Genomic DNA, 259,533 nt, shown 5'->3' with positions numbered 1-259,533 from the left:
CCGGGGACAGGGAGGGAGTGGGGGTGGGTGACCCCGGGGGACAGGGAGGGAGTGGGGAGTGTAGACCCCAGGGGACAGGGAGGGAGTGGTGGGGGGTGAGACCCCAGGGGACAGTGAGGGCGTGGTGGGGGGGAGACCCTGTGGGACAGGGAGGGAGTTGTGGGGGAGACCCCGGGAAACAGGGAGGGAGACCCCGTGGGACAGGGAGTGAGTCGGGGGGAGACCCCGGGGGACAGGGAGGGAGTAGGGGGAGACCTGGGGGACAGGGAGACAGACCCCGGGAGACAGGGACGGAAACCTCGTGGGACAGGGAGTGAGTCAGGGGGAGACCTCGGGGGGACAGGGAGGGAGTCGGTGGGGAGATCCTGGGGGACAGGGAGGGAGACCCCGGGGGACAGGGAGGGAGTGGGCGGGAGATACCCGGGGACGTGGGGGGGAGACCCCGGGGAAGTGTGGTGGGAGACTTAAACCTGGGCCTCCTGCTTCAGAGGCTGGGACAATACCACAGTGCCTTCCGTCCTTCCTTGTGTTGTATGCTTGAAATTGGAGATCCACAACATTCATTTCCAAGTATATTACTGTTTATCCCACTGTGTACCATCTGAGCCTGTCTTTCAGGTGCACCTCCCTGCATGTCCTCACCTTCCAAAGCAACACTCTGTCAATGACTGCAGCGCGGCTTCAGGAAGAGATTACAGATCATCTTTCCAGCTATCTGGGCTTCAACTGGAGGGTCACAGTCTGCACTGGCAGGCTGAAGACAACAGTAGGGGGCACTGTCAGAATAGCGGAGACTGGAGTGAATCATGACTATCTCCTCACGTTTGAAAATAGGCCTAAACAACTTTCAGGCCATGGACCTCAAGGAAATGTCATACACTGAATTTGATGAATGGGCAATGCAATAACACCCGCTGTCCTAAAGGTGAATTGCTTGCCCACTATATTATGCTTGGCAAGGGTACTCTGGTGTAAGGTGACTAATGTGTCAAATTTACTTTCATGGTGATAGTCATATTTCATGATTTCTTAATTTTTTAAAAAAAAAGTCAACTGCTAATATCCTGTCCTGCAGTTATTAATATTCCCGTATGGCAAGAACTAAACAATGAGATTACTGACAAGGTTTTTGCTGGGCCTTTGAATTATCTTTGAGTTTACAGGTTGAATATTGCACCAAGGTGTACGTGTTATATACTAGTAGAAGGGTAGCTTGGTCAGTTGGATCAGAGACAATGAGAACTGCAGATGCTGGAGAATCCAAGATAACAAAGTGTGAAGCTGGATGAACACCGCTTTTGTGCTCCTGAGATGCTACTTGACCTGCTGTGTTCATCCAGCTTCACACTTTGTTATCTTGGTCAGTTGGATGGTTGGTTTGCAATGCAGACCCATGCTAACAGTGTCGATTTGATTCCCGTACTAGCTGTGATTAAGATGAAAGGCTCTCCTTTGCAACCTCTTGCTTCAGCTGAGTTGTGGCAATGCTCAGGTTAAACCACCACCAGTTCTATCTCTAACGACAGCACCCTATCCTCTGGGATACCATGGTGACTTTACCTTGACAGTGCAGACTACCATACCACAGAATGGATCTGAATGCATTGGAGTGATTGATAAGACTGGTACAAGTGACAAGAAAATTCAGTTCTGAGCAAAGACTGGAAAGTTGGCACTGTTTACTTTGCAGGCGAGAATGCGAAGAGGAGATTGGATAGAAGTTTTGAAAATCATAAAGGGTCTGGACAGAGTTAACAGTGAGAAACTGCTCGGTCTGATAAATGGATGGCAACCAGAGGGCATAGTTGTGAAGTGTTTTGTAGAAGAAGCAAATGCAAGATGAGAGAAAAATAAACGTTTTCACACAGTGTGTATTTAGGGTCTGGAATGCACTGCCTAGAGTGTGATTGAGGGAAAATAGATTGAGGCAGTAAACAGGTATTGGAATATTTAAAAAAAAAACGATGCGTAATATTACTGCAAAAAGTCTTCTGTATCAGGACGATTCTGTGAACTTGTGCATTATTTCCCAGAAAACAAGATTATTAAGCAGGCGGCTAAACTTGTTCTCAGTTGTATATGTTTTTCTTTTCAAAAGATTATGGCACAAGCTTGGATTCTCCTCAGTGTTGATACGTCTATTATTAAATTTCTAAACACCGACTATTAGTGCTGTCATCCAACGATAGAACTGTGTGAGTGTTAAGCCGTGGTTACAATTTGACCTTCGTTTGCCCTATCTGCAGACATTGACTCCGCTCCTCTAAATATAGCCAGTGGTTGCATTCAATCCTTAATTACTGTTTCTTAGAGCTATTTAGTGTGACCTTAAAATAGATCTCTGAATACTAGGGGGGGGTCGAGCTCTTATGAATGGAAACCTTTGTGTTGGACACCTTGAGATTTACACATCTTTGGTTTGACTCTGAATGAAATTGAAATAATTTTAAAGTTGCCTCTAGTTCTTCAGAAGCGTGCATGCAATGTGTTGGTATTGACAGGTGTAGATGGAGTCCAGTTTCTGCGCCTGCAGATACCAGACAGAAATAAAACGGTGTTTATCGTGGCAGTCTAGTTGTGAGCAATCTGCCTAAATAAATGAGATACGGGGCGGTTTTCCCGTCGCTTTATATATTTTTTCTGATCATCCTATTCACACCTCTGCAGCAGGGGTAACCTGAACCTGGGCCTCCTCGTCCACAGGTAGGGACGCCACCAACGTACTACAAGAGCCCTCCCCTGTCGCCTTATAAAGCCCAGCGAGAAACACACCACAATTTCTGGATTTCCGAGTGAGTCAGAGCGCTGCTGTTCACAACTCTCTACAAAAGCTAATGTCTGTGTGCTTGTCATACAGCACCCGCTCCCCCCCCGCCCCCCACCTCGAGCAGGTCGAATACTCTGAACAACACTGCAACCAATTAAGAACTGTGGATGCTGTAAGTCAGGAAAACCAGAAGTTGCTGGAAAAACTCAGCAGGTCTAGCAGCATCTGTGAAGAGAAATCAGAGTTAACGTTTCAGTTCCAACGACCCTTCCTCAAAAACCTCAGACCCTTCCTCAGAAGGATCACCGGACCCGAAAATGTAACTTTTTTTCCCTTCACAGATGCTGTCAGATCTGCCGAGCTTTTCCAGCAACTTCTGCTTTTGTTCTTGAACATTGCACCCAAACCCGAACCAAGTCATTCTCGTATCCATCCACTTTCAAGAATCTGCCATGCAGTTATCATTTGTACCTTAATTCCAATCCCGGTCACTCGTCATGGTCATGGTGAGCCACGTGTGGTGGCTACTCATTCCCTAGTGCACAGGGGTGATGTTAATCTGCTAATGTTCGGGACAGTCTCCCTGCCCGCAGCTTCAGTCTGAGCTGTCCCAGGCTCCCCGGCTCCTCTCAGCATCCCTTTCTGCTCTCAGGCTCTCGCACTCTTCAGCACTGATACAGGGTTCTGTGCTCTCCGATCGCCAGGTTCCCCTCACAGTGACTCTGATCAGGCATTTTGTCTCAACCCAGGTCCTGATTCCCGCATTTAGCTGGGGAACATCTCGGGACATCTGCTGTGGTCTCTTATTCAGTAGTTGTGAGTGGCATAGTAACCTACTTCGCTGGTACTTGATTTGCATCTTTTCTGACATTTTTCTCCAGTGCCTTTTGAGGGGTTGTTTTCGTCCTGCGCTCTGTCTCACATGTCCTGGATGTGAGATGTACAGCAGCTAGCTCCGCCCTCTGTCCGACAAGCGTCTGTTTAACTTTCCACTCGACTTTCCGCAGTGAGCTGCTAATTTAGTGGCCCTGTTTCGGATTATATCTACAAAGTGGCGTCGGACGTTATTCCGGTCAGTTTTCACCTATCATTCCGTTACTATATTGTGGATGCACAAGCCCAGGCTTGTTTGAAAACCATTTTGACGAAGGTCGTTTGGACTCGAAACTCTTATTTTTCTCTCTGTAGATGCTGGGTTTCTCGAGCACTTTCTAATTTGTTTCAGATCTCCAGCATCCACACCTTATAAAATTTATTTTATGTTATTATATGGAAGCTTTCTTTTGTCTGTTTAAAAGTGTTTCACATCTCCAGCATCCACAGCTTTTTAAAATTTATTTTATGTCCTCGGAGTTTTCTTTTGCCTGTTCAAAAGTGTCCTTTAGGTATAACTATTTTTAAATAAGAAAACAAGACAAGTAGCCAAACATACAGATAAACGTGAAGTCGTTTCTTTTTGAAAGGAAAATCTCCCCGTCTTTTACTCTACTCGGCAGTTAGTCACCATTTCATTTGTAATATATTACCTCTAATATTAACATTTTTAATTTAAGAAAATAGTATGATTTTAGTTACAGCTGGGTCCAGCCACTGCACAATTTTTCAGCAATTCAAGTGTTGTACCTAAAAACTGCCTGTTCGAAGAGCTGGTGCAGACTTTAGCTAATCCAGGTAATTGTCGAGGGCAGCAGATTTGGAGTGGAATGGAGGCAAAACCAAACAGAGCTGAAATCACACCGAGCTTTAAAATGATAATAAAAACTTTCCACACTCAATGAAAATCAATTTAAAGTTCATTCTTGTTTCAATTCAGGCCCTCTGTAATGCTCTGAGACAATTCTTTCCTGACCTCCAGTGGCACTCTCCCTAGGTGCCTCCATATCCCAACCAAATAGTTTATTCAGTTCTCACCCCATCCCACATGTGCTCACTGATGCTCCCCGTTTTGGCACAATCCCATCATTGCTCATGGTCTTTGTGCTTGTTGGTTCAGCCACGTTACCTAAGTGACTTAGTGGTCCTTCAGCCCAATCAAACACCTTCACTCAGTGATCTTCAACAGGAGGTCATTCACAGTGAAGCAGCATCCTTTGAAATGGGAATCTGAGAATTAATAAAAGCTGGAACAGGAAAATGGCAAAGAGGAGGGCAATCCTGTTCAACTGGGATAAGGAACAGTGTATGAGCTTCCTCCAACCGCAACAAATCCAAGCAGCTCTTAAAGGTCAACAGAGATAGTATAAACTTCTGAGGCACAACATCAAAAACAGAAAGCTGAAAAGGAAAACAAAACAAGAGAGAAAAGGTTCCCTCCAAAATTTAAGGGAGGTAATGGCATTAGTGATAGGGTCATGAGACTAATTATCCAAATGCTTAGGCAAATATCACAGGGACAGAGGTTCAAATCTCACCATGGTTACAAAATTCAATAAAAATATGGCTTTTCTTTCCTGGAAATCTAGTCTGTTGGTGACCATAACCATCTGGTTCACGAATGTCCTTTGGGAAGATATTTGCCATCCTTACCTGGTCTGACTACGTATGACTCCAGACCCACAGCAATGTTGTCAACTCTTGACTGCTGTCTGGGCAACTAGGGATAAATGCCTAATGTCCCAAAGACAAAATTTTAAATAGCGTCTTTGTCCACTGCATCAAAATGTACTTGTAGCAATGAGGATCAAGCTGAGACTGAGTGTGAGATGACAGATTTGCCCACAGTCTCACAAGGTGAAATAAAATTTGAGAAAGACAATAAGATTAACACGAATTCTGAAAAGACCAAGATTTGAAAGGACATGGGCCTGTCTCCAGTTTGAACTATGTCCTGTTTCTTGCCCTAAAGGTGCTCATTGTTGCACCAATCTTAGTGCAACATGGGCCAGAACAAATATAGCAAATTAATTTTGCTAGAGTTATGTAATCAAAGAGAATTCTCAATGATCATTACTTATGAAAGAAACTTATCAATGGAGAAGAACTGCACCATAAGCTGCTACACTATTCCATGTCAAAGGACTTCATGGTTTACAGTGGTTACAAAGTGCTTACCAGTAATGCTTGGTGCATCATTTATTTTTCTTAAAAGTTCCAAAGATTGGAAAATCCATGCCTACAATTCCAGCAGTAAGCAAGAAAAGTAGTGGACATTCTGAGCATTTTCAGGAATGGGAAAAAAAATCTGGAACGGCAATTGATAATTGAGAAAACCATTGATGAAGAAAATATGCATCTCATAAAGCAAGAAGAAATATATTGACAGCAAATCTTATAGAGTTTAGTTTGGGGAATACAAAACATCTGCAAATTCCTATCAAGTCGGAACACATTGAAATTTGTAGAATACCTGGATATTCAAGATATCTAGAATAATATGATCCAGCTATGGCTGAGCATCATAAAACATACTGAAATAAACAAGGAAATCTTGGGCAAGTGATTTAGAATGAACTGATTCAACTCATACCAAGACCCATGAAACAAAAATGTAAAATCTCACTGTAATTTCATGCATTGTAAATTGTGCATCAGATGTCGGCCAAATTGAAGAAATGGCTTCATTTGTTTTGTGGATGTGGCTTTGGACACTTATCGTTGTGAGCTTGCATGCACAAAGGAACACTTTTTGGGATTTGTATAACTAAAGGAAACAATTGGTGTTGTAATCAAGGAGACTGTCCTTCATGCATTGGAAAATATGCCATTTATACTGAACACTTGCATGGGTGAATGAATAATGAAGCAACATGAAGGGGAAAGAAAATGGTGTATAAGAAAGAATTTTGGATGTGAGTCCACAACTCTTGTTTGTTCCGTGCAATGTATATTCTTGGAATTTCTTTGTTTACAACACTGCCTCGTATCACTTGGAGGAGGTTAAAATTGTGATCAGAGATAATGAAGGGTCTAGGCCCAAAACGTCAGCTTTTGTGCCCCTGAGATGCTGCTTGGCCTGCTGTGTTCATCCAGCTTCACATTTTGTTATCACTTGGAGGAAACAGCTTTTTGATGTAGTATTCAATGTCTGTGTGTATTTCTCAGTTTCAATGCATGATTCACAAGTTCTAATGTGGCCATGTGACTAGCCTTAGAGTGAAACTAGTTACAAACATCAAACTTATACCTTGAAATTACTTTGATTTTAGTTGAGATGATATCTACAATGGACTAATTGAAATGTCTGTTAATTTTCTAAGAGGATCATGCCTCATGAGTAGATGCACAAAGCTCTAGTTAAAAAGCCTTTTCTACTATTAAATCTATAGTTTGTCTTGTGTGGTATGACATTCTTAAAATCAATATGATTAGCAGTCAAATTCAGACAAAGGAATTTCACATGACATGAACATACTAATAGGAGCTGAAGTAGACTATTCAAACCCTATAGCCTGCTTCACCGTTGAATTAAATCATGCCTGATCTCTCTGTGTTCGGAATTTCATATTCCCATCTACTCTGATAACTCGAATTACCCTGCTTAGCAAGAATCTATCAATGTCTGCCTTCAAAATATTTAAAGATTCTGTTTCCTCTGCCTTCTGGAGCAGAGTTCCAAAGTTGCATAATCCTCTGCAAGGGAAATTTTTCCTCATCTTTGTCCTGAAAAGGTGACTCCTAATTTTGAAGGGACTGTTTTAAGTTCTAGGCTGACCCAGAAGAGGAGACATCCCAGCCATATCCACCTTGTCATGTCTATTCAGGATTTTAAGACACTTCACTTCAGTTAGTGAGTTTTGAGAAGATTTGTAGCTCAAGTTGAAGTTCTGGATGTGAGTTCGCTCGCTGAGCTGGAAGGTTAGTTTTCAGACGTTTCGTCACCATTCTAGCTAACATCATCAGTGAGCCTCCGACGAAGCGCTGGTGTTATGTCCTGCTTTCTATTTATCTGTTTACGTTATCTATTTATCTAAACAGATAAATAGAAAGTGGGACATAACACCAGCGCTTCATTGGAGGCTCACTGATGATGTTACCTAGAATGGTGACGAAACGTCTGAAAACTAACCTTCCAGCTCAGCGAGCAAACTCACATCCAGAACTTCACTTCAGTCACACCTCATTCTTTTAAACTCCAAGGGAAACAAGCCCGATCTGTCCAACTTATTCTCAGAAGACAACCCATTCATTCTGGGTACCTTATAAACCTTTTCTGAACCTCTGAGCATTGTCATCCTTCCTTAAATAAGGAGTCCAAAACAGCACACAGTATTTGAGATGTGGTCTCACCAAATTCACTGTGTAATTGAAGCATAACTTCCTTATTTTTATGTTTATTTCCCCTCACACTAATGGATATCATCCCATTAGCCTCCTTGTCTATATTCTACATCTGCTTACTAACTTTTTGTGACACAGGCACCAGAATACTTAAATCTTTCTGCACCGCGGGATTCTGCAGTTGTTCTCCACTTTAGGTAGTAGGCTACATTTTCATTCTGTATAACCACAGCTGGTGTTACTACTGGACAAATCTGTTCCGAGACTTCAATCTTGCTTGATGGATCATATTTTGTTTTCTTATGTAACTTGGTTTTTCATTGAAAAACACGCATGCAGGTTCAGCAAAACAGAACCTAATTGGGCAAAATAAATTAAGATAACATAGAATTCACCAAGCTATTTACATTAAACAGGAGGTGCAAGATTGTGAAACACATTAAAAAATACAATCCCATCTATCCCAACGCCATCACTTTACAATATTCACTTCCCTTTTCTTCAACATTTAAAGGTTTGACTTACCTATCTCTTTCAATTCCTAGTCCTGTGAGTTTTATAATCTTTTTCTTGATTGTTTCCACAACAGATCTTTAGATTTTTGCAGCTTGAAATAAACCCTTCATGGTTCCAGACAAACGCTTCTGGTCTGGAACTTTCAAACTAAAACCCTTATGCTAAGTAACCTATTTCCTAATTGTTCTGAACTAACTCCTTTCTCCAAGAGAAGCTGCCCTTCCTTCACTCAGGACTTCAGTGAACTGAAACCAAAGGCTTTGCAATCTGTATGGGTTTTCCCAAACAAAATAAAACACAATTTCTGATGCTTCCAAAACAAAAGCAAGCAAATATTTTTCAATAAAAGCAAACAGTTGGAAATCGGAACTACAAACGGAAGTTTGGAAAACTCAGCGAGTCTGGCAGCATCCGTCGAGAGAGAAACAGGGTTAAACTTCCCAGTCCAATATGAGTCTTCTTCAGAACAGGAAATGGCTGGAAAATGCTGTTTCTTTATTACAGTAGACATTGGCGGTAGCGTGGACTGAGTGGAACAGACTGTGAGGGTGCTCAGAGCAAAAAACAAAGTGGATACTAATGGGTGCTAAAGGACTGACAAAGATGTAGAAATGGGTGTCCCCACTCTGCTGACAGCAATGTTCACAAGATTTATTCGGGCATAAGGATGGTGGGGGTGGTTGCGAAAAATGGAGGTTAAAGGTCATTATGTGAAACTGTGGGACAAAGTATTGAGCGATAAAGGCTACATAATACCTAAGTGGAAAATAAGGTATTGCTCTTCCAGTTACTTTGAGTTTTATTTGAACACTGTTGCAGGTCCAGGCTGGATGCTGATCACAATGTGCTCTCCTTTACCTTGGTGAGACCAAATGCAAACTGGATGACTGCTTTGTAGAATACCTCTGCTCTGTCCTGAGGAAGGACCCTGTTCTTCCAATTGCTTACCATTTCAATAAACCACTTAGATCTCAAGTCAATATTTGCATCCTGAGCCCACTGCAGTTTTCTTTTTGCAAACTGCAAACACATAATGTAGCAATTTGTGGGTAGTATTTGTAACATAAATACAGCCATAAGTTTCACTTTTCTGAATTATTGGAAATTATGATTTTCTCTGCTGAGAAAACAGGAAAAAAACTCTGCTTAGACCAGAGTTGCATGGATTGTCTCAGAAGTGGATTTTTTGGGACCCAGTGTGTGAAGTACCCCATCTAGTGGTCTGCTCCAGAACTGCAGCTGTTTGAACTCGGCCCAAATCAATGTGACTGACTGTAGTTATGAATACTGATATAAACACTGAAATGAAAGGACTTTGGCACTTGAAATGTAATGGTAAGGAACGTAAGCAAGTCTTCAACAGAAAGCAATGACTTAAAATTAATTAATGTCAGAACATCAGAATATATTTGCAAATAATGTTCAACATACGTGGGAAGAAAGAAACCGAATTAACGTTTCAAGTCCGACCCCACCACCCAAGACATTTTTTCCATCCCCACCCTTGTCTGCTTTCCGGAGAGACCACTCTCTCCGTGACTCCCTTGTTCGCTCCACACTGCCCTCCAACCCCACCACACCTGGCACCTTCCCCTGCAACCACAGGAAATGCTACACTTGCCCCTACACCTCCTCCCTCACCCCCATCCCAGGCCCCAAGATGACTTTCCATATTAAGCAGAGGTTCACCTGCACATCTGCCAATGTGGTATACTGTATCCACTGTACCCGGTGCGGCTTCCTCTACATTGGGGAAACCAAGCGGAGGCTTGGGGACCGCTTTGCAGAACACCTCCGCTCGGTTCGCGATAAACAACTGCACCTCCCAGTCGCAAACCATTTCCACTCCCCCTCCCGTTCTTTAGATGACATGTCCATCATGGGCCTCCTGCAGTGCCACAATGATGCACCTGAAGGTTGCAGGAACAGCAACTCATATTCCGCTTGGGAACCCTGCAGCCCAATGGTATCAATGTGGACTTCACCAGCTTCAAAATCTCCCCTTCCCCCACCGCATCCCAAAACCAGCCCAGTTCGTCCCCTCCCCCCACTGCACCACACAACCAGACCAGCTTTTCCCCTCCACCCACTGCATTCCAAAACCAGTCCAACCTGTCTCTGCCTCCATAACCTGTTCTTCCTCTCACCCATCTCTTCCTCCCACCTCAAGCCGCACCTCCATCTCCTACCTACTACCTTCATCCCACCTCCTTGACCTGTCCGTCTTCCCTGGACTGACCTATCCCCTCCCTACCTCCCCACCTATACTCTCCTCCCCACCTATCTTCTTTTCTCTCCATCTTCGGTCCGCCTCCCCCTCTCTCCCTATTTATTCCAGAACCCTCACCCCATCCCCCTCTCTGATGAAGGGTCTAGGCCCGAAACGACAGCTTTTGTGCTCCTGAGATGCTGCTGGGCCTGCTGTATTCATCCAGCCTCACATTTCATTATCTTGGATTCTCCAGCATCTGCAGTTCCCATTATCACTAACATTTCAAGTTGATGTTATCTCATCAGAAGTTCCCTCTTTGCTGTACAGATGTCATTAATTGTTAGAGATTATACTTCTCATTATTTAGCGGTGATCAGTTGCATTTTGATAAGCTCTGCCAGAAAGAACAAAGTTGTTAAAAAGCTTCAACAAGGTAACAAGTTTAAACTTAATTTTTTTGTTTAAAAGGTATACATAGAAATTAGGAGCAGGAATATGCCCTCTCCAGCCTGTTCTGCCGTTTAGTTAGTCCATGGCTAATCTGACTGAGCTCCAACACATTCCTACCTGCTCCTAATAACCTTAAAGTAGAAACCAGAGGGTCTAAAACTTTATAAAAATTTACAAAAGGGAAACAGATCATTTAAAAATTGAAATAAATTATTTAAATAATTAATATAGTGCAGTAAGTTCTGGTAATGCTTTCCTCATGTCGTAAATCCAGAAATATTATGCTGAAAAGTATCAGAGACTACACCAATCTGATTTGATTAATTGTTTATTATAGATCAATGGTAAATTATAAATCATTAATCTTCCACTGCATTATGTACAATTGTGTGACTTGCTAAAATCAGACTCTCATCTGCAGGCCGTTTATTGATTTTCAGGCAGTGGGAAAGCAACATCTACAAATAGGAAATTAAAGTGAAAATGCTGGAAATGAAACTAAAAACAAAATTTTTGGGAACAGAATTTCTACTCATATCGCTGAAGAGAAAAGATAGGTTAACTTTTTTGAAGTAGGGCCAACATTGGGTTTGAAAATAACTGAGTCATTTAAAAGAACAAAGAAAATAAAATGAATGGATAACTGATAAGGGAAAATGGATTTAAAACAAAAGCGCTGTAGAATAAATATGCATTCAACCTATCAATTCTCTTTCACTTCTCTTTATTATATTTAATCTAAATAAAAGGATCATCTTTTTCTGATGGTCAATAGTCATAATAAGCTTGTCTTTCTGTTGCTTCGATGCTGATTAAACTGCTTTGTACCCAGCATAATTAATAAAGTCAACCTGGAGCACTTCTGTGCATGATTCAGTTGGCAAGGAGCAGTAAGTGCCCTGTTCCACACAAGGGCACTTCAAAGTGAAAAACAGTATGCTCAGACTGAGAATAATTTCAGTGATCAGTATTGCAGGATATTTTGTTGCAATAATTCAATTGGTAAAGCTGCCTTGTTTAAATAATCTTCTCTCCAGTAGGAAATGGTTGCCAAGTGAAGTTCCTACAAGACCCTGCTGTCGTCCCAGGAAAAATCTCCAGCGGTTTCTCAATCTAGAGTTCCATGACAATTTTACTGCTTGCATTCTCTTCATTCTGTGGCTTTTGTTAAAAATTTCTATAGTTCTTTTTCAGGCTTTCATTAATATTCATTAAACATACCATAGGTTGAAAGGTGTTTCTAATTAAAAATTGCACTGGAAATCTGAGCTCATACCTAAACATCCCCAATCCCACACTCAATGGTGAGAACATTTGGTAAAAATTTAAAGGGGGCCTGGTAATTTATAACTATCATTAAATGAGCCTGTTCTTTATAAATTCCTTCACATTTTACTCACAAAGAGCAAACTTTATTCCTGCCCACAATCATTTTGTCTCCAGACCACCTGTCTCCTGTGGCCTTAACCCTTTTGATTCTATGAAGCATGCTCCAAATCTTTAAATAGATGTTTTATAAAACAAAAAAAATCTCTCATTAAGCATTTCACTGATACATTGGCTCTTTTACTGATGGTCCTCATTCTGTGGAAATCTCAACAGAACAGGAAAGGCATTGACAAGATAGCATAATTTACAAGGTTGTTCTGGCTAGCATTAGGACTCATGTTGATTTAGTACCCTTGCTATATTGCAGCTTCTGCTTGCAGTGGGAGCTTTGTGACAAACCAGGGTTGCCTTGGCTAGAACAGCTGCATTATTTTCATGGCAGGTGGATTTCAGGAGTGTTCACTGCAATGAATAAACAAATGATGGGAAAGGTCCACACAGGTCAGCAATGCAAGAAATGCAATTCCCAGAAGCAATGTTACTGTCGCTGGCAGGACCAATGTATAGAAGGATTAGAAAAGATGTGTTGCCACTCTAATTTCAGATAACATATTAAACTAGTCTGATTTGCTCAGCTGCTACAGTCAAACACATTGTAAGAAGTGATTGGAACAGTGAAGTGAAGGGCAGTGCCACTGGTGGTTGTGGGGAAGGGGTGTGCAGCTAGTGAGGAGTAATGGCACCAGTGGCTATATGGGGACTAAGCGTTACTGAAATCGTCGGGAGGAGAAATCAGTCATGATGCAATTCTGTTCACTGCCTTTGCACTGGGTGTTTGTAAAATTGAGCTCAGCTGTGATCCTGACTCCAAGTTGAAACAGACTGATTACACTATAGAGGCTCACACCTAAATAACGGCTGAATGAGTGAGTTATGGCTGAGATCAGTCTAACTGTACATCTTTCTCAGCACCATTTTGACCCTATCGATCATTATACAAGAATGAAATAATAGGAACTACATGTTAATAATACCCATATAATCTCCTTGTTCCGATTTGAACAGGCTGTTTTCTTTCATTCTTGTCGTATCCCTTGAGAAAACAGATGCAGGCCACTCTCCAATGCTTTTTACGAAGCTGCCAAGAAAACTCAAGAATAAGATCCACCATGTGTCCACCAGGATAATCTTCTATCCCATCACTGCTGCCAAGGAAAGCAAACATCATTACTGGAGGCTAAACATCAGTTTCTTCTTGAGTCAAATCTAAATTACAGACAAGGCTCAGAATTGAATTAGTGAGTGTATAAAGTTCGAATGAAATAGAAAGTCAGTTGGAGTGTAAAAGAACTCTGCCAATTCACAATCACCAGTTATTGTTACTGCTGAGCTTTATGTTTATCGTCTTTTATCTCCTCCCTACTTGTCATCCACATTCCTCAGTACTTCACACAGGTGAAACTGCAATTTTCTTGTATTTCTTTTAAGATACTATATTTTCTGCTCACAATGTCATCTCCTGTATTCTGGGGTGACGTAACTATTTATGCTTTGTGGAATTCCTCTCTTTTACTTTGCACAGATACATCCCACTTGCAAAACCCCCCTCCAAGCCACTCACCATTTGTCTTTGATCACAGCATGTATCCAAGCAGTTCTTTTGAATTCGCTTAAATATGACTAAGAGAGGGCTAGCCAACAGCAACTTGATTAAATTAGAATCCCTACAGTCTGGAAACAGGCCCTTTGGCCCAACAAGTCCACACTGACCCTCAGAGCATCCCACCCAGACCCATCCCCCAATAATCCACCTAATCCTGAACACTATGGGCAATTCAGCCAATCCACTTAGCCCACACATCTTCCAATTGTGGGAGGAAACCAGAGCACCTGGAGGAAACCCACACAGACATGGGCAAACTGTGCAAACTCCACACAGACTGTCCCCCAAGGATGGAATTGAACCTAGGTTCTTGGCGCTGTGACGCAACAGTGCTAACCACTGTGCCACCATGCTGCGCCAAAGCAAATAGAAGAGAAAGAGAGTGATTAACTAGTCACGTAGAATAACCATAATGCAGAAAATCCAACAGCTTGATATTCCAACAGATGATCACTAGCTTTTCCCTCCCACAAAACACCAATTATCTTACACCACAAACAATTTCTCATGAAGATGACTTAGTAGGAGTTAATGCCAACAAAAATAAAGCCCAGTTCGTCACCCGTACATCAGTTATTTAGAAAGTTTTTTTTAATAGCTCAATAACTGGAACGTTAAAATACAAGTAGAAAATGCAGAGTTCAATCAATAGCAAAGTGCACTCCATCACTTTGTTACACCCAAGAAATGGACTTGTAAATGTTCTCGCATCCCCTTGTCCAGCCAAAGGGCCCAGCTGAAATATTAACCTTTCAGATGCTAACAGCCTTTTGTTTCTTCATACCGAAACCACCTCCCTTTCCCCATAAAAAGATCATAAAAGCAGTCATCCCCAATTCTACTTACAAATAAAATGGAAGGGGAAAGAAAGAGGGTAGGAATAGGCTTAAAACGTGGGCAGTTACGGCTCGTGAAAAAGTTAAGTGTAAACTGAGGTGAGAAACAAAGTCAGCCCGAGCAGGAAATGTGCCTCATCTGTTTTTCACTTGCTAAGGAGGGAGCCTGATGCTGAACAAACACCTCAGAGCAGCCACGTGGTGAGTCAGGGGGTTGGAGGAAGTTTCTATTCTACCTCTCACTCACACAACACTCAGTGGCGAGTTAAGTAATAATAATAATGAGTAAAAAATGGAAAAGAAAGGAAAATAAAAGACAATAAGTCTCATTCCCTTCTGCCCATTGGGGTCCTCTTGTTCAATGGCTGGTCTGGAGTCTTAGGTTCATTCCTGACACCATTCACCATCCCAGTCTGAGGCGAAATCCAATTCTCAGAACGGAACTCTCTCATCGTTTACACAGTGTAACAAACAGCCAGCACTGAAAAAGCGGATACTGAAGACAAAACTGCTTGCTTGGACAGAAAGCAAGTTTTTAATTATGCCATCTGCGGCATGTACGGAAATATTCACAGGACCCATTCAGGGTCACGTAGCTGTTGAATATCATTAATGTTTTTAGATCTTCAGCCAATCCTCTATACTGTAGTGACTTGAATATGTAGCATTGTCTCAGTAATGTTGTTGTGTCAAGATCCTGGAATTCCCTCTTTAATGGCACCATGGATCCACCTGTTACAGGAAGGATGTTGACAGTTGACAGTTGACAATTTGATGAGGCTATTAAAGGATTATCTGTCTTTGATGTGGTTATTGAGTAGCTGTTAGTTTTTTTTATGTATCGAAATGGTAACCTGAGGAAGATTTCATTGTGTTTGGAGATTTTCTTTTCAGTTTGATGTGTGCTGAGTGACGTGTTAAATTGTTAGGAAAAGCTTTTCTTTGAAGGTTTCATGGTGAGAACAGTATAATTGAGGCAGATTAATTTATGTTAATACAATGTGATAGTTTGCTTTCAAAAGAGCAGTTGCTACGCAAGAGTTCTTTGAAAGAACGGATGGGCCTCACTTTTGTTAGCAGTGTACTCTGCATGCACACTGTCTCAATGGAAAGGGTAGATATTATTGCAAAAGGGACATGGGCAAGATCTTATAAACACAAGTGCCTGACCTTTCATTACTAAGAGGTCAGGTCATGAAGCAAAAAAGATTCTTCTTGTATTCCTTTCTCAGAAAACGTTCCCTGGCATAACTGGAAATTTGCCCTCCTTAATATTAGATAGACAAAAGTTTAACCATTTTACATGCCCATTCCAAAGGCTTCCTGCTGGCTGCTACTTAGCTCCAAAGATCTACCCATACGACATACTGAAGGAAAAGCTAAGGGCAAGATCAGGGTGCAATGATGGATGCTTGGCTAATATGAAGGGGAATGGAATTTGAAGGGGAATGGAGGTTTGAGGGGAGATGGGATTGCCCGTAGTGTTCAGGGTTGTCTGGGTTATAGGGGGATGGGTCTGGTGGGATGCTCCAAGGGGCTGTATGGACTTGTTGGGCCGAAGGGCCTGTTTCCACACTATAGGGAATCTAATCTAATCTAAGAAGCATGTGGGATGATTCAGTCGGGTATTGTGGGGAAGGTTTTGAGTACTTGACATTCTTTATTACAACTGGCCTAACATTGCAGGAAATGGACGTGGGTGATCTAGGCGACTGGCCTCACTGTTCATCTGCCTTGGACTTAGCTCTGGAGATGGCAAGATTGACTTTGTCAAGTAAGAAAATTTAACTTCCTCAGGCCTTCATGTGACTGAGCAGGGCAATTCTTAACCCACAGATCTTGGGCCCCAGGAGACTGGATAACCACAAAATAATTGGATGTGGGGCACAGGACTTGCTTATTTGTCATTTTCCCCTCTGCTGCTGCTCTGCCTCATTGATAAGACATTTAGACTCGAGTGATTTTGTGAATGACAGGTTGCAAGCTCCACCCAGTTCTCATGAATGGGGTGTTGCAGCATTATAGATTTTACACAAAGATAATTATCAGACTTCTCGTGAATTTAACTGTGATCAGCAGACGGAGGAACCATGATGTATTTATCAACTTTAGACAACAGAATTGAAACCTCCAAAAGGTGTGCAAGATCACAACTTCTGTGATTATGGCAAAGGAGTCAGGAAGAGACTTCAAAGTGTTTGTTTGATTGACTCTTTGACTTTAGATTGAAGCAGTGACTCAATGGAGATGAATGGCAACCATTTTTGATGTTGAACAGCACAGAAGTCTGGCTAAGAATACAGTTTTGCGTCAAGACCTCAGGAGAACCAGGGAAGACTATTCCAGGTCTCAGCTGAACTACCTGTGAGCAGCATGAGAGCTGATTGTTCTCTCTCATACCAGGAATCATACAGACAGATGTCTGGATCTGTCCAACTGAAAAGGAGTCCATCTAGACCTCAACTGTTGTGCTGTACAGAAAAGAGACTTTCACTGATATAATGACACTGATTATTCACACAAGGTGGAAATAAAGCATCAAACCTTTCTGATGGATTTTGACTAATCAAGGCTTCTCTTCCTTCTGAGCAGCTACTTGCTCTTACAAAAGGAAAATAATTGAAACAATAGGCCACCTTTGCTTTGTTGCTTGCTGGAGTAGGATGTACCTGGAGAGGAGGTTACAAAGCAATCTTCCTCTGGAATTAGCAGCCAGTATTGACTGGCTGAATCACTCTTCATCCAGCAGTTATTTGTTAGCAGCTGTGTAGCTGCAAGGTCAGATGTGGGTCCATTTTTCCTGTTCTCCGAGTATCCAGGTCCTGATGCCATCATACAATGCATTATGAGATAATCCATACATTTGTGGAAATATCAGTCCTGTCACAGCAGACATCATTGGGGTCACCTATGTGTGGGCACCATCCACACCCTTTATGTTTAGGAACAGATACTCTTAGTACAAAAGCAAAATATAACAGATGCTTTAGGTCCAAAATAATAATAAAAAATGTTGGAAGTATTCAAAGTCAGGCAGGGATTATGCAAAGAATATTTTAAGTTGATGGCATTTCATCAGGATTCATGATGATATATGATCTGAAACGGAACTGTTTCTTTTTCCACAGATGCTGCCTGATACCTGAGTACTCCGAATATTTTCTGTGATATTATCCATTTTGATTTTCATTGCCAATACCGTGTTCACTCTGAAAGTTTATGAAATTTGTCTTGTATTTTCCTGTCCTTCCCTGTACTAAGTACACACCCAGTGTCTTCTGTATATTTCAGTTCTTGTGAACAAGTTGTTTACGACAATGGTGAACAACACTGGTCCCAGAACCAACCTGAAAGTCCACATTCCACCAATTGCCAATCTAAGTACCTATACACCCATCTCTGTGTTTTCTGTTTTGCTAATTTGCTATCCATTTTCTTACTCGTCTTCATGTGTCCAGATTTTAGACATATACTGCAGTTTTCAAAGTGTAACTTGTCAAAAGCTTTTTTGAAAATCCAGATACATTCCATCTACTTTACCCTTATCTGACTTTTCTGTGACTTTGTCAAATAATTCAATAAGGTTATTAACCATTAACACCCCCTTTGAATCCCAGATTCTAGTTTCTAAATTTTTTCTAGTACATCTTTGATTAAGGATTCTGTTATTCCCATCACCAGTATTAAACTAATAGGTCAAAAATTCCATGGACTAGTTGTTTCTCCCATTGAATACGTTTAGCTGTCTGCCAGCATTTTTACCTTTTTACAAGTAATGAAACCTCTTCCCTCCTTCCATTTTTGAGAACGTATAATCGATTATATTTCATGTCAATTGTCTTCTACGGTTCTTAATTATCTTTGTTCTTTTTGATACCTTCTTCTAATGTTACATTCATCATGTTAGTTTTTTTTCAGCTAAGTATCCTGATTAATAATTTGTTGCCACCTCATTACCATTACCCGAATGTTTATTGTCTGAGTTATTCATTGGTTATTTCGATTGTCATTGGTGACTGCCAAATGTTATGTTTTTGATGTTCTTTGACAGTTTAAGTTTGAATTTTCTCTTTGCTCACTAATTGTTCTGTCTTCTTTCCAAACCTTTTTACATTTGATAGTTTTTCCTTTCTGGTCTTGATACTTGATGTCTAGCATTACTGTTAGTTTCAATTTCACCTTTTGTCCTTTAGTCTTTTGTCATTACTGAATAGTTTGTTCTTGTATTTTAACGAGTTATATAAATCCAGGATTAGTCAGTGTTTTATGTATTTTCCACTGCTGTTTGTATTCATTTGCTGGTAACCACAAGTTATTTTCTCTAGCACCATTGTGATTCTCTGAAAATGATTACCATTATTTTAATAGGAAGGAAATAGTTACATTTTCATTGCTTTCCTTTGTAGTATTCTGCAGTTGACAGATTAGTCTGTATACAACATTAGCATAAACAATTGCATAAAAATGTGCTTTTGTCCCCCAAATTTTTCACTACTGCTCCTGGAGATAAAATGTAGCCACTCCCTTTCTAACACCCTCACAATCTCACTTCTTCTTTCACTCCAACAAACCTAGTCAATCTGGCTTGTTCAAAAGCTCTACTGTCCCTTCAATCCAATTTTCAAAATGGACTCAGGACCCACAGTGCCCTTCTAAATGTAATTAACTGAATCATTGTAACTTTGAATTTGGCGCACTCTCCTTAGTTGTTCTCATTGACAACGCTATACTATTTGCTACCTTGCTGTTCCTCTGCTGTAACGTCTGTCTCATCTCTTTGGTCATTACCACTGCATAGATGCACTCTTATGCATTCTAATTACCAGCAAACTTACTGAAATAAATTCCTTGCTGAAATTTAATGTGGCCCAAGAACTGTGATCCCTCTTTCTTTGTCTTTATGTTGAGACTTGATTAACTATCATCTAAGTGCACTTGTAAACGTATGACGTTCAATTTCACCACCTCCTTCACCACTCATGACTTATCAACTATCAGTCCAGCTTCTTTGATGGGGATTCACGGATGATCAACTGCTCAGGGAATGCAGCAAGTATCCTATGTGGTTTCCAATGCATATATCAAAGTTCAACAGTAATTATTCCCATTGAACATTACTCCGTTTCTGCAATTCCTGAGGGTATAAAAGAAAGCTGTCTAAATGGAAATAGCTTTTTGTTGTGAACATGAGCTCAAAGCATTTTAGAGAGCCCAAAATATTAGTATATGAAATTTTGTACGATGTTCACTTGAGTTATGGGAAAAATATTCAAAGAAAAATGAAAGACTTCATCCTTCCACATTTATCTAGAAAAAAAATCAGAACTAGATTAAAGTTTGGTAATTAGAAGTGTATGAGGTTAGAAATTTGAAGTAGTGAATTAAGATTATTTCAACATAGTAGTAGTTTAATCTAAATTGAGCAGATATATTAGGTACCTATGTGAATGCTGAAACCTAAAGTGAAACCTTGTGCATAAATGTGCCAGAGAACATCTCAATGCTCACCTTGTTTGGCTTCCTCTTCTAGTTTATTGAGTATTTTTTCCCCATTTGATGCCAGCATGTAATTACGTAGATTTTTAAATTTGAATTCAAGCTCACTCCGAACAGATATCAAAATTATGGTCCTAATTCTTGTATAAAAATTATGTATAATTTCTCATGTCAGGAGAAATAATGATGCCATACTAGGTAGGACATCAGGAATTGGTCCAAGTATTGGCATATACACATACAATACTAATTAATCAAATGAATGAAGAGTAACCTTTAGGGATCCTTTCACTCTCAGTTATTAATGGAAGTCTACAAATTGTAGATTTTAAAGAAGGGCACAAAGTTGGACAAAACGTAGATCTCACCAAGAAGGTTGGCACTCAAACCATGATATACTCATACCAAATCCACAACTACATATGTGATAGCATGAACTAGCACAAATTGAAGATGCTGATCTACTTTACTTGGAATCTTTTTATTACTGATTATTGGACTGAGTTGAAAGAATTCCTCTGACTGTAATGCAGACTATCAAAATAATGAACTGTACAGAGAAAATATATGCAGTAAAATGCATTTCAAAAGGTAATTGGTTAAACCCCTCCACTGATATTATAGATTTTGCTTTAAAATTTGTCCCTCTTTTGTGAAATGTTATTATGCACGGTTATAATCTAGGGATAGAGATGATGAACCATTAGACACAACTTGCACAGACATAACATGAATAGGGGTAGACCATTCGGCCTGTTAAACCTGCTTCACCATTCCATTAGATGTTTCAACTGCCTTCAGCCTCTGTCTGTCAACCTGTCTGTCTCTTCTACATTTGACCTACTTGTCAATCAAGAAACTAATTTAGGTGAAACCACTGGTGTAATATTGTACAGTGGATTACATAATCACAGTGGAATGTAACTCAGGGTCCTCAAAAATGATTTACTTCCAATGAGCTTACTAACAGAAATATTTTAAATTTTAAATAGACTTGTCTTTCCCTTTAAAGCTTTTTAAACAGGAAGAATTTATATTTAATTTGACATCAAATGAAAATATCAGATTATCATGTAATCAGGATTACATGTCTGGCCATATAGGTTCAGTTATCTAATTTAGGAATAAACCATTGCAGATTTGAGCATGAAAGTTCTGATCATATGTCTTCAATTAGTCTTTGTTGCCAAAAGACGAAAACCAAATTATGCTAAACATAATGGCGACAAACTAACTCATGGGTTCAGCTGATTCAGAGCTTGGATGCGAGTGTTAGAATTGCTCGATTGGAGACAGTTAAAGATTTGTTGCACAGACAGACTTTTCTTGTCCTAAAGTAAGATTTAAATATGTCCCAGATGTCATTGTATGATGAGTTTTAGCTGAACATCTGCTGGCAATGCCACGCAGTTCATAGGCCCAGGTTACATTGCTAACACTACTTCACTCTTTGGCCAGATCAAATTTGCACTGCTCACATGCTTGTACGTACATCCTAAACCTGGCTTACTGTTACGTGCACTCTAACTAAGACTCAAGGTGAAAATATTGACCACTGTTATCATTAACATTGAAAAGTTCTAAAATTATCTTTTAAAAGATATTATTGGGCAAATCTGGGAACACAAGCTTGGCATTGCATCTATCACAGTTTTCCTGCATCAATGCTCAGAAATGGTATCAACCACATTTGACTAAATCCCAAATTCCATGGGACTATTTGTACTGATGCAAAATCAAAACGATTTTTCACAAACACAAATTCTATGTCAATTATCATGACAACCATTTTGTCACATTGATTGTAAAAATAAACCTGAACAATTGATCAAGTTGGAGTAAAGATACAACAGGAAAATGTACTTCTTACAAACATATAAATTATTTTTTTATTTACAAAGCCTGTTACAAAACAAAACAAAATAAAACATCCCTCACTAGAGAATATCTCCAAGCTGGGTGTTGAACCATGGCAGTATTAATCAGAAACAAGGTTTGTTCCATTTATTTTCTCTGTACGCCATCAAATTAACTATTTACAGCTATTCTAGACACCATTCTGTTAACAATACCACAAAGATGAAGGTAGGCATGAAATGAATGCAATGACACTGCTGTGGGAGTGGGAGCTGGTAGAGGAGAGATGAAAAAGAAAAGTGCACAAAGCAAATTGAAAATACGTAGTGTTATTAAATCCATTTACAAAACAGAACAGTTACAGTATGGCACGCAGGATTATTTTTACATGCTTTCATTATCTCTGAATGGGGGAATAAATTGAATTCTGCAGTAGGAAAGCACAATGAGGCAGGTGCAAATTCTTGTCTGTGCAACAGCAATATTAACACACCCATGACTGACCAGCAATGCAAAACCCACAGAGTTTTGTCAAAATGCCATGGGTCAACAGTGTAACAAAAAATAAGGTGTAAATAGAAAAACTTTCTTTTCCCAAGATTTCACTGAGATTCAGCAATAATATAGTAATGCTGTATAAACTATTTTCTACAAAGTTTTTGATCAGCTTTATATACAATTGTTACATTAATACAAAAGAAGGCATACAGTATTTCTGCTGTCTCTTTATGGCTGACAGGCTTATGCATTGCGTCCATGATTTGTACTGGTATAATATGCAATACTAAAACCCACCATGTGGGCAAGCACTGACACGTTTTATAGTTACCAAACTGTCCCCTTCAGTCATGGACTACTTTTGCATCTCACTGCCCTGTAGCAGTTTCTGATGAGCACAGCCAGTTTCAGAAGGAAAATTTGTATTCACGACAGACTTCAGCTTTTGTTTCATAATATATATATAAAAATTATTCTAATTATTGGGAATTATTTCCCACCCCCTGTAGTTTTATAACAACCCACAATAAATTAGAAAAATTAAAATACTTATAAGCTCCTAAGCTAACCATGACAAACATTTGTGCAAAAATAACAACAGATATGTACACAATCTTCAGTCTAACAAAATGTACATAGCAAAAGTTCAATCCAAATTTATTTAAAAAATATATAAACGCACAACTTCTGACTTTCCTAAATTCTATGTCTGAACCTATCCTGGTCAGTTAGAGCATTAATAAAATGATAAATCATAAATTAATGAAAATTAATGTGAACAATTAGAAGAACTGGGAGGATGATGATTAGCTTACGAAAAATATTTCTCTGTGCCATAACTTCATTCTAACAGTCTCTGTACACCAGCTTCAGTTTATTTTACAGAATGTCCTTCTCTTTTAACTAATATCCATTATTAAAAACCTGAAAAATCCATCCCTATTACAAGAACATACTTGTCCTTTGTTAATCCATACCTGTCCTTTTCTAATTGGAAAGAATCCATCACAAATAAGTGCACTTTTAACACTGAATAATAAAACATCATTAACACTTTCTTTACCCTTGCTCTGGACTTCTCTCTCAACAGTCCCCCTGCAAATACACTCACGGCATTATAAAACTAGAAAACTCCACCTTGTTGTAACATCCTCTGATACAAAGCTGGCAGCAACCAAGTTTCCATTAGCCTCTTCATTGTTTAAGATGGTACTTTGTCATCGGCAAAAAAAAATTGTATGTAAAAGCATCGATCTTTGTTTTCTAGTGACCGGGTCCCTTCAGGGATCGAATTACAAATGCAATATTAAACTGAGTGCTGGTACAACAAACGATAGACATTTTCCTTAAATGTCTCACACTGCGCAAAACCTGCCATGTCACATATCATTTTAAATGATTGGATATATCCTTTATATAAAACCTATAGGGATACAAAGTGTAATCAGGTTGGATTCCATAAATCCTGCCAATTGCTGACAATTTTAAAAAACATCCAGGTAAAAAATAGATTTTGATAACATTTAGCTTTATGCTTTTGCCAAATCATTTAGATCATGATTAACATTGCTGATTAGAATTATCCCCATGGGAGGGAGTGAAGGAAAATAAAATCATGATTATCGTGGCTTTTGTAGAATTTGTTATATTGCGTTGTATTGGGCATCCCTAAACCACCAAAGAGAACAAGTGAAATAGGATTATCGCACCGACAATAAAGGAATGATTGGTAAGTCATCGCACACTCATTCACCATTGTTAAAAGAAAGGGGGAAAGGCCGCTAGAAGGTATGGCTGAGAGGGAGGGCTCTTCACATCTTCAGAGCAGAGGTTTTCATCTTATCGATGCAGTCCATCGAACAGTCGAAGGCAAGTACCAGTGTCATTTGTAACCACTGTCTTAGACAATTACCTCATAAAGCCAGCTTTCACTGATGAACTTTTGGCTGTAAAAAGAGACAATTAAAATTAATCTCTCGCATAAACAGAGAGAAACAAAAACAGTTTGTTAAATACAGCAATAAAATGTTTAAGTGGAGATATTGACAAAACAAAATTGGTCGTAATTTGGTAAATACACGCACACACAGAAAATTTAGGCTGAGGAAAGGGTGAACCAAGAATAAGATTAAATGATAACTAAAAAGGCAGGGAATTCACAGTAAGGACAATAAGCACCATTCATAACAGAGGCACAACTATCTGAATATGAGTACACCCAATTTATGACAATTCAGTAACCAGAAGATTTACACAGAACACTACATATGCAAAATCCTATGAAATCATAAATCTACAAAACATTTTCGTACAGCCTGGAAACAATTATAAATATCCAAACTGGCACAGGCTCTTGAGCTCATCATGGGAGTTACAGCTTTTGAAAACAAATCACTATTCCACCACCTGCTGCTTCTGTTATCCTAATGATACTACCCTACTGAGAATGACTCAGCCTCTGGATATGTCAATGATTCTCAACATTGTCAGTGCATCAGTGATTTGTTATGAAGCATGAGTGACCAATACCAACAATAATTACAACTGTATATTTCACACCTTTAAAGGTGTGCACAGGAAGAGAGGAGTGGCTACCAACATGATAATCCTTAATCTGCCCACCTTGAAACTTCAAAAACCCACTGTTCTGTAGCAAACTGGAATATCAATATGTACTAATAATGACTGAAATTCATTCTGTGCTTGGAGTCAATTAAGCTGGGTACAAATGGAATGGACTTGATACGTGCTCTAAGAATAGGAATATTCACTCCTAATTTTTCTCGAGTAGAAACCAGAGACAGTGGGCTGGTGCTTGGTTCCCAGCATACTGGTCCTGAAATCTGGGTTATGAACACAGAGATGTCAGCATTGAGGAAACAATTGCGGAGGAGGCATTCTCCCAGCACTGAAAGATAACCAGATTCACCATTCAACATTGGAACTGTTGATGCAGATCCAAGAGAAAGGTGGCACTTCAAAATGGGGAAGCCCTTAGTAAACAAATGATAGGAGAGGACAGAACTGAGAAGTTGTCATTGTAGAGGAGCACTGCTTCTACTGGATGGCCGGTCACCATAGCAGTTATCACCAATGTGGGGTGGGGTGAAGGGTAGTGCACAGGCCCACAATTTACTACCTCCATTCCTTTCAGGCCTCAGCAGGGGACTAAGATTTTAGTTGGCATTAGCACAGTGGCCTAAGTAGGATCTTTAATTAGACATCACAGGTTGCAGGCAGGTAGCTGTTACCAATCCCGTCCCACAACCAAGTTTGTTCTAAAATGGCACTAAAGCAGGACCAAGCTGGCAAACTAGCACAGTAGCTGGAAATGGGAAATCACCAGCTCACCCATACTTGGTCTTAGCTGTAGTAAAATTCAGCCGGTCAGACTAATGACTACATAAATGTTTTTTCAATAATCAAAGTATCCAGCTGCAATCCCAGGAATCCAAGCAATAAAAGATGTCCTTTCTCATAACTTCAGCTTTCTCCCGACTGTTGATCCAGCTGGGTACTAACCAGAAGATTTTTTTTAAACAGTTAGAGTTGAGAGTTACACTTATCTCCTTTTATAAAGTGCAAACTTAGAAGATGCATGTGTAATTATGTTTTCTGGGAATGTTTTTCAGCAGAGTGGCTTCCTGAAATATAGTTTACAGATGGTATAATACTCTTATCATTACAAATACTAATCTATCAATTATTCATCTATTGTCTATTGACAAGTCAAAGCCAATGTAGCAATTCAAGTTCTTTACGTAACAGTAATGTTTTTATAATTTCAGCAGATAACAACAATCTTCTAGAAAAATGAACTTCAGAAGTACTACAGCATTCTTTAAAGGGACTATCAATCTCTGACAAACTTTACACAACAAAATAAACATGGATAAATCAGTTATACACCTCGTAGGATCAGAATTTATAGTTCTATAGCTGTAATTATTTTAATCAATTTCCTTTGCTGGAAGCCAAGCAAAGTTTTAAAGGGATTAAGTTATTTCAAGGAAATCTCTACTATCAGTTTCTTGGTTTTTAAGGGAAGAGTTTATTTTACATTAGAATTTGAAGCTTTTTCTTTCAGTATTGCATTTAAAGTTTCTCTTCCTCATAGTGTGGTTTGAAGTGAACAGGAAATTAAGTTCAAGCATCAACGCTGTCACGGCCAATCTGTTAAAATGTCAATACATTCCATGTATGAATGCTGCTTATCGTAAAACTGTACAAGCAACGTGATACTAGTTAGAAGTTAAACGACTGTTTATTATTAGACAACAATTCTGAAGTAAACACAAAGCTCTGGGAGGTCACACAGATTTATGCAAAGGCTACACTTAAAAACTGAAAATCTATCTTGCCACCTTACGGTCACCAAAATATGCTGCACATCTGCAACCATTAGTATTGGTGTAAAACAGTGATACCTACTTGTCTGTTACCATGTACAGGGTTTGTTGTAGTTGAAGGACTGGACTGTGATAAAGATACGCTGCTACTTTTTCCAATCTGCTTGAAAGAAATGAGAAAGTTAAAAAATTTATGTAATAGAAAACTTGCCACTTACCAATTTGTCATCATGAAAATAAAGATTAACTTCTAGTGGCATTAGTGATGCAAGATTGTGAACATTGCCAACATGTTTCAAAACAGTAATGACTGTCAATGCTAGTTTAGTTAAATAACTACACAACAAAAAAAAGTTATTTGTACTTTGAGCAAATTTAGGGTAAAATCCAAATTCACTTATGTTTTTGAGAAGGATGGATTCAATAATAGGGTCCAAAAATGATTATTGTCAATACAATCTGTCAGATAGCAGCAGAAGGCATTGTCATTGAAACCAACAAATAAAACTACTTGGGATCTCCTACTGAGTGGTTAGAAATAGTTAATTAGTAATCTGAGGAAAAGATTTGATGTGAAAACGTAATCATGATACAACCAAATTCCACATTAAGTTCGAAATCAATAAATTTGGTCTTAAATGAGAATCTTGAATTTCAGCAAAATCAATTATAAAGCCAAGAGGAGGGAGCTGGCTAAGGTTGATTATGTAAATAGACTGCAAGGTTCAGCAATAAATCAACAGTAAGAAATAAAAAAAAGTTCAAATGTTCAACAAAAATAAATTGGAAAATAAAAACTCAGCAAAAATAATCTGTCCATGGCTTACAAATTGAGAATAGTGTTAAGATTAACTGAAGAAGCTTTAAATGCTGCAGACTACAGTACTAAGTCTGAAGTTCGCAAGTGTTTTATAAACGAGCAAAGGACCATGAATAAAGTTGATAGAAAGGAAAAAAAAACTATGAGAACAAATGAGCCAGGAATATAAAAACAAATGAGGACCTTTAGAAGTATAAAAAAAATGAGAAGAACTAAGTATTTATCAGTCCTTTAGACAGAGAAATAGGATAGATTATTATAGGCAATGAGGAAATGACAGAGACAATTGAACAAATATTGGGGTTTGCCTTCACAGCAGAAGATACAAATTACATACCAAAAATAGAGAGTAACATAGAGAGTAATCAAGGAGCTAATAAGGAAATAAAGATAAACTACATGACTAGAGTAAAAGAACGGAAGAAGCTTAAACTAAAATTTGTCAAAAATCACAGAAACTGACTCACGCTAGGAACTGAATGGAATTCCAGAAGATATGTAAAACAACTATTTAAGAAAGGATGGAGTAAAAAAAAGCAGAGCTGTAGGTCAGTTAGCTCTGTGCCAGTTGTAAAATGCTAAAATCTGTTGTTAAGGAAGTCTTAACCATGCACCGAGACAATTATAGCAAAATTGAACAAATGTCAACGTGGTTTTACAACAGGGAAATAATGTTTGAAAAGTTCATTACAGCTTTCTGAATGCATAACTAGTAGGAAAGATAATGAGGAGCTTGTAATACATTTGAATTTCCAAAAGGCATTCAGGAAAGTACCAGCTAAAAGATCAGTCTGCAATTTAAGAGCTCACAGATAAAGAGAGATATTGCTGTAGGAACTGAGGGATCTGGCAGCATCTGCAAAGATAGAAACAGAGTTAACGTTTCAAGTCCAACATGACTTCTTCAGAATTGGAGATTCTTCTGAAGACGAGTCATGTTGAACTCAAAATACTAACTCAGCTTTTCTCTTCATGCATGTTGCCACATCTGCTGAATTTCTAGTTTTATTTCAGATCTCCAATATGTCAGTATGTTGGTTTAATAAGGGCTCTGTGAATTGAGGTAACATATTGGTATGGATAGATGACTGGTTAACAGAGAAGAAGCAATGAGTAGGGACAGGAGAGTAGGAGCAATTAAAAGTTGGCAGATTATAATCAGTAAAATATCAAACGAATCAGAGCTGGGGTCTCTGCCACACTGAAATTGTAATACAACCAAATGGGATAACTCCAAGTTCCAGTTGTATCACAGTCATCAGTTAGTCCTGCCAGTAGAGTATCAAATAAAAACTGACAAGAACTGCAGATGCTGTAAATCAGGAACAAAAACAGGATGCTGCTGGAAAAGCTCAGCAGGTGTGGTGGCATCTGTGAAGAACAAAAATCAGAGTTAATGATTCGGATGACCCTTCCTCAGAACGCATGGAATGCAGTCAATTTGGAGGGAGGTAGGTTGGATTTGTTGAAGGTGGGGGGGGGGGGGGGGGGAGCAGAAAAATTGAGGCAACTAATATCATGTCGGCAGTTCTCAATGGACAGATTGAGTGCAGGTAAGAGGCCAGAGGGAGGGTTCCAGGTGGAGGTAGAGTGCTGGAACTGGGTGAAAAGGTCTGTGGGATGGAGAGACGACTCTTGACCAAAGAAATGAAAATGGAGGCAAAGACAGCAGAAGAGCTCGGTATCATGTCATGCCCAAAATTCATTGAGGCGGGGATGTAGAGGAATAAAGCTGAGGCCTTTGCTGACTACAGAATGTTCAGCAGTGGAGAGCAGAAGGTTAGGAGGAATGGTGAATACCCAACAGGAGGTGGGGTTGGGGGAGGGGATGGAGTTGGAGGGAAGGGGAGAAGAAGAATTTTCCAGAGGGGCATGAGTATCTCTGAGTTGTTGCATTTTGTGTGCCTTGATGCCTGAAAGGAAAATGTTTCTTGTTCTGAAGAAGGGTCATTGGACCTGAAATGTTAACTCCAACGTCTTCTTCACAGATGGTGCCAGACTTGCTGAGCTTTTCCTGTAACTTCTGTTTTTGTGAGCAGAATATCAAATCCTGCTTCCAAATGCCTATAATGAACCGAACATTTGCTCTGACCACTCTAGATTTGCCAAACTTGGAAATGGACAATACTGGACCAGCTGCCTTCTTAAATCACTTGTGATTTCTAGGTATCTAAAGAGGAAACGCTCCTCTTGGACAGATCTCAAGTTTAAAAGAAAAAAGGCAGAAGGAATCAAAGCATTGAACGAGAAGTTGTCAAAAGAAATAGTGATTCAGGCATTTACAATGCAATATTTTAATAGGAAATGCTCTGAATATTTCTGCCTTTTTCGTTCAAGCTGGTAGCTTGACGAAGGTCTGAAAATCTCGAAGGATTTCCACACAAGACTCTGATCCTGAAAGTGCCCGTTCACTTTCTCAGCCATCATCTGTAAGTTTTAGGCTTGTCACCTTGGGACTACCGTGATTATCACCATACTATATTCGACTTGAATCTTGTAGGAATTGTGATGTAATTTGATTAATCAAGACTTTACTGCATTTCTAATTAAAACTAATGACTTAAAAAGAGACATTGCAATGCATCTAAGTTTGCTGACAAATCAAATGTAGATGAGAGTGCAAATTGTGAGGGGAACATGAAAAGGCTACAGAGAGATATTGAGGCGGTTTGAATGAGTAATGAGGTGGTAGATGTGGGGAATTGAGAGGATACTCACACTTAGTAACAGAATTGCAGAATTTTTTTTAAAAAACAACTGCACAAATACTAGAGTTTTAGAATGTATTCACAGGAGGAGCATAAAGCTGAAGGTGGAAAAAATAGTATATTATTCTTGGACAAATCCTCACTAAACCCTCTGAATCAAAAAGTCCATGAGTTTAAGCCCTATTTTAGAAATGTGAGCATATAATCGAGGCAGTCAATTCAGGGAATGTTACACCATCTGAGGGGCCATTTCTAAATCAGATGCTGAACTGAGGCCCCCTCATCCCTCTCTGGTGGAAGAAGAGCCATTATCCAAAAGCTACCCTTATGTACTAACCAAATACCTATCACATAACCAACATTACTAATTAACAGATGATTTAAAATAAAATCATTCATGGGATGTATACATCGCTGGAAAGACCAATATTTATTGTCCAACATTAACTGCCCTTCAGGAAAACGTTGTGAGCAGCTTCCTTAACCCCTCAAAGTTCATTGTTATGATCCAGCTGATGTTATCACTGGACAATTCAGATCCAAGACTGAAATCTGGCCTGGCAGATTTTTAAAATTTAATAACACAGACTTTGACTCACAAGCATGCATACTGCAGATTTAGTTTTAATAATAAAACCTTAGCTTATTATACAAAGGAAATTAAGATAAAATAGAATAAACCAAAATATTTACACAAAACACAATCTGAAAGATTTTGCTGGCAAAAATACAAACCCATTTGTCCCTGCTCAATCACTTTACAGTATGCAAACATCAGAAATAATACCTCTCTCCATCACATTTGACTTAATTGTTCTTTCTATTCCCAGTCTTGAGAGTTTAATAGCTAATTATTCACACAATGAGATTAGATTTTCTCAGCTTGAAATAAACCCTTCAGGGCTCTAAATAAATATTATGGTCTGGAACTTCACCAAGGTCCTTATATTGAGGAAACCTAGTTCCTAAATTTTCTGAAATATCCTCTTTCTCCAGGAACTTCTGCAAAACTGAAATCAAAAGCTTTCCAAGCCATGGAGTTTTCCCCAAAACTAAATAAAATCAATTCTTGACTCTTCTAAGCCGAAAGTAAGCTCATGTTTTACAATGTTTACTCTGTCCAATTATAGCACACTGACAATGCAAGCAAATTCCCATTGTCATTCCAGGGATTCTCTGTCATCTAGGTTTTAAAAATACTGACAATTATTCATTAATTTTCTTCATACACTCAGACCAAACCCACCAGTTTAAAATCTGAACTCTTAAAATAAACGATACTAAAATTCATACACATTACAGACCTTTCAGCACACCACATACAGCCTCCAAAATTGTTCTAAATCCCGTTAGTTACTTCATTGTCCACCAATACATGGCAAGACCTGCAGAGACTGGTTTGTGGGACAGCTTCAGCAATTGTGCCTCAAGTCACTAGGTGTCAGTGAGGAGGACTTTGCAATGTTGGTATCCAATGCAGCAAGTTAATACTGTCCAGCTTTATTAAGTCACACATCTTGATGTCTGACAGACTTTACAATGCATATATTCTCCATCATGCATTTTCCCACATGACACTAACTGTACTTCTAACGATCTGTAAAGCAGTTCTGAAACACCCTACCGTGATGGAAATGTTATATTAAACTGAAGTTCTTCCTTTTCAAAAATTACAACTTTGCACTCGTTGCTTCATGAAGAGGCAGGACGGTGGCTCAGCGGTTAGCACTGATGCCTCACAACGCCAGGGACCCTGGTTCGAGGCCACCCTCGGGGGACTGTCTGTGTGGAGTTTGTGCATTCTCCCTGTGTCTGTGTGGGTTTCCTCCGGCTGCTCCGGTTTCCTTCCACAGTCCGAAGATGTGGATGCTAGGTGGATTGGCCATGCTAAATTGCCCGTAGTGTTCAGGGATGTGTAGATTAGATGGGTTATAGAGGGGCATGAGGCTGGGTGGGATGCTCTAAGCGTTGATGTGGACTGGTTGGGCCGAAGGGCCTGTTTCCACACTGCAGGGATTCTAATAAATAAAAAGGGAAGTAACAATGACAGTTCTAGAATTTTGACTTCAGATTTGAAACAGCTACTTGCAAAATAGCCTTTCTTCATCGTAACTGAGGTGCTTGGAATAGAGAAAAGAAACATTTCAACAATATCTTCACACATTTCCTATTGATTCTCCGACATTGAAAAGCAAACTGCACCATAAATCTTGTCAATTTCTACAATTCAATTAAGTGCAACAATGGTTCACATTAACAATTCTGATTGTAGTATCAGAGATAGTTAGAACTGCTGACGTTGGAGTCAGAGATTACACAGTGTGGAGCTGGAGGAACACAGCAGGACAGACAGCACCAGATGAGTACGAGACCTGATGTTTCGGGTCGGACCCTTCTTCAGCATCAGAGGAGTAGGACCCCGACCCGAAACAGCAACTTTCCTATTCCTATGATGCTGCCTGGCCTACTGTGTCATCTCTGACTGCAGAACGTTGGTTTCTATATAAATCCAAGTGAGACCTCAAATAAATTGAGATGGCAATTGCAAAGATGAGGGATATGAAGACAGCATTAACAATCCCCATCGAAAGGTCAGAGTTTAGAACATTGCTTTGAACAAGGGAATAGATAAACGATGTAAGTTAAATGAACTAAGTAAAGAATAGCTAAGTCTATTAAATGGTTGTTTGGTAACAGAGAATTTGAGTATTCCTGAAAAAGAAAGACAGTTTATCCAAGTGATTTGCCTTGCAGTCATCAAGACATTTCACAAGAATACCATTTTAAAGGGAAAATATTTTTATACTAAATGAGACATGAGTGCTGAAAGATTAGATTAGATTCCCTATGGTGTGGAAACAGGCCCTTCGGCCCAACAAGTCCACACCGCCCCTTGGAGCATCCCACCTAGACGCATCCCCTTATAACCCACACATCTCTGAACACTACAGACAATTTAGCATGGCCAATCCACCTAGCCCGCACATCTTTGGACTGTGGGAGGAAACTCACGCAGACATGGGGAGAATGTGCAAACTCCACACAGACAGTTGCCCGAGGCTGGAATCGAAGCAGGGTCCCTGGTGCTGTGAGGCTGCAGTGCTAACCACTGAGCCACTGTGCTGCCCCCGAGCTTGGCAAGTGAACACTGGACTGGTAGATGTGCTGCTGTGGAGAATGTTCCTGTTCATAATGATTGACAGCTGCCAGGCTTTACTTAATCTTTGATTATAAATGAGAAATAAGGTTTATGAATTGCACTGCCAATGTGATGTCAGGTATGTAGGCTGATGTCCCGAAGACTGGCAAATCATGTCAAACTTTGAACGGAAATGAAAATTGCTGAAGATCACAGCAGTCAGGCATCTCTGGAGAGAGTGTGTAAAATGTCCAAGCAATTTGCACTTGCAAGATGTGCAATGCAGTGACCAACCTTAGATGTGATTCTGTCATTGGGTAACTTTTGCTGAATAATCCTGGGTGTGCGAAGAATTAGGCTGACACACAACTTAGGATAGTCAGTCAGGCTCACAGTGTGGTGCACGTGCATATGCTAGAAGCTGCCTGTTAACACACAGAAACTTGTTGTTCACAAAAGAAAGAGTATTGTACATGTTTTGACTCAATAGACTAGGTTTCATTTCTCAGGGAAATCAACGGTAATCACCATTAATACTGGGGGATTCAGTGACATCAACAGATTTTCTCTCGCTTAAAACAGTCATTGTCTGGCATTTGTGGTGTGAGTACTAGTTGCCACTTATAAACTCAAGGATGTTGCCCAGATGCTTCGTATGGATAATGACTGCTTCCGTATCTGAGGAATTGTGAATGGTGCTGAACATTGTGCAACCATCAGTGGCCATCCCCACATCTAACTTCTAAGGGAATCATTGACGAAGCAGTTGGAGATCCACAGAATCCCTACAGTGTGGAAAAAGGCCCTTTGGCCCAACAAGTCCACACTGACTCTTGGAGCATCCCACCCAGACCCATCCCCTTATAACCCCACCTAATCTACACATCCCTGAACACTACAGTCAATTTAGCACGGACAATCTACCTAGCATCCACATCTTTGAATTGTGGGAGGAAACTGGAGCACCCGGAGGAAACCCATGCGGACATGGGAAGAACGTGCAAACTCCACAAAGACAGTCGCCCGAGGGTGGAGCCCTGGTGCTGTGAGGCTGCAGTGCTATCCACTGAGCCACTGTGCTGCCGTAAATTGGTGCAGGCTAAAAAATTGTACTTCTCTCCAAAACATCCCATTAATGGCTAAATAACTGAGACAGGCACCATATCATATCATGTACGTGATGTAAATTGAGAACCATTCACAATCAAAGAGTACATTCATCTTTGAATTACAAAATTTCACATCCCACTCCAGGACTTGATCACAAAAATCAAGGCTGTCACTCTACTGCGACACTACATGGAAGTGCTGTTTTTCAGATGCGGTGTTAAACTGATGTCCTGCCTATCTATTTGGGCAAAAGCAAAGTATAGAAATTACTGTGAAGAGGAATGGGTTCTCCATGGGAATCTCCTCTCTGCAAATGTACTATTGGTAACCTACATTACAAAGGCAAATATACTTCAAAGGAACTGCATTGGCTACAATGTGATTTGATGTTTGTGAAAGATGTGATAAAGCCATAAAATATAGGAGCAGAATTAGGCCATTTGGCCCATCGAGGCTGCTCTTCTGCCTTTTTGATCACAGCTGCCATGTTTCTGAACTCTATTCTCCTCTCAATCCTTGATCCCATTACTAATCAAGAATCTAACGCTGTTTTAAATTCACTCAGGGGCTTGGTCTCCACACCTTTGGCAGCAATGAGTTTCACAGATTCACTACCCTCTGGCTGAAGAAATTTGTCCACATCTCAGTTCTAAAGGGGCATGCCATCATTCTGAGGTTGTGCCCTTGGGTCCTAGTCTCTTCTACAAGTGAAAACGTTTTTGCCACATTCACTCTATCCAAGCATCTCAGTATTCTGTAAGATTCAATGAGATGAACCAAAGAAGCATAGAAATTTACATGCAGGTAACTATCTTATCACGTCTGTACTTGCTACAAAAAAAAGGCACCCAGTTTAATCCCACCTTAAACACTGGAGGAGCAGATCCAGGTTTTTGATCTGAGTTGAGAATTTCTACTTCCGCCACCAGACCATGTAGTAAATTCCAGACACCAATCGCTTGTTGGCTGAAAGGATTTTTCCTCATGTCTCCTTTAATCCTTCTATCAATCACCTGAAATTGATGTTGCTTGGTAACTGAGTGCTTCACAAGAGAAACAGGTTGTTCCTGTCTATTCTATCTAAGCCCCTCATAATTTTGTACACCGCAAGTAAGTCACCCTTAAGCCTCCTCATTGAAGAAAACAACCTGAACCTTAACAAATCTTTTCTTGTGGATGCAATTTTTAAGCCCTGGCAACATTCTTTTAAATCTCCTCTGTACTCTCACCTGTGCAATGCTGTCCTTCCTGTAATGTGGAGACCAAAGATTTCAGCTATGGTCTAACCAGTGCTTTGTACAATATTATATGTCTGTTTTGGCACTCTATACCTTATCCATTTGAATAAAAAAGTGTTCCATATGCGGTCTCTATCATGTTCAAGGAACTGTGGACATGGACTCCAAGGTTTCTTGTTTTCCCTAGCCCTCTCAACATCCTACAGTTTATTATGCATTCCCCAGCACTGTCTACCCTCCTTAAATGCATCACATCAGAATCCTCTGGATTAAATTCCATGTGCAACTTTTCTGTCCAATCAAACCATTGATATCGTTCCGGAGTCAACAGTTATCCTCTTCATTATCAAATTCATAGCTAATTTTCATTTCATCTGCAAATTTCTCAACAATGCCTCCCACATTTAAGTCCAAAACATGACTATTTACAACAATTAGCAGTGGACCGAATACTGAGTCCTATGGAAAGCCATTGAAAAGCACTTTCCATGAGCAACAACATTCAACTGTGACCCTTTGTTTCCTCTGATTGAGGCCATTTTAGATCCAAATCACTGTGTTTTCCTATATTCCATTGATCTCACTTTTCTGATCAGTTTGTGGTCCAGATTTGTGGTCCTTCTTAAATACTTTACAAAAATCCACATAGGCAATATCCAAAGTATTGGTCTCACTAATTCTCCTGGTTACTTCCTCAAAATTAGATTAGGAACACATGCCCTTCCTTAAACAAAACCATGCTGACTATCCATGATTAATCCCTGTCTTTCCTCATGTCTCCTTTAATCCTTCTATCAATCTAGTGACAGTTTGCCCCAACTCTCAGACTTGATTCTAATAATTTGCCCACCAAGATCAGACCGACCAGCCAACCCATGCAAACTTTGTGAATGACGGTACAATGTTGGCAGACCTCAAAATCTCTGGTGCCTTGCCTGCACCTAGTAAGATGTGGAAAATGATCCTCAGCGAATCCTCCCTGGCTTTCTTTAGCAGCCTGGGAAACAATTCATCCAGCTCCTGTGATTTATCCACCTTCAAGATGTCAAACCTCCAGTACTTTCCCCTCATAGCTAATATTACACTCTTCTTCTCTTTATGAACGGCTGATCATTAGTTTCATTTGTGAACACAGATGAAATACTAATTTGGTGGGACCATCATTTTCCTTTGTACAATAAATCTGTACTACACTGGTAGAAAGTCACTTTGGGGCAGCACGGTGGCTCAGAGGTTAGCACTGCAGCCTCACAGCGCCTGAGGGACTCAGGTTCGATTCTCGCATCGGGTAACCGTCTGTGCGGAGTTTGCACATTCTCCCCGTGTATGCGTGGGTTTTCTTCGGGTGCTCCGGTTTCCTCCCACAGTCCAAAGATGTGCAGACTAGGTGGATTGGCCATGCTAAATTGCCCATAGTGTTCAGGGGCGAGTGGGTTATAGGGGGATGGGTCTGGGTGGGATGCTCCAAGGGGTGGTGTGGACTTGTTGGGCCGAAGGGCCTGTTTCCAAACTTTGGGGAATCTAATCTAATCTTTTGAATACCTCCCACTGGTGTGTCACTGATTTCTTATCAAGTATGAAGTCCACGTTCATCAGGTCAACTCTCAGGTTTGGAACAATTGATTTCCCAATTCAGAACTTCCTTCGTCCGTTTTCATAATAATGCTGAATCTAACTGTATTATGGTTACTATCTTCAAAATGGTTACCCAGTTGCTTCATTTACCCGGCTTCATTTCCTGAGGCTAAATGGTGCCCAAACTCATTAGGGTCCTTATGTGCTGGTTCAAGAAAAGGTCTCTTGAATGGAAGAGTTTTATGCCCTTTGTGCCTTTCATACTATTCACATCACAGTTGATACTATAGTAGCTGAAGCCCCAATCGTTACTGCTTTCGCACTCAAATGTGGCTGTATATTTGCTCTTTTTTTCACTTCCACTATTTGGTCTATAGTACATTGCGAACAGTTTGGCTACTCCCTTTTCTTTCTGAATTCAACCCATTCAGCCTTATTTGATGATTTCTTTAGAATACCATCCTTTTTTACAGCTTCAGTTGATTCTGTAATCAATAATGCTACACCTTACCATTTTTCTCCTCTTACCTATCCTGCTGGAAAGCTCTAAATCCAGGAATATTGAACTGCAATGTGCTCCTCTTCAAGCCAGGTTTCTATTGTGCTGCAATACGTCTATTTGCATTCTTAGTACATCAACTTTATTATACTTCTTGTATTTACATATATATCTCTTATCACTGCCAAATTCCATGTTATACACTTTGTCACCATTGTTTCTTCTGTCTTTCGCAGTCACTTGCTAACTTACTGTCTCTCATTCCCTGCTCTGAATTTGGCTTATTTGACTACGTTCTCGGGTCCCTGTTCTCCTACCAATCTAATTTGAACCCCCTTGTAACAGCAATAGCAAAACTCCTTGCAAGATATTCTTCCAATCCTGTTCAGGTGTGGATCCTCTGCCTTGTCCAGCTTCTGCCTTTCCCAGAACGGGTCCAAATGCCTCAGAAATCTGATTGTCTCCCTCCAAGACTAGCTTTCCAGACACTCATTCAATCTCTCAATTCTCCCATATAAGTGCCCAACAGCACTTGAGATTGGGATTAATTCTGCATTTACAGCTTCAGAGGCCTTGCTTTTCAATTTCCTTCCCTGTTCCTTAAAATCTCTTCCTCATTCTTACTGCAGCTATTCATACCAACAGTAATTACTACCACTGGCTGTTACTTCTCTCCAAGAAGAATGACTTACAGATGCTCTGTGAAATCCTTGAACTTAGCACCACAGAGCCAACACAATGCCCTGGAGTCAAGTCTCTAGCTACAGAAACCCTATCTGCTCTGTTAACTAATAAATCCCCTATCATTACTGCTATTCCTTCCTTCTTCCTCCCTGCCTGTAAAACCAAGCTGCCTGTTGTGCCATAAACATGGCTGTGAGTAGTTTTCTGAAGAACCAATGCCCTCACCAGTATCCAAACCAGAAAACCAAACAGCAAGGTGAGGGGATTTCTGCCCTACCTGCCTGGTTCTCTTGGACTGCCGAATAGTCACACATTGTCACTGCGTCATGCTCCTAGCTTGTGGTATGACCAAACCTCTGAATGTGTTATCCGCATGACTCTCAGTATGGTGGATTCACCAGTGATGACAGCCACTACTCAAGCTCCAAAACACAGAACCTAAATTTCGGCAACCAGTGGCATTTCTTAAACATAGCTGCCTTGGTCACCAGTGGCATCCACCATTTTTCACTACTACAGGTTATGCATTCCAAGCAACAATCAGCCTTGCCTTGCCTTTATTTTACTTCACCCATGTTAACTTTTTTTTAATTTTGATTTACTTATATTACATTTAGGGGAGGTGATGGCCTAGTGGTATTTTTGCTGGACTGCTAACTCACAGACCCAGATAATGTGGAGACCTGGGTTATAATCCTGCCATGGCAGATGGTCGAATCTGAATTTAATGAATACCTGGAATTAAGAATCTAATGATGACCATGAATCCTTTGTTGACTGCCAGGTAAAACCCATCTGGTTCACTAATATCCTTTAGGAAAGGAAACTCCCATCCTTACTTGGTCTGGCCTACATGTTACTCCAGGCCCACAGCAACGTGGTTGATTCTTAATTGTCCTCTGGGCAATTTGGGATGGGCAATAAATGCTGCCTCGCCAAAACGCCCTAATCCCATGAACAAATTTAAAAAAACTAAATTACTTCTAACGGCTGTAACGTTGTAACTTAGTAAGTTAATCATAAATGTTAGAAATGTAAATAATCTGTGGCAGCTATTCTAAATGTTATACATGTTATTTGTATACATGGACCATAGTGTTTTCTGCTTATCTGCTCTAATGTTTTTTTTAAAGTGAGCTTGCAATAATAATGTCACAATCGTTCATTGCTCAGCTTGAAACACAGCAATGTGGAAAATGTTGTCAGGTCGAGTCAGAACTGGAATAGAAATTGTAAACATGATTCCATGAATGTGTAACAGCGTTTTAAAACTGGAAACCTAAAACAAGATTGTAAATTAATCCTCAACTTCAATCAAATTGATAATTGGCAAGTACAACTTCTGTGCTTTATGATATCAACTAACCATAATCAGTTCTTTGAGAAGGTGACCAAACAGGTAGAATAAATCTGTTGATGTGATGTATATGGATTTCAGCAAAGCGTTCGATAAGGTTCCCCACAATAGGCTATTGTACAAAATGCGGAGGAATGGAATTGTGGGAGATATAGCAGTTTGGATCGGAAATTGGATTGCTGAAAGAAGACAGAGGGTGGTAGTTGATGGGAAATGTTCATCCTGGAGACCAGTTACTAGTGGTGTACGGCAAGGGTCGGTGTTGGGTCCACTGCTGTTTGTCATTTTTATAAATGACCTGGATGAGGGCGTAGAAGGATGGGTTAGTAAATTTGTAGACGACACTAAGATCGGTGGAGTTGTGGATAGTGACGAAGGATGCTGTAGGTTGCAGAGAGACGTAGATAAGCTGCAGAGTTGGGCTGAGTGGTGGCAAATGGAGTTTAATGCAGACAAGTGTGAGGTGATGCACTTTGGTAGGAGTAGCCAGAAGGCAAAGTACAGGATTAATCATAAGATTCTTAGCAGTGTAGATGAGCAGAGAGATCTCGGTGTCCACGTACACAGATCCTTGAAAGGTGCCACCCAGGTTGACAGGGCTGTTAAGAAGGCATACAATGTTTTAGCTTTTATTAATAGAGGGATCAAGTTCCGGAACCAAGAGGTTATGGTGAAGCTGTACAAAACTCTGGTGCGGCCGCACTTGGAGTATTATGTACAGTTCTGGTCACCGCATTATAAGAAGGATGTGGAAGCTTTGGAAAGGGTACGGAGGAGATTTACTAGGATGTTGCCTGGTATGGAGGGAAGGTCTTACGAGGAAAGGCTGAGCGACTTGAGGCTGTTTTCATTCGAGAGAAGAAGGTTGAGAGGTGACATAATTGAAACATATAAAATAATCAGAGGGTTAGATAGGGTGGATAGGGAGAGCCTTTTTCCTAGGATGGTGACGGCGAGCACAAGGGGGCATAGCTTTAAATTGAGGGGTGAAAGATATAGGACAGATGTCAGAGGTAGTTTCTTTACTCAGAGAGTAGTAAGGGAATGGAACGCTTTGCCTGCAACGGTAGTAGATTCGCCAACTTTAGGTACATTTAAGTCATCATTGGACAAGCATATGGACGTACATGGAATAGTGTAGGTTAGATGGGCTTGAGATCGGTATGACAGTTCGGCACAACATCGAGGGCCGAAGGGCCTGTACTGTGCTGTAATGTTCTATGCTCTAGATTGGACCTGTAATCACACAATCATATACACAGGAATATATGAGGTTAACCAAAATACATCAATGCCAATGAACCTGCCAGCTGCAGCTATTCTTCAGTTACACAATGCAGTAAACACAATATTAATTTAAATTTCATAACCAGCAGATCAACACACTGTCATTCCTTGATCCTAGTTAATGATCACAACTAAGTTTTTAGACATTAGATTATATTTCAAAAAGCAGATTAATCTTTATCTACTGGTCTCTATTGGAGATTAAGTGAACTGAGATTCTGGGACAACAGAGCATTATCTCAGAGCTTGCTCATTTGAAGCAGAGATGAGGGTAGTGAACCTTTGGAATATGTACTGCAACCGATCGATCTCATGTCATACTTGTACATTTGATGAAGTAAATTAACGATAATACAAAGTTAATACTGTGAACAATGAGCTAATCTGAACAGTGAAACTGTGGGGCTGGAAGAACATGCTAAATATTTTGACTGAAAAGTAAACTGCTACTTCATATTTACAGCACTTAATAATAAAAACAAAACTATTTTGTTTACAAACACAAGGCTTAAATAAATTATGTACAAAATGCAAGGAATTTCAGTAACAATACAACAGAATAGTACATAAAGAATGAGGAATTGTCAGCAATGATAATTTGAACAATTTGTACATCATAATCTCCCAAATCTATTTCTTTTAAAGTTGAAGGCATTCATGTGATATTGGGGTAAACAGGTTTACCAGAAGTAATAGGAGAGAGATAATGGGAACTGCAGATGCTGGAGAATCTGAGATAGCAAAGTGTGGAGCTGGATGAACACAGCAGGCCAAGCAGCATCTTAGGAGCACAAAAGCTGACGTTTCTGGCCTAGACCCTTCATCAGAAAAGGGGGATGAGGAGAGGATTCTGAAATAAATAGGGAGAGAGGGGGAGGTGGACCGAAGATGGATAGAAGAAAAGATAAGTGGAGAGGAGAGAATAGGTGGGGAGGTAGGGAGGTGATGGGTCAGTCCGGGGAGGACGGGCAGGTCAAGGGGGCAGGATGAGGTTAGGTCGGAAATGGAGGTGCAGCTTGAGGTGGGAGAAGGGGATAGGTGAGAGGAAGAACAGGTTAGGGAGGCGGGGACGAGCTGGGCTGGTTTTCGGATGCAGTGGGGGGAGAGGAGATTTTGAAGCTGGTGAAATCCACATTGATGCCATTGGGCTGCAGGGTTCCTAAGCGGAATAGGAGTTGCTGTTTACCAGAAGAATGTGTTTTCAGGATTCCTTACTTGAATCGGTGCTCTGTATCCCAAAATAAAATTAAATGCCAAAAGCAATGTCACAATTACTTTAAAAAAAACTTTAACTTAATGCCACAAGGCTTCACATAGAGATAATGGGGTCTGGCTGAAGTTCTCCTTTGTCCCAAGTCAAATGATTATCTGTTTTCATTTGAACTTTTGAGTGGAAAATGGGGGACCCAGGGCATGGCATCTAACAGAGCAAGTGATGAATATTTTACCTATGCTGAGGCAACAAGCTCTTCGCTCATTCTTTCCAAAAGCTGGAACATCATTTGATGCCAAATCTCTCCATTCTTCAGAATCTCTCATAATCAATTTGTCTCCTAAAGCTACAGTCAGTCAGTTTGTTGGGGAGCATAAGAAGCCCAAGAACGGGACTTTCATTAAACACATACAAATTTTGGCTGCAGAAAAAAAAAGTCTTGCATTCATTTAGATGAACTTAAAATCTCAGAATGCCCCCAAGAGGTGTATGGCCAATTAGTTACATTCAAACCTGTAAACAAGTCTGTTATTGTAGAAAATGCACATATAGCAGCGTCACACACAGCAAATGTTAATGACCAGATTATCTGTTCTGTGTGGTTGGTTAATTGAGAAAGATTCACCAGGGAAAACTGTCCTGCCCTTAGGCAAGAAGAACTAATAGCATAAATAGGCTATTCGGCACATCATGACTGCACTGACACTCAATGAGACCAGTGCTAATCTGATAATCCTCAACTCCACTTTCCTGCTTTATCCCCATACCCGATCCCTTTCCTGATCAAATATTTGTCTACCTCAGACTTGAATACATCAACAACCCAGACTAAACAGCCCTCAGCTGCACAGATTCCACGGGTTCGCTACTCTCATCCCTGCCTTAAATGGGTGAGCTCTGAAATAATGCTCTCATATCCATCCCTGGATCTTCCACAAGGTGAAACAATCTCTCTGTATTTATTCTGAGGAATCCTGTACGCTTTAATAAGGTGTTCTCTCACTCTTCTGAACTCCAATGAGTGAACGCTCAAACTCTGCTCATGAGAAAATCCCTTCATATTTGTTAAGACTTCCCTACTTTTATACTCCAACCCCGCTGAAATAACAAATTCCCTTTTGCAACTCGGTCTACCGCCCACATTTTGTGCCTTGACAGAGATAACAAGGTGTAGAGCTGCATGAACACAGCAGGCCAAGCAGCATCATAGGAGCAGGAAAGCTGATGTTTTGGGCCTAGACCCTTCCTCTTTTGTTTTCATTATTATGCCCAAAATCAGATCAACTATGATCATAATGCAGCTGGTTTAAAAGGTCCAAACAGTTTGCTCCTGGTGCTATTTTTAAATTGTTATGAAGAACAACTGACCCTCAGTCTATTACTCTAGACGCTTCTGGGTGTGGTATGACAGCGATTCAACTGCGATGAATTCTGACAGTAAAGAGATAAACTGGAAGTCACCCATGGTGGAACACTTTTGACAGTATATAAAAAGTGGAAGTCAGGTGTAGGATAGAAGGTTGAGGATGCAAGGATTGGACAGGGCTGTAGAGATCTCCAAGGTAGCCAGGGAGGAACTGAAGAATGGACTTAGGAGAGCTAGAACGGGGTATGAGAAAACCTTGGTGGGTCAGATAAAGGAAAACCCCAAGGCTTTCTATACTTATGTGAGGAACAAGAGGATGGACAGAGTGAGAGTAGGGCCAATTAGGGATAGTGGAGGGAACTTGTGTGTAGAGTCAAAGGAGGTAGGGGAGGTTCTTAATGAATACTTTGCTTCAGTATTTACTAGTGACAGGGGCCTTGCTGTTTGTGAGGACAGAATAAACCACTCAGACATGTTCGAACAGATTGATATTAGGATGGAGAACGTGCTGGAAATTTTGAAAAACATGAAAACAGATAAGTCCCCTGGGTCAGACGGGATATACCCAAGGTTTCTATGGGAAGCGAGGAAGAGATTCCTGCCCCTTTGGCAATGATCTTTGCGTCCTCACTGTCCACTGGAGTAGTGCCAGAAGATTGGAGGGTTGCAAATGTCATTCCCTTGTTCAAGAAAAGGAAAGGGATCATCCTTAAAATTACAGACCAGTCAGTCTTACTTATGGTGGGCAACTTATGAGAGGATTCTGAGAGAGAGTATTTATGATTATTTGGAAAAGCACAGTTTGATTAGAAATAGTCAGCATGACTTTGAGAGGGGCAGGTCATGCTCATCCTCGATTCATCCTCAGGTCATCCTCAACTCTTTGAGGATATGACAAAAAACATCAATGAAGGTACAGCAATGGATGCGGTGTACATGAATTTTAGCAAACATGCTATAAGGTTCCATATGGTAGGCTCATTCACAAAGTAAAGAGGCATGGGATTCAGAGAAATTTAGCTGTCTGGATACAAAACTCGCTGTCCAATAGAAGACAGAGGGTGGCAGTAGATGGAAAGTATTCAGCCTGGAGTTCAGTGGCCAGTGGTGTGCCGCAGGGATCTGTTCAGGGATCTCTGCACTTTGTGATCTTTATAAATGGCTTGGATGAGGAAGTGGAAGGGTGGGTTAATAAGTCTGCCAATGGCATAAAGGTTGGTGGAGTTGTGGACAGCATGGAGTGCTGTTGTAGGTTGCAACAGGACATTGACAGGATGCAAAGCTGGGCAAAGAAGCGGCAGATGGAATTCAACCTGGAAAAGTGTGAAGTAATTCATTTTGGAAGGTTGAATGTGAATGCAAAATATAGGGTTAATGGCTGGATTCTGGGCAGTGTGGAGGAACAGATGGATCTTGGGGACAATGTCCGTAGATCCCTCAAAGTTGTGACCCAAGTTGATAGGGTTGTAAAGAAGGCGTATGGTGTGTTAGCTTTCATTGGCAGGGGAACTGAGTTTAAGAGCCATGAGGTTATGCTGTAGCTCATAAAACCTTGGTTAGACCATACTTGGAATATTGTGTTCAGTTCTGGTCACCTCATCATAGGAAGGATGTGGAAGCTTTAGAGAGGGTGCAGAGGAGATTTACCAGGATGCTGCCTGGACTGGAGGGAAGATGTTATGAGGAAAGGTTGAGGGAGCTAGGGATGTTTTCATTGGAGCAAGGAAGGATGAGAGGTGACTTGATAGAGGTTTACAAGATGATAAGAAGTATAGACAGAGTGGATAGTCAGAGACATTTTCCCAGGGCGGAAATGACTATTATCAGGGGGAAAAATTTTAAAGGTGATTGGAAGAAGGTACAGGGGAGATGTCAGGAGGGAAATTCTTTACACAGAGAGTGGTGGGCATGTGGAATGCACTGCCGTCAGTGGTAGTGGAGTCAGACACTTTAGAGGCTTTTAAACGACTCTTGGATAGGCACATGGAGGGTAGTAAAATGTAGGGTATGCAGGGTAGTTTGATCTTAGCAGGATAATAGGTCAGCATAACATCATGGGCCAAAGGGCCTGTACTGTGCTGTACTGTTCTATGTTGTAGAACATTCAAGGTGTAATTTCTGTCGCTGAGCTGATTCTCATGTGAACAAACACTTTGGTTTAAAATTACGGTAATCTTACCTACAGCGATGCGTCACAAAGAAATGGTAGCAGACATGTCACTATTAGTGCTTAGTGGGGTTGGTTATCTCAGTTGGCTGTATGGCTGGATTGCAATGTAGAATAATATGCACCTCACTGATTCAATTCCAGCACCAGCTGAGGTTATCATAAAGGTCCGACCTTCTTGGGCAGCATGGTGGCTCAGTGGTTTGCACTGCAGCCTCACAGCGCCAGGGACCCAGGTTTGATTCCAGCCTCAGGTAACTGTCTGTGTAGAGTTTGCACATTCTCCCCGTGTCTGCGTGGGTTTTGTCCGGGTGCTCTGGTTTCCTCCCACAGTCCAAAGATGTGCAGGCTGGGTGGATTGGCCATGCTAAATTGCCCGTAGTGTTCAGGGGTGTGTGGGTTATAGGGGGATGGGTCTGGGTGGAATGCTACAAGGGGGCGGCGTGGGCTTGTTGGGCCGAAGGGCCTGTTTCCACACTGTAAGGAATCTTAAAAAAAAAATTCTCCCCTCAGGTCAATCAGAGATAAGCCCTATAGTCCTCTGGGTCTATGGTGACTTTTACTAGTGCATATAATAAATTGACAAGCAAGAGCCAGAAGGAAAATCGACAAACTTGTTTTATTCTTTTATTCCAATGATGTACGTGTGTTTTCAATCTGCACAGGCTGCCCCCTCTGTGCAAAGGTCACTGGCACGCTTGCAAAGTTCTGCTGGTGTTTTTAAGCTGCTCACTTAAAAATACTGGAATAACTACTCTTATTTTCCCTCTCTTTCAATTAAAAAATCCAGCCTTTAATTCACCATCTCTCCAGTCAATGTGGCTATGGGTTTAGAACTGGCCAGACTGCAAGATCATGACCGAAGCCATGGTTAAAATACTGCCACTTAAAGGGGATTAAAGCCAATTTTGTACTGGCAGATGTTACAAATTTCCATCACATAAAAAGGCCCTAGTTAGCAGGAATTCAAGTAATACGGTCTTGAATAAGTAAGAAATGCCTTGGGTTTTGTTTTCTAACTGCAGGAAATGCCAAATTCCAATGTTTACTTGTTATTCACGTGCAAAGACTGTACACAAATGCAAAGTGATCGTGTACATACATAAAGAGTTTTGATAAATAAAGTATATTTTTGCATTCGAAATGGAAATTTACTTCTATTTACAATAATTAGCAAATGGCACACAGGAGACAAAAGGCAATTCAAAAAGACAGATTTGCCATCATGAGAAAACCTCCCTGTAATTGCTTTATCCATTTTAAAGGTTGTTATCTAGTTTATAACAGAAAGCAGGAAACTACAAATAAAAAGGTGTAGAGCTGGATTAACACAGCAGGCCAAGCAGCATCAGAGGAGCTGGAAGGCTGACGTTTTGTGCCTAGACCCTTCTTCAGAAATGAAGAAGTTTTCTGAAGAAGGGCCTAGGCCCAAAACGTCAGCCTTCCTGCTCCTCTGATGCTGCTTGGCCTGCTGTGTCCATCCAGCTCCACACCTTGTTATCTCAGATTCTCCAGCATCTGCAGTCCCTACTATTGCAGGAAACTACAGGTCAGTTAGCTTTTTATCTGTCACAGGAAAGCTCTTAGGAGCAATTATTAAAGATGTTAAGGCAGGGCACTTAGAAAAGTTCAAGGTAATCTGGCAGAGTTAACATGGCTTTATCAATGAGAAACATGTTTAATCAATTTGTTTGAGCTCTTGAGGAAATTACATGTACTGTAGGTAAAGCAGAATTGGTCAATGTGCTCTGCTAATTTCTAGGAAATATTTGATCATAGATCATAAAAGATCATAGAATCCCCACAGTATGGAAACAGGACCATTGGCCCAACAAGTCCAAACTGACCCTCTCAGCATCCCACCCAGACCCATGCCACATAACCCACACATCCCTGAACACTATGGACATTTAGCGTGGCCAATCCACCTTGCCTGCATATCTTTGGACTGTGGGAGAAAACTGGAGCAACCGGAGGAAACCCACGCAGACACACAGAAACTCCACACAGTCGTCAGAGGGTAGAATTGAAGCCGGGTTCCTGGTGAGGCAGCAGTGCTAACCACTGAGCCACCGGTTTGATAAGATACCCATCAAAGTTCTTGCAAAAAACAAAAACTGTGGTGTAGGGGTTAACATATTGGCCAGAACATAGGGATGAGGGGCAGGAGTAAGCTATTCAGCACTTCCAGTCTGCTCTACATTGTAAATCATCACTGATCACCCAGCTCAGTGTCATATTTCCGATCATTCACACATCCCTCAATGTCATTAGCAACTAGAAATCTATCAATCAATGCCTTGAACGTACCCAATGACTGAGCTTCCACAGCCGTTTGGAGTTACACAGATTTGCCACCTTCCAAGGGAAGAAGTTCTTATAGTACAGATGGTCTTTTATTCCGCGTCCATGTTACTTGATTCCAAACCCCACACTCAGGAATTATCCTTTCTGCAATTACTCTGTTATCTCTTTAAAACTTCTGTAAATTTCTATGACATTGGTGCCTTCAGTCTTCTGAACTCCAGTCCTCAAATGCTTCTCATAGTCCACTCCCACCATCTCAGGAATCAGTCTGGTAAACCTCTGCTGAATTCTCTTGTATGGCAAATACATCCATCTTTCGGCAAGGGGCCAGAACTACACAAGAAACTCCAAATGTAGTCTCACCAGTGTTCCATAAAACTGAAGCAAGACTTCACTGTTCCTGAATTCAAATCCTTTTGTGAGGAAGGCCAACATACTGTTTGCCTTCAAGTTGCTTCCTGTGTGTTAGCTTCAGTGCCTTTTGAACTAGGACACCCATGTCCCTTTTTACACCAACACTTTCCAATCTTTCACCATTTAATAAATATTCTTCACTTTTTTTTCTCCTTGCAAAGTGGATAACTTCACACTTGTCCACATTATATTCCATTTTCTATGCTCTTGCTAACTTGCTCAGCCTCTCTAAGTCATCCAGAAGCGTTTCTGTACCCTCCTCCTAGCTTTCATTCCATTAAGTCTTGCACATGTTGGCAATTGGTACAAGTTGCAAACAGTTGAGGTCCAAGTACTGATCAGTTGGTTGCCCGATTGTCATAGCCATCCAACTTCTGAGTGGCCCATTAATTCCTACTCTCTGCTTTCTGCCTGTTAACCATTCCTCAATCCATGCTGGTATGTTACCTTCAATCCCAGGTGTTAAATTTTTGTTTACTAACCTTCTGTCTTTAGCAAAAGTCTTCAGAATTACTCTGCTACTAACATACTCAAAAATTTTATTTTCTTTTCACAAGTGCATGTTGACTTTTTCCAACTGGACAATTCCTATTCGAAAATATCCAAAAGTCACATCTTTTATAAGACATTCTAATATTTTTCCTACTGCTGGCATCTGACCTACAAGTTTCTGGTTCCAAGTTTTTGCTTTCTTTCTTGGCTTATACAATGATGTTATGTGTTCAACCTTCCAATCTGCAGTCACTTTTGCACAACTAACAGGATTTTGAATCACTAATTCATTCACTTTCTCTGAAGCCTTTATATCAATGACCATTGATTCTGGATCCTTCTGGGAATGGGAATAAACTTTTCCTCTCTGCTCCAAATACTTCACAATGTTAAATGGCTCTATCAGATCTCCTTTTAACCTTCTTTTCTCTAATCTATTCTTACGTGAAGTTTCGCACCCCTGAATCCTGCTCATTAAAAACTTTTCTACAGCAGCCTCCCCATCTACAAAAAGATAGAAACAGGATTAGGCCATTCAGTCTGCCAGTGCTCAGTCATTTAATACAACTGAGAGTAATCAAATATTTCAACGCATTGCTCCACAGTATCTCCATAAACCCTGTATGCCACTGGTAATCAGAAATTTGTCAATCTCTAATTTAAAAATATGTAAACTACGCATCTGCAGCCCCAATGGGGTAGAGAATTCTAAAACATACACCACCTGAGTAAAACAAAAACTCTCATTTGCCACTAAATAGCATCCCCCTTATTTTTAATTTCTGTCTCCTGCTTCTGGACTCTCCAATCATGAAAATATCTTTTCTGCACTTACCCTACTTATCCCTTTATGCATTTTGTGAGTTTCAATGAGATCGATTCTCATTCTTTGGAAGTCGAGAGAATGCAGGCCCTGTTTACCCAATCTCTCATCATAGAACAGTTCCGGCATACTGGGATCAAGTCCGATGAGCCTTTGATGCACTGTCTCTATGGCAATAATATAGGAAAGATGTTGTTCAATTTGAGAGAGTTCAGAATAGGTTTACAAGGAGGTTGCTAGGATTGGAGGGTTTGAGTTATAGGAAGAGGCTGAGTAGGCTGGGGCATTTTTCCCTGTAGAGTCGGGCGCTGAGGGGTGATCTTACAGAAGTTTTTAAAATCATGAAGAGCATGGATAGGGTAAATAGCCAAGCTCTTTTTCTCAGGTTAGGGGAGTTCAAAACAAGAGGGTCCAAGTTTAAGGTGAGAGGGGAAAGATTTAAAAGGGATCTAAGGGGCAACATTTTCACGCAGACAGTGGTGCATGTATGGAACAAGATGCCAAAGTGGTGGAGGCGGGTACAATTACAATATTTAAAAGACATCTGGATGGATCCATGAGTAGGAAGGGTTTAGAGGGATATGGGCCAAATGCTGGCAAACGGGGCTAGATCACTTTAGGATTGCGGGTCAGTATGGACGAGTTGGACGGAAGTGCCTGTTTCCATACTATGGGAACTATTTCAATGACTTGATAAAGGAGACCAAAACGGCACACAGTACCCTAGGTGCCGTCTAACCAAGCTCCTTTACAAATGAAGCAAGACTTCACTACTCATGTACTCAAGTCTTCTTGCGATAAAGGCTAATATTCCATTAGCCTTTCTAATTACTCACTGCATTGCAAGCTAGGTTTCAGTGACTTCTCAACAAGGATGATTAGGCACCTTTGTACATTTACAGCTTCCAGCTTTCTAAATGGTAAGACATACTCAGTATACCTGTTCCTTTGACCAAAGTGGAAAACCTGATATTTTTTCACATAATATTTCTACTACCATGGTCTGTCCACTCCACTCACCAAGCCTGTCCAAATCCTCCAGGAAGCTGCTTTACATCTTTGTCACAACACACACCCCAGCTTAGTTTTGAAAATCTGGAAATATTACATTTGGTCCCCACATCCAAATTGTTGAAACATATTGTGAACAGATATTTTACACTGGGCTTGTCATAACAACCTCGTTTGTGTTCTCTGTTCGCTTAATTATATAGCTAAGGAACATGAATGCTCTGTTAAGTAATTGCTCAATAGTGCGTGCATGTATTTCCTGAGGTTGCCTTGCTTCCCCATTCCCTTTAGAATTGTCTCTCCTTGTTCTTCCTGTTAAAATAAAGCAAATCACATTTCTCTGCATTAAACTTAATGTGCATGTTTCCACCCATTGTACCATCTTGTCTATGCCACCTTGAAGTCTACCAATGTCCACCTCACAGTTCAAAATACTTTCAGGTTGTGTGTCATCTGCAAATTTAGTGATTGTGCTCTGTACAATCCAGGTCTGTAACATTTAGTCACAAAAGCCAGAGTCCTAACACCAATCTTGGGTAAACCCAAATACATCACTGCTTGATTCCCTGTCACTCAAGCAACTTTGCATCAATGTTGTTTATTTTATTCCATGGGCCCTAACTTTGTTGTCAAACCTGTTACGTTACAGATCAAATGCCTTTTGAAAGTCCATGTACTCAACCACATCACGCTCAGCAACCATCCTTTACCTCATCAAAACACATAAGCAATTAGTTGAACATGATTTTCCATCAACAAATCTTTACTGCTTTCCCTTAATTTATCAACATTTGTCTCAAGTGGCTTAATCCTGAATTATGTTTCTAAAAGCTTCCATATGACAGAGGTTAAATTAACTGCTATGTAGATGTTACATTTATGCCTGCAACTTTTGTTGAACATGGTTGTGTAATATTTGGAATTCTTATGCTCTCTGGCACCATCTTGCATTCAGGGAGAATTAGAAGTTTATGGCCAGTGCCTCTACAGTTTCCTACCTTACGTCCCTTGAATGGGACTCATTTATTCCCGAATACTGATCAACTTTAAGTAAAGCAACCTATCTTGAGTACTACCTCTTCATCAATTTTTAGCCTATCCAAAACTTCAACGATTTCCTCCTTCACCATGACTTGGAAAGCATCTTCTTTTTCTTTCATAAAAACAGGTCCAAAGTGCTCATTTAGCACTGTGATCCTCTACCGAATAAGTCTGTCATACTCTGATCCACTGCTGACAGGCAGCAATTGAAAATTATTTTCTTAGGTGCTGTCATGTCATTGTTGTCTAAATACTAAATCAAAATATTAAGAACCGTTGAATATGCAAAATTATGATTATATTAACATAGTGGTTATGCTCTAAACTAGTTAGTCAAAGGAGTGGTCAATGATCCAAATACAGTGTTTTAATTCCCACCAAGCAGGTTGGGAATTTAAAATTCAGTTAATTAAATATAGCTACGACAAAAAGATGGTACTGGTAATGGTGACTGTGAAGCTACCAACCTGTCATTAAATTTGGTTCACTCATTTCCATCAGGGGAGGAAATCTACACAGACCAGGTCTGATATGCATGACTCCAGACTCTCAGCAATGTGGCTTGACTCTCAATTGCTCCATGAAGTGCAGCAAGCCATTTAGTTGTGTTAAAGCAGGCAGTTCATCATTATCTCTTTTTCAGGGCAATTTGGGGTGGGCAATGATTACTGGTCTTACCAGTCTTACCCACATCACTTAAATGAAATTTAACAGAACCACCGATTTATATCTTAAGCTTCACTGAATAAAAGCAAAAGTGTGCATTTGTTTTGCATCTTTAACAGCCTTAGGGCGCTCCAAGGCATTTTTCAAATAAATATTTATTTTACATCACTTTTGCAAAACAAGAAATGTGATAGTTGACTGGCACATAAAATCACATAAGCATCAGTGATCTTTCAGTAATGCACTGAAGCACAAAAAAGGCAAAATCTTTAACTGTCCCGAATTAGGACAAGTTTTGTACAAAAATATTAAAACCAGAATTCTTACCTGGCGAGAGACAGAATTGTTAGATTCTGTGACTGAAGATATAACATTGGCAGCACTTCTTTTGTGAACACTGTTCATACCAGGCATTTTAGTTATTTTGCTGGATCTACTGCTGGAACTAGAGTTTTTACGCTTTTTCCCCTCTGACTTGTCAAAAGGAAGGGGCAGCGAAGACATTGTATTGTGTGCTGCTAGTGCATGGTCCCCTGCGTGGTGCACCAGAGAAGAAACAGACAGAGTGGGGTCAATACTGCTCACAACCATGCTCATGTGTTTAATTGAGTCTGTTGAGCTGCCAGGCAAGGAAGTCCGTCCTGAGGAGTCTATTTTGGCACTAAGTGCATTGGTTCCATTGTTCGTATTGTGCACAGACATTGCGCTGTACGAAGATGTTGCAGGAAATGAATTCAATGTGGTGCCAGGGTTCAACACGCAGTTCCTTTTGTGTGACCCTGAAAATGATGATGTTGAAGATGAAGTCTGTAATGATGATGGAAATGGGGAGGTGGCAGGAGGCAGTGGTGGAGGTGGTTTCTTCCTCTTATTACACGAGCCCTTGTCACTGCGTGAAGATAAGTCCTTAACTTTGGAGGATCTGCTGGTTTTTGTTTTCAGTGGTTTACTGAGTGACAGGCTAGGTACGACCATGGGTACTGGTGATAACAACGACGGGGCCTTGAACCCAGAGTCCATCAAATTAAATGCAGTTGCTGCCTGTGGAAAGGCAGCAGTGTATGACATGATGGAATTGGTGTCCACTGTGGTCGCAAATCCTGGTGGTGACAAAACCGGGGCTGTCATTACACAAGATGGAGTAATTGGTGAACTTGAAGCAAGATAAGCTGCTGAAGGGCTGCTCAAAGGCTGTAGCACTGATGCAGAAAAGGTTGTGGTAACAGGTGCTGCAGGAGATGGCATCGGGCTATCCGCCGCAGGAGGAATTTTCCTAAAGTTGTTTGAAAAGGGAAAGAAAAAACAATTTTATTCTTAATACTCTACTTGTGATATGTGCGTTTGTAAAAATGAACCAACAATTCTGCCATAAAATATAGAACACCGATTTTAAGTTCATTTGCTGAGATTGGTCATTTCTTTAAGCAAATCCAGTGAGGCAAAGATTTTCGCAGTTTCTAATCTGTTGCAAAATAAGGAACACTTCTACAATGCCACGTTTAGAAGCCATAACTTCTTTGAGGCCATAATTCAGAAGACATCTCCACCACAAGGCAACAGAGCCCTGCAGATGGTGTAATGTTTAGGCTAACACCTGTCAAAGTCCAATTGGACACACCTTGATGGGCTCAGAGGAGGAGCACTCTTCAAAGATGAACCTGCATTTCAATAAAAAATTGTGCAGGATACAAGGAATTGAGGCTCAACATCCAGCCTACTTGCTACAAGTTTCTCAACTGGTCTTGAAGTGCTTGTCCAATACTAACAGGGACAGATTTAGATCCAATAAAGATTGACAACCCTCTTTTGCCTGTCAAGCACATGATGACTTTTACCTTTTCTCTGTTGTCTCAAATGACCTAGGGAAAAACTTAAAGTCTCATGTCAGCACTTGAGAGCCCAGCCCTGAAAGCCACATTCTACCAGCAGCTCAACAGGAAAGTGTTTGTTTACGGATTTGAAGATGAACCCACAAATCCACTTAAGGATAATAAAATGTGAGGCTGGATGAACACAGCAGGCCAAGCAGCATCTCAGGAGCACAAAAGCTGACGTTTCGGGGCCTAGACCCTTCATCAGAGAGGGGGATGGGGAGAGGGAACTGGAATAAATAGGTAGAGAGGGGGAGGCGGACCGAAGATGGAGAGTAAAGAAGATAGGTGGAGAGAGTATAGGTGGGGAGGTAGGGAGGGGATAGGTTAGTCCAGGAGGTGGGATGAGGTTACTGGGTAGATGGGGGTGTGGCTTGGGGTGGGAGGAAGGGATGGGTGAGAGGAAGAACCGGTTAGGGAGGCAGAGACAGGTTGGACTGGTTTTGGGATGAGGTGGGTGGTGGGAGGGGAAGAGCTGGTCTGGTTGTCTGGGAGAGTGGAAATGGTTTGCGACTGGGAGGTGCAGTTGTTTATTGCGAACTGAGCGGAGGTGTTCTGCAAAGCGGTCCCCAAGCCTCCGCTTGGTTTCCCCAATGTAGAGGAAGCCGCACCGGGTACAGTGGATGCAGTATATCACATTGGCAGATGTGCAGGTGAACCTCTGCTTAATGTGGAATGTCATCTTGGGGCCTGGGATAGGGGTGAGGGAGGAGGTGTGGGGGCAAGTGTAGCATTTCCTGCGGTTGCAGGGGAAGGTGCTGGGTGTGGTGGGGTTGGAGGGCAGTGTGGAGCGAACAAGGGAGTCGCGGAGAGAGTGGTCTCTCCGGAAAGCAGACAAGGGTGGGGATGGAAAAATGTCTTGGGTGGTGGGGTCGGATTGTAAATGGCGGAAGTGTCGGAGGATGATGTGTTGTACCCGGTGCGGCTTCCTCTACATTGGGGAAACCAAGCGGAGGCTTGGGGACAGCTTTGCAGAACACCTCCGCTCAGTTCGCAACAAACAACTGCACCTCCCAGTCGCAAACCATTTCCACTCCCCCTCCCATTCTTTAGATGACATATGTCCATCATGGGCCTCCTGCAGTGCCACAATGATGCCACCCGAAGGTTGCAGGAACAGCAACTCATATTCCGCCTGGGAACCCTGCAGCCATATGGTATCAATGTGGACTTCACCAGTTTCAAAATCTCCCCTTCCCCTACTGCATCCCTAAACCAGCCCAGTTCGTCCCCTCCCCCCACTGCACCACACAACCAGCCCAGCTCTTCCCCCCCCACCCACTGCATCCCAAAACCAGTCCAACCTGTCTCTGCCTCCCTAACCGGTTCTTCCTCTCACCCATCCCTTCCTCCCACCCCAAGCTGCACCCCCATCTACCTACTAACCTCATCCCACCTCCTTGACCTGTCCATCTTCCCTGGACTGACCTAACCCCTCCCTACCTATACTCTCCTCTCCACCTATCTTCTTTTCTCTCCATCTTCGGTCCGCCTCCCCCTCTCTCCCTATTTATTCCAGTTCCCTCTCCCCATCCCCCTCTCTGATGAAGGGTCTAGGCCCGAAACGTCAGCTTTTGTGCTCCTGAGATGCTGCTTGGCCTGCTGTGTTCATCCAGCCTCACATTTTATTATCTTGGAATTCTCCAGCATCTGCAGTTCCCATTATCTCCAATCCACTTAAGGAGTTCTTCTGTTGGAAGAAGCACAAGTGTGGTGTTGAGATCACAGAAATTAAAGACCATAAAGAAAAACAAACATTTGAACTTGAATAATTTGTACAGTTGTAGTCACTACTGAAAACATCCAATATTAATGTCATATTATGCTTATGTGCAATCATTCTTCATGAAAGGATCAGAAAGAGGATTACTATATTAAGTCAAGATATACTTCAATAATGTAAGTGTATCCTCTAATCTACTGAATTGTCAATGTAGTTAATATTCCACCATCTCAGCCCTGCATCAAACCTACGTTGACTTCCTTCTCCCAGAGAAAGTGTCTTACCTTCGACTCACAAGGTAAGACGCAGATGTGAAGAGTCTTTGGGTCAACTTAGTTCATTTACTCAGAGATCCCACTGTTATTCCATCAAAGACTGAAGATCCCCCAATCAATGGCTTATTTGAGAACTGATTGGACCCATCATAGTTCAATGGACAACTGACCCAAGAGGTTGAAAACACATTTTCACCAGAACTGGAATCAATCTTGTTATGCTTAGATAATTCAGCCATCCACATTAGCAAGTTAAATAAAATGTACACCGCAGACCAGATTCAGGTGAAAGCACACTTGACACTTGAGATTCATTTTACATAAAATTCAGGACTTCAGTATAGTATTTGTTAACATGCTCATTAAGTGTTTATCAGGGGCTGAAATATAACTTTCATGTTCAAAACTGTTCTCACATTAACCTCATAAACTAGGGTGAATATTGGACTCACTTCCACATCTGTGAATTTAGGTGTTTTTCTACCATGGAATTAAGTGCCAGTCGAAAACGGTCCCATCGTCTGTCAAAGACATAGAAACCTCTGCCCATCAAGCGACTCCCAAAAGTGCAATACTACAAAACAATGCAAAGCAATTATTTTAAACCACACATTTTGAGATTGAAAGACATAAAACTCTAGTGCTGAAAACAAATCATGAGCTACTGGAGTAAAATATAACAACATACACCAAGTGGCCTCGGGTGGTGCCCCGAATATTGACAGTCCAGTTTTTCAGCTTCCTCTGCACCATCCATTTCTCCTTCATCACTGGATAATCGGCTTACTAAATCTCCAATTATGGGCAATGGCAATTCCAATACTGTTGCACTATTGGACATAGTGGCCAAACTACTTAAGCTGCCAACAGATGAACCCCTGCTGAAAGCAATAGATAAATATTCTATTAATTCGAGGCTACATTTCAGATCTTAAAACAGAGACATTTTGGTGCACGGTCTGACAACTGAAAATAAAACAAAGGGATTACCATCAAATTGCAATACAAAAACAGATGGCTCAACCACGAGGGCCTTTATTTTCTGTATGAGCAGCAATCTTACTTCTACTTTGGTTCCATACACTTTCTTTCACTTTTCATTCAATGATTTATCTAAGCTATTCTTAGATACCGACATGGTCTCTCTTTCAATCATGCAGTCAGTTTAGCGATCACAGCTTGTAACTTTCCTTAGTCTGGACCTCTCAATCAGTGAAAACAGTATACTTTTAACTAGATTATCTCATTCTAACAAAGCTTTCTACAATTCCACTGAGCCATCCTGGAATTTCCCTTATTCTAACATGTGTAGCCTCAAGCTTTTATCCTTTCTTTGAATTTGAACCTCCTCACACCAGGCAACATTCTACTGAATCAATGCACTAGCCCGAATAGTATCTCAACAGTCCTCCTGTGCTGTGAAGCTTAACATTGCACAGCATATTTCAACAGTGCATTTGCTAAGTTTTATGTAGATTCATCTCCATTTTTATATTTTATATTTTATGACATTATTAAACCATCTTTAAACAGTTTTTAAATATCTAACAGCTACCACCTTGCAAAAACAATCAAACAGCTCAGTGGAAGTTGTGCATTAAACTGAAGGCCTCACTTGTTGCTGTGGCGTCAATACACCACCACAAAATGAAACCCAGCTTTGGTGTTTTTCTAAATAATTCTACTGAACACAAACTCCATTAAAACACAAATACCTAAAGAAATGTGTTCCAAATACTTGAAGGTTATGAATAAAAATCACATTACTTCATTTGTGCTTTTTATTAATACCGGTACAAGAGTTTGAAACATCAGACATTAAAGAACAGAGATGGCACTGAAGTGAACAAAATGGTGCGCCGCGAATCTCATCTTCAGAGAACTGCGGTTTAAACTAACTGACAGACAGACTGTTTACCAAGGAGTATTCATTACTCAAATTAAGCTCAGTCACATCCATAAATCAGTTTGCATTGACTGTTTCTAGATTCCTGTCCATTTGAGACATACTGTAACATCCCAGCATGGGACCATCTCTTGCATTATTCATAGAATCCCTAGCAGTGTGGAAGCAGGCCATTCATACCACAGTGTCCCTCCAAAGAGCATCCCACCCACACCCACCACCCCCACCCAAACCCCGTAACCCTACACAAACAGACAAAACGTGCCCAGAAACCATAACCACTCTCCCCTACATCAAAGACATCTCGGAAATGACTGCCAGACTACTCAGACCGCTTGGCATTGGGGTAGCCCACAAACCTACCGACACACTAAAACAGCAGCAAATGAACTTAAAAGACCCTATACAGACAACAAGCAAAACGAACGTCATTTACAAAATACCTTGCAAAAACTGTGACAAATACTACATTGGACAAACTGGCAGAAAGCTAGCCACCAGGATACATGAACATCAACGAGCCACAAAACAACATGACCCACTATCACTCATATCCTTACATACAGATGAGGAAGGACACCACTTTGATTGGGACAACACATCCATCCTAGGACTAGCCAAACGGAGACACGCATGAGAATTCCTAGAAGCATGGCATTCCAACCGGAACTCCATCAACAAACTCATTGATTTGGAGCCAATCTACCATCCCCTGAGAAAAAAACAGGAAATGACATCACCAACACAGGAAATGACATCACCAACGCAGGAAATGACATCACCAACCCAAGGAAACCTAACCAGATAAATAGAAAGCGGGACATAACACCAGCGCTTCGTCGGAGGCTCACTGATGATGTTACCTAGAATGGTGACGAAACGTCTGAAAACTAACCTTCCAGCTCAGGGAGCAAACTCACATCCATTACTAAGTTCTTTTTGATAGTACAACCCAATAAGAATATTCGTCAACTTAATCAGTAAAATCTATAATTAGATTACTAATGGATGAATATTCCCAGGGATCAACTTGTTTAAGGTGGAATTGCCTGAGCATGACTTGGCTTTTTTAAAAAAAAGTAATTTGAAGAAGGATGCAAACATTTTTTGTATGTTGCTTTATAAATTCAGAAGGTGCATTAGATAAAAAGGTTACAACCCAGAAATGGTTCCTCATCATAGTCCATGGAGAGAAGAAAGCAAGTAAATTCTATTTGAAGGAGGGTTATTACATCTTTTATGAAATAAGTATTTCAACTTCTTTGTTCCCTTATATTTTATGTGCTGCTCAACAGAAAGCAACAAAACAGTTTTGATGTTTGTAATTATTTCATTATGCTACTGACGTGAGCAGAAATTCATCAGAATGGAACAGATACATTGTTTTAGTAGTAACTACTACAATCTGTGTCACACTCCTCTGTTATTCAACAGATCTTTGTCCCTGTTCTTTACTGCTTGTACAAAGTAATGTTTCCTGTGGAAGAATGAAAATCATTTTTGCAATGCATAACATAAGCAAAGTCCTTGGTTAGGAGGGCTCCTTTTTCAGGGTCTTGGTTAACTCAACACAGGCCTCAAATGAATCAATTCAAAATAACTGCAGCAGCAATCCTACTTTCTTTTAAAAATGTTATTGGATGTGGGTCACTGGCAAGGCTAGCATTTGTTGTTAAGCCCTAGTCCTTAAAACTGTGAGGCTTGCTAGTTCCTAAAACATTAGCCTAGCCCTCTGGATTATCAGTCCAACAACAATACCACTGTTACCTTCTTGCCCCACAACACTTTCTCCACAACAGTATCTAACTCAAAGTCCTCACATAGAACATCTCTCTATCCGATCTTAACTCGCCAATCCTTAGTTAACTGGAAGTTCACTACATAAATCATTTGAGAACAATCGTATGCATTCTAGAAACTGATGGATGAGCTAACCATTCCACCACAGGACTTTCACAAAACAAAACTATGACTCAGTGAGAAGTGTCAACCTCAATTTCTACCAGTAACAGGAAAGGTCTGCCTGCAATTTGCATAAAATCTGAAGTCAGCATTCATACAAGCCAAAGCAAGTAACACTTTTTCATCACGTATTTTAAAATCTCCTGAAGACACACTTTAAGACAGACAGAACAATCAGCAGTAACTCTCTGCCATAAAAAGAAGTGGTGAAGTAAAAGCAGTAGCCTGAGGGTAATGTGAGATAACAAGGTGTACAGCTAGATGAACACAGCAGGTCAAGCAGCATCAGAGGAGCTGGAAAGCTGATGTTTCAGGCCTAGGCCCTTCTTCTAGGAAAAGGGACTAGGCCTGAAACTTCACCTTTCCTGCTCCTCACATGCTGCTTGACCTGCTGCGTACATCCACCTCTACACCTTGTTATCTCACACCACCCAGCATCTGCAGTTCCTACTAAGCCTGATGGTAATGTACAGCTCACAGCAACTGAAAGTTCACGTGAATGACAATGCTCTCAAAGCAACATGGAATCCATTGAAGCTTCATCCAAAGCATTATTGAATTTATATATTAGAACCTACGATATACTGGATTGCCTAATAAATGTGCATTTTGTTGAGATACAAGTGATTTGGCACCAAATCATTACATAATTATTAAGAAATTTTTGGCTACTGATGAAAAATGATTGATTGATTTATAATAATAATAATTTCTGAAAAGTTACATCCAAATAAAATATTCATTGTGTTATTTACTTCAAGTGTTTAACTGGCTAAGCCACACAGGAATGTTTATTTGGGAGTGAGGATACGCCAAATTTTGCATTTTGCCTAATTTTGAATTGGGTGTATTTGGGCAGTGGGTTGTTCAGTCCAAACCGGATTGTGTGTGGTCAAGGGTCTCTGGAGCATGGAAACAGACTGATGGCAGGCAGTGGAGCAGATAACCTGTGCAACATCAAGTTAAACTGTCCAAATAAATCAAATATAATTGATGCATTGCATATTCTACACATGTCCAGTTTTCAACCAATGGCAGCTTTTAGACAATTTTTTTGACAGAGTGTACAAGTAAACATCTCTAAATTTTGATGTTTTGGAAATGTCTCAAAACACTATTAGTACAGGATACATTTTTAATTGCAATCAATACATTATTAAAAGTTATATGGAAGAAAAGTTTTTATACATATGCTGCATGCAATGCAAGAAAATGAAATACCACTGTTGTGTTGCAGATTTTCCCCTTTCCTGATTAGATCACTGTCCTTAATCATACATGTTATTCTGGGATTCTCATGTGACATCTGAATTTGTGAACACCACTGAAAGAAGAAGTGCGTGCATGCACACGCTCATACATGTATATGATGCAGGATAAAGCTTGCACTCTCAGGATTTAGTTCAATGTTGACAATTGTAAACAAGCAAAATCATGTTGCAACTCACCTGGCAAGGGTAGTATTCAGCAGTCTTGATTTTGCTGGTGATGTAACTTTATGCTCCAAACCAGGGTTGGTTAAAGATACTGAAACTTGCTCTTGTGGAGGCATAGATTGACTCTGATGAGATTCTTTTGACACTTGTAGGTGTTCCTTGTCTTTTACAGTTTCTTTCTCCTTTGAGCGAGCTTTATGTTCAGCAAGAAGAATGTCAAATTGTTTCCTTCGTCCTGGTACCGCTCTCCGATGATTAAGTGAATGAGTCTGTGCAAAAGCAAGCAAATAGAAGACACATCAGATACAATTAAAATGACACTTGCAAATATGAAGCTAGTTAGCTTAGCTGTAAATAGTGTGCCCCAGCATTTGTTGAAACCTTCAAACATTTTTGATATGAAGTAGCTTTTGCTTTGTTAACGATTTCAAACTCAAACTTTATTTACGTGAATATAACACTGATATTCACGTACACGTTCAATAACAAGCTGCAAAACTATATACATTCCAAAATTCCATTGCAAATGTCAAAAAGCCAATGAATCATTTTGAGCAAAACACACACCTTGCATGTGAGTGACCTTGTACAAGGTTTCTTGGTCTCAGGATCCATGACACCACAATGTCTGTTGGGGTCAAATTCCCTCTCTGTTGGATTGAAAATAAACTGAATTCAGTATATTGATCACAGCCAGACAAATTGTGTTTTCTGTACAATACCTATATCTAAATTGATTATTAAATGCACAAAATCACAGAGATATAAAATAATCCTGTTGATACCAAGTGCTCAAAGTGTTTAAGTTTATTTTTCTTCTTAATATAAAGCATGATTGAGCCTTCATGTTTGAAAAGAAATACATTAGAAAAATTCACAAATTCTCAAGGTCCCCACTTTCAACATGTAAATAGCTTATCTTATTTATTCAACATTTTTAATGGTTCGTTTCTTCGCAGTCATGGACCAGTAAGTAGCCAGGACAGCTGACTCAACAGGTGAAGCCCCTTCGCTTTCCACAATGTGTTAACATGGACGTGTTGTGTAGCCGGACTCCTCACAGGCAGGATCTCATTGATACCCAGGGACGAGATCTCCTCCCAAAGCTCAGTTCAACAGCAATGATCAAATCTGTTGCGCATGAAGCAGGTACACCACAGCATAAAAAACTGAAAAAAGTCTCCAAGGATTCAAAATGATATACCACCTGCATTTGTAACAACAAACTGATGTATATTAAAACAGGGCATTTCAAGCTTATACCATCACAGAATCATACGACATCAAAGCTCACCGTGTCTGTACCAGTTCTTTTAAGGACCTGTCCAATCACATCCAGACTTGTGCATAATTTTCCTTTTCAAATATACATTCAATTTCCTTTCGAATGTTACTAGTGAATCTTTTTCAATCCACTTATCAGCCAATACGCTCAATTCATAACTGTTTGTATAAGAAAGAAAATCTCATTTCTCCTAAATTTCTGCCTTTTTGTCACTGACTTACCTACCAATAGAAACAGACCCTCCTTATTTACTCTGTCAAAACATTTAATTTCAAGTATCTTGAGTTAATTCTTTCCTGAAGTCTGCATTAAGAGCAATCCCAAGGTTTTCATATGACTGCAGTCGTTGTACCCTGATACTATTCCAAAAATCCTCCAGCAACTCGACACACTTGCTGAAGTAAGGCTGCATTTGAAGATGCCATCTTGAACAACACCAGGCCAGAATGCATTGTACAAGTCCTGAAGGGAAAAGTTAAATGTTTCCCCGAAACTCTGAGTCATTACTACCTTTCTTATGTCCTTTCATATCTCTCTCACACACATTCATTGCTCTATAGACAAACTCTCAAGGTCAGGTTGCAGCATTGTCTCATGTCCTGATAACTTAAAGATGTCTTATGCTGTCAGTGACTTATGTTGCTCTTTCCATACATAGACATGTCATAGGTAAAAGCGATAGGCCCCAGCCCTTTCTAAGAATGGAAGCTCTTTTTAATCCATAATACTTTCAACACAAGCATCAGCCGAGGGTGGTTATTGGAAGCTACACTGTATGAATAATTGCAGTAAGGAATTAAAGGTTACAGTGAGATACTATAACCAATTAAGCACTTTTGGAGCACACTACATGATGCAGATTTAGAACATAGCCCAATTGCACTCTTCCGCAAACAGTAGTGACCAGATAATTTGATGCAATGGGGAGTTGAGAATATTGACCAGAATATTCAGGGTAATTCCCCATCTCTGGATCAAATTATGGCTTGGAATATTTTACAAACATCTGCACAAATAGAGGAGCCACAGTTTAACAACTCAGTGCAAAACTGGCATTCCCAAAAATGGTGTACTTTGTAAATAACGAGCTGAATTTATCAGTGTCAACTTTCTGTTCAAGTCTCTGAGTTCACTTGAAGTCATGGCCATTGGTTTCAAATGCCAGAACGTTTGCACTGAGAGAAGCCTGACATTTTGCTAAGAGCAGAGCCTGAAAATCAGTGGATTGGCTTGTGTCTGTTCACAGTTGATCAGTCCAGAAGTTTTAATGTCTTAAAGGATCACGATTCAGAGCTTTCTTCATTCATTCAAGGGATTTGTCACGCACTTTGTCAGAGGATAAGTATAGAATAATTAGCCACATCTATGCAATTACGCAAAACAGATTCTCACCACTGCAGTCAACTTACAGAACACAGTGCAATACCAGGGTGTTCTCTGGTATTGTCTCAGGTTATAGAGTTCTAAGCCAGGTGACAGTGTCTTGTATAGATTCTGTCAGAAAAGTTTCTGCTTCTGTTTCAGATTTCCAGCAGCCTCAATGTTTTGCTTTTGTATGGCACTTACATGTTGGCTCCAAAAGAGAGACATCACCTCAAAACCTTTGAGAAGCATCATGCACGCTATCCGAGATGGGTTATCTATATCAGTTGGGAGGACGGGCAAACAAACACCCCTATCCTTGAAGTAGCAAACAGCACCAGCATCAAGGCCATGATCATCCAAAACCAATTCCGCTGGCTGGCCACACACTTAGGATGCCTGAGTTCTGACAACTAAAGCAAATTACCTTAGCCCAGCTTAAAGAAGGTACTACAAGAGAAGGAAGAAGAGCCAGAGGGTACAAGTTTAAAGTGATTTACAAAAGCTGCAACTGTAAGGTGAACAATAGTATTTTCATGCAGTGAATAGTCAGGGTAAGGAATGCACTGACTGCAACTGTGGTGAACGCAAATTTGATTGAGCTACCCAAAAGAATATTTATTGATTATTTGGTTAAAAATATTGCGCAAGGGTATAGAGAAAAAACAGAAGGTTGACATTAGGTAATCATGCTCACGTGGACAGCAGATGCAGACACGATCAGTCAAATGGCAGCCCGCTGTATGATCACACTTCTGTAATTAATTGCCTATGATATATGGGCCATCAATATTATTTAATGATGGATCAGAGAAAACAGACATTTAAAGTAACGATCAATACTAATTCCTGTATATGTCACATTGATTATTCATCAACTCACATTTTCTGCATATCTCATGTTCAGTTCACAGAGAAAGCATGCATATACCTGACATATCTACAATGAATATCCTTGTGCTTCTTACCATTGTTAATTGGCTGCAGATAATTTGATTCATAGCTGCTTCCAGGACAATTTACAGGCAATTAAAAGACTTTTATTGAGAGCTCTTGTAGTGCAGTGATAGTATTCCTGCCTCTGGGCCAGGAGGCCTGGGTTTAAATCCCACCTGCTCAGGAGCTACTCTACACAAATGTCTTTGGGTTCCAAAAACAGAACTTTTTTTTATATACATACTGTAATGCAAGTGGCTGAAACAACGTCAAAGCCGCTTTTCCAAGTGTGTCAGACTGAACATTGTTTGATTAGGGTCTGAGTCAGTATTTGTGAAACATCAGGGAATCCTTAATGCAAAATGCCCTGCTTTACACTTATACATCTGAACCCGACTAGCAGATTAAAGATCACAGAAATTATCGAATTCCTTATGAAGGGTACATTAACATTTTCCCCTCTTAACACAGGTTGCCACATTGCATAATCTCTCCTGTTGTCTTGCTTTCAAGGTAGGTTCAGTGCACAAACTTTCTTCAATAAACGAGTGTGATTTCTAGCATCTCTGCATTCAGGATATAAGATGGGCTACCAGCAATTTTCCCAAAAGATCAAACCAACCAAGACACTTTTCATGAATAATTACATCAAGTCCAGCAAATGATAGTGTAATAACTGACTTGCAACTTACCTGAATGGTTTTAATCAGCAAATCTTCCTTCATAATTTACTGCAATAAAACTGGGACATGACTTGAGTTCAATATTATTTTAAATTGTGTGTGGCTAATCAGACTGTCAAACATCGAGGGTTCATTGTGAACTGTATCTACTTGTCCAGTGAAGTTAGCAGTGCAAGTTTAATCATATGAACAAACTCAGCAAACAAGAGGCTGCAGATTCATGAGTTTGAGTTCTGATCCTGCCTGACATTGATGTAAGTCTATCTCAACTGCAACAGAGTTCCTCATGTAGTACTGGATGCAAAGTTTGGAATCTTCTTGAGTTTTGAGGTCTGCAAGGGAGCTAAAATACAACTGTCTTCCAAAAATAAGGAAATGAGTAGAATATGCCTGGACGTGGAAGTTATGATTGACTACTTGCCACACAATCCAACGGTTGAGCCATTACGGATGCTAGAAATTGTCTCTTGACAGAACTGTGTGGGACAGATTGAGGAGTGGGATTTTTTTGGTCTTTAAAACAAATTTACAGTATAGAGCTAAGGTGTAGAAGTCAGTGAGATCTAGCAGTCTCCAGCCAATCTGTGCTGAATGTGTTAATTGTAACAAGGGGTTTGGCATCCACTTCAATATAACCTTAATGTATGAGTTTGCATGTGTGTGCATATACGAGTGCATCTGTGTCACAGTGGGGTTAAGTGAGGCAAGAGGGGGAAATTAACTAACGTTTCCATGCATCACTCTTCAACTGCCTAAGCAAAAAATGAAGTATAACGACAGATTTGGATTCAGATATACACCTGCTTCAACAGTAATGGGTTACATTAGTTTATCTAGCAGCACTAGATGCAACATTACAGCTTTCCTTGAATTGAAAGTGTGGAATTGTTATTATAAAACAAGTAATGCTGGAAATACTCAGTAGATCAGGGAACATCAGTAGAAACAGTAATGGAATTGGTGTTTGAGGTCAAATACTTTTATCAGAACTGGAATTCTGATGAAAGGTCAACAGCCAGAAATATTAATTTTGTTCCTCTTTCCACAGATGTTGTCTGACCTACAAATAAGTCCAGTACTTTCTGTCTTTGTTTCATCTTTCTGGCAACCAAAGTATTTGACTTTAGAATGCCTGTTAGTCTATTTTAAAGTAGGGCATTTTTTAAAAAAAATAAGATTTGCAACAAAACGTAATTTCACTTTACTGTCAGTGGTTGAAATCTCCCAAATATATTGACAATTTTTCATTTAAATAACAAAAGATTGATGCCATCTTGGAATACATATTGTTGAATTAACGTTTGCAGTTTTACATATTTTAAATCACATGCCTCAATAATACCTCTTAGCTAGAACATCTGATTGAAGAATTAAAATTCATCTCTTCCTAGCCTCCTGCATTCTCCCCATAATCTTTGATCCCCTTCCTAATAAAGGAAATATCTATCTCTGACTTAAAAATACTCACTGACTTGGCCTCTAAGGCCTTCTCTGACAATAAGTTCCACAGATTCACCACTCTCTGACTGAAGAAATTCCTCCTCATCTCAGTTATAAAGAGTTGTCCTCAGATTTATTCTCTCCTGCTCATGGAAATATCATTTCTACATCCACTCTAGCCATGCTTCTCAGTATTCCCTAAGTTTCATAATTAATAGCAATTCAGTTAAAGGTTAATATAGGATCATGCAGGTCATGTTTCCAGGATTACAGATTTACCACGCGCTCAATCTCAATGCTAACAATTCTTCACGGCTACTTTTGCTTAGGTAAGGCAAGGCTGCAGCAGTAACTAGCTACTTTGCTCACTGCACTTTTACAACATGCATATAGATCCGATACCAGTAGATCCCTTTCAGGAATCATTTAAACAGTTACATTCAGGGCAAAATAAAGGACAATCTGTCACAACGTTAGTAGCCGGAATGTCAGCAATACACATTGAACCTGTACACTAAATGTCTATGGAACAGTACTTACACATTTAAGTAGTACCATTTTTCATCTTGGCATATATGTTACATCATAAAACTAATGACCAAAAGGCATGACATTAATTCTAACACGTTTTGAACATCCATATGGCTGATTCAGACCTGTGAGCTATTTTACTAATAAGGCAACCTAAAACTGTTTGCTACACTATTCACTTACCTTAACTTCCTCACATTCTCACCTGTTGATGGTTCAGGCCATGCTACACACCTTCCTGTCTATTCTAACAGCAGCTTTTGACAAATATGATATAAATGCGAGTCACAAAGCCTTTAAGTGCTCGACTTTATGATAAGAAACACTGAGCAGTGATACTTAATACATATTTATCTGAGCAGCAATTTTAAGAACAAAGTCACAAAACGACAAAAAGTGTTGAGGCTAACTAACCACGTATAGTACTACTACAGGCATTTAATGTATCAGGCAATGCACTTCTTTTCCAATCCAAATCCAAGAATAGGGAAAGGGCATCAAGCACCCACAGGCCAGACTACAGTAGGAAAGGAGGGTTGGTTAAATGGTGAAGAAATAAAGATCACAGAAATGTTGTGGTGTTAAGTGCCTCATCATCAATTGTGGGTTCTGGCTGAACATAAATGAGCAACCATTTGAGCATTGCAAATAGTCAGAAGCTAATACACTGGCAGCAAATGCATTTACAGAATGGAGGTTGCAAAATGAAGGCAAATTGGAGTGTGTGCGGCCGTACTGAATCAATTATAAGACCAGCTAGGGCAAACTGTGGCCCTTTGAATCTGTTTTACAGAAATATTCTCAACACCACTCTCTCCATAACCCTTGGTACTTATCAAAAATCTACCAATCTCTATCTTAAAGACACTCAATGACTTGGACGCCACAGCCTTCTGCAGTAGTAAGTTCCACAGATTCTCTACTCTCTGGCTGAAGAAATTCTTCCTCATCTCAGTTCTAAAGGGAGGTCCCTTCTCTGAGGCCATGTCCTCAGATCCTGGTCCCTCCCACTGCTAGAAATATCATTCCTGCATCCACCCTATGCACGCCTCTCAGCATTCCCCAAGTTTCAATCAGATTCCCCTTCGTCATTCTGAATTCCAACGGGTACAGACTCAGAGTCCTTAACTGCTCCTCATAACAAGCCATTCATCCTTGGGATTGTTCTTGTAAACCTCCTCTTGACCCCTCCAAAGCCAGCACATCCTTCCTGAGATATGGGGCCCAAATTGGTCATCACATTCCTAATGCAGTCTGACCGGAGTTTTGTACAGCATCAACTGTGCATTGCAGCTCTTGTATTTTAGTCTTCTTGAAATAAATAATATCATTGCATATGTCTTCCTAAGTGCTAGGTGAATCTGCAAGTTACCTTAAAGAGAATCCTGAATCAGGCCTCCCAAGTCTCTTTAAGCTTCAGAAATCTTCAGCCTATGATCTTTTAGAAAGTAGTCTATGTTTCTGCTCTTCCCACCTAAGACCACAGGTGTAATCTTTCCCACATTATTTTATTAAATCAATTGAAATAATTGCTGTTCAGTGACTTCTGTTCCATTAATCCAGTGGTAGTATTCTGAATCAGGAGATTTATGTAACCTAAAGTAATCCTAAAGTAATCAGGGATAAAATCTATTTGGTTTGAGATGAGAAACAATAGAGATATTATCACATTACTGGATATATTCCATTGGCAATCAACCAGAGGCAAGGTATAGAGCAACAAATTTGCAAGGAAATTACAGAGAGGTGCAAGAATTAGAGCAGCAATAATACAAGGCTCCAATGTTCATATATATTCTGGGACAGTAATGGAGAATAGAGAGAGAGAGAAACATTGCTAAAATATATTCAGGAATATGTTCTCAATCAGTGCATTTCTGGCATTAAGGATCTAGTTCTGGGAAAAAGGTCAAGACGATTAAGTGTCAGAAGGGCAAAAACAGAAACTGCTGGAAAATCTCAGCAGATCTGGAAGAATCTGTGGAGAGAAATCAGAGTTAACATTAACATTTCAGGTCCAGTGACACTTCTTCAGAACTGGTTCTGAAGTTCTGAAGAAGAGTCACTGGACCTGAAACGTTAAGTCTGATTTCTCTCCACAGATGCTGCCAGACCTGCTGAGATTTTGCAGCAGTTTCTGTTTTCATTTCACGTTTCCAGCATCTGCAGTTCTTTTGGTTTTGTTATTAAGTGTTAGAAGAGGGACAGTTGAGGACAGTGATAGTATCATGAAGTTGAAGGTGGTTGTGGAAAAGGGCAAAAAGCAATAATAATAATTAATTAATTATTGGAGGGCTAACTTTAACGGAATGAGAAGAGATTTGACTCAGTATTGTTTAAGTTTATTCAACTGGTGTCCCTGGCTGGGCCAGCATTTATTTCCCACCCCTAGTTGCCCTTGAACTGAGTGGCTTGTACAGGCAGTTAAAACTTAACCATGTTGCTGTGGGTGTGGAGTCTGTAGGTGATGTATCAGACCAGATAAGAATGGCAGTTTTACTTTCCTAAATGAGGTTAGTGAACCAGCTAGTATTTCACAAAAATCTACAATGACTCAATGAGCACAACTGGACTTTTAATTCCAGGTTTTTTCTGGTTACTGAGTTCAACTTTCATGATCGGCTGTGGTGGGATTTGAAACAAACTCCTGGGTCCGTGCACTACCAGTCCAGTGACAATACCACTACATTATCACCTCAACAAATCAAAATCATAGATTGGCAGCAAACAGTGAATAATGGTTTGCATTTGAAGCAGAAATACTTTGGGTACAATCTAGGTTGGTCAAACTAAAACCACAACTGACTGGATAACAAAAGAAGATTGAGGAAGATAAAGGGTTAGAAAAAGGGGTGCATATGACAGATAACAGGGAGATAATAATGTTGAGAAGCAGGCTGAATATCAAAAAAGAAAAAAAGCGAAGAGAGAGTAAAAGAGATTAGCAACCAACATAAATGGGAATCCTAAAATCTTCTAAAGGTATTTGATAACATAAGGCTGGTAAGATGATGAGTGGACCTGATATGGAAGTAAAATGGGGATTTACATATGTAACAAAGTGTGAGGCTGGATGAACACAGCAGGCCAAGCAGCACCTCAGGAGCACAAAAGCTGACGTTTCGGGCCTAGACCCTTCACCAGAAAAGCTTTTCTGATGAAGGGTCTAGGCCCGAAACGTCAGCTTTTGTGCTCCTAAGATGCTGCTTGGCCTGCTGTGTTCATCCAGCCCCACACTTTGTTATCTTGGATTCTCCAGCATCTGCAGTTTCCATTATCTCTGGTTACATATGTATTTGCCTTCTACTTTCATAAGTACTTTGCATTGGTCTTTTCCAAGGAATAAAATGTTGCTAAAGTCATAGGGAAACAGGAGGTAGTTGCAACACTGGACATGCTACAAATTGATTTTAATGAAAAGGTGTTGGATAGATTGGCTGCACTTAGGTCACCTGCACCAGATAAGATGCCTCTGAGAATATCTGAAGTGGAAATTTCAAAACCTTCCAGTCCTCTTCAGGTCTAGGGATGGCAGCAGATGAACCTAAAACTGCAAATGTTGCACCCTTGTTCAAAAAATGCCTGGAAGAAGCCCAGTGACTATGGACCAGTCAGTTCAACTTCAGTTGTGGGAATGCCTTTAAAAAATCATTATTTTGGACAAAGTTAACAAATATGGATTAATTCAGGAAATTTCTTGCAGAAAAAAATCACTAATTAATGTGATTGAGTTTTTGATGAGACAACAAAGACGGTTGATAAAGGGAGAATAATATGGTTGATGTGGTATACGTGGAATTCAAAAGACAGGAATGGAATGCTTCATAACAAGTCTGTAAGCAAGTTAAAGCCCAAGAAATAAAGGAGGCGGGAACAGCAAGGACACAAAGTTGGCTGAGTGACAGGAAACCGTAGTGAGGAACAATTGTTTTTCAGACAAGAGGAAGGTACACAGTGGGGCTCCCAAGGCATTGGTGTGAGAACCACTACTTTTCCTATGCTGTACTAATAAAGCCACTTGACAGCAAGGCACAATTTGAAAAGTTGCAGATTACATAAAACTTAGGAAGTTTTGTGAGCTGTGAGGAAGGTAGAGATTAAACTTCAAGTGAACAAATTCAGACTACAGAAACGGGCCAACATTTTTGGCAGAATAGAGGATGCAAACGCCTCTGGGTACATGTGCATAAATCATCAAAGATGGCAAGTCAGAATGAGACAGCAATTAATAATGGGTCCCTCGACTTTAAAAACAGGGGCACTGAGTAGTAAAGCAAGGAAGTCATGAAGAACTTTTATAAAATAGTGGTTTGGCCTCAACTGGAGTATCATGTCCAGATGTGAATGTCACATTTTAGGAAGGAAGGCATCAGAGAAGATGTAGTAAAGACTGATAGAAGTGATTCCAGGGATGAAGGATCGAAGTGATTAGATTAGGGAAACTGGAGCTATTCTACTTCGGAGATTTGTTAGAGAGAGCCAAAACAACAGAGGCCGAGACACAATAGAAAGAGAAAACTGCTTTTATGATGGAAGGTCCATGATTCAAGGTAACTGGCAAAAGAAGAAATGGTGACACAGGAATATTACTTTTAAGCAGAGTGTCGTTAGAATCTGGAATGCACTGTCTGCAAGTCTGATGGAGGCACACTATTCAGACCAACATCCAAAGAAACTAACTGCATGGCTAAAGGGGAAAAACAGGGGATGAAGCAAAGATGTTGAGGATGCTGGCAGATTGGCAACGTAAAGCAATGTACTCACCTCAAACCAAACAAATGCAAACAGCTAGAGAATCCCAAACTTTTCAAATAAGCAAGCAGTACCAACTATTATGCAAATTTCATGAAGTGGAATTTATGTTTAATATTAATGTCAGTAATTAAAGAGCTTCATGGTCAGTATTGCTCAATATGACATCACATGGCGGGGGGGGGGGGTCAACAAGCCACCTGCTATCAAAATGTTTAGCCAAATTACTTATGACTTTTCTTGTGGTTTTTGAATGTCTTTCTGAAAAGAAAAATGACTTTCACAGCACTTCATTTAATTCGGTATCAAAAATCCATCAATGAGTACTGGTCTGTACCATGCTAAGAAATTTCACACTAACCTAAGTATTTCTCTGTAAATAGACAAGTTTATGTAGGTTTGATGGGTCTTCAAGTATCTGGTCCAGGGGTTGGCAACCTTGTGTGACTTCTGACGTTGAACAATCAAACCTAATTTTTCTCATTATCAATTGTGAGAAAGGAGCTGTCTAAACATGAAAAGGATTTGAAAAGGATTCCAGAAATCTCATCTTCACCCTGGCAATGGAGTTTCCATTTTATACAGATAGCGGCAATAACTTGTATTTTTTTTAAAAATCGCAAAATCGCTAATTTAATAGTTTTCAAAAAGTTTCTTGGATCAACTACTGTAAGTTACAGTTCCACTATTTTGCGGTACTACGAATAATCGTTTAATGGTAATTTGTTGCGTTCTTGCTAATTACAAAAGTCACTCCAAGATGCAGACATTCACATCATAAAGAAACTAACTGTGGCCTTTTGAGTCTGTTTTCTGTCAAAATATTATCTTCCCCCACCGGTCTCAAGGGAAGAGAATTACACAGATGACATTATATAGAAAGAAATCCACCCCATTTCCTTTATAAGGGGACACCCCTTTTTAAAACTGTGTTGCAACATTCACCAGTAATACTGTGCTGAACATTAAAGTTGAGACTTTATTTTATGATTTGCATCTGAATTTAAATTGAAAATGCATAATTAGGGAAAATGATCTGGCTACAAGGAAGATTAAAAACAGAAAATGAAAATCTACTTCAAAATAAATGGACTGACGTGTTCGCTTTCATCCCAAATTTGACTGGTCTCTCTTTGTGACTCAATTACAACGAGAAATTCAAAGGTCAAATCTTGACACCATTTACCAAAAGGCACACCACTTGAGCCGAGAAGTATTACGATCTCATTTTTCATTATTATTGGCATTTGAGCAAAAGCACTTAAGGCTTGGTCCTCAATTTTAAAATTTACTCTTCTTGTTCCCAAGGTTGTTGAGCCTTAGTGTAGGGATTCTCATTACTTGTAGTGCTTGGAGAGTTTGTACAAATTATGAGCAGCAGGCCAGTCGAGCCCTTGAACCTGCCGTACCATTCACTAAGATCATGACTGGCCTCAATTCCACATTTTTGTCTATGCCAGATAACCTTTGATTTCGGTCTACCCCAAATAACTGTTGACACGCTTGCTGGGGGAAAAAATCCATCTATCTCTGCTTTAAAAACATTTTGATGAACATTCCCCTCCGCCATGCTCAAGGGAACAGAACTACACAGATACACAACACTTCACAGAAAAAAAATTCTCCCCATCTCAGATCTAATTGTGACACCCTTTTTAAACTGCTGTTAAGTGTTTAAATGTTGCCTGGTTCCAATCTCCCCTATAAAGGGCCAAATTGATTCACAACCCACCTGTCAAGCTCGTTCATGATCTTCTACTTCAATAACTCCCTCTCATTCTTTCAAACTCCAGTTAATTAACAAATAAAGCTGACGGTTCAGAAAGCTTAAAGTGTTTATAAATTCTACAAAGCAAATGGGAAAAACCATTGTATTCACCATTATATTTACTATTTTTGGTCCAGCAATCTGCATTCTATGTTATCGAACTTCTCACATGAAGGAAAATAATAGTCAGATATGAATGAGGTATTCTTTCCAGTATGACTTTCAGTCTTAATATGAGAGAAATGATTACAACAAGAGAATTACAGAGAGAAGACCACGCCAAGTCACAAAGTAGGTGATTTAAGCAGACACTGAACATAACATTTCTTTGAATGTCTTCCATTTTCCCAAAGTAATATGACAGATATCAGGAACTGACTGGAGGATCAAACACAGATCATGTCGCTTTATGAACTGTGCGCTTTGCTGTTCTAACACATTGGGCTACGTGAATCCTATTTGAATGAATTTAGCTGAAAAAAAAATTCTTAAAATTAGACAGTCATTAAGATTTACTGCAAATGGATATTGCATCTTTACAAGCTTCATGTAGCAGCTTAAATTTTATATTGCAATTTTGGTGTTAAGCACTGGAAAAGAAAGGGTGCTCCATGATCATTTGTTTATCACCCTGTAAATGTACTAACTAGTGCTTTTTTAATGTGTATTTATACTACATCGATATTAATACTGGCATTTATATATTCTCCAAACATTTGAAGGTTTGAATAAACGGTTTACATCAAAATATCATAATATATAACTGAAATGATTGTCTCTCTGAGATTTCAAATCCATTTGCAATTATTCATTGAACATTTATCCTGGCTGGGGAACTCAACTGTACACAATTTTGAAACTCTGTGTGTTGTGGCTAGATTTAAAGGAGGACCATCAAACCACTGCTACAAAACATCACCGTGGTTTGTTATACATTGAGTAATTTGTCCTTGATCAGTTATAATTTTGGGACTTTCCACAACAGTTCTGACATATTCTCTGACTGAATCTTAGAAGCACATGCTGTCATTCGTGGAAATATTTGAATTTCATACTTGCTCAAATAGTGTTTTATATTTACAGATACCCAGTGTAACAAATGCTTTAGAATTTGATTTCATTTCAATAACTAAAATGGAACTTAATGGCAGTGTCCTTCAGCATTTAAATTTTTTAAAGACCAGATTTATTTAGAGTGACAATAAGGACTGATAACAGTTAGCAGGAAGGGGAAACAGTTGTCTGGATTCAAAGGGATGTGAAATTAATGGTGCAGACATTAACATTACACCTTTGAACAAGGCTTGAGTCGAATAAATGAACATCAAAAGGTACCTGTTCTTCATATTCACTACTGTCCAACGTAACAGTCAGTCTGTCTTGAATTTACAGATCTAAATAAGCTAAATACAAATGTTTTAAGTAAAAAAATGAAATTGCTAAAATAATGATCCCAAACTTTTTGCATACCTCGATTGTTCTGAGATGGGGCTGCAAAGTTCACATGACTGCAAAGGAGTGACACTACTGATAACCATGAGAAACAGCACTACAGATGCCTGCAGCTTGAAGAGTGAAGAACTGCAACGTTCAAGAAAAGGCACAATTCAAATCAGCTTTGTGTTGTGCTGGGAGTGACTAGAAATGGCTGCACGTTATTGAGAGATGTCGGTGGCAATTCAGACTCAGTACCAGTTGCAGCTTTTGAAGAGATGGGAAAGGGAGGTGAGATTCAGAGGGGCCATTTATAGATCTGTAAACTGGACTGAAAGCATAAGAACTTTGTTAAATGAACATGAATGCAACTTTATGAGAAGATCTTTTAAGTTTGGGCAGAGACCAGTCACATTTTTTTTAAAACTGTGTGTTCAATTTATCTTTGGAAAATTCACAATATGCTTGTATTAACAGCAAATTTTAAAACTACTTACTGCATGGATTATGTTTGCAAGCATAACTGTTCCATGATGTTTTTCTTTTTCTTTCCCTTTCACTGGTTTCCTTAGCACATCAGTGGCAGTAAATATAGGGATACCAATCATGGCCAAGGCTGTGCTGGCCATCATCAACATCCAGGTGACAGGAATCACCCGAAAGTCAGTTCCCTCCTCTGAGGAAGCACAGTTTTGCTCGGCATTTTCCCCAAAGTAACAAGACACACATCAGGAACTAGTGATAATGGAGTCTCCAACATCTGCAGTTCCCAAGATAATGAAATGTGAAGCTGCATGAACACAGCAGGCCTAGCAGCATCTCAGGAGCACAAATTCCATCCCCTATTCCCAACTCCTCCGCCTCCGCCGCATCTGCTCCCACAATGAGGCATTCCACTCCCGCACATCCCAGATGTCCAAGTTCTTCAAGGACTGCAACTTTCCCCCCCACAGTGGTCGAGAATGCCCTTGACCGCGTCTCCCGCATTTCCCGCATCACATTCCTCACACCCCGCTCCCGCCACAACCGCCCCAAGAGGATCCCCCTCGTTCTCACACACCACCCCACTAACCTCCGGATACAACGCATCATCCTCCGACACTTCCGCCATCTACAATCCGACCCCACCACCCAAGACATTTTTCCATCCCCACCCCTGTCTGCTTTCCGGAGAGACCACTCTCTCCGTGACTCCCTTGTTTGCTCCACACTGCCCTCCAACCCCACCACACCCGGCACCTTGCCCTGCAACCGCAAGAAATGCTACACTTGCCCCCACACCTCCTCCCTCACCCCTATCCCAGGCCCCAAGATGACTTTCCACATTAAGCAGAGGTACATCTGCCAATGTGGTATACTGCAACCATTGTACCCGTTGTGGCTTCCTCTACACTGGGGAAACCAAGCGTAGGCTTGGGGACCGCTTTGCAGAACACCTCCGCTCGGTTCGCAATAAACAACTGCACCTCCCAGTCGCAAACCATTTCCAATCTCCCTCCCATTCTTTAGATGACATGTCCATCATGGGCCTCCTGCAGTGCCACAATGATGCCACCCGAAGGTTGCAGGAACAGCAACTCACATTCCGATTGGGAACCCTGCAGCCCAATGGTATCAATGTGGACTTCACCAGCTTCAAAATCTCCCCTTCCCCCAGTGCATCCCAAAACCAGCCCAGTTCGACCCCTTCCCCCCCATTGCATCCCAAAACCAGTCCAACCTGTCTCTGCCTCCCTAACTTGTTCTTCCTCTCACCCATCCCTTCCTCCCACCCCAAGCCGCACCTCCATCTCCTACCTACTAACCTCATCCCGCCTCCTTGACCTGTCCGTCTTCCCTGGACTGACCTATCCCCTCCCTACCTCCCCACCTATACTCTCCTCTCCACCTATCTTCCTTTCTCTCCATCTTCGGTCCGCCTCCCCCTCTCTCCCTATTTATTCCAGAACTCTCTCCCCATCCCCCTCTCTGATGAAGGGTCTAGGCCCGAAACGTCAGCTTTTGTGCTCCTGAGATGCTGCTGGGCCTGCTGTGTTCATCCAGCCTCACATTTCATACATCAGGAACTAACTGGACGATCAAACACAGATCATGCCACTTTAAGAACTGCACTTGGTTGCTGTAACGTTCTGTGCTACATGAATCTTCTTGGAATGAATTTAGTTGATAAAACATTTCTTGAAATTACAGAGGCATTAAGATTTGTTGCAGACGAACACTATCGGTATAAGTTTCAAGAAGCATCTCAAGCTTTATATTGTATTTTTTCCTAACCTGATTAACGTTTAAAAGACAAGGCATAAACATGAATGACCTGTTGGCACATAGGAACTAATGATGATATGATAAACTGGACAACTCAGAAAAATATTTGTACAGACACAATAGGCTAAATGGGCTCTTTGTGCAGATTCTTTGATAAGAGTACAAATTAATTCACAATTTTCACAAAATTTTTAATAATTTTCAAACAATATCGTCAGATCAGTATCTTGGCTCATTGCAATACATCTTCTGTTAAGCTGTTGGAAAGATAATTTTTTGGATGGCGATATGTAAGAACTGTTTTTGCCCTTCTTTGTGCTTAGATTTTGTGTGGAGAATAAGAGATTCAAACAAGGAGTGGGTAGGGATTAAATGGAAATTAGAAATACTGATAGTCAGAATGTTAATCTTAAAAGTCTCAGATTTTATTTACTGTTGCATTAAGTTGTATTTGCTATTGATGAAAAATTGTAAAAATTGCTAGTTGTAAAGATGAATGACCTTAGAAGGGACCAAAAATATCATGGTGTGTTGACTGACGACACAAAGATTGATAGGAAAGTAATTGTGCATATTTATGAGAAGTTTACAAAAGAACGTAGACAAATAAATGGCAGAAATTGAGCTGATAGAATATAATGAGGGAAATCTGAACTTGCCCACTTTGGTACTGTCTTCGACGAGAAGAACGGAGAAGCAGAATATTATCTAAGTGGAGAAAGATTGCAGAGATCTAAGGTGCAAAGAGATCTATTCTGATGCATAAACCAGAAAATGTTATTATGCAAGTACATCAAGTGAATAAGACAAATAAGAACATCAGAAACAGTAACAAGAGTAGGTCGTATGGCCCCTCAGATCTGCTCTACGTTCAACGTGGTCGAGGTTGATCTTCTCCAGGCTCAACTCCTCTTTCATGCCAGCTTATTGTAGTCCTCAACTCGCCATATTTAAAAGTGAAGTGATTTTTGAAGTACTTAGTGATCTGGCTTCTGCAACTTTCTGGGGTAGAAATTTCCAAGTGTTCACTATCCTCTACAGGAAGAAATTACTTCACATCTCAGTGACCTCTTATTTTGTAATCATGTTCCCTAATTTGTCACAGCCTCACTAGAAGAAATGTCTATTCAACATCTACACTGTCAAGTTCCTGCAGAATCTTGTATGTTTGAATAAGATCAAAACTCTAATGTATAAAGACATAACCTGTTTAGTAATTTTTGATAAGTGAACCTCTTCATCCCAACAGTCAGACTGGTGAGTCTCTTTTGAACTGCCTCCAAGGAGATCAAATCAGTGATTGGTTAAGCATTTTACTGTAGCTTCTTTGGTTTTGTATTCTTTTCTTCTACTTATAAAGCAAATGATTCTTTTTCCAAAGCAGCGTTATCAACTTCATCTGCCACCTTCAAAGTTCCCTCTGTTCCTATACTCTCCTTTAAAATTTAATAGATTTATATTGTCTTCTACTCGCTGATTGCATCAAAATGAATCACTTCAGTCTGTTACTAGATTTCATTTAACACTTGTCTGCCCAATCTGTCTACATCCATGTAAGACAGCTTCTGTCTTCCTGCTTATTATATTTCAAAGTTTTGTATTATATGAATGTTTATAAATGATGTGCCCAATGCCCTTGGCTAATATCACATTCAAACCACCACTTTTCCCTTAATTGCTAGAATTTCCTTTTCTGAGGACAATTACTCTTGCTGACATGCAGATCCATGGGCAGCACAGTGGTGTAGCGGTTAGCACTTTTGCCTCACAGCACCAGGGGCGCAGGCGAAATCCCACCCTCTGGCGACTGTTGTTTGCGGTTTGCACATTCTCCACAAGTCTGCGTGGGTATCCTCCATGTGCTCTGCTTTCCTCCCACTTTCCAAAGATGTGCAGCATAGGTGGGTTGGCCATGCTAAATTGCCCTGTAGTGTCTAGGGTTGTGCATGCTGAGTAGGTTAGGCATGGTATATGCGAGGTTATGGGGATACAGCGAGGGTGAGAGATGCTCTTCAGAGAGTCAGTGCAGGCTTGAAGAGCCAAATCGCCTGTGTGTGTGCTGTAGGGATTCGATGATTCTATGGGTAACAAGAACACTTCAATACCTGATCTAAGTAGCCAGTTTTCACATCAGAACCTAGGGGATCAGAGTTGACATGATGTTTGACTATACTAAGTAGTGTAGCTGGCCTAATTGTACCTTCAGTGAACATGCAGACACTAGCACATTCCAGATTCTATTATGTTGTTCTCTCCTTAGCTCGTGGACAGAACAGCTGATTGTGTAAACTCTGTATTCACAGATACCAAAATATTCAATCCTATATAACAATTCTGGTTCTGATAAAACGAAAGTGTCTTAAATTGTACTAACGCTCCAAAAACATCTTTTTAGTCTTAACCATTGCCCTCCTTAGGAAACTCAGATGATTAAATATATAAACATTAGATTACACCCCCTGAAATGACATGTAGTAAGGTATAACTTTTCAAAAGCACACAAACTATTTTGTTTTGCTTCTTATTGTAATTTCAACATGAGTATCATATCAAAAAATAAATATCCAGCTATCCAACATCTCATAGGTATTAATGTCTTGCCTGTCAACTTCTTTCTCAATGAACAATACAAACAATGGCAAGTGGTTAACTGTGTTGCAGAAGAAAGTGAATGAAAATACTTACCAGAAAGTCTTTTGTGAGACTTATTGCTGCTTTTAGTGCCATTTTGATGTTTCTTGTCTATTGCAGGAGATACTATTGATTTTCCATTTAGAATCTTTTCAGGTGAAGGTGGCACAGGCTTTGAAGTTGTTGATGTCAAAGCAGATTTAACCAAAGTTGCAGAAGATGTGGAGGAAGAAGAAGCGGAGGACGTGGAGGTGGTGGTAATGGTGGTGGTGCTCATTTTAACGTTGGCACCATCTGCTTTCACTAAATTAGGGATCTTCTCAAGGCTGACGACTGGGACTGGAACACTGCAAATAAAAAAGTCCCATTTGTTAGTATTAGTCAATACTACTTCCTGGTGTTCAGCCTTTCACCAGCAAAAACATGAGCTAGAGATAACCAGACTGTGCTCCAGATAGTGTGCAGTATTTCTGATACTACTGCTGCATTTATTTTCTTTTAACCAAATGATACAATCACACACTCTGATAGTCTGCGGATGAAATGGATGCATCAAGAGCTTTAGGAAAACAAAGAGTGGGGAATAAAATATTCTCTCATCACAGTAAGCAATGAAAAAATTCAGGCAGCCTCAGAAGCACCTGAACGTTAATTGTTGCGAGTCTTTCCTAACTGAACTTACAGGGGCCAGTTTATAAACTAGACTGCAATAAAAATAACCATATGTGCACATAGGTGTAAAATGCAACTGTTGCTACTTTCCTGAATACAGATCTTCTCTGGCATCAGAGAAAAAGATCTATAGAAATACCAAGTGAAAAGGTTATAGGCACAGTATATACTTTCTGGTGCTATAAAGCTCGACTTCAAAAACTTAAAAATGTATTAACTGCTGATTCAATTAAGGTTTTTTATATACATATCAGTTGGATTAAACATTTCAAGATGTTTTAAAATTAGCTATACAAAGTGGCCAGAATTAACAGAATATTCAAACTTCACTGTTATAAATAAATAAGTATGAATAAATTTGGTTCATCCTGTCCAAAAGCTCAATAAGTCAGTCACCTTTGCACTGTGATATTGAGTAATAATGATGAGGCAGCCTTCTGTTGAATCAGCCAATCCCTGCCAGAGGGCAGTGAAGATATTATTATCAGCCTCAAACTGCCTGGGTTGGTGTAAGGAGAAGGAAGAGATGTTGGCAAAAGCTACTGTGTAGGGTTCCCATTCCTGATTTCAGTAATCTCTGATGTAGCTATGCATTACTGAATCCAATGTAACTGTAATTGTTTCCATAGTGACCCTCAACTTCCCAATGTTATCCCTGAAGCACGGTCAGTGCAGTGAGACACAAGAGTATGATCTCCACCATCAAAATAAAAGGACATGCAGGGGATATAAGATTGTCTTGTGGAAAAAGTTAAATTTCTAAAAATATTATCCTTTCATGTCCAGGATTAATAATTAGCACCATAGCAAAGTAGTAAAATGAGATAACAGAATTTGAGGCTTATAGTCCAATGGCATTGCAAAGAGAATTTACGATGTGAAATTGCCACAATGACTAAAATTTAGAGTACATAGCAGTGAATTCCTTAACAACAGCAATGGAGAGACAAGAAACTTTCTCTCACATTAGCTTAAAACAAACAGAAGTGTAGAGACGTTACATTTTCTGGCAGACAGAGGACTGAAAAAGTGTGCCTTAAGTGGAAAAAGTCAGCACATGCATGACAAGTCAATACTTCAGGCTGAGAATCTGAGTCAATATCAAAGGGTTCAGAATAAAATTTGAAAGCTGGTTCAGAGTTAAACTGACTTTAAAACCATATAATAATGAGACCAATGTGACTGAACTTAGTGACCAGTTTAAAATCCAGATTACAACTAAAACTAAAACAACAATTTGTGCACAGAGGTGTAACATGCAGTTGTTGCTATTCTTCCGAATACAGACCTTCTCGGGTATCAGAAAAAAGATCTATAGAGACAGCAAAGTAATAACTACAATACATCCGAACAAAATTGCCTACCTGATACCTGAGACAGGGGTTCCCAATGAAAATCAGTATCATTTATCTTTGGCTCAGAACTCTAAGAATCCATTATGAGAGGGGCAGCTCCAAAGTCACCAATCCATTTATGTTACTGGCAAAGCTTCAGCAAGCGGCACTGTCATCACATCATTGCTAATTTGAAACTCACAGCTTTGTGGCAAAGCTTCTGGGAACACGTTCCTTGCCACTAGATGGGGAAAGCTGGCTCTCAAGGTGAAACTCAGAGGAGATGGCAAGAGTCAAATATTTCTCTAGGTTCAGCAACATTATATACACATTCCATCAAAACCGGACCTCAGCAAAGATTCAAGAAATAACATTAGATCAAAATAAACAGACAAAGGACAATAAAATAACACTTAAAAAGATCAATTGCAGGTTTAAATATCTAGTGATGTCGCCGATTCGGAATTTAAAAAAACAAAAAAGTGTGCATCTATATACCACATTTCATAAATAAGAACTTTGGATTCCTATATTTATAAACACTGCGAGAACTGTGCCATGCAGAAAGTAGCAGTTTAAGAATGCTCATAACCACCTCCTAAAGGTCAAATGGTGATAGACGATAAATGTCAGACTCGCTGGCAATGTCTATAGCCCCAGAATTAATTTGATAACACACTTTGACCAATGGATGTCCTTTTAATTGGCCAGTGCATTCACATGTATTGCTGCAACTTCTTTCAACTTTTGCTCCAAGTCAAAATCATTGCTTATTTACTTTCAATATTCCTCAGACTATTTGATGTTGCTGCTTAAACCAAACTCCACAAATGATACACAAAAATATTCTGCGCCCCATTCTGACATAAATTCCATTTTGATGAATCTCCAACAACTCTGGCTGAGTCATTGAACTCTTCACCATTGCATAATATTTACTTGTTCTACATTTTCCTGCGATAATTTCTTGAAGCAATCACACAAGTTAATGAAAGGTCATCAAAAAGAACAAACAAAACACTGGGAATAACAAGCTGCAGAGCTGGATGAACACAGCAGGCCGAACAGCATCAGAGGAGCAGGAAAGCTAACGTTTCGGCCCTGGACTCTCTTTTCTGCTCCTTTGATGCTGCTCGGCCTGCTGCGTTCATCCAGCTCTGCAGCTTGTAATCTCAGATTCTCCAGTATCTGCAGTTCCTACTATCTATCAAACAAAGCACTGGACTTTGTTGCTGGTGGGAAACAATTGAGCAGCAGAGATTACAAGAAGCTTGTGTTGAATTTTGGTCACATCACAATTGGGAGTGCTTTGAACAGTGATAGTCTCTACATAATGAACACAATATAGAGATTCTGGGGAATGTGAAAAACAGATGGACTCAGACGATGCTAGAACTGAGTGGTCCTGGCCAAGAGGGAATGCGGAACCAGGTGGGGCTGTTTTCACTAGGTAAAACAGAGGTCTGAGGGATGTCCTGATAGATCTTTAATATTATGAAATAATTTTATGGATTAGACAGAGACACATTTCTATTTGCTGCCACAGCTAGTTGCCGTATATGTCAGATACTCTCTTTAATAAATCCCACAGGGGATTCAGGTGATACCTTTATCTGCAGAGAGTGGTTAGAATGCAGAAGCCAGTATCACAAGTAGTAGTTGAGGGACAAGCAGAGGTGCAAGTCAAGGGCTTGATAAATACCTGCTGGAGACTGAAAAAAAGGTAGGTTGACGGGGTTAGACAAGGCAAAAACTGGAGTGGTTTACATTGAGGAAAGAAACCCAGCATGGACCCATTAAGGCTGAAAATCCCGTACTCTGCTGGAAATACCATGTTATTCTATGTAGTTGATGCGTAATATCTGATCCTTATAATGTTCCTGTATTCTTTATTTTCTTCCATATTCTCCCACTCCAATTTTACACCTCCTGCTTTAGCTACCACTTTCTCTGCTCTTCTTCCCTACTGTTCCTCATTTTGGCTCAAATTAGCACTTCTGCTTTTCCTGCAAGACCTTAAAAAACATTCTATATCAACCAGTCGTTGTCACTGTGTAACCGTATGTCTTTGGCACTAGCTGGTATTGTATTATAATTTCCCCAAGAATTCAAAATGATTTTCATCCACAACTTATATTTTTATTGTCCAAAGTAAGAGTTTGACTGAAATAAAATAGTATTGAACAAATTACATATTGCACAGTCACACAATGACATTTATGTATTGAACTTTTCTCGTTAACTTGATTAAAATTTGCTTTTATAAGGTGCTGCCACTTGTAAATGCCTGGGCTTATGAAAGAGCATGAAGGGATTGTCAATGTTCAAGTTAAATATCTTATTTCAGCTTAGTATTTAGCAGATAAATTCCAGTTGTCTTAGTCTTGTCAAAACAGTCTTAGTGCACTGTTCAATTATACCATCCTTTTTGCATTGGGTTCAGGGGCATTCAGCCCTTTGCATTGACATGCCTGTCCTGGAAAAAAACAGAAAGACAGCTGCATCTTGACTCCTGAGATGCTGCTTGGCCTGCTGTGTCCATCCAGCTCCACACTTTGTTATCTTGGATTCTCCAGCATCTGCAGTTCCCATTATCACTAAGACAGCTGCATTGTTTGTCTTCAATGTCCTAATACATTTCAGAAAATTATTTATTAAGAATAGTTGCAGTTTTAGAGGGAGGAACGAGGTCAAATATGAGGCTAGACAGCCAGGGAAACCTCCTGGTAACAATCAACACCCAAGAACAAATTTTCATCAAAAGGTGATAGTTCTGTCTTATAAACTCCTTCAAATTGAGTGAAAAAGAGTATCTAGGGTACATAGAGAGACAGAAATTGGGGTGGTGGGGTGGAGAGAGAAAAGACAGAGACAGAGACAGAGACAGAGACAGAGACAGAGACAGAGAGAGAAAGACAGAGAACGAGATACACATGGAATAGAAAAATACTTGCACTGCTGAAACAAAGAACATGCAATTGGCAGAAAATAATCAGCCAAGATTGAAAAAGTAAAGACATGAGTATCAAAGGGTGGATTTCTGGAGTCATGAGACAGATTATATAGAAGTTTACCTCACTTAATTTCTGGATGGAAAGTTTATACTACACGAGAATAGACATTTTTTTAGGTGAGTCGTGTTTATCCCATTCATTCAAGAACGGAATACTACAGAAACTCAGCAGATCTGGCAGCATTGGGACAGAAACATTTACCATTGAGTCCAATACGGCTCTTCTTTGGGATCTCCAGTGGCCGTACAACTTTGTTTCATTCAATTTGATGTCATGTTAGAGTTTTACAAAAGTGGTTACAAACCTATGTCAAAATAATCAAATAAGTTTGAACTTTCACTCCTAATGTGATTAACATTAACAAAATTTCCACTGCTATCTTGTTAACCTTGTAAGATCAAGCCATATCTCAAAACTGTTGTTGAAAGGTTTCCAATTCAATTTAATATCTTTGTTTAGATATGACAAGAAAGGAAATATGGCAATCTGAAGTTAATACAAACGTTACAATTTACAATATAAAAGGGTCAGCCTGAACATTGCAGAGCCATATCTCTGCATTTTGTCCACATTCTCTCTTTGCCTATAGACAATGATGGGGTTAGGATTAGGAACAGGCAACAGTAAAATGGGAGTCACAACCTCTGCAGAATAAAACAGGTACAACCAATGCAGGAAAATGAGAACCTGAACAAAAACAGATCGCTAGTTCAACATCTATTCCATCATTATGTTCTATACTTTGCATGAGAGACACGTTCACAGAAAATATTTGTAATTACCTGTTACCTGTAGGTGATGCTATGATAAGGATTTTCAACATTGAATATTCCTGTTATGTGATACAAAAGAATTGCTTTTTGGGATCCACTACTCTTTTTTCAGTAGCTGAAGTGGGAGACAGACAACGGTCAGTGAATTTACCATGACTGGTATTACACTGAAGATGTGAGGAGAGGTGAAAGGGGAGCAGCGAGGAGGTGGTAAAATGGAACATGAAGTATGTGACGGGAATTGCTGATTGGGAGGAATGGCAACTCAGGGCCGAAGAAGGGAACTAAGAAAATCAACAACACAATAGCTTCAGTGATAGAAATCCTCTGACAATTTGATATTGGGTGGTAAACCAGCAGAATGTATGACGCATCCGACCAGTTCCATTTCACGAAGACAGGAGGTATTCAGCTGACAAGATTACAGGTCAGCTGAAGAATACCAAAGTCTATCTTCTTTTGTGCGACAGCCTAGGAAACTGATGAATTCACAAACTGAAATTATACATCTTTGTATTCAGGTAACACATTTTAGAAGACCAGCTTTGTTCCAGAGACATGCCAATCCTGAAATTCTGGCTGCTTTCAACACTTAGCCTGAAAATGACAAGTGTGTCCCAAATATCAGAAATACTTGAGCAAACAGCAAATACTTCTTGGGAGTTCAGGTTGAGTTGACTAAAGCAGTCAGTGTCTTGAAACACATTCAGAATTATCATTGTGTATTCTATGCTATAACGATCAGGCCATTATAAATTGGAGAATCATTGAATTTACCAGGAGCAGTGCCACAGGTGACCTACTTGCTATTAATTAAAAAAAAATACAACCATGTGTTCTCTTTATGCAGCAAGGAGGGGAGGATTTTTGTGAATGTGTCACAATTCAGGCTTATATAAAAGTGGCTAGTGCCATTTTTTTTTCTCTTTTTCTCTTGAATCTCCAACCTGCGGGTTCAGGAAGAAGCACCACTGCTCTTCCTAACTCTCAAACTGCATTAAAGACATTTACCTCCTTTCAGCTGCCAAGTTTTCGTAAGGTCTAGCAAACTATTCCTGCCATCGATAAACCTACAAAGTAGGTTAAATCAGAGGCTTCAAGCAACATTGACGTACTTTAATTTTTAACTTTGTTCTGTGAACTCGTTCGACAGCCCTGCTTTTGCTCTACTTTCAATAAACATGGAAACAGGCTAGTCAGAAGTGGACAGGGTCAGGTTTGAGAGTCTTAATATTTAATGCTGACTCAACAAAAAGCATTTTTGGTTGAAAAATTCTAGACTTTTTCCCAAAGAATTTTATTTACTCAAACTGCCATGGGGAGGACCAGAAGAAATTAATGTTAATCAATTAAGCCTGCACTTCAAACATGGAAAATTTTTATTGGCTGGAGTCTCTATCTCAGTATGGATTTTGAGAGGCAGAAATTCGCTGGAAAATTTTTCTAAAATAGTTGGAACCTAGTGATTTGACTTGATTTGATTTATTATTGTCACATGTATCTAGGTACAGCAAAAAGTTTTGTTGTGCATGCAGTACAGGCAGATCATATCATATAGAGTGCATTAGGGTATTGGAACAAAGTGAGGAATACAACATTACAGCTGAGGGAAGGTCTGTAAAAAGGGAGATCAACACTAAATTTAAAATTTGAGAAGTCCATTCAGAATTCTAATAACAATGAGGAAGAAGCTGCTCTTGTCTCTATTGGTAAGTGTGTTTAACCTTTTGTGTGTCTTTTGTCCCTAATAAGAGGTTGGAAGAGATTATAACTGGGGTGGGATGGGTCTCTGATCATGTTGGCTGTCTAGTGGAAGAAATATAAAGTGGACCTCACAAAACAGTGAGCTTGGATAATTTATTTTAGAGAAGGTATGCAAATGCTGAGAACACACTAAGAAAAAGCAGAGTATATACACCCTGAGTCAGGAGCAGAAACTAAAGACTCCAGTCGCAAGGCTTGTGAAGGAAACTAGAAGATCACATAGCAAAAGCTGATAGAGAGATCTCCAGAAATCTTGTTACTTGGAGAAAAGTAGAATACTGCGGACAACTATAATATATTCTGGAAGACTGTGGCATAATACCATTTAGGGCTGATCTCCAGAGAAGTGAATGAATCTCAAGAATTTTGTACGTTAAGGGAACACCTGGGTGGGTGATGGAAGGTATAAAGTAGGACTAAATTTAGAGCATTTTTTAGAACTGAAAAATGACCTCATGGCACAGTTCTATTTGTTAGTTGCTGCGTGTAAGGATTTCTTCTTTAAACATTAACAGCCCGTAATAGAATGATAACATTAGAAAAGGTGTTCGCTAAAACATTAAGTTATGACTCAGTTATGAGCTTTAGTTCTTACAGTACAAGTTAGAGAAAGCAGTTCTTCTGTGAACCTATGGCAATTTTGACAGTTGGGATGTCCCCAATTCAGTTGCGTCTTGTTGAACAATGTTTAAATTTTACAACTTGTACAGGAATCAGCTGAGGGTATAACAGAGAAAGATGTAGACTTGTGCTTGCATTAGAAATATGTGCAACTCACCTACTCAAAAGCTAACTTATGAAAATATCTAAGTGAGGTGTACAATATTCTAAATGGTATGGATGATGAGTTGAATCCTGCTAAATCTGGAAGACAGAAAAGTGAATGGGTAGGTGGCCGTTCAGAAAGTAAACTGTTGCTAGTACCATTATGCGTATTCTTAAGTCCACCAACATATGGCAGATATGGCAAGAAATAAGTAATTTTCAAAATTCTATGTTTGCTGATCAGAAGTATCAAGCAAATCAAACTGCCTTAAAGACCAACATTTCTTTTTGTATTCCGTTCTTCATGATTTGCATTTGACAAAGTTCAATCTGCCAAAGTCATATATTAAGAACGAATTTAATTTATCCGTTTCTTTGCCATAGTATTCAAATTCTTATTATTTTGACATATTGCCCACAATCTGTTGTCATAGGCTGACACTGGAAAATAAGATCAATGAAAAAATAAGATCACAAAGCAGCTGATTTTTCTGCACCAGAAGTTATATTTTCTCTCAAGAACCAAGTTCAAATAACTTAGATAACAAAGTGTGAAGCTGGATGAACACAGCAGGCCAAGCAGCATCTCAGGAGCACAAAGGCTGACGTTTCTGGCCGAGACCCTTCATCAGAGAATTGTCCAGTATGCAGCACAAGGCAATGATGGCGCTGAAAGAGGAGGGAGTACAGGCTGCTGCTAGCACAGGCATTGCTATCAATAACTTAATCGGGTTCCTCATTCAGTAACTACATTATCCAGAGTGGTAGGTTGATCTCAGGCTGAATTGTTTTGTCCTGCTTAGCTGATGTCAAAAGGTGCTGGCAAGACTGGTACAACTGGTTTCAGTATTAGGGGAAGGATTTCTACTCCTGAGATTTTTCTAATTATTTCTAAAAATTATACAATTGTGGCAAATGTACAAACAATCTGTTACTGTACTTTGATTATTAAAAAGAAAACTTAAACGTTCTTTCCCAAAAGGTGATCTTGTTGAAGGTTAGGGTATGGAAATAAGTTAATATCCTTGAGATGTGCAGCAGTAATGAAATATAGATACACTTAGTCAAAGAGACTGACTGGGCTGCATGGAGAATGCTGGGTGTAGATTTAGGCACCTCATTATAGAGAACATATAAAAGTAACGGTGAGTACATAATTTAAGTTCACTGGATTGATACTGTGGATGTGAAACTATAAGTTGAACTGTGAAATTCAGGGCTATTTCCAAAGGAGCGGAAAAGTCTTTAATAGAGATTGGACAATCAAGCAAAGGGTCATCAATTTAAAGTTGTTGAAAGTGAGAGATGAGAAATTTCTGAATTCAGAGGCTAATGGAACATGGAATGCTTTGCCATAGATGCATTTAATGCAGGCATCATAGAATCAGAGATATACAGCATGGAAACAGTCCCTCCAGTCCAACTCGTCCATGCCGACCAGATATCCTACAGAAATCCAGTCCCCTTTGCCAGCATTTTGCCCATATCTCTCTAAGCCCATTCACGTTCATATACCCATCCAGATGGATTTTAAATGCTGCAATCATACAGCCTCCACCATGTCCTCTGGCAGCCCATTTCATTCCCACACTACTCTTTGGAAAGACAAATCAGGGCAGGATATTTGCACTTAATGGTAAGGTCCTGGGGAGTGTTGCTGACAAAGAGACCTCGGAGTGCAGGCTCAGAGCTCCTTGAAAATGGAGTTGCAGGTAGATAGGATAGTGAAGACAGCGTTTGATATGCTTGCCTTTATCGTTAGGTGCACTGAGCATACGTGTTGGGATGTCATGTTTTGGACATACAGGACACTGGTTATGTCACTACGGGAATACTGCATGCAACTCTGGTCTCCTTTCTATTAGAAGGATATTGTGAAGTTTGAGAAGGTTCAGAAAAGATTTACGAGGATGCTGGAAGCTTTGAGCTATAGGGAGAGGGTGAACAGGCTGGGGTTATTTTCCCTGGAGAGTGGGAGGCTGAGGGGTAACCTTATAGAGATTTGTAAAATCATGAGGAGCATGGATAATGTAACTAGGGAATGTCTTTTCCCCAGGATTGAGGGAGTCCAGAACTAGAGGGCATAGGTTTAAGATGCGAGGGGAAAGAAATAAAAAGGGACCAAAGGGGCAACTGCATCTTTTCAACAAAAAGTGGGAAGAAATTTCAAGCTAGGGAAGAACAGACAGTAGAGCAGGAGAGCTGGTTAACAAGATTACTTCGGAATTGCTATAGCAAAGTGTAGATATTAGAAGCCAAATTCCTTCTTCTGCATTGCAAATTTCAGTGGTGTTGTGGAAGAAAATGCACAAAATATTTAGATGCGTCTATTTTGGAGTGAGAGAAAAGTATATGCCACTGGGAAAGAACTTATCTTCCATAATTAAGAAGTATTCACAGCACAGTGTTTCTGTCCTAACAGGCACTTAAGTGAACATTCCATTTACTGCCCATTCTAACTGGCGGGCCATCTTCTCGACCAAACATAAAGCATGTGATGTAGGCACAACCCAAGTATTAGAAAATGTCTGATAGAAGAGACACCTTGCCTAGTCAAAGGTTTGAAGAGAAGTGTAGGAGCAACAGCCGAAACATGGCCTGATGCATCAGTGTTATTACAACTGTACCAGCTGAACTATATTTATCAATGAGTCCTACAAAAGATAATTGAACTTGCCAATTCAAGCAAGGGGAAAGAACTCATCCAATTCTCTCAAGAATGCACACAACTCAACGTACTTACCACTATTAATGTCGCATCTCATTTTCACAGGATATAACGCAATAAATTGCCAAGATATAAAAGGGGCCTTTGTACTCCTCATGCTGCAGTCCTGACTGATTGCACAGAGTGTACTGCTGCATCATTGGAAATTCAGTGCCTGAATTCTACCTAGTTGGGATTTAACAAATGTCACACGAAGTATACTGACTTCATTACATTCTTGTTAATCAGTGCCCAAGTACAGCCAACATCCAATGCTAGGAGCATGGCAGAAATGGGCAAAGCTGACCACACAATCTCTCTGTGCCAATGAGCAAACATGTGCTTGGTGACTGACAATTATTCAACCTAATGTTTCAAATAAAAGCACTTCCAACATTTAAGTGGCTGGACTTGCAAGAGCACCAGAGTAAAAACGGCTTTAGTAAATACATTTAAATTTCAATTTACTTTAATGTAAAAGTTTAATCCTAGAATAATGCATTTACTTCTAACAGCAAAATTAAATAATGGGCCATACAAATCTGTCCCAAAACTTACCTTCTTGGAAGTTTCATGGCCAAACTAGCACAATTAAAAATTGTTAGGGCACTGTTTCCAAACCCAAGTAGGGTTACTTTATGAAATTCTGGAGTCATGAGCTCTGAGGCATTAATGGTTACAGCGGAACTGTGACGAAGCTATAGCAGCTGGGCTCCTCCTCTAACAGGTTCCCACTCTCAAAGATTCTAGGTCCCATCCTATTTCTTCAGTTCTCACTGAAGGGTCATGACAGTTTTGAAGCTCCAAAGCAGGGTCACAGTTGGAAAATGCTTGAGAAGCAGTGTCAGGGCCGTAAGAGAGAATTGCCCTATTCTAACTACACTGTCTCCTGCAAGGAAACCATTTGTGCAAATCATTTAACAATGTTAATACTGACATTAGTCATATCAGTTACCGAAACACTGCAGAGCTACTTGTGGACATAATCAAACACATTAATGACAAAAAAAAGTATGTTGTTAAATGACGAAAAATACATTAAAAGCTCATTTTGTAATTGAAGTAACAAAGCAGGAAAGTAAAACTGATTAGATATATGTTTTACTAATTATTTATAAAGCCTTATTACCATTAGTGTTGGATAGTGAGTTATAACAGATAAAATTTGCTGATAACAAATGCTTAGTTTTCACATATGAGCCATTAATAAACACCGGTGTGAGATCAGAGAGTTAATGGATAACTGTACTTTTGAGATTAGCATATTTTCTATCATCTGGATCTGGGCAATTCTCCCCTTGCTGAAATCTAAACAGAGTAAAAGTTTTTTCACCATGTGACGAAATCAGTTATATGTTTGGCTTGTCCCCAGAGAATATAACACTGCATTCAAAAAACGCTCCTGAGAATTTCTTGCCAAATCTAACTCCATGGTACTGCAGGTGAAATTACGAGCATCAGAATTCTGAAGGCTGTTGTTACCACATTGTTGCAGTTTTGGCACTTACACACTGGGAAGGAATTTCAACCTTCTTCAGGGGCAAATTTCCACTGTGGCCATTTCAGCCATTCTGAACTAACAGTTAGTCACTAACAGCAGTCAATTATTCCACCTAACAAGGAACACAGCAGAAAGGCTTTACCCACCATCAACTGCAAATCTCTACGGCTAAGGGACAATAAGAACACTATGGGCCCGTGTGTTCCACTGCCATAACCGCAAGAAAAACATGTTGGACACACATTGCATGAGATGAGTTTAGTAAAGGGTGTGGACGGAGGGGAAGACAAAGCAAGTTTATGTTTCAATTAAGAAGCAGTAGAAGCAGATTTGATTGTCAGAGGTGGGTCATGATCTTAAGCGGTCCAGACAGACTTCTCTGCGTGTTATGAATGATGGACTAAGGAGCATTTTAGAGAGACCTGCAGTAATTATAAGACCATAGACCATAAGGTTTAGCAGTAGAATCAGACCATTCTGTCCACTTCTACTCCACCATTCTATAATGGCTGATATGTTTCTCTATCCCCATTCTTCTGTCTTCTTCCTATAACCCTTGTTAATCAAGAACCCATCTAGCTCTGCCAAAAATACACTCCACAACCCTCTGCAGCAATGAGTTCCACAGATTAAACATCCTCTTGCTGAAGAAATTCCTTCTCACAAAAATCTAAAGAACTGCAGATGCTGTAAATCAGGAACAAAAATAAAGTTGCTGCCAGACCTGCTGAGCTTTTCCAGCAACTGTGGAGGTGAAAACAGAGTTAACGTTTCAGGTCCAGTGATCTTTCCTCAGAGCTGATGGTGGCTGGGAAAACTTCAGTTTATATGCAGAAAATAGTGAGGTGGGTGGGGTAGGGTGTAAACAATAGGATAGAGCCCAAAGACAGAGACAGACAGTTGGACTGACAAAGGAGTCGCTAACGATCAGGTTGGGAGGGTGAATAGTTGTTAATGGGGACTGTTAGTGACTAACAACAGGGGGTGTATAGTGGTAGCCTATAAAGTGTCACAGCACACTTCCTGTTGTTAGTCACTAACAGTCCCCATTAACAACTATTCACCCTCCCAACCTGATCGTTAGCAACTCCTTTGTTGGTCCAAGATAACAAAGCGTGGAGCTGGATGAACACAGCAGGCCAGGCAGCATCTCAGGAGCACAAACGCTGACATTTCGGGCCTAGACCCTTCATCTGATGGAGGGTCAAGGGTCTAGGCCCGAAATGTCAGCGTTTGTGCTCCTGAGATGCTGCTTGGTCTGCTGTGTTCATCCAGCTCCACACTTTTTTATCTTGGATTCTCCAGCATCTGCAGTTCCCATTATCTCCTTTGTTGGTCCAACTGTCTTTCTCTCTCTTTCGGCTCTATCCTATTGTTTACTACATACCCTACCCACCTCCCTATTTTCTGCATATAAACTGTCATTTTCCCAGCCACCATCAGTTCTGAGGAAGGGTCACCGGATCCAAAACGTCAACTCTGTTTTCTCCTCCACAGATGCTGCAAGACCTGCTGAGCATTTCCAGCAACTTTGTTTAAATTACTTCTCATCTCGGTTCTAAAGGGTCATCCCTTCACTCTGAGACTATGCCCTTGGGTCGGAGACTCCTACGAGAGCAAACATCTTCTCTATGTCCACTCTATCCAGGCCCCTCCATATTCTGTAGGTTTCAGATAGACCACCCACCTTCATTCTTCAAAACTCCCTCAAGTACAGACCCAGAGTCACCAACTGCACCTTGTATAGTAAGCCTTTCATCTCTGGCATCATTCTTGTAAATCACTTTTGGAGCCTTTCCAAGGCCAGCACACCGTTCATTAGATAGCAGATCCAAAACTGCTCACAATACTCCAAATGCACTGAACAGAGCCTTATACAGCCTCAGCAGTCCATCTCTGCTCTTGTATTATAATGCTTTTGAAAGAAGTGTTAGCATCGCATTTTTCTTCTTAACTGCCAAGTGAACATGCACGTTAACCTTAAGAGAATCCTGCCTCGGACCCAAGTGCCTTTGCGCTTCAGATTTCCAAAGCCGTTCCCAGTTAGAATATAGTCTACTCCTTTATTCTTCCTACCCAAGTGCACAACCTCACACTTAGTACTGTATTATATTGTATTCTGTCGCTTTTTGGCCCACTCTCCTAGCCTGTCCAAGTCCTTCTGCAGCCTCCCTGCTTCCACAACATTACCTGCACGTCTACCTATCTTTGTGTCATTTGCAAACATAGCAACAATACCTTCAGTTCCTTCATCCAGATTGTTAACACATAATTAAAATTGTTGTGATCCTAACACTGATTCCACTAGTCACTGACTACCATCCTTAAAAACACCACTTTAAACCCTTTTCTCTGCCCTATGGAAAGACATAAAGGCAATCTTGCCAGAAAGTTGACAACATAAGAAAGAAACTCATGTCCAGCAAAATAACAAAGAAAGTAAGAGCTGCAATTGCTGGTTAATGCTCGTAGCCATGTGCTGGCATAGGAAAGGGTAAGCTAATTGGAAAGATAAGGCATGTGACTAAAATAATGAGGTCAAAAAGATGGCTTCTGTTTTATTGGGCACTGATATCAGTTTTGGGGAAAAATAGTTGTTGTTCCAGAAGGATAGGTTACATCGAAACAGGAAGGAAGCTAATTAAATACTGAAGTTAAGAGTCCTGTCAACTAGGGCAGAAGGCAACAGGTAAAATAAAAGCATTAAAAGGGGGCAAGAGAACAAAGATATAGATGATGCAAAAATGCAAGTAACAAAGAATTTGATAAAAGGATTACAAGAAGGGGCAGAAGAAGGTAATTAAATCCACCAGTGATAAGACGACAAAATGTAGCTTGTCAAAAAGCTCATGGGTGGTATTAAGTATGAAAAGACAAAGAAGTGCCTGCACTATATTGCTCACGGCAGCAGGAAGATACATTGGGAAACTGGAAGTAGTGCTATTTTAGGGAAATTACAAGACACAACAACAGTAACAGTGGTCTGGCTGTAAACTGATCAGAGGAAAATAAAACTGTTAAATTGCGTTACTTTTTAGGATGCATTGAGCTTCTTCCCACCTCTCTAACTGTATCCATATACATCCCTCTATGAATTTCTCCCTCATGTAATTATCTGGCTTCCCTGTAAATGCATAATTTCTTTCACCTCAACTACAATAAATTACATAGTTCTACTTTGTAACTACTCTCTGGGTAAAGAATCTGACGAAGGAAAGACAGGTGAGCTGCTGCCTTCTTATGAAGCAACCCCTGCTGCGTCTGAGCAGTCATTGTACAGATAGTAAAGTGCAGCTGGGGCTGCGTGTGAAGGATAAATGCTTCGACCAGTTGGGCTAAATGTATACAAATGCCTAACTAATTCAGAATGGAAAACATGGTCATTCTCTCATGTTTTAGACTCCCAAATCTCAGAGGCATTGCAGTGGCAAAGCACCAACAAAAGTTAAAGTTGAAGGGTATACTGCAAGAGAATGTCGATGGCATAAAGGAAGGGAGAAATGATGAACAGAACTGCCAACAGGTTGTTATCGATGCTTGTGAATAGTCAATTGAAGAAAGGTATGGTTGGGGATGCTGGACCAGCTCACCTATCCTTCCTTTAGGCTGCAGGAGCATGTTCTAGTGAAACCACAAGGAAACAAAGAGGATGATATACCTTTAAAAAATAAAGAGAAATTCAGATACTTCTCACATAAAGAATCAGAGTTTTTTATTATTAGATCTATCAGTGATTTTTTCATGTTTATGTTTTCTTCCTCTGGTATCTTCCATTAGGGGAAAACATCTTGTCTGTGCACAGCCCATCAGACCCTTCCATTTTTTAAGGTCTTCAATTATATAGCCCCCTTGGCCTTCCTATTTCAAGGCAGGACAATCCTGGTGAAGGGGACTAACAAAATCGCTCTTCTTGAAAGTTTTACCTGTCTATTCATTGATTGGAACAAGGAGGAACAAGGAGGAAATAAATGCAAAAGAATTCTTGAACACTGTACAAGTCTCTCTCTTTATGCAGTTGCTTACACACCTATAATAACTATTATTAGATGTAGCTATAATTAATCAAATATTGAATTTGAATGTAAATGAGCATTTCAGTGCCATCATATGATAAGATTAAAATCAAAAGGGAGGAGGTGAATGCAAAAGCAAGGGCACAGGGTTGGAATAGCGTAGATTTTGGGAAGATAAGTCAGCTAGACGGACTGTAAAGAGAAACTGATACGCAGTACTGCCAATTAACAATGAGAAATGTGTTTTAAAAGAATGATTGCAAATTTGCAATCAATGTGCCATTTTAAAAAAATATCAAATTTCAGAATATTGAAAGCAATAAAATTTGAATCAATCTCAGAAGACAGGTTACGGGAGATGGGATTACAAAAATATAAGCAGATAAAAAAGAAAGAGAAAGAGGTTCAGAAGGGGGTGGAAAAAACAAAAATGTAATATGGAGACGGAAACTTAAAAGACAGTCTTCCAAACGATGACCATAATGTAAAAATACATATCTAAATAAAATTGTTACGTGCAATTTTGGATGTTCAGAGAGAAGGAAAAGTAGTTAATTTTAAAGAAGTTAGCTCAGCTACCAGAGGTTAGAGTGCTAGGCCCTGACTGAATGCATCCAAACATCGTGGCAAAAATGAGGAAAGAAGTAGGAGAGATGGTAGGAATTAGATTTCTGAGTTCTATTATTTTATTCAGTGAAATGTAGCAGTAGACAGAAGCCAACACTTTACTTAGGTTCATAAAGGGAGGCAAAGCTAACTGAGATAATTAGAGGCCAGTTCATTTAATGTCTGCAGTTGGGAAAATTCAATCATTTACTGAAGATAAAATGATCAAATGATCAAATATTCAAATGAATAGAAAATAGCTTAGGGATTCCAGAGCGCAAAATTATGCTCAATAGTCTTGATAAGAGTTCTTTGAGGCAGTGAAGGATATCCTGGATGGTTAGTGGAATGCAGTAGATGTGGTGTAAACAAATTTTTGGAAAGCTTTAGAGAAGATAGCACATTAAAAACTACTTAAGACAATCAGAGGGCAGTAAATTAACAGAATGGTAAGCAAATTGAATTTAAAAACTGGAAGGAGGACCAATGCAGAGGGATAGGGTCAAGTGCAGATTGGGTCTATCCAACAGGGTTCAGTTTTTGGGACTGCTTCCGTTCACTGCATATATTAAATAATGTGGTTTTGGTGCTAGAAAGAGCCATATTCAAATTCCAACATTACAATCTAGGAAACATTGGGAAGCAACTCCGAGGACAAAAAGAAGCTGCAAGGAGGGACTCTTTAGACAGGAGAATGAGTGAAAAAGCAACTGCTTGAAGTTATTTGTCAGTTATATCTAAGTTGGTATATTTTGAAATTCAATCATGTAAAATGGTGATGTGGAGGGAGAGTTATTTGCAGGGTCAGATGGTTAAAGTAGTACCTCAAAACGGGCAGTGGCATAAAATGCTAACAGATTGTTACATTTTATGCTAAGAAGTAACTATTAATCCGCATACATTTTTTTGCAAAACCATAAAATAAATAGCGTGCATAGTCTGATGGTCAAAATACAATGGCGACAATGGTACAATGCAGACTAACGTGGATGCTGCAAATACAGAGGCACAGTTGCAAGAACTGAGGCTGGTCTCACTGGAACAAAGGAGAGTGTGGGAGGATTTATTAAAAGTGTTTAAAATGATGAGGGTCAATTAGGGGAGACCAAAGTAATGTTTCCTGTGAATGAGTAGTTTATAGCAAAGGAATATAGATATAAGATCAATTGTAAGTCAATTAGTTCAGAGCAGTAGAAATGTTGTTTAATATAGACGGAGCAGTGGAATGCACTTAATGATTCAGGGAGAAACCATTTCAACACTTAACTGGTTAGAAGGTTGGTCAAAGGAAAAGGGAAAGTAAAGATGAATAAATCAGTTTTGAATATCTGGGCGCGCAGAGGTTAAACGCAAGCCTCAACCAATTGGGTTGAATGTGTACAAATTCCTAACTAATTCTATACGGTGAGAAAACATGCTAATTTTTCCATGTTTGGATTTTCAAATCTCAGATGCATTGCAGTGGCAAAGCATCAACAGAAGTGAAAGTAGAAGGGTAGAATGGAGGGGAATGGGGATGGTATAAAGAAAGGAAGTAGTGATGGGCAGAATTGCCAACAGGTTGTTATCGATGCTTGTGAATAGTCAATTGAAGAATGGTATGGTTGGGGATGTTGGACCAGCTCACCTATCCTTCCTTTAGACCGCAGGAGGAGCATGTTCTAGTGAGACCCCAGGGAAACAAAGAGGATGATATACCTTTAAAAAATAAAGAGAAATTCAGATACTTTTCACATAAAGTGAAAGATAGAGAAAGAATATATTTTTCAGTTCTCCCACACTATTCTTTTGAGGAAAAAAAATTGTCTCTGACATTTGGAATAAGCATGAATTGAAAGGCTCCATTAACCTAGAAAGCATATGCTTTATCTAACTTGAACAAAAAGGTAGAATCTGACCTTGGAAACCACTGTCCACCAAAGGCCCAAACATACATCAAAACACCAAATACTTCCATTGAAGACTACTGCAGGCTAAACAGAAGCTGCTGCCTTCATATAATGCAGCCCCTGCTGAGTCTGAGCAGTCAGTGTAGATAATAAATCGCTGTGAGCTGCATCAAAAGAAAATGCTCTCATTTACTTATGTTAACAAACTAATTATGCAATCATCAATGATAATGGATTAATAGACTCTTCAAAGCCCGCTAAGATTTTTTACAGGCCCTGTAATCAACGATTTTTCCACCACAGCCACTAAACAGTTAAATAATGATAATTAGTTGATTTATACGGAGGACAGGCACCTCACTTGAGTGCTCTGCTTCATCTGCCAGTAGGCACTCACTTGGAAAATCTGAATTTGATTTCAAACTTAACTGTACTTGGAAGCTGATTTGAGTTAAGCTAGTTCCAAACTAGACAAAAAGGGGCAGACACAGTGTGGCAAAATTAAGCCTACTATATAAGCATTGCAAGATAAAACAGATAGGGTATTATGAAACCACACAAACAGTTTCAGTTAAACTTAACATATTGCTGGCCTTCTGGAAGGAATTATGTGGCAATGACAGAATTAAGGTAGAAAATGTAATTTACTATTGCATTTCTGATACAAACTGGTTTGCAGTCTACAGTTCTTGTGTTCATGTTCACTGTTTACATCACAGGCCAGATTCTGCAACTTAGGAACAACAATCTATGCATAAGATTTATACACATGCAGCTTTTCAAAGTAACACAGGCTATATCAAAGGTAAGTTATACAGCCAACAAGATGATTTTAACGTTGTTAGCTTGTTCTTACAGACCTCATATCAACTGCAGTTGGTTAAACAAAAAGACTGTGAGATCTATTGCTTGCCATCTTTTGAGGTTAGGAACCCTTTCTGTAGTTTGATTCAACATTTTATAATTCTAAAACTAATACAGGCTAATTAAGTCCATTTTTAAAGTTTCTTCTGAATTATTTCTCTCTCTTAAGAAACAATCATGTTTGCATGCTCCCCAAACTGAAAAATGAACTTAAAGGCCTCAGTTTACCTGTCCTTAGGTTTAACAGTAGTAAACAAATATATTCTGCCCAGTTGCTCTCTTGCTATTCAGGTTCTATTCATTTAATGGTGCAAGCACCACTTACATTTCACTGTGAGAAAGGAATGCACCAGATTCTTTGCACTTCCATTATTAAAATGAGAATGCACCAACTTTGGGGCAGCATGGTGGCTCAGTGGCTAGCACTGCTGCCTCACAGTGCCATGTCACCGTTTGGTGGAGTCTGCATGTTCTCCCCGTGTCTGCTTGGGTTTCTTCCCAGTGCTCTGGTTTTCTCCCACAGTCCAAAGATGTGCAGGTTAGGCGGATTGGCCATGCTACATTGACCCATACAGTTCAGAGTTGTGCAGGCTAGATGAGTTAGCTATGGTAAATGAGGGCTGATGTGGACAGGATGGAGGGCGGGGAGAGGCAGGTATGAGATGCTATTTGATAGTCGGTGCAGACCCGATCAGCCAAATGGCCTCGATCTGCACCATATGGAGTCTATGATTCTATTAACTTTGCTGCAATTCCAGTTAAAATTATACATGTTTGAGCTTTGTCACAATTCCAATATTAAAGTTAAAAAAAAACAAAAGCTGCAGCCAGAAACAGTTTAGATTTAATACTTATTTACTGAGCTGAATGAGCTGCCAGAGGTTGTGATGGAAGCGGATACAATTACAACTTTCAAAAGGCATCAAGATGGGTACATGAATAGCAAGGGTTTAGAAGGATAGGAGCCAAATGCTGGCAAATGGGAGTAGATCAATTTAGGATATCTGGTCAGTGCTAAATAACTCTGACTCCATAAATATAAAAATGGGATGTAGACTGTTAAAAGTGAGTGAGCAAGAAGGTGTCCAATGGGATATATTGTGTAGAAATGTGAAATTATTCACTTCGGTCAGACAAATGTGAAAAAATAGTTAAGAAATTGGTACACAGAGGAATTTTGATGTCCTTGTACCATATATGGATTACAGAATGCTAAGGAACAGGTACAGCGAGCAGTTGAGGGAAAACATACATTAGCCTTAACTGCATATGGGTTGGTGTAAAACAGTAAGAAACTTTACCTGCAATTATACAGTGCACTGGTGCCATTTGTGGCAGTGTCAGGATGTGTATGTCTGGGCCAGGAGGACCAGGTTCAAGGCCCAATTGCTGCACCAAGGTGAGTCATAACATGTCTACACAGATTTATTAGAAATATCTGTAGTGCTCTGACGTGACCATATCTGGAATACTGGATGGAATCTTTCATTGGGCAGTTTGAGGTCTCTTGTGGAGGGTGAAGTAAGTTTATGTCACTTCTCCTCACAGACAGGTCATTTTTGCTTGAATTATTACATGTTTATGTTGAGGAGTGCCTATAATGTTGTGATGGGATGGGCAGGAAGTCAATGTCCCCACTGTTATTTTAAAATGTCAAATGTCCTGGCACCCTGTTTGAAGTGCATCTGCTCAGGCATTATTTTCCTACAAGCCAGGAGGATCACTTGGACTCACACAGTGATGCCTGCAGTTAAACAACTAGCCCTTCCATCCTTCCCAGTCACAGCGAACGATTTTTATTACTCATCAAAAATCATGAATCAGAAATACAAGAAGAACATTCTTTTTTGCTAAGTGTGCAACATCCCAGTTCACATCATTTGAAACTATTTGTTAATGGCTAACATCTCACAACTGTATTTTTTTGAAGCTAGATGAGGAAGAAGTGGCACAATTGAGGTATTTAATGATGATTAAGGGATTTGATAGCATAATAAAAACAAATTTTCTACAGTGACAGTGTCCAGAGTAACGGGCAGGAATAATCTTCAACATTGAATTAGGCTGCTCAGGAGCAACACTGGGAAATACCAATTCATTTTGAGGGTAATAAATGCATAGAACTCTTTTCACTTAAAAGCTACTCAAGTGTAATCAGCTGAAGATGTCCAAACTGAAACTGATTAGGCAATAAAAGTTATAGAACCAAAATGCTTCAACAGGTGGTAAGGCACAGATTCATCATGATCTAACTGAACAGAGCACAGGTCTTCAATAAGCTGAATGGACTATTTCTGTTCCCATGTTCCAAATTTATAAACCATCTCTGTGGTACCCACCATATCATCACCCTCGTATAAACATAACTATTATCTTAAAAGAAAGTATTCTCAAAATAAACCATGACAATTCATAAGATACTGCAATGCAAATTGCATTACAAATCTGGTATACTCACCTCACCCCCACAGCTACATTCAGTGTGTCACAGAACTTGCAAAAGGATCTTAACAGCATTGGTGGTAAACACTGACACCTCTAAACCAATAACAAGATTGGGTGACCGGGCATTTACTGTTAGCTGACAGATAATCACAGTTAGCCTCCTGTCAAAGTATCTTGACCTAACTTGAAATCTGTACCATAGATAGTGATGAGATGTTCACAAGAATAGTGTGATGATGCAGATTGGAAAAAGAACACTTAAAACAAATATGTCAAGGCAAAACACTTTGCTTCATCAGTTAAAATAGGTCATTTTCAACTGGTATATTTGATTTAAGTGCAAGTGGAAACAAAAAGAGTTACAATTCCACCTTAAACCCAGAAAGATTCTGTCTGTGTGGTGTTTGTTCGTATTAGACGGGCTGGTGATGAAGACACTCTACTTGGCCCCATAGGTTATGAAGTCTAAAATTAGCTGATTCCCACGGCTGGTTGCAATGCAGGGATTCCTCTGTAACTGCATGTGTATCATTTTGGTAATATTTGTCATAAACAGTTTGCCCCAACACCCCCTACCTAGTATTAGTCATGAAGCATGTTTATTTAGGTAGGAAACTGGTGGGCAGCTGGTGGTAAGGAACCATGTTGAGGTAGCTCCAAACAGTGAAAAAGTGAGTGGGAGAAAGGTACAACAACAAAAATAAAATGATTACAACAAAACAAAATCTGTCATTATGAATACACTGGAAAATTGCTTTTGTTACTTTAATGAACATTTCAAACACAAATCCATTTACATTTAGGAAACAAATTAAACAAGAGAAAATTGGAAATTTAGTTGTGACAAGTGAAGACTTCCTCAGCAGATATTCCTATCTATTTACATCCTTCCAAATTTGCAATGCAAGGCAGATTGTGCTACGGTGACAACGCTGAAAAACAAACTAACCTTCCTCATGCAAAAGAAAGCATCCTGAAGGACTCCTCTCAGTGTAGTAACTTCAAAAGTGGCCAAATGTGGCTTGTTTAGTTTAAGAACAGCTACTCACAAAGCATTTTTAAAAATCAAGTAATACTTATGACTCACAACAGATGATTCAACTGCACCTGTTCACACCTCATGCAAAATCTCATTACTGACACTGATTAGACAAGACATCATGAAATCTTTGCAACAGTTGCCCAAAAATAAATAATTGATACCTTAGTGAATAAAATTGAGATATGTTATTGAAGTGGTTTTCATACCAATGACCAGAAAAACCATCCTGTTTCATATAACTGAACAGTCTGAAGATACCCACCATGGTTTTTCTCTTGTTACTTTGGAAGGAAAGACTGTCTGGGGCTGCCTATTATTGGAGGCATGGAGATTGTCTTTTGGTGACTTGAATGGCTTGGAGTTGCTACCAACTAGCATATGGCTACTGCAGGCTTTGGATTTCATTGAGACAGGTGATGTTGTGGAATTGGAGGTTGAAGAAGCTGGTGAGGGGGTTGCCTTACATGAAGAACCATGTCTCCTTTCTGAAAGCAAAGGGGAGAGCAGTGTTTAGTTGGTAAATTGCATGATGCAATGGCAGAAATATTTTCATTGAACCATGAGTTAAAACAAAATTTGACTTGAATAACAAGCAAAAAACTGATCAATTAAGACAAATGCTGAAATCACAAATTTATCATACACAATTTTAATTAAGATACAGGTAATATGAGTAGATCTATCTTTCTACAGCATCAGCTAGTTGATGAACCATACTCAGCATGAACTGATAAGATGCACCATACTGTCTCAGAGTTCAACACAGCAAATTGAGTGAGCAGATTAACAGATAAAAAAAACTTGCATCCCAAAGCATTTACAAGAATGATATTAATGCTAGTAAATGATACCAAGCCATTTAAGGAGATATCAGGACAGATGACTAAAAACTTAATTAAAAAAGCTTGTTTTAAGCAGCACCTTAAAGACCAGAAAGACAAGTTGACAGGCTTATAGAAAGAATTCCAGAGATGAAGAAGCCAGGCAATCAAAAACTCAGCAATCAATAATAGAGCAATTAAAGTTGCTAATTTGCTTGAAATAGAAGATTGCAAAAGAGTGGAAAGGCTTATAGGGATAGAGGAGGCAAAGGAGCTCTGCTAATAATTACACAATGTTAAGAAGCATTTGTTTCTCTTTAGATGCAGTCCCCATCTATGTGGAGCCAGATCAGGACAACATTCAAGCCTGGGCAATAACTGATAAGCAACACTCGTGCCACACAAGTGTCTGGCAACAACAATCACCAACAAGAGGGAATCAAGGCATTTGGTAGCATGACCAAAGCTGAATCCCCCCATAGGCCAGAAACTGAACTGATCTTACCACAAATACTGTGGCTACAAAAGCAGGTCAGAGGCTCGGAATTCCGTGACCTCTCATCTCCCTAATGCATGCTCACTATTTACAAGACATAAGTCAGAACAGTATATTCCCTACGTGACTGGATGGTTGCAGCACAGTGGCAGCAGTGTATGCCATCTAGAAGATGCACTACAACACCTTACTAAGGCTTCTTCCAGAGCACTTCAAACCCACAAGCTTTACCAGCGGATGCGCATTTGACTTCCGGCCATGGGAACTCTACCACGTCCAAGTTTTTCTCCAAGCCACAAACCATTCTGAGCTGAAACTGTATCATGGTTCTTTCAAATGTTAACTGATAATATCCTGGAACTACCGAATAGCTCTGCTGACTGCGGCAGTTCAAGAGTGGCTCACTACCACACTCTTAAGGACAATTAAGGATAGACAATAAACGCTGACCTTCCCAGTCACAGCCACATTAGTGAAAGAAAATAAAAGTCACGAAGATAGGCAGCGGTGAGGCCATGGAAGGTGCCGAAAACAAGTTCTTAGAATCCTGACAGGATGGAAACAGGCCTTTCAACCCAACAAGTCCACATCGACCCTCATGGCATCCCACCCAGACCCATCCCCCTATAACCCACCCAATCTACACATCTCTGATGGGCAATTTAGTACAGCCAATCCACCTAGCCTGCACATCTTTTGACTGTGGGAGGAAACCAGAGCACCTGGAGGAAACCCACACCGACAGGAGGAGAATGTGCAAACTCCACAGACAGTCACCCGAGGCTGGAATCAAACCCAGGCCCCTGGTGCTGTGAGGCAGCAGTGTTAACCACTGAGCTACTGTGCTGCCCCTTATGAGGATTTTAAAATCTACTCATCGGTGGACTGGGATGCAGTATAGGTCAGCAAGCAAAGGAGTGATAGATGAACTGGAATTAGTACAAATTTAAGATACAGGCAGGAAAATGTTGAACGAGCCCAAGTTTATGCAAGGTGCAGACCACAGGCCAGCATATGTTTCTCGGGTGTTGCTGGAACCATACTCATCCAGGTGAAAGGGTATCCCATTACAGTTCTGACTTGTGTGTTTTAGATTTGGACAAGTTTTGAGGAGTCACAGGGTCAGTTACTTGTCTCAGAATTCCCAGCCTCTGACCCACGTGTGTAGTCACCGTATTTATCTTGATAGAGGCGGATTTAGTGACAGTAATGCCAGGTGAATGACAATGCAGGACCCCACCTATCAAAAACAATCACTGTGGGGTCTGGTGTGAATGTTATTTGCCACTAAACATGCAATTGCTGCATATGATCATGGAATACATCAGCAGCTAAAGTGGAGCAAATGGTATTGAATATTGTGCAATTATTAGAGAACATCCCAATCTCTGATATTATAATTGACGGAAGGCCACTGATGAAGCAGATGGATTTGCCTTTAGCACTACCTTGAGAAACTCCTGCAGTGATTTACCAGCGTTGAGATGATTGGGCTGTCAGAGGTCAAATCATCTTCTTTTGTGCTGGGTAAGAATTCAACAAGGGGACAGCTTTTCCCATCAGCAATTCACATTGAGTTCAGTTTTGTCATGGCAACTTAATGCTATGCTTGGTCAAATGCCACCTTGGTATTTCACATCTCACCTATGGAATTCAATTTTTTTGACAATGTTGAAATGAGTTCAGGAGCCGTATGACCCTGGTGCAACAAACTTTCCATCATGAGGAGGTTTTTACTTTGTAAGTGTCACTTGATAGCTCCGTAAACTACAGCTTTCATAAATTTACTAATGTTAGTGAGTTGACGTTTCAAGCGGTAATGAACTGTATAGGATTTGTCCTGCTTTTGGAGGACAGGTTGTATCTGTGCATTTTGCCACAGTGTCAGGTTGACGCAACGTTGTAACCATGCAACTGTTTTGCTAGGCACACAGTTAGTTCTGGAGCACTTCAGTCTTCAGTACTATTGATGGCATGTTATCAGGGCTCAGAGTCTTTACTGTACACAGTGCCTTCATCCACTTCCTTGCACCAAATGATTGAATCACATTGAAGACTGACATATGTGATACTCCGAATTAGTCTCAGGAGGAGGCCATGACGAACCATTCTGATACTTGTGACTGAAGATTAGTGCAAGTATATCAGTCTTGTCTTTTGTAATGATGTGATGGGTTTCCCCATCATCAAGGCTCATCATTATCAGTTATTTATTTGTCCATTCATGATTTGATAGTCACTTGTAAAACTTTACATCAAATCAGTTGTGGGATCACTTGGCTCTACACTGCTTTAGCTTTTTCCACATGATGCAGTTATGTTGTAGGTTCATCAGGTGGCACCTCATTTTTAGGTGCCATTGATGCTGTTGGCTTGCACTTCTGAACTCTTCATTGTACTAGGATTAATCCTCTGGCTCAGTGGTAATGGCGAATGAAGAATATCCTGGGCCATCAGGTTACGGATTGGGGTTTCAATACCATTCTGGTGCTACTCCTGATGGTCCGCAGCATCTTATGCTCAGTTTAGAGATTCTAGGTCTGCTCTGAATTTATCATATTTAGTATAGCAGCATAGCCACGCAATACAATGGAGGATATGATCAAGTGTTACAATCCCTGTACAGACCAATAACTTTTATAAAGGATATCAGACTAGAAGACTTGTGCATAATGTTACGTTTTAAGATTTTTATTGCAACAGACAAATAAAAGCAACATTAACGGAACACTATTTAGGGGCCAACTTACAAAATAGGGAATGTTTCCCCAATTTTAGTAGTAAAATAACTGAAAATCTCCAGCCACTGTTCTACTTCATGGGCCCTGTATCCAGACAGAAATGGTAATCAACTGTCTATTAGACCCTCAATTCCATTCTACCCTACATACAAACACACCAATTAGGAGCAGAAGTAGGATATTTGATATTTCAAGTCTATTCCACCTTTCAATAAGATCGTGGCTGATCTCATTGTGCCCTGAATTCCATAATCCCATTCATTCACTATAACCTTTGGATCCCCCATCTAACAAGAATCTGTCTCTTTCTTAAAAATATTTAATGACCCCACCTCCATCATTTTCTAAAGCAGAAAGCTCCAAAAAGTTGCAGAATCCCCAAGGAAAGATTTTCTTCTCACCTCTATCCTAAAAGGTTGATCTCTACAGTTAAAACTGTATTCCCTAGTTCTGGACTCATCTGTAAGAGGAAACAGTTTTTCCATGACCACCTGTTGAGACCATTCAGAATCTTGTACACTTCACTCTAGACACTTCTCACTCCAGTTGAAATTGCTTAGCCTGCCCAATCTTTCCTCATAAGACAAGCCACCGATTCAAGGTACCAATCCAGTAAACTTCCTCTGAACTGCCTCCAACACATTTATATCCTTTCTAAAAAAAGGCTACAACTGCACAGTGTTCATGAGGTGCTCTTACCAATGCAGGGTATAACTGAAGCATTAACATCCTAACTTTTGCATTCAATTTTTCTTGTAATGAAACTTAGCACCCCATTAGCCTTCTTGATTGTGTGCTGGTACTGTGATCCAAAGGCATCCTGAACAGTAATGCAAGACAGGACAAAGGCACCCTCTATTTCTTGCGATAAGTAGACAGCTTAAATATGGCTGATTTTAACTTGCATATAAAGTGGAAAAATCAGATCAGATAACCTTGGTGAGAAGCTCCTAAAATGCTTGTGGGATAGTTTCTTCAAACAGCATATTCGCGAACAGATCAGAAATCAGGCTATGCGAACGTGGCATTGTACAACGTGACAGAATTAATTAATGATCCCAATAAAGGGATCTCTGGTAACAGCGATCATAACAATGAATTTTATATCCAGTTTGAAAGGGAGAAGAGTGTGTCTAAGACTAGTATTTCAAATATAAAAGGCAACTATGTGGGCATGAAAGCTGAGTTAGCCAAGCTAGAAGATGGATGTTTTTCAGACTGCATACGGTTTACGGTATTTTGATTTGAGGTTCTGTTTGACCCCTTCGATTTAGTACTTATCTTCTCATACTGCCTCAACAGAACCTCTTTGCTCGTGTACCTATATTGCTGTACCAATGTTAACCATATCCAGGAGAATCCTACTTCCTGCTGCAAGCTCTTTCCTGCCTTTCGCAAATGGCCCAAACCCTGAAATAGCCATCAGGACCCGTGCTCTTTGCTGCAGAGAATTCCCTCATTAAACTCTCTCTTATATTCCTTCTATTGCCCCCTCTTAAATGACTTCCTGCTACAATGGCCAGTTAGCTTATTCACCCTGCAGCTCTCACTCTCATCCAAATAAGTTGAGAACACCTCAAATTTACAAAGGCTTAGTTTTTTGCGCTCCTGTTCTCTAGGTCCCCATCATGACTGCTTCATTTGCAGTGACATCCTCCTGTCTCTGACCACTAACCAAATCAGAAGACCCTGTCCTAAGGATAGAGAGCACATCTTGAAACAAAGTGACTAGGTAACTGCACCCCCCCCTGACATGCGACAGTGCCTGCAGGTTGGCCTCCTGGTCAATAACTCTGAACCAAAGATCCTGCAACTGCAAGTACTTCCTGCAGATGCGCAGGTGCTGGATCACTCCAGCATACAGAAGCACCTATATTTTGCAACTGCAGCACATCACCTTCTCTTTCTAATGTGTGTTAATTAACTGGCAATTGTTAACTAATTTATAATCAATACAGCCAACATCTCCCAGAATATTTTCACATATCAGTAGAATTCGTAACACTAATGAAACAGTTCAATACTTGCAGCACTGATAAAACTGACGGTTTCTAATAATGCTCCTTCTGTTACGTAAAACTGGAAATCAAATGGTGGTGGTTGGAAAAAATTGATTAGAAATTACACCTCCTCTCCACACTTCATTGAATTTCCCACTCAGCACACTTATTGCAATTTATCGTACACAACAACATACCTCTTCTTCCCTATGGATCAAATGTCCACTTTGAAACAAATTCAAAGATATACTCACTTAGCTGACATCTCACTCAGTTAAAGTCTCCCTCGCATTACCAACTCTTGAAATTACATGAACAATATAAAGCATAATGGGTTCTAAATCCTGACATTCCTAACACCTCCCCGTGATGTTTGGATGGTAAAAGTTTACCTAAAGTCAGCGGAGCAGTTTCTGTCCCTATTTATATCTGGGAACATCTTTCAGGCTGTTCCCAGGAGAACAAGCTGAGTTTCCCTTTAACTGTTAGCAAACAAGCTACCCAAGCTCACCAGCATATAAACTGACATTTTCCCAGCTACCATCAGTTCTGAGGAAGGGACACCAGACCCGAAATGTTTGTTAACTCTGTTTCTTCCTTCACAGATGCTGCCAGACCTGCTGAGCTTTTCCAGCAACTTTGTTTTTGTTCCTGCATCTTCAGTTCTTTCAGTTTTTATTAAGCTTCCCAAGATTCTCATCAGCCAAGTTTCGGAGCAGGTCACAGGAACAGTGGGAAGTGGGTTCAAGGCTTGGGCACATTTGGAGACAGGAAATAAGACTTAGTTTCAACATAAAGGATGACACAGGATTCGGCTACAGTCAGAGAGAGGGTAGGGAGTTCAGGAACAGTAGAGAGTGGATGCAGAGTTGGCTGCAGTTGTACAGAACAAATGGGATTTGTATCAGTGGGTACAGGGTTTGGGAACAATGGTGATGGTGGAGGGTAGGGGGTTGGTGCAGGCAGCAGGGGGCGTACAGGATTTGAGGTCAGTTGGAGAGAAATATCAGAAGGTACAGGTACAATCAGAAGGAGTGTATTGGTTCTGGAACAGGGTACATGGTTTGGGTACAGTCACATCATGGGGTCCAGAGTCAATGCTGACACATTGCAAACCAAATCCCTCTTTACAGTTGACCACATGGCCACCATCTCTGCTGCATCCATCTTGCGGTTGGGTCAGCACATTGCCAGGGAGGATGATGGTAGTGTCTGGAACATAGTCACACATAACTGAACTATATCTTACAGACAATTTCAAGTTGTTGCTTGACTAGTCTGTGGAACAAGACTCCCATTTTTGGCAGAAGTCCTAGACGTTAGTATGGAGGACACTGCAGGGTTGACGGGGTGGAGCTGCTATTGTAGTTTTTGATGCATTAATGTGAAGTGGTTTGGTTTCATTGCTTTTTATTCTTCATTCATGGGATGTGGACATCATTATGTCAGTATTTATTGCCCATATTTAATTACCTAGAGAGCAGTTTTAAGTCAGCCACTGTGCTATCAGTTTGGAGCCATGAGCAGGCCAGACCATTTTTGGATAGCAGATTTCCTTTCCTAGAGTATGTCAGTGAATTAGCTGCTTTTTAAACAACAATTGACAATTGTAACATGGTGACCTGAAAGCTAGCTTTTTGTTCCAGATTTTAATTAATTCAAATTTCACTGACTGCCAAGGTGGGATGTGAACGCAAGTCCCCTAACATTAGCCTTGGGTTATAAATTACTAGTCCCTTAACATTCCCACTACCTCACCACCTCCCAGCTTCATACAATTCATCGTGTTTTGATACAACAGGGTGGTTTGTTTGACCATTTTAGAGGGCAGCTAAGAGTCAACTACATTGTTGTGGAATCACATCTAGGACAGACCAGATAAGAAGAGCAGACTTCCATTTGAAAACAGCTTTAGTATTCAATATGGGGAGAGATGTTGCCCATTCATCACTGGATTAGCTTTTTAAATTCCACATTTATTAATTCTATTTAAATTTCACCAACTGCCAAGGATTATATTCCCAGAGCATTAACCGAGGCCAGTAAATCAGACACATGATTTTGCCACCTCCTCCCCAAAGTGGAATCGGGTACTACAGTTATGCAAATTGTTGAAGGAAAATTTAAGCTGCAAACCTTCATTCTTCCTCTTCTAACTTCAATTGCTCCAATAGCCTGCCCCTTTCCATGAAGCCAGAAGTAGCAATACTTGATGGCTGCAGTCTCCAGTAACATTGGCAATGCCCTCAGATACCGAAGCATGACGCAATCTCTGAGCAACATTCAGGTTTAGACCCGTAAATGCAAATAACAAGTGCCAGGCAATGATCATCTTAACAAAACGGAATACAACCAACTACCCTTGATGTTCAACAAGATTACTTTTGCTGAAAAGCCCATCAACATCACTGAACTGAACTGAACCAGCCATACAATTATGGAATCCTTACAGTGTAAAAGTAGGCCACTCAGACTATCAAATCTGTGCTAACCCTCCAACAGCATCCCACCCAGATCCACCTCCTTACCTTATCCCTGTAACGCTACATTACCCATGGCTAATCCATCTAACTTACACATACCTGGGCATTTCTGGCCAAATTAACATGGCCAATTGACCTAACCTGCGCATCTTCGGCCTGTGGGAGGATACCGGAGTACCGCAACAAAACCCACACGGACACATGAGAACAATCAAACTCCACATAGAAAGGCACCCAAGCACGATATCGAACCCAAGTCCTTGGCACTGAGAGGCAGCAGTGCTAAACACTCAGCTACAGTGGTGCCCTAAGCTCTGTATTTAAACACTGTAGCTACAGTAGCAGGTCAAAACAGAGATGAGGAATTCTTCTGGAATTAATCTATGTTCCAACTCACCAATGCCTGTCCATGAATCACGCTGCATAGTTCAGAAATAGAATACTATCTGTCTGGTTCAGTGAAGCTCCAACAACACTCAAGAAGGTCCACTAAGTAGGACAACGCATCCCATATGATTAGCATCCGACATACCTACTTGAACACTCATTGCCTTTAGCACCATGACACAGTTGCACCAGTGTGCACTATATACAAGATGACCTGCAGAAACTCAAGAAGATCCTTTTACAGCATCTTCCAAACTCATGTACTCTGTCAGCAAAAAGGACAAGGGTAGCAGATGGATGGGAAAACTAACAGCGCAAGTTCCCGTCTTGACTTGGAATCATTGTTCCGTGACTGTCACGATATCAAAATCTGACTGTTCACCTTACAAGCACTGTGGGTATGGCTCAGCACCTCCTTTTCAAAAGTAATCAGGGATCGGTGACAGGCTTGCCAACAACATACACACTCCAAAAATGAAAGTAAATCCTAACTTCCACTGTTCCAAAACTCCATAACCTCCATCTCAGCATTCCTAAACTCCCAACCCAACTTGCCCCCACATGATTCTGAAACATTATACACTTGCACATACTGTTCCTAAATCCTGCAACCGCCTTCCCACTGTTCTCTGAACCTGTAACTTTGCTTGCACTTTTCTCAGTACTTACAACCCTATAATCTCCTAATTATTGTGCTTGCATCTCAATATCTAATTTCCACTCACTCCTCGTTCGAACCGGGACTTAAAGTATCCAAACTTCTCCTATCACTTAGATCCAGAATCGAGAACCTAGATTGATCTTCCCAGGTCATACTATATTTCTAATGTACCCATCATATTAGATGACTCTCAATTTTCTACTCTGTATAAAGCAGCTCTTCGGTTTCGGGCCTTAATTTTTTTCTGTATCAACCTCGAATACATTCAGTTATAAAGCTTTCACAACCCTCTGAGTAAAATTCCAAAGATAATGCAACAATGTATGCAGAAAGAAATGTATTCTCATTTCAGTCCTAAATAATTGACCCTTATTGAGATCCCCTGTCAAGGCAAACAACATCACAACATTTACCTTTCCAAACCCTTGCTGTATCCTGTATGCTTAAATGAGATCATTTCTAAATTTCAGCAAGTCTAGGTCCAATTTAGTCAGTCTACCATTGACAACTTCATCTCAGGAGCCAAGCTCCCAAACTTCCAATGGTGTTCATTATCTGCCTTTCATCTACCAGTTACTTGCCCCAACGTAATCTTATATAACCTGAAATTTATTGAAAGGCATTAAGAGATGTAAAGAAGTGCTGAGGTTGATTAACAGTAATTAACACCATACATATAAAGCACTCACACTTGTATTTCTGAAAATTAACCATCTTCAAATTTACTGTGAAAATGCAGCAACTTCCCATTCTGTCAATCGGGATCAGACAGCACAATGTCATTTTCACAAAGCTAACAGTGGAATGGCATGATTTGGACAAGAACTTTTAGAGACTGGCATTGGTATTTAACCCTGTATTTGCTCCTCATCTGAAGTTGCTTTACTGTCATTAACCTCATCACTAAGTCGATATAAAAAATACATCTATTACTATGTTACACAGCAGGAAGTAGCATTTCCTCCAAGTCATCATCAGCAGTGTTACTTAGTGCTTTATCTGACATTTCAGTTCTGAATCTTACCCCAGATAATACTCTTTGCTAAAGTCTTAAGAAAAGTCAGTTTTTTTAAAAATACTGGATGCTTTCTATTTTAGCCTATAATTTAGACGTCTTTTCTATTCTACACAGTTCCTCATAAACATCAAGTCCTAAATGGTGCAAGGTCCCATTTAATTAAGTCTGTGACCTTAAAGGAAGGGCTGAATATCATCTCATCAGTAGAAAAAAATATTGTGCTTTACGCGGCACGATACTGTCTTTGAAAAACAATGCTTTGCCTCCTTTCTTGTCATCAGCAAGAGGAAAACTGTCTCATACTAAGAGAAATGCATAGAATACGTAATTTTGTCTTTATTTCGGAAAGTTCAATGGCAACTTCATGGCACCTCCTCGTGATCTTACATGGTTAATTGTGAACAGTGAACTACCTGCAGTAATTCAGCCCTCAGGTATCAATTCTCTATTTGTTGTCCTGAGATATTTCTTTAAAGATAATGACTGCTGTATAATTGCAGCTTGCTGTATAAAAGAGATAACTAATACCGAAATGATGCGTCCTCCCCATTCATCTAACACATGTTCTGACATCAACTGTTTCTCAGCCGACCAATGCTTCTATCTACCCCAAACGTGGCAAATTGCCCTGATACATATAGAACATAGAACATAGAACAGTACAGCACAGAACAGGCCCTTCAGCCCACAATGTTGTGCCGACCATTGATCCTCATGTATGCACCCTCAAATTTCTGTGACCATATGCACGTCCAGCAGTCTCTTAAATGATCCCAATGACCTTGCTTCCACAACTGCTGCTGGCAACGCATTCCATGCTCTCACAACTCTCTGTGTAAAGAACTCGCCTCTGACATCCCCTCTATACTTTCCTCCAACCAGCTTAAAACTATGACCCCTCGTGTTAGCCATTTCTGCCCTGGGAAATAGTCTCTGGCTATCAACTCTATCTATGCCTCTCATTACCTTGTATACCTCAATTAGGTCCCCTCTCCTCCTCCTTTTCTCCAATGAAAAGAGACCGAGCTCAGTCAACCTCTCTTCATAAGATAAGCCCTCCAGTCCAGGCAGCATCCTGGTAAACCTCCTCTGAACCCTCTCCAAAGCATCCACATCTTACCTATAATACGGCGACCAGAACTGGACGCAGTATTCCAAGTGCAGCCTAACCAAAGTTTTATAGAGCTGCAACAAGATCTCACGACTCTTAAACTCAATCCCCCTGTTAATGAAAGCCAAAACGCCATATGCTTTCTTAACAACCCTGTCCACTTGGGTGGCCATTTTAAGGGATCTATGTATCTGCACACCAAGATCCCTCTGTTCCTCCACACTGCCAAGAATCCTATCCTTAATCCTGTACTCAGCTTTCAAATTCGACCTTCCAAAATGCATCACCTCGCATTTATCCAGGTTGAACTCCATCTGCCACCTCTCAGCCCATCTCTGCATCCTGTCAATGTCCCACTGCAGCCTACAACAGCCCTCTATACTGTCAACGACACCTCCGACCTTTGTGTCGTCTGCAAACTTGCTGACCCATCCTTCAATCCCCTCATCCAAGTCATTAATAAAAATTACAAACAGTAGAGACCCAAGGACAGAGCCCTGTGGAACACCACTCACCACTGACCACTGACTTCCAGGCAGAATATTTTCCTTCTACTACCACTCGCTGTCTTCTGTTGGCCAGCCAATTCTGTATCCAAGCAGCTAAGTTCCCCTGTATCCCATTCCTCCTGACCTTCTGAATGAGCCTACCACGGGGAACCTTATCAAATGCCTTACTGAGGTCCATATACACCACGTACACAGCTCGACCCTCATCAACTTTTCTAGTCACATCCTCAAAAAACTCGATAAGGTTTGTGAGGCATAACCTACCCCCCTCAAAGCCGTGTTGACTGTAGTTGATCAAGCCATGCTCTTCCAGATGGTCATAAATCCTATCCCTCAGAATCCTTTCTAACACCTTGCAGACGACAGACGTGAGACTTACTGGTCTGTAATTGCCGGGGATTTCCCTATTTCCTTTCTTGAAGAGAGGAATTACATTTGCCTCTCTCCAGTCCTCAGGTACGACTCCAGTGGAGAGCGAGGATGCAAAGATCTTCGCAAGTGGCGAAGCAATTGCATTTCTCGCTTCCCAAAGCAGCCGAGGACAAATCTGGTCCAGGCCTGGCGACTTGTCAATCTTAATGTTTGACAAAATTTTCAGCACATCAGCTTCCTCTATCTCTATCCATTCCAGCATGCACACCTGCTCTTCAAAGGTGGTCCACAAAATATAGGACGAATCCAATCCTGTCAGTTGCCACCCTGCAAGTTCACTTTTTACCGTCATCGACGTGATGGACATGCTATCAAGAGGTTCTTGCTCAGCAATAATGTACAAGAGCATCTCTTGACATCTTAACAGTCATAGGTCAAACATAATCACAAGAGTTGAACTTCAGGGGGGAGTTGTGAGTGACAGTGATAAAAAGAGCAGGTCAGAGATTGGAAGTTGTGTAGTGAATAATCTATTTCCTGTCTTCTCAACGTCTGTCCACCTTCAACGAGGCACAAATCAGGACTGTGATGGAATACTCTTGACTCGGATGGATGCAGCTCCAAAAACGTTAAGAAACTTTACACCATCCAGGACAAATCAGCCCGCTTGGTTAGTGCTACATCCACAAGCATCCACTCCCTAACTCACCCAAGCTCCTCAGATAGCAACCTCTGAACCTGCAACCTCAATCCCATAGAAGAGGATCAAGCAATCCCAAGCAGATGCATGGGCGTGTCGCCATCTGCAGGCTCTCCATAATGTGACACACCATCCGAACATGGAAAAATATCATGATTTCTTCAAATGTTACTGGGTCAAAATCCTGGAACTCTCTTCCAAACAGCACTATTTACCTATATTCCATGGGCAGAAGTGATCAATAAGGCAATGTTATCAATGCGCATTAATCACATCATACCTAGAATACTGTGAGCAGTATGGTCCCCATATCTAAGGAAAGATATACAGGCACTCAAGGCAGTCCAGAGAAGGTTCACTATGTTGATTCCAGGTATGAAGAGGGTATCTTATGAGGAGGGGTCGAGTAGTCTGGGCCTATGCTCATTGTAGTTTAGAGGAATGAGAGGAGACTTACTGAAGCACAAGATTATTTTGGGAGCATGAGATATTGTCATAGAAAATGCTGTTTCCTCTTGTATGACAGTCAAGGACCAGAAGTTATATTCTCAGAATAAGGGATCATCCACTTAAGAGATAGCTGAGAACTAATTTCTCCTCTCAGACAGTAATGAATCTGTATAATTCTTCAATGCAGAGGGCTGTCGAGCCTGTATCACTAAGCATATTCAAGGTTGAAAGACAGATCTTTAATAATTAAGGATTATGAAGATAAGGCTGGAAACTAATGTTGAGGATTATCAGTTTTTTTAATTGACAATTAGGGTCAGACAATAAAATGCCAGTCTAGTCAGCATCATTTACATCCTGTAAACAAATTTTTAAAACTTAAATTCTGGTCCAGATTTTCAAATTGACTACATGGCTCTGCCCCTTCCCATCCTCAAATTCATCTGGCCTTATAATAATCAGAGGCGCTCAAGTGATTATTGTCTCTGTTCAATCCTTTGCTTGCTCCATACCCAAGTACTGGCGTTATGTCTCACATCCCTCACCTTTAGGTCACAATGTTTGGAATCCCGTCATCAAACATTTTGACCTATTTCTCAACTGTTAAGATTTTTCTTAAAACCTGTGAAGTTACCAATCACCTGCCCTCAAGCCCTTCGTTTTGGCTCACTATCAAACTTTCTCAGATTACATTCCTTGGAAAACGCCGTGGGGTGTTTTACTATTTTAAGGAACAAGCTATTGCCGTTCTGTTGCTAACACAACCCAGAGATGGAATTTCCCCATTTACTGTATAAGGCATACGATGAAAGAAAAAAATTTCAATGCTTAGTCTTTAAGCTCCTGGATCTGCTCGACTGAAATCACTGACACTCCGAGTTAAAAAATAAACCCATCAGAGAATATTAATTTTGAACTCAAGTTACCTTCACTTAATCTCTTAGCATCGCTCACAGCAAGCACACGACTTTATAACAACAGAAATGTTATGCCTTGCAAATAAAAATCTCCTATTCCATTGCTATGCTGAAATACGTGTTTAATGCTGGTCTGTCCTTTAAACTCAACACATGGGCGTAAACAGAATTATAATCACAGATTAGTTGTTAACTGCTGGCCTGCGGAATTCGTGGATGCTTGTAAAACTCAGATGAAGTTCATCCTGCCTTTCCCATCTTCTACAAACATGATTTCTGATTTTTTTTTGGATAACGAGAATGCTCTCAGTCTTTCTTTTATGATTGAACACACTGAGAATAAAGTGCAGACAGTGGAAGACCATTCAGAAAATAGGCTTAGCAGTTGTGGAAAGTAACGAAACAATCCAAAGGTGAAGATGATCACCTGGATGAAGGGTAATAACAATGAACTGAAAAGGAACTAGCATTGTAAAGTGGAAAACAAGGTCAGGAAGTAAAATGGTGAATGAGCAATTGCAGGAAGTTCAGGTACAGATTGAGGCCATATTCCTTTGAAGGGTAAAGATGGTCTAGAACTTCTTGGATAACTAATAAGTGATTAGAATGAAATCAAAATGTCCACTTATGATAAATGTCAGATTCATAATTGAAAATCAAACAGAATATATAAGCTGCAGAACCGAAAACGTCAGTGTCAGTCTTGATTTTGAAACTATGAACCATCGAACCACTGACTAAGGAAAGAATGCTATTACTGAATGAAGTCATGAATGCGACTGGAGGTCTCCTGAATCCTCCACAAGAGAAACAAATTTGGAATTTATAGATTGCTGAACTGCTGAATTTTACAGCATTACAAAGGTTTGAGCAGAGCAACAAGTGAACAACAAAGCTAAGTAATGAGAAAAAGTAATGATCTTAAAAAGAGGCATGATTTGAGGTAGGAGGCACTCTGCTATAACACCCAATTTACATCACCTCATTGTGGAGCTGATTGTGCAAGTCTGCACCTACATCTTGAAACTGAGTAAACATTCTACAAGATTACCACTAGTTCCAGCACCTTCTGATACAATAGGAAATAATTTGAAATCTACTTGACGAGTAAATTACCTTATTCTACAGCTGGTGGCACGGAAGAAAACCCAATCATAATACAGGCCCAAAGCATAAAGTGAGAGGTTCCTCATGCTGGTATTTATATCAGATTTTAAAAGCATGCCAAACAAATGGATTTACTGCTCAGCTGGAGAACGTGATCATAGGAAATCTTCCCACCATTATTACAAAATCACAAGCACACTTGAATAGTTCCCTGTGGCTCTTATGATTATAATGACATTAAGCCAAAGCACCACTTGAAAAAATCCCACTCTGACTAATATTTTTACATGTAGCACTCTCTTGTGCAATATTAGTAACTCACCACACTGAGATAACAGTCTGTAGAGCTGGATGAACACAACAGGCCAAGCAGCATCAGAGGAGCACGAAGGCAGATGTTTCGGGCCTAGGCCCTTCTTGTCTAGGCCTGAAACATCAGCCTTCCTGCTCCTCTGATGCTTCTTGGCCTGCTGTGTTCATCCAACTCGACACCTTGTTATCTCAGATTCTCCAGCAGATCCTGCTTACTCAGATAACACTCATGCTTTGATTAATAATATAAATGACATAGTGACCAAACAGCTTTCCATGCTTTGATTACTTTGCTGCAGGCACACCGAAGAAATTTCCTTTCATAAAGCAAGTTAAATAGACTCATGAGAACCAAGTTAATAACAGACAAATTATTTGACGTTCTTTCTGGCCTCAGGGTGATGCAAAGCTGTTTAATACATTTTTACCAAAAAGTTTACTAAATCACATTTAGGCCCTAATGAGATCTTACAGGGAGACGGTCCCGCTGGTGAAGGTGGTGAAGAGGGGCTATCATTATTTTTCCAATTCATCTGTTGAAAATTTAGAAAATGGTGCAATACATTTCTTTAAACTTAATTTTAGATGCTATCAGGGAGCTTATGGGGCATCCTCTTGGATGCCGAGAAGTTATGCTGTTTCTCTCCAATCAATACCCACAACACTGGAAAAACCAAAGATTGAATATTCTCCTCACATCTATCTACTTTGCTTGTGTACAATATTGAAAGTCACAGTGGGTTCCAACAGATGGAAAGTGGGGAACGTAAGAAACTACAGAACGTGTGGGCACAGTGCAGACCATCATGGAAGCCAACTTTCCAACTATGGACTCCATTTACACAGCCAGTTGCCACGGAAAGGCTGCCAACATCATTAAAGACCCATCGCACCCAGCAATGCTCTCCAACAACCTCTTCCATCAGGTAGAAGATACAGAAGCCTGAGCACAGGCATCAGCAGGTTCAAGAACAGCTTCTTTCCTGCCGTTATTAGACTGATGAATGGACTCTCTGACTTCAAATAATGCTGATCTTGCTAATGTTGATCTTGGCCTCAGATATAGCCTCTATATCTTTTTCACCCTTTTGATCTATATGTCCTTGCTTACTATGATCTGCCTGTATTATTCATAAACAAAGCTTTTCACTGTACTTAGGTATATGTGACAAGAAATCATTTAAATCAAAATCAAATCAAGTGTAACGAAGTTAAGGATACAAGATTGTCAGGCCATAATACTTGAAGGATCCAAGAATTAGACAAAGAAACAGCTGACAAAACACCTCTGCTGGGTTCTCATGCATTCCATTACAACTACAGCACACCCACATCCTATACTCATGCTACGGTGTACTTTGTTACCCCTGCAATCACAAATGTAGCCAAGCTCAACACCTACCAATAGCATGTAAACTGCAAAGACAATCATTAACTGTAATTATTTTATTTCCTCTACTACACAATGGATATTAGACAAGCCAACATGCCTTGAATTCGTATCAGGTACTGCAGAACTGAAAGTTCTTTGCCCAGCGATTATAATATTGCCTAACGTTCTGAAATTCTTAAGGACACTTGTCAAAGATGGGTAATAATTTGTGTTTAATTGACAATACAACATTGGACACTGATTTCTTCAACAGTTTTTAATATTTCTTAAACTTAAAACTTCAATTAGTTTTTTTTCTTTTCCAGTGAATTCAATGTCAAGGTACTTTGGTCTTCTGTAACTATTTCGTCATCAGGATCGCAAAACACCCTGGAGAAACTTATACAAATGTAGAAAGAAATGATCTGAGTTTTCATTTTTGCATCAATAGTACAAATTAAATACTTCTGCTTTGAAAGGTATTAGAACCAAAATGAAGCCCAGCAGCACAGGTAGCACAGAGCTTTCTTCCTAAATAATCTGATCGCTGGGGGTCTCTTAAGGCTTCACAGGTCTCACATTACTTAGTCACACAATCCAAAAGTTGTCAGGTTAAACTCCCATGTATGGTCAGTTCCAACGGCAGCATTTCAGTACAAGTATGTCATCAGTCCCAAACCCAGAAGGTCGTGAGCACAGTGCTAAGATCTTCCAGATATAATGTTCAACCTAGATCACAATAGGGTATAAGATCCTACGGCACTATTCATCGAAAAGTAAGGATTTCTCTCCTGGTTACCCTGGCTAAACTGTATCCCTCAAAAGCACAAAGCAAATTACCTGACCCTTAGTGTTTGTGGGAGATTGCTGTGAAGAAATAAGTTGCTGCTTTTTCTTGCATGACAACAGTGGCTACGGTTCCAAGTACTTATTTGGATATAAAACACTTAGGAATATCCTGAGCATGAGAAATACATTAAGAAAATTTAAGTTTTTTTTTCTTTTCTAACTGACCTGTGTATCCCACTGGGGGATTCCGTTGAAGGGGAATGGATTAAAAAGAGCCAGTTTTTTTCCTACTAACTTCTGTCCAATATTGTGTTGCAATTACAAACGGAGCTTGGTTTTGATGTCACCTATAGTTAAGTGACCAAACAACACTTAGTTTGCAAGTTCCAACCGAAGAAAAAAGGACAGGGGAGAAATGCTGGAGTCATCAGTAGTCGTAACAACTCCCACCATGACTCAGAACTTCTAGAGAAATGCAGTATGTGAATACAAAGAGGAGGAGACATGACTGGCTTTGATGAGAGTTCAGCATTCATAGAATCACGAAATGATACAGTGCAAAATGGCGCTACTTGGCTCAAAGTGCCTGTGCTGCTTCTTTGAAAGAGCTTCTAATTCTCTGCTGAAGCACCGGTCAAGAATTCTGAGGTAAACAGGGATCTCAGGGCTTAGGAAGTAACTCGTGCATGTATTCACTCATTACAAGCGAGTTTCGGAAATTAATAGCTTAGTGATATCCGTAGTAGTCGCGGATTAGTTTGCACATCTCCCGAGCCCCTACAAGTTCACAAGCAGTTGTGTACATTCCCCTCCCGCAACTTAGGCAGCCAGGAATCAGGTGAATTCCCCAGATGGAGGGAGTGAGAGAGAGTGAAAGTCACTGAATGAGTCAGCCCAAGGCTGCTCTCACACACCACCCTGTAGCTGATTCAAGAGCAGCAGTGGCAAAGGCCTGGGAGCACATCACCTACCTTGCCCTTTTGGCCGGGGAATGGTGTGTGGCATGGGGAGACCTAAAAAGAGGGCGAGAAGAAAAAAAAATCATTAAAAATGTGAGGGTGAGAGAAACCAAAGGTTTAAACATACTTTTTTGGTCCACATGTATATGTAGACCGAAAAAGTGACAAAAAAAAACGAAGAATGACATGTCAAATTACTTAAATTTCATCACACTGTAAAAATAAATTTCTATCAAAATGACAAACAAATTCCATTTACAGACATCACACAAAATCTCTGATTTAAAACAACATAAATTCCTTGTTATGATGTGATGTAACCTGTTACTTTGCTGAATCCAGGTTGGCAGGAACTGTACATTACACAGGTAAAGTACTGGAAAGCGGAATACCTAAACAACAGTTATAACTTCCACATGCGTGTCTTCGTTGACAGCCGAAAGCTGAGCAGAGCAGAAAACTGATTTACAGTTTAGAGCAAGTCACTACTATCACTTAACATACTTGCTGGATTTAAGACTAGACAAAGTAGTCAGAGCTTTTTTTAAAAACAGGGAAGCATTTATTTAATGATTGACAACTTATGACAAAAAAAAGGCTTAATAAATCTAGTGTTTAACTACCTATGCATGCAATAAATCATCCAGTGGGAGGCCCACAGATTAGCCCCACAGAATATAGCTCCTACTTGCAAGAGATGGCCAGAATTCAAAAGATACACAAACTTACATAGTGCTTCTGACAACCTCAGAAAATCTGAATGCAGTTTATAAGTAATTAAGTTTTTTTCTGCATGTAAACACTGTTATAATGTGTAACACAGAGGCAAACTATACATAGGAAACTCCTACAAACAGCAATTTGATAACCTTAGAGAATCTACTTTACTTGTTGGTTGAGGAATAAATGATATGCTGGACATGGGTGAACGTATTTTCCTTTCTTCAAATAGTGCCGTAGGATATTTTATAACATACATCAGACGGGCAGACAGAGCCTACCTAATATCTTATCTGAAACACAGCACCCTGAACAGGACAGAATTCCCACAGTACAGCACTGGAGTAATATTCAGGACTAAGTACTCAAATTTCTACATTGAGCTTTAAAGACATGATCTTCTGACTAAGAGATTAGAGCAGACAACTGAGCCATGGCTGTGACCTGATTTGTCCAAGTCAAGTGATGGCATAAAGCTTTCATCTGAGACAGTTGTAGCTCATGAGGAATGAATCAAGACTTTATTTTGTTACACACATTAAAACATCAGCCCTGTGCCAGCCTTCTGCCACTGCTCACCCCATTTTTGTTTTTTAAAAATCTGTTCCACTCAGACACAAGTGGAGCTCATGAGCTGGCAGCAACAACTTACCAAACACACCAGTCTACCCTTTCACAGGAACAATGCAAGTTGTATTAAAAAAATATAAAATATGACCTGTAAAACCAGATTAAGAACTGTCAAAATGCCACAATGATTTGCATTTCTATAGTGCATTTTTCTACCTCCAGGTGCCCAAAAACACATGTATGCAGAGCATTTTGAAGCCAAGTTACTTGCAAAATAGGACAGCCAATTTGAACCAGAAAATTTCTACAACCAGCAATTAAATAAATTACCAGATTGCCTTTTTTGAGATAGATTTTATTTTATTAACCATAGGCTATGGGTGTTACTGGCTGAACCAGCATTTATTAAAATTGAGGACTGATGATAGCGAGTGGCTTTCCTGAATCACTGCAATCCTTTTGGTGTCGGGAGATTCACAATGTTGTTATGGAAGGAGTTCCAGGATTTTGACCCAGTGACACTGAAGAAACAGCAAAATATTTCATAGTCTGGATGATGAGTAGTTCAAAGGTAACTCAGAGGGGAACTTGCAGGTGATGATGTTTCCATGTATCTGCTGCCCTTGTTCTTCGAGTTAGCATGGGTTTGGAAGGTACTGTCTCATGAGCCTTCGTGAATTTCTGCAGTGAATCTCGTAGATAATACACGCTGCTGCTCCTAGGCATTGGTAGTGGAGACAGTGAATGCTCTTGGATGTGCAGCCAATCAAGGAGGCTGCTGGATCCTGAATGGTGTAAAGCTTCTTGAATGCTGTTGAAACTGCATCCAGACAAGTGTGCAGAATTCCATCACATTCCTGACTTGTGCACTGTAGATGGTGGACAGGCTTTGGAGAGTCCACAGTTGAGTTACTTGCTGCAGGATTTTGAGCCTCCTCTGATCCGCTGTTGTAACCACACAGTTATAACCACTTAAATAGCCTTTTCAGTTTCTGGCGAATAGCGGATAAACAGCTAGTATTAGACTGCTGTTTATCAAATAGTGCCAGTGTTTTTTTCTGTCCATTTGAGAAGGAAAACAGGGCCTAGATTCAACCTCTTATGGAGATACTTCAGCTGTGCTGTGCTGAAGTGTTCCTTTAAAAAAGGTGATTCACAGCAAAATATTAGAATGTTATATTGAATCCATTAACTCAGTGAGGTATGAGAGACCTAAGTGAAGAATCTAAGCAAAGAACTGTACCCAAAGTCGAATGCACTCGACACAATCCAGAACAACTTTTAAAATATTTTGCATGTTGCTGTGCTGCAGCAAATTGGAACAGCAACATGCAAAATACTGGGGCATGTATCCGAGCTGAGAACTTCAGACACACTACACAGATAAGGTACTACGCTTGAGCTTGGGTGTGAAAAATCACATCACAACAATATCCAAAGGATCTGTGAAGTGTTAGAATTTCTGAATATAACATTTTCATAAGTGTAATCTGATATAATTTAAGCCATATTTACATTATAAAGTTAAATTTAGCAGCAAAAGTTTCCATTTAAGCACAAATCTGCTTTGTTAACCTAGGTCCATCGAATGTTACTGACACCAAACTTCATTCTGACTATCACGGACATGATCTTGTGGGCTACATTATTATTAGAGTAGTGTGAGAGTAGAGCAGAGTGCTGATGAATATCTGAATAACAGTATCTGAAAATAATACATTTAAAGAGGTAGTCTCAAACTGATTCATATAACTTTTAAATTTTTGTGTTGTACAGCAGTTTAATTTTAGAAGAAAGATTGCCACAGAAAAGGGGTATCAATAGAAACTAGAAGCGCTGCAATATGTCTACTGAACTCATTGACAGTACTGTCAGCCCTAGTCCTTCAACCAAGGAAAATTAGAGTAACAAGATGATAATCAAGGTGATTTTCAACTCTTAAGTTACATACAGTCCTGTTGTTCTTCATACTTGCTTGATCAAAATTCTAAAATTCCAATTTAATACAATCATGGGAACACCATCATTACAAAAACACTACAGCAGTGAAAAGCGGTTTACCAGCATTTTCTCAAAGCAACCAAAGACGGGTAATGGATGTGACTTTTGTGCCAGTGCCACCTACAACATTGAAACAAGAGGCAAACAGACGAAGAATGCCGCACAAAGACAGGTACAGAGAAGCTATGTACAAGCTGATATGATTTGTCTATTCCAGATTGCCAAAACTGGAACTTAAACGCCTATTATTATCCAGTTTTGATTCTGAGCTGCCTCACCTGTCTCCAGACAACAAGGAACACATCACTGATGGCATGCTGACAATACACTGTTTACAGCCTATACACTTGGTCTCGAATACACATTGTAACCAGACTCTAAAACACTGACAGCACCAGATATATGGCTAAGTAGCCTTAGTTGGGCATATCGCACAGGATTACCTGGACAACACAAAGAACTCTTCTGGCACAATGGTAATCAAAAGTCCAAGTTGCTGCTGGCCCAGAGATGTGTCATACATATCTGAACAGTTTGATTAAAGATACTTTTGCTCTGATTTGATTAGGATCTTACGTGCAGTGGTAGTGTTACCACTACTTTTGGGTCAAAAAGTCTGGGTTCAAATCCCACCAACCCAAGAGGTGTGCCACAACATGTCCAAACAGGCTGATTAAAAACAATTTGAATAGCTGGCATGTAGGGTTTTCTGATATACTGTTAGCATCCTTACATCCAGGTCAGGAGGTCAAAGTTTAACATCCATTTGCCCCAGAGTTCTGTCAGGTTGATTTAAAGAAATAAAAGGAGTCATTGACCAATAAGAAAAGGATTGGACCTCTGATGTGGTGGTAATGTCCCTACTTCTGGGCCAAAAGGTTCAGGTTCAGGTTCAGATCCCACTAGCACCTGAGGTATGTTGCATTTGAAAACTCTAACTAAAACATATAATTGTTAGAATAGACTACACAGAAACAGATCAGAGATAATGGGAACTGCAGATGCTGGAGAATTCCAAGATAATAAAATGTGAGGCTGGATGAACACAGCAGGCCAAGCAGCATCTCAGGAGCACAAAAGCTGACGTTTCGGGCCTAGACCCTTCATCAGAGAGGGGGATGGGGAGAGGGAACTGGAATAAATAGGGAGGGAGGGGGAGGCGGACCGAAGATGGAGAGTAAAGAAGATAGGTGGAGAGAGTGTAGGTGGGGAGGTAGGGAGGGGATAGGTCAGTCCAGGGAAGACGGACAGGTCAAGGAGGTGGGATGAGGTTAGTAGGTAGCTGGGGGTGCGGCTTGGGGTGGGAGGAAGGGATGGGTGAGAGGAAGAACCGGTTAGGGAGGCAGAGACAGGTTGGACTGGTTTTGGGATGCAGTGGGTGGGGGGGGGGGGGGGGGGGGGGGGGGAAGAGCTGGGCTGGTTGTGTGGTGCAGTGGGGGGAGGGGACAAACTGGGCCAGCCCTCCCCCTCTCTCCCTATTTATTCCAGTTCCCTCTCCCCATCCCCCTCTCTGATGAAGAAACAGATCATTTGGCTTAACCAGTCTCTGATCGTGCTCGTGTTCCATTTGAGCCTCCTCACATCTTTGCTCATCAAAACCAATCATAAGCCTCTTTTCCCTTCTCCTTCGTATCTCTATCTAGCCTTCCATTAATTGCACCAATACTATTTGCTTCGAGCACTTGCTGTGGCAGTGAGTTCCACATTTATAACACTATCCAAGAGTTCAGAAGCTTCTTCACCCAACTAAATTTCTTGGTGACTAGCTAATGTTGACAACTTCACTCTTTACCATAACTGAAAAATTCTTTGCTTACTTTTCTGAATCTTAAAGGTCTCCATTAGGTTTCATCCCTTGAATCATCTTTTTCCCCCAAGAGAACGGAACCAAGGTGCTCACCATCTTCTGAGAGGGATCACCCAAGCATTTCTACGTATGAATTCTTTTCCATCCTCTTCAGTGGCTGTATACCATTTTTTGGTGATGCAGCAGCCAGAATGACACGCATTCCAGATGGAATCTGACCAATTTGTGATATGAGCTTCACGTAACTTCTTCCCTTTTTAATTCTGTTCCTTTAGAAATAAACCCTTGTGCTTAGGTATTGGTTTTTGGCCTTGTTAATTGTTACCATGACTTTCAGAGTTTTGCGCATCTGTATCCTAAAATATTTTTGCTCATTAAAGTGTAATAAAAATAGTTGGTGAGCTGGAAGAACAAGTCCCTGTGTGAAATGTGAAGAAGAAACGTCTCAAAGATTGAGAAGTCTGGGTGCTTCTTATTCAAAGGTATAAGGTGTTCAAAGAAGATAGGATATCATGGAAAAGGAGTCCGCCAGAAGTTATCGTACATGTTGGTAACGAAGATACAGAGGGTATTATTCTTATACCAAACTGTGCCACTTTAAAAACTTAAGGTTAATTTACCATAAATATTGCCAACCTGCAAGCTTTCAAATCTCTTCCTGGATGTTGTTGCAATTCTGCTCTATTAATTGCATGACATAATTTGCACCTCTTCACTAATTTTAAATTGTGCTTTGTATCCCTAAATTAATAACATAAGTGATAGTCAATTGGTTCAGCATCCCTCTTTGTGGAACGTCACCTTCCATCAGGCAACTTTTCACGAGCAGGACTGACTTTAAAAAAAGCTTGCGGATGAAAGTCAGAACTTTGGCATGCAATGATGATTATCAGTCCAAGTAACTCAATTTAACCCCAATTCTTCAATTTACTACTAAGTTTGCTATCCATTCTCTGCACTCATGCTGAGTGATCTGTTGAATACGTTTTAGGCTTTTCTGCTAACACTTCAAATTTGGGCAACAGTAACATTTTGCTTTTTGGAACTTCACATGTTCCAAGTCATAATCCACCGTGGTACCCTGTCTACTAATTATGCTATTTCTTCAAAGATTTCAATAAGGGTGGCTAAGTATGGCCTTCCTTTTTGAACTGAGGACTATGCTTGTTTCTAGATGTTTTTCTAGTACACCTTTGATTGATTAAAACATTGAGTACCAGAGTCAGAAGGAGACCAGGAAACGGCCAGGCTTGATGCTCAATCTGAATTTAGTGGCAGTTCTTTGCCAAAGCAGAAGAGACATAATTTAACAGTAACACTTTGTGCGACAGAAGAGACATATTAAGATTCTGACATTTTGTTTCCAAAACTTGTTTTCAAAAAACAGGCCTTTCTTTCAAGGAAACTTTCATTTTAGACGCAATGTAAGTAGCTGTATATTTGTCTTAAATTGGAATTGACAGTCATCAGAGTGAGGAGTAATTTAACCCAGAAACATTTACTTTTGGGCCGATGATAAAAAGCAACGGTTTTCAACTCGCTGCCACTCCTCTGAATATTTTGTTAGTAAATTCAATGTTTCATGTTGAATTGTAACCGACAGACCTGGAAAATCAGACTGAATTGATTTGCGATAACAAGGTGTAGAGCTGGATGAACACAGCAGGCCAAGCAGCATCAGAGGAGCAGGAAGGCTGACGTTTTGGGCCGAGACCCTTCTTCAGAAGTTTCTGACAAGCTCTACACCTTGTTATCTCAGATTCTCCAGTAGCTGCAGTTCTTACTATCTCTGAATTGATTGGAGCTAAGTTATCCAACATCAGCCAAGTTGATGAGGTACAGTACAACTGATCTCCACGTTTCTTGGCTAGAAATAGGAAATAAAAAACAATTAATATTGGGACTGCTGATTTGCTACGCCAAAAATGTCTCCGTTTAAAGGGAAAGTAGACAGAAACCCAGTACAATTTTCAAAGTAGTAGCAAAAATCCAACAAAATAAAAATGGAATATACTCACGTAATAACAGTGATTAACACACAAACTATTGACCATAATTATAAAATAAACAAAATTGCTCACTACAACCTATTAGAACACATGGAAAGACTGGAAGCCAAAATAAGAATAAAATGTGATCCATTCAGGGACCCAAAACAGGGTCACTGAAATACAGGAAAAAGAGTCAGCCAATTACCCCTTGAATATCTTCTACCATTCAATGAGATCCTGGCCACAAAGTAGGTTAGCTCCATATAGTGACCTTGGCTATATCCCTTGAAGTCTTTAGTCAGCAAAAATAAATCAGGTTGAAAACTACTTTAGGGGCAATTAGGAATGGGCAGCAAATACTAGCCTTGCTAATAATTCATGTCCCATACATATTTCAAAAATCAGTGACTTATCATTAACTGCCATTTGTTGAAGAGAGTTCCACAATTCTAGCACAATTTATCTGAAGGGGTATTTCTAAATTTCACTTCTAGAAAGGTCTGGCTTGACTTTCATAGCATTTTCCCAAGCACCAGAAACAGTTTTTCTCTATCCACCATATTAGCTCCGATTAATATCTTGAGCACTCAGAATAAATAATCACTCAACCGTCTAAACTCCAAAAGGGAAAAGAAAGATGCTCATTTATACAATGCCTTTTATGTCCACCAGACATCATTGGCTATAAAACACTTTGAGACATGCTTTTGAAGCATGATCAGTGTCAAAATGCAGGAAGTGCAATGACCAATGACAGAATATTTCTACAACGAAAAATGTGATAACGACCAGATAATCCATTCTTATGTTACTGTTTGAGGGATAAGTGTTTGGCAGGACACCACTGAAAAACTCCTTTACTCTTCTTTGAAACCGTGTCATAACAGCCTTCATTCATCTGAGAAAGGCAACCATGGACCCAATTTAATATCCCATCCAAAGCACAGCATTCCAAACAGCATAGTGTTTCTGCAGTCGTGAACTTGACTGTCAGCCTTGAATTTTGTCCTGGATTCATATTTGAATTTACAACCATGTGGCTCAGTGGGGTGTGTGCTATCAACTGAGATAAGCAAAGAGGAAAGAAGAATCTAGTTTGTGTAAACTATCCTCGTAATTCAACCCCTAACAGTTCAGATTTTTTTTGATAATTTATGCTGCTTTCCCTCCAAGGGCAAAATGCCCTTGCTTATGTGTGATAACCAGAACTATTTATATTTCCTGGATATAAAGATTGGCATTCCACTCAATATTATTCTGTCCTGTTTATGGCTTTTGAGTCAGAGAGCAGGATTTAATCGAGATTGGAGTATCAACCAAAGGGTTGTCAACTGAAGGCTGTTGGAAGAGAGAGGTGAGAAGTTGTTTCTGAATCCAGAGGCTAATGGAACGTGGAAAGCTTTGCCAGGAGCAATTAATGCAGTAATCATAGAGTCGAAAAGAGAAACAGAGCCTTCTGTCCAACTCATCTATGCTGACCAGAAACCCTATATAAATCACGTCCCATTTGTTGGCATTTGATCCATATCCCTCTAAGCCTTTCCTATTCATATATCCATCCAAATGCCTTTTAAATGTAATCATACCAGCACCCACCACCACCTCTGGCAGCCCAATCCATACACACACTAACCTCTGCATGAAAAAGTAACACCTTAGGTCCCTTTTAAATCTCTCCCTTCTCACCTTAAACCTATGCTCTCTAGTTTTCGACTCTCTTACCCTGCATAAAAGATTTTGGCTATTCACCCTATCCATGCCACTCATGATTTTATAAATCTCTGTAAGGTCACCCCACAGCCTCCAACAACTCAAGGAAAATAGCCCTAGCCTATTCATCCTCTCCCTACAGCTCAAACCCGCCAACCCTAGCAACACTCTTTTGTACATCTTTTCTGAACCCTTTCAAGTTTCACAACATCCTTCCTATAGCAGGGAGAACAGAACTGCACATGGTATTCCAAAAGCAGTCTAACCAATGTCCTTTACAGGCACAACATGACCTCCCAACTCCTATACTCAATGCACTGACCAATACAGGCAAGCATACCAAACACCTTCTTCACTATCCTGTCTACCTGCAATTCCACTTTCGAGGAACTATGAACCTGAACTCCAAGGTCTCTATGATACATTCCTAGACCCTTGGTCGGTTTGAACTTCCATTGCTGCTATATTTATTCTTTCAGTGCAAACATGAACGTTCTCACACTTGCTTCCAATGAAATCCATTTGTCACTGTTTTATCCATTCAAATAATCTATATCTTTTGGTAATATCATATTTCCATCTACCCTGTTTATAATGTTTATCTTTGTGTCATCAGCAAATTTGATCATCGCTTTTTAATTCAAGTTGATAATAAATACAGTAAAGTAGCTGATGTCCAACAAATCCTCTTGGGATACAATTAGTCAATCCTGCTGATCAAAGCATGTGCCTATTATCATTGTTCTCAGTCTCCTGACACTCAGCCAATTTTCCAAGCAGATTAATATTTTGCCTTTCATTTGATGAACATTAAGTGTAAAGTGTTTTATTAAATGCCCTTTGGAAATCCAGGGTAAAAAAAATTCTTTGATATACCCTTGTATATTGCTTCATTCACTCTTTAAAAAATTCAATCAAGTGCATCAGTCATAATTTATCCCATCCATGTTGGCCTGATCAATTAAAAAGGTCATTATGTTTATTCATTTTTCAATATTTTTTAGTTACAAACTCAAGCAATTCTGACAACAGATTTTAAGTAGTTGATAACTCTTTTGTTATCATCTGTTACCTTTTTCTAAATAGTGGAATGAAATAAGATAGTCAGAAATAGGATTAGAAGTAGGCCATCAGCTCCTTCAGCCTACTCCACTATTCAATAGGATCATGGCTGCTCTGACACTCCTCACATTCATTTTCCTGCTCCTTTCCCTTGAGACCCCTACTGACAAAGAATTTATCCACCTCAGCCCTACACGTACACAAGGACTCTGTCTCCACAGCTCTTTATGGCAAGGAGTTCCAAAGACACTCATACCTCAGAGAAGAAATTCCTCCTCATTTCAGAATTAAACTGGCACCCCCGAATTCTGAGACTATGCCCTCTAGACCTAGGCTCTCCAATTGGGGGAAGCATTCCCTTAGCATTTACCTTTGTCAAGTCCCTTAAAAATCCTAAACGCTTCCATGAGGTCATCTCTCATTCTACTGAGTAGAATCGCAACCTATTTAATCCTTGCACATAAGACAATCCTTCCATACAAGTATCATACTAGTGAACCTTCTCTGAATGGCCTCCAATGAATTAATATATTTTCCTAAATTAGGGTACAAACACAGCTCACAGTACTCCAGGTGTGGTCTCACCAGCATCTGTACAGTAGCAGTAAGAGTTCCCTAACCTTGTACTCCAACGCCCTTGAAACAAGGACCAACATTATACTAGCCTTCCTGCTGCACCTGTGAGTTAGCTTTGTATTTTATGAACAAGTACACCCATGTCCCTTTGTGTTGCAGCTTTGTGCTGTTTTTCTCCATTTAATTAATACTATTCTTTTATTCTTCCTTCTGAAATATACATTTTCCCACACTGTACACCAATTGCCAATATTTTTCCCCACTTCCCCAACCTTTAAATCTCTCTGTATGTAAACTGTTTGCATCCCTCTTACAATCTGCCTTTCACATGCAGTTTTCCAAGTTAAAAGATATTTCACAGAACGGTGAAAGATTATAGTTAGGGTACCAGCATTGTTCTCACCTAATTCAAAATCTTTGGATGGAAACGTCTGCTCCTGGAGACATGCCATTCTTCAACGCTATTATTTTTTTCTTATTGCTCTTTTGCTTATGCTAGTTTTGGTGAGTGCCAAACCTTTTTCAACATTTGTTTTCTGGGGATGCTTAACATACAGACCTCTTCCTCTGTGGTAAAGATTGTTGCACATTAATTATTTAGCTGTCTTCCAATTCCTTATTTTCATTTACAATATCACAAATATCAGTTTTCAGCAGCCCACATTGCTTCTGGCCCACTCTCCGTTTCCACATTTTGTCTTGATTTTAATATCCAATGCAAGCATTTTTTCATAAACCTTTACCGTTGGTTTTGCTCCTCTTCACTTTTTCATTTCATTTTAGGATGCTTTTTCTTCCAGTTTCCGGCCGTCGCTTAACTCTTGAGTAATCTAAGCCCTTTTTTTTTCAGATAACTAGAGATCTTGCCCATAGGGATTACAAACCGGCGCCGTAACACGAGATATTTCCTTTAGATCATCTCCCCTGTTCTTCTGTACTGTTATTTGCTGCCCAAAGACTTTGGCTGGAAAAGGTGGTAAGCACAGAATGGGTGAGGACAGAAATAGATCTGTTTTGACGCCTCAGAACGTTCAAATATGACACTAGTACTTAACACGGTTTTGTTGTCTTCAGAAACAAAAGGCGTTTAACATTGCATACTTGTGTTGTAATGGGCAATTCAGAATCAAATTTGCAACCACACTATCTCTGTGTACCAAACTGAATTTTTCACTCATGAGTCACTGTGTTAAAGGCTAAACGCTTCATGTTAAATTTTCAATCTGACAGTAACCTACAGAAAACTAGAAAGGAACAATTACTAATGGGCAACTTAACCCCATTCTTTGCCATGCATAGAACAATAAGAACTTTAATACAGAGGCCTACACACAAAGTAAAACATATTTAATACATTTCTGAATGGGCCATGGTTGGATCGTCATATAACGGCTTGCTAAAATACATGCTTTTGTGTTCACACATGGAAGGTGCAATTCACTCGTGGGATGTGGGTGCTGTTCACTGTGCCAACATTATATTGTCTATCCCTAATTGCACCGAGAAGGTGGTGGTTAGCTGCCTTCTTGAATCATCCACTCCACGTGCTGTTGGTTGACCCACAATGATGATGAGGAGAGAATTCCAGGATATTGATGATGCAAAAGGTAGATATATGCATTTCAAACGATACCTCAGGAAGTAGATATTTTTAATTAAAATGTGTGATGATGCACATCTGCAGCAGGTGGGGCTTGCGCCAAAGTCTTCTGGCCAAGAGTCCTTTACTTCTGGAAGTATGCATGTATTCATGAGAAGCAAGCAGAAAATGAGCAAAAGGAAAAATGAAGAAAAGAGAGCAGTAAAACTGGGGAGCTGTAATATTTTCAAGCGCTGAAGCTCCAGCTTCATCAATCATAACATTCTTTTCATTGAGGAACTGGTTCATGCTTCAGAAAATCTCAGTGCTTTGCATATAATTATTCCAAGTGCAGCAAATGTAGGCAATAACAGTGGATATCTTACACTCAGCAACATAACAAATGGTTCATCCAGCCTCACATTTTATTATCTTGGAATTCTCCAGCATCTGCACTTCCCATTATCTCTGATACTATTTTAACCTCACTGCAAAGCCTCTTCCAGGGATGCCTAACCTGAAGAAGTTACCCTCCTCCCTCCAGACCAACCTCAGGGAATCTCTCTCCCATTCCAACTCTCTTGTAATCTCTTCGGCCTTGAAACTGCTCGACCATGTCCTGAAGCAAACCAGGTACCTCAGCCACATCACCTTCCTCAGCACCTGCCTACGGAACCAGATCATCCCCAAGGGACTACAGTCCACATTTCAGCCTTCCCAATTTGGCCCCAACCGTGACCACCTCTACACCCAGAATATTCAGACCCTTCAGAAGCGGTTCTCCCTGCAAGTCCTGAAACAGACACTTGCAGCCATGCGCCGGCACCTCCACACACTACAATCCAGCCTGCCCCAGCTCAGAGCCTCCCTCTCCCAGACCTGCAAAGGACCCCTGCTGTTTTTTATCCTCCGCAGGATCCACAGACTGAACACCCAGTTCCACTCAGCTTTACTGGACACCAAAAATTGTAAGTACAACCAACTCATGGGCCCCTGCCACCCACAAGAGGATTCCTGCGCCTCCCAAATCCCGACTCTGTCCCTGCCCCTCCCCCACCATGCACCCGCCGCCATTGACCATGAGGACACGGCCGGAGACCCCACCGATGACGTCACATCCGCCTCCGCCGGCCACAGAACTTCCGGAACCGCTGCTGCAGTCACCACCTCCACGTCCAGGTACAACACGCCACACACCACCCTCACCTCAGCTGCTGCCGGCCACCCCGATCCTCCAACCGCCGACGGAACCCCGCCCACGGCCGACGCCGACGGAACCCCGCCCACGGCCGACGCCGACAGAACCCCGCCCACGGCCGACGCCGACGCCGACGGAACCCCGCCCACGGCCGACGCCGACGGAACCCCGCCCACGGCCAACGCCGACGGAACCCCGCCCACGGCCAACGCCGACGGAACCCCGCCCACGGCCGACGACCTCATCGCTCCGCCCACAACCTCCACAGCCAGCAACCCCAGAGAAGACAGCCACACTGAGCTCTGCCGCATCTTCACCATCCCCCCAGACCTCCCACTGACTGAGGACGAACGGTCAATCCTTAGCAAGGGGCTCACCTTCGTCCCCCTACAACCACACATCAACGAATGCCAGTCACGGTTGGACATAGAGCAGTTTTTCCGCCGTCTTCGCCTCCATGCCTACTTCTTCAACCGGGAACCCAACCCTCCTTCCACTGACCCCTTCACCCGCTTCCAACACAAGTCCTCCTCCTGGACACCACCCCCAGGCCTCCTACCCCCCCCCTCGACCTCTTCATCTCCAACTGCCGTCGAGACATTAACCGCCTCAACCTCTCCATCCCTCTCACCCACTCCAACCTCTCCCCCGCAGAACGGGCAGCCCTCCGCTCCAACCCCAACCTCACCATCAAACCCGCAGACAAGGGTGGCGCAGTGGTAGTATGGCGCACTGACCTCTACATCGCCGAGGCCAGACGCCAACTCTCCGACACCACCTCCTACCGCCTCCTCGATCATGACCCCACACCCGAGCACCAAACCATCATCTCCAACACCATTCACGACCTCATCACCACAGGGGACCTCCCACCCACAGCCTCCAACCTCATTGTTCCCCAACCCCGCACGGCCCGTTTCTATCATCTTCCCAAAATCCACAAACCTGCCTGCCCTGGTCGACCCATCGTCTCAGCCTGCTCCTGCCCCACCGAACTCATCTCCACCTATCTGGACTCCATTTTCTCCTCTTTGGTCCAGGAACTCCCCACCTACGCCCGTGACACCACCCACGCCCTCCACCTCCTCCAGGACTTCCAATTCCGTGGCCCCCAACACCTCATATTCACCATGGACGTCCAGTCCCTGTACACCTGCATTCCGCATGGAGATGGCCTCAAGGCCCTCCGCTTCTTCCTGTCCCGCAGGCCCGACCAGTCCCCCTCCACCGACACTCTCATCCGCCTAGCTGAACTCGTCCTCACACTCAACTTCTCTTTTGACTCCTCCCACTTCCTACAGACTAAGGGGGTGGCCATGGGCACCCGCATGGGCCCCAGCTATGCCTGCCTCTTTGTAGGTTACGTGGAACAGTCCCTCTTCCGCACCTACACAGGCCCCAAACCCCACTTCTTCCTCCGGTACATTGATGACTGTATCGGCGACGCCTCTTGCTCCCCAGAGGAGCTCGAACAGTTCATCCACTTCACCAACACCTTCCACCCCAACCTTCAGTTCACCTGGGCCATCTCCAGCACATCCCTCACCTTCCTGGACCTCTCAGTCTCCATCTCAGGCAACCAGCTTGTAACTGATGTCCATTTCAAGCCCACCGACTCCCACAGCTACCTAGAATACGCCTCCTCCCACCCACCCTCCTGCAAAAATTCCATCCCCTATTCCCAATTCCTCCGCCTCCGCCGCATCTGCTCCCACAATAAGACATTCCACTCCCGCACATCCCAGATGTCCAAGTTCTTTAAGGACCGCAACTTTCCCCCCACAGTGATCGAGAACGCCCTTGACCGCATCTCCCGTATTTCCCGCAACACATCCCTCACACCCCGCCCCCGCCACAACCGCCCCAAGAGGATCCCCCTCGTTCTCACACACCACCCTACCAACCTCCGGATACAACGCATTATCCTCTGACACTTCCGCCATTTACAATCCGACCCCACCACCCAAGACATTTTTCCATCCCCTCCCCTGTCAGCTTTCCGGAGAGACCACTCTCTCCGTGACTCCCTTGTTCGCTCCACACTGCCCTCCAACCCCACCACACCCGGCACCTTCCCCTGCAACCGCAGGAAATGCTACACTTGTCCCCACACCTCCTCCCTCACCCCCATCCCAGGCCCCAAGATGACATTCCACATTAAGCAGAGGTTCACCTGCACATCTGCCAATGTGGTATACTGCATCCACTGTACCCGGTGCGGCTTCCTCTACATTGGGGAAACCAAGCGGAGGCTTGGGGACCGCTTTGCAGAACACCTCCGCTCAGTTCGCAACAAACAACTGCACCTCCCAGTCGCAAACCATTTCCACTCTCCCTCCCATTCTCTAGATGACATGTCCTTCATGGGCCTCCTGCAGTGCCACAATGATGCCACCTGAAGGTTGCAGGAACAGCAACTCATATTCCGCCTGGGAACCCTGCAGCCATATGGTATCAATGTGGACTTCACCAGTTTCAAAATCTCCCCTTCCCCTACTGCATCCCTAAACCAGCCCAGTTCGTCCCCTCCCCCCACTGCACCACACAACCAGCCCAGCTCTTCCCCCCCCACCCACTGCATCCCAAAACCAGTCCAACCTGTCTCTGCCTCCCTAACCGGTTCTTCCTCTCACCCATCCCTTCCTCCCACCCCAAGCCGCACCCCCAGCTACCTACTAACCTCATCCCACCTCCTTGACCTGTCCGTCTTCCCTGGACTGACCTATCCCCTCCCTACCTCCCCACCTACACTCTCTCCACCTATCTTCTTTACTCTCCATCTTCGGTCCGCCTCCACCTCTCTCCCTATTTATTCCAGTTCCCTCTCCCCATCCCCCTCCCTGATGAAGGGTCTAGGCCCGAAACGTCAGCTTTTGTGCTCCTGAGATGCTGCTTGGCCTGCTGTGTTCATCCAGCCTCACATTTTATTATCTTGGAATTCTCCAGCATCTGCAGTTCCCATTATCTCTAACAAATGGTTTGTTTGTGTTTATATCGGTTTTGGTTCAGGAATGTCGGCGAGGCCACTAAGAAAATTCTCTGCCTTCTTTGAATGATAATATGAGATTTTTAACCTCCATATGAACTACTAGAACAAATGAAGTCTTGGTTAAACAGCACATCCAAAGGGAGCACCTCAGACAATGCAGCACTCCCTCATTCTGTGCTCAAGAACTAACTGCGGTTGCATACAGAAGGTATCCCAGCAAACAACTATATCTCAATCCTCAAATGAACTGGTTTTCCAATACCAATATGAATACTTTTGTTATGATATATCAAGTGGCATAACATGTGGTTGCCAGGCAACTATAATAACAGCAAATATTCAACTGTATTGACAGCAGTGGTTGCTAAGTGCCAAACTGAAAATCAATCTACTTTGTACAATCTGCACTGAAACCAAACAAGCACAAGTTGCTCTAATATGCACTAACCAAACTGCATCTCAAGTGGAATAATTTGCTTATGTGAAGGGAACATGCACATCTTACTGTGGTGTGAAGCCCAGCAGAATATTTTTCTCTAAGTGTAGTGATCATGCTGGTTACTTGGCCAGAACTGAGCTTCAACTCCAATTTCTCTGAAATTGAGAAGGTTCAAGCATCACAAAAGCGTAAATCACCCACCAATCTCTGCTACTACGCCCTCACCCTGTCCTACCCCTGCCCCACCAATATATCAGGCTTTGTAAGTTGTAATGAAGCGGAGACACCTCGATTGCAGCATTCTTTCTCAGGGGACTGTGCGGCACTCAGGCATTGTGTCATACAGGCTAATGGCACAGAAAAAGGCCCTTTAGCCCATCAATTTTGTGCCAGCCAAAGACAAGCTTCTAACTATTCTAAACCCATTTTCTAGCACTTAGCCCATTACAAGTACACATCTGAATCCCAGCCTCTTCTGCTGTGCTCTCACTCTTGCTTTACCTTGACCAAACGCAAATAGTCCAGAGGTTTTTGAATGTTAGAAAATGCATGAAAGGGCAGCCCCCAGTATCTCCAGCAGGAAAAGGGAGGTTCATGCTTTGGTTACAATGTTTTGCACCTGAAACGAATACCAAAATATGCTTTCTCAAATATTCAATTTTTCATATATTTAATGTCTTTGTTTTTAGAGCTAACTGCCTTTCTGACATCTCCAGGTTTTCTACTTTTCTTTCAGAATGTTAATCTTTTCTGCTATTTTTAACATTAAAATGTTCCTCTAATCAGCAATGACTGTGCAGATCCTGAAGCAGTCCAAGCCCAAATGTAGCAAGAGATGGGCAATATACAGGTTTGGGCTGACAAGTGGAAAGTGACACAAGTGCCAGGCAGTGACCTTCTCTGTAAAGAGAGAATCTCATGATAACCCCTGGACATTTAACGGTTGACCATCACCAAAAACCCCATTAACACTGTCCTAGGGGTTACCACTAACCAGAAAAACACTTCAACTACAAGTCCATCAGTATGTGGTCAGCATATAGCATCCTCAAAACCCTGTGGGAAAAGGACAGGGTGCATCCTATTGTGTGGGTCCTGAGCAGGCTGTCAAAAGTCATTTGGCAGAATGCCTCACTATCAGAACTTTCCAACGAACACTACAACAATCGCTTGGCTGGTGGTGAGATGGTCACTACATGAGGTATCCTTCATGCACGCCTGGTCTGTCCGAGCCACTGCATGCTGCCCTCGACGTAGCTGCGGAGGGGTAGAGACTGTCACACATCTCCTCGTGGTGATAACCACCAATATGGTGTGGTTGGTTGAGCCAAACATCCCTTTCTGTGTTATAATTACCATGTAATTCTTGGCCACCTTTTCTTTCCAGTAATGCCTCAAGGTAACTGAGTGACAACTGATTCAAAATAAACTGGCCAGAGAAACTCCTCTGAAAAATAACTGGAATGCAGAATACATATTGACTATTCTACTGGTACAATTCATCAAACTTGTAGTCTGGTCAGAGTAAAGCAAGTATGTTTGGTTCAACTCTCAAACTCTTATTATTAACTTACAATAACTCGTACAAAATAGCCATCAAATAGCAACAACCAGGTCTATGCACTCTTCACTTCATTTGCTTTTCAAACAAAAATACACAAAATCAACTAAATTTGTTATTTGTCGAGGAGACAGCAGTACAAATTTCTTGTAACTTTTCAGCAAAGTAGATTTTTTGTTAATCAGTGGTCATGTTGGAATAACATCAAAAGGTGTATCGGAAATACAAAGGGTATAATATTCCTTTATGTGATTAACATGGAAGTCGGTCATCTTAGTTGCCCGGATGACGAAGGTATTGGCGGAGATTATGCCAATCACGCAAGCTCAATCCTCATTCAAGCTTCTAATACTCATGGTGAGCTGCCTCCATACCTTGCCCTTTGTTTAATATAGATCGATGCTCTTCAAGTTACATAACCATTTGACATTCTTTAACAGACAAGAACGCCAATGGTCGCTCCACATATTATCCTATATAAGGAACAGATCAGAAAAACACAAAAGAACATGGGAAATACCAAGTTGTATCACATCCCTGTAGGCGTTCCACTCTGAGTTTGTTAGTTAACTTCCAGTTCCTTCACACAAAGTAGCAAGTATGGATGAACAGATGATCCATGTTAGAGAATCAATGGCAACTTGTGAAGAAATCTCTGTGCCAAATCCTCCAAGTAATAAATAACACCAGCTCTTCACGCAAGTTCCTTTTAACAGAATCATACAGTATACAAGGTGGTTATTTGGCCCATCAAGTTTGATAACTCCAAGAAAAAAATTCTACATTACCCAACAAGCAAATTGGTTAGAACAAGGAGAATATCTGGTGAGTATTCCACAGAAGAACTGAAAAGACTACCAATTTTACAAAACTTTGAATTGAAACCCTGTTTTCCAACATTTGTCAAATTACAGGTCTGGATGAGGCTGTTCTTGCCACATTATTTGACTAACACCACCAGCATGAAAATGAAACCCAAGCAGTTTGGCTGCTTTCCTGACTCAAAAATTAAAATGACTACAATATCTCCTTTGTTGATGATCTGCAGGGCAAAACAGTGCAGCATGGTAGGAAGCTGAGTCCACCAGAGGGCTGGATTTCAAATCCTAGCCTGTGTTTACTGAACTGTTTTCAGCTGGGAACTAGTTGAGTATGAGAGTTAGGCTCATCGAGAAAAACCCATTAAAATAATGTTCATTGTCAGCTGGGATTCTGTTGGTGGCACTCTCAGCCATGAGTCATGAGGTTCCAGGTTTAAGCCCAACTTCAGACAGGAGCACAAAAGCCAAGGCTACCACTCCAGTGTGGCACTGACAGACTGCTGCACTGTTGCAGACACCATCTCTTTCAGATGTGAAGTTAAATTGAGGCCCCATCCAGCTATTCAGATGGTATAAGTAGTCACATGGCACTATTTAAAAGAACTGCAGGGAGATTATCCGCAATAACCGAGCCAATGCTTATCTTGCAGCTAATGTCTCAGACACCAGCATCACCATACTTGTACTTGCCCTGTCCAAAAAGCAGGACAGGCTCAGCACAGACAGCAGAGTAATAGATTTACAGTCAGGGCTTTGTCCTGAAGTCTCACCACAGTTTCCAAACTCCGTGAAGTATTATGAAGTTATGTCAAACGTGGACAAGGAACTCTCCTACCAATTACCAACTATTGTGCTCCCTCAGTTAATGAAAAAGTAAATATCACTTAGATGAAGCAGAGGGTGGCAAGGTCGTATTCTGGGTTAAGACTTCAATGGTCATCTCTAAGAATTGCAAAACTACTGACCCAAGTTTGTTGAGTCCTAAAGGACTATGTCTGCAGTAGTTCACGGGGAGTCATCTCATCTTCACCAACCTACCCATCGCAGATGCATCTCTTCATGAAACTACAGTTTGGGATGACCACTGCACAATCCTGGTGAAGATGAAAACCTGTCTCCACACACAGTATACTCTCCACTGACCAGTTCAGTTTCTAGTCTAAAGATAACTCCAGGATGTTGATAGTGGGGAAACCAATGATGAGAAGGTCATTGAATGCCAAGGAGGTGATAGTTCAATCACTGCTTTAGTATCTCTGGAGTCACAAATGGAGCTTAAAATTGTGCTGTCATCAGCAAATGTGTCCACTTCTGACCTTATGATGGAAGGAAGGTCATTGATGAAGACGCTGAAGATGGTTGGGCCTCACACTATACCCTGAAGGACACATGCATAGAAGTGTGGGGCTGGAGGAACGGAGCAGGCCAGGCAGCATTAGAGGAGCAGGAAAGTTGACATTTCATGTCCACACCCGAAATATCAACTTTGATACTGCCTGGCCTGCTGTGTTCTGCAGCTCCACACTGTTATCTCTGACCCAGCATCTGCAGTTCTTGCTATCCCTGCACAGAAGTGCTAGATCTGAGAGGACTGACCTCCAACAAGCACAACCATCCTCCTTTGTGTTAGGTATCACTCCAACCAACAAAGAGAGTTATCCCCAATTCCCACCAATGCAAAATTTTCTTAGGTTCCTTGAAGTTACTCTTGATAAAACAACAGCTTTAATAACAAAGGACAGTCACTCTCATCTTTCCTTTGCAGTTCAGCTCACTTGTCAATGGCTGAACCAAGACTGTAACGAGGCAAAAAGCTGAGCAGCCTGAGTGGAATCTGAACTTAACATCATTGAGCAGATTTATTGCTAAGCAAATGCTAATTGATCATACTGTCAATGACCCTTCCATCACTTTACTGACGAAACATGACAGATGAGAACACAACTATCTGAAAGTTTCCCTCCAAACTACCCATCACCCTGACTTGGAATGACATTACTGTCCCTCACTAACAACACCGTGGACTACATGGACTGCAGCATTTCAAAGCAGTAGCTCACCACTCCAACTTCTCAAAGGCAATCAGAAATGGCCAACAAATGCCGTGTGTGCCAGCAATGTCCACATCCCAAGAAAGATTATAAAACAGCCTTGATTCAAAGAAAAATCACTAAAACATACTGTTATGCACGATCATATTGTTTGTGGAAACCTGTTATGTGCACATTGTTTGCTGTTATTTCCGACATCGCTATTGTTACAATAATGTAAAATACACAGACTAACTCTTCCACTGTTGTAAGCTGTTTTGAAATGCTTCATGGCCATGTAAAGTGCTATATAAATGCAAGTCACCCTTTCTTGCATGCTCTTAGTTCCATTAATGGCCAACTCCCAATCATATTGTGTGCTTGAGCCTGTGTGTGCATAAATGTACATATATATGTATATATCTAGACAGGTCTGTATTTGATACTGATTATTTTCAACCAAGGACACCAGCCTGTCACAAAATGGATCTCTGAAAACTTTCCTGGATCGGAAGCCCCTTGGCCTCTGCCAATGAGTTAAAAGGATGGGAGCAAGAATGATTGCTCCCAACACTATAGCACTGAGGGACACCTACCATAATGCAATGAATGCAGGACTGAAAAATTTGACACCAAATTCAATACCTATCAAGTTTTCAGTAATTTCAAAGTTGAAACATACCCTCACTACCCCATCAAATCGTAGGATGCCAAAGATCGCATTGCAACAAATCAGATAATGTCAAGTACAATAGGTGACACAGTTCCAACATCGGATTATTAATTCATTACATGCATTCACACGTGGTACATACAATGTCCCAAGAGAACAACTCAAACAATTTCTTGAAGTACATGACTGTCAGTACCTGCAAAACATACTCAAGGTAAACCTTCAGAAATAAAACAGGAGAAAAATTGCTAAACAAGGAAGCATCTGTTATATCTTTACAACTAAACTTCTGCTGTCAAAATAAATCATTCTGTACTTACGGTCAGCAGAATGCAAATATTGTATCTGGCACATGAGAGTTAGACAGTCAATGTTCCAAAAAGCATAGCATAACCAACCCATGTCAGCCTTACCTATGTTGTTGCCTATAGAATGCAGAAGGCCAATGGTTTAGGCCAGTTTAGAGATTTCAGCATGTAATTCGGATAAGAAATGGGAACAGGAGTAGGTCATTTAGGCCTGCGAGCCTGCTCTGCCATTCAAGAGAATTATGATTCAATGTTCTTGACATCCACTTTCCTGCCATTTCCCTGTAACCTTGTTTCTCTTAGCGAGTTCTGAGAAGATTTGTAGCTCAGGTTGAGATTCTGGATGTGAGTTTACTCGCTGAGCTGGAAGGTTAGTTTTCAGATGTTTCGTCACTATTCTAGGTAACATCATCAGTGAGCCTCTGACGAAGCGCTGGATTTATATCCCGCTTTCTATTTATCTGTTGAGGTTTCCTTGGGTTGGTGATGTCATTTCCTGCGTTGATGTCATTTCCTGTTCTTTTTCTCAGGGGACGGTAGATTGGCTCCAAATCAATGTGTTTGTTGATGGAGTTGATGCTTGCAGATACCAACACTTACCAACAGGTGGCGATAGACCCGAACCCACAACTAGAGAACCGAATCACAGCCTTACTCAAAAAACTTCAAAAATCTGGAGAATTAAACAAGAGAGACTTCCAAAAGATGAAACCAGATGGATCCAGCACACCACGCTTCTATGGACCACCAAAAATTCACAAACCAGGAGCCTTCCTCAGACCCATAGTCTCACTACCTGGAACACCAACGTACAGATTAGCCAAGGAACTACACCAAAGACTAAAACACCTAGTAGAAGACTCCCACCACTCCATTCGCTCCACCCAAGAATTCCTGAGAAGCAAAGACGCCAAGATAGAAGAGGATGAAATAATGGTCTCCTTTGACGTTAACAGCCCTGTTCACATCCATCAACATCAACCTGGCCAAAGAAACACTGATGACACTATTAGAAGAACCGAAGACACATACACCAGACACCACCAACCTCATCAGCAAGGACAACATCATCAAGCTAGTGGACCTATGCCTCACCACCCACTTCACTTTCAATAACAAAACCTACAGACAAACCAACGGTACACCCATGGGATCTCCGATATCAGGGTTCTTAGCAGAGGCAGTAATGCAGAGACTCGAACAAACAGCTCTGCCAATCACCCAACCCAAACTTTGGGTCCGCTATGTGGATGACACCTTTGTCATCACTAAACAAAACAAATTAGAGGAAACATTCAAGACCATCAATAATACCCTTTACTGGCATAACATTCACAAAAGAGGAGGAAAACAACAACAAACTGCCATTCCTAGATGTCACAGTAGAGCGAACAGTCAATGGGGAACTTCAAACCAGCGTCTACAGGAAAACAACACATACGGACCAAATACTGAACTACAGGAGCAACCATCCCAACACCCACAAACGAAGCTGCATTAGAACATTATTCCAATGAGCCACCACACACTGCAGCACAGAGAAACTACGCGGAGCAGAGGAAAATCACCTATACAGCGTATTCAAAAAGAATGGGTACCCAATGAACACAGTCCACCGATTCCTCAGCAACAAACCCAAACAAACAGACAAAACAGGCCCAGAAACCATAACCACTCTCCCCTACATCAAAGACATTTCCAAAATGACTGCCAGACTACTCGGACCTCTTGGCATCAGGGTAGCCCACAAACCCACCAACACACTAAAACAGCATCTAATGAACTTAAAAGACCCTATACAGACAAGCAAAACAAACGTCATCTACAAAATACCTTGCAAGAACTGTGACAAACACTACATTGGACAAACTGGCAGAAAGCTAGCCACCAGGATACATGAACATCAACTAGCCACAAAACGACATGACCCACTATCCCTCGTATCCTTACATACAGGTGAGGAAGGACACCACTTTGATTGGGACAACACATCCATCCTAGGACAAGCCAAACAGGGACACGCACGAGAATTCCTAGAAGCATGGCATTCCAACCGGAACTCCATCAACAAACACATTGATTTGGAGACAATCTACCATCCCCTGAGAAAAAGAACAGGAAATGACATCACCAACCCAAGGAAACCTAACCAGATAAATAGAAAGCGGGACATAACACCAGCGCTTCGTCGGAGGCTCACTGTTGATGGTGATGAAACATCTGGAAACAAACCTTCCAGCTCAGTGAACCAGCTGACATCCGGAACAAAATAAAGACCCACTCTTCTGTGGACCGAGAAGAGGAGTGCACGACTGTGTTGGAGGTGGAAGGAAGACGTTGGGTTGGCTGTGCACCCTTGCAACCGGTAGATCTTAATGCTGGCTTCGGCCTAACGCTGGTTCAGGGGAGCAGCCAACCTGCAACGATAGCTGCGGCAAGTGCTCGTGCCCCAGGTCAGGGGGTCTGGAACACCATCCGCGTTTCCGTGAAGAAGGTGCACCTGTAGCCCGCACCTTCTTCATGAAGAGGGTCCTGTTGGACTGTTGTGGGTTTGCTGCTGCGGACATTTACTGCCTGCAGGATTTCCGCGGAGGAGGTTTCTACGATGTAACCTTCAGGAGTGCCAAGCTTTGCGAGTGCTTCCTGGCGGTTTTCAAGGAGAAAGGAGGTGAGGGCCCCCTCTCTGTATTGACCGCTGTCCCGCTGTTCATGATGCCGGTGCAGAGGAGCCGTATGGTGACTGTACACATGTACAACCCGCATGTGCCAGCAGTTGATGTCCTGACCTTCCTTGGAAGGTACGTGAAGGTGGAATGGGACCTAACCAACATCATGGACCCCTTCGGGATCTGGACCAGTAAGAGACAGGTCAAGGTGACGCTGAGGACGGGCGTAGACGGGAACATCGTACACCCACTGTCCAGCTTTGCCATTGGCGTGAGCAAGGGCTACCTGACCTACGCAGGGCAACCTGAAGTCTGCCATGCCTGCGGTAGGTCAGGTTACGTGGCAGCCGACTGCAAAGCCATCATCTGCAGGGAGGAGGGGCACCTTGCAAAGGATTACCCACAAGAAAAAAGCTGCAACCTTTGCAGGGAAGCGGGCCACCTCTATAGGGCATGCCCGCGGCGGGGGACCACCTATGCCCAGGTTGCTGGCAGGGGCAATGCAGGGCAAGCCCCACCGGAGGAGAGCAAGGCACCAGGGCCCTGCAAGGACCCCCGTAATGTGCAGGAGGGCCCAGCCCCGCAGGACGGACCCGAGGCCAGCAAAGCGCCCCTGCAGGCTCCGCTCGCCCCCCAACAACCCGGAGTCGATGGAGGCGGAGACAAGTGACCCAGGGGAGTGGACGACCGTCTAGAAAGCGAGGAGGAAGGCACGCCAGCAGGCCCACGCACCGCAACCATCAGGCGGTAAGAGGCGGCTACAGTGGGGCTATAAGAGCTCCTCTGACGAAGGAGGTTCAGAGGAGGCCCACCCAAAGCATAAGCTAAAGATCTCAAGGGAGAAGGAAAGCAGCACCCCGCTTCCAGGTGACGGGAGGCATCCTGAGGCTCCCTCCGACACCCAGCCACGTGCCGCCGGGGCCCTGGAAGGCCCCCCGGAACTTTCAGGTGGGAAGGAGGAAATAGCGTGTCCCCAGCCTGACCCAGAGCCGGACTCTCCTGCCTCCGTACCCCCAACGGGGGGATGCCACCCGGAAGGCAGAACGGACGGTTTCCTGAGCCCGGAGAGCGTCCAGCAGTTAGCCCAGGCAATGGGCATGAAGGGACAGATGGAGGGGCTGGACCTTGGACTTGGGGTGGATACTGCGGTCACTGCCCACAATGGGGGTACGAGTTGCGAGCATTAATGTGCGCAGCGTCAAGTCCACCGCAAGATGTGTATCCACGTTGGCCTACCTGACCACCATCAAGGCGGACCTCCTGTTTCTGCAGGAGTGCGGGATACCGCACCTCGGCAGGTACGGGAAATGGTCCGGCGCCTGGACCTGTGGGCCTTCAATCTGGTCGGGGGGTAACGACTGTCGCTCCTCAGGCCTGGCTATTCTGCTGCGGGGGCGCAACTTCACCATCTCTCAAGTTCAGGAGGTGGTGAGGGGGCGCCTCCTAGTGGCTGATGTCACCTACAGGAACGCTCCCCTGAGGCTGATCAACGTGTACACCCCAGCAGTACGGAGTGAGCGGTTGGCCGTCCTGCAGCGGCTTCCACCCCTGCTGGCTACGTCCAGGCCGGTCATCTAGGCGGAGACTTCAACTGCATCATCGATGCAGATGGAAGATCCGGCGTGGGAACAGCGGGCGGGGGGAGTCAACTGGACGTCATGTCCAGATTCCTGATGGGCACGGTGAAGGACGCCAAGCTGCTTGATGTCTTCAGCACCCCTGCAGACGGAGCGCAGTGGAGATACACCTGGTCGCGGCCAGACGGGTCTATCCGCTCAAGGATAGACTTCCTGTGTGTGTCATGGGCGTTCTCGGTCAGGTCCACGGGCGTCGAGCCGGTGTTCTTCTCTGACCACTGCCTCCTGCTGGCCGACTGTCACTGACAGGACGACCAGCAGGCCGGCAAGGGGACGTGGAAGCTCAACACGACTCTGTTGACCCCAGAGAACGTCGAGGAGCTTAAGAGGGAGTACGCTGGGTGGAGAACCATGAAACCCCTCTGAGTCTCCGGGCGACTGGTGGGAGACGGTGAAGGAGAACATCAAGAGGTTCTTTGTCCTCAAGGGTGTTCGGAAGGCGAGAGAGAGGCGGGGAAAGCTGTCGCGACTCCAAAAAAGGGCGCAGAACCTCCTCCTTCTGCAGTTGATGGGGGTCGATGTCACGGAGGACATTTGCGAGGCGAGGGGCCAGCAAGCCTCGCTCTTTGCCACGGAGGCCTCCAGGATAATCTTCCGGTCCAGGGTCCGCTCCGTAGAGCAGGACGAGACATGCTCGCGTTTCTTCTTTCAGAAGGTGCACAAAGAGAGCTCTGTGCTTAGCCGGCTGAAGGAGGATGACGGCTTGGTGGCATCGTCTCGGCCCGACATTTTGAGGATCAGCAGATCCTTCGATGTCCGACTGTACGACACGAAGCCCACGGGCAGCACGGCCTCCGAGACGTTCCTGTCGTCTATCATGGAGGTCTTAGACGACGGCATGAGTGAGTGGCTGGACCGGCCGATATCCCTGGACGAGCTGACCAGAGCCCACAAGTCCTTGGAGAGGAATAAGACTCCTGGGAGCGACGGCTTACCGGTCGAGCTGTATTCAGCTCTGTGGGACCTGGTCAGCCAGGACCTGCTGGAAGTGTACGACAGTCCGCTTCGGGCAGGGGAAATGTGCAAGTCCATGAGGAAGGGCATCATCACCCTCACTTACAAGAGGAAGGGGAAAGAGGGAAGAAATTAAGAATTGGCGTTCCATTTCACTATTGAACGTGGACTACAAAATCCTGGCCAAGGTCATAGCCAACCGGGTCAGGTCTGTCCTGGAGTCGGTGATTCACCCTGACCAAACCTGCGCTGAGCCTCGCGCTCATCAGGGATACGATTGCCTACGTGCAGGACAGGCGGGTGGACACCTGCCTCGTCAGCCTGGACCAGGAGAAGGCCTTCGACAGGGTCTCTCATGCTTACATGAGGGACGTCCTCTCCAAATTGGGGTTCGGGGAGGGCATCCGCAATTGGATCCGGCTGCTCTACACCAACATCGTTAGCGCAGTCTCGGTCAACGGGTGGGAATCGGACAGTTTTCCCGTCAGATCTGGAGTCAGGCAGGGCTGCCCGCTCTCTTCTGCCTTGCTCGTGTGCTGTGTGGAGCCCTTCGCCGCATCCATCAGGAAGGACGTGAGCCTGAAGGGCGTGACTATCCCAAGCAGCGGAGGCCTTCAGGTCAAGACCTCCCTGTACATGGACGATGTCGCCGTCTTCTGCAGCGATCGTCGGTCGGTGAGTAGGCTGTTGGACATCTGCGGCCAGTTTGAACTGGCCTCGGGTGCCAAAATCAATAGGGGTAAGAGCGAGGCCATGTTCTTCGGGAAATGGGACGACCGCTCCTTCATCCCCTTCACCATCAGGACAGACTACCTGAAGTTGCTGGGTGTTTGGTTCGGTGGAGCTGGGGCGTGCATCAAGACTTGGGAGGAGCGTATCACCAAACTGAAGCAGAAGCTGGGCAGGTGGACGCTCCGGTCCCTCTCCATCGCGGGTAAGAACCTGGTTGTCAGTTGTGAGGGGCTTTCGGTACTGTTGTATGTGGTGCAGGCCTGGCCTGTTCCCTGGACCTGCGCCGCTGCGGTCACCCGGGCCATCTTCCACTTCATTTGGGGGTCGAGGATGGACCGGGTCCGCAGGGACACCATGTACAAAGACCTGGAAAACGGGGGAAAGGACGTACCGACCGCCACCCTCGCCCTGATGGCTACCTTTGTGTGCGGCTGAATCAAGCTGTGCATAGATCCTCAGTACGCAAACACCAAGTGTCACTACTTACTGAGGTTCTACCTGTCCCCGGTGTTGCAAAGGATGGGCCTGGCCTCGTTGCCGTGGAACGCTCCGAGTAGTTGGACGGTCCCGTACCACCTGTCCTTCGTGGAGAAATTTTTGAAGGGAAACACCTTTGACCACAAGGCCATCAGGCAGTGGTCAGCATGTAGTATCCTCGAGACCCTTCGGGAAAAGGAGGGGGTGGATCCTGTCGTGTGGTTCCCCACGCAGACTGCCAAAGTCGTTTGGCAGAATGCCTCATCGCCAGAACTTTCAAACAAGCACAAGGACATTGCTTGGTTGGCAGTGAGAGGGGCTCTGCCAGTGAGATCCTTTATGCATGCCCGGAATCTCTGCGCCATCACACGCTGCCCTTGAGGCGGCCGCGGGGGGGACGAGACTGTCGATCACCTCCTTCTGGAGTGTGCCTATGCGCAGGAGTTCTGGAGGGGGATGCAGTGGTATTTGTCGAGGTTCGTCCCGAGCAGCTCCGTGACGCGGGACTCTGTGCTCTACGGGCTGTTTCCCGGGACGCACACCAAGACCAACGTCAACTGCGCCTGGAGGATCATCAATGTGGTGAAAGATGCTCTTTGGTCTGCCCGCAACTTTCTGGTCTGCCAGCTGAAAGAACTGACCCTGACCGAATGTTGCAGACTGGTGCACTCCAAGGTCCAGGACTACGTGCTGAGGGACGCGCTAAAGCTTGGGGCAGTCGCCGCCAAGGCGCGGTGGGGAAAGACCACCGTATGAAACCCCTCGTCCAGAATAGAATAAAGGGCCCTATCTGGTAACTGGGCCCAGCTGGCGCCTTCCCCAACTGGTCAGGGGGCCAACGGGGACTGTGCGGGGTGACGACTGCCAAGGTATTTTCTTTGCTTTGTTTTTTTTCTTCTTTTTTCCTTTAGTTGGTGTACGTACCCACTGGGTAACCCGGAGCAGCCTGCATGACTGGGTAGGTGTATAAATATGTTTTATTTTTTGTACATCTTATGAATAAAGTATATTTTTTCAAATAAAACAAAGTGACGAGACGTCTGAAAACTAACCTTCCAGCTCAGCGAGCAAACTCACATCCTTGTTTCTCCTACTGATCAAAACTCTGTTAGACCATAAGAAGTAGGAACAGGGATAAGGATCATTTGGGCCCACATTTATACATCAAACAGCAGCACTTTAAAAATGTCACCTGCTGTTCATTTTGTCTTTCCATCTGTTGCGCCCAAAATAACTGCCCAGATACAACAGGGCAAGAGGGGATCTCTTGCTGCAGCGGTAATGTCCTATTTCTGCACCAGAAGGTTCAAGTCTTACCTCCTCCAGTTGTGTGCAAATAACATGTTTGAACAGATTGATGAGAAAAGATCTACAACATCGGCTGTTCTGGAGCACTCCTTTGTGGATTACTTTGGGGCATCCTGCAGACGTGAAAACAAATCAAAATTCTTTCTTCTTTACAAGCAGTGTTACACACCCCATTTCCCAGAGTTCTTGCCTAAAACTTTCCATGAATTACTTTGAGATAGCAAGAACTGCAGATGCTGGAGCCAGAGATAACAGAGTATGGAGCTGGAAGAACACAGCAGGCCAGGCAGAATCAGAGGTGCAGCAAAGTTGGTGTTTCAGGTTGGGACCCTTCTTCAGAAAATCACTGAAGAAGGGTCCCAAACCGAAACATCAACTTTCCTGCTCTTCGGATGCTGCCTGGCCTGCTGTGTTATCTCTGAATTATTTTCCCTTTTTACATTTTAGTTAGACCCTGATTGCACTGAGCAGAGATTCAACAGATTAACAGAAGGTAAAAGAGTAAAATTTGGTTGCGTTGTCACAAATCTATACTTGTTTAGGTGAACAATGCCATAACCTTTCTCAATCATCTGGTTAGTTATAGTATAAAGGGCAAGTAACAGAGGGAGACCAGGACATGTTGATTAGCTGCACTCCATATTAGACATATAAGTACACTGTAATGTTCAGTCTCCTAACAGTGAAAAATTAGCTTTTCAAGTGAGATGAAAACAGGGAATTGAAATGTGCAGAGATTTTCCTAATTGGTAAGTGGTTGGAAAGTGCAAACGTACAAAGGGACTCAGGTATACTTGTCGATAAGTCACTGCAGACTAACATGTAGGTGCAGGAAAGTATCATAAAGGCTCAGAGAATGTTAGCCATTATCTTAACAGGACCTGAACACATAATTGAAGCAAGGCCAATGTTTACAAGGGAACTTGGTTAGAATGCACCCGAAGTATATTTTGATCTCCTTATCTCAGCAGAGATGTTATTGCTAAGGAGGGAGTGCAATGATGGCTCACCAGACATTTTCCCAGGATGCCATCTATCCTATGAAGAGAGATTAGGCAAACTAGGCCTATATTCCTTTGCATTTGAAAAGAATGTAGTTTCATTCAAAATACTTAGAAGGATAAATAGGCTCGAGGCAGGTAAGATATTGGGAACGGAGTACCAAGTGTCACAATATAAAAATAAGGGGAGATGCCATTTAGGTCCAAGATGAGGAGATTTTTTTTCCTCAGAATGTTGTGAACCTTTGGAATTCTCAACTAGTGAGGGCTGGGGAAGCTGAGTCTTTAATTACGTTTAACATAGAGATCGGTAGTTTTACGACCACCAGTTGCATACAAGGTTTTAAGAACAGAGTTAGAGTCCTAGACATGGAGAGCATGGAAACAGACCCTTTGGTCCGACTTGTCCACCCGACCAGATAACCGAAATTAATGTAGCCCCCATGTGCCAGCATTTGGAGCATATCCCACTAAATCCTTCCTATTTGTATACCCATCTGGGTGTTTCCAGCTTCCACCACTTCCTCTGGTAGTTCATTCCATACATGCATCACCTTCTGAGTGAAAAGGTTGCCCCTTAGGTCCCTTTTAAATCTCTGCCCTCTCACCTTAAACCTATGCCCTCTAGTTTGGACTCCCCTACCCTGGGGAAAAGGCAACAGCTGAGTAAAAGACATTAAACGTTTAATCAGCCATGATCATAGTAAATGGTGGGGTACGTTCAAAGGGATGAATGGCCTAGTCCTGTTCATAAAACACCATGCAGCTAAAAGTCAAATTTTACATATGAATGTCCCAAAACATCAAAGATGATGAAAAAAATGCTATCCCTAAACAACACTACAGCAGACCAATGGGCTAAAAGGAAAAAAATAAAGACTGCAATAATGCGAAGTGCAGTCCTGCTTTTCAGTCACACAGTTTCAATATCTCATCCAGAAATACTGTACTTCAGTAAAGGTCTGAGCCTTTTTCAGATGGATGTAAAAGATCCCATGGCATTACTCAACAAGTCAGCAAGATTCTAGCAGAAGAGAGATAACAAGGTGTAGAGCTGGATGAACACAGCAGGCGAAGCAGCATCTTAGGAGTAGAAAAACTGACATTTTGGGCCTCGACTCTTTATCAGAAATGGGGGAGGGGAAGAGGGTTCTGAAATAAATGGAGAAAGAAGGGGAGGAGATCAAAGATGGATAGAGGAGAAGACAAGTGGAGAGGAGACGGACAAGTTAAAGAGGCGGGGATGGAGCCTGTAGAGGTGAGTGTAGGCAGGGAGGTAGGGAGGAGATAGGTCAGTCCAGGGAGGATGGCCAGGTCAAGGGGGCAGGATGAGGTTAGTAGGTAGGAGATGGGGGTGCAGCTTGAGGTGGGAGGAGGGAATAGGTGAGAGGAAGAACAGGTTAGGGAGGTGGGGATGAGCTGAGCTGGTTTTGGGATGCATTGGGGGGGGGAGGGGAGATTTTGAAGCTTGTGAAATCCACATTGATACCATTGGGCTGCAGCGTTCCCAAGCGGAATATGAGTTGCTGTTCCTCCAACCTTCGGGTTGCATTGCTGTGGCACTGCAGGAGGCCTAGGATGGATATGTCATCTGCAGAATGGGAGGGGGAGTTGAAATGGCTCGCCACTGGGAGGTGCAGTTGTTATGTGCGAACCGAGCGGAGGTGTTCTCCAAAGCGGTCCCCAAGCCTCCGCTTGGTTCCCCCGATGTAGAGGACGCCACAATGGGTACAGCGGATGCAGAATACAACACTGGCAGATGTGCAGGTGAACATCTGCTTGATGTGGAAAGTCTTCTTGGGGCCTGGGATGGGGATGAGAGAGGAGGTATGGGGGCAGGTGTAGCATTTCCTGCGGTTGCAGGGAAAAGTGCGGGGTGTGGTGAGTTGGAGTGGAGTAAGGAGCGGACAAAGGAGTCACGGAGAAAGTGGTCCCTCTGGAAAGCAGACAAGGGTGGGAAGGGGAAAATGTCTTCGGTGGTGGGGTCGGATTGCAGATGGCAGAAGTGTCGGATCCGAAGGTTGGTAGGGTGGTATGTGAGGACGAGGGGAATTCTCTTTTGGTGGTTATTGCAGGGATGGGGTGTGAGGGATGAGTTGCAGGAAGTGCGGGAGACATGGCTGAGGGAGTTCTCGACCACTGCCGGGGGTGGGGAGTTGCGGTCCTTGAAAAACAAAGACATCTGTTATCTCAGATTCTCCAGCCTCTGCAGTTCCTATTATCTCTGATACAAGATTCTTGTAGAACCCTAGCTAATATTTACTTAGCAATTAACACAACCAAAGACAGAATTCCAGTCATTTATTTCATTGTGGTTTCAGGATCCTGCTGCATATAAATTGCATGCTGTGCTTTCAACCTTCACAATACTTCCCAAGTACCTAATTGGTTGGAAAGTGCTTTGGGACCTTTAGGCTGCAAAGGATCCTATATAAATGCCTGAAATTTATTTCCTTTCTTTAAAATTATTTCCGATACCTTGGTGATATTGATACTAAATTATGTAGTGGTTTTCAATTTGCATGTACTGAAATCTTTAAAAACAAAATGAACTTCATTGCTCCAGAGAGCTGACAAGTTTTTGAGCAGTTTCGGAATCCCAAAAGTATATTAAAACAAAATGATTTTTAGTTGCAATATTCAATGATCTGACGGGTTGCATGAGATGTTTTCACACTATACTGAGAACTGTCAGGCCCCACTGGACATAGCCTTATGAGGCAGTAACATGAGAAAGCCGGTCAACAAATCAACCTTTTACACGTGTCAGTGCTGTTCTCCACTACTGATCATGCATGTGTTTAGCAGCAGAGAATATACAACACAGCAGGCTCAAGCAAAAGCAGCAGTAACTGAATACTGCAGTTTAAGTGGTGCCACCTTAGGAACTCAGGGCTCAACCTACAGTCCCAGTCATTAAAAGAACGCAACTTCATCAGTCAACAGTCTCGAATATGTTACAAGGTGCTTAATAGAATGACAACCTTGTTACATGCAAACTCAGTAGCTAGGAAACTCGGAAAACTACAATCGTACTAGCTGAATCCATGACATTTCCAAGGTTTTTGAGGAATAAAGCTGTTGGTACAGGAAAGAAACAAAAAAAAGGTAGGTATAATGGCACTGGATTTTGCAGCACTTGCCGTGACATTGTTCCTGCAGTGAAAAGGTGGAAGACAGAAAAGGGTCATGTGTCATTCTATTACAATGTTATCACCTGAATGTCAGGTCAGGATACATTTCAGTGTGCCTCTACTGGGTGTTGATAAAATACTGAAAAAGGTTTGTCGAACAATTCTGCAAGGAGGAACCTCTAAGGTAATTGTTAATATTTTTCACTGAAAGTGCATGTTGGTGCCAAGACAAAACCAGACAGAGAAAAAATAATCACCAAATTGAAAATAAATCAGTCAACTTTGGAAGAAGACAGCAACTACCAAACTGTGAAAAGAAGGGGAGCAACATATTAACAAAGGACGTATCACCTTTATCAGAAGCTGAAGGGAATTAAACCCTTTAGAAGGTCTGGACAAAACAAAGAGGAGGGAGAGAAGAACATTCTGAAATAGTCAACAATAATGACTGCTGACTCCTGTTACAGGAAGACAATGTGTTATAGCTAGTAGGAGAAAAGCTCAAAAGAGATGCGAGCTGATGGATGATGTACAAAGATTGTCCCATTGTGGTAATGAAAAGGCATCAAATAAACAAAAGAGCAAAGTAACTGAATGGGTGAATGAAATGGCTGTATAATACACACAAATGTTCAAAATGGACATCAATGAAGCACAAGACAAGTAGGGAGATAAAAGAACAAAAAACATCTGTTGGTATCCCAAGACATGACAATGGTTTAGTTATGGATTCCATGCCTGAACCATCTGCATCCAAAACGTGAAGCTGACTCTCACTCCAGGGATCAACGTGGGGACCATGAATCCAGAGCAGTTCATCTTGCTACCAAGAAAAGGTTAAAATCAAGGGAATAAACCTTTGAAGAGCAGGTGTGCATGCTGGAATGGATAGAGATAGAGGAAGCTGATGTGCTGAAAATTTTGTCAAACATTAAGATTGACAAGTCGCCAGGCTCGGACCAGATTTGTCCTCGGCTGCTTTGGGAAGCGAGAAATGCAATTGCTTCGCCACTTGTGAGGATCTTTGCATCCTCGCTCTCCACTGGAGTCGTACCTGAGGACTGGAGAGGCGCAAATGTAATTCCTCTCTTCAAGAAAGGAAATAGGGAAATCCCCGGCAATTACAGACCAGTAAGTCTCACATCTGTCGTCTGCAAGGTGTTAGAAAGGATTCTGAGGGATAGGATTTATGACCATCTGGAAGAGCATGGCTTGATCAAATGCAGTCAACACGGCTTTGTGAGGGGTAGGTCATGCCTCACAAACCTTATCGAGTTTTTTGAGGATGTGACTGGAAAAGTTGATGAGGGTCGAGCTGTGGATGTGGTGTATATGGACCTCAGTAAGGCATTTGATAAGGTTCCCCATGGTAGGCTCATTCAGAAGGTCAGGAGGAATGGGATACAGGGGAACTTAGCTGTCTGGATACAGAATTGGCTGGCCAACAGAAGACAGCGAGTGGTAGTAGAAGGAAAATATTCTGCCTGGAAGTCAGTGGTGAGTGGTGTTCCACAGGGCTCTGTCCTTGGGCCTCTACCGTTTGTAATTTTTATTAATGACTTGGATGAGGGGATTGAAGGATGGGTCAGCAGGTTTGTAGACGACACAAAGGTTGGAGGTGTCGTTGACGGTATAGAGGGCTGTTGTAGGCTGCAGCGGGACATTGACAGGATGCAGAGATGGGGCTGAGGTGGCAGATGGAGTTCAACCTGGATAAATGCGAGGTGATGCATTTTGGAAGGTCGAATTTGAAAGCTGAGTACAGGATTAAGGATAGAATTCTTGGCAGGGTGGAGGAACAGAGGGATCTTGGTGTGCAGATACATAGATCCCTTAAAATGGCCACCCAAGTGGACAGGGTTGTTAAGAAAGCATATGGTGTTTTGACTTTCATTAGCAGGGGGATTGAGTTTAAGAGTCGTGAGATCTTGTTGTAGCTCTATAAAACTTTGGTTAGACCGCACTTGGAATACTGCATCCAGTTCTGGTGGCCCTATTATAGGAAAGATGCGGATGCTTTGGAGAGGGTTCAGAGGAGGTTTACCAGGATGCTGCCTGGACTGGAGGGCTTATCTTATGAAGAGAGGTTGACTGAGCTCAGACTCTTTTCATTGGAGAAGAGGAGGAGGGGGGGGACCTAATTGAGGTATACAAGATAATGAGAGGCATAGATAGAGTTGAAAGCCAGAGACTATTTCCCAGGGCAGAAATGGCTAACACGAGGGGTCATAGTTTTAAGCTGGTTGGAGGAAAGTATAGAGGGGATGTCAGAGGCGGGTTCTTTACACAGAGAGTTGTGAGAGCATGGAATGCGTTGCCAGCAGCAGTTGTGGAAGCAAGGTCATTGGGGTCATTTAAGAGTCTGCTGGACATGCATATGGTCACAGAAATTTGAGGGTGCATACATGAGGATCAATGGTCGGCACAACATCGTGGGCTGAAGGGCCTGTTCTGTGCTGTACTGTTCTATGTTCTCTTGTCCTTGACACTTCAAAATTGGGAAACAACTTTTCCTCATCTATCTTATCAAGAACCCTAAGAATTTACAGATTTCAATAAGGTTGTCTATTTTTCTCCCCAAGTCCAATGAGTACAAGCCAAATTTACACAACCTTTCCTCATAGGAAAAGCCCTCAATGCTCAGGACAACCCAGTGAACCTCTGTGGACTGCCTCCCATGCTAGTACTTCTTTCCTTCAATTAGTGGACAAACATTTTGCAAAATATTCCAGCTGTGGTCTGACCAACGCCTTTATAGATTTAGCAAGACCATCCTATTTTCATTGCTCCATCCCCTTTGAAATAAAGGCCAACATTCCATTTGCCTTTCCTACTTTTTGAACGTGAATGTGCATTTTTCCGGGATTCATGCACAAGGATTCCCAAATCCCTCGTGTTGCAGTATCATAGGAGTTTTTCCCAATTTAAACCATATTCAACTCTTCCAATCTTCCTGCCAAGTGTGTAATGACACATTTTCATACCTTTCATTTCATCTGACCGATTTAACCTGTCTATATGCCTTTGTAAACTCCTTGCCTCATTCTCCATCATTCTCACTGACTTCCTGCCCACCTAAATTTGTGTCATCTGTAAACTTGGTGATAGGACTTTCACTTTCTTCATCCAAGTCATTGATGTATGTTGCAAATAACAGTGGCCCCAGCACAGATCCCTATGGCACTTAGCCAGCTGCAAGTTAGAGAAAATGCAGACTCTATCCCAGCCCTCTCTCTCCTATTAAGCTAGGCAATCTTATATCCATGCTAATGTTCCATTCTAACAGCATGAGCACTAATCTTATTACGTAGCTCTATGTGCATTATCTTATCAAATGCCTTTTGGAAATTCAAATATCTTACATTTAATGGTTCCATTCATCTAGCCTGGTTGTTATCTACTCACGCATCTATTACAAAGTGTGCCTTGGTTGTAGCTGGTTGTAGCTTTGTGTGCCCCAGGGCTACATGCTGAGGACCTTGGAATATGCCATCTCCAAACACTGCTTTTAGAATCTTAGGATGCATCTCATCAGGTCCAGGGGACTTACTGTCCCATTAGATTCTCTAGTACCTTTTCTCTATGATAGGTACTCAAGTGCGAGACCTGAAGGGCAACTTGCAGGCATTCCCTTGCGACCAATGCCTTTTCCTCCAAGTTATTAGTGATTTTAGATTTGGAGGATACTGTTGAAAACAATCAGTTAAGTTGCAGCCATTTGTCTTGTGAACTGCATACATTTTAGCCATGGTGTACCAATGGTGGAGGGTAGTTATTCAAAGCGCTGGATGGGGTACCAATCAAGCCTGCTGCTTTATCACGGATGATGTTGAACTTGTGTTGTTAGATAAGCAATCATCCATATGAATGGACAGCATTCCATCAACTTACTAACTTGCCTCTTAGAGAAACTTTGACTATTCAGAACGTGAGATATTTGCTACAAAATACCTATCTTTAGGCCTGCTTTAGCACTAGCCACTGGATTGCAATGTAGCGCAGTTATGATTCTAGTAAATGATGAAATTTAGTAGAATCTTATATTCTATAATTTCACAGTAACATAATTCACAACTTCAGTTTGCCCATTTGTTCGATAAGTAATTTTTGAGTAATCTAAACGATCGTTTACAACCATCTGTGGCATATCTTTCAGAGACTGACTATCTTTTTGTAACAACTGGCAACAGCGGTGTAACTTCTCGATATCAAATAACATTTGGGGTCTGACCACTGCACTTATGGAGGAAAATTGTCAACTTTACAACTGTTTCTTTTAAAACAGTTATTCACTTGTTACCACCACAATAAATTTCTGAGGTTTTAATTTCCTTTTCAGGCCATGTTTACAATTCAAGAGTAACGGCAAGAAAATAGTTGCGCGTGTTCATGAAATTTAATTGATTGTTAGAACATCAGCAATAAATCAAACTTGAACTCCAGTTTTAACAATGACTCACATATATGCAGTGCTGAGTAGTGGGGTCTAACTAAAGCCGGAAATGAATTAATTTGAACATGTAATGCAAGGAGAGGGTTTAATATCAGTTTCATTGCTAAAATGAAATTTCAAGAGAGAGACTAGAGTGTCATGGTAAAGCTAGTAAACTGATGAGGTTGCTGATCTGCTTTCATTCAGATGTTTCATCATCACACTAGGTAACATTATCAGTGAGGCCTCCGATAAAGCGATGTTGTTCTACTCCGCTTGGTTCGAAGACAGCATGCTGATCAAACGTCTGAACAAAAACAAGCCAGCTTGGTGAGCAAGTCAGCAGCCTCATCCACAACCCGAGCTACAAATCTTGGTTAAAACCTGATAAACCGATAGAATTGGCTCAGCGACATACTGTGAATTGAATATTGTTGTGAATTTCCACTGGAATGACTTTGAAGAGAGTTTTTGCCAATACGTTGAAGGTACGGTGCACTAATTTGTGAAATAATTATAATATGGTAAACAAATTACTATTTACAATTTATTTACTAAATGACAAATTAATAGGGACGGCACGGTGGCTCAGTGGTTAGCACTGCAGCCTCACAGCACCAGGCACCCGGGTTCGATTCCAGCCTCGGGCGACTGTCTGTGTGGAGTTTGCACATTCTCCCCGTGTCTGTGCAGGTTTCCTCCGGGTGCTCCGGTTTCCTCCCACAGTACAAAGATGTGCAGGCTAGGTGGATTGGCCATGTTAAATTGCCCGTAGTGTTCAGGGGTGTGTGGGTTGTAGGGGAATGGGTCTGGGTGGGATGCTCCAACGGGCAGTGTGGACTTGTTGGGCCAAAGGGCCTGTTTCCACACTGTAGGGAATCTAATCTAATCTTAAACTGAAAAACTAGGCAAGAATGAACAATGCTATGAGGTTCAAAACAATAAAAAGATCATGAGATTTATTAAATCTCAAATTAGGGGACAGTAAACTTTTCGAAAGCCTGAAGAATTTTAATGGATAAGATAGTAAAGTGAGATAGACAACAGTTCTCGAGGTTGTGGAAAAACAGATCGGTTTTTTCAAATTTGAAGGAAAAAATGATTTAGGATAATAATGGACCTATTTCTGGTGTAAGAATAAAAATGAGGCTATCAATGTTCAATGTTAATTAGTAAATTAGGCATCGACCTATCAAATATATAGTCAACAGGAATATCAGAAACTTGCCATCAGATTTGCTCTGCTCCTTTATAAGTTACTCACCCACTACACAACAGAAAAGATTAGGGTTTCTTCAATGGAGTACAAGTGCATTTTGTGTGATGTTATAAATATTTATTACAATCCAAGAATATCAGGTACAGAAATCTTATTTTTTCCCAAGTGCGCTCTTCCATTTCTTCAGCTTTTAACTGTTGTTGAAGATGTCATAAAATTAAAATAAAACTTTCTTTGTATGTTTAAACACTCTAGCCCTCTACTTCAGTTTCCAAATATGACATTATATCACTCAACATCCAATTTCACAATTAGTAAAAGCAAATCATTTGTAATCAAGGTCAATCAGAAATGGTGAATGGACGATCCAGCTCAAGGTCTCCTAGGTCCCCATCATTAAAGGTGCTGTTCTTCAGTGAATTCAGTTCAGTCCATACAATACCAAAAAAATAGGCAAAGGCACTCTATTTAGTAAAGATCACATACAACCATATTTGGGCTGCTTATACTGAAGACGTAAGCTCCAGGACTCACCAAGTCCTAAGCCAAACTATTCCAGTACAGCTATAACACTAGCATCTCCCTAACATTGTGGAAAATTGCTCAAAAAGGAACTCTCTCAAAATCAGGACAAACAACACTTGTGGTACAATGGTAGCATCAGTATCTCTGATACAGAAGGCCTGAACTCAGATCTAAAGAAGCGTGCCTGTGAACAGATTGATTGAAAATACAGTGCACCTACAAAAGCAGGATAAATTCAATTTGGCCAATTAACACTCCATCATTCTAAGCTTAATCATCTGCAAAATCATAGAAATTATTGTACAGTGCTCACACACAAGTAACTCAAAATTTACATCTGTAAGCAGGTTATCAGAAGCACTAAGCTTCTGATCTCATTACAGCCCTGGAGAAGGACAAGGGCAGCGAATGCTTGAGAACACCATCAACTAGAATTTTGTCTCTAAGTCATTTACCATCCTGAATTGGAAATACATCACTGCTCCTTGACTGTTCCTGGATAAAAAATTCTGCAACTTCCTCCCCAATAGTACTGTAGTTATACCTACACCAAACGCACTGTAGCGGTTCAAGAAAACAGCTCACTACCACCTCCTAAAGGGCAATTGGGGATGGACAATAAACACAGGCTGTCAGCGAAGCCCACATCCCCAAATGAATTTTTAAAAACGCTTGCGATCTCTATCATCTCAAAGATCAAAAATTCATCCCATAAAAGTTGTAGAATTATATTTGACCTTGTCATTATTTTAAAGGAATATATTATAGCCACAGCTATTGTCCTAACAAAGTGACATTTCCATCTTATTATCAATCATTTTAAAAATCCACATATTGTATGTATCACTGCAACTGGGAAATGTTTCAATCCTTATTTTTAGCTAATAAGTGATTAACACAGTGAAAGAAAAGGACCACTCAGCCTCAATGCCTTTAGCAGTTTGTCATTGGAGAGTAGCTGTTTTTTTTGTTAAAATGATTTACATTCTAATGTGAAAAGTTTAACGCAAAGACCATTTCCAACTAAGCCTGGCAAACATTTTTGTTTCCATTAAGAAGAAGCCAATGTGTCAGAGTAACCTTTCCATCAATTCTTTCAGTTTTACCATATGTGAAACAACCAGTTCCTGGCTACAGTAAATTCTACTTCTGACAGCGTGATGTGTTAAACAGAACAGCACTTTTCAACCACTGCATCAAAACATACCGTCATGCCAACTGTGTCCAAAGTCAGTGACTATAATATTGCAGAGACAAGAGAGTACTTTTTTCATTAAGACCATTAACAATTAAAATCATAGTGATGGAGAAAAAAAATGGTGATAAGCATTACACTGACTTCCATTTGAGGGTTCAAAATAGAAGGTACTGCTGCACAGGAGGCAGCAGAAGGCGAAAGATAAATTGGTCATTAATCAGAGTCCAAACAACTCACTCAATAATGTTGCATACAGAACTGTACACACCGCCCACTTGTTGAATCCACCCCTAGCAAAGAGGCCGACATCATCACTTCTACGATATTCATGGTGTTACTACTTTCTGTTTTTATTCCACATCACAAAAAGAGAGGAAGAGGAAGAGGCAGGAACCAAGTAAACAAATTTGAGAAATGGAGAGGGGGAGGGAGAGAGAGAGAGCCAGAAAATAAATTGCTGCGTACACCAAGTCGGCCGACATTCCTCAAAGACTCGATCAACAGTAATCTACAATGTGCACAAAACTACACATCTCTCTCACAAACACACAAAGCAGCTACGGAATTAAACAAACAGCACTGCCTACGGATCTGACTGCTCAGGGCAGAACTGCACAAGGATCTTAAAGCAGAGCAGAAATCCACTTACTGAGGAATGGGGGAGTCAGGCTAATCTGATGGCACAATTTTTGTAAACATGCTGGAGTTTTTCAGAACTTGGAGCACTTCACATTGCCATGGAGACAGCGAGCAAAATCCAGTAGAAAATCTTTCGGTAAAGAAGCCGAGGGGGTGGGTGGGGAAGGCTGCACAAAGTAGCGTCGTCTTAAACTCGGAGTGGTGATAATCCAAGACAGGAAATGTCAGCACTGAGCCTGTGCAAAATGGTCGGTTTGACAGGCACTTGTAAAAACAGCGCAAAAAAAAGTTTCAGGTCCTGCCAATCGGACAGCGTGAGTTCAGAGCAAAAACTTGAACCTCTGCCAAAATCAGCAAGCGCAGAATCCCGAGCAGCATTTCCCCACTGTTTATCAGCCATTTATCCAACCGCTGGGTCACAAGAGAAATTTGAAAACACAAACACTAGATGAAGTCTCCCCAGAGTGACCCTCGAGGTCCAACTTGTTTGGTTTTAACACAGCTGTCGAGTGCAGGAAAGTTAAAGCTAACCCAAACCACCAGAAACCAAAAGCTTTGGGCAATATCGCCACCTCTTACACATCAACACTGTGCCAGCAGCAAAGAAAAACAATAACGCCGGAGTCAATATATTTTGCTTTGCCAAGACAGAATATCTCCAACTCAAAAAGCTAAACGTGTGATTTGTCAATGAAAGATTTTCTTACAAAATAAACTAAAAGCCTTTCAATTTCATCATAGCTCCAATATAAATAATCAACATTAGTCTGTTTTAATAAGACCATTTGTAATTGATTTAAATAGACTGTTTTTATAATCACTGCATAAGCTTTAGACGTTTGAAAAATATACAACTTGGATTGCTAATTTTCTGAAGCAACAATATTTTCTCCAAAACTAGTTATATTACTATCAGACTTGACAAAATATGGCTTTAAATATATACAAGTTATTAAAAATAATATTATAAAGTAAAATAAACCATAGATCAAGGAACGTTCACTTGCTGTGGCCTTGTCATTGCAGTATTGAACCCCAATTTACTTATTTGCATCTGTTTCAGAATACTCCCGCCTGTGGCACACACTTCCTGTCATACCGCATTCCTACCTGACTGTCAACTGTGACATGCTCCATGCTGCAGGTGAAATGAATAACAATTAAAACGCTCTGTGAAAGGTTTTATCTCTTTTGTACAGGTCTACTCAAAGTCATTTCATGCAAGCTTCTGTAAAGAAAAATCTGGGGTTCCTGCTCGAAATTAGCTAAACAAGGACATTTCTGCACCTACCAATTTCTTCTCCTCTTCTGTATTTAGTTTTCCCTTGCTGCTAACAAAATGCTTGTCGGAGCAGTCTCTAGATCACATGCACACAGGGTACAACCATTACATTTGGCTCACTTAAAATAGCCTTTGGATTATGTGCCAACATCTTGCAAACGCTTCCCTCTGGAATGGCTACAGGATTGCAACAATTGACCAGCCAGCTGTAACTCAGTGTTAAAACTCACACCTCTGGTTCAAAAAGTTGTCACTTCAAATCCTACTCCAGCTTCTAAAGCACTAATCTAGGCTAAGACACCAGTGGAGAACAGAGGGAAAGCTGCACCGTGAGAGGTGTCATGTTTTGGATGATATGTTAAACCGAGGCCTGATTTGCCCTCTCACATAGACCCATAAGAACACATGATACTATTCAATGAGCATCCAGAGAATTATTCCCGATGCATGCTCATCCCATTGACAATGTTATGTGTTCACCGCATTGCTCTTTATGAGAAGTAACTGTTAATAATGGTTGCCACATTTCCTGCATTACAACAGGGGCCACACTTCAGAAGTACTTCATTGGCTGTGAAGCATTTTGTAAATCCTGATACTCTAAAAGGTGCAATAGCAACTTAAATGCTTGCTTTTCATTTGCTAAGTTTATCTACATCTGCATGCAGTGGGGTGGAGAAATAAAAGTTCACGCAGAGAAATTCTTGCTGCTATCAGTTATCTAAGCATGCTTGTAAATGTCAGGTGAGGACAGAACTGGGTTTGGATGTAATCCATCCTAAGGCTAAGTGGCTGACAGACACTTAGCGTTCAAAAACTTAAGGAACAACCTCTTGAGCAACACACTGGAGATTTAAGACTCTTGAAAAACTAAACCACAGCAGAACACAAAAGCAAGGGGGTAATTATAAAATTCTCATTCTGGTTTCCAGATCCTTCCATGGCTGCCTTCGATTTCTGTTATCTTCTGCAGCCCTATAGCCCTTTGCTATATCTGAACTCACCTAATTCTGCATCAACAATTTTATTGCTCCACCACACGTGATCGGGATTGTGAAAGTGCCAGAGAATTCAATCTCTAAACTTCTCTGCCTCCTGGCGTCCTTGCACAGGGAGAATGCAGTGTCCATCTTGGTACCTTTAGAGAGAGGTGGGCATTACGGGGTAAAGTCTTTTAATTCCCCCTCCAACTCTATTGCTTTAGTCCCTTCCTTCTCTTCCTACCTCCCCTCACTTTTGGTAGTTTGCACTACCTTAGTGGGCTTTGCAAGTAAGTATATAATTGGCTACATGGGTGTTTTATTAGTGGTGGTTAGTACTTAGCAAGAAAAAAAGAAACAAATAAAATCGTCACAGTGATCTTGGTGGTGGGAAAGTCACTCTGTTGTGTGTGATTGCACTTCTGGGCATTTAAAAAAACCTCAATGTCTGGATTCTTGAGGTGCAGTGGGAGTGTTCCTACCTCTGAGCCAGGAGACCTAGGTTCAAGGTCCACCTGCTCCAAAGATGTGTAATAACATTTCTGAATAGGTTGACTAGTAAAAATCTGGAATAAGAGTTATACAGCAGGGAAACAGACCCCTTGGTCCATCTCATTCAGTTTATAAACGTCAAAATGGTCATATCGCAACTTTGAACACTCAAAAAAATATTCTCTGCATCTCCTCTTTCCTCCTTGAAGATATTCTTCAATATCTACATCTTTGAGCAAGCTTTGGCCTATCTACCCAAATACCATTTTATGCATTTAAGTGTTAAATTTGGCTTCATTATATACTCCCTTGGACTTCTCCTTTCATTAAAAGGGCTATATAAAAAGAATTGGTGCTGTTAATATTAAATAAAATTTCTTAGGCTACAGTTAGTCGTGTGTATATTTTTGAAAATCCTATTAAAGGTGTAATATAAAAGCAATGAGGAAGACTGGTGCACAATCATATTTCTACCAATTTTACAACACAGAAACTGGCTGCTTAGCTGAGTCTCCATTTACCCTCCACAAAAGCAACATTCCAAATTTCGTGGATCCACTCAGTTAGCGTATATCCTTCCTTCAATCACTTACCTAACCATTTCTTTTACAATCTGCTTCAAATACTCGCTCTGGAAAAGCATTCCACAGTGTATCACTGCACCAAGTACAGTTTCTGCTGCACTCTGCCCTGAGCATTTTATATTTAGTTTTTTTTAAATTTATCTCTTCACTTTATGCCCCTCAATAACTGAAATAGTCTGTACCTTTATTTTCTGTTCATTTTTCAAAATTTTAAACATGTTTATCAAATTATCAAGATATTCTTCTTTAATCTAACCAAAACAGCTGCCAAATTTCACAGAATGATTGCAACACAGGAGGCCAAAAGCAAAGTACCGCAAATGTTGGAAATCTGTAACAAAAACAGAAAGTATTGGAGAAACTCAGTAGGTCTGATAGCATCTCTGGCAAGAAGAACAAAGGTAGATTTTCAAGTCCGATTTGACATTTCTTCAGAACTGGCTCCAGTTTCAGTTCCATAGAAGAGTCATATCAAATGCAAAACATGAACCTTGTTTCTCTCTCCACTGACGCTGACAAAACTGCTGACTTCTCCAGTACTTTCCGTTTTTATTACAGGACGCCATGCAGTCATTCCAATCTGTGCTGGGTCTTCGACGCAGCAACTTAACCGTGTGCTAGTAAACCATCTCTTCCTTTGCAGAATAATTCAAATCCCTCAAGTGCCTCGATTGAAGCTGTGTCGAGAGTCACAGAGATGTACAGCGCGGAAACAGATCCTTTGGTCTAACCCATCCACACCAACCAGATACTCTAAACTGATCTAGTCCCATTTGCCAGCATTTGGCCCATATCCCTTTAAACCCTTCCTACTCAGATACCCATCCAGACGCCCTTTCAATGTTGTAATTGTACCAGCCTCCACTACGTCCTCTGGCAGCTAACTGCACTCTGAGGCAACCTTCTTTGCTGTCCACTACACCACAAATATTGGTGTCATCTGCAAACTTACTAACCATGCCTCCTATGTTCACATCCAAATCTTTTATATAAATGATAAAAACAGCGATTCTTCTGGCACATGCTCGCCTCGAGTGTGAAAAGCAACCCTCCATCACCACTTCTGTCTCCTATTTTTAAGCCAATTTCGTATCTAATTAGCTAACTCCCCCGGATCCCATATGATCAAACCTTACTAATCAGTCTACCGTGCGGAACCGTGTTGAACACCTCACTGAAGTCCACAAAGACAACATGCACTGCTCTCCCTTCATCAATCTTCTTCGTCACTTCTTCAAAAACTCAAACAAGTTAGTGAGATCTGACTTCCCATGCTCAATGCCATGTGGACTATCCCTAATCAACCCCCGCCTTTCCAAATACAATTAAATCCTGTTCCTCACAATCCCCTCCAACAACTCACCCACCACTTATGTCAGGCTCACCAGCCTATAGTTACTTGGCTTTTCCTTACTACCTTTCTTAAATAACGGCACCACATTAGCCAACCTCCAGTCTTCCAGCACCTCACTCTTGGCTGTCGATGATACAAATATCTCAGCAAGGGGCCAATAATCACATTCCTGGCTTCCTACAAAGTTTGGTGGACATCTCATCAGCTCTAGGGATTTATCCACTTTTATGCGTTTTAAGACATCTAGCCTCCCCATCTTTGTAGTATGGTGGTTCTTCAAAATATCACTCTTTATTTTTCCAATTTCTCTAGTTTCTGTATCCTTCTCCACAGTAAATACTAACGCGAAATACTCATTTAGTATCTGACCCATCTCCTGTGGTTTCACATTAACTGACCTTGTTGATCTTTAAGGGGCCCTATTCTCTCCCAAGTTATTCTTCTGTCCTTAATGCATTTGTACAATCGCTTTGGATCCTCCTTCACCCTGTTTGCCAAATCTATCTCATGCTCCTTCATGCCCTCCTGATGTGCCTCAAGTGTACTCCTGCTGCCCTTTAGGGATTAAAACTGAACTCCAGCTGTCCATATCTGATACATGTCTTCTTGTTATTTCATTTTTGAAGGCTTTCACTTTTCAGCCATCCCTTTACCTGCGAATAGTCAGCCCCAATCAATTTCTGGAAGTTCTTGCCTAATTCCATCAAAATTGGCTTTCCTCCAATTTATAACTAACTTTTTGGTCAAGTTTAAATTTTCCATAACACTTTAAAACTAATAGAATTATGATCACTGGCCCAAAGTATTCCCCCAGTGATATCTCAGTCACTTTCCCTGTCTTATTTCCCTAGAGAAGGTTAAGTTTTGCTCCTTCCCTAGTGGTAAATCCACATACTGATTAAGAAAATTGTCTTCAACACACTTAACAAATTCCTTTCCATGCAAGCCCTTAAACACAATGGCAGTTCCAGTCTATGTTTGGAAAGTTAAAATCCCCTACTTTTACAACCCTATTATTCTTACAGATAACTGAGATCTCCTTATAAATTTGGTTTTCAATTTCCCACTCCCTCAGTCCGCGCATTCCAGATCCTCACCACTTGCTGTGTGAAAGATATTTTTCTTCATGTCACAATTTCTTCTTTGCTACTGACCTTTAATGTGTGCCCTCCACTTCTCAATCCTTCCCACAATGGCAAGTTTCTTCCATATCTACTTTGTCCTGATCCTTCATACTTTTGAATATCCCTATCAGAAACCCCCTCAAGGAAGCTAAGTCCACTCTTTCCAATGTCTTCACAGCTTTCCTAAAATGTGGCACTCAAAACTGGACACAATACTCCCTTGTGTCCAAACTAGTGTTCTACACAAATTTAACATAACTTCCTTGATGCTGTACTCTATACCCCTAAACTTAAACAATAAGCAATCTGTTGAGTGTTTATTTACTGCACTCTAAACCTGTCTTGAAAAGTTCAATGTATTTCCATACAAATCAAACACCACTGCTCCTGCACCCTCTTTAGAACTGTATTGTTGATTTTGTATTGTCATTTTCCCAAAATAAATCATTTCGCATTTCGGTTCACACTGAAAAATAACAAATCTGAGCTGCAAAATGAGTTGTTATTACACATAATGCATTCGTCAGCGGAATGTCTATGATTCACCAAAAATAATTATGAGGATCCAGCCAATCCCTCTACATTCAATCAGTGAATAATTCCTTAAAAATAATTATGAGGATTCAGCCAATCACTCTACATTTAATCGGTTTTTCAATCAAATTAACACAATGTAAAATGCGCACACAAAAATGGATGGCCGGCACAGCATAATTCATAACAGTAAACGTTTACTGGCAATTTTAGGAATTGAGGTCACAATTCATTGAATTGGTCAGTCTCATTCCATTACAACTTTAACTAAGTGAACCAGTGGAACAAATAGTTCACGTAATCTACCAAACTGTGAACATATATTAGTTGCCCTGCAGATTATGTTGTGGCATAGTGTGCTCACTATTTTGCAGATGAAACACTTGAACAATATTGAACCACCAAGGAATGAAGAATTGTATTGATGCAGGTGATTTAATTTCATAGAAGGACTGATGTTTAACACACACAAAAGATCATAAAGCTGATTGTTAAAATATATGTTATTTTGCAAATGTATACTTTAGATTGCTAATTCTTCACTTTCAGAATTCACGAGCAGCAAGCAAATTCTTGATGTCTGGAAAATAGGTTATGTGGGCACCATTTTCAAGAACAAAGGAAGGCTATATCAAATTATAATCCTTTAAATGACCCTCTTATTCGGGGTAAAATGTCTCAAAGTATTATGAAGGTTAATATAATGGAGCATCCTACACGGCATGAACAAATACAATAGTTAGGATGATTTGAAGGATGAAAGGTTATGCTCCACTGATTCTTTTGGGTTTATCTGGTATCCAGACAATCCAACTCAAACTAAGAGAGACAATGAATAATAGCTACTTGCATTTAGGCGCAAGCTTTGGCACTGTCCAAAGTAACAGGCTAATACAAATGAAGCAGCTCCTGGGACTGATGAAAATGTATGAGACAGAAACAGACGGGTGTTTTTGCAATCTCGTGCTCGAATTCAGGATTACATATTGCCTCCTCGGTGCCAGGGTCAAGGATGCTGCTAAACAGCTGAGGGGAGTGGGGTGGTGAACAGCGAGTGGTCTTGAGACACATCGATCCCAATGACATCAGCAGAAAGGGGGAAGAAGTTCTGCAATCAAAATTTAGGTGACTAGGTGGCAAATTAGCAACCATCTCAAAAGTAGTAATTCTCCAGATTACTCTTCATACCGCACAAAGATGAGCATATGGAAACAGGATGATAAAACAGATGAATGCATGGCTGGAAATATGGTAGAGGAGACAGAATGTTTTAGATACCACAGATATTGGGATCACTGTTGGGGAAGAATGGATTTGTACAGGTTGAATGGGTTGCACTCAACAGAGCTGGGACAAACCTCCATGTCGGACAATTTGTAAGTTCTACTAGGGACGGTTAAACTAATGTGGTAGTTATATCAGAACTATAAGGTAATACTCTAAGGGAAACAAAGGATTCACAGAATACTAAGAGGGACAGTTGACACGCCGCTAGGAAAGAAAGGTGGCTTCAGCATCATTTGAAATATATCAAGTTTGAATTAGGGTTAGCATGTGGCTACATGAATGCACAGGGTCTGGTAAATGAGACTGGGGAGTTGGAGCCAAAGATGGAAATACAATGTTGTGACTATAACAATGGCCTGGTTTATAGAAAGACAGGGTGGATATTAAATGCTCCTGGATACAAGGTGTTCAGCAAACCTAGGCAAGGAAGGCAATGAAGAGGGTGACAGCATTGATGAATGAAAATATTTTAAGTCCTGGAGAGAAAGTACGCTCTAGAGGGATTACAGACAAAATCTGTTTGGTTAGAGCTAAGGAACAAAAACAGGTGCAACTAAACTGTACAGTATAGTGTACAGACCACAAGCTAGTAGTAATGATATGCAGGAATGAATTATCAGGGGAATTAGGCAGAAACTAGAGCGAGAAATACAAGAATTACACAGTAGTTATAGCAAGGATTTGATTTATCCAAATACAGACTGTAATAACAGTAGTTGACAGGACTGAGAGAGGTAGAAGTTCTTTGAGTGCATTTAAGAAAAAATTCTATAGTAGTATGTTTCCAGTCCAATGTGAAAGGAGATATTGCCAGACCTGATTCTTGGGAATGAGATGAACCAAGTATATCAAGTGTCAGAAGAACAACGTTTAGGAGTCACAAATCATCGTATCATAAGGCTCGCCACGGTAAAGGACAAGAAACAATCCAAGGTGAAAATAATTAACTGAGGAAAACCCTCTTTCAATAAGGTAAGAATGGGTTTGATGCAGATAAAATGCAATCAAAGGTTGGCAAGAGGAGTGGTGAAGAAATTTTGGGATGCTTTTAAAGAAGAGATAGCTCAGACACAATCAAGATATAGTCCCACAAAGGGAAAAAATGGGGCAAACAAGTCCAAAGTACTCGGGAGTATAAAGGAAACAGAGATTAAGAAGAAGAAGTATGCCTATGATAGATATCAGCTCAATGATGCAATTGAGATCTGGTACGGAGAAGAATTTAAAAAGCAATTAAGAAAAGTAAAGAGTATTAAAATAGACTGGCAGCTAAAATAAAAAGAAATCCAGAGGTATTGTGTGGTATATATCAAGTAAAACAATGGTAAAAATAGAGTGGTGCCCATAAGACGCCAAAAAGAGCATTTATATATTGGAAGCATGACATATTCAAATTTAATGCGTCTGATCCTGTATGAGAAAAGGGGGTGGAAAAACTCTGCCTTTGGCCATAGTCCACAAAACCATAAGATACAGGAGCAGAAGCAGACCATTGAGCCCATCAAGTCTGCTCCATCATTAAATGAGATTACAGCTTTTTCACCGTAACCTTTGATTGCCATGATGCATAACAAAAAATCTGTCTATCTCAGCCCTGAATATGCTTAACAGCACAGCCTCTACTGTCTTTTGTGGCAAAGAATTCCACAGATTCGCTACCCTCTGACAGAAAATGAATCCTCCTCATATCTACCTTATATGGGCAACCCTTTACTCTGAGATTATCTCCTCTGGCCTTGGAGTCTCCCATAAGGGGAGACAATCTTTCTACACCTATCTTGACAAACTCCCTAAGAATCTTACATGTTTCAATAAGGGTGACCTCTCATTCTTTTAAACACCAAACAGTACGTGACACAACATACTCAACTTCTTCTCATAAGACAATCTCTCCAATACAGGGATCAAATTAGCGAGCCTTCTCTCATGGACTGCCTCCATTGAATAAGGGAACCAAATTATTCATAGTATTCCAGCTGTGGTCTAGCCAGTGCCTTTTATAGTTTTAGCAAAAGATCCCTATTATTATATTCCAATCCCTTTGAAATGAAGGCCAACATTCCATTTGCCTTTCCCGATATCTAATAAACTTGGATACTAGCTTTTTGTGATACCTGCATGAGGAGAGCCTTATCCCTCTTCGCTGTGGATTTCTGCAGTTTTTCTCCATTTAAGTAACTTTCAGCTCCCCTATTTTCCACACCAAAGTGAATAACCTCACAATTTCCCACATCATGTTCCATTTGCCAATTTTTTGCCCAATTCATTACCACGTTATATCCATCTGTAGACGCTTTGTATCATCTCCACTACTTGCTTTCTCACTTATTTTTGAGTCATCCACAAACTTGTAGTTAATTCAGTTCCCTCATCCGAGTTATTAATATATCGAGTAAATAAGTGTATCTCCAACACTGATCCCTGCAGTGCTGCATTACTTATATTCTGAAATTTTTGCCAAAAATATGCTAGCTTTCCTTAATCACTGCAAATTTGTCAGGGAAGTGCTGATTTTCTCCCAAATTATCATTCCTACAAGTTTCCCCATCACCTACTTTAAAGTGAATGTAGTTTCAGTCCTTATGTTTACTCTGTTTTTGAACACTGCTGTAACATTTGTTATTTTCCAATCCTCTGGCACAACCTCAAAGTTTAACGAAAATTAAAAAATTATGGTCAGTGCATCTTCAAATTCCAGGCTCAATCCATTAATATCCTTGGATGCATCTCATATTGTCCTACTTATGTCCCAAAAATGACCCCTCTATGACAACCCTGTCTTCTGCTAGTTATTCAACTCTACCCATGTGAATGTACTCTCTCTAACTCCAAGGGCTCTATTCTTATTGAGCAACCTAATGAGCAATTCCTTATCAAATGCCTTCCAGACATCCAAATAGGCTACACCCAATGTTTCCCTTTTATTTATCCTGGTTGTTACCTCTCAAGGAATAAGTATGATAAATTTATCAAGCATGATTATCACATTGTCATCCATGCTAAATCATATTGATCATATTAGGTATTTCTACATTAGACACTGACATTGGCAAGTACTCCAGTTTTGTCCCACAGTCCAAAGGTGTGAAGGTTAGATGGATTGGCCATGCTAACATGTCCAGGGATGTGCAGGCTAGGTGGGTTACCCATGGTAAATGCAGGGTTACAGGGATTAGGTAGGGGCTGGGTTTGGACGGGATGCTCTTCATAGGGTCGCTGCAGACTTGATGGGCCGAACACCCCTTTCTGGGCTGTAGTGATTCTATGATTTTCCCAATTATGGATGTTAAGCAAACGTAATGCATATATGATGTCTGTTTCCCCCCCAGCCCAGGGGTGTCCTGCTCTTTAAAGTCCTCCTTGAATATACATCATCTGCCTTCTTTAGGTGGTCAAGTCTTCTTTCACCAAGTGGTGTCCAGTCTGCTGCCATTCAGGTGGGGCATACATTGACAGACAAAATGTCCTGCCAGTCTGAGTCACCTCTCTGTCATGTCCTGAAAATACCTCTGCGCAGTCCTCTATAGCACTTCTCCATTGGTCAGGTTTTCTCAAAATGTGATGGCCTGGATCTTGTAGGCACCGTTCATGGAAGACATCCAACTTACATAACACCTTTAATGTTCTCTTCCATGTCTGGCTGGCATAGACTGTAGATGGTGATACTGCAAAGTTGCAATTTCATAGTTGTGTCAATGGTGTTGAATTCTCGCACCCTGTGGAGATGCTAAAAGACCGATGCTGCTTTCCAATTCTTGTGTGAACACTGATCTCTATATCAGTCTTCCTGTGGATGCTGCTTTATACGAAGGCAAAGTAGTCAACATCAACATCCTCAATATTCTGTTGTTCAATCAAACTTTTTATTGTGGTCCACACCTCATTGTCTTGCTTCTTGCAGCTGATGTGGACAGCAATTTTGATGAATGATGAATGATGATTATACGTTGGGATTCACACATTTTTTCAGCCAGAAAGGTAATGTTATCTGTGATAGAGCATGACTGAGGTATTATATGAATTCTTTGCATTTGTCTTGGGTATCACATAGACCGTCTGAACTTAAACCTGATAAAGCACAAGGACTAGATGAGATTCATCCCAAGAGACTGACTTTATGAGGGTAGAATTTGAAGAAGCACTGAATTTGAGAGCAAAATTCAAGCTCAGAAAATATAACACAGTTGCAATATGGATGCAAAACTGGCTGGATGACTGGAAGGTAAGCAGTAGTTGTTTTTCAGACTAGAGGAATTTTTTTAGTGCAAGTCCCCCAGGAGTTTGTGTTAGCACCTCTACTCTTCGTGATAATAAATTAATGACATGAATGGTGTATAAAGCACAATCAGAAAATTTGCAGCCAATACAAAACTCACAAGTATTGTGAACAATAATTAGCATATTCTAGACAAGTCGCAGATGAAATTTAATACAGACAAGTATGAAGTTGTTCATTTTGGTCGGAAAGACAGGCAGGGACAGTATAAAATACCAGGGTACAATTCTGAAGGAGGTGTAAGAATACACTGTAAATATGCATACATTATTGGAAGTGGCATTTTAGCTTGACAGTATGTAATAAAGCATACAGCATCCCAGGTTTTAATAGGGGAATAAATGGAACAGTACTGGTTCTGGGAACCACACTTTCGGATGGTTGTGAAGGTATTGGAGAGGGTACAGAAAAGATTCACAAAAGAGTTATAACAAATAGACATTACACTTGTGAAGTCAGATCAAAGAAGGTTAAGAGGACAGTTGATAATGATATTCAAAGTCTTAAAGGTTCTTCATAGGGTAGATAGAGAGAAACGTGTCCAATGGTGAAAGAATCAAGCATGATTTCTAATAATTGGCAAAAGAAGCAACAGTGGCATGACTTAAAATCACTTCAAATGTAGAAACTTGTTGGGATCTGAAATTCAAGGCTTGAGAGCGCGGTGGAGGAAGTTTTAATCGAAGCGTTCTCAAGAGGATGTTGGTTTATTATCTGAAAAGGAAGAATGTACACCACTACAAGGAGAAATTAGATAATGGTGCTGGGCAAATTGTTCCTTTTGAAAGTCTGCACAGCTACAATGTGCCAAAGGCCTGCTTTTCGGCTGTAACCCATGATTCGACATAGAAAAATGGTGACTGATCAAGTCAAGACGTCATAGTCTTACAAGACCATAGGGTTGCTGTCTCATTAGACAGAGACAACTGAGGGTGATTCAATCTGAGGGCTACCATACCTCAGTGAGAGGCGAGGTTGAGAAGGAGGGTCCTCCATGGTCATCTCAGCCTATGTGGGGATTGAAGCCATGCTGTTGGCATCACACTGAGCTAAACAGATAAATGTCCACGTACTATGTCTATTGTCTAAGTGATTGGAGTACCGCATGATTCAATGTCAGGTCTGCTGCTGTTTCTTCTCAAATTCACTTCAATGGAATTATGTTAAACTATTCATCTTGCAGACAATACAAAATTGAAAATAGTGATAAATGACTGCTATCAAAACATAGAGTCATTTATAAATGTTGTTTAATACAGGGAAATAATAGTTGAGATCTGGTACAGCGAAGTTTGATGCAGCTTATGTGCCAAAAAAGGATATATTTAATGAGAGGTCTTGAGGGTTTTATTGCTCCGATCACTAAAATTATCAGCAAAACGTATCTAGACTGTTACAAAAGCAAAAGTAATGTCGGGATGCACGGCAAGAGAGAAGTGTAATATATATATCCAGAGATGTAATTTTGACATTTTACATGGCCATATCGGGAATCCTACAACCAATTTAGCTGATGCATTTGAAAAAGAATATTTAAGTTTTGGAGAGGTACAGAGGTGGGCTACATGATTGATGCAGAAGTAAAGGGGAAGATTTACGTGGAAAATATTTCTATTCTGGGTTTATTCTGTTCTTCAAAACAGAAGACTGAGTGTTATGTATGATTATTGCACTTAAAACTGTGGATGAACTGGACATATTGGGTGAAAACATCTTTTCTGCCAGAATTTAATGGTTATATTTATCCAGGGGGTCGTTTTGATATTTGTAAAATAATGATGATGTTTTGCAGGGGAAGTTCAATATGTCATCAGTGGGTGCTAAATTCAAGAGCATCTGGGGACTGCAACACATGATTAACTTACACATATTGATTCTAAGGCAGCCTGCCAATTCATGCTTTCTTCTCATTTCAATTTCAATTTCCTTGATGCGTGGAAGAAAGAGCCGGGCCTACGTTTCAAGCACCGAGCACCACCTTGAAGAGGAGGTACGTTGTGGTCACACCAAGTACGGCCAGGCACTCAGGAAGTAACTAAGAGTATAGTGAAGAATGACACAATATGGATGAGCTTCAAAATTTCAGGCACTACACTGGAGGCCTGGATGGAGAAAGTGGAAAGAAGGACATCTGTCCTATATCTAGGGGGAATACATGCTTCTCGAATTATTTTCAAAAGGGTGCAGAAACAAGCAGTCACTCAAATCAACTCCAGGAATCAAACCTCATGAACATCGATGCAGTGCTGCAAAATGCTCAATGGCCTCATGGAAATGGTGAGTGAATGCATCTTCAAATGCCATATTCCATCAACTCTACCACTGACATCAGCCACTACTGAAATTCACCCTACTCCCAATCACTCATCCACCAACAATCTCCTTCTATCAATTCATATCTGGCATTTATAGCTTCAGCTCAACCTCATACACTTAATACTACAGCAAGCCTCGCATCTACATTTCATAGAATGCATGCTGTCATGAGGTCAAAGATATTGTACCTACTCACTGACACACATCCTTTTCTTTTGTGGTGCAAAACAGGAGGCAGCAGGAAATAAGTGTAAGGGGCCTGCACGTCCTTGCCCTTGTAGAGGTAATGATGCTGGTTCAATCCTCGTCCTCACATCCCAGCTGCAGAGAGATGAACATGTTTGCACCGAGTCTCAAGCCCCTACCCAAACCCACACCACATCCTCATTTTTATGCCATTCACATTTCAGATGTCCAAGAAGTGCAACGTGGCCCAGGCTGGGAGCATGCAATAAAGCAACAGAAAGACAACAATGACAGTGAAGCTTCAGTGTCACTCAGTTTCACACTTATTGCCACCAGTTTAGAAACTGCATGTTAATTTACTGGGTAGCAGAGGCACGATCTGCATGTGGTGAGAAACTGGGCACAAGTAGCTGCAAGGATAGTATGCGTTCCAGTTCACCAGATGGCAGGTTCACACACAAGCTTTGCTGCAGTGGGCTCAAAACTGCTCTTCAACAGGAACGCTGACAGTGGAACATTAATGAGTATGCACCGCAAAACATTTTGTGCATTGGAAAGCCTGTGGGTAATGCGATGGATCAAGAAGTTGTCCAGTGCCAAAATAGTGAAAGGCTTCAAACAGAGCTTGAGGTTGATCCTTCTGAGTGTAGAAGTAGTGGCCAACTCTGTGTACGAAATCAAAACAAATAACTGTAGATGCTGGAAATCTGAAACAAATTCAGAAAGTGCAGGAGAAATTGAGCAGGTCTGGCAGCATCTGTGGGAAGAAAAACAGAGTAAATATTTCACATCCAGTGACGAAGTTCTGACGAACAATCACAGGACTCTGAACAGATGCTGCCAGACCTGCTGAGTTCCTCCTGCATTTTCTGCTTGTAAGTTGGTGGATCCAACCATGGTGCAGCTCTGACGGTCAATGCCGAATATTCCAGTGCAGCATGCCATTGACAGACATATGAATGATGCAGTGGCACCTCAGTTATGCAGGGTCAGCTTGCTGCTAGTAAGCTTATACTCTGCTGTCATGGCTGTAGACTAGTTTGCAAAGGTATTTCCAGGCCAATGCAATACACCAATCTGCACTCGAAGAGGTTACATGGACTGTGGAGGCACCACTCCAAGGGAGTGTTTCTACCCCATGCAGCAAGGATCTCTCGCAGACAACAATCAACTATCACCACTGCCATGTCTGCTGCCTATCAGCCATCTAGCTGGTGCAATTATGGTGCAGTCCACATTCGAAGCCCATTGATGCTCAGGACTGTCCTCCAAGGCCATCAGTAACATTTCCACTGGATATCAACAGTCCTTCCCCAGCAATGTTGCAGCCACTTGATGAATCTGGTAAAGATACAAAGGCGACAGAGACTGAAGGGACACTGTCTATCATAAATATGTATGAATAAACAGGAGTAAATGCTGTCTATCATAGATAACAGCATTTTTGAACACCTCCTTGTATCACTTTCCACCCAGGTACCTCTTTCCCCTCCCAACCTGATACGTGTACCCGAAAAAAACCTCCTGTAGTTCACTTAAAACTGCACTTTCGAAGTTTCAACTAAGTTTGCTCAAATACACCCTGAGCTCCACTTCTGATGCCCTCATTCCCCAGCCACACACTACCCATCAATACGGCCTTCATTTCCACTCCCATAAGTTGAAGGGACACAGACTTATAGAGATAGGGTGAAAATCTATTTTAGTCATTCACCACTAGGTCTGGTTGGACTATTGTTAGAGTCTGTAAGCTACTCACTACTCTTAGATCATCCTGGAATGCAAATGTAATGCCTGTCATTTTGGCTTCTTCGTTACAAAATGTCTTGTTAAAACCTCATCACCTATCACCAGTGCTCTCACCTTCAACAAGTACTTGGTGCTTATGGAATTCCAAGTTGAGACGATGAGCCATCTTTGCCATTCAAATCCTTTCCCCTTGCCTATTGGGCCAAACCTCTTTGGAAGCTTCTCCAAGGAGGAGAATTTTGGCTTTCTGTTTAGAATCTTTCTCAGCTACTCTCTCTTCCAGCACCTGTCCTGCCCTACAGGCCCTCAATCATTGGCCACAAAATGCAGTGTTCTGAGGGAAATGGCTTCTCATCTAAATAACCCTGGGAGAAAGTAACATGTTCAAAATCTATGAAAGTCAGCATAAGCTGCTGTAGCAGCACACAATTTTATTTTTGTTGGCATAAAACTCCCAGAGACTCCGATTCCTCAGTTAGCAACATTTCTCAATTCCTCAGTTAGATCCATTCTTTACCTGCCCTCTTTCACTATCAAAGGACTTTAAATAATTAAAGGAAAAAAAACAACCACTAGTAAAATTTGAAGCACCAATAAGGAAAAAATATTAGCCAACATTAACCGTCAAGATAAAAATGCCTTTAAATAGCGATGAGGGTGAGAGAGGGATCATTTGTTGCTAAGCAGTATGAAATTAAGAGAGGCTACAAATTGAAGCATCGAACTCCAGATCACATCATTGACGTCAAATCAACATTACACATTAACTAGCATCACAATCTGCCTCAACTGCACATTTCTGGAAATCAATTCACTGAACGCATACACTAACATGCTCCCTAACATCTGACAGGATTTATCCAAAGATGCGCATCAAATGGGCAAAGTTTTGGAGGTCAATGGGTAATTACAGCACCTAAAAAGGCATAAATTGTCCCAATTTCTCTCCTATTGAATATTAATGTATAATTGGCCAGCAAATCACTGCTATGGAATTTTACACAGATTCCAGAGATTCCAGAAACAGCGGCGCCTCAAACTTCCGTTTACCCAAAAGATTAGTTTTGCATTTTAATGCTGCAATTTAAATGCTGTATTTTAAGTCCTATAGATAGGCATTAAAAAAAAGAACTTACAATTATAAGGCACCGATCATAACCTCAAGATATCATAGAGTTCTTTAAAGGCGATGAAGTACTTTCAAGGCATAGTTATTGTTGAAACTAGGAAATGCAACAACCATTTTACATGTAGCAAGTTTCCACAAACAACAATGAGATAGATGGCCAGTGAATGAGTTTCCAGTGGTGTTATGAAATGGATAAATATCCTTCCCCCAATCTTAGCCAAAATGTGCTGTGGAATTTTTTTTGTACATGCAATTGAGGATAGACAAGATCTTGTTTGTCTTTCACCCTTAAAAATTGGCACCTCTGAGTGTGTAGCATTGGATCCCAGCAACTGGAGCTTCTTTCTTACCTTCTGACTCAGTCGGGGTGAGTCTGATGTCAATTCAAAGTGGCCTGAGATAGCACTTTCAAAGAAGTCCCACTTTTCATCGAGAAACTGCGACTGATGTGTTAATGCACCACCAAAAGTACATTATATCAATACAAAGGTAATAGTATCAATGACCCCAAGACAGCAACAAGTAACTTTGACAGTTGTGGTTGGCAGGATATGGTGCCAAGATTGAGTGAATAAACACAATTAAAACAGTTTCTGAGAAAAACTGTATCCTGTAAAAGCACAGAAACTTAATGCAGAAGGCTGCCTTTTGTGCTGAAGTGTCTGTGCCAAGAAATTGTTAGCCAGCCTAATCCAAATTCCAGCACTTTGCCTTTCAGGTGAAACATTTCCAATAGTTTTTAAATGCAAAAATAAATTAAGGGGCTTATACCTCTACCACCCTTTCAGACGAGCTCCAGATTTCTAAAACGCTGCAGGTGAAAAATTATTTGTAAACGCCTCTCTGCTACTTCATCCATTTAAATCTATGCCCCTTGGATACTGACCCTCCAGGTAATGGAAACAGAGCTGATAGAAAGGATCCATCTAGATTATATCAAATTCTTCTCTCAGCATTCTCTATTCTTAAGAAAACAATCCCAGCCTGCCCAAAGCTTTCTTCAGTTGAATTCTCCTGACCTTGACTTACCTTATTAGGATCTTAGAATCTGCTCAGGCAGTCCATCACAGATCTTAACCATTCACTGATTCCCTTCACGTAACTTGTTTCGTTTTCCCAATCACCTTAAAATATATATGAACAAATCCCAGGAAGGTGCTTTTGAAAACTACAGCCAGTGCCACAGGTTGTCTTCAATTTGCTTTGTTGAAGATTTGAAGATGACTATCTGGGTGCAACAAAATTGCCATTTAGTGCAGTAGATCTGGAGTAGTCAATTGACAGTGGAGATTCATTGAAGTTTTCTGAGTGCAATACTGAAATTCTCCATTTTGATAAGAAATAGGCAGTAACGCCACTGTTCTCATTTGATTTACTGACATGCCAGGAGTCAGTGGAATGCCTGAGACTAAGGCCTCTTTGGAACATAGAAAATTGCTTACAAAGTCACTTGGCTGGTCTCCAACAGTACATTTTATATTTGTTTTTAAGTCAATTTTTGACACAGGTCCAGACTGTTGGGACTGTAATCCTGACCTTCTGACCCAGAGGTAGGATCACAACTACTGCACCACAGGAACCAGCAAGAATGATACCAAATGAGCCGCAGCTGACACTGCTGAAAAACAAAACGTGCTTGGAAGTAACACAATATACCTCTGTGACAATCACATCCCGAACTGGGATGTGAACCTAGACCTTCTGCCCCACTGGTAGGGACACTACCACTGCATCACAAATACAACACAGACCAGTTTACAAAGTTGTCTTTCTTTTATATGAATAAAAAAGCCTCTTCTTGAATTGGTTTGTTCCATGTGGGCCTTATGAGGAACGGCTGGCTGAATTGAAGGCGCTAACCTGGAAATAGCCAATCGTTTCGAAGTTTCCTAACTTTAGGCAATAGCGCAAAGTAATTAATTAATTCACACCTTTCAGTCCCATACCCAACCATGAAGAAAATCAGAAACCAAAACAAACAGAAGCCCTTATCAGTACTCCCCAAAATTCACCAGAAATATATTTGCTGTAGATCTTTGTAACAAAAAGAGCATGAACAAGTAGCTGCAGGAAAATAGCAACCTAACTGAAAATCATACCTGATGAACACTTCCAACCTTTGCAGTCAGCAAGAAATGGAAAGGCAGATTATTGGAATCATTGCGTGGGCCGAGTTAAACAGAAAAACAATTTCTGACTGCCGGGTCTGTAGATGGTGCTATAAAGTAGGTTGTGATCTTTTGCACATACAGTATTATCTTGTCGTGCAACGCTTAGAAAGGATAGCACCATCTACAGGGGTGAAGCAAGAAACCAGAAACAAATATTAAATATTACAACTTTTACTTCCAACATTATTAAAGGGGTTATGTTCCTCGGTCATGAGTACAGGCGAAAAGCTAACAACGTGTTTCACTAAAACAGCTATTATAAAACAAAACAACTGAATTTACAACCAATTGATTTCTGCAACAGTCATATTTTTCACTCAACTTCTAAAGTTGAGACGAAGAAATACCTGAACAGTGTATTCAGCAGTCTTTCGATTCATTATAAAAATATATTGTTGCAATGCAGTTCAGGGTTGCGCTGACTTTGTGGCACAGTAGCAGTGTCCCTACCTCTCCAGAAGGCTTGTGTTCAAGTCCCACCTGCTTCAGAAATGTAACATAACATCCCAGATCAGGCTAATTAGAAAAATACTTATAACAGACAACAATGCGTAAGAAAGCATCTGGTCACATATTAAGCACACATTTTTGTGTAAGATCCTGCGCAATGCAAAGCTGGATGTGAGACCATTAAAGTTCATGGTAAATTGACACTTCTGATTTTTTAAATTCCAATTTGATTATTTTTAGTTAACAGAAATACTTAAATGTCAACAGTGCAACTCATTGCTGTTATTTCCTGAAACATTACCTGATGGGTGAAACCTAAGGAATGGAAGCCAATTATTTAAGATTTCTGCCTGAGGTTCAAGCGTAATCCTGGAAATCCTCAACTGATGGCCTGGGCTGAATTTGGTAAATATAAACTATGATTTACAAATAATAGCAAGAGCTCAATAACGCTGGACATTTGACAGTGTCAAGGCATGGTCCCACATGGGATAAGCTTGCAATCCATCAAACCTAGCCATGCTGTCAGCAGAGAGTAGAGACACAGGTGTTTCTTAACAGAACAAATGAGGGAATACTGCAGAGAACCTATGAGTTAATGGACTTCACACTTTTATGTTTATACTTTGTCCTTATTTTTATATTTCCATTCTAAACTCCTGGATCCATAATTATAATGAAAACTACTTTTGGTAACTTGTTTCAGGATTAATTGCCTTCTGATGAATGGTGGAATCTCCACTGACAGAGAAGTATCATTTCAGTGTGACATGTTTACATATTTAGTTTCAATCATGAATGTAGGTGCAGGAATTCATAATGGAAAATGACAACATGAAACACACCAAAACATAAAACTTTTAGGACATAATATAAACTACACAAGGTTGTTGGATTTAAAGAAGTTTCCCTGTGACCCTAAAAACTTGTTCATCTGGCTGTCATCATTATTCATGCATCTTTAAATCATTTAGAAGCCATACTAAAGTGATCCTATTTTTGAAGGTGGTGACTCTATTTGGAACGAACCAATCTTCCCCAATTTAAACTCCAATGCTTCATTGAGGATAATCTGTTAGGCTGCCCTGCAGACAGTATCAATGAAACACAGTGAACAGAAGCCATCAAAACTGCCATGCAACAAGTCAAATGCTCTCAGCCAGATCTTTGTTACATTATTTAACTGATAAATATTCCAGAGAAAAATATCCTTTTGGAATATTATCCTCTATGTACATGCTGCCCAACATCTTACTATTTCCTTCTCAGACAGTACCTAACATGGCTTGCTTCTATTCTGGATCGGTGTGTTCTGTCAGGTCTAATACATGAACTGCAGACTCAGCTACATGAGGGAGAAGTGGTGCTTGAAAGGCTGAGTGGAAGCTGAAACATTGTGTGCTCTCTCTGATACCTTAACTTACTTTCTTCACTCTCCAAGTCCCGAATGAGATTTCCTCATTTTGTGGGGCCTAAGTCAGGATCTCCCATAAGCAGAGATAATGGGAACTGCAGATGCTGGAGAATCCAAGATAATAAAATGTGAGGCTGGATGAACACAGCAGGCCAAGCAGCATCTCAGGAGCACAAAAGCTGGCGTTTCGGGCCTAGACCCTTCATCAGAGAGGGGGATGGGGTGAGGGTTCTGGAATAAATAGGGAGAGAGGGGGAGGTGGACCAAAGATGGAGAGAAAAGAAGATAGGTGGAGAGAGTATAGGTGGGGAGGTAGGGAGGGGATAGGTCAGTCCAGGGAAGACGAACAGGTCAAGGAGGTGGGATGAGGTTAGTAGGTAGGTGGGGGTGCGGCTTGGGGTGGGAGGAAGGGATGGGTGAGAGGAAGAACAGGTTAGGGAGGCAGAGACAGGTTGGACTGGTTTTGGGATGCAGTGGGTGGAGGGGAAGAGCTGGGCTGGTTGTGTGGTGCAGTGGGGGGGAGAGGAAGAACTGGGCTGGTTTAGGGATGCAGGGGAGGGGGGAAGGGGAGATTTTGAAACTGGTGAAGTCCACATTGATACCATATGGCTGCAGGGTTCCCAGGCGGAATGAGTTGCTGTTCCTGCAACCTTCGGGTGGCATCATTGTGGCACTGCAGGAGGCCCATGATGGACATGTCATCTAAAGAATGGGAGGGGGAGTGGAAATGGTCTGCGACTGGGAGGTGCAGTTGTTTGTTGCGAACTGAGCGGAGGTGTTCTGCAAAGTGGTCTCCAAGCCTCCGCTTGGTTTCCCCAATGTAGAGGAAGCCACACCGGGTACAGTGAATGCAGTATACCACATTGGCAGATGTGCAGGTGAACCTCTGCTTAATGGGGAATGTCATCTTGGGGCCTGGGATAGGGGTGAGGGAGGAGGTGTGGGGACAAGTGTAGCATTTCCTGCGGTTGCAGGGGAAGGTGCCGGGTGTGGTGGGGTTGGAGGGCAGTGTGGAGCGAACAAGGGAGTTACGGAGAGTGGTCTCTCCGGAAAGCAGACAGGGGTGGGGATGGAAAAATGTCTTGGGTGGTGGGGTCGGATTGTAGATGGCGGAAGTGTCGGAGGATGATGCGTTGTATCCAGAGGTTGGTGGGGTGGTGTGTGAGAACGAGGGGGATCCTCTTAGGGCGGTTGTGGTGGGGGCGGGGTGTGAGGGATGTGTTGCGGGAAACGCGGGAGACGCGGTCAAGGACGTTCTCGATCACTGTGGGGGGAAAGTTGCGGTCCTTGAAGAACTTGGACATCTGGGATGTGCGGGAGTGGAATGTCTTATCGTGGGAGCAGATGCGGCAGAGGAATTGGGAATAGGGGATGGAATTTTTGCAGGAGGGTGGGTGGGAGGAGGTGTATTCTCGGTAGCTGTGGGAGTCAGTGGGCTTGAAATGGACATCAGTTACAAGCTGGTTGCCTGAGATGCAGACTGAGAGGTCCAGGAAGGTGAGGGATGTGTTGGAGATGGCCCAGGTGAACTGAAGGTTGGGGTGGAAGGTGTTGGTGAAGTGGATGAACTGTTCGAGCTCCTCTGGGGAGCAAGAGGCGACGCCGATACAGTCATCAATGTACCGGAGGAAGAGGTGGGGTTTGGGGCCTGTGTAGGTGCGGAAGAGGGACTGTTCCACGTAACCTACAAAGAGGCAGGCATAGCTGGGGCACATGCGGGTGCCCATGGCCACCCCCTTAGTCTGTAGGAAGTGGGAGGAGTCAAAAGAGAAGTTGTTGAGGGTGAGGACGAGTTCAGCTAGCGCGGATGAGGGTGTCGGTGGAGGGGGACTGGTCGGGCTGCGGGACAGGAAGAAGCGGAGGGCCTTGAGGCCATCTGCATGCAGAATGCAGGTGTATAGGGACTGGACGTCCATGGTGAAGATGAGGTGTTGAGGGCCAGGGAATTGGAAGTCCTGGAGGAGGTGGAGGGTGTGGGTGGTGTCACAGACGTAGGTAGGGAGATCCTGGACCAAAGGGGAGAAAATGGAGTCCAGGTAGGTGGAGGTGAGTTCGGTGGGGCAGGAGCAGGCTGAGACGATGGGTCGACCAGGGCAGGCAGGTTTGTGGATTTTGGGAAGGAGATAGAAACGGGCCGTGCGGGGTTGGGGAACAATGAGGTTGGAGGCTGTGAGTGGGAGGTGCTCATATAACTCATATTCCGCCTGGGAACCCTGCAGCCATATGGTATCAATGTGGACTTCACCAGTTTCAAAATCTCCCCTTCCCCCACCGCATCCCTAAACCAGCCCAGTTCGTCCCCTCCCCCCACTGCACCACACAACCACCCCAGCTCTTCCCCTCCACCCACTGCATCCCAAAACCAGTCCAACCTGTCTCTGCCTCCCTAACCTGTTCTTCCTCTCACCCATCCCTTCCTCCCACCCCAAGCCGCACCCCCAGCTACCTACTAACCTCATCCCACCTCCTTGACCTGTCCGTCTTCCCTGGACTGACCTATCCCCTCCCTACCTCCCCACCTATACTCTCTCCACCTATCTTCTTTTCTCTCCATCTTCGGTCCGCCTCCCCCTCTCTCCCTATTTATTCCAGAACCCTCACCCATCCCCCTCTCTGATGAAGGGTCTAGGCCCGAAACGTCAGCTTTTGTGCTCCTGAGATGCTGCTTGGCCTGCTGTGTTCATCCAGCCTCACATTTTATTATCCCCATAAGCAGGCAAGCTTGTTTACTCTCTTCAGGGATGCCTTGAGGACATTCCTAAAGCATTACTGCCATTGTCTTAGGCGTTCCTTTCCACGACCAAGTTCTGGACTGACCTATCCCCTCCCCACCTCCCCACCTATACTCTCCTCTCCACCTATCTTCTTTTCTCTCCATCTTCGGTCCACCTCCCCCTCTCTCCCTATTTATTCCAGAACCCTCACCCCATCCCCCTCTCTGATGAAGGGTCTAGGCCAGAAACGTCAGCTTTTGTGCTCCTGAAATGCTGCTGGGCCTGCTGTGCTCATCCAGCCTCACATTTCATTATCTGAATACAGCAGTTGTTTCCAGAGTCTGGTGTATCTCAACAAGTAACTAACATGACTTAATGGAAGTATCAACTAGCGAACACAAAGCATAAAGGTCTGTGCATGTATTAAATGAGCCAAATCCAACTGATAAAAAAAAGGATAAAACAAAACTGGAACTCAAATGAAACTGTAAGGCTACCCTGGTGAAAAACCTGCATAAATCTAAGAACAAATCTAATGTCACAACAAAGCTGATTTACAACTAATTTTGCAGGGAAAATTAAACGTATCACTGAAATGTACCCTCCAAGGAGTACATTTCAAACAACAGGCCTACAGCTCGTTAAAGACTACATTAAAAACACATTTTGAAATGAGGGACATCTATTTCGTTATATCTACCATATAGTTTGCATTAAGTGAGGCACAGAGGAATGAATACCTACTGGGCTTGTTCATGAAAAGCAGTGATCAGGGTCACATGCAACAGAAGTGGGCTTCAGACTAGCTTCAGACTAGCTCAGCTGTTGCAACTATTCAGACATTAATAAACTTTTCATGAATTTTCCACCAATCTATTCAGCAAATTTTGTCCACCTGAGTGCATTCCTAGAAGGAACAGCACTAGCCAAATCAATCAAGTATGTATTTGAGGTCTCTATTACTTCATTGCAACAGAACATATCTCTGCGTAAAAGCAAAATCTTAAATTCCAGATTTGATAAGTGCAACATTAAAGTACCAACCTCTATCTACACGATGGGAGAACACACACACTATCCAGTGGACATTAAAAAATAGAGAACAGACTCAAACAAAAATCCACATTTTAATTGCAGAGATAGTAGGAACTGCCGAGGCTGGAGAATCTGAGTTAACACGGTGTAGAGCTAGATGAACACAGCAGGCCAAGCAGCTTGGCCTGCTGTGTTCATCCAGCTCAACACCGTGTTATCTCAGATATTCCACATTTTAATTTAGTGTTTAGGCTTGTTAAAGACAAAATGATATAACACTCTAAGAAAGGCTTATAGAACAGTGCGTTTTGTGTCTACAGAAGGCAATCTGGCTTTAGTGGCAATAAAACAATAATCTCTCAGAATCAGAACAGGTTGACTGCTGTCAAATTCATATCTAAAGAAATAACTAAAAGGGAAGCTAATACAAGGTTTAAGCATAGCCAACTGTTTTGAAGAGCTGAAAGTATCGATTCTCTCTCCAAAAATTGCTTTAGAAAAATTGCAACTCTTTCCAAACTTACTAAAAAATTGTGCAATTCTCCAATCTTGCAGCGCCAAAAATTATTGCCTGTGCCCCTACAATTTCAACTCTTACTTCCTTCTATAACCCTGGATGCTATTCATCCAGTCCCAATGTCTGGTTAACTTGAAGTACTGACATCTTATCCAATACTTTCTTGTTACCAATTTTAAACCTTCCTACTGACTCTGTTTCCTCTTCTGACACAATGAACTGGGCAGCATCCGATTTGTAGATAAAGACAGATGCAAGATATTAATTTATCGACTTAGCCTTGCTTCTTGTCTGTTGTTTCTTAATCAGACCTACAACTTTGGAATTTCCTCTTATGTTACCTGACGATCATTTTTCATAATCCCTTTTTGCTCCTCTTATTAAGTTTTTAACCTGCCTTCTTAACCTCCTATAATAAATTTGGTTCTCAATTACACTTTCTACCTGAAACATGTCATAAGCATATCTTTTCTTCATTAACGCAATTTTCATCTCCATTGTCATCCAGAGAAGTCCGTTTTTTTTGTATCCTACCCCACAGTGACTGTGACCAAACTATTTTCTTTTTGCAGGTAGTCCTGCAGTTATGCAGTTTTCAGTTACCGCTTTTTCCACCAGATTTTGACTCCAGTCTTTCCAGCCTACATCCATTCTTGTCCCATGAAAGATTTCTCTCTGCCAATTGATTATTCTTACTCTGGACTGACCAGTCTCATCTTAAAGCTTACGGCACAATGATCTCCATCCTCTTAACATTCTTCCATGGCCACTCGATCCATCTCAATCCCAAGAACCAGGTCTAGCACTGTCTCCTTTCATGTTTGACAGGACACATACTACTGTAGGAAATTCTCCTAACATTTAATACTTATCACAATTGGCTTTTGTTTATTCTATACCTTCAATCAGATTGATTCTGTCTTTGAATGCTATGAAACACCTGCTTCTCTGATACTGCAATGCTCTCTTTCACTAAAAATGATACCCCCTCCTCCCTTAATTCCTTTGCCACCTCTTTTGAACCCTGCAACCAAGAATATGTATCACCCAGAACCTGCCAGCCCCTAGGCCAGGTCTCTGTTATCATCACAATATTTTAATCCTACAGAGCTGTACTTGTAATTCAACAATCTTAATAACAACACCATCTTCTTAAAGGAAACAGGGGCCTGGCAACAAATGCTGGCCCAACCAGTGACATATGTGCCCTGCAAATGAGTATTCCTTGCATTCACATACATGCAGTATGTGAGATCGCGTTCAAAGAACCAGACCACCAGGATCAGTGAGAAGTATAACCATGATTGAGACTTCATTGCTTTCTCCCTTATTCTAAATCTGTACATTAAATTTCAATTCTTATTTCAGTGCTATCTGCTTCATCCATCATTTCATGCACCCTGTTATTACTTTCCAGTAATCCCTTCTGGTTCCCACACTCCTGATGAGTTAATTTAAATACTGCCCAACAACACTCGCAAAATATCCTGGAAGGAACTCAGTCCCTACTGTGTTCAGCTGCAACCCAACTGGCTTGTTCAGGTGCCTTCCTCCCCCAGAGGTAATTTCAGTGTAGCAGGAATCTAAAGACCACCCTCCTGCATCAGCATTCCAGCCACATCATCCATCTTGTATTCCTATTTCTGCATTAATTTGCACATGACACTGTGTAATCCAGATATTATTACTGCAGAGATCTTGGTTGCTAATTTTCTACCTGGCCCCCTAAATCCTGATTGCAGGACCCACCCTTCCTACTTCTGTGTTTCATACCAATGTGGACCCTACCCATTCACCCACTCCTCAATGTACACCTTTTGTCATTCTGGGACACCCTTGGCCCAAGCACCAGGGAGACAACAGAACATTCTGGAGTCAGTGTCGATGGCCACAGAAACACCTGTCTGTTCAGCTAAATAAGAAAAAAATTCCCCAACAGTACTGCCCTTCCACTCTTCTTCCACCCCGATAACTGGTTCACCCAAGTGCCACTTGCAAGGCTCATGCTGCATTCCTTCAAGGCTTCAGTGCCCTCACTAATATCCAGGACAGAAATGTATTTGTGTTTGAGTCTAAGACCTCCAGGAGCTCCTGCACAACTTGCCAGTTTCTCCTGGACTGCCTGGTAGTCACCTGTTCTCTACCTGCCTTTTTTTCTCTGAACATGTATCCCTTTGATCACCCCTCTGAATATGGCATCCACATAGTTCTCTGCTTCAGGTACAGTGACTCCAGCCACTGCTCGAGCTCCGAAACGTGGATCTCGGGTTTGTGCAGCAACTGTCATTTCCCGCACATGGGCTTGGCTGGACCACAAAATATGTTCACAACTCCCCAGGAGCCACAAGACAGGCGTTTCACTTGGTTGATCTACCCTGACATATCTTAACCTTAAAAAGTTTTAAGTCACTTTATTTTCTTTATAACTTTAGTTACTTTCCTTTAATTTATATGGTTGGAGGTGGGGGAAGTGACTTTTTTGGGTGCTTATTATAGACCTTCAAATAGAGGAGAGAAAGACGATGAGAGCTTTTGTGGGTATATTATGGAAACCTGCAGGACAAGCAGGTATATGATACTGATTTCAATTTTTCTCAGGTGGGATGGGAAAAAAAGTAGTGTGTGGCACAGGAAGGGAGAAATTCCTGCAATGTGTGCAGGTGAATTTACTGGAACAATACATTTCCAGTCTTATCAGGGAGGGAGCAGTGTTGGATCTGGCTCAAGGAAATGAGGCAGGACATGTGAAGAACATCAGAGGAGAGGAAGTGTTTGGGAAAAATGTGAGCATAATAAAGTACGGTTCAATACCAAATTGAAAAATAATTCAAGAAGAAAATATCTGTCAAGCATTAAGATCTCAACATGGAAAAGGGCAGATTTTAGGGGTCTAAAAGTTGTACTTGATGGAAATGCATTTTACTTGATAAAACAGTTGATGAAAGCTAGGAGACTTTCAAGCGAGGAATAGGGTGAAGGCTTGGTAAGTATCCATGAGAAATAAATACAGGATATTCCACATCAGAGTTCCCCAGACAATTAGGGATAATGAAAAGAAAATAAGAAAAAGGAGGCATATGATGCATACCGGAATAACGGCAATAGAAATCAGGAAGAGTATCTCAAATGCAGAAGAGAGCTTAGACTGGAATAAGGAAGGCTAAGAGGAAGCATGAGGAAAGGGTGGCAGGCTGCACTAAAACAAATCGACAAAATGTTCTACAAACATTAATAGTCAAAGATTATTGAAGGATAGAGTGAAAGAACAAGCAGGCTAAGCTGCTCACTGAAATAAAGGCTATGGCACAGGTATTTAATGAATACTTCACTTCTGTCTTTAACAAATTAGAAAATGGCCCAGTTGAAAATGTGGATATTGAACAACTGACCAGTATTGTAATAGACATAAAGAAGAGGTGCTAAAAAGGCTGGCAGCACTTTAGGTATAGAAGTAGCCAGGCCCAGTTAGGATGCATCTAAGATTGCCGAGAGAGGTAAAGGAGCAAATCATGGAGTACTGACACAAATGTTTCAGGCTGTCTGAACATAGGATTAGTCTGGGGGAGGTAGAGGATTGCAAATGTGACACCATTGTCTACAAAAGGGGCAAAGGATAACCAAGTAAGGTCCATGCCTGTCAGCTTGACATCAACAATGGGAAAAGTGATAGAGGGCACAATACTGGGTAAGATAAATATACACTGAAAAAAAACAAATACTGGACAGTCAGAGGACGTATAGGGAGGTGATGGCCCAGTAGTATTATCGCTGGACTTTTAATCCAAAGACCCAGGTGGCGTTCTGGGGACCTGGGTTCGAATACTGTCACGGCAGATGGCAGGATTTGAATTCAATAAAAATATCTAGAATTAAGGATCTAATGATGACCATGAATCCACTGTCAATTGTCAGGAAAAAAACCCATCTGGTTCGCTAATGCCCTTTTAAGGAAGGAAACTGCCATCTTTATCCGGTCTGGCCTACATGCAACTCCAGGCCCACAGCAATGTGGTTAATTCTGAATTTAATTAATCCTGCCTAGTCAGTGACGCCCTCATCCCATTAATACATTATTAAAAAGTCAACACAGCTTCACTAAGGGCGGTTTATATCTGACAAGTCTGAGTTCTTTGATGAGGTGGCACAGGCAGTGGATGAGAGTAATGCTGCGGGTGTTGTATATTTGGACTTTCAGAAAGCATTTTATACAGTACCATAAGGCAGGCTGGTTAGAAATTTAGGAATGTTTGGGATAGATGAATACTTAGCAGGATGGATTAGAAGTTGGCAAAAAGATAGGAAGAAGAGGGTACATACAGATGGGCATTTCTCAGACTGGAGACAAGTTGAAAGGCGTATTCCATTGCAATTGGTGTTGTGAACCTTGCTTGTTATGATTGATATAAATGGCTTTGAGATGAGTGTTCAGGACAAAAACTTTAAATTTGCAGATGATACTCAGCGAGGGAGAATAGTGAATTGTGAGGGTGATGCTAAGTGACTTCACAGAGATACTGACAAATTGGCCAAATGGGCAGACACCTTGCATGTGAATTTCAACGCAAAGAAATGAGAAGTAATGCATTTTGGTAGAAGAAACAAGAAGACAACACAGGCTGAATGGTACAACTTTGAAGGGAATACAGGAACACAAGTACCTCAGGGTACAAATGCAAATGCTATGAATGTGACCAAGCAAGTTGAAACCATCTTTAAGACATTTTATAGGATCCTTGGGTTTATAAATAGAGGTACAAAGTACAAAAGCAAGGAAGTCATGCTACACCTCTACAATTCACTGGTCAGACCACATTTGGAGTATCGTGTTCTGTTCTGGGCACCTAATTTAAGGAAAGATATTGAAGCCCTGGAGAGAGTTCAAAGGAAATTTACTAGAATGATACCAGGAAACAGGGATTTTAGATACAAGGAAAGATTATAGAAATTAGACTTAATCTCCTCTGCTACAGGGCGAACAAGAGGTGACTTTATTCAGGTGTTCAAAATTACGAACAATTTTGACAGGATCAATAAGGATATTGTGTTTCCACTAGTTGGTATGTCAGTGACTAGGTCACAATTTCAAGACTGTCAGCAAGAGAATCTGGAGTGAGATGAGGAGAAATATTTTTACTCAGCTGTTAGGATTTGGAATGTGCTGCCTGGGAAAATTGTAGAGGGGGATTCCATCTGGGTCTTAAAAAGAGAGCTGCTTATACACAGACATGAAAGTGATACATTTAGAGGGCTACAGAGATAGGACTGGAGAACGAGACTAGCTGGATAGCTCTTTCAGGAGCTGGTAGAGACATGATGGGATATGGCCTCCTTCTGTACTGTAAAATTCTAACCTTATTCTGGTACTATTAACTGTAAACTGGAGATTAGTAGAAAGTATCAATTCTTTACTCCTGTACCTACAAATTCTTACTTTCCCTGTGTTAGTTTAGAAACTCACATTTTCAAACTTACTTAAGTTGAAACACAGTCCCCAACAACAGCTGCGTAACAGCCAATAACTGAATTTTCCCGATTATACTCTTGACATCTTTTCTCAAACTCAGTTGAAAAGGACAGGAAATGATATCCTTTGCAGGCCTGACCTTTCTCACTCCAGAAAAGTAAGTCAAAGGCCCCAAACCTTGGCTTCTCTATCTCCTTCGCCAGATCATGCTCTGTCACAAGTCTGACTCCTCTCACCCCAGAAGCTAAGTCAAGTTTAGGTGTAATATAGCTTCGGTGCCAAGTGGTTTAATAGAGAGCCTGGGTTCCAAACTTAGGGCAAAATGGTGGCACCTTGGTCATGTCACTGGACTGGTAATCATTGGCAAAGAGTTCTAAAATCTGGGATTGAATGTTAGTCTCCATAATAAAAGGTTCTTGGTTAGGTTAAAGTTCACTACTGGGATAGCGCATCAACATGTATTGATGATGGTTAACACATGGAAAAGCAAGATTCAGGACTATTTACTACTTTTTTAGGTTAGAAGGATGTAATTAATAAGGATGAGCCACAGGGCCTCAATTATAGACTCTCTACATTAATCATTTGGAGGAGGGGTCAAAGTGCAATCTTTCCAAATTTGTTGACAAACAAAAATCATTGGGAGGTATTTGCAATGAGGACATAAGGAATTTGCAAGGATAGGCTAAATGAGTGGGCAAGAACTTGGCAGATGGAATTTAAAATATGAAAGTGTAGGGTCGTGTAGTTTGTAGAAAGACTCAAAAGGTAGACTACTATTTAAAAAGGAGAGAAACTCCACTCAATCTAGTTGATCTTGTGAAAGAAATAAACTGAACATGCAGATGCAGCAAGTAATTAAAAAGTCAGATGGAATTTTGGCCTTCAGTGTCACAATGAAGGTGCTGACTTATCAAGAATGGAACAGAAATCTTACTGAAACATGCAAAATTCTACTGATCTTGACAGGGTAGATGTTGACAGGGTGTTTCAACTAGTGGGGGAATCTCAGACTAGGTGACATAGCTACAAAATAAGGAGGCATTCATTTAAAATTGAGTTGTGAAGGGATTTCTTCCGGAGGGGAGTGAATATCTATCATTCTCTATCCTCAAGAGTTGTGGAGGCTACATCACTGCAAGTATTTAACGAGTAGTTGCACAGATTTTTGAAATAATTAAGGAGTTGAGGGCGATGAGGAGCTGGCCCGAGGCAGATCAGCCATGATCTCAGTGAATAATACAGCAGGCTAATAGGGCAGAATGGCTTACTGATGCTCCTATTTCTTATGTTCTTAATGATGAAGGCCACACAACTTTCAGGGATCATCGAGAAAACCCATCTGGTTCACTAATATCCTTTAGTGAATGATATTTTCCATCCTTGCCCAACCTGGCTCACATGTGTTCCTGATACTGAGTAATGTCTGATACCTTAACTTCCCATCTGTAAAGGCATAAGAAGCCACTCAGTTTTAAGTGCAGTTTAAGGTGGGCAACAAAAGCTGAACCTTCTAGTGATGTCCACATTTTAAGAATATATTTTTTTAAATTATTGTAAAACTTGCAAGTGTTGATCAATTTCATGTCATGCCTGTTTGGGGTGGGAGATTAGCATTCAAAGGAAAGATTTTAGGTAAGTATCTGAAATGCTTAGATCATAGTGAAGAATGGGGAAACAGCACCCACATCTTATTATTTCATTAGCTGGTGAATGGTGACTTAAGTGTAAATACTTTTCATGAAGTCAAACATGTTTTCTTCAGGACCGTTGTCGATTGAAAGAAATGGAGCCAATCATTACACACTTTATAAGCATTTATTTGCAGCGTTACACATTACAACCCAACAACCATAATTTCAGCTGTACCTATTTCTAGGTGGTGTAAATGAATTTCCTGTTAAATGCCCACCATCTACATATAACTAAACACAATTAATATACAAATAACCAAAACACACTTATTGGTGAGTGCAATCAGTACTGATGATTTAGATATGCTTTTGGTAAAATTGTACATTGTTGGCAAAATTAGATGAACAGTTTAACCAACATTTAACAATGAATTCACTGTTTTGGATAAGTTCCAGAATTTTTGGAAGTTCCCCTTCTTCCAGTTAATGGGCAACTTTAGTGAGCACTTCTTTTCAACTTCAGTAAGTTGAGTGCTACTGTGTTCTCTAACTGCCACCTTCAACATAAGCAGTGCCTCAAATGCTGATAGGACAGAAGTGCATTGTGATGTGTGTTTGAATTGATTACTTTGAGAATATCCCACCACCCAAATGCTAAGCTACAGAAATTAATTCTCAGCAACATTCATATGAGATCAAACAGATCAACATTTCTCTCAGAATGTGGCAGAAGCTATTTATATATTTTTATAATTCATTCATGGGATGACGACATTGCTGGCTAGACCAGCATTTATTGCCCGCATTTATTGCCCATCGGATAGTTGAGTCAACCACGTTGCTGTGGAGCTGCAGTCACAGGCAGGCCCAACCAGATTCCTTCCCTAAAGGACATTAGTAAAGCAGATGGGTTTTTCCAACAATCGACAAATTCCACCATCTGCCTTAGGGCTCCAGGATATTACCTGCATCTCTGGATTAATAGGTTTAGCAATAATACCACTAGTCAATCGCCTCCTCCAAGAAGATACCTTAACAACCCCAGTAGATAAATCACCATCATAATTACCAACAACACAGGATGAAAGATCACTGTTTCAATACTGAGTTAGCCTGGGCAATTGTTGGGAAGCTAGAACTGCTCTTAGTGCCCGTAAACAATGCATGGAAAATTACTCTCAGTCTCCTACTCCTAATCATTATCAGTAACCCTGAGCTAGAGAATGGCGCTTATAAACATAAGGCCACAATAGGATGAGGGCTACACTGAATGTGGCTGATTTGCACCTTGCAATTTTCCTGTCAGCTTTTAATGAGGCTGAGGCCGATAAATTAGCAGGGCCTGTTCATCATGGAGCTTTCTGCAACCAATTAGTCTGTCATTCAATTGTCCAAAAGTGGAGCTAAAAAGCCAAATTTTTTATTTACAAGATGTGGAGGTGCCCGTGTTGGACTGGGGTGGGCAAAGTCAAAAGTCACACGACACCAGGTTATCGTCCAACAAATTTATTTGGAATCACACGTTTGGAGCGCAGCCCCTGCGTCAGGTGCAGTGAGAGAGCAAAGCACACAGACACAGGCTTTATAGGCAGAGAGATCAAAAGGTCATACAACTGGTATGAGTGGAGTGTCAATATGATCTTTGGATCTCCCTGCCTATAAAGGCTGTGTCGATGTGCCTCACTGCACCTGACGAAGGGGTTGTGCTCTGAAAGCTTGTATGAATCCAAATAAACCTCTTAGACTATAAGCTGCTGTTGTGTGACTTCTGACATTTTGCCTACAAAGTAGCAAAGAGTACAAAATGATGATAAATACAGGCCAAGAGTGTTTTTTTAATATGTAAAGTTTTGCATGCAGACAGTCAGTCACTGCTATGAAAGGTGGCTTTCTTTTCAAAGTTACATTAAATATTATTCCTTGATATATTGAAGAATGGTAAACTGTTGCTGTTTTTAAAACTGATTTCTCACAAATATCAGTTTTAATCAGAAAAGTCACCTGTAAGTAATTATAATTAACAGAAAAATACATGACTGCAAACTCAGTAATTACTATCTAATATTGTAATAAGAACAAAATACTGTGCATGCTGGAAATCTGAAATATAAACACACACAATGCTGGAGAAACTCAGCAGGTTTAGAAGCATCAGTGGAGACGGAAACAGAATTAATGTTTCAAGTCCAACAGGACTTCTTCAGAAATGTTATGTTCTGAAGAGAAGACAAATTGTAACTCAAAACATTAACTCGGTTTCTCTCTCCACAAAGGATGCCAGATCTGCTGAATTACTCCAGCATTTTCTGCGCCTGTCTGGTATTGTGTTGACTTGGTGGGCTTAACAGACACTTTTGCTGCATCCTCAAAGGACTGGGTGACCTATTTACTAAAAAACTGCAAACGTTATAGGGGCTGTAGTTTGAATCCTTCTGGCAACATAATGTGACATGGAACTGGAGTAGAGGCTGCTGAGGGGGGGGGTAACTTCAAGATTCCCTCTGGAAAATCGGAGCTATACTCTTCCATACTCTTGGGAGAGACAGAAAACAGTCTGGCAGGCCAGATAATGCATCTGACGTGCATTCTCATCAGTGTGCTCCTGTATGCTGTATCATCAAAAATCCCATGTGAGGCCCCTATGGCGTTGCCCTCTGAAGAGCAGGTATACAAACTAAGCCTTCTCCTGGTCTGGCCGCAGCCCACCCATGCACATTGATTCAGCACATGCAGATCCCAACTGGACACTAACCTCCAAGTTATGTGCAATGCCAATGGCTGTGAATTTCAGGCCAAGCAACAGGGCCTCTTCATTCGCGCAGTGGTGCTGCTCTCTTGCTCTCTCCTGCTGTGGCTGGTTGTGCAGCCATTTTTGGGTGACTGGAAGTTGAATTCACTGAAGGGTGTGTTGGGTTGAAAGCAAGAGCTCCATGGTCACACCATCAGTAGTTCACACATCGTGCAAGATTACAGGAGGACAGTGAGGGTTGACAAGTGCCATAAGGCAGGAACATACCATAATTCTCAAAGTTCTCTGTAATGGCAGACACCATGGGCTTTGTGAATTCTGCCATCTCTTCCATAGGACTCTGGTGCTGCAGGTATCCTTGTTCTGCAATGGTTCTGCTCTGCACCCTTCTAATACATGCTACCCAGTCCTGCAAGAGAGAGAGAGAGTGAAAGAGGAAAAAGTCAGTGATTGTGTGACACCACGTTCTGCTGACGTGCCTGCCACAGCTGAATAGCTGGATGCATGTGGAAGCAGTGGAAATGCAGCTGGTGTCATTGGAATATGGGTGAGGTCAGGCATCTAGATGTTTGACAAGAGTCCTAAGTGCCAGAAGTGCTACCGAGTGACTGATGGGGGAGTGGTGCAATGGATATGAGATGTCATGTGAAGGTGCATTCAAAGAACTTTACAATCCTGGTGAAGTCATTACATTTTGCTGCACTCCGGTCAGGTCTTTGGGTTCAGACCCTTTGCTGTGCCCTACCTGGCCACCTATCCCCATTCTGCTTGGATTGGCACCACCCCACAAAAACATGCCTCCCTCTTCCTATTCATCTTTATCATTCAGACCTCCAACACCACACCTACGAATGCATGAACTCTCTGTATACTGATCTTTGTTTGGAACTGCAGCAAAAGCATTCACCAGCAACCATCTGTGACTGAAAGCAGCATCCCTTAGGAGGGAGAGACTATCTTTGGTAACGGAAATCACCTGCATCACACGTTATTAGTGCACTGTTTGATCTCCTGCTGAGTACTCAAGCAGACAGTAGAACAGGGACAAACATAACAGAATACTGGAGAAATTCTGCAGGTCTGCTAGGATCTGTGGAGATAGAAACAGCGTTAATGTTTTGAGCTTGGGTATGACTCTTCTTCAGAAATGGGAGAAGGTCGCATGGTCGATCAGGCCTGCTCCGCCATTCAATACAATCATGGATTTAACTTCATTTTTCCACCTGCTCTATACATTCCTCAATTCCCTGAGAAACCAAAAATCTGTCTTCAGCAGCATTCAGCCTTTCTCCTGACCGCAGTCCTGAATAATCAATCCCCTATCTCAAGATGATGCCCTGCACCCAATGTTCTCAATGTTCCAGCCAGGGGAAACAAGAAGTTGTCGCCTGATCTATCAAGCCAATGGGATCACAGCTCATGCTTCTAAACTCCACATCCTATAACACAAATTTACTCAGACTCTCATTGCTGTTCCTAGTACAAGAAGCTTAATCTAATTAGTACACCTATGCCTCTAACACACATACATCATTCGCAAAAAATGGAGACCAAAAGTGTGCGCAGTATTCCAAAAGTGGTGTCACCAAATACCTAAAAATTATTGCAAGACTGACTTATTTTTGTACTTCAATCTCCTTGCAATAAAAGGGCCATGGTAACTTGCAACAGTGCACCATGTGGATGGTTCACAGGATGTACCATTAGTAGTTGAGCATCAACGAAACAAGCTACCTTGCTCTGGATGACTCTAAGCTTCCAAGCGTTGCTGCAGCTACGCTCATTCAGACATCATACTGCTAACTTGCGCTCAGAGTTTGCTCTTGTAGCTAAACAATGTCCATTTATGTTTCAGTTTGAGTATGAGCCCCAGAAACTTAACGAGTGGGGGATTCAGCAACACTGATGTCATTAAATGCCAAGGGGAGGACGGTTTGACAGTCAGTGTTATACTCCAAGTCTTTCTGCATGCATGCAGGGACTGTTTCAATATGTGAGGAGTTGCAAATGGCTTTGAACTTCTCCACTTTGGATATTATGAGGAGGGAATAATTGAAGAAGCAGCTAAAGATGGTTGATTTTAGAAGACTGCCCTGATGAACTGCTTCAACAATCTCTTCAGGCTAAGATCAGTGGTCTCCAACAATTACGGCAATCTTCTTTTGTGCGCGGTCTGAATCCCACAAGTGGAAAATTCTGCCCTGATTCCCAGTGACATCAATTTCATTACAGTTTCTTAACCTCAAACTCAATCAATTTCTATCTGATGTTAAGGGTAGCCACTGAACCTGAACTGTGGAATTTACATCCTAATCCAAACTGAAGAACTCATGATGTCCTGAATGCAACTGGACATCAGAGAGCAGGTTAGTGGTGTGTACTGTTGAGGATACCTTTCATTGCATTGATGATTGAGAGTAAGTCAGACGGTTTGGTAACTGGCCGGTACTGTTTTTGATGAACGGGACATACCCGAGCAATTTCCCACGAGGTCATGTACATTCCAGAGCAATAGGTATACCAGAGCAGATGAGCCAGAAGCATGTTTAGTTCTGGAGCACAAATCTTCGTAACTACAGCTGTCATTGGAGAACACAGCTTTTTCAATATCCAGTAATTTTAGCTGTTTCTGTGAATTGGCATCTGTGATGTTGGGGATCTCGGGAGGAGGCCAAGATGGATCAGCTACTTGGCACTTCTTGGCACTGCAGGTGGTTGCGAGCACATTACCCCTGTCTTCTGCACTCATGCAAAAACACTTTCAAAAAGGTTGGAAAGATGCGTAATATAGCAAAGATAATTGCCAGTGGAGCCATTAGGGTTTGAAGCCAGCCCTTCAAGACGTTGGACCACATCAGATTTAACTGCAGCTACCATAAATTTAGAACCTACTTCTTCCAAAATGATCAACTGACTGTTTTTATTGAAGGAGATCAAGATACAGATCTTAGACTCAACAAAACCACCCATAATAGTTTTGTGCAGACTCATCTTTTCCTTTTCCAAACACTACAAAATATAGGTAAGAAGAAAAGGATAAAAGGTCACATAAGCAACAACACTCCTAGGGATTTAATATCACAGTTCATCACAGATGCAGTCCTGACAAAGAATAGATTGTGATTTCAAAATAATAAAAAATGGCAGTACAGAGTCCAGTTGAGTTAAACTTCAACTAAATGATTGCAAGTTGAACGAAGTGCAATTGAAGTCCCAAATCTCATTCTTCCGTATGTTTGAGCTGAAAAGAAACTCATTATGTACCATAACAGTCTTTCTGTTCAAGAACCAATTGCAGCATTACCTGACATCAGTCACCTTGATTAAAATGTAATTGTATTGATGCTTGCATCTCAGAAAATACATACTTAAAAACTAAGTGCCAGAATTTCTGTGTAATCTACGGATAGAAAACACCCCAAGACAGGGCAAGGCGGGTGTTACAGCCCTTCATTTAGTTTGTGTCATAAAATATAACAGCGAATAGTACAAACTGTTAATTTTGTCTCAATGTTTTATTCTTCTATTAAATTTCTATTAGAGTTATTGTCAATAGCAGAGGTGGTTATTCAGCCCATCTAGTCATTGCCAACTCCCTACGGAGAGATCCTATCAGTCCCTCCCTCGACTCCACAGCCCCAAAAGTTTATTTGTTTCAAACACATGTCTAATATCCTTTTTGAATTATGGATAATTTCAGCTTCTAACATCCTTACTGGAAATTACTTACACGTTTTTACCATTTTCTCCCAAAAAAGGTTTGTCCTCAAAATATCTCCGCGTCTCCTGCCGAAAATCTTAAATATGTGCCCCCTGTTTAACTGAAAAGAAAACCTCATCAAAACTTAATTTTAAAAATGTACAGCTCCATTAACTACTCCTCAATTTTCTTTGCTCCCAGCAGAACAATCTCAGCCTTTTCAACATAACTTTGTTATTAAAACCTTTTGCACAATACTTTTGTTTATGAAGCACAAGATCCCACATTTTTCCCCAACTATTATCTCTAATGTATCTCACCATCTACAGAGATCGACATACACTCCCTGGACCCTCTACCTCTGTACACATTTTAGAATTGTACCACAAAATCAACTTTACCTCCCACTATCCCTTTTGTCAAAATGCATTATTTCATGTTTCTCAGTTTTAAATTCCACCTGCCACTCATCTGTCTATTCTGCTCGTCTATGTCATGATTCAGGCAATTCATACGTCACTGCTTACTACTTCTCCAAGTTTGGGACCACAGGCAATTTTTGAAACTTTACTCCGTATTCCAAGATTCATGATTTTTATATATCACAAAAACTGGTCCTAGCGGAACATCATCGTCTACCGCTGTCGACTCTGTAAACCAAACAGCTAACATAACTTGTATCAGTGATAATGGGAACTGCAGATGCTGGAGAATCCAAGATAACAAAGTGTGGAGCTGGATGAACAGCAGGCCAAGCAGCATCTCAGGAGCCTCTCTGAAGAAGGGTCTAGGCCCGAAACGTCAGCTTTTGTGCTCCTGAGATGCTGCTTGGCCTGCTGTGTTCATCCAGCTCCACACTTTGTTAGCTAACATAACTTTCTGCTTTCCCCCTGTACACCAATTCTTATTCCATTGGACTTATATCCTCTTATTCCAAGAGGGTCAACTTTATGTGAACTTTCATCCTCCCGTTTTAAATGCTTCAATTTTATGAGGTATCAGAAATACTGTTCTAAAATACATGTAGTAATATTATATTGATACAGTCTGCCAATGTATTAGTACTGTTAACATATTCTATGCTGCGGAAAACTATCAATAACACGTGGAGCTTTGGTTGTTCACAACTCAAAAGGTATTAATGCATCACACCACATAAAATAACAAATTTAAAACTAAAGCATTTTTTGATGTGACTTGTTGTATTCAAAAATGCTTAAGGTATGGATTCAAGGAACATTTAAATAGAGTTTGCTTATTCTTTTGTTATTGCAATTCCTGAAATTCTGAGATAATAGTAAATGACTCTCAATACTGCAGCCAAGTCACCTAGAAGCAGAAACGTCCTTCCTATGCGAATCACAGTCGTTAGAAGAAGTCTTGAAAAGTGAACTAACTGAAGCATCGGACAACGTGGATTAGAACATGGTACACCAATTAAATAAATGGCTGATGGAGGTTTCTTATTACTGCCGTCTCTAGAATTACTTCTATTGATCTTAGGACTGCTTCTTCAAAACTTAGTAGCTATTGGTATGTATCAAGGCATTATTATCAGTATGCATTTTGCTATTCATAGCTCCTGAAATCCTTGTTGGTGACATTAAGGTATAGTGTTGTACAGCATTTGTGCATCCAATATTTTAGCAGAAGTAGGAACTGACTGAAAATGCACATATTAAAATAATTGATAAAGGGGCATCCTTCAAGCATAATAATCATTTATCTGCTCATATCTATTCCTATGCTATAGCAATTCAAGAAATGCCATACATAGATGACTACATAATGTGTATTTCAATTAATATTCCCCCTATTGATGAACTAAAACTTTGTGCTACTGCTGATTGGAAATACCTGAGAATGGCTTAAGCTGAAGTTGCAGAATTGCTCGAGCTGGTGTGATTGATTGCAGACGTTTTGTCACCTTGCAAGGTAACATCGTCAGTACGCCTTTGGTGAAGCAGTGTTATTTAGCAAGGTGATGAAACGTCTGCAATCAAGCACACTGGCTCGGCAAACAAATCTGCAATCTCATCCACAACCTGAGCTACAAATTCCTCAAAACTTTAATGATTTAAGCTGTTTGCTAAGTAATTATATAAACATGATTAGAAAAATTTTAGCAAAGCAAAAAAATGTTTTTTTATTTTAAAGGCATTAAAATGCATTTATTAATAGTATAATTTTATCAGTTTCAAATTCAATTTTTGGAATAGACATCAAAACTAAACATTAAGCAAATTGTCAGCTTACCAAATTGGATAGTGTGGTCCAAATAAAGAACAAAACACAATGTTCATACCCTGTTCTTTACAAGGTCCTTAACATTGTTTCTACATTTTGTTTATCAGTTTAATGTTTGATCAAGTGACACTTATCAGATGAAGAACAGAGAGTTTATTCATTGCGCAGTGTGTGGAAAGCACTCAACATATACTTGAGTTGCAAATGGCTACATTTTTAATTACCAAACATCAGTCTTACTCCAGCAAAGGATCTAAACAAACAGTTACAAATTTCCAACAGAAAATAAAGATTGTTTGTTACTAAACTAAGATACATTTCAATGATATTACCCCAAGAGGAGAGTAAACGAGAAGTGGTAATGATAAAACTTGAACTTGTGCATTGTATACAGCGATCCCAACTCCTTTCTTCAACAAGTATAGCATCAACTGTACTCAAAAAACAACATTCTAGTTTTACCAACCTATCTCAGTTCACATTCACACAGTATTGAACAATGCTACTTGATGGCCTTAACTCCAGTGGATGGGACCAGTGGATGGTGAGAAGCAGGTACACTAGTGATTAATTAACCCAACAATAATGAAAGTTCTATAAGGTCTTTTGCAAAGAAAAACAGGCAATTATACAGCCAAACTCAAATCGGATTGGCTCAATTGTTCAATGTTTGTAAAATCCATCAGAAGAACACATAATCGTAATTACATCAAAGATAACCAGTCTCTTACACAAAAAAAATCACAAAAATGTTCATCATGATCATTTATTTACTTCTCAAATTGTTAAAATGTTCGAACTAAATTTATTTATTATTCAACAGCATTGCCAAAACATGTAGACACTGCTTACAGATCAAAATCCAGCTAATAAGAGATAAGAATTAAGTGTGCTGCAAAATTTCAGTCAAATTAACATTAGGCATTATTATAAATATGTCACTTGCTAAACTTATCAGTGGAAAATGCGCTCACAGTTTCTTCTGTAACCTAAATGACTACCATTTATTTTCAAAACAAAACTTATGCATTCGAATTTACTACTCAGTCTCCTTTGTTTCTTTATTTTCTGAACTGACTCGGATCAAAAGATCAGAACGTTTTATTGTTTTCTTCCTCTTCACAGATGCAGTATGAGCAAGAAAGATACTTTAGATCTAGATGACCAAATCTCAACTCAGCTCATCATAAACAGGGGTCTTGTATATGTTGGTCGTCACCCAGCAAGATGTACCTCTGCAAAGATCATTTGCATAGAACTATTCTGTAGCTTACCGCAATGCCCATTGAAAGCTTGTGGCTTGACTACCTGGTTGCAGTGACTGCATACAACTAGGTAAAATTCATCATGAGCTGGACAGTGGCCAAACAAGTGCATATCTGTAACAGAAAGAATTTGTGTCATTGTGCTGCAGAGTTGTACATTCCAATATTACTGAGCATGCACAGTGGAAGACACAATAAAATGGACTTCTGATCCAAAGTGTTTTGCAGAACTCTTGGTGTTTTAAATAGGTACATGATAGTTATAAATTAACCATTTGACAGATAATAGTGAATAGTGGAGTGTGGCAAATGGGCAGGTTGGGTGGATGGTGGATGCGCAAAGGTTATGCAATTAACAACGGCTTTCCAATGGCCAAAGATGAAGCTATTTCAGCAGGCAGTAAGATTCTTTGATAGTGCTGTGACGCCACAAAATGCTATTCTAAATTTCTTGTATTTTGTGAAGTTTCTTACCGTGGTGACAATCTTGCTTGTTGGAACTTTTATTTTCTATCACTACCACCAATCTATCTCCATTAACATTGCAACCATAGGAGAAAATTTCAACTCATTCCCCCCAAACAAAAACAGATCAGGTTGGGGTTTACTATTGATAAAGAGTTAAAGTCCGAATCCCATCCCCATCCTACTTTAAAGCAAGTGAATAGAATGCAGGTGACAAATCCATTCCAAGAAAATGGACTGATATTTTAAGTATTATCATGCGAATGGGTACCTTATTTCTATCTGTCATTTGAAATTTGTTGGGCCTCATTACTGTCTAGCCAAACCGCATTCACATCTGGGTCAGTCTACACACCTACAAATTCCAATCTCCCACAGTTTTGCCAGCTGGAGACATTCAATGACCTGTAACCCAGGTCTCCCACTGAGGCCCTTGATCTTAACTCCAATTCACCAAGACTCCAATCCATATTTCAGGTATCCCTGAGGCCTCTAATCTTACTCCACACTCACCAACCCTCCATCATTATCTCACAGTCCTCGTCCCCATCTATCTGGACCTACAGAGCTAACAATCGGCCCCAATTCCTTCCAGCAAGGTCTGTGAACCCCACCAGCTGACGTTCTACCACTGAGGCCTCCAATCACTTATCCAATCTTTCCAATACCTCCAATGTTCCACTGACCACAACGTTACATCCTTTTGTCTTCACTTCCCCGAAACCTCTGACTCCATCCCAGTGGACATTGAAACAGGTTTTTCAAAACTATATCCCTATCATCAACAGGCTCCCACTGAAAACTTATATGACCATCTCCTCTACAAACTTTTACCTCAACTTGAGGCCTCTGCCTACCTTCCAACCCTACACCCTAAGATCTGAGACATTTGTGCAGCTTCTTCCATTCCATAGCCTCTGACTTCCCGTCCTTTCTCTACTTCAGGGGCCCCAAGATTCGACCCCTGTTCACTACATGGGGGTCAGAACCCTCCCACTGTCCATCCCAGTCAGAATCAGAGACTACATCCAGGCAGCTTAGAACAGAAACCAAACGCCCGAATCAATCAGAATAATTTCCAGGTGGGAAAGCTGTCCGTCAAATTGCTTAATAATACTGTGGAGTTAAAACCTCAATTTGCAGCCATTCTCCAACCCACTCTCAGCAGATCATGTAGCATCTCGGTCTTTAAACTAATTTGATCGGAAATGTCAAAGATGTCAAATAAGTGAAAGATAATGATCTACAGAAAAATCTAATTGTTTGAAGTGTTTCTTGCCTTGCGTCAGGGCAAGCTCTACTAAATTCAGCAGACAGCCAAAATCAAAAATTATTTGTCAATTCTAGTTATCACATAATTATAACACTTACCGGTACCACATAGGAAAATTGTAAAGGACAATTTTCTGAAACCTTTAAACAAATGGACAATGCAATAATAAATTGGGTTGGCACACCACCATGTCCTTTGAATCAGGCTGAAACTGGCCAACAAAAACTTTGTTGGCTGGAAGTTAAATTATTTTGAAAAGTCTAAATGCAGTCCACTGGATGCAGGCCAAAGCACTAAGTATTGTACAATTATCCAATTCTGTGCCAAAGCTGTAAAGGTGGCCAGTGGAAAGAAATACAGTTCAACACAACTTTGTGCAAGATAAGATACTCTTCTGCATCAAGTATAAATTCAACCTTGAGGTAAGCTTTTAATACCACATTTTGTCATCAGCAAGAATGCTTTGGCCACCTCACACAATGCCCACCTCCATTTCTATCTGAGCCTATAAACTGAAATATTAATTTTGTCACCGCTACAAACAGCTGCTCCATCATGCTCCCTGCTGAGTTCCTACAAACTCACCCATGATGAATTTCAACCTGTCCCAAATGCCACCATTTACACTGCATTCCACACCAAGTCCACTCAATCTTCATCTGTTTTCTGTCCTCCAACGCACCAATTACAATGCTCTTGCCCTCACTGTTAATCCCTCCATTGTGCGACCCATCCAGACCGAATAAGCTGTTCCAAATCAGGTCCAAGATACTCCTTTCCTCAGTCTCTGTGCTTCCCTCTGTCCCATCAATAACTGCAACAATACTGTTGTTTGGAAGATCTCAATGCAGTGCATTTGACAATAGCTCTGATTTATTTCAAGTCTTTAATGTAGAAAAATATTGAACTGAAAGCATATCATAAAAATGGATGCTAAACTGAAAAGAGTGAGAGAGAGAGAGAGAGAAAGGAAGGTCGTTAAAAAATTAGTCAACAGCATAGATTTTCAAAAAGGTCTTAACAGAGGAGAGGGGTTTGACGAGATAAAGGAGTTTAGATGCGAGAATGCGACTGTGGGAGATTCAATAAACACATGAGAGGTTGAATACAAGAGGTTAAAGTAAGAGGAACACAGTTTTGAGCATGGAAGACATAGATAAAAATATAGATGTGCAAGGTCAAGTCTCACTCCACCTTTCAAAATCTACTCCAAGTTCATCTCTTTAACCCATTGATAATGGGAGCTGCAGATGCTGGAGAATCCGAGATAACAAAATGTGGAGCTGGATGAACACAGCAGGCCACGCAGCATCAGAGGAGCACAAAAGCTGGCGTTTCGGGCCTAGACCCCTCATCAGAAAAGCTTTAACCCAGTGTCTGTTTTCCTGAGCAAACTCTTTCTCATTTAGTTTACATCTTTTGAGCGTGTATGGGAGCATTCTTTACGTGAAAGGTGCACTGTGAATGTAAGATCCTGTTGTACTTGATCTGCTTGTACTTCACACCAACAGAGACTTATTGAATTTGGTTTATTGGGAGGTCCATTGGTCTCACCAGTGCAGTGCAAGTACTAATAGGTGGCGGAACTAGAATGCTGATCCATTATCAAGGCACACCCAAGCATCTGTCTTAACCCCAATCCTCATCAACTTGTATACTCAAAACCTACCACCAGGTCCTGCAAGTTTATCTATGCAGGCAACATCTACTGACAATTACTAGCTCAGACTTTCCTGAAACTGGAATGCATTAAACAATGAGAATGCAAAGCTCAGCACAAGCTACAAGACCTGATTATACTGAGATCCAGCAAACAATCTTTAGCATATTCCAAAATCATAACACTAGTGCTGAAGTGAGCATCACCCTGGATAATCAAAAGCTCTAGACACTGACCTTGACAGAACCCTCATGGTACAGATGGTGCCTAATCAAGACTGTAGGGAAAAAATAAAATCTGCAACAAACTCCAGTAAAACTAGCTGGTACGTCACGCAGGTCACCCAAGGACCACTGCTCTTGCCAACACATCCTGCATCCAGTTTGACAACCTTCTGCCCACACCAAACTCATGCTGCTGCAACTTAACTCAACAAATATCACTGGCAGTCTTCAACCAACTCACCTTCCCTGGCTCTCAGTCCTGAGCAACATGCTCATCACCCAGCATCAGGAGGGTAACTGCAAAAAGCAAACTACTGGAGGAAGTCTAAAGTATGGCATTAGAAAGCTCCAAATCACTTTCTCAATGAAGACCTTACTGCTTGCCCACTTGGCTTTAAATACTGATGACAACAATGCTGCTAGTTAGGCCCAATGACCCGTACCTTACTATTATGTAATCCTATGTAGGTAGTATCTTACCAAATTGTTGTGCAATGAAGTAAAGGCTTCCCCTTTCAATAAAAGGGCAAAAAGTTCTTGCTCTCCAAGTTTGTTCTTTTTGTCTTACAAATTTGAAGACAATTATGAATTTGAATGTTTCGAGTGTTTTATTTTCTAGTGTTACCGCAATTTCGGATACTTATTGTCTTTTCTTAAAGTTGAATTCTTGTTTTGCACTTCAGGCCATTCAGTAAGGCTTTGCAGCATCATTCAGGTATTTTGTGTCAACAACTTTCACTATTCACACACAACATATACTGCAAATTAGTGCCAAGAAATGGTAGTAAGAAAGTCAAGTGGTTCACAAAACAATGTACTAAAAATTAATAAGAAATTGAAAGACTTTTTTTTAAACAGACAAATGCTCCCAGGGTTTAAACATTCATGATATACAATTAAGTTTATCACAATATCAACATCCTTGTTTTAAAATGTCTGCTCTCCAAATTTTAAATCAGTTTCCAGTTTTTTCTGATTAACATTGCTCTTTAAGTTGCCTGTGTACAGTTATTTAAGTGGTTGTACAGGCACATCAGTATGTAACTAGAAACAATTGGAAAAGAAAAATCATAAGCTACATAAGAACTGGTCTGCTGAAAACCAAAGTATTTTTCTACAAATTTCATTAATTCAATATTGTTGCGATGATTCATCATTTCATACCCAACAAACTGCATTCCATTGACAGAATCATAATTCCAGCTCTAAAGGAAACCACTGAGCCTATCCTGTCCAAGCCAGTTTTCCTGAAAGATCATATGCAAACAACCCCACTTGCTTTTTCCACAAAATCTGGTAAATCTTTTCTTTCAAATAAACAGTCAATTCCTTTCAGAAGTTGCTATTTAATTTACTTCCACCACTATTCCATTCCAGATGATAACTGCTTGCTGTATAAAACAAATTCTTAACCCCCTCTAGCTCTTTGTCAAACTGAGACATTAACCCTTCTTGCTTTGCGAATCATGACCAATCTGATTTGTGTTTCTGGCAGTTTTCTTTTCCCCTCATTTATAATTTCTCCAGTCTTTTCACACAAATGAAAACCACAAACATTTGTATCAATCTTTTCTGAAACGTCTCCAATGATCTAATTCTTTTCTAAATTGCACAACTCCAAATTCAACCTGATACTCTGGATAAAGACAAGCCAGTAATGTATGAAGCTGTAGCACTAACTTCCTTGCTTTGGTACCGAGAGGTTTCACAACTGTTCTTACATCTTGATGCAAAGAGCTCCTTTCAGAATTGCTCTCCAACTTAAAAGCAGGATTAGGAGTGTTCTTGTTAAAGTGAATGACAAGTAGATATGACAAGTGGATAACAGATTCTCCTGCCAACTACAGGAATCCTTACATCAGTCATTTATATGAGGCATTTTTGTCAAAACAACACTGAAGAAGGAGAGATAGTAGTTTATTAATACCATATAGTATATAAGACTGCAATAACATAGTAGACAATTTTGTAGACTACAGTAAGCTAAAAGAAGATATGGCAGCAAATGGAACTCAATGTTGAAGTTAGAGAAAGTAAAGGTATACCAGATGCTGAAATGGGAAAATATACATAACAGTACTTTGACACTTTTTTGACAGAGAATAGGGAAATTTGTTGGAGGTGTTTAAAATTCATAAAATAATAAAAACATAGAAACTACACAGGAATTGATAAAAACTGGAAATAAAAGTCCCTGAGATAATGGGAACTGCAGATGCTGGAGATTCCAATAAAAGTCCCTAATCCATTTCATTTGTCTTCTCTATCCTAGTAGGTGCATAATATTATGATACTGGAGCTATTGATGAATCATTGTAATAAACTAGTGAGCCTATTACAGATCTATGAATGGCATGAAGAAACCCCTAGTGGTGAAGGATCAAAGCCACGTTTTTATTCCCAAGATGGAAGTGGTTACCAAAAGACACTACAGAAATTATTCAGATACTGTTAGTACAGATTGTCCAGAAGTAGGGGTAGAAGTAAAAAGTTAAATTCAAGACAGGACAAAGAGGTGGGGAAGCTTTCTATTCACAGAAAGCCGCTAAGCATTCATTCTACCACAAGTGTTGTCAGAGGTTGTCAATATTTAAGAATAAGCTGTATGAGTGATTGAAGGAAAAGCAGAACAAAGGCATATGGAAATATGACAAGTACATGACTTGCAATCTGGACTTCAAGCTGTCAGCTCCTTGGTTGATTTGCACTTCTTAATGCCCTTACTGTTGTTTACACAGAGGGTTCACACCTGTATTTCAGGTACAGGTATGATTAATTTCTAGGGTAACAATGTCACTGGTTAGTAACCAGAGACTTGGGCTAATACTTAGGAACATGAAGTTATGAGTGTGATTGAATACTGCCCACTTGCCTGGATGAATGCAGCTCCAACAATATTCAAGAAGCTTGACAACATCCAGGCTAAAGCAGCCTGCTTAACTGGCACGGCATCCACTCGCTCCAACACCAATGCTTAATTACACCAGTACGCACTGCAGAAATTCACCCCCAAGAATCACAGACAGCACCTTCCAAACTCACAGCCACTCCCAGCGAGGAGAACAAGGGCAACAGATATGGGAATACCTTGACTTGCAAGTTTCCCTCCAAACCACTTGCCATCTTAACTGGGAAACATATCACTGTTCCCTCATTGTCCCTGGTCAAAATCCCAGAACTCCCTCATTAAGGGCCTTGTGGATCTACCTATGACATGTGAACTGCAGAGGTTCAAGAAGACAGTTCATCACCACCTAATCCAAGGCAACTAGGGACAGGCAAAAAAAATTCCGACATCTCACAATGAATAAAAAAAATTCAACTCCCACAGTGGCAGCTGGTAGAATTAAAGTTCAATTAATAAATAATTCTGGAATCGAAAGCTCACCACAGTAACAGTGCCCAAGAAACTATCAGCGATTGTCATTAAAAGCCCATCGAGTTCACTAAGAGCCTTTAGGGAAGGAAATCTGCCATCATTACCTGGCCTGGCCTGGCCTGGCCTACATATGGCAGCAGACCCACAACAATGTGGTTGACTTTATCACCCTGAGGCCACTCAGTTCAAGGCAAAAAGGACGGACAACAAATGTTGGCTTTGCCAGCAGCCCCACATTCCATGAAAGACTAAATTTTCAAAAAACTGGCGTGCTGACATCTGGAGATCTAAAGCCTTATAGCTCTGCTCTTCTGAGCTGCCCTTCTACTTCATGAGCTGGTAGACTTCCTCTTCCCTTCCCACAAAAGGTTCCACTTGAACAGAAGGCAGCTCCACATTGACAGTCCTTCCCCTTGGAGAGGCCTCATGTGGATATTGACACCTAACTTTCTCTGGGAATATGATGGCCTACGATCAAGCTTATCATCCGTGTACAGCATCCTGTAATTTGCAAGGTAAGAATGAAACTCATTCAGAGGTAAGGAAGTGTAACATACAGCACTTCAATAAGCTGATTTGACTTTTTGTCACTTCAGCATCGCCACCTCACTGTCTCCTCACTGCAGGCATAATGTAACCAGAATTCCCAACATCAAGCATCCAAAGTCCCTGCACAACTCCATGCCAACCTCCAGATCAAACAAACACCAGCAGCAGACCTCAGTAACAGTCCATTTGAGCCAACATCTTTGATATAATTTCAAAACACAATAACAAGAATTAATACTACAAACAGCTCCAATCAAATAAAAATGACGTATTCAGATATTCAGTATCTCTAGAATAATCTCATTAGTTAGGAACAAAATGAATACCTGCTTATTTGGAATGACAATAATTGACAGTTTCTTATGCTACCTGGAAAATTATTTCCATTTTATAGAAAATGAACAACCGGTAAGTTTAGAGATAAATAATCAGCTTTTCTTCTCAACAAAGACAATAAAATGAGTGTCCGCTGTTCTAATTCAAAGCTGAATGGCAGGCACTTTATTTACACACATGAAGTTTATATTGTCACATACCATCTATAGTCATTTGAAGAAAAATCTAATGTGAAATGACATCCAGAAAAATGTTGCAACAGGATAAAGAGTCACCCTCGCACTGAGGGAAGTGGAAGACAGGATTCAGTGATTTCTGTGGCAACTCAGTATTTGCTGCAACTTGTCTGTTCTGAAAAAAACGTTATCGAATCAGAGAATTCCTACAGTGTGAAAGCAAGCTATTAAGCTCATCGAGTTTACACCGATCATCCAAGGAGCATCCCGCCCAGACCTACGCTCCACCCTATCCCTGCAACCTTGCAGTGCCCATGGCTAACCCATCTAGCCTGCAAGTCCCCTGGAAACTATGGGCAATTTAGCATGGTCAACCCCCTAACCTGCAAACCTTTGTTCTGAGGGAAGAAACCAAAGAACACAGAGGAAACCCATGCAGACACAGGCAAAATGTACAAACGCCACACAAAGTCACCTGAGCATGGAATCTAACCCGGGTCCCTGGTGCTGCAAGGAACCAATTCTAACAACTGAACCATCATGCTGTCCCACCATTAAAGCTGTTCGCAACAGAAACCTTTTACAATACACTGCACTAAGATAACCAAAAAAAACATAATACATCTGATACAATGCAATGATTCCTCTGGATTCCACTTTAGATCTACGTTCAGGCTGTAAATGAACCACACCTGCTAAGGTGTGTTCCCTTGGGAGGGCAGCCAAACAAGATTAATAAACTCCTCAGACCCTTGTTCTCTTAACTACAAGATAACTTCGACTCCAAGGTTGAGACTGTCTGCCATGTGATGGAATAGGCCAATTTCTACCTCGAGGTAGTCAAATCCAGAGCGGAGATTTGATTCCTTTCCCTTCTTTCTCTATCACCACTCTGCTCATCATAAAGTGTTTGGACTTAAACTGTGATGCATCTTGATGGACAAACTATCAACGTTGGGTGAAAGCTTCTTCCAGTCACTAATGTCAATACTGCTGCACTTAAAATAGTGTTTCCAAGCATCTTTGTAGCATTTTGTTTGTTCACTCTGGAACTCTAGCCATTTAACAGCTGATCAAACAGGACCTGGCAGAAGAGAAAGCTTACAGCAATCCAGTGTCTAGGCTGTCGGAGTTGATTTTGCAGGAGCTGTAATAGAATAGAACTAGCTTCAGGAAGGACACTAACACTTGCTTAACATTCCTTTCACTTAATCTAGAGAATGCAGCTCAGGCATTGCTGATGGAATTTCTCTCGTGCTCTAATATGTCGCTGCTGAACTGGAGTGTCTCAATGACAAATGCTCTCTACACTAGGACTTTTGTTAACTGTAGAGGCATTGTTGTCAAACACTCACTGCCGTAGTATGTAGAAGGTTGAGACGGTGCAACTTATCAGGTTTTCGATTTCCTTGTCAATTGTGGTCTTTTGTGAAACATGATTCTATCTTAGACACTACACTGACTGAGCTCTGCAAAGTACATGATATATAATTCATGCTATTTTGCTTTTTGCCACTTCTTTTGATCACATTAATTTATTTAGAATATGTAAGTTAAACGCGAAACACAAGGAGTCTCAAATGTTGCAAAACATATGTTATTAAAGATTTCAGTACAGAATTGCACAGTTCACTTCGAGAGATTCTTCTTGGCGAACAACATCTGAATCATACTGTCAATCAGTGCACATTTGATAATTGGAAGAAATTTTCTAAAATTAAACATCAGGTGATAGATTTTCCACTCTGGGCACAAGAGGAAAATTGTAAACAAACTGCATTGTTTTTTTCCCAAAATGAAATTATTGTTCAATTTCCACTCAGATTCACTTAAAACTTTCCAGGACCAGAGCAATCAGTCAACTTGAATGATGCAACTGAACAGTTAAAAAGCAAAGAGAAAAGAAAACAATGGCACTTCTCAAAAAAAGAGTGGCAACTTAGTGTAGTTTTCTTCATAGCTGAAAAGTGGGTGAAGCACAAAATGTCACATTTCTAAACGTATTTCATCGTTTACTTCTAAGCAACCTGATATTAAGTCACAGAAAATGACTTCATAAAGCAATAGTGATCCATTTACAAGTTTCATTGATATACTACAGTTGGTTTCTTAGAAAACTGAACACTTCTAAAATGTGCCTGTTTGCCTCAAGAACACGCTAAACCTGAAGAACCTTCTCCAAGGTTTGCAAACAGCTGCAATCTGTCTGCGATGATGACGCTTCCTCGAGGTTATAATCATCATGTATTTATAAAAAGCTGGAAGATAAAAGCTAAATTAAATGAATTAACAGTTAGATAATACGTATTCTCAGACGTGCAGCAACTGTTACATGGTTGGAACCTCTGGAGTCTGCCTTTAACCGTCTAGGGGCCTTAAACATTGAGTAGATAAAGCACTGGAGCAAATTTATTATACTTATTACTTAGTTCCAGGTTAGCTGCAACAGCTTAATCTATGGTTAACTTCGAGTGTGTTAGGCTGGATGTCATATTGCAGGATTGCATGATACAAGCTTTGTGCTGAAATAAGTGTTGCAAAGTCATTCACTGTTTCTATTCACAAAGCAGTTGCTATTGGCCAGCAGCAACGTTATCAATCTGCCACATCCAAGCAATATTCCTCCAGAAAATTGCACTCACCATCATTCTTATGAAAAATCACCAACTTGAAATGTTAACGCTGTTTCTTCACAAAAACAGATGCCTTGCTGTGCATTTATTAAAATTTTTCTTTATATATTGGCTACCCTTCCTGTTTTTAAAAGGTTTCACAGCCGCTCATTCCTTAGGTCCCACTCAGAGAGCTTGCTTCGTTTACAAAAAATAATCACAAGCCATCCCATTTATCCTGACCCTATCATATAGGTTACAGCTAAAAATACCACTGCTACATCCTACATCACCAAATGCCTGCACCTCAAAAGATACTTGGTTGGCTGTAAAGCACCACATGATCTCTTAATATCTTGAAAGGTGTTACCTCAGTGAACAGTTTTCTTTCTACTGGCGTTCCTATTCCATCAGATCATTTAGCTGTCTCTTAATGGGAGTACCCATGAAACAATCTCAAACTATAAGCAAATCCCAATCCTTTAATCAAGCATGGAATGACAATGACACAAGTGAAGAACAGGAGGGGTCAAGAACTACTGCTATAGAAAAAAAATGCAATGCAGACTAAGGTGTCACTCCAACATCCAGTGTGCGCAGGTCACTGTTGAGTGCCATATGATTGACACACAAGGGACTCTTTTCTAAAATATTTGAGAAACCAGAGATTAACAGAAATCTGTATCAAGCTTCTCCAAAGCTGGTGGTAAAATACTTAGCCTCAGTATTATAAGTACAGCAAGGTCTGGTCTATCAGTGCACAAATCTAATAGCAACTGCTGGCATCCACCCAAAGTTAAAAATGCCGAAATTCAGATGTTGTACTCCTGAAAAATATACTCTGCACTGTATTCATTAGAACAGTGTACACTTAGCATGTGATAATTCTGAGAAATCATGGATAAGTATGAGCAAAATGAGAGACGAAAACAGAACACACAGGATTGACAGCATCTGTGAAGACAGACACAGAATTAACATCTCAAGTTTGATAGGACTTCTTCAGAAGTGAGATTTCCAGCAGTGACAGTATTTTGCTTTTACCAGAAAAATTAAGAGTTGGGACAGTCAGGAAGACATCTGCTTTTAGCAGCATGTTAAGTCATTATTATTGAAAATCTCTCTGGCCCTGACAAATTAAATTATAAGTGTTTCATTTGGGTTTCTCAAGAAAATTAATGTTACAACATTTCTAAAAATAAGATTAACTTTTCTCTTTACCTCTGGGCTTTGATCTCATCAGCACTTCTAATCTCTATTTTGTTTTCCGATTCGCATTTAGATCTAATTTTATATTTCCAGGTTTGGATCTCAGTGGAATGCTAGATATCTGATTGACTGATGAGCCTCACTTCTGTTTGACTCAGTCATAATCGCTACAAATCTCCTGTACAGGATGCCACACTGAAAAAAATGCTGAATCCGTAGAAATGTCTAACAAACCCACGAAGAGTCTCAATGCAATAAAATACAAAAAGTGTCCAGCAACTTCAACTAAAACTGAAAAGAAAAAAAAATCTAAATGTGTAAGAGTCAATTATTTCAGGTCATTTAGCACTCTGAATATTCCAAGAACCATAACATCTGATAGCACAGGAACAGCCAATTTGTCCTATCATGCCTTTACTGGCTTTTTGAAAAAGCAGTCATATTTAATCCCACAGTCCTGCTTCACCTGTCCAACTTACTTCTACAATTTTTCATGAATTGCTAGGTTCGTTTTCAGAGACCCTCACGCACTTGATGCAATAGCAAGACACTGACCTGGCTGGCTACAAAAACACAAGCCTTTGTTATTAAGCAAGTACAAGCTGTGGAGGATTGCTGGACTCAAGCCAGCACAGGCCTCTGAGTTTCATAAGTGATTCTTCCGAACAGTGGACAGTTCCCACTTTTTATATTCTATGAACTGGCTGATACATAAGACAATTATTTGGAAAATAAAAACAACAGGATACAGCATTGATCATTCGTCAAGTGACCGATAACAACAGGATGCGATTTCAAGTCGCCAAAGTGACAGAAGGCGATTTCAAGTCAAAGTGTCTGGCTTGAACAAAGGTCACTGACCTGGCCACTTCAGCAGAAAAACAAGTTTCATACCTTTACAAAAGTTTCACCCCTTTACAGAATTAAGGCAGTCTCACACCTTTACAAATGTTTCTCACCCAATCCTATTCAGGCAGGAAGTTTAAAAGTTTCCACATATCCCTGTTTATGAAGATAAGGAGCATAAAAATTAATGGGATGTTATCCCATTAACATCTCAGAATCAACTTTAAGTAGACTGGTTAGTAAGGTAAGATCACATGAAAAACATGGAAAACTTACCAAGTGAAGGCAGAACTGATTCGAAGGTAGAAGACGGAGGTTGGTGATGGAGCGTTGCTTTTCAGACTGGAGGCCTCTGACCAGCGTGTACCATAAGGGCCCATTGCTTTTTGTCATTTACATAAATGATGTGGATGTACATATAGGAGGTATGGTTACTAAGTTTGTAGACGGCATCATACCTTACAGTACAATGGGACCTAGATCAAATGGGCCAAGGAGTGGCAGATGGAATTTAATTTAGATAATTGTGAGGTGCTGCTTTTTGGAAAGGCAACTCAGGGCAAGACTTATACGTTTAATGGTAAGGTCCTAGGGAGTGTTGCTGAACAAGAGACCTTGGACTGCAGGTTCGTAGGTCCTTGACAGTAGAGTTGCAAATAGATAGGATAGTGATGATGATGTTTGGTATGCTTGCCTCTATCGGTCAGTGCATTAACTTACAACAGAGTAGGAGGATTTCAGCTAGAGGGAAGAGGTTGAATAGACTGGTGCTATTTTCCCTGGAGCATCAGAGGCTGAGGGGTGACCTCACAGAGATTTATGAAATCATGAGAGGCATGGATAAGGCAAGTAGGCAAGGTCTTTTGCCCAGGGTGGGGAGTCCAAAACTAGAGGGCATGGGTTTAAGGTGAGAGGGGAAAGATTTAAAAAGGATCCAAGGGTCAAATTTTTCATATAGAGGGTGGTGCATGGTTGTAATGTGCTGCCAGAGGAAGTGGTGGAGGTTGATACAAATATAACATTTTAAAGGCATCTGGATGGACATTTGAATATGAAATGTTTAGTGGATTATGGGCTAAATACTGGCAAATGGGACTAGATTAATTTACGATATCTGGTCAGCATGGACAAGTTGGACCAACCTGTGTTTCCGTGCTATACATCTCTATGACTCCAAGTAGAGTATTTGATTTGATTCTCAGAGAGAAGATTTCTCATTGTCACATCTTGAGGATCTCTTACTGATGATCTTAACTTAATACACCCAGGGACAGGGTGTGGGGGAGAATAATTTTCTTCAAAATAACTTGTAATGGGAGGGGCAAGCCCCACTCGTCATGGTCCAGATTAGTGCCAACAATATGGGCAGAAAGAAATAGGAGGTTGAGGGAATATGAGCAGCGAGGGGCTAAATTATCAGGTAGAACCAAAAAAGTAATAATATCGGGATTACTACCTGAGTCACGAGCTTATTGGTACAGGGCCAACAAAATTAAAAAAAGTAGGCGCTCACCTCAAAGATGTGTATGCTAGAAATGGGCTTGAATTCATGGAACACTAACTGCAGCAGTGGGGAAGGAGGGAGCTGTTCCGATGGGACACCTGAATCACACTGGACAAATCATGCAACCAGTAATGTAGATAGAGCTTTAAACTAAATAGTGGGGAGGTGAAGTCAGGTGCATGGAAAATTATAACATCAAAGCTAAAAGAGAAGGTAGGATTGCTGATTAGTGATAAGGCTGATCGTTGCCAGCAACTAACAGGAAGGGACAGAATATGTGTATGTCATGCTCCAGCAAGAAATGATTAAAGTGGAGGGAAAGTCAAAAACAGGACAAACTTAAAAGGCTTTCTATCTTAATGAATGAAGCATTCGGAATAAGTAGACAAACTGATAGTGCAAATTGCGGTCCAAAGGAATTTAAACTAGCTTTGAGAGAGGTGATCAAGACAGATTGTTAAAGTTTCTGGGACAAATAATAAGAGTATGGAAAGAGTCAGGAATCTAACTTCAGGCACAGTAGATATGGGGACAACTACAAGAAGGGGCATTCAACAGAGGACTGAGGTTATTGTACTTAAATACACACAGTATACCAAACAAGATAAATGAGAGTGTAGAGCAAATTTAAATTGGCAAATTTAAACTGACCTTGTGGGTATTACAGAAACGTGGCTGTAAGGGACTCAGGGCTGGGAACTAAATATCAAGGATACGCGTCCTAAAAAAAAATGCAGCTGGCAGAGGGGGTGGGGATGTCTTAATTGTAAGAAATAAACTAAACTGACAGCAATAAACGCGATAAATGTAGACAGCATAGAATCTGTGTGGGTAGAGCTGAGGAACCGTAAAAGGACAAAGTCCCTGTCGGGGGTTACATACAGACCTCCTGGGAGCAATCAGAGTGTGGGTCAGGAAATAAATGAAGAGGTAGAAAAGGCATGTAAGAAAGGCACTATTGTAATAATCATGGGGACTTCAATATGCAGATGGGCAGCAGATCCCAAGAAAGGGAATTTGTGGTATGTCTGGGAGATGGACTTTCTGTACTCAGTTGTGATAAAGCCCACTAGGGAACGTGCAATTTGGGATTTGGTGATGTGTAAATGAGGCAGACTTGATTAGGAGCTTAAGGTGAAGGAATACTTTCAGAGCAGTGACCATAAAATGTAGAGTTCAGCCTGCAGTTTGAGAGAGAGAAGCCTGAATCAGATATAACACTATTACAGTTCAGTTAAGGTAACTATAAAGATATAAAGGAGGACTTAGCCAGAGCTGATTGGAAGGGGAGCCTAGCAGAGAAGACATTGGAACAGCAACGGTAGGGGTTTCTGGAGGTAATTTGAAAGGCATAACAGAAATTCATCCCAAGGAAGAAACACCTAGTCTGCACATCCCTGGACACTATGGGGAAATTTAGCATGGGCAATCCGTCTAACCTGCACATCTTTGGACTGAGGGAGGAAACCAGAGCATTCATTTTGGAAGGGTGAATCTGAATGCAGAATACAGGTTGAATAGCAGGAATCCCGGCAGTGTGGAGGAATAGAAGGATCTTGGGATCGACGTCCATAGATCCTTCAAAGTTGCCACCCAAGTTGAGAGGGTTGTAAGGAAGGCGTATGGTCTGTTAGCTTTCATTGGCAGGGGAACTGAGTTTAAGTGCCATGAGGTTATGCTGAAGCTCTATAAAACTCTGGTTAGGCCACTCTTGGAATACTGTGTTCAGTTCTGGTCACCTCATTATAGGAAGGATGTGGAAGCTTTAGTGAGAGTGCAGAGGATATTTACCAGGATGCTGCCTGCACTGGAGGGCAGGTCGTATGAGAAACGGTTGAGGGAGCTAGAGCTGTTTTCATTGGAGCAAAGAAGGATAAGAGGTGACTTGATAGAGGTGTACAAGATGATGAGATGCATAGAGAGAGTGGATAGTCAAAGACTTTTTTCCCAGGGTGGAAATTACTATTACGAGGGGGCATAATTTTAAGGTGAACGGAGGAATGTATAGGGGAGATATCAGAGGTAGGTTCTTCACACAGAGAATGGTAGATGTGTGGAATATGCTGCTGGCAGTGGTGTGGAGTCAGATACTTAAGACACTTTTAAGCGACTCTTGGATAGGCACATGGAGGATAGTAAAATGTAGGGTACGTAGGGTAGATCTTAGTAGGATAATAGATTGGCACAACATTGCGAGCCAAAGGGCCTGTACTGTGCTGTACTGTTCTATGTTCAATGAAGAAATATGCTAAGTGGAGAACAAAAGCCATGGCTGACAAGAGAAGTCAGGGACAACATAAAAGCAAAAGAAAAAGCCTTAAATGTAGGTGAAGATTAGTGGGAAGCTAGAGGATTAGGAAGCCTGCCAATTATCATCTGTAACTTACAACTAACCTCCTCAATATTCACTACTATGGTCAGTTTATGTTATCGTCTGCAAACTTTATAATGTTGCTCCGTAAACCCATGACTAGGTCATTTATAAAAATCAAAAGTATTCAATCAACCCCAATATAACTCTTGGGGAACATCACAGCAAACCACCACTCAGTCTGAAAAACATCCATCCCAGTACCATGATAACAAAATGTGAGGTTGGATGAACACAGCAGGCCAAGCAGCACCCCAGGAGCACAAAAGCTGACGTTTCGGGCCTAGACCCTTCATCAGAGAGGGGGATGCGGGGAGGGAACTGGAATAAATAGGGAGAGAGGGGGAGGCGGACCGAAGATGGAGAGTAAAGAAGATAAGTGGAGAGAGTGTAGGTGGGGAGGTAGGGAGGGGATAGGTCAGTCCAGGGAAGACGGACAGGTCAAGGAGGTGGGATGAGGTTAGTAGGTAGCTGGGGGTGCGGCTTGGGGTGGGAGGAAGGGATGGGTGAGAGGAAGAACCAGTTAGGGAGGCAGAGACAGGTTGGACTGGTTTTGGGATGCAGTGGGTGGGGGGGAAGAGCAGGGCTGGTTGTGTGGTGCAGTGGGGGGAGGGGATGAACTGGGCCGGTTTAGGGATGCAGTAGGGGAAGGGGAGATTTTGAAACTAGTGAAGTCCACATTGATACCATATGGCTGCAGGATTCCCAGGCGGAATATGAGTTGCTGTTCCTGCAACCTTCGGGTCGCATCATTGTGGCAGTGCAGGAGGCCCATGATGGACATGTCATCAAGAGAATGGGAGGGGGAGTGGAAATGGTTTGCGACTGGGAGGTGCAGTTGTTTGTTGCGAACTGAGCGGAGGTGTTCTGCAAAGCGGTCCCCAAGCCTCCGCTTGGTTTCCCCAATGTAGAGGAGCCACACCGGGTACAGTGGATGCAGTATACCACATTGGCAGATGTGCAGGTGAACCTCTGCTTAATGTGGAATGTCATCTTGGGGCCTGGGATGGGGGTGAGGGAGGAGGTGTGGGGACAAGTGTAGCATTTCCTGCGGTTGTAGGGGAAGGTGCCGGGTGTGGTGGGGTTGGAGGGCAGTGTGGAGCGAACAAGGGAGTCACGGAGAGAGTGGTCTCTCCGGAAAGCAGACAGGGGAGGGGATGGAAAAATGTCTTGGGTGGTGGGGTCAGATTGTAAATGGCGGAAGTGTCGGAGGATAATGCGTTGTATCCGGAGGTTGGTAGGGTGGTGTGTGAGAACGAGGGGGATCCTCTTGGGGCGGTTGTGGCGGGGGCGGGGTGTGAGGGATGTGTCGCGGGAAATGCGGGAGACGCGGTCAAGGGCGTTCTCGATCACCGTGGGGGGAAAGTTGCGGTCCTTAAAGAACTTGGACATCTGGGATGTGCGGGAGTGGAATGTCTTATCGTGGGAGCAGATGCGGCGGAGGCGGAGGGCCCAGTCGCAAACCATTTCCACTCCCCCTCCCATTCTCTTGATGACATGTCCATCATGGGCCTCCTGCACTGCCACAATGATGCCACCTGAAGGTTGCAGGAACAGCAACTCATATTCTGCCTGGGAACCCTGCAGCCATATGGTATCAATGTGGACTTCACCAGTTTCAAAATCTCCCCTTCCCCTACTGCATCCCTAAACCAGCCCAGTTCATCCCCTCCCCCCACAGCACCACACAACCAGCCCAGCTCTTCCCCCCCACCCACTGCATCCCAAAACCAGTCCAACCTGTCTCTGCCTCCCTAACCGGTTCTTCCTCTCACCCATCCCTTCCTCCCACCCCAAGCCGCACCCCCAGCTACCTACTAACCTCATCCCACCTCCTTGACCTGTCCATCTTCCCTGGACTGACCTATCCCCTCCCTACCTCCCCACCTACACTCTCTCCACCTATCTTCTTTACTCTCCATCTTCGGTCCGCCTCCCCCTCTCTCCCTATTTATTCCAGTTCCCTCCCCCCATCCCCCTCTCTGATGAAGGGTCTAGGCCCGAAACGTCAGCTTTTGTGCTCCTGGGGTGCTGCTTGGCCTGCTGTGTTCATCCAGCCTCACATTTTGTTATCTTGGAATCTCCAGCATCTGCAGTTCCCATTATCTCTCATCCCAGTACCATACTTTTTCTTCCTGTTACTCAGCCAGTCTTGTATAAAGCCACTTCTCCCTTAATTCCAAGGGCATCTATCGTCTGAATAAGCCTTCGACATGGTACTTCATCAAGTAATTTTGAAAGGCAACTGCATGACTTAACCAACCTTGTCTGTTGCTTCATCAAAAAAAGTCAAACAAATTTGTCAAAGACAATTTGCATTTAACAATCCATATTGGATCTCCTTGGTGAAACATGCTTTTCCAAATGAAAATTCATTTCGGCCGGAGAAATAATTTTTACTAACTACATGACCACTGATCTCAGACTGACATCAGTCTAATACTTTATAAAGGTCAGACCCATGATGAATCACCACAAAAGACTGTCAGTGTTAACAGTGAGACACTCAAGCAGAAGATCTTCAAAAAAGTGAGTTATGCAGCTAACTGACATTTCATTGCATCACAAATGGTGCATAACATGGTGATTGCATGAAGTCTAGGTGTCGATCCAGCAATTTGTTAAATTTCCCTCTTATACTTCAGCAATCCAATTTCATTTTAACATTTATAGCCAGTGCTGGCTGCAAGCCTAATCAGCTGGTAGCTGAAATGACTGCTTTGTGACCAAATATGGATCAAAGGCCTACCAAACTACCAGGGCGAACTTCCTCATCGTTCATAAACCGGTTCATCCACTCTCCACCTTGTAAAAAGCCTTCCTGCTCCTCTGATGCTGCTTGGCCTGCTGTGTTCATCCTGATTCTAGGGTCTCCCACAGGAAGAAACAATCTACTATGTCAAGTCTCCTCATAATCTTATATGTTTCAGCTAAGATCATCTCTCATTTATCTAAAATCCAGCAGATACAGGCCAAACCTGTTTAATCTTCCCTCATTAGATAATATCCTCTTCTCAGGAACCAACTGAATAAACCTTCTCTGAACTGCTTCTAATGCTATTATGTTCCTTCTCAAGTAAGAAGACCAAAACTTTTGAAATATTTGAAAAGGGAAGAGAAGACTAGCCGGGGAGAAAGTAGTGAAAATTTAGACTCACAACCCTGAACGTCAGCAGGTAAATAATATTACAACCGTCACTGTAAATTATTGGCTGTATTTCACTGGAAGCATTTTACTATTGGCATTTATTAGCATAAAAGATCCATAATGCACAGAGCACATTGTGACTGAAACACATGACTTCTATTACTGATATAGATGCATATATACACTCAGACCATTTTTTTAATAATAAACAGCCATTCATATTAACAATATGAAAGCCTTTTTGGCATGTTTACTTCCTTACAAACTGATATTCTCTTAACATTAGAGCAAATTCTAAGATTTTTATCAAATAGGAGCCATGCTCTTCTTCCCACTCCAGAAAGGGTCCTCTTGGGAAATAAGTGAACTTAATGTATCTTTTTGAATATTAGGAATTGTCAGTTGTTCTGGACAAGTTTTCAAGGTACCTCCTAGGGCTCTCCGTCAGCAGATATTACAGAACGATAGGTGGCAATTTATATTTACATTGTGCTTTCAACCTACTGAGGCATCCCAGTATACTGAACCAAAAAGTTGAGTTAAGGGAGATGACCTTTTAAAGATCAGGATGGAAAGAAATCTAAGTAGAGAGGTTAACGATTGCAACACTGCGGTAGTTAGATAATATCCTGCTATTGCTGATGGAGCTGGGGGTGGTTTAGGCCTGGAAAATATACTGGGCATTTAATGTTGCATCTTACAAGATGGCTGAGACAAACAATTATTTTCTAATGTGAAGCTTCTTGATTAAACATAATTAAATGTTGAATGACTCAAGGGTTTGTTCTAATACTGCAGCCTTAATGGATACAATCTAACCTTCAACATATGGATTATATAGTACAACATCCTGATCCTCAAAAAAATCTCATCACCTGAATCAGGAGGAGGTGTACTAAATAGGTCAAGTCTCTTATTCCAGGGGAACCAGCAATGAAAATCTGAGTAAATTTGTATTATGTAATTTGGAATTCAGAAGCATGAGAGGTGATCCCATTGGCTTGACAGGTCAGGCATTGGCTTGTTGTTTCTCCTGCCTGGGACATTTATAGCATTGGGCGTAGGGCACTGTCTTGGGATGAGGGATCAATCATTCCAAACTGAGATCAGGAGAAATTTGTTTATTCAAAGTGTTATGATTCTTCTAAAATTTTCTACCCCAGGTATGTCATATCACTGAATATATTTCAGGCTGCTAAGTCTCTTCTGGAGTACTGTGTCCAGTTCTGGTCTCCCTATTAAAGGAAGGATATTATTGAACTGAAGAGAGTTGGGAACATAAAAACCAGGAGCAGGAGCACGCCACCTGACCCTTCAAGCTGTTCTGCCATTCAATAAGATCATGTCTGATCTTTTCATGGCCTCAGTTTCACTTACCCACCTTTTCACCATAACCTTTAAATTTCTTTACTATTCAAACAAATTATCTTTCTTAGCTTCAAAAATATTCAGTGAGGAAGCCTCAACTTCACTAGGCAAGGAATTCCACAGATTCACAACCTTTGCATAAAGAAGTTCCTCCTCAATTCAGTTCTAAATCTGTTGCCCCTAATTGTGAGGCTGTGCCCTCTTGTTTCATCCGTCAGTGGAAACAAGGTGGAAACAACCTCCTTGTTTCCATCTTATCTATTCCCATCATAATTTTACATGTTTCAGTAAGAATCCCCCCTTGTTCTGCTAAACTCCAATGAGCACAGTCCCAGTGTATTCAGCCTCTCCTCAAAAGCCAACCCTCTCAACTCTGCGATCAACCTAGTGAATCTCCTCTGCACCTCCTCCAATACATCCTTCCTCAGGTAAGGAGGTCAAAACTGCACACAGTGCTCCAGGTGTGGCCTCACCAGCATCGTATACAGCTGCAACATAGCCCCCCTGCTTTTAAACCGAATCCCTCAAGCAATGAAGGACAAAATTTCATTTTCCTTCTTAATTATCTGTTGTACCCACAAACCAATCTTGTGTGATTTAGGCACAAGGGCACCCAGGTCCCTCTGCATAGCAGAATGCTGCAATTTTTTAAGCATTCAAGTAACAGTCCCATTTATTGTTATTCTTACCAAAATGGATGACTTCACTTTTATCAACATTGAATTCCATCTACCAGATCTTTACCTACTTTCTTAAAACTATCTATACCCTCTGCAAACTCGGCTCTACCATGCACCTTAGTGTCATCCGCAAACATTGACACAGTACACGTGGTCCCCATGATTTACCTAAACTCATTCATGTAAATTATTAACAACTGCAGTCTTAACACTGACCCCTGAGACACTAATCACCATTTGCCAACCAGCAACTGATAAAGCACTTATTTATCCCCACTCTTTGCTTCTCGTTAGTTAACCAATCCTCGATCCACGCTAATACATTGCCTATAACACCGTGCACCTTTATCTTGTGCAGCAGCCTTCTGCACAGCATCTTGTCGAATGCCTTTTGGAAATCCAAATACACCACATCTACTGGGTCCCCCTTGGTCCACTGCACTCGTGATATCTTCAAAGAATTCCAGCTAATTAGTCAAGCATGAGCTGCCTTTAATGAACCCATGCTGCATCCGCCCAATGGGACAATTCAAAGATCCGAAGAAATCTAACCAGGTTGTTATCAGGAATGGACGGTTTCAGTTGTAAGGGGAGGCTGGACAGGCTGAGACATTTGTCAGGGGAGCATAGGAGGTTGCAAGGTGACCTTATACAGGTTTATAAAATCATGAGGCATATAAATGCCTTTTCACTAGGGTGGGGATTTCAAGATTAGGGAACATATTTTTAAGGTGAGAGGAGTAAAATTTTAAGAACTGATCCCATGCCCTTTTTTAGTGCTTACATACTGAGTGATTTGTATGGGGAATGAACTTCCAGAGGAAGTAGTAGCTGCAATAATTACAGTGTTTAAAAGATATTTGGATAAGAATATTAATAAAGAAATGTTCGGTGGGACATGGGCCAAGTGCAGCCAGGTGGGACTAGTTTAGTTCAGGATAATGGTCAGCATGGACTGGTTGGACCAAAGGATCTGTTTCGGTGCTCTATGATTGATGGCGCTATACAACAGTGAAAATCACAAAAATCAAATAGACCATATTCCCTCCTAGTTGTCTTTCAACTGCCACACCTGCAAACAGTATAGAGACAGAAGGATTCATGCAAAACTCCTGAACAATTTGAAATACCTCAAACAGTACAGAAGTCAAAAAAGCCCATAAATTGTTACCGATATCAGCAATTGTTCTTACAAACAAAAATGCAAGTCAGCGATCAGATCAACAGTTTAAAAACCACTTAAACTTTGACTTTAGCCAATGTTTACCTAAAACCTTAGAGGCATACAGGCACTCTGTATTACGTGTCAAAATGACAGGAGCATATGACAACAACACATCTTCTACTCTGAAACATCTCCAAGCTTATTACAAATGGTACAGTGAGCACACAGATACCATACTAGAAATGTCACATTGTACAGTGCGAGAGAAGGAAAAAATTTTAGTAAATAGTAAATTTTATTCTGGTCTTGACGCAAAAATAAGCCACTGTAGCAGTCTACAAAATTCTCTCAGAACAAGCTACTATTCTTTGAATGACCTAACATGTCTTTCTTAAAGGTACATACCAATTTAAACACAATCCCACTCCTCTCGCAAAAATAAGCCGCGCATTCAAGAACACGGTATTCCAGTCATGGTAAAATAGTACCAGCACATGGATATTAAAGTCCTGGAGACAGTTCAAAGGAGATTTACCAGGATATGATACCAGGAATGAAGTATATTAGATACAATGAAATATTAGAAAGATTCAGCTTATTCTCCTTGAGGCAGAGAAGATTAAGAGGTGGCCTTATTGAGGTGTTCAAACCTATGACAATTTTGACAGGGTGAAAAAGGATATTCTGTTTCTGCTGCTTGACATGTCAGTGACTAGGGGTTATAATTTCAAGATTGTCAGCAGCGAGAATGAGATGAGGAGAAACTTTGTTCAGAGAATTGTTAGGATTTGGAATCCACTCACTGGGAGACTGGTGGAGGTGAGATTCCCTAGGAGGTTTCAAAAGGGAGCTGGATGTACATTTGAAAGTGATAAAGTTAGAGGCTATAGAGATAGGGCTGGAGAGTTGGGCCATCTGGATAGCTCTTTTGGGAGCTGGTACAGACCTAATGGATCAAAAGACCTCATTTTGTACTGTAAAATTCTTTGATTTTATACACCAGTTATAAATAGGACACAGAACGTAGTACAGTACAGGAAGAGGCCCTTTGGCCCATTATGTCTGCACTGAACAGGATGCCATTCTAAACTAATCCCTCTACCTGCACATGATCCTTCCTTGTGTAAATTCTAATAGTTACGGTCCATTTTACATTATGACTATACAAATATAAGGACAGAACTGTACTCAGATGCGAGAGCTCTACTATCACTGTCAGCAGGTTTTCTCATCACATGCATAAATGGAAAATACAAGCAAGAATAAAATATTCAAAGACTATTCGATACTCAAAATCCAGGGAACCACCCTCCAGCTCTGAATTATATTCTAGTAATGTCGGGGTTGCATTACTGGAACAGGAAAATGAATAACATGAGGTCAAATCCCATTGTGGTAGTGTCAGCGTTAAAGTTCTTCTTTCAAAGATCTGGAATCTTAAAACAATGAATTTCAGTAAAAATTGACAATGAAGCAAATAGACTACTGTAAACATCCAACTAGTTCTCTAGCAAAAAGAACTGGCAATCGTTGCCCAGCCTGTTCTGTAAATGGTTCAAATCTCACACCGCGGTGAACACTAAACTCAAAACAGCCGAGCATGATGCTCAGTTCTACAAAAATCTATAAAGGACAACAGAGCTGAGGACAGACAGCCTGTGGTAGGTGGTGAGAAAGAGGGGAAAACATAGATCTGATCCTCAGTTGTCCACCTGTTACAGCCCTACTTATGACAGCACAGTAGTTATGGAACATAAACACATGGGATATGGTGTACAACATGTACATGTGCTCAATAAGAGAGGCAGCACGGAGCCACACATAGACTGGACTAGGTAAGAAGAGTTTCCTTCCCTGAAGGCTGCTGATGAACTAGGGATTTATTTTCTCAACAGTTTAAAACTTCCAAGTCAACAAATCAAATTCTCAAATAGCTTCAATTCCCACCAAGGCAATATTCTCTGGATTACTCACCCAATGCAAGGACAGCTGGAGACAAACACTGTTTTCACACCAAGGACTTCTTCTATTGTATTGTGTGATATGATACTATGCTACATGGCATCTGAAAGCTGCTGCAGGAAATCAGCAACACAACTATATTTCTGAAATCTCACGAACAGCCATGTTTTTCATTCTTTTACAATCATCAAACCAGATGACCAATGCTGCACCAATGAGGACAGAAGCAGATCATGTTGAGATCTGTACTAAGCGCATCAGAAAACGAACTGTCAGTGTTAGTGCTACGTGAATGCTAAGCAGTTGAAGCAGCATATTTACGACAGAACTAAGTGACCCCTCAGCCAAACAATCAAGGCAAAATTCTGCAACAATGCCATGTCCAATCACGAATAGTGATGGACTATGAAGCAACAAATAGGAAGAGAAGACTGTGAACATTCCCAACACATTTGCGTGCAGCTGTCAAACCTTTTTGACACTAAAACTGCTGAAGTACAGACATTAGGATAAAGTCGCCAAGTTCCAGAAACCTCCTGTTGTCTCAATCAAGAAGGTATATTTCATTACTTATATTCACGTACTGATTTTAGTAAGGCAAATTTTGGAATACTGTGTGCAATTTAGTCACCGTACTATAGGAAAGGTGTGGAGGCTTTGGAGAGGGTAGAAAAGAAGTAAGCAAAATGTTGCTTAAATTGGAGCGTATTAGCTATAAAAAAAAAGAGGTTGCACAAACTTGGATTGTTTTCACTAGATTGTCAGAGAGGCTCAAGTGACCTGACAGAAATATATAAAATTGAGAGTCTTGGATAGGATGGATAGTCAGGAGTCTTTTTCCCCCAAGTTGGAAATGTGAAAAAACAGGGGGCATAGGTTCAATGTGTGCCAGGGAAAATTTCAATGAGATATGCAAGGCAAGTTTTTATTTTAACAGCATTCAATAGGTGCCTGCAGCACACTGCCAGAGAGGTGGTACAAGTAGCTACGATAGCAATGTTTCAGAAGCATTCAGACATGAACAGGCAGGGAATAGGGGAATACAGACCATGTGCAAGCAGATGGGATTAGTTTAGAATGGCACCATGGTCAGCACAGACATGGTGGGCTCAAGGGACTATTCCTGTGCTGTACCATTCTATGATTCATGTGACAGTCTAGACAGTAAGCTTCGGTATTCTCCCTGGGAAAGCACCAGTTGCTGTGCAAAAACAGGTTGCTGCCTAAAATTTGCAAGAATGTGCTTATCATCAATGGACAGCTATAAAGGTCTGGATATCTGGATAATTTCTTCTATTAGAACTAAGAGAAACAAACGTTATTTTCAGTCTGTAAACTACTACCCCAGCTTAGATCAGCCACAGTGGTACAGTCCACAGCAGGTATTGAATTTAGGACATCTTAATCTGTTCAGTATACGGTGTAATCTTTTCAGGCCATCCATTCTTTTTCCCTCATCGCTTTCTCGAAATCAAATGAATACAATGAACTCTGATGAAGTTAATGCAGGTAAATACAGAACACATTCCGTACCTCTTCTGACAAACAGAATAAGGGAAAACTGCCAATTGACCTATTTTCAGTGGTGTTGGCTGAGGAAAAAATGATTAAACGATTTTAACAGTCCCTTGTTAAATTTAAATAACATTAAAGATATCTTTAATCTTAGCTGAACTTTAGTAGTGATTGGTCAACAATCTGTAATAACTTAAGTGATAATTACTTGCACAATTCAGCACATCATGAGGTGTTTGGCAGAATTTTATAGGGTATGACTTGGCAATGTCAGCTCTGCCAACATCATGACAAACTGGATTCTACCTATAACAATGATAAGAAGAGCAAACATACATTCAAGCTTAGAGGCGTTTGTGCCCCTGATCCAAATTCATGCTCCACGAATACATGTCCAAACACTTACAAAAAAATTCAAGCCTGGGTTTAGCCACAGGCCAAAACCTCTCCAGATACATCCATCAACATTGGTTCAAGGTTGGTCTCATCCTCAATCTGTATCATCTTTCTGTGGCTACTGCAATTCCTTTGCCGAAACACACTCAGCTGGTCCTGTTACATGCCTTTGCTTTTATGTACTACTTGCCAAGTCACTGAACAATAACAGTACATCACTTTTCAAATTCAACATAAATAATATTCATCTAGATGTATCATCTGACTTAATGCTCACCACAACTTTGTTAACAAACATTTTCACCAGCTCTTGGGGTTACTCTATTCTATTGGTGCCAGTTACCTAATGACCAAATTGTGCATCTAAGAGTTGGAAAGGTGTTTACTAGTTTGCTAATCAACTGTACAGAGCGGGAAATGAATATCCTATCATCACATGGCAATTAAGTATAAGCACCTTCCATGATGGGAAGAGCCTATTAGAAACAATTAGCAACATTAAAATTCTGATTATTTTCACTCACAAGCCCATAAAATCGACTGGACTCAGTTAATTCAGTGTAAACTGGGAGGTGGACCTGTGACCCCGTAATTGGCACAAACAGCACCAATGCTCTCACTAAGTTGTGTGACAAAGCAGCAAACAGGCAGCTTTCCCTTTAAGGCACACAGGTGGTAGATGAACATGGTGTATACCAACCTTAACAGAACTGCACATTGCAACAAGCCAAATATACACAGCAAACAGACCTTAAAGGGAATATTGATTAGTGCCTCATCGTGCAGTGTAAGAACATTAGAGAATCATTTAGTGACCTCTTCAACAGCTAAGAAACCAGAGACGCAGGACTTGGTGCAAAGCCAATACTTTCAAGCAGTCACGTGCTGCATATAAACAGCACAGAAATCTAAAAATATCTGTGAATATCAGCAATAATAATTACAGATACTTTGCCCTGAAGTCTCTTAACTCAGGTGATCAGAGAATCTGTAGATACCACTGGTGTAGGGAATTATCCGCTTGCAATATTATTTTGGTTTGGGTGTATTCCTTGCCTGATGCAAATGCACAGCGCACAACATCTTTTTTATCATGTCTAGGAGCAGGACGATGAAGGATGAAATACAGTCTGAAGATGTAAGTAGTAAGCACTTCAAATGCACTGAAAAATTTTTAAGCTATATTCTTCATCAAATGCTTTGTACTTAAAAGGCAAACTAACTGACATATTCGGTTACTTTAAAACAAATAACTACAAATACACTCACATAACGAAACATCTGTTATTCTAGACTTTTATATTTAACCAATTACTGATAAAGGATGGCTGTTTTATTCAAGTTCAAGGCTTATCAAGATTAAAAGTTTCATAACCACAGTCTTCAGCCTAACTGTTGGGTTTATTCAAATTATTTTACGCCTCCTTCTATAGACCTGCACAAAACTATTCTCCAACTAAAAGAATAATGGGGTAAAACGATTCCAATTATTTCTACCAACCTGTACGGTTCAAACAGGGGAATCAATTGCTACAGTTGGCTCACCTTCAATTTATTGCCTCCTTCACGTATTCTCTTCATTCTCTCTTATAATCTAATTTTTCTTCCCTCACCCGTTTAATGACTCAAACTGAGAACACCAATTAGGATATACAAAGTTACAGTTGAAAACTTTGTTTCTTTTCATTTTGTGGTGAGTTCAAGGTTAAATCAAAGAATCATATTGTTGTTTCTCACCAATCATGAAAAGATACTCAAAGTTCAGATCTATTGACATTGGACTGAAATTCTCACATCTTAGCACACTTTCCAACAGTGTCTCCTGCTGTCACATGAAAAAACAGCAGGCGTATGCTATTTGGCCTCGCAAACCTGCCCCAGCCATTCAACAAGATCATGGCTTATCGGTGTTCTGAGGAAGGGTCAATGGACCTGAAACGCTAACTCTGATTTTTTTCATCACAGATGCTGCCACACCTGCTGAGTTTTTCCAGAAACTTCTGTTTTTGTTCATGGCTTATCGACCCCAGGCATCAACTCTTTTACAATGATGACGCAACATAGGTGTCAACTCCCTGAAATTTCAAAAATCTATTGTTCGCCTTTCAATGTATTTTCAGTGATATAGTCTCCACAATTCTCTGGGTAGAGAACTCTAGACATTCACTGCTCTCTGGGAGAAAAAGTTCGTTTCAGTCTCAGTTTTAAATGAGTGCCTCCTAATTCTGTAACTATAGCTCCAAGGCCTACAAGGGAAAACTTCCTATCAGCATTGATCCTGAAAAGCTTCCTTACAGTCTTAAAAATTTCAGTAAGGTCATTCCTCCTTCTTTTAAATTCTATGGCCAAGTCCAAACTGATCAGACGTTGGTCATATAATAACTTGTCTCTCTAGGGATGCTGTCTGACATGCTGTGTTCTCCAGCATTAGTTGATTTCAGTACAGGTTCCAGCATCTCCAGTAATGTCCTCCATCAATATTTTCTAAGCATTTTCGACTACCTCTTTAATAGAAACTTTAGGTCTATCGCTGCCTGCTTTCTGTTTCACTCACTTCTTTGACAGAGGTGTTACATATGCGGTTTTCTAATCCGCTGGACCTTTCCAGGACCTTGGCATTTTTGGAAACCAACTTGTCTACTATCTCTGCAGTCCTTTTATTTTAAAGCTCTAGGAGGCAAAACACCAAGTCCATGAGACTCATCAGCCAAGACCTAGGAGTATTCACATCACTTTTTCACAAGTGTTGAGGGATTGTTCCAAGTTGATTCTTTTATTCACCTTGAATTTTCAGCTTTTCTACGGAACTTCTACAGTGCACAGCAATACAAAATAACTGATCAAAACCTCTATTTTCTCGTTTTCCATTATTAATTCTCTAGTTTCTGAAGGGTGTACACTTGTGTACGTGCAGAAGCTTTCATTGTCCATTTCTATAGTTTTCCTACTCCATATTCCACCTCTTTATTGCTTTTAAGTCATCCTTTGCTTGTCTTTATACGTTTTCCTGAACTTCTGCCCTACAACTGTCATCTTCATAGTATGGCATGCCTGTCCTTTCAATTTGGTATAATCCTCACCTTCCTTAGTATGACACAAGTGGTGATTTTTCCCCTAGATGAAATATGGCTTTGAGAATTCTGAAGTATTTTCTTAAATTACAGCAGTGAAAAAGAGAAGGAGGATAAAGGCCTTAAGCAGTAGACAGGAAAGAAGATGAAATAGGAAAGGAAATGGGTCATAGGAGGACGAAGGAATAAAGAACTTAATGGGTGCCACCATGCGGGAGGACATGGAAAAGAAAGAGCTGATGGCCACTTTATCCCTCCAGCCAAAATGCACAGGTGGTTCTAATTCTCACTGCACCAATGACTAACTACCTATCTGAAAGCAGAGAAGAAAAGTTGAGGAGAAGCAAAAATAGCTTTTATGAAAAATATAAGAGTAAGGGAGTCAGAGCTGATGGGAGAGAGACTGGAAAAAAAGCAATTCAAATAAAGGAGAATGTGTGATAATGGAGATGATCTTCTCCAAGTTGCCTGATTCAATGTCATAGGAGATTGACAATACTCGTTAAATTGTATGAACCACTAGTATTTCCTGTTATTACAAAGCAAAGTGCAATTACAAAGCTCCAAGATGTTTACATTCCCTTCCTTACACGTAACTGCTGTGATTTTACATGAAATTTGTCATTTTCGAAAACATTGCAATGAATAAAGCTCCAAAATTGCAAGTAAATCTAACACTATGAAAACCCATATAGTTGTTTCCCATATTGTCTCCAGAGGAAGCGAGGGTAAAATAAGTCCAGAACAACAGATCAATCTTTCCCAATTTGGAAGTCACATACACTGCTTGAATTTGCATTTTCCATAGGGAGCTAATGTATCTACAGTTACAAAGGAAACAAGTGAATAGGGCACTTAGAGGAGCACACAGCTCTGCCACACATTGTCAACTCAATGTTATTACAATTATGCAGCTCATCCTTGAAACTCTGCTCTGCCAGGCTGATGCTTTGTAACTGTAAATATGGAAAAGAGATTATTTTTACTAATAGTTTTCATCTCACCGAGGAGGCTTCAGAGCAATCTACATCAAACGATCTGCTCTGAAAAACACTGCTTCTTTTTCAAAAAAAAACAGCTATGAAACATTCAACCATCATGCCTGAGGAAAATCCATAATGTTCCAAATAAATCAAATCCAAACAACATGATTTATAAAATCATGAGCAGCATGGAGAGGGTGAATAGTCAAGAACTTTTCCCCAGGATAAGGGAGTCCAAAACTAGAGGGTATAGGTTTAAGGTGAGACGGGGAAGATTTAAAAGGGATCTGACGGGCAACATTTTCATGGTGGTGCATGTATGAAATAAGCTGCCAGAGGAAGTGGTGGAGGCAGGTAGAATTACAACATTTAAAAGGCATGTGGATGAATATATGAATAGGTAGAGGTCAAATGTTGACAATGTGGTTAGATTAATAGGATATCTGGTCGGCTTGGATGAGTTGGATCGAAGGGTCTGTTTCCATGCTATACATCTCTATGACTCCATGATCTAAAGCTAAAGTCAAACTGGGCCATCTCCCAACATTAAAAGAATCCTTTAAAAAAGTCCAGGATCTGGATCTGCACTTTTGTCAAAACTTAATTGATCAGTTATTCCTTTTCTCAAGCGAGGTTGCTTATGTCCTATTTGTCTACAATATTTTGTTGAAATCCATCCATTAGTTTGAGAGATTTGGGGCGAGAAACAGTCATTTTGCAAGCATTGAAATTGAGTTGTGTGTGAGTATACTCCCCATTATAGCATTCTCAGAAATAATCATGTGGAAAGTGAACATTCCTCTGTACAATTCCACTACGCCCGGAAACCTACAAAAGTCTCCATAAAAACTAGAATGAAATTGAGTAAAATAGTTATTCAGAAAATTCAGACTATTGATATTACATGGTCTCAACAACACGTCCCCCAACCCCGCCCTCAACTCAGATTCAACATCATTCATGTCAGGTCCCGTCAGGACCCAACAACCCGCCCTGATCTGTGGAGGTGACGGCCCAGTGGTATTATTTCTGTACGGTTAATCCCAGAGACCCAGATAATGTTCTGTGTACCTGGGTTAGAATCCTATCATGGCAGATGGTGGAATTAGAATTGTATAAAATATCTGGAATTAAGAATCCAGTGATGACCATGAATCCATTGCCGATTGTTGGAAAAATTCATGAGCTTCACGAATGTCCTTCAGGGAAGGAAACTGTCATTCTCACCTGGTTTGGCTTACATGTAACTTCAGACCCAGAGCAATGTGGTTGGCTCTGACCTGCCCTCAGAGCAATTAGGAATGGACAATAAATGCTGGCCTGGCCAACGACACCCTCATCCTGTGAATGAATGAAAGAACCTGACACCGCCCTGTCCACCCCTGCCAACCACTGTCCCCAACCCCTAAAACTGCATCACCCATCCCCCCACCAGATGCAAACCCCACTCTTCCGTCACCATCCCATCAGACCCGAATCAACAACCCAACCAGATCCACTCATGCCCCTCTGCCCGTCAGCCCAGACTACGTCCGAGCTCCCCTTCCTGTTTTCAGACCCAATCCAAGGTCCCCTGCTGTGGGACATTAAGCCAGCTAGACTTGACACCTATCCTCCCCACCCATACCTGCTGGACCCAACATCTCTAGCCCACACCAACCCATCCTAAACAAATAACTGCCCCTAGCCAACATGCATCTTACTTATCACCTCCACATTTCATTATATCACTACCTTCAAGGTTTTATCAACTTTTGCAAGATCCATACATTTCACAATATCTAGGGTGAGTGTCCAGGCTCGAACTGAGGGATTGGACCACTGTCGGAGGTGCCATCCTTCAGATGAAACATTAAACAAGTTCCGATCAGGTGTCTCACGTGGACATAAACCATTGCTGTTTAGGGACTTTGTGATGTGCAAGCTGAATTTCACATATGCTACAATAGACAATCGACAATAAATACGTGCAGGAGTAGGCCATTCGGCCCTTCGAGCCAGCATCACCATTCATTACGATCATGGCTGATCATGCACAATCAGTATCTTGTTCCTGCCTTATCCCCATAACCCTTGATTCCACTATCTTTAAGAGCTCTATCTATCTCTTTCTTGAAATACAATACAACTGTCACAACACTTCAAAAAGTACTTAATTGCCTCTGAAGCCCTTTGAGATGTCCTGTGACCATCATGCTACACAACAATCTTTTTGATCTCAGTGAAGTATAGCAACAAACTGTTTGATTCAGATAAGGAATCAAAAGACTTCAATTATTTCTTTCATCTAATTAATTTGTATTTATCCTGTTCTCACAAAACACTGGATCTAAGAATTTTCTTGTTAAATATATACAATTGTCTAATTCCAAGCTCATAATCTAAGTTAAGTGAATTTGTTTATACCATCTATAACAAATATTTAAAAACATGGAACATATTGCTTTTTACTTTGATGAGAAAACACTGATACTATCAACCTTGGCTCAAAAGCTAGAGCTCTTAAGTTCCCAACACTTAAGATCAATCTTCTCTCAACTATTTTTAATGAATCAATACCATTCTGAATGCAAGGTTCTCACAATTGCAACATTTACTTCTAATTCGACCCAGCCAGTAAATTGTGGAAATATTAAAGTATCTGGTTTTGAGTTATTATGCAGTGTCATCATTTGAAGTAAACGATTGTTGGCCCTATTTACAATACCTGGCGAAAGTAAAACATACCTCGCAAAAAGCAGCGAACAATTATAATTTTTAAGTTCCACACTGACCTGTTGCATTCCCTGTTTTTAGCAGCTATGACGCTAATTTTCTGAAAAGTTTCTATTTATCAAACTATACACAATTTGAAAAAGACAGGGAAAACATTTTGTATGTCATCTATCAATAAACTTGCTGAAATTTCCACCTATCCAAGGCATTAAACCAACATATTTTCCCAATACTCAATTTTTTGAAAATGTTGACACTCATTGAAAGCCCTGAATTTTAAGTGGCAAATCTATTTCAAAATGTGCATCTGTTCTTTCATAAAACCTGCAGATCAAAACCTCCATACATGATTTTACAGAAAATTTACAGAATTAAGAGGTCCATATACAGGGACTCAAAAACAATTTAAATGCTGTAATTTTTGATTAAGCATTGATCTATCACTTATCTATACCATTTCATTAAAATATCTGGATTAACAAAATGAACAATTTCTGAATAAGCAGAATTCATAAACTGCTCTCTAATTGTATATTGGTCCAGAAATCCCCTCTAGCCTAGAGGATTGTGAAGGCAGAAATATAAAGAGTAATAATTAAATCAAAATGAAATAAAAAACAAGTCTTAATATGGTTTGATTCTGACGCTGAATTTCTATTATAACTTTGAAATGCTTTGAAGTCCAAATTGTCAAAGAAAAAAAACAAAAATGCAAGCATGCATTGAGTTGCAAAACATGCAAAGAATAAAAATGGTGAACATTATTTTTCCAAGCAACAGACTGAATGAACATTATGACCACATTTTCAGGGGCAGGGCAATATAACAAATGAGGAAGGACATTGGAATACTTACGATAGCAGTTTCAATGTACTACTTTTTAAAAAGGAATATAAACATCTTAAAGCTCCAAAATCCTGTAATTTTCATTTTAAGTACTGAAAAATATCAGAAAATACAAAGTGTAAAATTGTAAAACAGAAAACTGTAAATTATATGACAACATTGCAAAACCTTTCGTTACACTGATGCATTCAATTGAGGAAAGGAAATAAAATAACTTTGGCTTGCCTTGAATACAAGATTGTAGGTGCAGGTTATACACCAGATCAAGTAACACTTCAACACAAAAAATGCTACTTTCTTCATAATCATGATTAAAATAAACTCTAGTGTTGGGCCAGACCAATTACAACTAGAGTCAGCTGATGCATAAATGAAACATGTTAAGGACGAGACCAAATCCCCTTCAAATATATCAAGAAGACAGCCATGACCCTAGCTGTTATCTTATTTAAAGGCACATGTAAGGTGCTATGTTCCAGATGTAATTCAATTAGTTATACTACTCAGCTTTAAGCAAAACACACTCTATTTTACCTGACAATTAAAATACAAACAAAACAAAGAAGAATTGATGTAACTTGACCTGGGTTGGAAAACTGAACAGAATAATATACTATTTAACTACTAAACAGCACTATTCCAATATAGTAACATCCCATAAACACAACCTTGGCAAAGGTACATTCAGTAAAACAGATTGTCTTGCATGCGATTCTGTCAGCAGAAAAAAACTCTAGCTTTTTGTTGTGGCCGAGAGAGAGGTATCAGCTTCCACAGCCAACTTCAAAACCCCAACAACTAGTGAAAGCTAAACTAAAACCTTGACTTCACCCATTCATGCTGCTTCTATCGTTCCAACTTTTAAAATAGCTTCACAAGTGGTTTACTTTATTAGCTTGAGGACACTCCTCTTAAAGTCATAGTTTCATCACAAACATTGCTGCTGAACAGTAGAAATAAGGTTTGCCTTCAAGCAACCACCAATCCTTAAACAGGCCATCGTTAGCTCCAAACTACCTCGCCTTCAGGACAACACTGACAACAACATCACACAACCCTACCATGGCACCTCTGCAAGACATGCGAGATCATCAACATGAATATTACCATCACATTTGGGAACACCACCCACCATGTACACAGTTGGTACTCATGTGACTCAGCCAATGTCGTCAACCTCATACACAAGGCATATTGGCGAGATCATGCAAGCACTACAACAACAGATGAATGGACACCGTGCAACAATTGCCAGACAGGAATATTCACTTCCAGTCAGGAAACACTTCAGCGGTCAATGACATTCAGCCTCTGATCTTCAAATCAGTGGGCTTCAAGACAGCCTGCAAGGTACACAACAACGCAGAATCGCCGAGTAGAAACTGATAGCCAACGAAGACAGCCTCAACCATGATCTTGGGTTCACGTCACGCTACATGTAACTCCACCACACCGTTCTGTATTCATAAAATCTTCCTGTCCTGTCTGACACCATCACCTTCTAACTTGTTATGGTCTCTCTACCTTAATTAGTGTGTGCAGTTTTGGATTATTTGTTACATTGTTTAGACCCTTAGCATGTGACTTTTACACGTATCACGTTATTCCAGACATTTAGTTGTCACCAGCACTATGCTTTTAGTAATTATCTCTCTGCCTCAATGCATCAGATCATGAGTCATGCCTTCACTTGCTATTCAGCTGTTGACACATTGCTCACACTGACACTTTTGATCACCTGCAGAGACTTGTTATTCAGCTTGTCAACACTCCACTCACCATTTGTATGATCTTTTGATTTCTCTGCCTATAAATTCTGTGCCTGTGTGCTTCTCTTCACTTCGCCTAATGAAGGTGCAGCACTCCAAAAGCTTGCAATTTCAGATAAGCCTATTGGACTATAACCTGGTATCATGTGACTTCTGACTTGAAAACAGAAGGTCTGGCAAGTGAGATACACAGGGACTGAAATTGACAGAACACAGGCAAGTTAAGAATTTAACCCAACCAGGTCAAAAATGAACAGCAATCAAGCAAAGTTCGAAGAAACCTCCCTCCACTCCTAAAACCAAGGAAGGCCCAAGTACAGAGAGAGCCTATGGGCCATATAGGATGTAACAGCTACCCACTGCTAACACTACAGAAGTTGACAATCATATTCTCCATAATCACAGGATAAATTCCCACAATCAAGGAGCTTCAGAGGAATGACAGTGTAGTAGATTGATAGGTGTGTCTGTACATAATATCTAAAGCACTGTACATAATATCTAAAGCAAAGCAGCTTTTTGTAGTTGAACTTAGAATCATAAATTTCTATAAACTTAATGAAATGTCACAAAATGAGTTAGCGTCTGTCAATTTTAAAAGTATTTTGTGATTTTCCCCAATTATTATACACATTTGCAAATATCTCATTAATCAATTAAACTGTACAAGCTTGAAAGGTAGCATTGTGGCTGCTGGTATCATTAACAGATATTAAATTGTAATTTGAAAGCTGCTGTAAGCAAATAACAGCAAGCAGTCACTCCACATATTGCACCAACTAATTCTAATAAGTGTCAACACTTTACCTTGTTACAAGTTAAATAAATTAATACCTGACAATGTAGTTAATCACATGTCATGAACGATTTCTGTGATTTCAGGACGAATAAGATATGTTCAGTAGGATATTTAGCGGCCAGGGAGTAATGTACATGATTTACATGACCTCAGGTCACCACAGACGCAGCATAACTTTTACTATCAAAAAGAATGACTATTCAAATATCAGGCTTAGGAATGATAAAATGAGAAATAATATTCTCAATCAATTACATGTTCCTCAATTTGTGAGGCACTCCATAATACTTGAAATGCATGGGATTATATCATGTAAACAGCAAATGAGAAATGGAGATAATGAATGGTAGCTGCACAGCAGTGTAGTTCAGTCTCTGTATCGCAAATATTTGGAGAGTGACAATCCAGTGCTGTCCTGAAGAGATACTGCATTCTTCGGGGTGCAAGCTTTTCAATGACTTGTTAAACTACTGCCCTGACAGAGTTCTCTGTGGGTACGCTGGCAAATATTTACCTCTCAATGACCACTGTTAAAACTGATTACCTAGTCATTCACAAGAAGTCGAAATGTACTTTATAAAAAGGATTAAAAGGGCTCTCTATTGATTGAAGAATTTTACAAGGGAATCCTGAATTAACTGACTTACACCAAACAAAAACAATAGTGGCTAAGAAAGAAAAATTCAGCTCCTGATTACACTGTGTTCTGCTCATGTGTAATGCTGTGACCTTGCCAGATTCAGCGCGAAATTTATAAATTCTGTTTCACTCCAATTCCCAAATGAACTTCAGCCAATGGCAGTGAGCTGTCTACCAAATTATATCTTAATTGAGTTAATGTCTTCAGGAAGACGGGGGAAATTTTCAATCAAGAAGAATACATGGAGAGTTAATCAGAGGTGCAAAAAAAATTGTTCTGTTATGCAGCAGTTCATTTTTTGAGCGGTTCAAGAGGAATTTTTCACTGGCATTTCCTGAATCTTGCAGCTGGTTGGGTAGGTGTGCAAGAGAGGTTCAGAACATGTTGACGAGAGCAGGGGAAATATGAGTGATACAACTGGGTGTGACAGGTGACATACTATTAAAGAAAAAACTTCCTATTACTTGCCCATGGACTGATTTTTTTAAACATATAAATAATGTGTAGCTATCCTACTGATACATATTGAAAAAAAATCAGCACCACAATATTAAATCCACATTTACACAATCCAAAATAGAACAAACTTAAAATTAAGCACAGCACAAAGATATCAGAACTCAACTTGAACAAACACTGCCAATGATCAAATATTTAACTTTATCTCGTGTCAATTGCAACTAACAACAAACTAGCTACAATTAATTTTTCACTGACCCATTGGGATTCAGTTCATACAGCATGCAACAAGTGTTGCATCCATTTATTTTAATTTTAGCTAAGTCATAAACACATGAAATAGCTAAAAGGCTGCACACAAAAGAGACATGAAAGCTATTTTGAGCAGTCTTGCAACAAGAATACCAGCTGTTAAATAGAACATTTGAATTAATGCTTAACTTACCCACAAAAGGAAACTAACAGATCAAGGGTAAATCATTGTCTTAGAATTTGTCTAGCTTTTATCGAATGGTCTACACTGTGCAACTCTTCAGCACACTTTATTCAAGCGGTCATGACTATACAGAAGTGCATACAGCTTAACTGACATATTCTAGAGAAATGAAATAACTGAAACACTAGACCAGTAGGTCACACAATATAAAAGAATATAATTAAACTAGTGATGTCTGAGATGACTACAAGGAGTTAGAGTTGAAACAGGTTTACATTTTGCAAGTTAGCAAAGATTCAAAGATTATACTGTCCATATCAGATTAAAGGAAAATAAACTGAGTCTGGCTTTCAATCTGTGACGAGTTCTAAAATAGTGTTGGTACCGGGGATGGGAGGTAGCAGCATATATTGCAGTGATCCCATGTTTGCAAATTCATTGACACGTTCTTTCTAAATACATTGAGAATATTGCTGCATATTGTAAATAAAACATTCCTTCCCTCAGTGTACAATAAACTCCTTTATGTTACGCTTCATTTTCAAGCCACAGAATTATTGGCATTTCAGTACTATATTATAATTCTCTGTACTTTTTAAAAAAAAGTAAAAAACCTTATTTTAACCTGCTTTACAGTGTTTCATCAAATCTAAGTGGGTCAAAATATAGGTTCCTCGTTATTGACTGACAAGCTCATGTTCCTCATTCTCTCAGACACTGTACAGTTAACATGTGAATGCGCATGTGCTTTCTGACAATGCCTACTTGGACCATTTCTGTTTCGTTCAGTGACATAGTGATTTCCTCTACTCACCATCTAATGTTATACCCTCTTTTTTTGATGACTGCACCCTGCATTCTTGAAATTCCTCCCGATGCCCTCAAAGCATAAACATCAACTTTTGTTTCTGACAGTACGGTGGCTGAATCAGTATCTTTTCCTCTCCTACAACAACAGGTCGACCTTTTTTGACGTTCCCTTCTGACTTTCCTGTGTCTTTCTCTCATTTGTGAACTTTTCTTCATCATTCTGCCTTTAAATTCCAAACATGGCACTGCAAATGATTTTCGTCCTCTTTTGAGTCCTGTGGTAATCAGCTCAGATTCTGAAGCTAGCGGTTAACATTCACTGCACTAACAGCTGCCCATAGGTTCTTTCAGCAGAGCCCAACCTATAATGCAGAGAAGAATGAGGCAACTCTCATCCTCTCAACGTAACTGGAACCTGTGTTAACAGGGCAAGCAACAGTATTTCTCCTCAAATATTCAAATTAAAGAATCCTTATTGAGGCATACAAAGCTCAAATCAGAAGTATAAATTAGAGTATCTACTTTAATGTAAAACAAAATACAGAAAGCAAAGAGCTGGGGAAGTGATCTAATTGTTTTAACATATTTAAAATTTCCAACAAGAAATAAAATCTGAACGAATGACACTCCAGTTCATGAATTAAATTTTCAGCAGTCAGTTGAAAATAATTAAACAAAAAATACTTAACAGATCATTTAAAGTATATCTCCACATTAATAATAAATCTTCCAGCTTTTAAGGTTCTAGTTTGACATCATTTAATTGCTTCAAATAGGTCAAATTTATGATCTTCTTCTGCTGTTTTGAACCTTGGTGGCATTTTGACTATGAGAGCTCATTCTCACTTAGATTCTCAATTTTAAAACATGTGGTTGCAATGCCATAACTATTATTAGAGTGTACTTTATTTCACAATGATTAGTGCTGTGAAACGTAAGCATATTGGCAAAAGCTCCCTTCCAAGAACAGGCCACTCCACTGGCAGTTCAGAGGAACTTATAATTCACAATTTGTGCTAAGCCAACATCAGACTTCCTCATTAGCTTTATCATAAACTAATGGATTCTCTCTCAGATTTTCATCACCCAATCCAACTAGTACAACACATTCTAAACTATGGTTTTGAGCTTTAATCCGAGCCACTTCGAACAGTATGCATGTCAACAGTTAAAACTGTCTTGAGTTCAAATTTGATTATTTTCCTTTATTATTCTAACAATTGACCAAGTATTCCAAATGAAAGTAATCAAAATAGTTTCTCCTAAGTCATAAATGTGGATGACTAAAGCAAATAAAATCTGAACAATTTTTGTACAAGCAGTATTTTGAAAGAACTACATAGTTTGCAGCATTATGGAGGCAAATTATCTCCAAATGTTATCCAATACCAGACAAGTTAAGAAGCACAACTGCAAACTGTTATAAAAAGAAAGTCAAGCTATGATTAAAAGATAGGTCACAACCAGCTGCAAGTTATCATCGATTTCAAAATCATTTTTTGTTCATTTACAAACAGCAAAACTGGAAATTACGTTCAATTTTAATAGCGTGGCATAAAATTTAAGTTTATTGTAGCAGTGACTGGAAACTGAACTGGGCCAGCCATATAAAGGTTGTGGCTACAAAAGTAGGTCAGAGGTTGGAATTCCACAGTAATACTTCCTGACACTCCAAAACCTTCTTAACATCTAGCAGGCACAACGTACGACAGAATACTCTTCACTTTCCTGGATGAGCGCAGCTCCAATAATATTAAAGAAGCTTAACACCATTCAGAACTATGCAGCCACCTGATTATTTCAGGTGGTGAATGGGAAACTAATTACACTCTTCACCACCTCTATATGACGGCTGCAACATGTATTTTTTACGAGACGCTGAAGGAACTCATCAAGCCTTGTAAACACTACCCGCTAAATCCAGATTTTCAAACAGCTATATGGACAAGTAGGCATGTGAGAACATCAACACTTGCAAGTTCCCCTATGAACTACACACCATCCTGATTCGGAAATATATCACTCTTCCCTCACTTTCACCGGGTCGAACTTCAGGAACTCCCTACCGACCAACACTGTGAGTCACCACACAGATTCCAGAAGCTCAAGAATTGTAGCTCATCACAATCATCTCTTTGACATCAATGAGAAAAATGAAGAAATGATGATCTTGCCAACAACACCTATATCCCTTGAACAAATATTAAAATACACACATTTAAGACTTAATTTTGGTGGGGGATTTATATGTTAAATTATTTCTTCACCCTGTTAAGATTTCCAGTGGAGGAGGGCATTCAGCCAAACCACAGGCTCAATTCTTGCATGCATCTTGTTTTAGTTTAAATCTTTATTTAATTTTTCCTTAAGGTATGCAATGCACTGTGAGAAAAAAAAATTCAATGTTTCAACACTATGCAAAATGCTTATCTTAATCAATGCTCCTCTCAAGCTGCATGGTACAACATAGAAGGTTCCATGCATTAGAAAAAAATCTGGTTATGCACAATAAAGAAATTTTAGATGGAAAACTGATCCCAACTTCTCTCCTTGGCCTCTTAGTGAAGATTTTGAAATTATTTACTATTAGTCACTGATATGCAGACCAATGGCAATAGTCTTCCCCAGCCACTCCACCTCAAATGATTAATAATTTTCAAACCCTTGATTAAATCAGTGTGCTTTCACTGTGGTCCAGTGAAAATGATCCAAATCATTTACAACTCTAACTATCTGATATCATCTTGTTGACTGTACTCTATATGATACCTATGGCTTTAAGGTCATCCTACAAGTGGATACTCAAAACTACAATATATTAGTTTAACTACAGCCAAACCACTGGTTTGTGCAGATTTATTTTAACTTCTGCATTCTTGCACCTTTCTTTATTATTTATTAAAAAAAAGCTGTTTCTTATTGTTTTATTTTCCCATACTCTCATGCAGAGCAATATAGGGTTGAACCCAAAATTTTTATATTCGTCTACATATATACTTATCTTTCCGTAAAGTGGAATCATTCTTGTTATAAACTAAAAAAAAATTACTTCACACTTATCCATAACAAATTGCATGTGCCATCTGTCTGCCTCTCTGCCAACCTAGCTACGCCTTTCAAAGTTCTCCTCATTGCATGCTAAAATTCCAGTCGTGCGTCATCAAATTTCAAGACTCTGTTCTCTATACTCAAACCCAAAGCAACAATTCACACCGTGAACAAAAATGGATTAACCCCTAGGCACATCACTTCCAACCTTTCTTTGGTTGCAGCTTTACCCATTCCCCCGACCACATTGCTTCTTGGCCATCAACCAATTTTCTAACCATGCTACTCGATTTCCCCTCGACCATATGCCTGAAATCTTTGTAGCAAGCTTCTTGCAAAACACCTCATGGAGAGCCCTTTGAAAGTGATTTTTCTTTTTAACAGATGGGATATATTTCAGGATTTCTTATCCATCACATTTGCCGGAAATAAACTCACATTCATACTTGATGTATCCTTAAGTCAACAGTATTTTAAAGGTGAAAAGACTGAACCAACATTTTCAGAAACAATTCTTCACAAAATCGAGCCCTTTGAAAACTTCTAAAGCCTGTTTGATTTTCTAGTCACATAGGTAATTGAGAACTTCCTAGCCCAATTCCAGTTTATTCCGCAAAATGGCATTCCCCAATATCTAGTACGAAAATTTCCAGCAGGTACATCTGCTGCTTAAAAGTGCACTCACCACTAAAGTGATAAAGACACTGAATTGTAGAAAAATTAAAGAGGCAAAAAAATGCTCAATTTATTGGAGGTAATTAGTATAGCATATGGGTAAGACTTATTAAAGATCTCCCACAACATTTTATTTAGTTGGAGAAGGGTAAAATCCACATAAGGGCTCTAAGGTTTGCAAATTCACCGTTCTACTTCCTTTATGGCATTATTTATTGTAGACGACAGCCAGTTGTGAAAGACAAGGCAGTTTAAAAAAAAGCTCAAGGTGAAGGCTAATGTGCAAATCACTTGCTCAAATCGACAATGCTAAAACACTGATTTGAGTGTGAACATTTATCGTGCTTCTTGAAAGAAAATAAAAATAATGTGTTAAATGAGGAAAATACTTACCACATCTAAAGTTATCACATAACATAATCACACTGTGGTTTCAAGAATAAATAAACTAATCTTACAAGTGATAGAAAATTACAATATTCTAACTTGTGGACGAATTAAGCAGATATCAATGTGAATGCATCAGTTATGAGAGAAGAGTTGTCGTCAAAAGAACTTGAAAGGGCTCTGAACAGAGTAGTGGGGAAAGGGCTGTTCCCACTGGAGGAAGGATCAAAACAAGAGGCCACAGATTAAAGGTAATTTGCGAAAAACAAGCAATGGCAATATGAGGAGAAACATGTTACAACACTAGCTTTTAGGACCTGGAGAGTAGTTCCTAAGAATGTAGTGGGGTTCAATCAAGGCATTCAAAAGAAAATTGGATTATTATCTGAAAAGGAAGCAGCAAGGCTAGTTGCGGGGGATGACATTAGGTAAATTGCTCCTTCAGAGGACCAGTACGGGCATTACGGGTCAATTGGAAATTATCGAAACTCCAGATCAACCAGAAACAATTAGTCAGGGGAGAATTCGCAGTCACATGGAATAAGGTGAGCATTTTAGTAAGAGTTAGCATTGATTTCTGCATGGGAACATACATTTACCTAAATTGCTGAAGTTTTTTGAAGTAGTAACAGAAAGTCTGGATGAAAGTGATGCCATTGATGCCGTTTATACTGACTTTCAGGGGCATTTGATGCTACGCCGCGCAACTGACATGTGAGGAAAGATAAACGTCATGAAAAAAAACGCACAGAAGCAAACTAATACAAAATTGGTTGAGTGATAGGAAACAGACAGTAAAAAAGTTAATAAACATTTTTCAAACTGGAAGAGGGTTTGTAGAGGAGTATCCCAGGGGTCGGTATTGGGACCCCTGAACTTCCTGAAAAACTGAATTATCTACATCTTGGGGTGCTCAGGATAATTTCAAAATTTGAAGATGACACAAAATAAGACATCTTGGAAGGACTGTAAACCATGAGGTGGACAGTGTAAAACTCTGAAAGGACAGACAATTTGGTGGAGTGGCTGCATAGGCGGAAAATGGGGCACAAGGCAAAGAAATGCAAGATGATGCATTTTGGTAGAAAGAACATCAAATTCGGGGGTATAATCCTAAAGGGGTGCAAGAGCACAGATACCTACATTTCATCATATTTCTAAAGCAGCTGCATGAACCTCCAAGTGGGACAGCAGCTGGAGAAACTAGAATTGAATGCTTTAGCACAGTGAGAGTGACCAGTGTGTATACGGACACAGTTCATTGAAGGTGGCAGGGCAGGTTGGGGCAGCCATTAATGAAGCATTCGGTATCTTAGCCTTTATTGGGGCCATACAGTACAAGAGTGTGAAGCTGATGTCAAAATAGTGTAAGAGACTTGTTAGGCTTCGTCTGGAGTATTGTGCACAGTTCTCCAAGATATATTACAGAAAGGATGTGAATACATCACAGAGTGCAGATGAGTTTTACAGAAGTAGTTCCATAGATGAGAAATTTCAGTTATGAGGATAGATTGAAGAAGTTAGGACTGTTGTCGGTGGACTGAAGGCTAGAGGAGATCTGACAGAGGTTTTCAAAAATCATGAATGAGCTGGATAGAGTAGATAGAGAGAACTTGCTCCTGTGCATAAAAGGATCAATGCAGATAGCACAGATTTGAAGTTATTTTTAAAAGAAATAAACCAGGAGGTGAGAAAGAAATAGTTTTACAGAGAGTCTGGCAATGTGGTGGAGGCAAGTTCAATTGAGGCATCCAAAAGGGTTTTGGAATGATTACTTGGACAGAAATAAACGTACAACGTTATGGAGATGGAGGCAGTGATTTGCACCAGGTAATGATGCTCATTTGAAGAGCCAGTGCCAATACCAACATAATGGGCTGAATGGCCTCCTTCTGACAGTAAAATTTCTGTGATTCTGTGACTAAATGCACAGCAAGCACAGAACTCAAGGTACTAAATTATTGTCAGTAAAACTTGTTTGACACTTCATTTCAATATGCCAAGTGCTAAACAATATAATATTCAATAATGCTTAACAAAGATACATCTTCATTACTTTACTTTTAATAAAATCCAATTCAAGTGGAACATTTCAGAATTAAAATCGGAAAACCATGTTCTAATGTACCAGGTACAACAACATCTGCTGAAGTGCAGTGTTTTTCACAAGTGTTAATACAGGAAGGTATTTAAAAGAAAAAACAGAAATTGCTGGCGAAAATTAGTTCTGAAGAAGGATCACTGGACTTAAAAGCATTAACTCTGCTTTCTCACAACAGATGCTGCCAGACCTGAGTTTCTCCAACAATTTCCATTTTTGTTTCAGATTTCTAGCATCCACAGTTCGTTGTTTTTATTTTAATGGCATGGTATTCCTTTGGAAAGAGCTATTTCTAGGCATTCCTAGCCAGTCGACATGCTAGTTGTCAATGTTCCTTTAAGTAATTCAGATGACAAGTTTCAGCAAAAATCTGTGCTGTAACAAATTCCTGCGAATGGGGTTTTGGCATGTGCAATTAATTAAAGTTTGATGAGTGGTTCAGGATTTTAAAATCATATTACACGAACATTGCAATCAATCATGATAGTGAAAACCTGGGAATATCAAAATTCCCACATGTAAATAAACCACTGCCAGAACAGACTTAACATCACTCAAAATGCATCTATTTCAACACAAAGACAACAATTTCCAAGCGTAAGTAGCGAACAGGATCCAATGAGATCCTGAAGCTGCAAGAGAGTTCAGCTGAAAATCAAAATTAACTTTAAATCAGATAAAGGTCTGTTTCATGTAATGGAAAGCATTTGACGCCTTTGCACCTCTGTGGCCTGCCACTGATATTGACACACGTATAACAAGTGTAAACATTGCACAATCAGTGTCAGGAGTCTGTCATTCATTCATAACAATACCTGTCAAAGATTGGAAGCTGGTCAACATATGGAAACGATATTTCACTTTGCAACGGCAGGACAATGTTGTGTTGTTGTCTTGAGCATCAGTGTGCCATCCTTACCTTCTTTATTGAGCCTCATCACCTCTCTGTTCTTTGAGCTCTCTTTTCCAGTGTCCTCTGATTCTGGATCTACACGTGAGTAAATGGAAAGAAGAAATGAAAAACAAAATAAAACAAACACAAAAAAAGGAGAAATAAACCCGACCTTGGTGAGTGATGCACAATCCTGAGCAATGTGAACTGCCAGTGTTGATGTGCTGACCCAGGGGCCACATGGGAGGAAGGCACTTGTTCAGTGATGGTTTCACACCAACACGCAGTGAATATCCGAGCCTCCCGAGGAGGGTCAGGGAGTCCAGGGCCGGAGCTCCAAACCCGGGACGGGCCGGGCCAGGCCGAGCCGGGCAGGGACCACCCGCGGCCCCGCGGGCAGGCAGGCAGACAACCGCCGCCCGCCCGGGGGGAGGACACGCCGCCAGCCCGAGGGAGGGACGGACGGAGGCCGCTTACTGTCCGCACATTGCACTCGGGCAGCGTCGATCCAGCTGGACCAGGGCTTGCCCAGGAAGGCCTCGGGACTCGGCACTTTCCGCTCCAGGGTCGCCATTGCTCTGCCTTCTTGTTCCTCCGCTTCCCCTCGCCACCGCCTGACGTCAACTTCGGCTCCTTCCGCCATCTTCAACCGAGTGGGAGGGGGAAGAGGGGGGAGAGTGAGGAGTGAGTGAGTGAGTGACAGGGAGAGGACAGGAGGGGAGGGGAGAGGAGGAGAAGGAGAAGGAGGGGAGGGGAGAGGAGGGGAGGGGAGGGGAGGGGAGGGGAGGGGAGGGGAGGGGAGGGGAGGGGAGGGGAGAGGAGAGGAGGGGAGGGGAGGGGAGGGGAGAGGAGAGGAGGGGAGGGGAGGGGAGGGGAGGGGAGAGGAGGGGAGGGGAGGGGAGGGGAGGGGAGGGGAGGGGAGGGGAGGGGAGGGGAGAGGAGGGGAGGGGAGGGGAGAGGAGGGGAGGGGAGAGGAGGGGAGAGGAGGAGAAATGGGGAGGGGAGGGGAGAGGAGGAGAAGGAGGGGAGGGGAGAGGAGGGGAGGGGAGGAGAAATGGGGAGGGGAGGGGAGGGGAGAGGAGGGGAGGGGAGGGGAGAGGAGGGGAGGGGAGGGGAGAGGAGGGGAGGGGAGGAGAAATGGGGAGGGGAGGGGAGAGGAGGAGAAGGAGGGGAGGGGAGAGGAGGGGAGGGGAGGGGAGGGGGAGGGGAGAGGGAGGGGGGAGAGAGAGAGTGGTAGGGAAAGGTGGGGAGGGGAGAGGGAGGGGGAGGGGGGAGAGAGAGAGTGGTAGGGAAAGGTGGGGAGGGGAGAGAGAGAGAGAGTGATAGGGAAAGGAGGGGAGGGGAGAAAGAGAGAGAGTGATAGGGAAAGGAGGGGAGAGAGAGAGTGAGTGATAGGGAAAGGAGGGGAGGGGAGAGAGAGAGAGTGATAGGGAAAGGAGGGGAGGGGAGAGAGAGAGAGTGATAGGGAAAGGAGGGGAGGGGAGAGAGAGAGAGTGATAGGGAAAGGAGGGGAGGGGAGAGAGAGAGTGATAGGGAAAGGAGGGGAGGGGAGAGAGAGAGAGTGATAGGGAAAGGAGGGGAGGGGAGAGAGAGAGTGATAGGGAAAGGAGGGGAGGGGAGAGAGAGAGTGATAGGGAAAGGAGGGGAGAGAGAGAGAGAGAGTGACAGGGAAAGGAGGGGAGGGGAGGGAGAGAGAGAGAGAGAGTGATAGGGAAAGGAGGGGAGAGAGAGAGAGAGAGTGACAGGGAAAGGAGGGGAGTGGAGAGAGAGAGAGTGATAGGGAAAGGGGGGAGAGAGAGTGATAGGGAGGGGAGCGGAGGGGAGAGAGAGAGTGATAGGGAAAGGGGGGGAGAGAGAGTGATAGGGAGGGGAGCGGAGGGGAGAGAGAGAGAGTGATAGGGAAAGGGGGGGAGAGAGAGTGATAGGGAGGGGAGAGAGAGAGAGTGATAGGGAAAGGGGGGGAGAGAGAGTGATAGGGAGGGGAGGGGAGGGGAGAGAGAGAGAGAGAGAGAGTGATACGGAAAGGCGGGGGAGAGAGAGTGAGAGGGAAATGCGGGGAGGGGAGGAGAGAGAGAGAGAGTGATAGGGAAAGGAGGGGAGGGGAGAGAGAGAGAGAGTGATAGGGAAAGGAGGGGAGGGGAGAGAGAGAGAGAGTGATAGGGAAAGGAGGGGAGGGGAGAGAGAGAGAGAGTGATAGGGAAAGGAGGGGAGGGGAGAGAGAGAGAGAGTGATAGGGAAAGGAGGGGAGGGGAGAGAGAGAGAGTGATAGGGAAAGGAGGGGAGGGGAGAGAGAGAGAGTGATAGGGAAAGGAGGGGAGGGGAGAGAGAGAGAGTGATAGGGAAAGGAGGGGAGGGGAGAGAGAGAGAGTGATAGGGAAAGGAGGGGAGGGGAGAGAGAGAGAGAGATAGGGAAAGGAGGGGAGGGGAGAGAGAGAGAGAGTGATAGGGAGGGGAGAGAGAGAGATAGGTAAATGAGGCGAGGGGAGAGAGAGAGATAGAGAAAGGAGGGGGGAGAGAGAGTGATAGGGGGAGGGGAGTGGAGAGAAAGTGATAGGGAAAGGAGGGGAGTGGAGAGAAAGTGATAGGGAAAGGAGGGGAGGGGTGAGAGAGAGAGTGATAGGGAAAGGAGGGGAGTGGAGAGAGAGAGAGTGATAGGGAAAGGAGGGGAGAGCTAGTGAGTGACAGGGAAATGAGGGGAGGGGAGAGAGAGAGACTGATAGGGAAAGGAGGGGAGGGGAGAGAGAGAGAGTGATAGGGAAAGGAGGGGAGGGGAGAGAGAGAGAGTGATAGGGAGGGGAGAGAGAGAGATAGGTAAATGAGGCGAGGGGAGAGAGAGAGATAGAGAAAGGAGGGGGGGAGAGAGAGTGATAGGGAAAGGAGGGGAGTGGAGAGAAAGTGACAGGGAAAGGAGGGGAGGGGTGAGAGAGAGAGTGATAGGGAAAGGAGGGGAGTGGAGAGAGAGAGAGTGATAGGGAAAGGAGGGGGGGAGAGAGAGTGATAGGGAAAGGAGGGGAGTGGAGAGCAAGTGATCGGGAAAGGAGGGGAGGGGAGAGAGAGAGAGAGTGATAGGGAAAGGAGGGGAGGGGAGAGAGAGAGAGTGATAGGGAAAGGAGGGGAGGGGAGAGAGAGAGAGTGATAGGGAGGGGAGAGAGAGAGATAGGTAAATGAGGCGAGGGGAGAGAGAGAGAGTGATAGGGAAAGGAGGGGAGGGGAGAGAGAGAGAGTGATAGGGAAAGGAGGGGAGGGGAGAGAGAGAGAGTGATAGGGAAAGGAGGGGAGGGGAGAGAGAGAGAGTGATAGGGAAAGGAGGGGAGGGGAGAGAGAGAGAGTGATAGGGAAAGGGGGGGGGAGAGAGAGAGAGAGTGATAGGGAAAGGAGGGGAGGGGAGAGAGAGAGTGATAGGGAAAGGAGGGGGGGAGAGAGAGTGATAGGGAAAGGAGGGGAGTGGAGAGCAAGTGATCGGGAAAGGAGGGGAGGGGTCAGAGAGAGAGTGATAGGGAAAGGAGGGGAGGGGTGAGAGAGAGAGTGATAGGGAAAGGAGGGGAGGGGAGAGAGAGAGATAGAGAAAGGAGGGGAGGGGAGAGAGAGAGAGAGAGAGTGATAGGGAAAGGAGGGGAGGGGTGAGAGAGTGAGTGATAGGCAAAGGAGGGGAGGGGAGAGGAGAGAGTGAGAGTAATAGGGAAGGGAGGGGAGAGAGAGAGAGAGTGATAGGGAAAGGAGAGGAGAGAGAGAGAGAGAGTGTGTGATAGGGAAAGGAGGGGAGTGGAGAGAGAGAGTGATAGGGAAAGGAGGGGAGTGGAGAGAGACTGTGATGGGGAAAGGAGGGGAGGGGAGAGAAAGTGATAGGAAAGGGAGGGGAGAGAGAGCGATAGGGAAAGGAGGGGAGGGGAGAGAGAGCGATAGAGAAAGGAGGGGAGAGTGAGAGTGAGTGATAGGGAATGGTGGGGAGGGGTGAGAGAGAGAGTGATAGGGAAAGGAGGGGAGGGGAGAGAGAGTGAGTGATAGGCAAAGGAGGGGAGGGGAGAGGAGAGAGTGAGAGTAATAGGGAAGGGAGGGGAGAGAGAGAGAGAGTGATAGGGAAAGGAGAGGAGAGAGAGAGAGAGTGTGATAGGGAAAGGAGGGGAGTGGAGAGAGAGAGTGATAGGGAAAGGAGGGGAGTGGAGAGAGACTGTGATGGGGAAAGGAGGGGAGGGGAGAGAAAGTGATAGGAAAGGGAGGGGAGAGAGAGCGATAGGGAAAGGAGGGGAGGGGAGAGAGAGCGATAGAGAAAGGAGGGGAGAGTGAGAGTGAGTGATAGGGAATGGTGGGGAGGGGTGAGAGAGAGAGTGATAGGGAAAGGAGGGGAGAGAGAGAGTGATAGGGAAAGGAGGGGAGGGGAGAGAGAGAGAGTGATAGGGAATGGTGGGGAGGGGTGAGAGAGAGAGTGATCGGGAAAGGAGGGGAGTGGAGAGAGAGAGTGATAGGGAAAGGAGGTGAGGGGAGAGAAAGTGATA

General features: G+C 41.2%; 1 protein-coding gene across 16 annotated transcripts; it reads right to left on the bottom strand.

Annotated features, from left to right (window-relative positions):
• Window positions 1-22,349: 22,349 nt before the first annotated feature.
• On the bottom strand, window positions 22,350-255,796 carry LOC125460790 (ataxin-7-like protein 1). 16 transcript variants are annotated; one of them, XM_048548709.2, is made up of 13 exons: window positions 255,518-255,796; window positions 255,068-255,136; window positions 208,581-208,685; window positions 123,974-124,015; window positions 105,019-105,241; window positions 81,422-81,714; window positions 62,848-62,930; window positions 62,293-62,549; window positions 57,665-57,857; window positions 57,429-57,550; window positions 53,435-54,380; window positions 27,273-27,350; window positions 22,350-24,787 (listed from the first exon to the last, which is right to left on the bottom strand). In XM_048548709.2, the coding sequence occupies exons 1-13, from the start codon at window positions 255,681-255,683 to the stop codon at window positions 24,770-24,772; spliced, it is 2,595 nt and encodes an 864-aa protein (XP_048404666.2). In that variant the 5' UTR covers window positions 255,684-255,796; the 3' UTR covers window positions 22,350-24,769. The 16 variants fall into 16 exon arrangements, with proteins under 16 accessions (XP_048404666.2, XP_048404667.2, XP_048404668.2 ...); XM_048548710.2 differs by having other exon boundaries at window positions 57,665-57,854; XM_048548711.2 differs by having other exon boundaries at window positions 255,527-255,796.
• Between the last annotated feature and the right edge of the window lie 3,737 nt (window positions 255,797-259,533).

The sequence above is a fragment of the Stegostoma tigrinum genome, chromosome 18 (genome assembly GCF_030684315.1).
Source record: "Stegostoma tigrinum isolate sSteTig4 chromosome 18, sSteTig4.hap1, whole genome shotgun sequence".
NCBI lineage: Eukaryota > Metazoa > Chordata > Chondrichthyes > Orectolobiformes > Stegostomatidae > Stegostoma > Stegostoma tigrinum.
This window is presented reverse-complemented; position numbering and strand designations above follow the sequence as displayed.

Excerpts from the sequence above, each read along its gene's own strand:
- LOC125460790 (XM_048548709.2), bottom strand. The coding sequence starts at position 255,683 with ATGGCGGAAGGAGCCGAAGTTGACGTCAGGCGGTGGCGAGGGGAAGCG. Across the intron at positions 124,016-208,580 it reads AGCTTTCAATGGGCATTGCG|GTCTCCCCATGCCACACACC; the intron begins GTAAGCTACAGA and ends CCCTCTTTTTAG. Across the intron at positions 27,351-53,434 it reads ACAATTCTGTCTCTCGCCAG|ATTGGAAAAAGTAGCAGCGT; the intron begins GTAAGAATTCTG and ends TCTTTCAAGCAG.